The sequence below is a fragment of the Furipterus horrens genome, unplaced genomic scaffold (genome assembly GCF_987537825.1).
Source record: "Furipterus horrens unplaced genomic scaffold, mFurHor1.1.pri manual_scaffold_17, whole genome shotgun sequence".
NCBI lineage: Eukaryota > Metazoa > Chordata > Mammalia > Chiroptera > Furipteridae > Furipterus > Furipterus horrens.
Genome location: NW_028327187.1, coordinates 43,936,382 through 44,224,739, shown reverse-complemented (window position 1 = coordinate 44,224,739; position 288,358 = coordinate 43,936,382). Strand labels below are relative to the sequence as shown.

At 36.1% G+C, this 288,358-nt stretch overlaps 1 protein-coding gene and 2 pseudogenes across 1 annotated transcript; 2 read left to right on the top strand and 1 right to left on the bottom strand.

The window, feature by feature from the left end:
• Nucleotides 1–90,277: 90,277 nt before the first annotated feature.
• Nucleotides 90,278–263,725, top strand: HTR2C (5-hydroxytryptamine receptor 2C). The gene is made up of 4 exons (XM_090264792.1): nt 90,278–90,312; nt 95,532–95,845; nt 212,213–212,413; nt 262,875–263,725. The coding sequence occupies exons 1-4, from the start codon at nt 90,278–90,280 to the stop codon at nt 263,699–263,701; spliced, it is 1,377 nt and encodes a 458-aa protein (XP_090120918.1). The 3' UTR covers nt 263,702–263,725.
• LOC149990928 (cyclin-G1 pseudogene) lies at nt 175,287–175,770 on the bottom strand (annotated as a pseudogene).
• Nucleotides 263,726–280,851: 17,126 nt separating the features above from the next.
• On the top strand, nt 280,852–281,220 carry LOC149990926 (large ribosomal subunit protein eL31 pseudogene; annotated as a pseudogene).
• Nucleotides 281,221–288,358: the final 7,138 nt, after the last annotated feature.

Sequence of the window (288,358 nt, the reverse complement as noted above, 5' to 3'; positions counted from 1 at the left end):
ATCAAACTGGTGACCTTTCACTTTGCAGTAAGCTGCACAACCAACTGAGCCACACTGGTCATGAATTGGTAGATTTTAAACAAACAACAACAACAAAAAAAAACCATATTTTCCTGATACATTGAGAAAAACACTTTAGTAAATTTTGGAGAAAGAGATTTCTTTAGTTCTCTCACTTTTTTAGTACTAATTATTGAACCTACTTTTAATATGACATATGATATAAACAGTTGATTTATTAAATTAACCTAAGAGGAACGACGATCAGGCATCAATGATAGGAGGATAAAGTCTTATTTCTGCTATTGTTCAATCCAACTCTCAAAGCTTACTGTTTTCTTCCAATGTCTTATAAAATGTGTACTAGAAATTAGATACTGACTTAAATTTTGAGGAGTCTAAACTAACAAAGAAAGAAGTAATTTGCTGAACTTTAAAAAGCTTTTGAGTATATTAATGTTATTTATTATGTTTAGGCTATTAACAGTGGAATTGAAACTGTGGAACTACATGGCATTGAAGGCACATACAACATTAATTTCTAGGAGCCAAGGAACTAAATCAAACCCATATAGCTTTACTCAGTGTTGTGATCATATATTGCACACAGAGCCTCTTCCAAATATATATCACAAACCCAAGGTAGCTACAGAAAGAGAATTCAGAGTGTTTGTCTTGATTATGAGCCAGTCAGAAAACCTCTACTGACAGTGACTTAAGTTATTAGGTGTTTCAACATTTCTAGAAATCTACAGTTTTTTTCAATACTTGCATTGAAATAATTTTAGCAACATTTATTTATATACTTTCTTATGTATGGCAAAATTTACTTTTCTCCAAGTCTGGTAAAAATGATCCCGTGTATTGCTCATGTCTTGGAAGATAAAGGACATAACAAAACTTCTATTTTATTGGTATTGAAGAGCAATGTACACACATATCCAAAATATAAACATACCTTAAATTTGCTAAGCATAGTAAATAATGGAAAGGTTTTGATATAATAGGCTCTTGATGACACACCTTACCATTTTTTCTTTCTTTGTACTTCTTCCTTTGGTGGAAGATACGTCTTATGTTTCTAAATTGAAACTGTTAAGGGGTTTATCCTCCTTGCATGGATGCCTTATCTTTGCTCCTTTTAGTTTAAAATAAATTCTTTAAGCAATAGTAGTTTGGAAACACACCTTAAGAATACCAGAAATTAATGATTAATCATCCTAATTCAAAATGACATGTTCCTAGATCTACTTTTACACCTTGCCCACATATTTTTGCTAGAAAATTTTTATTTAGATCTCAGAGAGGCTGTGAAGTAAGCTATCTTCTGAAGGACCAAAATTCTATAATTCATTAAAAGATGTGTATTTATGGCTAGATTTAAATTTAAAATAGGTGGGTGCAGAACCTGAAAAGGCATAAATAGAATAAAACTGGTTTATAGTATGTGCCCCAATAAATAAACCTTGTTCCATATATAATGTATTTCCATTTTGCAAATACTCCAAATCTGGTATCATTTTACTGTGCATTAGCAATTTACATATGATCATATTACCATCAAAATAGTAATATGATCATAAAAATTTGTACCAAGAATGATTTTCTTTGCCCATAATATTTTATAATGACTCTGTTATATAACTCTTCTGCTTGGGAGGATCTAAAACATAAACTGCAAGGAAGATTATATAGCCACTCTATCTCCTTGCAATTATTTAACTATTTCAAATAAGCTTACATAGTTTAGACCAAAAATTAAATTCTACTTTAATTAAAACTATAATATACTTGATACAGTTCAGGCTATTTTTAAAACAAGTAATTTTTGAAGGGTAGTGGCACTGGTGACATATGAGGGTGTGAAATGATATTTTCTTTCAAATGACTTACAGAGGTCAAAAAGAAAGATGCATGTGTTATACAATACTCGTCGTCGTTGGCAGCCGTCCGTCTCGAGAGACGATGGTGTAGCTTCTTAAGAGTCTATCTGCACCACCAAGAATGGCTGTGCAGTCCGACTCGGGAGTGACACGGTATCTGTCTCCTCCCGTGTTGAATCGACATCTTACGATGACGCTGGAGTGTCCTCTCCAGTGAAGCTACAGAGCCTGGGCAGGGTGATATGGAGGGTCTGCTGTTGCCCATGCAGCAGAGCCCCCCTCTCTTCGCAGCTGAAGGGTCCAAGGGAAAGACAGAGTCGATACAGCTTGGCTTCAGGTGCGCCTCAGGAGTTGCCGGTGTTGACTACAACGTCAAACCGCCTTAGGGACTCCGGCTCCGGATTTTCTGTCGGGGTTTACTCCCTTAGCCTTTCCCCTGAAGAGGTATGCCGCAAGGCAGGGGAGGTTTTTTGGAATCAGAGTTTTCCTTCTCTGATGTGCCCTGACTGGAAGATCGAACCAGCGACACTTAGCTCGCAGGCCGACGCTCAATCCACTGAGCCAAACCAGCCAGGGACTATACAATACTATATCTGATATATTTACCATACTTGTGTCAATTTTTGATATATAAATAAGAATAGGACTAATTTACCTTTTACACTCCATTTCCTATCAACAGGTCCTTATATTTTTTTAACTTGATTTTTTAATATACATTATATTATTTTATTGTTGTTCAATTACAGTTGTCCCAATTTTTCCCTCATTGCTCTTCCCTGCTGCCCACCCCTTGCTCTAACAATCAATCCTTGCTCTATTGTCCATTCCCATGGGTCCTTTATAAATGTTCCTTGACTAGATACTTCGTGTTCTTTCTCCCTTCTCCTCCTCCCCACTCCCCTCTGGTCACTGTCAGTCTATTTCTTGTTTCATGACTCTGGTTCTATTTTGCTCCCTTCTTTGTTTTGTTCATTAGGTTCCATTTATAGGTGAGATCATGAGGTATTTATCTTTCATTGCTTGGCTTATTTCACTTAGCATAATACTCTCCATTTCCATCAACAGATTCTTTTATAAAGTCAGTTTTAATAGGTAAGATGTCATTGTAAAAACTGATAAAAATGATAGCAATCACAGAGTGATTTTTAATCTTACAAATGAAGCTAAGACTGAATCACATATAAATAATTCATTAGTAACAAATTAGAGATCTCTCAGCATGTGAAATTTCACTTTAATTTGATGAGCAGGTTAGTATATTTGACCTCTTTTATTAGAATAGAAAAGCTTCATAGAGCCTAATTCCCTGGTGATTTATATCACAGTGCCCAAACCATTACTACTTCCCCTTTGTCTATTAATTAGAATATTGATATCAGATAAATGTTGTCATTTAATTATGCATAATAATCATCTGGTGAGTATGAACCAGATTATTGAATGAATGAAGCTTATTACCATTAAGAACACCAATTTCAGCTCTTCGCATTCAATGCTTGCCAAACAAAATGACATTTTTTCTCTCTAAAGTTTTCTTTGAAGAGTAAAAAAAGGTAATATTGGTATAATAATAATAATTGGTATGCACATCCCATCCTAACCTAAAGACCATGAATCAGTTGAACCTCTGAGCTACAAAATTTTCCAAGCAGTTTAAATTTACTTCCTATGTACTGGAACCATGTTGAACAGTTCTTTAGAGAGAGTTTTAATTATAATTTATTTCTGAATAGTACCAGAAAAGATATACTACTTTATTGATGAATACATACATTTCTATCTTTTAAGCACTGAGTTGAAAGAATACTTTTGTGTAATAAATTAAGAGTCTTGCACTGATAATGGCTCATATTCATTGAACATTATGTGCTCAGCATTATTCTAAGAGTATTACATACATTTTTCACTATCTCCTGCAGCAGGCTTTTTAAAGTAAGTTTTGTTAGTGTCTCCATTTCAAAGATGAGGAAACAGTCACAAAGAGGTTAACTAACTAGCCTGAGTGACACAGTTTGTACAACACCTTTAGTTATTTGCTCCATAAAGTTTCTATTTTTATGTTCAGAAAAATCATTCTTTCGTGTTTGGACTTTATTAACTATATAAATATAAAACTGACCTTTGTCTCAAAACAGTGTGTAGTTATAATGAAATAAGCAGTAGTACAGTTAAAGAAAATTAATTTTTCTTCTGAGCCTCACATGCAATAACACATCTTAAGGAGCTTACTGATAGAATAATGTGATTTCACTGCGTACAATGATTTTGTGTTAACCAAAACTAAATTTATGCACGATATTAAATTTCTCATTAAATATACACATTTGTGTCAGGAAGATGATTTAATAATCCCTCAGAGAAAACCCACAGTATGTTGTTATGAGTTTGGCAAGTTTATACTTTTTAAGCAGTTTTCTTAAATGTATAAATAAAATGTATTGAGGAGCAAAATATTTATCTCTTTCACAGAAGTACTCTGTTTATGTAATTAGTGTATGAGTTTAACAGGAGAACAGGCCAAAATAAAGAATGGATTTAAAATTTATTCTTATTTAATGTCATGATAAATATTCAGTGAACTATTTATTCTTGGTTTTACAAATATGCATAGTGGCATGCCATGTAAACTGTGAACTGGCCTCATCATCAGACGTATATAATTTATTTGGTCTTTCAATCAATATTTTTGGTCAGTAATTTTACTTTATTTTTTAAGATTTTATTTACCTATTTTACAGAGAGGAGAAGGTAGGGAGAAAGAGGAGAGAAACATCGATGTGCAAGAGAAACATCTATTGGTTGCCTCTCACATGCCCCTAACCAGGAACCTGGCCCACAACCCACTTGCCCTGACAGGAAATCAAATCATCGACCATACAGTTTGTTCAGTGATGCCCAACCCACTGAGCCACTCCAGTGAGGGCTGGTCAATGATTTTAATTGACCAATATTTTGGCCAGTGATTTTAATTAGGACATATCTAAACTTTCCAGTTTGCAAAACTATTTCTGTACAGTTCTTAACACAATGCAGAGGAAATCAAGCTGAGATTAACATTTAAATTTTATGTATGTTTATTAGTATACACAAAAGAAAAGTATGCTAAAATGCTTTCTTTACCAAAATTGTGGATGATGCTTCACAAATTAATTTCAGATAAATTGAAAAAAAAATTAATTAAAATTACATATACATATAGTATATATGCCTTGTTTTCAGATCCCATATTCTTGATCTCCAAATTACATTAAAAAGTTTATTAATCTTAGTAACAAATATTAAAATGAACATTTTGCTTTGCTACTGATAGCTTGTACTTTTTAATCAATAAAATAAAAATTCAGAAGATTTACATTTGCAGAATTTAGACTTCCTTAAATTTGACATTTGCTTTAACATTTCAGTTATTTTTACATTTTCATGATGATTGACATTGAACAACAATATGGTGTTTATTTCTTCAATTGTTAAGTTGATCTATGATAGTGGAAACATATCATAAAACTTTCAGAATACTTCTTTGATCATTAGAATTGTTGTAATGTAGTCATTGACATTATTGATATAGACCGTATTTTTAAGAAGTTGGCATGCACACTAACAGGCTCAGGCATTACCATTATTCACAGTTGGCAGTTCATTGGAAAGTAAAAGTAAAATATTCAGCTACAACTACAACCTTTTTTTTTAAATATAGATAATTGTATTCACTTGTAACATACTTAAAAACAAGTTTAAAATGCATTTGTCATAGAAAATAAACAATAACATCACCCAAACATTTATTTTCTTCTCCTTTGTAAATTATTGAAATGAATAAAGTCACTATTGAATTATAGAAATATGTACCAAAAATGTCATGATTCTGTTAGGTAAAAGCAAACAAAAAACAGATTGTAAAAAACACCAGAAGCATTTATTTTTAGGAAAGTGTTAAATCTGAAAAGTATAGTAACTTGGACTATAAAATTAAAGTTTATCTGAAATGTGGTTTAAAATAATATATCAAACCACTTGAATAAAATCTCATAAATTTTAATTTTATTTTATATTCTGAATTAAATAAATTTGTAAGTAAGCATTTTGTCATGCAAAATAATTTTAAGAGAAATATAAGAGCTATATGACCTTGAGCAATTTACTTAGCTTTTCTGTAAAATGGGATATTCCTCACCTAGAAATGGGAATGACACCTTTGATGTGAAGATTAAATGAAACTTTGCAGGACATTTGGTTCTGTCCAAAATGTCCACTGAGTCTCACCTACCTCACCCCATGCACCGTTACCAGCTAAGCTACCAAGGCATGATGGGTTATTTTGGCATTACAGTAACAATTATTACACCAAGAAAACATAATAGTATTTTTTTATGTGTGAATCCAGTTAACCACAAATAGAAATAAATGTTGTGGGTTCTTTGAACTGAGGGACATTTCCTAAGCAAGGACATTTCAGACAAGCCCAAATTTCAAGTACCTTTGGCTTGGTCCAAAGGTATCCATGGACATATTGGATAAGAGCAAATGCCTGCTAATCAAATGAAGTATTGTAAATATACATATAGTTTAAAATAGCTACAGCTAACATCTACATTAAGAATATTCAGCCCGGACTTCCGGCCAAGATGGAGCTTAGACGGACACGCTAGGTCTCCCTCAACAACTATAGAGGAATAAAACTACTTCAAAACAAAGGATAACTAGAAATTCCAGAAAATAAAGCTACACGGAAGCCCAACATATGAAGTTATAAACCAGCGGTGCCATTTGGGCAGGTAAGAGTTAAAGAAGGCAAAGCAGTTTGCGGAGCGGCGGGCGGGGCGGCGAAAAATTCCGGAGGCAATCAAGCCCCTGGCGTGCCCGACTCCGGCGCTGGGGAGCAGCCGCAGCATCACCTTGAACAGTGAGGCCCAGGGGGGCGGGAGGACGGATCCCGGTCTCCTAGCTGAATAACTGTGTGAATCCATCTTGGACCCCCGCCCCCACAGAAAGCACCACAGGGCTGCGAAATAGGTCGCGGACAGGCAGGCGCCGGCGGGTCGCTGATTTGTGATGCGTACACAGGCACTGCCCCCGACAGCCAGCCCAAGAAAACAAAACGCATCTGTCAAAATGTGGCAGACAAATATAGAGATCCCGGTGGCACAACTCACCAGACAGCAGATAGAGAACCTGACAGATGAACAGATAAGAAACCTGTCAGAGGCTCAGTTCTGGGCCATTGTTATCAGGTGGCTTACAGAATTCACAAAAGAGCAGGAAAAAGATATGAAAGAAGCGAAAAACTTTCATAACGAAAGGAACAAAACCACATACGAGACAGATGGTGAGGAATCCAGAGTTCATTTCAACAAACTGGAATATGGAGAAGGAACAAGCAGTCAACCAATGCAGCGAGAGGAAATAGGAAGCAACAAAGAGAGGATCAGAAACCTCTGGGACAGCTATAAAAGGCCCAACGTAAGAATCATTGGTTTGCCAGAGAATGAGGAAGATGAACTAGAACTTGAAAAATTGAGTGAAAATATAATAAAGGAGAACTTCCCAGACTTGGGGAAGGGAATAGACTTGCAGGTCCAGGAAGCAAGGAGAGTTCCCAAGAGACTGGACCCAGGGAGAACCACTCCAAGACACATTATAATCAAAATGTCAAAAATTAAAGATAAAGAGAGAATCTTAAAAGCAGCAAGAGAGAAGAAAAGAATTATGTACAAAGGGGTCCCAATTAGACTATCAGCTGACTTCTCAAGGGAAACCCTACAGGCAAGAAGGAACTGGCAAGAAATATTCAAAGTAATGAAAATCCAAAACCTACAACCACGAATACTCTATCCAGCGAAATTGTCATTCAGAATAGAAGGACAGAGAAAGTGTTTCCAGGACAAAATAAAACTGAAAGAGTTCATTAGATCCAAACCACTGTTATATGAGAAGTTAAAGGGACTGGTTTAAAAAACAGAAGCTAGGGAGATGAAACAAAGGCAAACGAAACAGGCAACGAGAGTGGAAAAGGAACTGTGGGTAAGGGAAGCATAGTGGGGGGAGGTCAACAGGGAGGGGGAGTGGGGAGAGGGAGGGAGATGATATAGGAATTGGGGATCATGGTAGGAGGGAATGGAATAGACGGAGAGAGGTTGGGAGGAACTGTAAGCACAACTAATGGACATAATCTAAAAGGGGGGGACAATTGGAGGGAGGGGGCCACCGGGTGGAGGGGAGCAGAGGGAAGGGAAAGTGGCACAAATGTAATATTTTAATCAATAAAACACATTAAATCTGAAAAAAAAAAAAAAAAAGAATATTCAGCCCTGGCCAGTGTGGCTCATTTGGTTGAAGCATCATTCCATACACCAAAAGGTCATGGGTTTAATTCCTGGTCTGGGCACATACTAGGCTGCAGATTTGATTCCCTGTTAGGGTGCATATGGGAGGCAACCAATCGGTCTTTCTTTCTCACAGCGATGTTTCTCTCTCTCTCTCTCCCTTCTTCTCTCTCTAAAATTAATTAAACATAGTTTTTGAAAAAAAAGAATATTCACAATGTGGACAAGTGCAAACATTGTCAAGACTTAAAATTAAGGCATGTGCACTTATTCTATGGGTTTCCAAAGATGGCTTTGGAAAATGTCACAGCCATATATACTCGTATATATTAAAGTTAATGTGCAGAAATTGATATTATTAGCCTATGTTTCAATTTTGCTGTTCTTAACTACAGTTTTCTCAATGTTTACTGCTTTAAATTTTTATTATTGCCCTGACCATTGTGGCTCAATTGGTTGGACATCATTCTGCAAAGCAAAAGATTGCCACTTCTATTCCCAGTCAGAGCACATGCCTGGGTTTACAGGTTCAGTCCCCATTCAGGACTCATAGGAAATGCAACTGATTGATAATTTTTCTCATGCATTGATGCTTCCCCACTTCAGACAGATTTCTCACTGTGTTTCTGCCTGTATTTTTCCAAATCCTAAATATTAAAATTTGAAACAATATATTTGCAACATGTGGTAGAAGCTGATTAATTCCCTTCAAAAACACAGCACAACTTTATATTGCAAGGTGTTCTAATCTTTAAAAATCATGGTGTCCATTATTTCACTTAAGCCTTCCAATAATCTTCTAAAGTATGTAGGACAGTATTATACCCACTCAACAGATGCATAATTAAGTTATGAAGAAGTGTCTGGCCTAAAAATGTCAAATGTGTATTAAAAACAGTAGTGGTTCTAGAACCCATGTTTTCTGACTTTAAACTCTTCTGTCTACCAGACAATTTTCTTAAAATCATATTCACTACTGTAGTCTTAGATCCTATCTTCCAGTTTCATGCTCTGTGCACAATGGACCTTGAATGTAAAATCACATTTATCTAAACTTCAAAGAAATATGGGACTACAGTTACTTAGATTAGAGCTAAATATAAAAGGTTCTGTGTCATTTGCTGCTTTTTGTTCCTACAATGTGTCTACAAAAGAAACAAACTAGAGACTTTTTAAATATTACACTTTCGTCACCATAATGTATTATAAATAATCTAATGGCATCATTATGACAAATGCATATTCAACAGCAAATGCTCTGCATTATTTAATACACCCATTGTTAGAGGTTAAAAGGTTGCATGTATGTGATATAGGTGCAAACAAATTTCTTGTTGTAAGTATTAGACAAAATAACTTCTACACAATTTGACTTTATTAATTGGAACAGTCTGGCAATAGGAGTTCAGATCAAATCTTTTTTAAAAAACTTAAACATCTTTCTAAAATGCATTAGTCTTTTGTTCTGGTTTTTATTCAAAGATCTCATCTGTCATTTACATTGATGAAATGATTCCACTGTATACCAAAGAGGTAACCAACATACTTATAGGCTCAGGAGTAGAAAGGGACCTGTGGAATGGCACAGTCTAACTTTTTTTTAATGTATTGTACTTAAATCTACCGTGTGTTTATTGAAAGGTTATTTTCTGTTCTCTCTTCAACAGTTCCAAATTAAGGACTTAGGTATTTACATTATTCCTTTTATTTCCATTGGGTTTGTTGTAGTACAGTGAAATAGTGGTTCATCAAATAATATGTGATGACCTGAAATAGTTGCTGTAGCTTTCCTAGAAATAGTTAATCCCTGATATGTTGATAATTTCATTGAACACAAGTCCAAAATAATAACAGTTGCCCAGAAAATCATGAAGAATTAGGGTGATTTGGGGAGGTTTTTAAGTTTGTAATGGGTGTTTTAATAACCATATCTAATATTGAGTAAGTAAATACCAATCTGAAAACCATATGCCAGAAATCATGTTTTGTCTGTGGGTGCCTAACACATTATAGAGAAAAAAGCAAGTAAATGAAATGGACTAATGTAGCAAAATGACTAAGCAAAAGGACTTCCATTCCAACATTCGTATTTCTCCATAATCTTCTGATGTAATCACCTTCCATCATCCATAGTCATTATTCCATGATGAAAATAGAAATGTGTTCTAATTCAACTTTCTGAAGTAAGAAAAGACACACTTGTGAAGAGAAAAATAAAAAGATAATTTGGGCTGCAATATATTTCCATTTTTATGCATATTGGAAAATTCATTGCTAAGGAATCATTTAGAAAGAAATAATTCATTGTGATATGCAGGAGTAACAACTATTGAATTGCAATATAGACTTTTCATATGGATTTATTAATTGCTGAAAGAATTATTCAGGGAAATTTTTAAATGAGAATGTGGAAAATCACTTCTACAGGAAAAAAGTGTTTAAGTAATTTTTTATTGATATATTACTTCAGATCTATGATACTCTGTTTTTTGCTTGCTTACATGCTTGCTTGCTTTTATACTTTTAAATAAGAATGAATAATCTCCACAAAAAGTATTTTTTAATCCTTTGAAAACCATCAAAAGACTGCTCTGGAATTCTATACTTTTGAGCTAAAAACTAGTTAGATAACAGATGGCCTGAGTGGTTGAATGTGAAATTCAAGGGAGATTTGCTTACTAAGAAATCCTCCTCCAGTTCAGTGTTTGAATGTCTTAATTTAATTCAATCCTGAGCAACTGTATTTGATTTCTTCTCTGTAAGAATAAAGGCCTAGAGTCATGAAAGGATCTGAAATTTTCAATAAATATATTGATTAGTGTTGGATGCATGTTTGCAAGGCCAGTGTTGAAAGGGGAAGTGAAAAGTAAGTTGTGGGAATTTCTTGAAGGGCTAAAAGTTTGGACTTTATTCCATGGTCAGTATAGACTTTTTTTGAGCTGATGGATAACATGATTATAGCTCATATAAGAAGTAAGCTATGGTGGCAATACTGAAAAAAATTAGGGCTAATAAGAAACTAGAAGCAAGTAAAATTATGTGGAGACTGTTAGAATAGTTTAGACAAAAGTTGTGGAAGGTCTAGATGGAAAGGAAGGGAGAGATTAGGATATATTTTTCTAAATTTTTATTGCATTTATTGGGGTAATACTGGTTAACAAAATTACATATGTTTCAAGTGTATAATTGTGTAATACATCATCTGTATATTGTATTGTGTTGACCACTCCAAGTCAACTCCCCTTGCATCACCATTTATCTGCCCTTTACTCTCTTCTATCTCCCCCAACTCCCTCCCCTGGTAATCACCATATTGTTGTCTGTATCTATGAAGGTTTTATTTTGGGGGCTTAATCCCTTCACCTTTTTCATTCTGTCCCCTAACACCCTCCTCTCTGGCAATTTTCAGTCTGTTCTTTGTAGCTGTGAGTCTGTTTCTAATTTTTTTATTTATTTTGTTCATTAAACTTCACGTATAAATGAAATTATATGGTATTTGTCTTTCTATGACTGATGTATTTCAATTAGCATAATACTCTCCAGATCCATCCATGATCTAGCAAAAGGTAAGAGTTCCTTCCTTTTTTATAGCTACATAGTATTCCAATGTGTAAATGTACCACAGCTTTTTATCCAGTCATCTACTGATGGACACTTAAGCTGCTTTCCAGATCTTGGTTATTATAAATAGCACTGCAATGAACATAGAGCTGCATATATTGTTTTGAATAAGTGTTTCACATTTCTTCAGACATATATCCATAAGTAGAATCACTGGGTCATAAGGCAGTTTAAGTTTTAATTTTTTGAGGAAACAATACTATTTTCAACAGTAGCTTCTCCAATGTGCATTCTCACTACTAGTGCACGAAGGTTCCCTTTTCTCCACAACCTCACAAACACTTGTTATTTGTTGATTTACTGATGATAGCCATTATGACAGGTGTGAGGTGATATCTTAGTGTGTTTTTTTATTTGAATTTCTCTGATAATTAATGACACTGAGCATCTTTTCATATCACTATTGGCCATCTGCATGTCCTCTTTGGAGACGTGTCTGTTCAGGTCCTTTGTCCAATTTTTAATTTGATTCTCTTTTTTTTTGGTGTTGCGTTTTAAAAGTTCTTTAAAATTTTTGGATTTTAACCCTTTATCAGATGTATCATTGGCAAATATGTTCTCTCTTTCAATGGGTTGTCATATCATGTTGGTTTCCTTTCTTTGCTGCACAAAAAATTTTGAGTTTGATATAGTCTCATTTGTTTATTTTTTATTTTCTTTCCCTTGCCCGAGAAGATATATCAGAAAAAATAAAGCTATGAGAAATGTCCAAGATTTTACCGCTTATGTTTTCTTCAAAAGTCTTTATGGTTCCCAGGCTTACATTTAGGTCTTTAATCGATTTTGAGTTTATTCTTGTATATAGTGTAACAAGGTGATCTAGTCTCATTTTTTTTTTTTTTTGTATGCCTGTTCAATTTTTCCAGCACCACTTGAGGAATGGACAGTCTTTACCCCATTATATGTTCTTGTGTTCTTTGTCAAACATTAATTAACCATAAAGGCATAGTTTTATTTCTGGGCTCTCTATTGTGTTCCGTTGTTCTATATGTCTGTTTTAAGGCCAGCACCATGTTGCTTTGATTACTATGGTTTTGTAGTATAATCTGATACCACGTAGTGTGATTCTTCCAACTTTGTTCTTCTTTCAAGATTGCTGTGGCTACTTGGGGTCTCTTGTGGTTGCATATAATTTTTGGATTATTTCTTTTAATTCTGTGAAATGTGCCATTGGTTTCTTGATAGGAATTGCATTGAATCTATGGACTGCTTTGAATACTACAGACATTTTAAGGATGTTAACTCTTCTTATGCATGAACACCATTCATGCTTCCCCTTTTTTATCTTTTTCAATTTCTTTCTTTGGTGTCTTACAATGTTTCTTTTTTTTAAAGATTTTATTTATTTATTTTTAGAGAGACAGGAAGGAAGGGAGAAAGAAAGGAAGAGTAACATCAATGTGTGAAATATACAGAGATCGGTTGCCTCTCACATGCCCCCAACTGGGGACCTGGCCTGTAACCCAGGCATGTGCCCTGACTGGGAATCAAACTGGTGACCTTGTGGTTCACAGGCAGGTACTCTGTCAACTGAACCACACCAGCCAGGGCAGTGTCTTATAATTTTTCTAGTACAGGTCTTTTACATCTTTGGTGAAATTTATTCCTGGGTATTTTTATGCAACTGTAAGTAGAATTTTGTTTTTTTTTTTAAATTTCCCTTTCTGATAGTTCATTACCAGTGTGAAAAAATGCAATTGAGTTCTGGATATTTATTTTAAATTCTGCTATTTTACCGGGTTCATTTATCAGTTCTAGACATTTTTGGTGGAATTTTTAGGGTTCTCTATATACAGAATCACGTCATCTACAAATAATGAGAATTTTACTTCTTCCTTTCCAACTTGTATGCCTTTTATTTTTTCTTCTTGTCTAATTTCTATAGGTAGGACTTCCAGTAATGTGTTGAATAAGAAAGGTGAAAGTGGATGTCCTTGTCTTGTTCCTGATCTTTAGTTTTCCTTAGCTGTGGGTTTGTCATGATGTCTCTTATTACATTATGTTCCCTTTATTCCCACTTTACTGTGATTTTTTTTTTTTACCATAAATGGGTGCTACATTTTATGAAATGCTTTTTTCTGCATTTATAGATATGATCATGTAATTTTTATCCTTCCTTTTGCTTATGTGGTGAATCACATTTATTGTTTTGTGGATGTTGGACTAACCATGCATCCCTGGAATAAATCCCATTTGATCATGGTGTATGATCTTTTTAATGTAATGCTGGATCTAGTTTGCTAATATTTTATTGAGGATATTTGGATCTACTTTCATGAGGAATATTGGCTTATAATTTTCTTTCTTTGTTGCGTCTTTATTTGGTTTTGGATTTAGGATAATGCTGACCTTATAAAATGAGTTCTGGAGTCTCACACCTCTTGAATTTTTTGGAATATTTTGAAAAGGATAGGTATTAGTTCTTCTTTGAATGTTTGGTAAAATTCGACCTTGAAGCCAGCCAATCCAGGACTTTTGTTTGTTATCATATTTGTTATTACTGCTTTGGAATCATTAGTTGTAATTGGTCTGTTCATATTTTTCTTTTTCTCCTTGATTCTGTTTTAAGAGATTGTATGTTTCTAGAAATTTATCCATTTCTTCCACATTGTTCAATTTTTTCGGCATATTTTCTTATAATCTTTTGTATTTCTGTAGTGTCAGTTCTTATTTCTCCTTTTTCAGTTTTGATTGTGTTCGTTTGGGTCCTCTTTCTTTTTCTCTTGATGAGTTAGGTTAAAGGTTTATCAATCTTGTTTATCTACTCAAAGAACTAGCTTTTGGTTTCACTGACCTTTTGTAATGTTTTTGTTTTTATTTTTAAAATATACTTTATTGATTATGTTGTTACAGTAGTCCCAATTCTTTTTTGCTCTGCTCCCTTCCACCCACTCCCCCCCTTCCCTCCAGCAATCCCACCCCTCTTAGTTCATGTCCATAGGTTGTGTATATAACTTCTTTGGCTTCACCCTTTCCTATATTATTCTTAACATCCCCTTGTCTATTTTGTACCAACCGATTATGCTTCTTAGTCCCTGTACCATTTCCCCATTTCTCCCCTTTTCCCTTCCCAGCTGATAACCCTCTAAATGATCCCCATACCTATGGTTCTATTACTATTCTGGTTTGCTTGTTGGATTTTGTTCTTATTTTTTAGATTCAGTTGTTGATAGTTCTGAATTTATTGTCGTTTTAATGTTAATAATTTTGACCTTTTTCTTAAGTCCCTTTGACATTTTATATAATAATGGCTTAGTGATGATGAACTCTTTTAGCTTTACCTTGTCTGGGAAGCACTTTATCTGTCCTTCCATTCTAAATGATAGCTTTGCTGGATAGAGTAATTTTGGTTGTAGCTCCTTGCTTTTCATCACATTGAATACTTTTGCCAGTCCCTTCTTGCCTGCAAAGTTTCTTTTGAGAAATCAGCTGACAGTCTTATAGGCACCCCTTAGTAGGTAACTCTCTGCTTTTCTCTTGCTACTTTTAAGATTCTCTCTTTATCTTGAATCTTTGGCATTTTAGTTATGATGTGTCTTGATGTGTTCCTCTTTGGTCTAGCTTGTTTGGGACTCTCTGTGCTTCCTGGACTTGTATGTCCATTTTCTTTGCCAAATTTGGGGAGTTTTCCTCCATTATTTTTTCATTTATGCTTTCAATTTCTTACTCTTCCTCTTCTCCTTCTGGCACTCCTATGATTCAGATGTTGGTATGTTTAAAATTATCCCACAGGTTCCTAAGCCTCTCCTTGTTTTTTCAATTCTTGTTTCCTCATTCTGTATTGATTGACTCTTTTTTCTTCCTTATGTTCCAAATCATTTATTCAAACCCCAGTTTCCTTCCCTGCACCATTGGTTTTGTGTGGACTTTCCTTCATTTTATTTAGCATAGTTTCATTTCTTCCCTTATGTGTTTGCTGTACTTAAGCATATCTGTCAAGCCTGTGAGCATCTTTATCACCAGTGTTTTGAACTCTACATCTGTTAGCTTGGCAATCTTCTCATCTTTTAGGTTGGCTATCTCCTTGTCCCTTAGTTCTCCCTCTGGGACCTTGATCTGTTCCTCCTTTTTGGGCCATACCTCTCTATCTTCTCATCTTGACAGGCTCCTGTGTTTGTTTGCTTCTGTGTCTTAGGTAGAGCTGTCGCTCCTATTACGTTGTAAGGGGCAGAGCCTTAGGTATTTGTCAGTACAGGGCAACCCATTTCACCATATTGCGGCGCTGTATGTGGGGTAGGGGGCTGAGAGGGAACAATGCCACTTGCTCAGCACTTGTCCCTTTTACAGACACTTCTCCCACTTCTGTATAGGACTGGCACCTCTCTAGCTTTTGCCCTGGCCATCGTTCCCAGAGTGGGTGGGTCTGTGGACATTCTAGGACCCTGCGCAGAGGCGGATTTAATGGTGGGGACACCGCGTGCACCAGGCGCACACCCTGGGCCCCGACTTCTGAAGGACCCCACAAGTTTACAACTTGTACATAATTAAAATTGCACATATGAAACCAAACTTGGAGTCATTAGAAAAAAGTGTAAAGTTGGGATTTTGCGGGGCCCTTTAGAAGTCAGGGCCCAAGGCGCCTGCCCTGTGCACCTCGTGCGCCTGTCATTAAATCCACCCCTGGTTCCTGCAGACCCTTTAAACAAGCGGACTCTGCTGAGAGACCAGCAGTTTCTGCCTTCGTCCCAACCCCCACTGGTTTGCACCATCAGAAGCAATGAGGCTTTATTTTCCCCAGCACTGGAACCATGAACTGCAAGATCTGGTCTCATGCTGGGAACACTCCCCAGGTGTCCCTCCTGACTTTTTAAAATGTGTGGCCGCATTTTCCGCTGGCCTGCTGCTGCCACTACTGCTGCTGCCACCACCACACTGTGTCCTCTCTGCTCCGGATCCACCCCTCCTTCCTGTGTGGATGAAAATTTCTTCTTTATATCTTTTTTTGTTGGGCTTCCATGCAGCTTGATTTTCTGGAACTTCTGGTTACCTATAGTTTTGAGGTAGTTATGTTCCCTCTTAGTTGGGGAGAGAGATGCAGCATGTCTGTCTAAGCCTCCATCTTGGCCAGAAGTATGTTTATTTTTAGATTTTATTTTATTTACTACTACTTTGATCTTTATTATTTCCTTTCTTCTATTCACTTTGGTCTCTGTTTGTTGTCCATTTTTAGTTCCTGTAGGGGTAGATTGTTTATCTGCACTATTTTTGTTTGTTTCTTGAGCTAAGTCTGTTATGCAAGGGTTATGTTCCCTTGTTGTATTGATCCCTTTACCATTATGTAGTGTCATTCTCTGTCTCTTGTTATAACCTTTGGTTTGAAGTGTATTTTGTCTGAATTAAGTATTGCTACCCCAGCTATTTTTTTCATTTCCTTTTGCATGATATATCTTTTTCTATCTTTACTTTTAGTTTGTATATATGACTCATTCTGAGGTGAGCCTCTTATAGACAGCATATATGTGGGTCTTGTTTTCTTATCTATCCTGCTGCCCTATGCATTTTGATTAGAGCATTTAAGCCATTTACATTTAATGTGATTATGATAGGTATATATTTATGGAAATTTTACTATTTTAACTCTGCTCTTCTGTCTTCTTTTCTCCTTTTTTTCCTTCTCCTCCTCCTCCTTCTTCCTTTTCTTCTCCTTCTTCTTTTTCTTTTCTTCTCTCTCCTCCTTCATCCTCCTCCCCCTCCCCTTCCCCTCCTCCTTCTTTTCCTTCCTCTTATTTTTATTTATTCTTCTTATTAAAGAAGACTCTTTAACATTTCTTGCAATACAGGTGTGGTGGTAGCAAACTCCTTTAGCTTTTTTGGTCTGAGAAACTCTATTTCTCCTTCAATTTTATTTTATTTTATTTATTTATTTTTTTAATTTCAAAAATATTTTATTTCTTAGTTGATATAACTAGAGGTACCTTAGATGCTGGAAGTGCTAATCCTTTTTTTTTTCAGATTTAATGTGTTTTATTGATTAAAATATTACATTTGTGCCAATTTCCCTTCCCTCTGCTCCCCTCCACCCGGTGGCCCCCCTCCCTCCAGTTGTCCCCCACTTTTAGATTATGTCCATTAGTTGTGCATACAGTTCCTCCCAACCTCTCTCCGTCTATTCCATTCCCTCCTACCATGATCCCCAATTCCTATATCATCTCCCTCCCTCTCCCCACTCCCCCTCCCTGTTGACCTCCCCCCAATATGCTTCCCGTACCCACAGTTCCTTTTCCACTCTCGTTGCCTGTTTAGTTTGCCTTTGTTTCATCTCCCTAGCTTCTGTTTTTTAAACCAGTCCCTTTAACATCTCATATAACAGTGGTTTGGATCTAATGAACTCTTTCAGTTTTATTTTGTCCTGGAAACACTTTCTCTGTCCTTCTATTCTGAATGACAGTTTTGCTGGATAGAGTATTCGTGGTTGTAGGTTTTGGATTTTCATTACTTTGAATATTTCTTGCCAGTCTCTTCTTGCCTGTAGGGTTTCCCTTGAGAAGTCAGCTGATAGTCTAATTGGGACCCCTTTGTACATAATTCTTTTCTTCTCTCTTGCTGCTTTTAAGATTCTCTCTTTATCTTTAATTTTTGACATTTTGATTATAATGTGTCTTGGAGTGGTTCTCCCTTGGTCCAGTCTCTTGGGAACTCTCCTTGCTTCCTGGACCTGCAAGTCTATTCCCTTCCCCAAGTCTGGGAAGTTCTCCTTTATTATATTTTCACTCAATTTTTCAAGTTCTAGTTCATCTTCCTCGCTCTCTGGCAAACCAATGATTCTTATGTTGGGCCTTTTATAGCTGTCCCAGAGGTTTCTGATCCTCTCATTGTTGCTTCCCATTTCCTCTCTCCGCATTGGTTGACTTCTTGTTCCTTCTCCATATTCCAGTTTGTTGAAATGAACTCTGGATTTTTTTTCCTCACCATCTGTCTCGTATGTGGTTTTGTTCCTTTCGTTATGAATGTTTTTCGCTTCTTTCATATCTTTTTCCTGCTCTTTTGTGAATTCTGTAAGCTACCTGATAACAATGGCCCAGAACTGAGCCTCTGACAGGTTTCTTATCTGTTCATCTGTCAGGTTCTCTATCTGCTGCCTGGTGAGCTGTGTCACCGGGATTTCTATAGTTGTCTGCCTCATTTTGACAGATGCTTTTTGTTTTCTTGGGCCGGCTGTCGGGGGCAGTGCCTGTGTACGCGTCATAAGTCAGCGACCGGCGCCTGTCTGCGACCTATTTCGCAGCCCTGTGGTGCTTTCTTTGGGGGCGGGGGTCCAAGATGGTTTCACACAGTTATTCAGCCAGGAGACCGGGATCCGTCCTCCCGCCCCCCTGGGCCTCACTGTTCAAGGCGATGCGGTGGCTGCTTTCCCCAGTGCTGGGGTCGCGCACTGCCAGGGGCTTGACTGCCTCCGGGCTTTTTCGCGCCCCGCCGCTGACCGCAAACAGCGCTGCCCTCTTTAACTCTTACCTGCCCAAATGGCACCGCTGGTTTATAACTTCATATGTTGGGCTTCCGTGTAGTTTTATTTTCTGGAATTTCTAGTTATCCTTTGTTTTGAAGTAGTTGTATTCCTCTCTAGTTGTAGAGGGAGACCTAGCGTGTCCGTCTAAGCCTCCATCTTGGCCGGAAGTCCTCTCCTTCAATTTTAAATGATAGCTTTGTTAGGTAACATAGTTTTGGGTGTAAGTCCTTGCTTTTCATCACTTTGAATATTTCATGCCAGTCCTTTCTGGCTTGTAATGCTTCTGTTGAGAAATCAGCTGACTGTCTTATGGGAGCTCCCTTGTAGGTAACTGTCTTTCTCCAAATGCTTTTAAGATACTCTCCATTTAAATTTTGCCATTTTAATTATGATTTGATTAGGTGTGAGTCTTGTTTGGGACTCTATGCTTCCTGGACTTGTGTGTATTTTTTTTTCACGAGGTTAGGGAATTTTTCAGCCATTACTTCTTCAAATATGTTCTCTATCCCTTGTTCTCTCTCTTCTCTTCTGGTACCCCTATGACGTGGATGTTGTTACACTTCATGTTGTCTCAAACAACTCTTAACCTACCCTAAATTTTTAAAAACTCTCTCTTTCTATTTCTTTCTTCCTTTCTTTCTTTCTTTCTTTCTTTCTTTCTTTCTTTCTTTCTTTCTTTCTTTCTTTCTTTCTTTCTCTCTCTCTCTCTCTTTTTCTTTCTTTCTTTCTCAGCTGCTGCCCACCTGTGGGAGCAGGACCAGCCCTGTTTATGTCTCTGCCTTTCCTACCAGTCTTGATGTGGCTTCTTCTTTAAAGCCTCAGTTATAAGACTTCTGTTCAGCTAGTTTTCAGTTGGTTATTGAGTCTGATTGTTCTATATTTCAATTGTAATTTCACTTTTTTTCCTGGGAAGAAGTGAGTGTAACTTCCACCTACTTTGACACCATCTTGGACCTCCCCACAGATATTTTAATGAGTGGATACTTAGGCTTAAATAATCTGATAAAACTACCAGTGTATAATATCTCAATAAAGTATTCATGGTTTTATCTTATTTTTGGAGGGAAAATCTAACTTAAATATAAGAAAAGACCTGACTGCTGTGGCTCAGTGGATTGAGCATTGGCCTGCAAGCCAAATGTTGCTGGTTCGAATCCCAGTCAGGGCACATGACTAGGTTGCACATCAGGTCCCCAGTTGGGGATGCGAGTGAGAGGCAACCACACAATGTTGTTTCTCTCCCTCTCTTTCTCCTTTCCCCTCTCTCTAAAAAATAAATAAATGAACAGAACAACAAACAAACAAATAAATATAAAAAATAAAAATAAAAATAAATAAATAAATATAAGAAAATGTTCAGCCCTATAGAGGAATAAAATAGTTACTGGTATTTTAACCATTCCACAATGAAAAAGTATACTGGAAAGGGTTAAAAATGCTCTTTTTCAGTCATCAGCATCTTAATGACAAAATAAGCTTTATAGTTTAAGATAACATAAGACTTGAAGATTTTAAAAATTGAAGAGTTCAGGAGGTAATGACCTCATTAATAAATCACAATGACCTTTATGTTGTGTAAACAATCTTGAGAACTTATTAATACACGAGAAAAGAATCATAATTACAAACAGGTTAAATATTTTGCAATTATTTTCTGCCTTCTTAAACAGTCCATAAAGGGCATTTGATCCTATATATCTGAGGTTAGGGAAAAAATTAAAATATTACTATGTTTATTGCTAATATTAACACCTTTCCCTTATATGGCTTGCAAAATCATCAGAATAAAACTTTAGGTCATGGTTAAAAACATAGGTGTCCTAAAGCATTCCTTTTAATGTTTTCTTAGTGTTCTTATATGACATCTATGGATATTTAGTAGCGCTTTGACACAATACCATTTGATAATATAAAGTTACTTTTGAACCAGAAGATCTGGCCACTCTCGTCTCCTTTTTTCTGTGCTTTGAATTATTTTCATATCCTTGTATAAATCAAGGTAAATAGACCCTGTCAATATAGTTGGGTCAAAATGATTTTCTTTTGATTATATATTAAAGGTTGATCACACAATATGTACTGGAGAAGATATTTCGCATATTTGGGTGTGCACACAGACACACACATTTATGAAAGCTAATGCAAAACAGACTTAATTTCGAATGGTCAAACTAACCCTCACAACTCCTTTCAACCTTCCCACCTGTAGTCTTAGTTCCATGTTCCTGAATCAAACTGGAAAAAAAGGAGTAGGCAAAACCACAAAATGCTAGTGATGATTTGGTAGTAAGGATGATACCAGGAGAGAGAAAACTAAGTTCTGCTCTTGCAGTGGTATTGAAGATTGCAGCCATGCCTTTCTGGAGAATAAATAGAGCCTCAATACTAAGTATTAAATAAGAAAGGTGGCATTTACTTTGCTTTTTTCCTCCTGTTTCAAATTCTGGTGATCTCAATCTTGTGATGTTCAAATGAGAGGATGATTGTTAAAGTGCTTGCAAACTAAAGTAGCATACATTTTAGAAGCATCATACATTTGGGTCTAGGTAACAACATTTTGAAAGATATAAGAATTTTCATCTCTCCTACCCAAATTTAGTTTCTAAGTTACCCATGCATTGCTTTGATATGCTTTAAGGTGTTTCATTTTTATTATATAACTAATTAGAAGAACTATGAACTTAGCTAATAAAATGTTCTTGCTGCCTAAGTAATCATCCAATTAGAAGCACTTATTTTCATCCACAAAAAGATCTTTTCTTCTACAAGAGTTTTCTAAGAAAAATAAAATGTAAATAAATTTAAAAGAAACAAATATAAAATGTTGAAAAACATATCCTCTAAAATGTAAATTGGAAATGCATAGTTAGATTCTTAGTGAAGTGCCTATATGAACAGTTATTAAATGAGCTCCTTCTTGTGGGCTTATTTCCCTCTTTTCTCACAACATACTTTGTGTGTAGTTGTAACATGCCCTATCTTTCCCTACACATGTTCTTTTCCTACATATTATTCTGGTTTATCCTTTGCAATCTCACAGAATACTAGTATTGCAGAATTTTACAAGTGAATGTGAATTTAGAGGTTATCCAGTGAGCAAATAATACTTATCTAGAATATAAGTGTTGCAACAATACAGGCCATTTCATACTTATACCTGTATTCCTAAACCTAATAGCTTGTAAATAATGCATAGTAGGTGTTCATAGAAGAGGAAATTGAGCTTGAAGCAGAATGAGGCTTGTACAAGTTTACAAAACTATCATTTAGAGTTTCACTCCTAGCTTAGTGCTTTGTCTACCATGCCACATTGAGCCTCCTCAAAGATCTGATATAACCTCCAAATCAGTAAAATTTAGGTTCTAGAATAATATTTCCTTGATTATTAATGCATAAAACTCTAAATTTATAACTCTTCAATCTGATTAGACTGTTGTATACTTGACAAATTACAAACTTTACCTATATCATTTGGCTTTATGGTTGCACAATATTTGATTATAATATTTATCTACTTAAATTTGGAACCATGGGAAAATAGACAGAATTAGGTGACCAAAAATAACAAAAAAGGTATTGTTGTCCTCTTTGAATAGACAGTACTTAATCACAAGATCTAACACCACTTCTGAGTCCCAATTTCTTAATTATCTTGCCAATAATGAAAGCTAAAGAAAAAAATCTCCAGACAGAAATTATGCATACGATTAGTTGATAGCTTGTATTCTGGTGGGGATTAAAAGCCTTTAATTAAGGGAGAAATATATACAAAGACACATGTGCAGAGATTCTTTATTTAAAGCAAACTTTGGTGGTGACAAAAGTATTGTATCTCCCTGTATTCTATCGGTCCTAAAGTTTTACAATTTCAAACCCAACAGGTCTCATAGAAAAAGCTTGCCATTGCCTTCTATTGACAAAGATACTGACACATAGCTCATGGTGCCCATGTTAGAGATTTAATTCATTTAGACGTTGGAAGGGAAAGTAATGTATAATACTGGTTAATATTGGTGACAACCACATGGACACCTCATTTTATCTGATTATCAGGTCTGTGTTCCATTCAGAAACCCATTTCGATATTGAATACTTTTTGGTATCTTTCTTTCTTATATCAGAATTAAATACATTGTGCCAAAAAGTTATCCCTTTCTTCATTCTATCTCTAAGGAAATCAAGGATAGTTCATCATCTTATTTTAAATGAGATTACTATTTATATTTAGGTACATTATTAAGTCACCCCCTTGGTCAGCTGCTAGCCTTAATAATTATTATAATTAATGTCTATTGAATGTTTACTAGTTGCTATGCACCTGCAGGATTTTATGTTCCCCATAACTCTATTAAAACTCTATTTTAAAGAGGAAGAAACTTATGCTTTGAAAGTATGACATCCTAAATTAGCTAGTGGCCAATCAAGTTTTAATATTGAGTAACACGGCAAGAAACAAAAATGATAAAGGGACCTCATATGAATTGTAGTTGGCTTTTTTAGCCTCTAGCACCAAAAAGAGGGAAAGAAAATGAAAGTTGATGATGTCATCACTAAGTTTCATTCACACTTTTGAATGAAGTGATCACCTGCTTTGTCTTGTATCTCTCAGATTAATATGAAAATCACTCTTCTGCAAAGTCTCAGGTATTTTAGTAATCTAATCCCAAGAGGTAATAATGATATCAGCTCTCTCCTTTCTCTCATTTAAACTACTCCTAATGGTAGAATATATTACAGCTTTCTAATGTCAAAACATGTTCCTCTCTTCATGCTTGCTTTCTATTAAACTATATTTCCCTGTCTATAAACATGGGGCTTCAAATACCCATTCATATGGCTAGCAATATCACAAAAGAAAATATATGCAATAAAAAATGGGATATGGGGCACATTAATTTCTTCTATTTTAATTTATTAAGACTTTTTTCCATCTTTAGTATCTGAATGATTTAAGACAGTTTTGTCAAGTTTTGCCACTTAGAAAATTCACTTGTTTATAATGTATACATGCCACATTGCCTTGCATTCAGAGAAAAGACTTGAAGATTAGGAAATCCAAGGAAATTCATTTCACAGGCTAATACATTTTTTTCCAAAAAAATAAGAAATTAACACCTAGAACCATAAAGAAGTATTTATATAATATAATCTTTCGATAACTAAATACTTTTAAATGTTACGATTGAGATTTAATTTGCATAGATTAAGAGTAGTCAATTTTCTCTCCATAACTTTTAGATGTATTTAAAATTTTTTTTATTGTTGTTCTATTATAGTTGTTCCATTTTTCTCCCACTGCTATCCCCTGCCCCGCCCTCCTCCCCCATTTCCCACAGTTAGTCCCCACCCTGTTATCCATGTCTTTGGGTCATTTATACTAGTTCTTTGACTAGACTCTTCCCTTTCTTTATTCCCTTCCCCCCCCTCCCTCCACCCCTTTGGTTACTGTCAGTCTGTTCCTTGTTTCCATGTCTCTGGTTCTATTTTGCTCACTTATTTGTTTTGTTCAGTAGGTTCCTATTTTTTTTAATATGCTTTATTGATTATGTTGTTACAGTTGTCCCAATTTCTTTTCCCTTTGTTCCCCTCTACCCAGTGACCCCCTCCTTCCAGTTGTCCCCCCTCTTAGTCCATGTTCATTGGTTGTGCATATAGTTCTTCTCAACCTTTTCCTGTATAATCCACTCCCTCCTACTAGGCTCCTTAATTCCTGCACCATCTCCCTCCCTTTCCCCCTTCCCTCTCCCCGCTGACCTCCCCCCATAATGTTCCCCATACCTATAATTCTTTTTCCACTCTCGTTGCCTACTTAGTTTGCCTTTGTTTTGGTTCCCTAGCTTCTGTTGTTGGTTGTTGTGATACAGTTTTCATTTTATGTTCATAGTTTTGATCCTCTTTCTTCTAAACAAGTCCCTTTAACATCTCATATAACAGTGGCTTGAATCTGATGAACTCCTTCACTTTTACTTTGTCCTGGAAGCACTTTCTCTGCCCTTCTCTTCTGAATGAGAACTTTGCTGGATAGAGTAATCGTGGCTGTAGGTTTTTGCTTTTCATTATTTTGAATATTTCTTGCCAGTCCCTTCTTGCCTGCAGAATTTCTTTTGAGAAATCAGCTGATAGTCTTATTGGGACTCCTTTCTATGTAATTCTCTTCTTCTCCCTTGCTGCTTTTAAGATTCTCTTTTTATTCTTAATTTTTGACATTTTGATGATAATGTGTCTTGGTGTGGTTCTCTCTGGGTCCAGTATTTTTGGAACTCTCTGTGCTTCCTTGACCTGTAAGTCCATTTCCTTCTCCAACTCAGGAAGTTCTGCTTCATTATTTTTTTCACATAATTTTTCATTTTCTAGTTGTTCTTCTTCACCTTCTGGCAACCCTATGATTCAGATGTTGGCACACTTATAGCTGTCCCATAGGTTTCTGAGCCTCTCCTCATTTTCCTCACTTTTTGTTTCCCCTTTCTGCACTGGTTGACTGTTTCTTCCTTCCCTATGTTCTGATTTGTTGATTTGTTCCCTGGTTTTCTTTTCCTCACCACTAGTTTCATATGTGTTTTTGTTCATTTCAGCAGGACTAGCTTTCATTCCTTCCCCATCTTGTTTAAGATCTGCTGTTAGGTCTGTAAGCATTTTTATAACCAAAGCTCTGAACCGTGCCTCAGAAAGACTTCCATCTGCTGCTTCGTTAGATTAGACATTTGCTGTCTGGTCAGCTGCATCACTGGGATCTCTATCATGAGCTGTGCCATCCTGACAGTTTTGTGTTTACCTTTGATTCCTGGGCAGGGCTGTTACACCTCCTACACTATAGGGGGTAGAGCCCCTTGCACTCATCACAATCGGGCGACCCTTCTCACCACACTGTAGCATTTTCTGTGGAGATAGGGGTCCAAGATGGATTCCTGCCATTCACTCTCCACTGAGAGACCAGGAGTCTCCTCCTCTGTCCCCACCCCCTATGGGCCTCACAGTCCAAGGCAATAGGGGTCTGACTTCCCTGGCATTGGAATTGCAAGCTGATGGGTCTGGTCTGCAACTAGGTGTTCTCCTTAGGCGCTTCTTGCCTCCCCTTAAATACAGGTGTCTGTGCTTACCGCTGTCCAGCCACCATCACCGCTGCTGCCACCGCCAGCACAGCGTGATCTCTCTGCCCTGGCTTTGCCCCTCCTACCCATCCAGACAAGCACCACTTCTTTATAATTTCATACGCTGGACTTTCATTTATTTTCTGGAACTTCTGCTCATTTCTGGTTTTGCGGTAATTGTATTTCTTCTTAGTTGTGGAGGGAGACGAAGCATGTCAATCTAGGCCTCCATCTTGGCTGAAAGTCTCCTGTGTGTGTTTGCCTTTATTCATTTGGTTCCCCATATAGGTAAGATCATATAGTACTTTTCTTTCGCCACCTGGCTTATTTCACTAAGCACAATACTCTCCAGTTCCATCCATGTTGTTGCAAAAGGTAGGATCTTGTTCCTTCTTTTTTTCTGCTGCAGAGTATTCCAATTGTGTAAATGTACCAGTTTTTTGATCCACTCATTTACTGATGGGCACTTAGGCTGTTTTCAGCACTTGGCTATTATAAATAGTGCTGCTATGAACATAAGGGTGCATAGGTTCTTCTGAATTGGTGTTTCTGGATTCTTCGGATATAATCCTAACTGTGGAATCTCTGAATAAAAAGGCAGTTCTATTTTTAGTTTTTTGAGCAAATTCCATACTGTTTTCTATAATGGCTGCACCAGTCTGCATTCCCACCAACAGTGCATTAGGGTTCCCTGTTCTCCGCATCCTCACCTGCACTTGTTTGTTGATTTGTTCTTGATGGCCATTCTGGCTGGTATGAGATAGTATCTCATTGCGGTTTTTATTTGAATCTCTCTGACGGCTAGTGATGTAGAGCATCCTTTCAGATGCCTATGGGCCATCTGTATGTACTTCTTGGAGGAGTGTTTGTTCAGGGCCTTTGCCCGTTTTTTCATTGCATTGTCTGTGTTCTTAGTGTTGAGTGGTATAAGTTCTTTATATATTTTGGAGATCAATCCCTTGTCTGAGGTATCATTGGCAAATGTGTTCTCCCATACAGTTGGTTCCCTTTTTACCTTGCTGATTTTTTTTTTAAGGTAAGTAGTACTATTTTAAGTAGAAATGGAATCTATTATAAAACTGAACTACTTAGTATCCATAATTAGTGGGTGTTAACATATTCATATTGACATTTGTAGATGACATTTTCATATTTAAATGTGCTATTTATACTGTTTAATATGCTGCTCTTTTTATAATTTTGAAGTTCAGAGAGATGATACCTTAGCAATTTAATTTATTTTTCATTCTCTTAAAAGAACCTTTCACTAGTTTTCTGCTGCTTATTTAGTTTTATAGTAAAAGTCCCTAATATATTCTTGAAATAAGTCTTTTCCTTTTTGCCTACTCAGAAAAAAATAGCAAGATTTGTCTGTCTCTGTCTTCTTCCTTCCCTCCCCTTTTCTTTGCACCTGCCCAATTATCTTTTTGTGAATGCTCTGAAATCCTATAAAATACCTATGTATAAGGTTTCATCCAAACTCCTCCAAAAGATTCTTTTTGAAAAAAGAAAAATAGAGTGATATTCTCATGCACATAATTATTTGAAAGGAAGCAGTATGTCCTCATTTACTTCATTCAAAGGTTTTCATTAATTTAACATTATTCAAATGTAAATAGAAGCTCCTCTTTCTGCCAGACTGGAAATTATATACCTGTACTGATGACACCAGGCAAGCAGAGCTGAATCTCTACCTTACTGATGTAATTAATCATAGTATAAGGTTGTAATCATGGTCATAGAATAAACAGACAAAACATGATGGAGAAAGCAACAATGTTTTGTCACTTTAGGGAGTGTAATGAAATACTTCAATGTTTGAAACACAAGTTGACTTGTTAACTATTTTTACTCCATCAGTATTTGTTAATTACACAAAAGATAAATGTCCTTTCTGTGATTTTGTTTATTACACATGTTGAAATACAAATGAATATTAATAAATGGAAGATAGAAATATCTTTATGCTTATGTTCATTTATGCTAATATATCAGTTAGTCATGCAAAAATAAATAGTTTCTGACCCAAAATGTCCCTGGATGTCATGTTTTCACTTTTAAATATTTATGTCTTGTAAATGTAAGCTGAAGTTTCATTGAAGTATTGGGTGGATGGAGGGACAGCTTTATCATCCATTCAATTCAAGCATTGCCAAAGGAAAATAAGTCTTGAGAATCCACCCTTGTTGGTGTGGTTCAGTGAATTGAGCACCAGCCTGCGGACCAAAGGATCGCCAGTTCAATTCCCAGTCAGGACACATGTCTGGGTTGTAGGCCAGGTCCCCAGTTGGGGATGTGCCAGAGGCAACCACACATTGATGTTTTTCTCCCTTTCCTTCACATTTCCTTCCCTTCTCTAAAAATAAATAAATAAAATCTTGAAAATAGAATCCCAGATGACAGTGAACAATTAAAAGAATCACTATATTCAAAATGCTTGATTTCTGAGAATTATATTTTTTGAACTAAAAAAAATTTGTTATGAGAATTATCTTTTGAAAAACAGTATTCTCTTTACAATTCCATGCAGCTCTCAAGATATATTTCTTTCCCTGAATAAAATACCCCTTGGCATCAATGAATACACTTAATTAATGTAAAGTATATTTTTATGACCTAAGCAGTCAGGTTTATATTGATAACCCTTTGAGATAATCTATATCAGAAGATTAAATAGGCTACTTGTTTATTATTAACTATTTACCACTTTAGTATTTTTATATTTTTGCATCAGCTTTATATGAGTTTCACTAAAGTATTCTGAGATACTCTGTATCATAACTGTTTCTCACATATCATAAAATGGTTTGCTTACCAAGACTGAAGAATGCAATAAAATAACAAATTCACTAATCTTAAGTAAAGATATTGATCTAAAAGTTATTTTTAATTTTTAATTAATTAAATTTATCAGGGTGACATTTTTGACCTGACATTAATGTGACTGAACAAGAGTCCAAAAATTACACTTATTTTAAAAGGGATATTGAGTATACCCAAACTAAATATTCTTGACAAAGACAAAGTATGCTGTAGAATGTGCTTTCATTTTCTTTTCAAAGCCAGGTGTGTAATAACAGAAAACATCTCTCATTTCACAGTCTTGAAATTTTTAGAAGTTACTCTTGTTTGTAGTTACCCTGGTTCTCTTGGTTACTTCTTGGAAGAAGGAGATTTTTTTCTTAGAAAAACAAATGATTTCCACTGTCATGAGACTATTTAAAAATACTAAGAAGTGCAAAAACTGTTTTGGCATATAAAGTGTTGAAGCTGTGTTGAAGCTGTTTTTCAAAATATCAATTTTATGAAAAAGAGAATGGTAGTGGGAAGATTGTAATTCTTTTAACTGTGATACATTAAGAATATGTCTTTATATGAACAGAAATAAAATAAAATATCTTTTTTGAAAAGTCATCATTATACAAATGAATTTGCTACTTTAAAAGTTTAATTTCAAATAGCTCTTTTATAATAAAAAAACCTCTACTGTAAAACTTTTATTTCTAAGTCTAGACAGATGAGAAATTTATATAAATATTTGAATAGATACTATAGATTTAAAAAAACTAAAATATTTCTATGAATAGTGAGATGTAGTTTGATGCACTGGAAAGAAAACTAGAAGAGCAGTAGTATAATTTGTGTATTACCATCAAAAAAATTCAGTAACCTAAAACATGATGGACATTTTATTCTAAAGGTTATATTTGTGGTTTCTTAATTATTGTTTTATTAATTTATATTATTTATACTATAAATATCATTCATTTGTATCATTAATAAGTACCATGATAATGTATTAGTGAACGACTTAACAACAGCTTTAAGACTAATTAATATTTACACTTGTATTAATAATTTCTAAATTCCCTAGGATAATTAAATCTTCTTATCCCACAAAAACAATGTTAAGTTATCTTGACTAAACAACTGATTAAAACAACATGTTAATATAGTGTTCTCGTTTCACTTCTTCAGTGGTATTTTGGTACGTTAGTACTTTCAAAAGTCATGAGTTAAATGTAGCATAGTTCTTTATCTGTTAATCATGAATAACATGGAGACTCTTTAAATAAAACTATGCCTTAGGGTTGGTCACACTTCATTGGACTGATCATATGGATTCTGAATTCATCAATAAAGTATTAACCTACTATTGGAACTGACATAATTTTTATTATTACTATGTGTGTTTACATGTGCTGATACAGCTCTCAGAAGCTGAACACTTTGCCTAAAATAAATAAAACTGAAATTAGAGGAATCTGCCACCGGGGGATTGTCAATCCCTGAATTGCCTGTCAGATGCCTTCTTAGTGCCACACATCTATCTGAGACAGATTATAACGGCGGATTATTATAGATTCATAAGACTTTAGAGTAAAAAGGAATATCTAGTCCAATTCATTTATTTTACACAAGCAAAAAAAAAAAAAAAAAAAAAGAAAAGAAAAGAAAAGAAAAAGACGATCATGCTGTTTCTAACTAGCCCCTGCATTTTCCCCATTAAAAATGTTACTATTCAAGTTAATGAAGTTTAACAGTGTCAAGCCTTAATAAACAGCAGCTGACATAGAGCAAATCCTTTTAAAATCAATAATATAAATTAAGGTCATTTTAGTAACACTCATGATAGCCCTTCCTTGTTAGCATTCAACACTTACTCTAAGTATTTTATTATCTTTAGAAATGATTAAAATGCATATTACATAAAAATAAGTTTATTATCCAAAATTTTGTTCAGATTACGGTATGATAATCCTATAACAGAAATAATTTTTAACTACTTTACTTCACAGCATATTCTAGAAATAATTCTCCATAGGTTCTGCATTCCACAGAGAGGTGGGCGAGGAGAGTAAGAGTAAGATTTTTGTTGGCAAATACTATATATTAGCCAGTGTTTCCTTGCTATACACATTTATTGTCTAGTATATGATAGTGAATCAGTAAAGCTCTGCTTAATCTAGAGAAAGTTCACTTTGAGGCTAACACACTATTATCCTGGTTCTATTTTAAGTTAATATTACATCATTTTATCTTCCAGAATTACATGAATTCAGTTCTTTGAAATGAGGAGATATGAGTACATTTTCTTACTTTAAATTAGTAGATAAAAAGCCATTTTTGTTTGACAAATCAGATTCAATGGGATTTGTTACAGTAGTCCCTCTCTATATCACGGTTCACTTATCGCGGCCTCATGGTATCGTGGGATTTTTAAAACTATTTTATTTAATTATTTATCGTGGATTTTTTGCTATATCGCGGGATTTTGCAGCACTGTTTACATATGTTGTTAAAGTTATGTAGGTTTAAGGGTGTAGAATAAATGTAAGGTTCCTACTTCGCAGAATACCGTATGTACTACAATTTGGCTGGTGAGGGCCTTATCAATAAAGGGAATACTGGGAACACTCACATGACTACTATTTCGGTGTGATTGCAAAGACAGCATCACCCCCCTGAAATGGAAGCAAGCATAGGATTTGTGACACATCAAATGCTTTATTATAATCAAAACAGTGCAAATGTAATTAGACCATAAACTAGGACTTATTATAATTTTAACACAACACCAGTCCTAATATTAGTCAATAACTTAATAGTTTGAGTGGAACTATAAACCAGTAGATTAAGATTGGTTTGTGATGCAATAATTTTTTTAAAGTGAAATTAAGTTTGTAGTTATTTCTGGAAACAGTTCCTATCATTTATAAGATAATTTATCTCTCATTTTCCTAAATATTAGTATTTATAAAAGATATCAATTTGACAGCCTGGAGATGTAATTCGTATGTTTTATTCAAATAATAGAAATAGCAACGCAACAACTTTCTGCATAATTTCCACCTAAAGAATCTGTTGTGTCTATCACTTTGAAAAGTCTGTTTCCTAGGTGATAAATTATTTTGGTCAACATATCTTAGCAGCAAACTGGAAAGACAGGTTTTTTCTTTGAGCACTAAAGATAATCATGACAGTCCTTAACTTTTCTGAGATGCAGATGTATATCTGGTTAAGAACTTCCAATTTACAACCCAGCCATTTCTTCTTTTAAAATTTGAGGTCAAGAATTAAATATCTTTTTTTTCTCAAGTATATTTTATTGATTATGTTGTACAGTAGTCTCAATTTTTCCCCTTTGTACCCCTCCACCCAGTACTCCCCTTCCCTCCAGCAATCCCACCTCCCTTAGTTCATGTCCATGGGTCGTGCATATAATTCTTTGGCTTCACCCTTTCCTATATTATCCTTTTTTTTTCTATATTATTCTTAACTTCCTTTTGTCTATTTTGTACCAACCAATTATGCTTCTTAATCCCTGCACCACATCCCCATTTCTCCCCCTCCCCCCTCCCAGCTGACAACCCTCCAAATGATCCCCATACCTATGATTCTGTTCTTATTTTTTAGATTCAGTTGTTGATAGTTGTGAGTTTGTTGTCATTTTAGTGTTCATAGTTTTGATCTTCTTTTACTTAAGTCCCTTTGACATTTCATATAATAATGGCTTGGTGATGATGAACTCCTTTAGCTTTATCTTATCTGGGAAGCAATTCATCTGCCCTTCCATTCTAAATGATAGCTTTGCTGGATAGAGTAATCCTGGTTGCAGGTTGCCTTTCATCACATTGAATACTTCTTGCCAGTCCCTTCCTGCCTGCAAAATGTCCTGTGAGAAATCAGCTGATAGTCCTATAGGCAACCCCCTGTAGGCAACTCTCCACATCTCTCTTACTGCCCTCAGGACTCTGTCTTTATCTTTCACCTTTGGCATCACAATCATGATGTGTCCTGGTGTGGTCCCCTCTGGGTCCAGCTCGCCTGGGACCCTCCGTGCTTCCTGGATCTGTATGTCCATCTCCTTCGCAAGATTTGGGAAGTTTTCCTCATTTTTTTCAATTCTTGTTTCCTCATTCTGCACTGTTTGACTGTTTTTTTCTTCCTTATGTTCCAAATCATTTATATGAACCTCAGTTTCCTTCCCTTCACCATTGGTTTTCTGTGGATTTTTCTTCATTTCACTTAGCATAGCCTTCACTTCTTTTCTTAGCATTTGCCATACTCAAGCATATCTGTCAAGCCTGTCAGCATCTTTATCACCAGTGTTTTGAATTCTGCATCTGTTAGGTTGTCTATCTCCTCATCTTTTAGGTTGGCTATCTCCTTGTCGCTTAGTTCTCCCACTGGAACCTTGATCCATTTTCCCCTTTGGACTATACTTCTCTGTCTCCTCATTCTGACAGGCTCCTGTGTTTGCCTCTGTGTCCCAGGTAGAGCTGTCGCTCCTGCTATGTTGTAAGGGGGGAAGCCTTAGGGATTCAGCAGTACAGGGCAACTTGTTCCACCGCATTGTGATGCTGTATTGGGGGAGGGGTTCAAGAAGGAACAATGCCGCCTGCCCAGCACTCACCCCTTTTCCAGGCACCTCCCCCACTTCCCCACTGGACTGGAGCCCCTCTAGCTGCTGCCCTGGCCATCGTTCCCAGAGTGGGTGGGTCTGCGAATGTTCAAGGACTGTGGGGGCCCTTTAAACAAGGGACTCTGCTGAGAGACCAGCAGCTTCTGCTTTCGCCGCAACCCCCACTGGTCTGCACAGTCAGAAGCAATGAGGCTTGATTTTCCCCAGTGGTGGGACTGTTAGCTTCGAGGTCTGGTGAGGAGCTGGGAAAGCTCCCCAGGTGTTCCTCCTGACGGTTTAAAACATGTGACTGTGCTTTCCGCCAGCCTGCTGCTGCTGCCGGTGTTGCTGCCACCACACTGTGTCCTCTCCGCCCCTCCTGCCTGTCTGGATGAGTATTTCTTCTTTTTATCTTTGTTTGCTGGACTTCTATGCAGTTTGATTTTCTGGAACTCCTGGTTGTTTCTAGTTTTGAGGTAGTTGTATTCCTTCTTAGTTGTGGAAGGAGACGCACTGTGTGTCTATGCCTCCATCTTGGCCGGAAGTTTTGAGAATTAAATATCTTAACACGTGGACATTCCTAGCATAGTGCCTGGTATTCAATACATAATAGCTTTCCTTTCCATTTTTTTCTTTCCTCTTCAGAATATACTGAAAAAAACTAAAACTGGAACTAAATGATTTTAACTGCCTGACAGTCTTCCAAATTCTTCAATATGCTTCAGGGTGTTTTTTATATCATTTTCATCTAATCTAACAAAAAGTTTCAAATATAACAAAACTATTTCCATATAAAAATATAATGTGATAAAAAATCTTTAAAAAACTGCAGTATAGGAAATAACTGGCAAATAAAAATAGATAAATCATCAAGGATCCTTTTACTCCATATTAAGTAAATTAGCAACTAAATAGTAAATTATTTATTCTGGGATAATAGAGCAAGTACTCTCTTGTATATTATTTGATGGTTAGTTTGAGATGAACATTATAAAAATAGAACTCAGTTAATACAGATTAAAAACAAGTATTCAGTGTTTTACTGGACTTATTCTCTGTAATAAAAACACCAATACTTTAACAAAATACGGAAGGAAATGTTTAGAATTATTTAATAACGTTATTTTGTTATGGAAAACATGCTCTACACCCTAGACTGAGACCCAATTTAACACTACATTGCATCCTATATACAGGCAAGAGTTGGCTCATTAGACAGGTATCTCTTCAATGGATAATACTATTTTTATTTAATCCTCATGTTGAATGAACTCAAAAATCTCTGGAAGCTTTGGCTAGAAGTAAACGATAATGACTTATGCATAGGTCTTAAGGATTTGCGAACCAGAAACACAACTAGGCAACACCCAGTGTCCCAACAAAGAAAGCAAAGTTAAGAGTTTTTATAGTAAAAAGTACATTCTGGAGAAGTATCAGTCCTCTATCCTTAGCCTCTGGATCGACATGAGATGGCAATCATCTAGGTGGTGGTGGTCTGGATAATGAATGTAAGATGGTCTGGATCCATTCTTTCCTCAGTCCTTCAGGGGTAATCAGAGGGTTATGTGTAGGTCTGATACATATCCAGGCATTGAAGCAGGACTGGGAAGTACAAAAATTTAAGTTCCTTGGTTATGGCAAGAGTGAAGCAGGAGTAGGAGTGGGGGCTTGGTGGAGGTGGGCAAAGGGAAGGAAAATGGGGACATCTGTGATAGTGTCAACAATAAAAATAAAGTTTTTAAAAGTTTGTTTCTAGGCTAGTTAATATGATAATAGTCATTTCCTCATACCCCAGCCTACTTAATTTTAGTAATTCAGCAGTCTGGCAATAGTTATTATTTCTTCACTCTATTCCTCAGTCACAATCATATTAATAGCAATTATAATCTTCATTTTCATCATTCTCAATCCTCATAACAAGTCTCTGAGATTGACACTATTATAAACTCCATATTACAGAAGAGGAAATTGAGGCTAACAGTGATTAGCACAGGTCACAGGACTGTGGTAAAATAGAAATCACACCGACAAATGCTTAATGCTGAATGTTAGAAGTGACAGGACAATGGTGGTGATGTAGCCTATTTAACATTGCAGTTAGTTTTACTTTGCTTTGTTGCACTCTGATGAGAAAGGTGAGTTACGAAGATTTCTGTAAAAAGTCAAAGCTTACCTGTTTATCACATTACCCTTTGAGTTCTTATTAGCTCTCTGTCTTTAACAAGGCAAGTTTTCGAACAATTATTTGAACTTTTTTTTTTTATTTCACCTGTTTTACATCCTCCTTAATTCTGTATAAATTCTTAACAAAATCTCACCTGGTTTGAGAAATTCCAGTAGTTTCTTCTTTGAACAGATATTTATTGAACTCTTACAATATGCCTGGCCCTGTCTTAAGAAATTTAATTTCAATGATCTACATTGATAGATACAGGCTTGGATTCACTTTGGTATTTTTACATGTTTAAAACAAATTACTTCCCAATATGCCAATAAATACATTATTTCATAAAATGGGTTTGTCCAAGATGGCTGCAGCTTGTTAGGGGGAAAAAATAAACATCAAAATTACTGCTAGCCTGGAATTTTGAAACCTTAGGAAAGAAAATGCAACAACAGAACAATGTTGAGGCTTTATTTTCTTGCTAAAGGAAGAGTCTAAATCTTCCTTAAAAGAAATAATACAATATATTTCTTCCAGATTATTATCTTTCACAGAGAAATAATTCCTTCAGGAGAAGTGACTATCAATCCTTCAGTATCTCTAAAAGCAAAACACTAGTCGGCAGCCGTCCGTCTCGAGAGACGATGGTGTAGCTTCTTAAGAGTCTATCTGCACCGCTGAGAATGGCTGTGCAGTCCGACTCGGGAGTGACACGGTATCTGTCTCCTCCCGTGTTGAATCGACATCTTGCGATGACGCTGGAGTGTCCTCTCCAGTAAAGCTGAAGCTACAGAGCCTGGGCAGGGTGATATGGAGGGTCTGCTGTTGCCCATACAGCAGACCCCCCCTCTCTTCGCAGCTGAAGGGTCCAAGGGAAAGACGGAGTCGATACAGCTTGGCTTCAGGTCCGCCGCAGGAGTTGCCGGTGTTGACTACAACGTCAAACCGCCTTAGGGACTCCGGCTCCAGATTTTCTGTCGGGGTTTACTCCCTTAGCCTTTCCCCTGAAGAGGTATGCAGCAAGGCAGCGGAGGTTTTTTGGAATCAGCAAAACACTATATCATAGGGAACAATGATTACCAATCAATTCTTCCTCTAAGATCAAATATTTCAGCATAACGATCTGAAAATATATGTTGATATTTTCTTTTGCTTTATGCTGTAATAAGGAAAATGCTAAAATGAGGTGAAACACCAGGCCCTTTCATGTAATAACAAGTCAGAAATTAAAAAATTTAGTTCTTGTTGCTGGTTCTACAGGCAGTAATATAGTCTCACTAGACAATCCTTTTATGATTTCAGAGGACCTGTACAAGTACCCCTAATGTAACTCTGTAAAATAAGTGAAAATGCCAGACACCATGGACCATTACCTGCATGGACCCACGCAGAGAAGGGAAAACATCTTAATACTGATGCCCCTGAGCACGAAGCCTCTGAAAGTGGATTGACCCGAGTAAAACACTTGAACACTGGAAGAGAAAGAGTTGGACAGAAATGGCAAATCAGAACTTTACTCCCCATATACTGCCAGAGCTTGTCAAGTGTTTGGGAACCAAGAAATCAAATGTGCCCATGTAGCTAATGGATCTGTAGTGTTCATCTGTACAAATGAGGAAATCCATTGAAATCCTTCACTGAGAAATTCATGTGGAGTTAAAGAATTGAAAGCATTCATTGTCAGGAGTAAACCTGGTTTTTGGCCATTGGATAATAGAAATAGAATTGAATGGAGTAGCCTGACTCCAATATTCAGCAGAAGTCACGGTTCAGAATCCCAGAATGTCAGCTTAGAAAACAAACTCTGAGCCTCATATTTTGCTTTCTGATCCTTTTGCCTGATGAGAGTAGGGATACCTGGCATTGAAGGGCCATAGATGAAGTAATTAGGAACTAGCTGGAGGAAAGAAACTGGAGGACTTCAGGTATACACTAATTGCAACTATAGGGGTGGTAGGAGTTTGGGGGAAAGGTCTAGGAATGATCCCTTAATGTATGGAGGATTTCTATGCTGTCATATTTATAATCTCTTAATTGAATTCCCAAGCCTGTCTGTTTAATTGTCACATGAAAATTATTACAAAAATTAGTTTAATATGTTTAGATCTCTTCTGATGGAAATGTTCTTCATCAGTTCAAAATGTTTAGGTTGACCAGAAAGTGTTTTAAATGTATGAACAATTCTAATCTTAAAACAGAACAAATGAGAGCTATGCCTGGTGTTTTGCCTCATTTTAGCCTGTCCCTTTTTACCATATAAAGTGAAAGAAAATATCAGCGTATATTTTCAGATTGTTATGCTGAAACATTTGATCTTGGAGGAAGAATTGAGTGGTAATGATTGTTCCCTACAACATAGTATTTTGCTTTTAGAGATATGAATACAACTGAAAGGAGACTTCACTAAAGTTTCTAAGAAGGTTTTTTTTTTAAGTCAACGGCTTGCTGAAAACTTATTCGATAAGTGTTTCTTGAATGCCAACTATGTACAAAGCACTGTGCTGGGACTTTGGAGCATAAACATAATATAATACAAGGGAGATTATAAAGAGACATGTGAAAGGCCTAAAAAAAGTTCAGAGGTAGGAGAAATATTTTTTTGCTATCAAAGATAATATAAGTAAAAAGATACCTGTTTTTCCTTAGAGATAAATTATGTAATATTTATTTAACTTGTACATTAAAAATAAGAATATAAAACTTTTAGTATATGATCTCTGTCCAGAAAGTACCCTGCAATGTAATATGAAAAATACAGACATTTAGTGAAGAAGATACAAGAAAGATTGTACAGACTTTTGGTCAAGATGGCAGCACAGCTAAACATGGCTCACCTCCTTGCACAACCACATCAAAATTACAACTAAATTATAGAACAACAGGCACTCAGAACCATCAGAAATAGAGTTGAATGTAAGGCCAAAAACTGCAGAATTACAGAAATCACACTCATCCAAACTGGTAGGAGAGGCGGAGATGCGGAATGGCTGGCTCCACATTCACATATGGTGGATGAAAATTCAACAGGGATATCTCCTGAGTGAGGAGTCGCAGCCCCACACCAGCCCTCCCCCCACTCCAGCATTCCAGTGCCAGGAATAGAAGTCCCCGTAACTTCTGGCTATAAACCCCAGTGGGGATTGAGTCAGTGGAAGAAACTTCTGGAGTCCCAAGCAGTTCCCCTTAAAGAACTCACACACAGACTTCTCAGACTCATTCTCCCTGAGTTACAGTACTGGAGTAACAACTAAAAGGCACCAGGGACATATGGGGAGGAACTAAAGTGTCTGGTGTCAAGGCAGGAGCTGGGAGCCAGCTTTCTCCTAGACAGAAAGTTGGACAGAGGCCATTGTCCATTTTCTGAGCCTTCAGAGCCACAAAGCCACAAAGCCAGCAGGTGAATGCCATATCTGAGACTCCATCAACCTAGCTAACACTGTTTGCTCCACCTTGGAGGTCTCTTGATACACCGTCCCACTCAAACTACAGGCTCACCCAACTGTTAACCAAGACTTTTCCATATGAATGGATGATCTTGGCTCATGCTTCACAACTTCTTAAATCCTATCAAACAAGCAACAGCCAGCCTCAGTGAGCCTCCAGCTCCCATACTTTTTGCTAAATGGTCCCAGGCCAAGCACTAACAGTAGCCAGCCTAGATTAACAACTTTGTCTTGGAATCTCCAAGCCCAGCACAAGGAGCAGCCATCTCAGATTGCTTTATAGCTCAAGCAGAGTGCCCTGGGCAAAATACAGGTGAAGGCTGACCTTGGCCTGCAACACCTGGGAAACCCCAGAGTGTGTGCGCTCAGTGGAAAGCTACAGACCACATCAGAACACCACTACCCTGCCCCTGCATAGCAGATCCTCCATAGAGGGCATAGGTTGGTAGTCAGTGGTCACAGTCAGTCCTTGCAGCTGATTCGCTGGGTCAAATTCCTCCCGTTGACCTGTCAACAGCAAGAGGCTCAACTACAAGAAGAGGATGTACTCATCCCATATGAAGGGCACACTTTGAGTACCCAGCTTGGGTGATAGGGGAAGCTATGCCACTGGAACCTACAGGACATCTACTACATTAGGCCATGCTACCAAGACACAGAGCCAAAGTAGTTCTACCTAATACATAGAAGCAAACACAGGGAGGCTGCCAAAATAAGGAGACAAAGAAACATGGCCCAAATAAAAGGAAAGATAAAAATTCTAAAAAAAAGGGCTAAACAAATGGAGATAAGGAATCTATCAGATGCATAGTTCAAAGCACTGGTTATAAGGCTGCCCAGGGAACTTAATGAGTACCTCAACATTGTAAAAAAGATTCAGTCAGAAGCAAAGGATACACTAATGGAAATAAAGAACAATTTACCGGGAAACAACAGTAAAATGGATGAAACTGAGAATCAGATCAATGATTTGGATCAGGAAATAAACAAACAAAAATAATCAGAACAAGAAGAAAGTAAATCCAAAAAACCTAGGATAGTATAAGGAGATTCTGGGACTACTTTAAGCATTCAAACATTCATATCATAAGGGTGCCAGAAAGAGAAGAGAAAAATGAACAAATTGGAAATCTGTTTGAAAAAATAATGAAAGAAAACTTCCCTAATTTAGCAAAGGAAATAGACATGCAAGTCCAGGAAGCATAGAGAGTCCCAAACAAGATGGATGCAAAGAGGCCCACTCCAAGACACATTATAATTTAAATTCCAAAGGTTAAAGACAAAGAGACAATCTTAAAAGCAGCAAAAGAAAAGCAATTAGTTACCTACAGGGGAGTTCCCATAAGACTGTCAGCTGATTTCTTAAAAGAAACTTTGCAAGCAAGAAGAGATTAACAAGAAATACTCAGACTCATGAAAAGGAGGTACCTATAACCAAGGTTGCTCTACCCAGAAAAGATATCATTTAGAATCGAAGGGCAGTAAAAGAGCATCTCAAATGGGAAAAAACTAAAGGAGTTCATCATCACCAAACCATTATTATACAAAATATTAAAGGAACTTATTTAAGACAAAGTACGCCCTGGCTGGTATGGCTAAGTGGACTGAGTGCCAGCCTATAAACCAAAGGGCTGTCGTTCTGATTCCCAGTCAGGGCACATGCCTGAGTTGTAGGCCAGGTCCCCAGTTGGGGGCATGTTAGAGGCAACCACACATTGATGTTTCTCTGTCTCTCTTTCTCCCTCCCTTCCCCTCTCTCTAAAATTAAATAAATAAAATATTTTTTTAAAAGAGAAAAAGATCAAAACTATGAACAATAAAATGGCAATAAATACATATTTAGCAACAATGAAATCTAAAAAACAAATTAAGAAAACAAGAAGAACAGAGACAGAATCATGGATACAGAAAGCATTTTGATGGTTGCCAGATGGGAGATTAGTGTGGGAGAATGGGGAAATGAGGGAAGAGGTGAAGGGATTAAGAGGTATAAACAGGCAATTACAGAATAGCCCTGGGATGTAAAATACAGTACAGGAAATGGAGTAGCCAACGAATTTATACACATGGCCCATGGACATGAACAATGGTGTGAGGGTTGCCTGAAGGAGTGGGGGTGCTGGGTGGAGTGGGACAAAGGAGAAAAAATGGTACCTCTGTAATAGCATAATCAATAAAATATAAATTTTAAAAAATTGTACATAGGACAATATGCCTCAGTCTCCTTCAAAGTAGGCACCTTGGGTCTGACCTCACACAGTTCTCCCAATTGTCATCAGCTGCCTCATCATATTTTCCTGAATCTCATTGACAGTCTTAAATCTCTTCCCTTTCAAAGGTGATTTTAGTTTGGGGAAAAGCTAGAATTCGCAGGGTGCCAAATCTGGGCTGTAGGGGACCTGAGTCACCTGAGTGATTTGATGTTTTACCTAAAAACTGCACAAGATGTGATGTGTGAGCAGGTGCATAGTGATGAAGCTGCCAGTCACCAGTTGCCCATAGTTGTGACCTTCTGAATCATTCAAAGAGTTTCCACAGATGGAATGTTCAAGCTTAATGAGAAATTTGATGCAGGTTTATTGCTCTACTTACTCGGTTTTTTGAATGCTATGGCCACACAGTACACATGTTCACTCAATGTCATCTACCATCCCCACTGACTAGTACAGTGAAGTCATTATTGTTCATGCGTGTGCATTCCAGTCCACTCTCCTTGGCTGCCAGGTTACATCCTTGTTGCACAAACTGTTCTCATTATATTAACAACGACTGGACTTTTTTTTCAGACATACCTCATATATGCCAAACAAAGCAAAAAGCATTTTTGGTGTTTTATTTTTATTGGGCACAATATATGAACAGCCCTCATTGGTGTGCCTCACTGGGTTGGGCATTGTCTCACAAACCAAAAGGTCGCTGGTTCAATCCCCAATCAAGGCACATGCCTGAGTTGAGAGCCAGGTCCTCAGTTGTGGGCATGCGAGAGGCAACTAATTGATGTTTTTCTCATGCATCAATGTTTCTCTCCTTCTCTTTCTCCCTCTCATCCCCTGTCTCTAAAAGTAACTAAATCAAATCTTTTAAGAAAGAGATATAGGGACAAAGGGAGGAATGAAAAAGGTAAATGAAAAGAACTGACAAGGAAGAGGTATGCAAGGGAATAAAAAAGTGTACAGAAACATTGAAAACATGACATTCATTGAGACCTAAATTTGATTCCTTGCCAAGTGAATTATTAGCTGTGCAGCCTTGGGTAAAATTCATAACCTCTTGAGCCTCAATTCCTTAATCTGTAAGATAGACATAGTACCAATCTCAAAGAGTTCTTTGTAAATATAAAATGTAAGGCATATCACACAAAGGAGAATGCAAATGAAAAAAAGATATTTTAGCATAGTAAACTTTTGGAAAGTAATAGCATCAATATGATTATTTAAGCAAACAAACCTAAATTAGACTCCTGATCACTTAGTTAATCTCTCTTCGCCCAGTTTCTCTCTATAGAAATTGGTGTTAATGGCACTTTTTCATAGAGATTGTAGAAGAAACTTTAATAAGATAAATATAAAGTATTTGGTACATACAATGAAGTTACTAATTTCCTTTCCTTCCATTTAATCTCTACTACAACAAACTCTGAAAATTCAAATTTCTCAATTTCTGTAATTCAATGCAAAATATTGAATTTAAAGATTTTGATGCTAATGGCTTTGGAAACTCTTTTGACTTAACCTATGTAATATTCACTTAAGATCAATGTATTATCTTGATCACAAGAAAAAGTACATTGAGAGAATTGTCATTTTTAAAATATGGTTGAAATTTATTTAAAAAGACTCACAACTCAATACCAAAAAAACCAAACAATCCAATTTTAAAATGGACAGAGGGTCTAAATAGGCATTTCTCTAAAGAGGACATACAAATATCCAATAGACATATGAAAATATGCTCAATGTTGCTAATCATCAAAGAAGTGCAAATTAAAACCACGTTTAGATACCACCTCATAGCTGTCAGAATGTCTATCATCAATAAATCAACATATAACAAGTGTTGACAAGGATATGGAGAAAAGGGAATCTTTATACACTGTTGGTGGGATTTAAATTGATGCAGCCACTATGAAAAACAGTATAAAATTTACTCAAAAATTTCAAAATAGAAATACCATGTGACCCAGCAATTCCATTTCTGGATATTTATCCAAAGAAAATGAAAACACCAATTTAAAAAGATATATGCACCCATATGCTCGTCGTATCATCATTTACAGTAGCCAAGATAAGGAAGCAACCTACATGGCCAACAACAGACCAATGGATAAAAAAGTGACCGTACATATATACAATGAAATATTAGCCAGCCATTAAAAATAAATAAATATTATCATTTGTGACAATAAGGATGGCCTAGAAGGTATTATTCTAAGAGAAATGGCAGACAAAGACAAATACCATATTGTTTCACTTATATGTGGAATCTAAAGAGCAAAATAAATAAACAAACAAAACAGAAACAAACTCATAGATACAGAGGCCAGACTGATGGTTGCCAGAGGTAAGGGGGTTTAGGGGACTGGTGGAAAAAGTGAAGGGATTAAGAATTACAAATTGGTAGGTACAAAATAATCATGGGGATATAAATACAGTATAGAGACAATAGCCAATGATAGTGTGATAACTATGTATAGTGTCAGGTGGGTTCTTGATACAGGGTGGGGGAGACTACATTGTAAAATATACAGTTGTCTGGCCACTATGCTGTACACCTGAAACTAACAAAAAGTAATATTGAATGTCAACTGTAATTGTAAAATAAAATTTAAAAAACTAAAATATGGTTGAATTATGATCAGCAATTTTCAAAGCTAAATTGTGGTTTAAGGTCGCTGTAGACCACTATATCTAAGGGGACATTGTTCTCTCCATTAAAGACTAAATAGTCAATAAAGTTGGGTTACTGACTATACTATCACAATAGCAAGCTAAATAAGCTATCAACTCCTTTCAGTTTTTGTTTCTCAATTAAAAACGATGTTTGTTTATTGCAGCCAAGGCACTGTTATCCAAGACAGGACTAACAAGGGGATGGGGTCCTACCTCATATCACTGTCAAAATTGATCAACAACATATTAGAATTCAGATGATAATATACCTAATAGTGTTTACTTTGGAGAGTGTAACTTAATTGAAACTTTAGTTACTATCCATTGCAATTTGCCTTTAAATTGTTTAAGCAGCCCTGACATTACAATTAGAAAATTAAATTTGAAGACAAAATGTTTTCTAAAATCTAAAGTTTTATTCTGTATTCTAAATAAAAAGAGAAATAAATATTGAATTCAAAATGTGATCATGGATTTTTTAAATAAAAGATTTTGATTGGATGAGGCAGTTTCAGTATATTATTGTCTGCTAGATTGCTCTGTATTGTTGAAGATAATCAAGAGTTTTATATGGTGCATTGGCCACCATATTTTGAAATACTAGTGGACCATCAGAACACTGCATTTAATCTGTTATTCAAGAAGTAATTGGAGAATACACCCTGGCTGGTTTGGCTCAGTGGATTGAGCGTCGGCCTGCGAGCTAAGTGTCGCTGGTTCGATCTTCCAGTCAGGGCACATCAGAGAAGGAAAACTCTGACTCCAAAAAACCTCCGCTGCCTTGCGGCATACCTCTTCAGGGGAAAGGCTAAGGGAGTAAACCCCGACAGAAAATCCGGAGCCGGAGTCCCTAAGGCGGTTTGACGTTGTAGTCAACACCGGCAACTCCTGCGGCGCACCTGAAGCCAAGCTGTATTGACTCCATCTTTCCCTTGGACCCTTCAGCTGCGAAGAGAGGGGGGGTCTGCTGCATGGGCAACAGCAGACCCTCCATATCACCCTGCCCAGGCTCTGTAGCTTCAGCTTCACTGGAGAGGACACTCCAGCGTCATCGCAAGATGTCAATTCAACACGGGAGGAGACAGATACCGTGTCACTCCCGAGTCAGACTGCACAACCATTCTCGGCGGTGCAGATAGACTCTTAAGAAGCTACACCATCGTCTCTCGAGACGGACAGCTGCTGACGAATTGGAGAATAAAATGGTATCGTTTGAAAAATAAGTAGAGTCGTATAAAATGTGAGTCATGAAGGGAAACATACCCATATGGAGAATTATAAAATAGCTTCAGAGACTATTGTAGGACCTCTATGTACATTAGAATGTCACAGGACTTCCTGTAGTAAAAGATGAAAATTGAAAATAGATTACAGAGAGCTGATAAATGTGAAATACAAATCATTGAATACAGAAACCTAAAATCTCTTAGTAAAGAATTACTATAAATAAAAAGGGATTAAGTGACTGGGAAGGTATAGCTAGACCTGGGTTCCTCAATCTCGGCACTATTGATATTTTGCGCCAGATAATTCTTTATTGTGGGGAACTGCCTTATGCATTGCAGGTTGTTTCCCAGCATTCATAGCCTTTATCCACTAGATGCCAATAAGAACACTCTTTCATTTGTGAGAATCAAAAAATGACTCCAGACATTGCCAACTGTCTTCTGAGGGGCAAAATCACTTCCAGTTGCAAACTATTGACCTATACCCTAAATATTTCAGCTGAAATAAAGGAGAAATTTAGAAAAGGACAATCACTATACTTAAAATAGATCCACAAAATAAATGCTATAGGAACAGAAATTATTCCTTAATCAAGAGATAAGTAGCTCTCTTATATATAAGACAATATCCAGGAGTTATTTTAAAATATCTCTGTTGGATGTGTTTGATCCTTCTTCTTTTTAAATAAAATAACACCTTTCAGTGTCTATGAGTTAGTAATAATAATAAAATAAAAAACAGAAGCCAATAAAGCAAGCACCTTTCCATATTATAGCTCCAAGTTTATACTTTAATCAGGATGAAAGTGACAGAAGAAACTGGGATGAGTTCATTAAAATATTGGTTATAATTTAACAAACCGAAATGTTTTAATACTTTATTTATTCACTGTTATCAATTAGCCACTTTCCCTGTTATGAGATACTAAGATGAATATTTCAGGTTTGCAGTAAGGGTAGAAAGTGTTGCCATTAAAAATAAAACAGGAAGAAAAATAACCATGAGAACATATTATTCTTTTGTACAGTTTTCAACATCTTATGTCTAAAGCTTATCTAATTGCCCCTGGCTGGTTTGGCTCAGTGGATTGAGCGTCGGCCTGCGAGCTAAGTGTCGCTGGTTCGATCTTCCAGTCAGGGCACATCAGAGAAGGAAAACTCTGACTCCAAAAAACCTCCGCTGCCTTGCGGCATACCTCTTCAGGGGAAAGGCTAAGGGAGTAAACCCCGACAGAAAATCCGGAGCCGGAGTCCCTAAGGCAGTTTGACGTTGTAGTCAACACCGGCAACTCCTGCGGCGCACCTGAAGCCAAGCTGTATTGACTCCGTCTTTCCCTTGGACCCTTCAGTTGCGAAGAGAGTGGGGGTCTGCTGCATGGGCAACAGCAGACCCTCCATATCACCCTGCCCAGGCTCTGTAGCTTCAGCTCCACTGGAGAGGACACTCCAGCGTCATCGCAAGATGTCGATTCAACACGGGAGGAGACAGATACCGTGTCACTCCCGAGTCGGACTGCACAGCCATTCTCGGCGGTGCAGATAGACTCTTAAGAAGCTACACCATCGTCTCTCGAGACGGACGGCTGCCGACGATGTCTAAAGCTTAGTCATTTTTTCTACTTCTGAAAAATATGCAAATAATGATATGACCAAGGAAAACACTAAAAATAGGAAATGTTATTTTGTTTCAAAACATAATTGTAATTGGCAACCAAATTTTACTACATTTTTTTCTGAAAATTTTAACAAAGAATATCTTTAGTTCTTTCTCAGATTTTGGAATTGCTCCACTTACCGTTTCCTTGGCAAGGTTATGTTGCTCTTCTAAAAAAAAAGAAAAGGATAATTAATGAAATTGTTTATTTTCCTTCATTCTTGAAAGCCTGAAAAATAATTTTTTCTTATTTTTTTCTTGCTTCCCATTTATTAGCAATTTCCACATGATGAAATACAAGTATTTTCCATATAATTTTTATTATCAATGCACAAATATATTCCATATGTGTTCCAAGCCTTGTTCATTTTACCCCACAACTAAATATTTAGTGGACAGTTTAGGGTATAGAAGTATCCAACAAAAATATATAGACAGATCATAGGATATTCTGTTCCCCACTGAACACAATTTTACATGCTTACCTACCTCATCTATTTTGTTTTTTCATAAATGTAATCTAGCCCAGTCATTTTAAATTTATTTTCATTCCTTTTAGGCAATCTCCCAAATTGGTCACTTTACAAATTATATCCAACTCAATATGATTTATGAGAAATACATAGGAAATAATGTAGTCAGCATGATGATTAGTTTTTAGATTTAAAAATTGGCTGCTTCTTGAAATAATTTATTTTCTCAACAAATATACTTTTTTTCTCTGTTATTTTTGACCTAATTCAATATATCTCTCTTGTAGTGTTTACCAATGCTCTGACTTTTTCATCATGAAATAAAATCATAATTATTTGGATTGCACATGCTTGTTTGGGAGATTTTTCTTCCTATTAAATGAATAGTCTTCTATATAGCTAGAATATGTATTTAGGACACTGAAAAATAAAATTTCTTGCAATTATTTAAGTATGTACTTCTGTATATGTAATTTATATTTTCATATGTTTACATTTTCTCAATATTCATAAAATCTTTAAAATTTCCAAAAGTATCTCTTTTACAAGTGATAATGTTTTTCCAGTAGACTTCTTGATTCTGGCAAGAATGCTGTGAGTTTTTTATTATGAAAACAGGAGCATATGTGATATTAATAAGATGTTCAATGTTTCAACTCAGGATCTAGATTAGAAGTATATTTTGGATTTTTCTCCAGCATATATTTAAGGACCTCTCTCCTTTATAAAATAGTGTTGCCCTGTAATAGTTTTCCCGAACATGGATACTAAAATCTCAGTTGAGGTAGAAATAAGTAGATACTTTGCAGAATAATTAAAAAAAAATATGTCAGAACTCCAATGTCAGTACTGAGTACTGAGAGATTTGGAGGGTTAAGTATACAAATCAATTAACATTATTAGAACAGAACATTTCTTCATACAGAATTATTTTATAAAAATTTTATGTGTTTTGAAGAGACTAATATTCAGTAATAATCACATTTATTCCTTTTTTGCTCCCTAAACAGCCCCCTGGTAAGTAATGCATTAGGAATCATGACATCTTTGATTTGTGTACATTATTACATATTTTCTGATAAATTGATGTACTCAGTTAACTACAGGTTTCATTATAAGTTATTGAGAATTTTCTTTATGGAGGACTAAATTTTATAGGAACAAATGAAAAAATAATACAAATATTGTAACTGTATTGTTTAAAAAACAATTTTGTATCTGAAGGGTGAGTCTTTAGATTATTTACAAACCCTTAATGAATGACAAATTTGGAGTTGAGGAACACTCAGGTTGTTCTTGACCCTTTCTTATGTTTCAACCAATAGTGTAGTCTTCTACAGTTGTCCCCTTACACTGGATATTTTGAGAACTATATCTGTGGTAGGGACTCTTCTGACAGGTGCTTTGTCTATTATTTTATCTCTATACTTTCCCAGCCCCATTCTAATTTGCTTAGCCATAATAAATAACATATTTTGAAGTAAGCAATCTAGGCAGCTATCCAGGGTCTTCCTCCTCTCAGGTTATTTGCCACAAATATATTTAATACTCATTCTTCTGAGCTGTGTATTTTCTGAAGACACTCAAAAAACCCTTACTTTATAGAGAAAATAATTTAAGTCACCCAGTGGATAGCAATCTTTGTTATGAGTTTTTCATACAAGATTTTGAACTTCTTGATAAGGAAAGTGTTTTATTTATATGCTGTTCCCCAGAAGTCTGCCATTATGTGCCTGACACATAGTGAACAATGAATAAGTGAGCATGTGGGTATGAATATTTTTATAAATAATTTGCCTCCTCTACAAAATTATATTAATTCTTTTTTGCAATATTAATAACTGGTATTTATAATATTGGAAATGACTTCCTGAAATTATATTTCTAGCTTTATATCTTTGGAAAAAGTAGGTATTACCCATGTCAGAACATGGTGGCAGCAAGAATGCCCACCCAGACTTTTGATGTATGCAAATGAACCATATGCAAATTAACCTGGACTTAGTCTCTCCCATAGGAAAAAAAATGGACTTTGCTTGAAATGTTGAGGGACCTAGCACCACATATTGACTGGCCTGGTGGGGAAAAAGTAGGGAGATGTAAATAACCTGCTGAATGTGTTGATGGGTAAACTCATCCTAACCAAAATGAATGTTTGGAAAGGTGTGGAGTCAGCGCCTGCAGAGGCACAGGCAATTCCTACAGGACCTTGTTGGTGACTGAGAGTCTCCACTTCCCTTTTCCCTTCCTCCTTTCCCTTCCCTTGCTCTCCTGGGATCTTGAGTTGGTCTGGGAGTTTTCTCTTATCTCTAACCCCTTTTTATCCCTTCCTTCAATAAGCCTGGTATAAAATCTTAGAGTGCTCTCTGGGTGATTTCTTGGAGCAAAGGCATTCTGACGATGCATACTTTATACATTGGGTAAATCAAGGTAATTGCCAGAAGATACAATGTACAATGATACCGTCATTTTTAGTCAGTCCATGCTTCATTGTGTTGAATGCTAACACGGTATTCTTCTCTAAACATCCTTTTACACTTGGCATTATGATCTTTAAAAACTAGCCTTTGAAAAGTGCTCCTGGAAAACAGGTGAAGAGAGTATTATTAGACATTTTTATCTGTATACTTTTAAGAGTACTATTTTAATTATCTAATAGAGTCAGGTTTGAACAAGCCTATTTTCTTTAGTGTACAAAGTTAAAGGTACAGTGCAATGTCAATATTCTTTACCAAACATATTCTGTTAAATTATGAACTTAAGTAAGTGTGCAGTTAAACTACTTGCACATGTGCTTCAGATTACTTAAAATGTCACCAGGTAATTCAATCTTATTAGAGTAGTTTGTATTAGTAAGATCATAAGTAATGTCAGATAAGAACAATGTAGCTTGTGAAACTCTTTTATTCAATTGGATTTTTCATTCTTAAATCAATATATTAGATTAAAATAAATAACCAACACAGTATATTCATAAAAGATTGCCCATACATTTGGTGAAAACTCTGGAAATCAGACAGATTCTCTCTCCGTCATCATAATCACTATTTTATTTTTATTATTTTTTATTTTTTGGTTTTTCAATTACAGTTGTCCCATTTCCCCCCATTTCTCTCCCCCACCCAGCCCACCCCTTCTCCCACAATTATATCCCTCCTCGTTGTCCATGTCCATGAGTCATTTATACATGTTCTTTGACTAAACCATTCCCTTATCCCCATTCTCTCCCTCCCCCCTCCCCCATATTGACTGCTATTCTGCTCTTTGTTCTATTTAGTTTGTTCATTTGTGTTGTTCTTTAGTTTTCTGTATCAGGTGATATCATATGGTATTTTGCTTTCTTTGCCTGCTTATTTTGCTAAGCATAATTCTCTCTAGTTCCATCCATGTTGTCGCAAATGGCAAGAGTTCCTTCTTTCTGCTACATAGTATTCCATTGTGTAAATGTACCACGATTTTTTGATCCACTCATCTACAGATGGGCATTTAGGCTGTTTCCAGCACTTAGCTATTGTAAACAGTGCTGCTATGAACATAGGGGTGTATTAGTTCTTTAGAATTAGTGTTTTAGGATTTTTCGGGTATAATTCTAGCAGTGGAATCGCTGGTTCAAAAGACAGTTCCCTTTTTAGTTTTTTGAGGTAATTCCATACTGTTTTCCATAGTGGCTGCACCAGTCTGCATTCCCACCAACAGTGCAGTAGGGTTCCCATTTTTCCACATCCTCGCCAACATTTGTTGTTGTTTGTTTGTTGATTTGTTGATGATGGCCATTCTGACTGGTGTAAAATAGTATCTCATTGTAGTTTTTATTTGCATCTCCCTGATGGCTAATGATGTTGAGCATTTTTTCATGTGTCTATGGACCTTTGGTATATCCTCTTCGGAGAAGTGTTTGTTCAGGTCCTTTGCCCATTTTTTATTTGGGTTGTTTGTTTTCTTGATGTTGAGTCATATAAGCTCTTTATATATTTTGGAGATCAGTCCCCTGTCTGTGATGTCATTGGCAAATATGTTTTCCCATATGGCTGGTTTCCTTTTCATCTTGCTGATGTTTTCTTTTGCTGAGCAGAAACTCTTTAGTTTGATGTAATCCCGTTTGTTTATTTTTTCCTTTATTTCTCTTGCCTTAGGAGATGTATCTGTGAAGATATTATTACGTGGGATATCTGAATTTTCCTGCTTATGTTTTCCTCTAGGACTTTTATGGTGTTACGGCTTACATTTAAGTTTTTGATCCATCTTGAGTTTATTCTCGTGTGTGGTGTAAGTTGGTGGTCTAGTTTCATATTTTTTGCAAGTCCCTATCCAGTTCTCCCAGCACCATTTGTTAAAGAGGCTCTTCTCACTCCATTTTATGTTCCTTCCTCCTTTATCTAATATTAGTTGACCATAGAGGCCTGGGCTTATTTCTGGGCTTTCAATTCTGTTCCACTGATCTATATGTCTGTTCTTATGCCAGTACCAGACTGTTTTGATCACAGTGGCTTTGTAGTATTGTTTGATATCTGGTGTTGTGATTCCTCCGGCTGTGTTCTTCTGTCTCAAGATTGCTTTTGCTATTTGGGGTCTTTTGTGGTTCCATATGAATTTTTGGAGGATTTGTTCTAGGTCAGTGAAATATGTCATTGGTATTTTAATAGGGATTGCATTGAATCTGTAAACTGCTTTGGGTAGTATGGCCATTTTGATGATGTTGATTCTTCCATCCAAGAACATGGTATTTGCTTCCATTTATTTGTATCTTCCTTAATTTCTTTCTTCAATGTTGCGTAATTTTTAGAGTACAGGTCTTTTATCTCTTTGGTTAAGTTTACTCCTAGGTACTTTATTTTTTTTTTTTTTTTGCTATAGTAGATGGTATTTTTTTTTTTTTATCTCTGTCTCCAATATTTTATTGTTGGTGTACAGAAATGCCTTAGATTTCTGTATATTTATATTGTACCCTGCTATTTTGTCAAATTCACTTATTATATCGAGTAGTCTTTTAGTGGAGTTTATAGGGTTTTCTAGGTATACTATCATGTCATCTGCATATAATGTTAGTTTTACTTCTACTTTCCCAATTTGGATGCCTTTTATTTCTTTGTCTTGTCTTATTGCTGTGGCTAGGACTTCCAACACTATGTTGAATAGGAGTGGAGATAGTGGACAGCATTGTCTAGTTCCTGGTTTCAGGGGGAATGCTTTCACTTTTCATCCATTGAGTATGATGCTGGCTTCAGGCTTCTCATATATAGCCTTAATGATGTTAAGGTATGCTCCCTCTAGTCCCATTTTGCTGAGTGTTTTCATCATAAATGGGTGTTGTACTTTATCAAATGCTTTTTCCGCATCTATAGATATGATCATGTGATTTTTGTCTTTCATTCTGTTTAGGTGATGTATTATATTTATTGATTTGCGAATATTAAACCATCCTTGCATCCCTGGGATGAATCCGACTTGATCATGGTGTATGATCTTTTTGATGTATTGCTGGATCCTGTTTGTCAATATTTTGTTGAGGATTTTAGCATCTATGTTCATCAGTGATATTGGCCTGTAGTTTTCTTTCTTTGTTTTGTCTTGCCCTGGTTTTGGGATTAGGGTAATAGTGGCTTCATAGAAAGAGTTTGGGATTTTTCCCTCTTCTTGGATTTTTTGGAATAGTTTGAGGAGGGTAGGAATTAGTTCTTCCCTAAATGTTGTGCAAACTTCACCCGTGAAGCCATCAGGTCCAGGGCTTTTGTGTGCAGGGAGATTTTGGATTACTGTTTCAGTTTCCCTCTTTGTTATTGGTCTGTTGAGACTTTCTACTTCTTCTTGATTTAGTTTTGGAAGGTTATATGTTTCTAGAAATTTGTCCATTTCTTCTAGGTTGTCAAATTTCTTGCCATACACTCGTTTGTAGTAATTTCTTACAATTGTTTGTATTTCTGTGGTATAAGTCGTGATTTCTCCTCTTTCATTTCTGATTTTGTTTATTTGGGTCTTCGCTCTCTTTTTCTTGATGAGCCTGGCTAGAGGCTTGTCGATTTTGTTTATTTTTTCAAAGAACCAGCTCCTAGTTTCATTGATATTTTGAATTGTCTGTTTAGCCTCTATGTCATTGAATTCTGCTCTGATCTTGATGATTTCCTTCCTTCTTTTTGCCCTAGGCTTTGTTTGTTGTTGTTCTAGTTCTTATAGCTGTAGGGTTAGGCTTTTTATTTGAGATTCTTCTATCCTTTTCAGATATGCCTGTATTGCTATGAACTTCCCTCTTGGGTCTGCTTTTGCTGTGTCCCATAGCTTTGGGCTGTTGTGTTCATTATCATTCGTTTCTAGAAATTTCTTGATTTCTTCTTTGATGTCATTGTTAAACCATTCATTATTTAATAGTATGTTATTTATTCTCTATGAGTTTGGGTGTCTTTGATTTTTTTTCTCTGAGGTTGATTTTTAGTTTCCAGGCATTCTGGTCTGAAAAGGTGCTTGATATGATTTCAATTTTTTTGAATTTATTGAGGCTTGTTTTGTGTCCTATAATGTGGTCTATATTTGAAGATGTCCCATGTGCATTTGTAAAGAGTGTATATTTTGTTTCTTTGGAGTGGAAAGTTTTATATATATCAGTTAAGTTTGTGTGGTTTATTGTTTTGTTCAATGCCTGTGGTGTTTCTTGGTGTTTCTTTGCTTCAATGATCTGTCTAATGTTGATAATGGAGTGTTGAAGTCCCCTACTATGAGTGTGTTGTTTTTAATGTCCTTCTTGTGGTCTTCTAGTATTTGCTTTATGTATTTGGGTGCTCCTATGTTGGGTGCATATATGTTTATCAGTGTTATATCTTCTTAATGGATTGTTTCTTTAAGTATTATGAAATGTCCTTCTTTGTCTCTTTTTATTGCCCTTGCTTTGAAATCTATTTTGTCTGATATGAGGGCTGCTACCGTGGTTTTTTTTCAGGTCCATTTGGTTGGAATATTTTTTTATATCCCTTTACTTTCAGTCTATGTAAATCTTTTGTTTTGAGGTGTGTTTCTTGTAGACAGCAAATATGTGGGCCCTGTTTTCTTATGCATTCTGTTACCCTATGTCTTTTAATTGGAGCATTTAATCTATTTACATTTAAGGTTATTATTGACGTGTATTTATTCATTTCTTTTTGTACCTCTGTTCCTCTACCTCCCCCCCCCCTGTTTTTTTTCTTCTTTTTTCTTAGAACATTTCCTTTAGCATCTCTTGCAATGCTGGTTTTGTGGAGATGTATTCTTTTAGTCTTCCTTTGTCTGAGAAACTCCTTATTTCACCTTCCATTTTGAATGAGAGCCTTGCTGGGTAGAGTATTCTTGGTTGTAGGCCTTTGTTTTTCATTGCTTGAAATATTTTTGACCATTCCCTTCTGGCTTGTAGTGTTTCTGTTGACAAATCGGTCAATAGCCTTATCGGCGCTCCCTTGTATGTTATTTGCTGTTTTTCTATTGCTGCCTTTAGGATTCTCCCTTTGTCTTGGAATGTTGCCATTTTAATTGTGATGTGCCTTGGAGTGGGTTTTTGGGGGTTCCTCTTCATTGGAACTCTCTGTGCTTCCTGAACTTGTATAACTTTTTCTCTCATCAGGTTGGGAAAATTTTCTGTCACTATTTCTCCTATCAGTTTTTTTATTCCTTGTTCTTCTGGTTTCTCTTTAATTCCATTTATTCTGGTATTGTTTTTCCTCATGCTATCCTGTAATTCCCTTATTTCTTCTTCGTACTTTTTCAACCTTTTTTCACTTTGCTGTATTGTCTGGGAATTTTTCTCTACATTATCTTTTAACTCACTAATCTGATCCTCTGCTTCATTTACTCTGCTTTTGACTGGTTCTACTGTGTTTTTCAGTTCAGAGATTGAATTCTTCATTTCTTCCTGGTTCTTGTTAATAGTTTCTATGTCTTTTTTTTTATGCTGGTGTAGTTCTCTGCAAGTTTCCTATAATTTTCTTGGAGCTTTTGGTAACTTGCTTGGAGGTTGCCATAGTTGTTTTTAAGGTTGTCGAGTATATTGAGCTTCTTCACCACCATTGTTTTGATTTCCATGTCTTACATTTGGGCTATGTCTATTCCATCTACTTCTCTTTCTGGGGATTCCTCTTTTGTTTCATTGAGAGGTTATTTCTGTGTCTTACCATGTTGGATTCTTCTTGTTTGTTTTTATTTTTTGGGTGTGTCTGCTTTGACTTCCCACCTTTGTGGTATGAGATTCTTTATAGGAGATCTGAGGGTTTCAGTGGTGCAGTCTCTTTGATCTCCTAAGCTTGATATTCTTGGGTTACCCTTTATGTCATTTGTTTATGCTGTCTGGTTATATTTCAGATGCTCTTTGGTAGGATCTTCCTTCTGGCTAGTTGACTGAGAGTCACTCTATCTACTTTATTTTGAGGTCTTTTGTGGAGATGCTGTTAAAAACATAAACACACAGCCCAGGCAGGAGACCCACACCCTCAAAAATATCCCCCACCCTCTATCCTGCTATCGTCAGCCGACGAGCCAAAATTAATATAAATGTAGAGAGATTAGAGATTTTATACTACAGGAAAAATAGATAAGAGTTGTTTTTAGGGAAGAAAAATATGATTTTTGAGAGGGGATGATAGATTAATAATAGTTGAGACTATGCAAGACAGTAGGTAATATTTACATTGTATGTTAATAACAATAGAAGAAAAGAATGGAAAAATGCAGAATATAGTAAGAAAGTGGGATTGTATAGTATTGGATTTATATAGTAGTTATATTTTATTTATTTAGAGTGAAAGGGAGGCTAAACTAGACACACAAATAAACAACGATTAAAGAGGAAGGATGAGAAGGAGAGATTGTATGAAACAAATCAGATATATAGGTTTTTTTTTCTTCCTTTCCTCTCTTCTCTTCTTTTTTCCCCCTTTTAAGGAAGGAAAAAATAAAAGGAATGTTTTTACTTAGTTCAGCCTTCATGTGTTGTCTTCTTTTTCTGCGTCCCCAGCTGGTCTAATGTGGCAGGTCAGAGGTTCTTGTTTCTTGCAGCAGCAGTGTGCGCCCATGGTGGCTGGCACAGCGTGCTCCCTTGGCGCCCGCTGGAGCCAGTCGAGGTGCTTTTGCACGCATGCCCCTGCGTGCGTGCCCCTGCACGTACAGGGTGGCTGGACAACTTGCCTTGGGCCTGCCGAGCCACGCTCCAGGAGCTGGTCTCTCACCTCCCAGAGTAGGGCCCCAGACACTTCTGCACCGTGGAAGTGACACTTGTGCACAGTGGAAGTGAGCATCTGGGAGTCACTGCCGCCTGCTTTCCCTGCGCCACAGCCACCTGCCGTTCCCGCACCTGCCTGGGTGGGCAGGAGCAAAGCCTGAGCAAGTGTCTGTGCTCCAGCCTGGCGCCCACTGGAGCTGGCCAGGGGTGTCTGCGCACGGTCTCCTGCGTGTCCAGTGGGCCCTCTTTGCGCCTGTTGGGGCACTGATCTTATGTCTGTTGGGGCGTGTCCAAGGGGTACCTGGACTCATGGCCCCACGCACCTGGGCCAGTGAATGAGGGCACTTCCCTATGCACACCCTTTCGACCCAAGGGGAGGGTTGGGGAGTGGACGAGCGCGCCTCTGCACCTGCACTCCTCAAGAATGTCCTACCACCCCCGAACTATCCACCCCTTTCCGCAGTCCACAAGAGAAAAATATAAAGGAAAATTACATTCTCACTTGCACAGCAGTACACTGTCTCCTCTCCTTCAGTGCCAATGCCACCTGGTCGCATCCAGTCTCTGTCAACAGGGAGAGATCCACTCTCCTCCTGACTCCTCTCTCTGTTTTAAATAGAAATTTCATGTTCAATATAGGGGGGGAAAGGATGGGATGGTTATAAATTTATCTGATAATGTATTGTATCCCTAGTATTCATGAATGTTTTAGGAGTATGAGTAGTAATAGCTACATTATTCTCTATTCATTCCCATGATCTGTTTAAAACCAACAACTCCTTAGATTATGCTCCTCCATTTTCGTAATGAAAGTTGGCTGAAATGGAAGGTTAAAGAAACAAAAAACAAAAAAAAAAAAGAAAAGAAAAGGAAAACTCATTAAAAAAATCCAGACAGAATCTTCCAAAGAAATCTAAGGGAATTAAATGAGAATTAATTTTTGAAATACTGTCTCATGTCATCAGCAATTTTCATACCGCACTTACTTTTTTTTGACTCTTTGTAATTTTTTTATGCCATAACCATAAATCCCAACATAGAAGGTGACCCTATGCTTGCAACCACAAAATTTCAGTGAGAAAATCATTGCTAAGTTACTTGTAGGAATCTCTTAATTCCTGGTACCAACAGTAGGCCTCAGTGTCCTCCACAACTGTGGTTACATGCAGGTCAAATCAAAGTAAGCTTTTAAATCCTAAGCACTAAAAATATTATGGTGCATTCCCAGGTGACATTTAGAGCACCAGGAAGACAAAATAAAGAGTTAAAACCAATAAGGCAACATAATTTAGGATTATTTTAATGATCTATTAAATGTTGCACAAAGTCAGTTAAAGGACAAAATACCTTAGGGCCTCTAGTTGAGGGCTTACTTTAACTATCCCTAGCATGTTAAGACAGGGAATACTTACTCTAGCTAGAGATACCTATTAATTTGCTTTTTTTCATACCCTTCAATATGTTATATTTATGCTTTCTAAGACTAGTAAGAAAATACTGCATTCACAGAAAAGTTTTTGCTCTCCTTTGCTCTACACTATCTCTTTTAAACCTCACTAGTAGCACAATGTACTCTATTTCTAATAGATAATCTAGAAATTAATGTTAGGTTCTGGAATTGAGGGGTTACAACTGGATAGAAGAAATTTAAGCATTTTTATTTTAATATTTTCAGTTAATTTCAGAGCTTTTCATTGATGTTTTAAAGTTAAGGAGCAAGAATTATTGACCCCTTGCCTCTCCTTAGTTGTTGTCTAAAAGATTGATTATATCTTTAGGATTTTTACAAATAACAGTCTGCTGACTGCAATATCATTTACTAAGGGAAATATGTCATACAAAGAGATTATCTAATTTATTAAAGCTTATATATATATATATATATATATTTGTCTTTAAGAATGAAAAAGATGATCTGATGGGAGCATTTTAAATAGAAGTCATCCTTTAGTTGTAGTAGAAACTCTTAAAATGAATCTCAAAAAAGGAGATACGCCAATTATTGTATGATGAGAACATAGGCTTAGCTCTGGGTTTTGTTTTTGATACTATAGGTTCAGACTCTTTAGGTGAGATTGAGGATTGGGAGTTTAAATATGTTGGTTTGTGTGTGAGTGGGAACAAGAGACAACAAAGAGAAAAAAAGTTCTGTGACTTTCCTAATGCCAAGTATTTGCTTTTCCTAAATCATCGGCTGCTCTGTCTCAAAATCGATTATCTTCAACCTCATCATGTTTGTCTACCTTCACCTTCACAAGTTCATTGCAATAAACACAAGGAAGGCATTTAAAAATATTATATAATGTCTAGCACCATGCTCTTTGTTTACTGAAATGTTTTGAAGAGCTATATATTTGTAAACAGCAGAATTATAAAGAACAATTTAAATCTTTCTCATTCAGTAGTAAGCATTAGTTGGGAACCACTAGTGGCATGCAAATAGTAGCTACAGTGAAAAATAATTCTTATGAGGATTTATAAGCTTTTCGCTTGGTTAATTGAACAATAGAGTTATGTGTTAAGCCTGACTCCTAAAACTCACTAGGAGAGTTAATGAGATCATTTATCTCACATATGGCAAACATAAAGTGCCATTTAAATGTACCACAATAATAATGATGAGTTGCAGTGAAGCTTAATGTCGTATTTCCCATTTAATTATATCTTAAGATTTGACTTAGCAAACCTTCCTCTATTCATTAACAACAAGAATCGTATATTTACACTAGGAAACAAATGAATATCACTAATAAAACAGTTTTGTTTAAGTAGCATGCTTTTAACATATGGGTCAATTCTTCAAAGTCATATATAGTATATGTAGTATTGAACAGGATTATATGGGTATTGGGTTGGCCAAAAAGTTCATATGTTTTTTTCCACAAAATAAAAGACACATTATTCATTTTCACCAACAACCTTATTGATTTGGATATTTTGAGTATGTCAGCTAGCTCCTGTTTGGTAGAACATTGATTGTTCTCAATTAATGTCTCAGTTTGATCGCTATCAACTTCAACAGGTCTATCTGACCATGGAGCATCGTCCAGTGAGAAATCACCAGCACGAAACTTCTCAAAGCATTTTTGACATGTTTGATCAGTCACAGCTCCTTCTCCATATACTGTGCAATTTTTTTATTTTTTGCTTTTCAGTTGTTTTTACCATTTTTGAAATAATAAAGCATAATATGCCAAAAATGTTGCTTATTTTCTTCCATCTTAAATATGAAAATGGCTGTACAAAAATTCGCCAATTTTGATGCTTTTTTTAAAATGCACACTTATATGACAGCTGTCACAATACAATCTAGTAAAATTGTTTCAGATGAAGTTAAAGACAACTAAGCCCTACTAGAGCCATCTTACAGAAAAAAACAAATGAACTTTTTAGCTAACCTAATACTAGTTCTTCTCCTTGACTTCAAGACCACGCCCTAAGAATACTAGAATAAATACATATATCCTTTCTCAAAAGGATAAGATAAAATTTGATTCACTGGTGCCTCCTGTTAACTACAACAGTCAGGTCACTCATCATCCTTTGCAATATAGTGACCTCTAGGCTGTACCTGAATCTGCCTTAGCAGTATTCTTTTCACCCAGACTTAGAAATAAAATCTGTACCTAATCAATAATACCTACAGAGATGATGCTTCAAATTTACTAGTGCCCTGGCCAGGTTCAGTTTGTTGGAGCACCATACCATACATCAAAATGTTGTGACTTCGATCCCCAATCAGGGAATATACCTAGATTGCAGGTTTGATCCCCAGTTGGGGTGTGTGCAGGAGGCAACTGATCAATGTTTCTCTCTCACAGACATGTCCCTCTCTCCCCCACACCCAAATCAATAAGCATATCCTCAGGTGAGGATTAAACAACATTTACTGAGTAACTAATAAGTATTTGCACAAAGAAAAAAAAAGAAGTCTTATTGTGCTATTGTTAATCAGGAAATGAAGTGTGTATGACATTTACTATACTGCTTGGATGTGGGAAATAAGATTAGAAACTGGAAACAATGTTTTTCTTTGACTAAGAAAATCCACAAGGATGGACCAAAATAGAAGTTACAGGAGCAAAACTAAATGAAAGTACATATATGAGAGGTTTTCATTTTTTTGATGTGTTTAAGTTCAAGTTAAAAATGGTTTTATTTTTATTGTTTTGAACTCAAAGATTTACAACACAAGAGAAGGATTTGCTTGACAAAACTAAACAATGTTGATGATACTTCTTGTTCATCTGTCTTCTATTTCCCTAAAGTATTAATTCTCCGTGGGCCTAGTACTTGCCCTCTTTCTACATAAACCCACAAAAGAAGAAAAAACTATCTTGTCCATGGTAGTGGCTTATTAATGGCTTTCTATGAAGTTTCACTGCAAGGAAAAAGATTGAAAAATTTAATAATCCTGCAAGTTCTTTGAGCAGTTTAGAGCACAGAAGGTATTTAAAGTTCTATGGCATTCTCCTGGGAAGCCATCATCATCTTTGCCTTTTCTCACATTTAAGATTTAATTGCTTCAATGTTTTAATAACAATTATAGCCTATTCAGAAATTTCATTTTCATTAACTGACAGCTCTGAGTTTTAATTTAGAAAATGTTTCTTTAAGTAGGTTATATTTGTTACTCAAAGTCTCAGACAAATTTCCTTCTGTGCAACATGGGATCAATTTCTCATTTATTTGCTGTGGATCCACCTGTTTTACCTGATTTTATTTATTAAGCAGGCAGGGCTCTCCAATGTTTTTGTTTTCTGCCACCATTCTAACAATGTACTGACTTGATCACTTGTCAGTCTGCATCAATCCGAATAAAGTGTTCTGGATTTTTTTAGGATGAATTTAATTCAATTCCTATTCATTCTTGTTCAAATCCAATAAAGCTTTTCTATTGAGATGGATCGTGGCAATGTGCGACTTCTAAATTCCCCCCCAAAACTTCATTACGCATCAGAACATACCTTTTAGAAAATTTGAGCCAAATTCTCCCATTTATATCTTTTAAAAAATACTAGGAAAAAATAATTAAATAAATTAGAATGTAAACATTTTTTAATCCTCATTCAAGGACATATTTATTGATTTTAGAGAGAGTGGAAGGGGGAGGGGGAGAGAGACATTGATGGCGTGTATGGGATGACACTCCAAAAACTGAGCCACCTAAGCAGGGTTAAAATGTAAAAATTAAAAAAAAAAAAGATTTTATTTACTTATCTTCAGAAAGAGGGGGAAGGAGAAAGAGACGGAGGTAAACATCTACCAACTGCCTCTTGCACAGCCCCAACTGAGAGAAACTATTGTACCAGGCAGGGACTGGCCTTGCCCGAACCAGGTATTGAACTGACGATATGGCAACCTTTCAGTCTGCAGGATGGCTCCCAACCCACTGAACTACACCAGTCAGGGGTTAAATATAAACATTTTAAACGGATTTGAACCCATTTTCTCTGATAAGAAAGAAGGAGTTTTACAGAATTCATCAGTCAACTATTGCACTATAAGCATCTTTGGATCAGCTAGATGTGAGACTGAAATAATTTTTTTTTTCAAATAACCTTGTAGCCTGATGAAAAAATTAGCATAACATGGATCCTTCAGACCCAAGTTAATTGTTATTCTTAAAGAAGTCATATTTGACTGACCAATTTAATTAAACTCTCTCATAGCACCTTATCCTTCTCTCTTAACACTGATCATATCCTCCAAATATATGGAATTGGTTATTACTGATATAAGATTTGTTACACTCAAGACTTTCTTCTCCATACAAAAAAAAGATCATGTCTATTTTGCCTATTAGCATGTCACCAGCATTTAGCACAGTGCCTGACATGTGGAAAGCTCCCAATTAAGGTTCATTAAATAAATTAATGATAAATATCAGTATGAATTCCTTTCTCCTCCTCCCCACCCCCCACCCCCCACCCCCACATCAAGTGTTTTTTGTTAGAGACCTTGCAGGCACTTAGGGACCTGTGACTTTTTTTTCAGGGAGCACCAAGGCTTAAGTGGAGCACCATTACTGCCGTTTGAAAAAGGAAGCAATCACTTTTATTTTTTAATTTTTTTAAAGATTTTATTTACATGTTTTTAGAGAGAAGGGAAGGGAAGGAGAAAGAGAAGAGAAACATGGATTGGTTGCCTCTCGCACATCCCCAACTTGAGACCTGGCCCGCAGCCTAGGCATGTGCCCTGACTGGGAATCAAACTGGCAACCCTTTGGTTCATAGGCCGGCACTTAGTCCACTGAGCCACACCAGCCAGGGCAAGGCAACCACTTTTAGGTATCATTTCCATGTTTTCCACTATAACTTTTTAATAAAAAATGTTAATATTGAAATGTTATTACATGTATGCTATAATTTTTATGGAAGAAGACAAGAAATATCAAGCCAATGTGTTTTTTCTTGCCACTGTATATTCTTTCATCCATCTGACTTTATATGACTGCCAGTTTCCTCATTAACATAAAAGATTGCTACCACAGATATTTGCCTATTGCATTTCTTGTGATTGAATTATGAATTTCTTGCCAAGGAAAGCATGAGTCTATGAATTTGAAAGAATATATAATATGAGCATAACAGATAACTCTTCATTTCACTCTATCAGTTGATGCTGGCAGATGATTTTGCACTAATTCATATACTTTTTCTCTTATCATAACATAACTAATATAGTGAAGCATTGAATTATAACTTGAAATGGAACATGAATTTTGCTTATGTATAAGTAGAACTGACATGCTACTCTAAACTGTTATGAATAGATGTGAAAGCATGTGATTCTACTCACCTTCACCAATAAAAAAAAGCATTCTATCATATTTTAAGTTTGATGGACATAATACACCTTCCCTAATTTAACAGCTCTTCATTTTATTGTTGTTATTGTTTTTTAATAACAAAGCCCTGCTGAAATAGAAACCTCCAGAATGTTTTGCTGAAGTGGCTTTGAATCAATATGAAGACTCTAATGGATTGGACATGTTCATTTTTTTTTACACCTGCCTGCCCTGTTTGTTTTGAACTAAAAGAAAAAAATAACCCAGTGAGCTGACGTTTTCTCATCTCAAGACTGGTCACTGTCAGTCTGCTCTTTGTTTCTATGTCTCTGGTTCTATTTCACTCATTTGTTTATTTTGTCCATTAAGTTCCTCTTATAGGTGAGGTCATATGGTATTTGTCTTTCACCACCTGTCTTATTTCACTTACCGTAATACTCCCCAGTTCCATCCATGCTGTCACGAAAGAGAAGAGTTCCTTCTTTTTTTCCTGCTGTGTAGTATTCCATTGTATAAATGTACCACAGTTTTTTGATCCACTTATCCATTGATGAGCACTTAGGCTGTTTCCAGCACTTGGCTATTGTAAATAATATTGCTATCAACATAGAGGTGCATAGGTTCTTTTGAATTGGGGCTTCAGGATTATTCAGGTATAATCCCAGCAGTGAAACAGCTGGATCAAACGGCAGTCCCATTTTTAGTTTTTTTGAGGAAATTCCATGTTTTCTACAGTGGCTACACCAGTCTGCATTCCCACCAACAGTGTACTAGGGTTCCCTTTTCTCCACATCCTCGCCAGCAGTTGTTGTTTGTTGATTTGTTAGTGATAGCCATTCTGACAAGTGTGAGGTGGTATCTCATTGTGGTTTTTATTTGCATCTCTCTGATGGCCAATGATGTTGAGCATCCTTTCATATACCTATGGACCCTCTGTATGTCCTCCTTGGAGAAGTGTTTGTTCAGGTCCTTTGTCAATTTTTTAATTAAATTATCTGTCTTCTTGGTGTTGAGTCATATAAGTCTCTATATATTTTGGAGATCAACCCCTTGTCTGAGGTATCATTGGCAAATGTGTTCTCCCATACAATTGGTTCACTTCTCAGTTTGATGATGTTTTATTTAGATTTACAGAAGCTTTTTTATTTGATGTAGTCCCATTTGTTTATTTTTTCCTTTGTTTCCCTTGCACTAAGAGATATATCAGCAAAAATATTGTTACCTGGGATATCTGATATTTTATTGCCTATGTTTTCCTCTAGGATTTTTATGGTGTCACGGCTTATATTTAAGTATTTTATCCATTTTGATTTTGTTCTGGTGTGTGGATTAAGTTGGTGGTCTACTTTCTTTTTATTTTTGTTGTGCAGACCTGTCCAGTTCTCCCAGCACCATTTGTTAAAGAGACTATTTTTACTCCATTTTATACTCTGGCTTCCTTTGTCAAATATTAATTTACCATAGAGACATGGGTTTACTTCTGGGCTCTCTATTCTGTTTCATTGATCTATATGCCTTCTCTTCTATCAGTACCAGGCTCTTTTGATTACAGTGTCCTTGTAAGAATAGTTTGATATCAGGTATTGTGATTCCCTCCTACTTTGTTCTTCTTTCTCAAGATTGTTGAGACTATTTGGGGTCTTATTTGGTTCCATGTAAATGTTTGATGTATTTGTTCTAGGTGTGTGAAATATGTCATCGGTATTTTAATAAGGATTGCCTTAAATCTATAGATTTCTTTGAGTAGTATAGACATTTTAATGATATTAATTCTTATAATCCATGAACAGGGTATATACTTCAATTTATTTGTATCTTCCTTAATTTATTTCTTCAGTGTTGTTTAGTTTTCTGAGTACAGGCCTTTTACCTCCTTAGTTAGGTATATTCCTAGGTTCTTTATTATTTTTTTTTGTTGCCACAGTAAATGAGATATTTTTCCTAGTTTCTATTTCTGATATTTCATTGTTGATGTACAAAAATGCCTTCAATTTCTGAATATCGAATTTGTATTCTGCTATTTTGCCAAATTCACATATTAGGTCAAGTAGTTGTTTAGTAGAGGCTGTAGGGTTTTCTATGTACATTATTATGTCATCTGCAAATAATGACAATTTTACTTCCTCTTTTCCAATTTGGATGCCTTTTATATCTTTTTGTTGTCTGATCACTGTGGTTAGAACTTCCAATATTATATTGAATGAAAGTGGTGAAAGCAGACACCCTTGTCTTGTTCCTGATCTTGGGGGGAAAGCTTTTAGTTCTTGCCCATTGAGTATGATGTTGGGTGTAGGTTTCTCACATATGGCTTTCATTATGTTGAGGTATGCCCCCTGTATTCCCACTTTGTTGAGTGTTTTTATTGTGAATGGGTCTTGTACTTTATCAATTGTTTTTTCAGCATCTATTGACATGAAGATGTGTTTTGTTTTGTTTTTTCTTTCATTTTTCTATGTGGTGTATTACATTTATTGGTTTGTGAATATTATACCACCCTTGCATTCCTGAGAAGAATACAACTTGATCATGGTGTATGATGTTTTTAATGTATTATTGGATCCAGTTTGCCAATATTCTGTTGAGGAATTTAACATCTACGTTCATCAACGATATTGGCCTGTAATTTTCTTTCTATGTTGTCTTTTTACCTGATTTTGGAATTAGGAAAATATTTGCCCTCATAAAAAGAGTTTGGGATTCTTCCCTCTTCTTGAATTTTTTGGGATAGTTTGAGAAGGATAAGAGTTAGCTCTTCCCTAAATGTTTTGTAAAATTCTCCTGTGAAGTCGTCTGGTCCAAGGCTTTTGTGTGCTGGAAGTTTTTTTATTTTTGTTTTTTAATATTTTATTTATTTATTTTTAGAGAGGGGGGGAGGGAGGGAGAAAGGGAGGGAGAAAAACATCAATCTGTGCTTGCCTCTCACACACACCCAACTAGAGACCTGGTGTGCAACCCATGCATGTGACCTGACTGGGAATTGAACCAGAGACACTTGGTTACCAGGCCAGCGCTCAATCCACTGAGCCACACTAGCCAGGGCTTAGAAGCTTTTTTATTACTGCTTCAATATCACTTGTTATTGGTCTATTCAGGCTTTCTGCTTCTCCTTAATTGAGTTTTGGAAGATTATAGCTTCATAGAAATTTGTCCACTTCACCCAGGTTGTCAAAATTTTTGGCATATAGTTATTCATAGTAATTTCTTATAATCCTTTGTATTTCTGTGGTATTGGTTGTAATTTCTCCTCTTCTATTTCTGATTTTATTTATTTGGGTCCTCTTTCCTTTTTTAAATTATTTTTAAATTGTTCATTTACAGTTTTCTCAAATTTTCCCCCATTGATCTCCAATAACCTCCCCAACCCTTGCTCCCACTGTCAATCACAACCCTGTTGTCCATGTCCATGGGCCATTTATACATGTTCCTTGACTAGACCCTTCCCCTTCTTTCCCTCCTTGTCCCTCTTCTCTTTTTTTCTTGATGAGTTTGGTTAAAGGTTTGTCTATTTTGTTTATCTTTTCAAAGAACCAGCTCCAGGATTTATCGATCCTTTTTTTAAAAAAAAAATGCTTTATTGATTATGCTGTTACAGTTGTCCCAATTTCTTTTCCCTCTGCCCCCATCCACCCAGTGACCCCCTCCCTCCAGTTGCACCCCCCCTTATTCCATGCCCATTGGTTGTGCATATAGTTCTTCTCAACCTCTTCCTGTCTACTCCATTCCCTCCTACTATGCTTCTTAATTCCTGCATCATCTCCCTCCCTTTTCCCCCTTCCACCTCCCTGCTGACCTCCCTCGAGTATGTTCCCCATACCTATAGTTCTTTTTCCACTCTCATTGCCTATTTAGTTTGCCTCTGTTTCGATTTCTAGCTTCTGTTGTTGGTTGCTGTGATACAGTTTTCATTTTAATGTTCATAGTTTTGATCCTCCTTCTTCTAAACAAGTCCCTTTAATATCTCATATAACAGAGATTTGGATCTAATGAACTCCTTCAGTTTTACTTTGTCCTGGAAGCACTTTCTCTGCCCTTCTATTCTGAATGACAGATTCGCTGGATAGAGTAATTGTGGCTGTAGGTTTTTGCTTTTCATTACTTTGAATATTTCTAGCCAGTCCCTTCTTGCCTGCAGGGTCTCCTTTGAGAAGTCAGCTGATAGTCTAATTGGGACCCCTTTATACATAATTCTCTTTTCTCTTGCCGCTTTTAAGAATCTCTCTCCTCCTATGCTATAGGGGGCAGAGCCCCGTGCACTCGTCACTACTGGGCAACCCTTTACACCACACTGTGCCTCTTTGTGTGGGGGTGGGGCTCCAAGATATATTCCTGCCATTCGCTCTCCACTGAGAGACTGGGAGCCTCCTCCTCCGTTCCCACACCCTGTGGGCCTCACAGTCCTAGGCAATGGGGGTCTGCCTTCTCTGGCATTGGAATCATGAGCTGATGGGTCTGGACTGCAATCAGGGGTGCTCCCCTGGCACTTCTCGCCTCTCCTTAAATACGGGTGTCTGTGCTTATCGCAGTGCAACTGTCTGTCACTGCAGCTGCTGCCAGCAGCACAGCTTGATCTCTCCACCCCGGCGTCACCCCTTCTACCTGTCTGGACGAGCACCACTTGTTTATAACTCCATACGTTGGACTTCCATGTAGCTTTATTTTCTGGAACTTCTAGTTATTTCTGGTTTTGCGGTAGTTGTAGTCCTTCTTAGTTGTGAAGGGAGATGGAGCATGTCAGTCTAAGCCTCCATCTTGGCCAAAACTATTGATTCTTTTAATTGTTCTTTTAGTTTCTATGTCATTTAATTTTGCTCTGATCTTGATTATTTTCTTCCTTCTACTTGCTCTGGTCTTTGTTTGTTGTTGTTCTTATAGTTCTTGTAGATTTTGGGTTAGGCTGTTTATTCGGGATTCTTCTATCCTTTTCAGGTAGGCCTGTATTGCTGTGAACTTTTATCTCAGGACTGCTTTCACTGTGTCCCATAGGTTTTGGGCTGTTGTGTGTTCATTATCATTTGTTTCCAGAAACTTTTTGATTTCTTCCTTGATGTCATTGTTAAACCATTCATTATTTAAGAGTATGTTATTCAGTCTCCATGAATTTGAATGCTTTTGATTTTTTCTCTGAGGTTGATTTTTAGTTTCAAGGCATTGTAGTCTGAGAAGATGCTTGATATAATTTCAGTTTTCTTGAATTTGTTGAGGCTTGTTTTATGTCCTGTCATGTGGTCTATCTTCGAAAATGTCCCATGTGTATTTGAAAAGAATGCATATTTTGCTTCTTTGGGGTGAAATGTTCTGTATATATCAATTAGGTCCATTTGATCTAGAGTGTTATTCAGTGCCACAATATCCTTGCTGATTCTTTGCTTGGAAGATCTATATGTTATTGACAATAGGGTGTTAAAATCCCCTATTATGATTGTATTGCTGTCGATACCTTTCTTCAAGTCTTCCAAGATTTTCCTTATGTACCTGAGTGCTCCTACTGTTGGGTGCCTTTATCTTTTCAATGGTTCTATATTCTTGATGTGTTATTCCCTTAAGTATTATGTAGTATGCTTCTTTGTCTTATTTATGGCTTTTGTTTTTAAATCTATTTTGTCTGATATAAGTATTGCTACCCCAGTTTTTTTTTTTTTATGTTTGTTTGCTTGGAATAATTTTTTCCATTCCTTAATTTTTATTCTGTGTAGATTTTTGTTCTTTGGTGTGTCTCTTGTAGACAGCATATACACAGGTCATATTTTCTTATCCATTCAGCTACCCTATGTCTTTTCATAAGAGCATTTAATCCATTTACATTTAAGGTTATTATTGATAGGTACTTATTCATTGCCATTTTCCCCTCTGTACCTGTGTTCCTCTCTCTTTCTCCCTCTTTTTTCACCTTCTTAAAGCCATACATTTAGTACCTCTTGCAATGGATATGTATTCTTTTAGCCTTCTTTTGTCTGGAAAACTCCTTATTTTGCCTTCTATTCTAAGTAATATCCTTGCTAGTAGTCTTGGTTGCAGGCTTTTGTTTTCATTACTTGGAATATTTCTTGCCAGTCCCTTCTGGCTTGTAGCAATCCTGTTGAGTAATCAGCTGATAGCCTTATTGGAGCTCCTTTGTATGTTTCTCTAATATATATTATTTTATTGTTGTTTAATTATCCAGTTCCTGTTTCTAGCTGTTTCTCCCTTGCTGCTTTTAAGGTTCTCTCTTTGTCTTTAAATTATACCATTTTAATTATGACATGTCTTGGAGTGGGCCTATCTAAGTTCATCATGATTTAGACCCTCTGTGCTTCCTGGACTTGCATGACATTTTTTCCCATCAAGTTAGGAAACCTTTCTGTCATTACTTTTTCAAACAGGTTTTCTTGTCCTTGATCCTTTTCTTCTCTTTCTGATATCCCTATGATACAAGTATTAATATATATCATGTTTTCCTGCAGCTCCCTTAAGCCCTCTTTGTTCTTTTTCTATCTTTTTTCATTCTGTTGCTCTGTCAGGGATTTTTTTTTCTACTTTTTCCTCCAGTTTGCTGATTCAATCCCCAGCTTCATCTAATCTGCTTTTAATTCCTTTTACTGTGTTCTTCATTTTAGATATTGTATTCTTCATTTCCTCCTGGCTCTTATTGATAGTTTCTATGTCCTTTTTCATGCTGCTGTAGTTCACAGCAAGTTTATTGCTGTTTCTCTGGAGTTCTTCTTAGTTCTCACTGAACTTTTTGAGTTTCCTTATAATCATTATTTTGAACTCAATGTCTGATAGTTTATTTACCTCTAATTTAGCATTTTTTTCCGAGGGATTCTTCCTTTCCTTTCAGTTGAGGGTTGTTTCCTCCCCCCCATCTTAGGTGGCTCTTCTCATTTGTTTCTGCTTCTCAGATTAATCTGCTTTGACTCCCTCTCTTCATGAGGTAAACTTCTGTGGTAGGAGACCTGTGGGTATCAGTGGTACAGTCTCCTTGATCTCCTGAACTTGATGCTCTTGGGATAACAGTTATGTAGGCTCTCTGGTTTTAAATGGGTTTTGATTGTTTTGGGGTCATTTTTTGGTGAGTCCTTCCCTCCAGCTGGCTGACCGAGAGTCGCTCCACCCATCACATCTTGTATGCTGTTGTACTGATGCTAGCAGAACAAAACCAAACAGCTCAGGAAACCCACACCCACACACCCACAGAAATAACCCCCACCACAATGACACTCTTAACATCAAGTCAGTCAGTATTAAATAAAGGTTTAAAGAGATTATAACTGTTATAAGAAATGAAAGATGATTGTAAAATAAGTAACTGAAATAAAAACGATTTTGAGAAGGTAGAGGGAGGAGCAATAATAAGAGTAAGAAATAGAGACAAGGAAAAGGGAAAAATAAAGTAAAATTTACATCACAAATAAAAAAGGGAGAAAAGATGATGGAATGGAGTAAGAGAAAGGAAGCGTATAGTATTTTAAGCATAAACTTTAAAAATACATATAGCGAGAGAAAATAATAGAAACCAAATTGGAGAAAAAGACCCACCACAACACTATCAACAACAAATGAGCAAAGATCAATATAGGTGAGATGGGAATAAGAGGGAAAAAAGAAAGAAAGAAAAGTTTAAGAGATTTCTGGAGGAAAAAAATTATTTTGAGAGGGTAGAGGGAGAAGAAATACTAAGAGTGAGGAATTAAAACTTGGCTAAAACAGGGAAATATTAAAATTTAAAATGAAAAAAGAAAGGGCAGGAGGAAGGCAAAATGGAGTAGGAGGGGGAAACAGTAAAATTTGAAATTTGAAATAGAAAAGTAGTGACAATCTAGTAATAAAATTGAAGAAAGGCAACAACAACCACCATATTCACAACTAACTAGCAAAGTTTGATAAAAATAGGGAGAGAATAAGGGTATTTTAAGAATGGGGAAAAGATTGTGAGGTGACTAATGACTAGAGCAATTTTACATTGATTAACTTTTTGGTCACATATTAAATTAAATTCAGGCACAGAAGATTTAAACAAGTTGCCTAAATTTATAAAGATATGAAGTAAAATTTAAGCTCAACTTTTCATCTTTGGACCCCAAAACTCTGTGCTCATTCAAATGCAGCTTACTTATGTCTTCTTTTAATAATAATTAAAGACAGCTTATCCCAATACTGTATGCATTTTATCCTAAAGGTTTAGAGACATAATGCATTCACAAAGCTTGTTACCTGACTCAAAAATTTTAATATTATTCAACTTTATGTGGTAATGAACAAAAGGCTGTCTATGCATACATAAACATGTGACTCAGAGGGAGAAGGAATTATTTGGCAACTCTTTACATATAATTGAATTCATTATTGCTTCAAAGGAATTTCTGCTTTCAAAACAAGTGACACAATCATACTTTACATAGTGTTTCCTGCCCATACCACAAATTAAACCTTTTACAGACTTTTGACTTAAAAAGAAACTGACGCATTTAAAAAGTTCTAGGAAGATCAAAGGCTATGCCATTTGTGAATCACTTGGTTTAATCTTAGTGAGCTAAAGCTAAAAGCTGTCTTTCCTTTCTATTCAAAATCTTCCTAGTGGAGTTTTGTTTTGCCTACAGTTGTGTCAATTATGCTAAATTCACAAACCGTATTAAAAAATAATAATCTAAGACTATTGGTTGGTAGGATTATCCCCATACAGTTTGTTTGAATACATCAACAAGTGTGTACCCCAACAGAACAAAATTTGCCTTCTAACATTTTTGCTCTAGTCATGGAAGTGTTAATTGTATCTAAAAGTCACTTTGTTCTTCTGCTATTGTGAGTAATTAAATGATTAAGAAAGCAACTGAGAAATTTAACAAAGTTTTGCATAAACAACTTATGTTTGAAAATAGTCTTGCCATCTCTTTCTGCCAGTTAGTACCAGGAACAGTATGCATAACACAACCACGTGGGGCTTCCAGACATCTAGGAATTAACACAGATCTGAGGAAAACAATTGTCATTCCTTTTCTTCCTTCTGTTCTCTCCTTCCCTGCCTCCCTCCCTTACTTCTATTTTTCCTCTTTTTCCCTTTGTTTATTTTTTCCTCATGCTTTCCTGCCTGACTTCTCTTTTTGAATATTTGGAGAGCCACGTGTTCAGGAGCACATTCCAAAAAAACTTCCTACTACATTTAGTTTTGTAGTCTATGACATTTCCTTCATTTCTTTTGCTTAAAGGAGGGAACAGAACATCTGTATTAAAAGTTATGCATAAACTAATGACACTTTAATCATGTATGACTCAAAGGTCACTTGCTTTTGGTAAGGCTCAGCATAAAAGGACTGGAAAGAGATTAGGAGATTTGTTCTAATCTTGGTATTGATAAAAACAAAACCAGTACATTAGATAAGGCATTTATCTCTTCTGTGCAGTTTCCTCAACTATCAAAAAAGGAAGTTGAAAGGTCTTTAAGTGCCACCTTTCAATACCTTCTCAGAGAGTATACTTATTAGACACAGAGATTGGCAGGTACAGTATCTATGGTTTCTTACAGAGATTAAAGAACCACAAGTGTTACTGGTACAGAGGGAAAGGGTGTACACATGGGAGTGAACAATCTGAAACTGAATCCTACTTTACCACTACCTAACTGTATGTGGTATTTTAATATGTCAATGTATTTTTTAATCTGGTATTATATTGTTGTCATGGTAAAGATTAAGTGAGAAAAGGTGTCTAAAGTGTTTCCCATGGTGTTTCTCCTATAGTAATAAATTAGTAATAAAACAATTGTTGTGCATACCCTTCCCATACCCTTTTCATGTTGAAAAATTTCTACAAAGATTACTTAAGAAGATTATTCTTCTCTCAACTTATTTAGGTTGACAGATGGTCACAGAGAGAGTAACACTTCCCAAGGTATGCCACAGTGACAGATCCAGTGGCATGAACGTTACATGAAGTCCTATACTAATAGCTTCTCTACTGCCAGATGCAAAGCGTCAAGCCCAAAGATAGGTGGGAAGCTGATGAATAAGGTTCCACAAATACTGACATGAGCTGGGTACTTGTTTTATGAATGTAAGTTTTCAGTTTTTGCCAAGTTAACTGCAATGACCATTTAGAAAAACTTCTGGCTTTCTCCGAGTATTACATCACACATATAAACCTATATATGTGTGATATAATACAATGAAATGTGAAAACACTATATTGCCAAACCTTCTATATTTGGCTTTCATTTTTTAGTTGCTTCTCTATATGGATAGTTTTAATTTAATTTTAAATGAGATTTTAAAACTCAAGTACTCTTTCCTACAATAACAAATAATGCAATAACAACTGATTTTATTTCAGACTCCAATGCCAGCAGATTGTTGGAAAAATAAGATTAAATAGAGAACAGTACTGATTATATAATCACAAATATGTTAGTAACCTTAACGATAGAGGTAATTTGCCAAAAGTAGCTTGCATAACTTTTATTCCTTTACCTATGGAAGAAATGAGTAAAATATTGAAAACAGTAAGACATTATACAAATTTATTTTACCATAAATTCTCAAGAAATAATTGATAACCAGTGGAAAAAACATGAATGTAACCTCTACATGGTCAGGATTTGCTTTATTTACTGGTACATCCCATTTGTCTAGAATATTGCCAATCATATAGTAGGCATTAAAAATGTGTTAAATAAATGAATAATGCCTCGATAAACACATAAACTCTTTGCTTATATTGTCTTACTAGGTGTGTTTGGTTTTTTTAAGACCCCAAATATTATTTTAGAATCTTGACCTTGTAATTTATCAGGAAAAACTACTTAACTTCTTTGAACTTAGCAATTTCTTTTTCTGTAAAATGAGTTGTGGAATTTAAATTAGATAAAACTAATTCTCATAGGGCCTGGCACATAATAGGTGACCACTTAATGTTTGTGAATTTTGTTTTATTAACACTTTACCTGCATTTTAAAAATTAGGGCCCTATAACTTAGAAATATTATTTATAAAATTTGAAAATAAAACTCTATGACAGTTCTTTAAATATAACAATAGAAGTAGCAATACTGCTTATGATTTATGACTTAAAGAACAAATATTGATCTTGATTTATACAATATATTTTTGTTAAACCAACGCATAATTTAAGCAGAATCATATGCAGTTTTGAAAAGTAAAGCATTATTGTAATGTCATTTCTGTGCTCTCATACAACATTGAGTCCCTGAAATGAGAGAAAAGAATAATTACTCTCTGTTGGGCATATCTTCCTGTGTGACTATTTAATACTGCCATGATCTTGATTTAGATAACTGCAGATCTATCTTATTTTTTCAGGCTTCCGTCTTATAGTTTTTTTCTTCAGGTACTTCAGGTACATTTTTTTGCCAGAAATAGTCCTTCAAAGAGAGACTTGTTGGAAATAGGCTGGATTTTCTTCAAGTTTGTTCACAATTTAATGAAAGTTTCTGAACAGGAGAACAGCCTGGTGTTTGTTTAGTAAAAATTCAGTATTTATTCAACTAAGGTTTCTTTCATTAAAACAAAACAAAAAGAATAATACTCTCATTAACCTATTTCCCAGAATAAATTAGAAGGTCTATAAAATCACATGTGAGACCACGTTGTGACACCATACCTCAGTGCTGATTTTCCTTTGATACATTTTCCTTTAAAATTTTGCTGAGTCGAGAGGTTTTGATGAGAAATGAATACATTTAATCAATGCAAATCTTCACTATATTTAGTCACTGATATTGAAAATTACTCCCAGTCATACATGATGTAACCAATTTGGAAGTTTTAGCTACTATAGAATTCATACCAAATTTAAGTATTGTAATATGCATAATGCATGTGTAGCTGTCAGAAAACCTTATTTACAGTCACCTACTTTTAAGTTGATCACATTGTTGTACTGCAAGAGTTTTAAGACTTTACCTAATTAGAGATATACCCTGTATTTAATGAGTCACCATAATTACACCTCCCTTAATAGCTTAGATGAGTGAGCTCAAGTTGTAAGCTGTTGTTAAGTGGATAGGATGGTACTGATGACAAGACATTGATGAATTGGTATTGGAAATGCAGTTATCAAGATGCAATATCATAATATCCACTGGAAAGAAAGTCATCAAAGAAGAAAGATGCCTATATAATTTTATACTATCTAGAAAGATCAGTTTTTTCCAGAGAAAATACATCATCTTAATCATTTTAGGAGGTGGTTCAAATAATGTTTTGCTGAAGCTACAGAGCCTGGGCAGGGTGATATGGAGGGTCTGCTGTTGCCCATGCAGCAGACCCCCCCTCTCTTCGCAGCTGAAGGGTCCAAGGGAAAGACGGAGTCAATACAGCTTGGCTTCAGGTGCGCCGCAGGAGTTGCCGGTGTTGACTACAATGTCAAACCGCCTTAGGGACTCTGGCTCTGGATTTTCTGTCGGGGTTTACTCCCTTAGCCTTTCCCCTGAAGAGGTATGCCGCAAGGCAGCGGAGGTTTTTTGGAGTCAGAGTTTTCCTTCTCTGATGTGCCCTGACTGGAAGATCGAACCAGCGACACTTAGCTCGCAGGCCGACGCTCAATCCACTGAGCCAAACCAGCCAGGGTATATATATATATATATATATATATATACATATATATATTTAGATAGAGGGAAAGTGATAGAAACATTGATGTGCAAGAGAAACAGATTGCTTGCCTTTTGCACACCCCCAACTGGGGGTCTGGCTTGCAACCCAGGTATGTGGCCTGGCTAAGAATCAAACAAGCAATCCTTTGGTTTACAGGCTGGTGCTCAACCCACTGAGTGACACCAGCCAGGGAAGCTAAGTTATTCTTTATTTATATGTGGTGGTGCTAATTCTAAGGCATGTTAATAATCATCAGTCCTTGTGGTCAAGAGGTCTGCTTTCTTATTAGCTTTATAAACAGATATTTGAAATACAGTGTCATTTGGCTCAGTCCAAAGGTTACTTTATTTTGCTCAGTTCAAATATTTCAAAGGTTTGAGGGATAAGACATACAAAGCAGTTCCTCTGGAATGGCTGCCCCAGTTTTATTTTAAAATGGCTCTATTTCATTTTTAATTTTTGAGGTATCTCCATACTGCTTTCCATGGTGGATTTATCAGTCTGCATTCCCACCAACAGTGCATGAGGATATGATTTGGCTCATATGTGGAAATAATGAAGAAAATAAAATAACAAAACAGATCCATAGATAGCAGACTGATAGCTGTCAGAAAGAGGGAGGTTGTGGGGCTAGGTGAAAAGATGTAGGGATTACGTAAAAAAGAAATCTTATAGTTACAGACAACAGTAAGGTGATTACCAGAGGCAAAAGTGGTGGGGGAGGTAGAAGAGGTTAAAGGGGGGGATAAATGGTGTTGGATTGAGACTTGACTTGGGGTAGTGAACACACAATACCATATACAGATGATGTATTATAGACTTGCACACCTGAAACCTATATAATTGAATTAACCAATGTCACATAAATAAGTAAAATGGCTCCACTTGTGCCAACTTTCTCACAATTATTACATAAACATGATGCAATTACCGCACCTAACAATTTTAATAATTTCTTGACACCATCTAATACCCCAGCCTATATTCAAATTTTCTCAATTGTATAAGAAATACCTGTTTATTTTTTCTTTTAAAATGTACTTTAACTTTGGATCAAACTGTGGAATAATTCATTTGATATTTTAGTAAAATTGCCTACAGCTGGTTTATATTATAGTACGAGGTTATGTGATAGAAAACTATGTTTCTAATGGCACATGAGTGAGTGGAACAACTGTGATTGCCTATATGTACAATGATCTTCAGCGATATGTAAAAACAGATGTGGCCGTTATGCAGCATCTGTTATTTCACAAATGGCTTATTTTACTCAACTTGGCAGTGGTCAATATTTCATAGTGTTTAATATCAGGTAACTGAATTATCCGGCTTCAAAACTGTGAATAAAAATATTCAACCACTAAAAAAAAAAAAAAGCTTCGAATCATCATGAAATGATTTCAATTTATGAAATTATGATGCTTTGAAAGATGATAATAATAAAATCTGTATATTCATAGCACATTTCTTTTTATTCCCCACCCCCAGTACACACAAACACACACATATACACATACTTTAAAACCATATGTTTAATAGAAAAACAATAAGTAAATAAAAAATAAATAAAATAAAATCATATGCAGAAGGATTCGATGATTTATGTTGGTATGAACTTCTTGACACATTTTACTTTATAAACTGAGTTGTAAAGGAGGTACTCAGGAACGTAATTAACAAGATTCTTCCCACATGTAGCTAGAAATAAAAGTGAAAACATATTATGTGTTACTTGCAGTCTGATATTTTAACTTTAATTTCCCTGAAAGGAGTTATAAAATAGGCAGATATTTTTTTCTAAATATTGACACCATCTGATATGAAGTTCACAGAACTAGTGCAAGAAACAGTATTTTTAAAGTCCTCAAACTGAAGTAGTACTTTGTTTCATAAATTTTTGAAAAAGGAAGAAAAGTACACAAAACAGTGAACAAGTTTTAGTTGAGCATTGCACCACCAAAGCAAAAGTCAAGCTTTAAATATCCACACAACTGGTCATTACTTCTCATACTTCACTTTTTCTGTAAACTACTTCGACATAACATTTTTTTTAAATCAGAAAATAGCAATTAAATAATTTTGTCTTAATTTTTTGGTGAGTATGTAATCTCTTAACTATTTGAGAATGAGATATGTATTGAGGATTCAGTTATGGAAATAGAGGCTATAAGACCAGATACATGTGTATTAATTTATAGAATATGCAGGCTGCATTATGAGAATACTCTAATTCAAAATAACTTTCACACTCTTGAATTCAAGAGGCTTTCTCAGATGAATGTCCTGTCTTACATTTAATTGACAATAACATGAAGTGGAACCTAACTATAACCAAACTTAACTATTTAGAAGAATTTTATTTGTAAAATAGGATAAAATAAAGTCAAACATTTATGAAAATACCCTATTCACAGCATTTCAGATCCAGAAGGATATGGCTTCTCTACCACAACCCCCTCCTGTCATAGATGAAAAAACTAAAAAAAATGAGGCCCAAATTGGCTCAGTGACTTATCCTAAATCATGCATGAACTAAGTGATGAAGTCAGGACTGGAACGTGTGTCTCCTTGCACCAGCTTGGTGTCCTTTATGCTATACTACACATACTTAACATCTAGAGTACTGAATGATGCAAGAAAGAATTATATGTTATGTAAGTAATTAATTATGAAATGAATTTTTATTTACCCATTTTATTTGATATATTTTAATTCTACGTTATTTATCAGTTATGTATAAATATTGCTGAATTTTAGTGACATAGCTGCATCATTTAGTAATACATTATAAAACAAAAGAAGAATTGCTTTTTTTTTTTTTTTTTTAAGATGGGACAGAAGAACCCGAAAGAGACTGAGTCTTTCACTCCAAAGTAGATTTTTGTCTGTTCGTTTCTCTTCCCTTTATATAGGTCATTCTGAAGCTGTGAAATGAAGAGCTGTTAAAAAAATGAGGAGTTAAGAGTTCATTCAGACGTCCAGATGTATCCAAGTACCCAGTTATCTGGCTTTAAATACATCTGGGCAACTGATTGAACTTTCCGCTTTTCGTGACTCAACTGGAAACTTCTACAGACTGCTGCTATATTACCAAAAGTTTATGATCTCCTAACCTAATGAGATGGGAAGTGGGAATTGCTTATGAAGAAGAATACACCAATGTAAATATTAGGACATATTTTAGTTTGTAGCTAAATTGAATTTTAAGTGTCTTAGCAAAACATGAATTGGATTTCCCCCCCTAGTTTGCAAAATGTAAATCAAGCTGACAGAAATTTTTGAACTGTTTCCATCAGTGATATCTGTTGTGTGCTTAACTCACCATTGTAAAAGAAATGTATTTTTTTATTGTGATTGAGAATAACCAAAAATGCTGGTTAGTTTTATTACTATATTTTTAAAATATGTAACCTCAAGCTATGGCTACATACATAGGTCCATCTAAATTAGTTCTCCTAGTCACTTTTTATCCCATTTACCATTTCATTTTATTTATAGAAATTTTTTTCAAAATGTAATCATTTCACTTATTTATTTATTTTTATTGTTATTCTATTACAGTTGTCCCAATTTCCCCCCCCTTTTCCCTCCTCTGCCAGGCCTGCCCCCAACTCCCAGAATCAATCTCCACACCATTGTCCATGTCCATGGGTCATTTGCACATGTTCTTTGACTAGGCCCTTCCCCTTCTTTCCACCATTATCCCCCTCTCCCCTCCCCTCTGGCTGCTGTCAGTCTGTTCCATGTTTCCATGTCTGTGGTTCTATTTTGCTTGTTAGTTTATTTTGTTCATTAGATTCCTCTTATAGGTGAAATCATATGGTATTTGTCTTTTACCACCTGGCTTATTTCACTTAGCATAATAAATAGTTTTCAGTTCCAACCTTGCTGTCACAAAAGGTAGGAGTTCCTTCTTTCTTTCTGCTGCATAGCATTCCACTGTGTGAATGTACCACAGTTTTTGATCCACTTATTTACTGATGGGCACTTAGGCCGTTTCCAGCACTTGGCTATTGTAAATAGGGCTACTATGAACATAGGGGTGCATAGGTTCTTTTGAATTGTTGATTTGAGATTCTTTTTTTTTTTTTTTAATTTGAGATTTTTAGGGTATATTCTCAGCAGTGGAATTGCTGGATCAAAAGGCAGATTCATTTTTTATTTTTTGAGGAAATTCCAAACTGTTTTCCATAGTGGCTGTACCAGTCTGCATTCCCACCAACAGTACATTAGGGTTCCATTTTCTCTGCATCCTCGCCAGCACTTGTTGTTTGTTGATTCGTTAATGATGGCCATTCTGACAGGTGTGAGGTGGTATCTCATTGTGGCTTTTATTTGCATCTCTCTGATGGCTAGTGATGTGGAGCATCCTTTCATATGCCTATGGGCCCTCTGTATGTCCTCCTTGGAGAAGTGTCTGTTCACATCCTTTACCCATTTTACTGTTGTTGAGTTGTACTAGTTCAATATATATTTTGAAGATTAAACCCTTTTCTGATATATCATTGGCAAATATGATCTCCCATATGGTCAATTCCCTTTTCATTTTGATGATGGCCTTTTTAGCCATGCAGAAGCTTTTTAATTTGAAGTAGTTCCATTTGTTTATTTTTTCATTTATTTCCCTTGTCTTAGGAAATATATTGGCAAAACCATGTCTCTGAAGTCAATTAATATTTGACAAAGGGGGCATGAGCATAAAGTGTAAAGTGGACTAAAAATAGTCTCTTTAACAAATGGTTTTAGAAGAACTGGACAGGAACATACAAAAAAGAAAGAAAGAAAAGAAGAAAGACAGACCAGCAACTTACACCATATACCAGAATAAAGTCAAAACAAATAGAAGCTTAAAATATAAGTCGTGATACTATGAAACCTCTAGCAGAAAACATAGGTAGTAAAATTTTAACAATTCTTACTGTCTGAAATTATCCTACTTACTTGTTATTGTCTGTACCTCCTGCTAGAATGTAAGCTCCATGAGAGCAGAGGCCTTATCTATATGTCCCACATCCAGCAGAGTGATAGCACACAATACGCAAGCAATAAATATTTGAAAACATGAAAGAGCTATTATAGTGGTCAAAGTTTTCAGCTGTGTGAATCAGTTGGAGTTGATCTCCAACAGAGACATATACCGTATAGTTTACCCATGATCACTGCTGTTTAAAAGCCTTCAGTTTACTCTGTTATGTGGATGCTTATGCTAACATAATTCAGGGACAGTTCTGCTACCACCTATGGAGAAAGCAGCTACAAATTGCGGGACACTGTGCCCACTAAAACAGATTCTCTCAATATCTGTTATTATTGTCATGGAGTGATTTGAATAGCTCTTTTAACTATCATTTTGAAGCTGTGTGGTTTTTTAAGTATTTTAGGAAGATAGAGTAGGTCTTCTGTGAAAAATTTAGTATCTTATATACTGTAGATTTCAGTAGCTAACAATCTTGTTTAAGTCTCACTAAATTTAAGTCATCACTCATGAAGTATGTAAAACACAAACAGAAAAATTTAGTAAATACAAATAGAGGGAAAATATTTTGTTTCATTTTAATTCCAAGTACAAGAGGAACAGTTAATTTTTTAAATAACTACTTACTTTATTGTGAGGGGTTGAGGGGAAAAATGACAATAATAGCACTAAGACCGACTTCCGGCCAAGATGGAGGCTTAGACGGACACACTAGGTCTCCCTCTACAACTAGAGAGGAATACAACTACTTCAAAACAAAGGATAACTAGAAATTCCAGAAAATAAAACTACACGGAAGCCCAACATATGAAGTTATAAACCAGCGGTGCCATTTGGGCAGGTAAGAGTTAAAGAGGGCAGTGCTGTTTGCGGTCGCACCTGAGACAGCGGCGGGGGCAGCGAAAAATCCCGGCGGCAGTCAAGCCCCTGGCAGTGCGCGACCCCAGCACTGGGGAAAGCAGCCACCGCATCGCCTTGAACAGTGAGGCCCAGGGGGGCGGGAGGACGGATCCCGGTCTCCTAGCTGAATAACTGTGTGAATCCATCTTGGACCCCCGCCCCCAAAGAAAGCACCACAGGGCTGCGAAATAGGTCGCAGACAGGCGCCGGTCACTGATTTGTGACGCGTACGCAGGCACTGCCCCCTGCCCCCTATAGCCAGCCCAAGAAAACAAAAAGCATCTGTCAAAATGAGGCAGACAACTATAGAAATCCCGGTGACACAACTCACCAGGCAACAGATAGAGAACCTGACAGATGAACAGATAAGAAACCTGTCAGAGGCTCAGTTCTGGGCCATTGTTATCAGGTGGCTTACAGAATTCACAAAAGAGCAGGAAAAAGATAAGAAAGAAGCGAAAAACATTCATTACGAAAGGAACAAAACCACATACGAGACAGATGGTGAGGAAAAAAAATCCAGAGTTCATTTCAACAAACTGGAATATGGAGAAGGAACAAGCAGTCAACCAATGCAGCGAGAGGAAATGGGAAGCAACAATGAGAGGATCAGAAACCTCTGGGACAGCTATAAAAGGCCCAACATAAGAATCATTGGTTTGCCAGAGAGTGAGGAAGATGAACTAGAACTTGAAAAATTGAGTGAAAATATAATAAAGGAGAACTTCCCAGACTTGGGGAAGGGAATAGACTTGCAGGTCCAGGAAGCAAGGAGAGTTCCCAAGAGACTGGACCCAGGGAGAACCACTCCAAGACACATTATAATCAAAATGTCAAAAATTAAAGATAAAGAGAGAATCTTAAAAGCAGCAAGAGAGAAGAAAAGAATTATGTACAAAGGGGTCCCAATTAGACTATCAGCTGACTTCTCAAGGGAGACCCTACAAGCAAGAAGGGACTGGCAAGAAATATTCAAAGTAATGAAAATCCAAAACCTACAACCACGAATACTCTATCCAGCGAAATTGTCATTCAGAATAGAAGGACAGAGAAAGTGTTTCCAGGACAAAATAAAACTGAAAGAGTTCATTAGATCCAAACCACTGTTATATGAGATGTTAAAGGGACTGGTTTAAAAAACAGAAGCTAGGGAGATGAAACAAAGACAAACTAAACAGGCAACGAGAGTGGAAAAGGAACTGTGGGTACGGGAAGCATATTGGGGGGAGGTCAACAGGGAGGGGGAGTGGGGAGAGGGAGGGAGATGATATAGGAATTGGGGATCATGGTAGGAGGGAATGGAATAGACGGAGAGAGGTTGGGAGGAACTGTATGCACAACTAATGGACATAATCTAAAAGGGGGGGACAACTGGAGGGAGGGGCGCCACCGGGTGGAGGGGAGCAGAGGGAAGGGAAATTGGCACAAATGTAATATTTTAATCAATAAAACACATTAAAAAAATAGCACTAAGACCTACATTCAAATAGAATAAGCACCTTATTACCAGATGTAATGAAATACCCAGGAGGCCTTGGCTGGGAAGCTCCGGTGGTTAGAGCATCATCCCAATATGCCAAAGTTGCAGGTTCAATCTCCAATCAGAACACATACAAGAATCAACCAATGAATGTATGAATAAGTGGAACATCAAATCAATGACTCTCTGCCCTTCTCTGTCTCTCTCTCTCTTTCTCTCTTCTCTCTTTCTTTATTCATTCCTCTCTCTCAAATCAACAACAACAAAAAAAAAACAAAACAAAAAGCAATGCCCAGGAGAGAGACCCAGAGTCTCCTCCAGTTAATGTCCTTTGTCTTTCACTTTCAAAGGTATATCAGTTTGGAGAAGAAATTATAATGTCACCCAACATATATAATTGCATATTCAGTAAGTACTATTAGGTTTCTTCATGGCACACTATGAGGAAGCATCCAGTTCTATATCTGAAGCTCTGCATTTTCAAGCCAAAGAAAGATGCACTAAGCACGCTGCTCATATTATGTTATCCTGTGATATAGATACTTGACTTAGTAGTATTAATTATTCCAATTAAAGTCTCTTACATTGAGGCTTTTTTGCATGATATAAAAATGACATTTTCTGGCAGAACAGATTGCTAAACAGTGAAAGGTTATAAAATTGCTTCTCATGGAATTTTTTCTAAAGAACCTCAATTATCAAATTTGTTGAAGTGGGTTTAATATAGACCCATCTGAAGGCAAAGAACTGGATTATTTGATCGCTCATAATTTTTCAGCCTTAAGAGTTCTATGAATTCATAATTGTAGAATAAATTAGAACTTGAAACTTGAAGATAGAAGTCTTGAATTTATTTAACTTCATAGAATAAATTTCTAAATGAGCTTTACATGCTTGCAGATCCTGTGTTGACTGGTACAATATTAGTCTTTAATTGTATTGATTATAATAAATGGATAACTTAGTAACTTTCTATTAAAATCATAAGGACTTATTATTTGATTTGACCATAATTTGAAAATGTTAATTTTTAGTATAATTGCTTGTTTTATTAGAAAATTATTATAATATGTTTGAAGTTGAAAAGACATTTTCTGCAATATTCATTAGTCTTAAGGATAATTTTTGAATTATAAATTCCCCCCAAAATGTTATAAATTTGTGCCACATTAACAGAGTCTTAATCTTAACATTTGTGATTAATTCACATTTGATTGAGCCATCTGCTGAAAACTCAGTGGCTATAGTAATCAGAGGGATGATTTTTGGTTTATGAGTCCATAATTTCTTTACAGTGAAAGCTGACAAAATTAAACTTCTACATATATTATTATTTATTCAATTATTGAATTCTTTATTATAAAAAGTCAAACAAATGATCTCAGTTGGCTGTCTATTCTATGATTTTTAAAAATATTCAGTGCCAGATTTATTTTCTTCAGTATGAGGGAAAATAATTTGTGGCATCACTATGATGAGTTCTTAGAATTTTCAGAAATCATATGCAAACTATGTCTTTTTATGAGTTAATCCATACCCCCAAAATTTTGTAAAAAGGTGAAGGTATTAAGCAAAGAAAAAAAACTCATTGACACAGATAACAGTATGGAGATTACCGGAGGGATAGTGGAGTCAGGAAACTAGAAGAGCATATGGTGGGATAATAGTGATGAAAGAAGACTTGACTTGGGGTGGTAAACACACAACACAATATATGGATAATGTATTGTCCTATAGAATTGTACAAATGTCAGGTATAAATGCTGGCATTTTCTTCTTAGTCTCACCAATGTCATGTTTGACCAGCTCTGGGAAAGAAAGAATAAGAAACACTTTGAGGGCAGAAAATGTGATTGAAACATGACCAGTCTTCTTTCACTGTCAAAGGGTGGAAAAGGAAGTGGTAAAAGTGAATTATAAATGGTTAGTTTTAAAAGATAAAAGAAAATATCCAGGTTCTTAATAAAGTTGTAGACTTCTATAATCTCCAAGCACAATTTGGATTAACCACCTCCCCTACAGCTCCCCCTTCATTTTTAAATAAGATTTTTTGTCTTCACACCTTAAATCTCTTCAAGTCTCTCATTTTCTTTTTCTTCAATCAACCAATTACTTTGTATCCAGCACTTGAATAAGAAACATGGGCATTACAAGGGAAGTATGTATGTCTTCTTCACTCAAGAATTTGTCTTTAGTAAATGTTTGTTACACAACTGCTTCAGCTGCATTGGACAAAATCCTTTAAATGTTTCCCTTTTCCTCCCCAACCACTTCCCCTTGTCTGCCACGTCCTCCTCTCTCCCCCTTTATCCAACTACATTCTAGACTCATTCTACGTTATTTTATTGAAAGGATGCTAAGACCACCTGCCATCTTAGACAAATCACACAGTATGAACTCTGTTCCTCTTCAAAACACTCTGTTGATCCTTTTCCTTTTACCTGTTCTTTCCATTTATTTGCTGCCCTCCCCCTTACTTTTTTTCTTTCTCTAATTTAATATTTTCTCTCTACTTGTTTAACAGTTGATTCTTCAACCTAATCCCCAATTATGACTTTACTGGAGTCCAAATTGTGTTTTTTTCCTTTGTTGTTATTGTCTATGTTTTCTGCCTTTATCTCCCAATGGATATAGATGCTCTTTCATAAGCTAAATTTAATATGTGTAAAACTGATATGATGTGCAAAACTGGTTTCCCTTTCTCATCCTTGTAGTTTCCACAAATGAATGTAACAGAACATATTCTATAGACCACAAGGGTGGCCACATATTTCTCGCCACTTGGTTGTCAATTTGACATAGAAAACTAGGTATCCTTTAGAGAGAGCATAGAACATTGGTCTTCCAAGTGAATCATCACACTATTGTCCAAAAGGTGTCTAAACTCATGCCCATGCAAACCCCCTAAAAGAACACTATGAGAAGTCAAAATGGAAACTGTGTACTAAAGAAATCTTAGATTCTATCATAGCCACCTTTAAATTTAGAGCTAAATAAGAATCATTCCAATTAGCTATGAAATGAAGAAATTCCCAAGCCTAACCCGAAGACATGTAAGAAGAGTGTTTGCACTTTTAAAGAGCTTTTGCTCTTTAATTCAGGCCAGCCTTTCTTCACCAAGGTGTTTTCTTTTTCCCCATTGTTTTTAGCTCTAAGATGATTATTGATAATACCTTTTAAGTATTTCTGTAAGTGATACTAATTCCAATAGTTTGAAATTTGTTTCTGAAGACACAGTGGAGATCCTATTTTTCAAATGTTCACACTATATTTTATGATATATGCTTTACAACAAATGACATGTTGACATATAAGAATAGATTCATAAACATCAATTAAATATAATGCTCAGGGTGTGAATTTTGCTTAAGTAAAATTCCATATTAATTGAGGTTACTCTGCAATATGTTGTATAAAATTGTACTATATGAAAACTAATATTTGTCCCCCTTTTTGCCTTGGCAAATGTAGTTACTGTTATTGGTGCCTGAAGATCTTACAGTACTTTAGAGAGATCATGAAAAGGTTTGTAACTTATGCTGCAGAAAGAAACAACAGATTGGTCTAAATGTACTAATTCTAAACTTATTTCAGTGTTGCTTTAATTTGTGATTTTCTCTTCATTCTTGAGACAGCTCATTGATTTCAGTTTAATCAATCTTTTTCTGTACACAGTACACAGAATTATGTACATATATTTGTACATATATGCACACACATATAAATATATGTATATATTTTTATAACATTCTTATATTGTTACACAATCATAGTTTCTATGAGAATCATATAAATTCTTATTAAAAAATAATTAAATACTCTATTATCCCACAAGTGATATTCATCTTTATTTTCTTAAAACACAATTCTTCCTAAATTTGAATACTTAAATTCACAGGAATTCTTTTTATGTTCACACAACCATTCTCACACAATGAGAATTTCATTGTGAAAAATTGGTGGGATCGGAAAGGTATGCATATCAGAACATTTAATTAGAGTTATCTAGTTATTGTTTTTATTTCTCATTAATTTATCTTATCCAAGGTTTTAAGAGGTTTTATGTTCCCTCCCCTTTTTGTAGAATTACAGAGCATTTCTCATTGTAAAATATCTTCACAGATATCTGGCCTTTTGGTGAAATATGTAATGTAACATTACTTACATAATTTATGCTTGTTTAGCATATCATATCTCTAAATTTATCACCAATCTTAGGCATTTTCTATCAGGTTTAGTTAACTTTAAAAGTATGCAGATTTTAACAGAAAAAAATATTATTTTGCTCTCAAGATATTTTAGTTAATATATTGGATATGTATATATGTAATATAGTACTTTTATGACTATTAGTTGGCTCTTCTCAATTAATGAAATTGGAACTTTGAAAATAAATATTTGTTTAATTTTTCTGTTTATATTTCACAGGAGAAGATACATGTAAAAAATGATGACACCGTTGATTAATTTTTAATGGAATGTATTATTTAGAGTAACAATAATGAGATTTGACCATGGCTGAGATTATGGATAATACAATGTTTATGAGATGATTCTCATATTGAACGGTGGCAAAAATAATTTAAATTGATTTAAATTGTTGGAATGAAGCATGATTCACTTTGGAACTTTTAAATTATATTACTCTTTGGATACTTAATAAATTAAAGTTAAAAACAATTTTTACATTTTGTTATTAAAAATAGAAGTATTTGGATATTGACTTAAGGCTAAGAAGAAAAATAAGACTATTTTGTCTTCCTTTACCATTTTTTCTATCACTTGTTTCCAGATGTCCTGTAAAAAAAGAATTTATGTGTTTTCTGGCAGAATTATATGGCATAGAAATGGTCTGGCTCATGTCAATCTATCTCTCCCACAGAATATTTAGGGTTTCAGAAAACTAGAGGCCATATTTTATGTATTACTATAGCTAAGGGGATGACTTCGAGATAGATTTTTTATAGACAGCACTGATAGAACTTCCAAGTGAAAGCTGAGAAATAAGAAGAGAGAATAAATTAAATTTGTAGCTGAGGGACTAGAATAATATTCCCATTAAATGAGATGGGAAATATAAGGAGGTGCATATTTTCTAGTAAAATCTTATTTCCTAATCTTTTAAAGGAACTAGAAAACATTTTAAAAGATTACCAATGGTTATTTATTATGGTTCTTGAAATTTTCCAACTTAGACAAAATGGTTATTTCATGTTATTCCATGTTCTCAAGCTATTAAGTTCTCTCTCTCTTACACACACACACACACACGCTTTTCTCACTGACAATATCACGATTTTGACTCTCTTTTTTTAATTTTATTTTTTGGTTTTTCAATTACAGTTGTCCCATTTTTCCCCCATTGCTCCCCCCCACCCAGTCCACCCCTTCTCCCGCAATCATATCCCTCCCCGTTGTCCATGTCCATTAGCTTGTGATCCCAGAAACAAATACAGTTGGATGTTTGTTGTGGGAAGAGAGTACAATCAAAATCCTAAAATAGAAAAACAAGATGGAGAATGGAGAGGTTTATCCATTCTATGCCTGGCTAGGAATCACTAAACAGAAAAACAAAATGGTCTCTATGTTCATCACTAGAACTCACTACTGAGTATTTCTTCGATGTCAGCATAAAGGTTGAGACTGACATGTTTCATTCTGTAAGATGTTATTTTTACAAAAAGTGCAGCAAAGATTCTTAGCAAATTTTTATCCAGTCTACTCTTGCCCAACATTCTACCATATTGAATATAATGCACGCTAAGTGGTAAATAATCTGCTATGTAAATATTTGGTAAGGTTTTGCAATGAAACAAATAACCTCTTGAAAAATAGCCTACATGAATCCAAGGTATTCACTCTAAAATTCTTTAATAAGTTTTTTGCAGTTTTCATATTTTCTTCCTCCACCTTTGAAGACACATTGTCACCTCTTAATAAAAGAAACTAAAAATTTTATTTCAGTCATCTAGTGCAACTGACCTTTTGTTTGTAATTTTCAGCATTTATTCCATGTGTGCCCTGACTATAACATATTATCTGTTGGATGCTAATTAGTTGATACATGAAGGTTTTTGTCATATTTAATAAACATGACCAACTCATTTATTTTGGTATAAACCTGTTTCCGCTCTCTGGAAAATATTGTCGGTTAAGAGAGAAGTATAAATAAAACTATCTATGCAAATGCAGGTGGCTTCACTTTGAATAAAAAAGTTAAAAATGTACAAAATATGTTCACTTTATAAAAATGTTTAAAACTTGTATTAGTTTTCTAAGTTCCTATAAGATGAAAACTTTTTACTTTATAGTGATAATTATTAGATCACAAACTTTGCCCTAATGGTTTGCAAATTAAAGAAACACATAACCTTAATTTCTTTCTCAAAACACTGATCTGAAGTTCTCTGTCTTCCAACAGGAAGAGTTTTAGTAGAAGCCCCATATAAATAAAGTATATACAAGAAACTTTAGAAATACTTTGATGGTTGTACATTGGTAAATAATGAAAAATCTATTCTCTTTGCCTTTTTTATCACTTATCTTGTATGACATTCTTACCTGTTTGCTAAATCTAGTATTGGTTGTTTCTTATCACTAAATAAGTTTGTATAATTGGTTGCTATATGTTATTTGAATCCTTAACTAATTTTCTTTTTTGTTTTCTTTTCTCTCCCCAGAAAGAATGGCATTATGAATCCAATCCAAATTTCCTCTTCTCAATTTTAAACTTTGGTTGCGTAAGCCTGAAGCAATCATGGTGAACCTGAGGAAAGCGGTGCACTCATTCCTGTAAGGATGCTATTATTTATTGTTATTATTTATTATTTTTAAAAGATAACTTTATGTTAGCTTACTCAACAATGTTAAAAAGACTCATATGATCATTCACTTACATTTGCCTAAATCTACATAAATCACTTTTGTTCCAATAGACTAATATTATGAGTATCTCCTATTCAAAAACAATAAATGGGGGAAAAACACCAGTAATTTGAACTCCAATTAAACACAACCGCTCATGTATTCAAACAAGTAATATGGTAATGATACCTTTCATTAAAAAATAATCCCAGTGCTAGTGATTGCCTCTCCATGGTTAAAACATAACATGAACTTAACAACCAGGAAAATAAAATGTCCTTATAAGTTTCTGGTTTTATAAAGAGTATTTGAGGTTGCAAAAGAATGGATCAGAAGTCAGGGAGTAGGAGTTGGGGCATGTAGCTAGAAAGTGGAAAACAATGCCATCTTTGGAAGTCTTGATACAATGACCCAGTGGTTAAAATCAATACAATGTAACATAAAAAAGTGTAAGTAAAGAATTGGATTCAAGTACTGAGCAATTCTAAACATGATCTAATCCAGGCATATATTCTTTTGAACTTGGTAAAATATAGGGTTGGTTTCTTCTAAACCTACTCGGAGGAATGAAGCGTTGAAAAAAAGATCCAGGGCTCTGTACACTTTGGTACAGTGGAGAAGCCTTGAATCACCTTGCTTCCACACAGTCTCCACTATAATCTGTGTAAAAGAGCTCACTCAGAAAAAAAAAAAAAAGTTTATGAGTAGTGTACGTATAAAGTACATCAGCATTGGATCATCTCCAGTATGCACCATTGTAGCCCATCTTGGATGTCATTGTACGTTAGAATAATGATAGTCTCAAGGGTGTGTGATTCCAAGAGAATGGGAGCAGACAGGAAAAAGGAAGGGGTATACAGTGATAAGGAAAAGAAGAGTCAGCTATAAGGAAATGAAAAGACAAATGCTCCATGCATCTGTGCCAATTCAGTATTTGGTTATTGGTCTCTAGACCAAAATGTAGGGTCACTTTAAAAGGTACCAAATTATTCCAGTATAAAATTAAAGAATTCATGTCAACTTTTGTCCATCTATTAAGAGAAACAGGGACCATTCATTTCTCCTAATAATGTTCATTGTCTTAGGCCATGGAAAAAGTAGATTTAAAGTGTACTCAGACTTTTAAGTTAAAGTATCATTTTGTTTAACTACTACTAATGTAAAATTATATTTTCATTAAAATTTTGTAGCACTGAATAAAGTATTTTCCCTGTTCCAAGAGAACTTGTGATTTGTGTGTATATATTTTGAGACTTCTACAGGTTTAATAACATTTCATTTAAGTTTTAGGAGCAAGACCTACATTACTCTTTTTTGTAAAAGAACTGTATGTATTGTAATGAGCATGTAAATATTAGAAATTAGGCCTAATTTTAATATAGCCAAATTTTTATTACAAAACACAAAAATAAAACAATATCAATACTTTGCCCATAAGTAGTACTCAATAACAATTTATTAATTGAAACCAGAGAACTAAAGTAAATACTCTTTCAGGACCTTTTTCAGCAGCATAACTTTATTTTGTAATTCACAATAGATATATTATTTTCTACAAGCTTTCTCAGTAATTCAGTATTTGTCTCATGGGCTCTTTAATAAAATTTATGTATATATGACCAATACAGGTATACTTGAAGTAGTTTTCTACCCTGAAGTCCTAAGATACTCAAATTATAAAATTCATAATTAGATATAATGTTTATATATTCTGTTATGTGCAACTTTATTTTGCATTCCTTTACTATTTTAGGGGAATATGAAAATATTTAGATGTTTTTACAATTTCCTTTAAAAAATGTGAGGTTGTACTGCATATTCTGTTAGAACCTTATCCTCTAAGCTTAAGGATAAATATATTATTTGTGGTTTTGCAAATGACAATTGAAGATGCAGTATATTATTGTGAGCATAAAGTGCTGTAGGGCTATTTGAGATGATCACCATGTAATTTAAACCAGAAAAAAATTAATACCAGAAACATGTATTATTATTATTATTATTATTATTATTATTATTATTATTATTATATTAGGTGGGCCATAAAAGAGCCCAGATTTAAAATTGCTATTACTATCTGAGCTTAGTTATGCATAAATAAGTAGAGTCTTAAAATAAAATCAGGACTTAAATTCTTGGCAAATTTTAAAATATGTGAATTGGGGTACATTTACCATAAAATACTTCTGTTTAACTTTGAAGGCAGAAAGAAGATAAACTCTAACATTTACTGAGGGCTTGTTATGACAAAGATACAATTTTCAGGACTTTACACATATCATTTAATTTTCACTAAAATCATGTGATAAAAATTATCCTCGTTGAACAAATGAGAAAATTAATGTTGTGAGAGGTTAAGTTACTCGTCAAAAAAATTATTGAGGTCATGTAGCCTAACATTGACCATGTGCCAAACGCTATAAATACAGTGACAATATAATCAAAGCTGAGAGCAAATAAATTGCTTCTGCTTAGTTGGTCCTTTATTCAACAATTTCTATTCATATTAATCACATATTAATCATGATACACATTATTTAAATCATATATTATTTTAACTTACTTTTTTATACTCCAGGAAAATAATACAGCCTATATTTGAAAATATTTACTGATTACTTCTCATTATTTGATAAAAATTACTATGTATGTCTTCCTGCTACATTTACGTAGAATATGTTAGCTTTGGCTAATAAGAAAGTAATTCTAAGGTAATGTTTAAAGTATTAAAGATAATGTAAATATATTTTCATGATTTCTTCATGATCTTAAATACATTGTATATTAACAAAATATTAAGAGATAGGTTTTAGAAGTGTTATAAAATTATTATAATATTTTAGGTTTAAATAATGTCAATTTTTCAGTCAAAGTGTTACAGTTTAGGTTCAGAAAGTATAGCGTGTGTGCATGTGTGCATGTATAATAGTATAGGTATGATATGAATAGTATAATCACAATTACCTAGTTTTACTACTTACTGTAAGTTTCTCTGATGATTGATAATAAGCAATGAGTTAATCAAATCACACATGTTATTTCCCTGTAAAGAGATAATATTTGAAGTTCAAAGACCAAGTGAATTAAATGATAAAATAGAGGCATTTAGGTAAAGACCTCATGGACTCTGGATGTTGTAACATCATGTGTTCCAGCTCCCCAATTCCAGAGAGAAGATTACTTCAACTTTTTGCATACAAAATGGTTCAGCACATATTATACCTGTAGAGAAAATTTTCTTCACTATAAATAATAACCAATACACAAGTTCCTGCTTGTTATTCATTAAATAACTATTCGTCGGCAGCCGTCCGTCTCGAGAGACGATGGTGTAGCTTCTTAAGAGTCTATCTGCACCGCCGAGAATGGCTGTGCAGTCCAACTCGGGAGTGACACGGTATCTGTCTCCTCCCGTGTTGAATCGACATCTTGCGATGACGCTGGAGTGTCCTCTCCAGTGAAGCTGAAGCTACAGAGCCTGGGCAGGGTGATATGGAGGATCTGCTGTTGCCCATGCAGCAGACCCCCCCTCTCTTCGCAGCTGAAGGATCCAAGGGAAAGACGGAGTCAATACAGCTTGGCTTCAGGTGCGCCGCAGGAGTTGCCGGTGTTGACTACAACGTCAAACCGCCTTAGGGACTCCGGCTCCGGATTTTCTGTCGGGGTTTACTCCCTTAGCCTTTCCCCTGAAGAGGTATGCCGCAAGGCAGCGGAGGTTTTTTGGAGTCAGAGTTTTCCTTCTCTGATATGCCCTGACTGGAAGATCGAACCAGCGACACTTAGCTCGCAGGCCGACGCTCAATCCACTGAGCCAAACCAGCCAGGGTTATTAAATAACTATTATTGAACATATTATAGCATACACATGAGAGTCATGCACAGATAATTAATTACCCTTGATTTTAAGTAGAAAATCTTGAATATGCTTGTCTTTCCTGTCTTTTTTATTAAAATAAATGTTAGTTTTATTAGACACATTAAAAACTTACACTTTGAGAAGACAATGTATATAACTTTAATAAATCTCATATCACTGTGTGCAAAACACAACCACATTCATCTCTCTTGCACTGGTCTGCAACCTGGCCTGAAATTCCTACTAGTAGAATTCACCAAGGTACCATCATGAGAAATGTGCCTTCCAAATGACTTACAGCATAGGAAAGCAGCAAACTCATGAGAATTAATTATCACCACAAATCATTTTCTAGCCTAGAACAGGGCAAAGAAAACATAAGACGGAAATGCGGAGATTATCAGGTAACAGGAAAGTTTATAGCACAGATATTAAGAAACTATGAACCAGCACAAAGACACTCTGGACTGTGAGAAAGTAAGAAGAGGTATTTAAAAATGATGAATATGTACCATTGCAATAACCCATTGTGCCTCTTTCAACATCTTGCCTGAAGTTGGTCTGATGGCAACAGTTCTTCTCAGTTTTGGATTTTAAAAGGCAGTTTCTAATTCTCTTGTCATGGTATTGGATACTTAGAAGAGTAAGTCTTTTCATTCTGTTTTCAGTTGTCTTAAAGGATATCTACAAAAAGTGAATATCTTTAAAATATAAAGAATAAACCATTATAGCAAATGAAACAATATGCTGTGGTTTCAGAATACTTGCATAGAATAAAAATTTAAAACAGAGGCTCTGAAATCAGTGAAACCTGTGTACGGACACTTCTGCCACTTACTGGCTATATGGCCTCGAGAAAGTTCCTTAACCTCTCTAAACCTGTCTCCTCATCTACATAATGGATATAAATCAGCACTGACCTCATGAGGTTGTTTTATGAGATCAAATGAGATTATAGATAAGTATTTTGGTAAGCTAAGTGCCTGACTCATAATAAGCCCACAATATGAAGTATTCTTTGGATAGAAAATATAATGAGGTTTTAATTATGAGAGTAGAAATGATGATGATGATGATGACTGTTGATGGAAAAACAATTGTTTTGTATAAGAAATTTAATGTGTTTGTGGAACAAAAGTAGGTTTACAGTTGTTCATATGGAAACAAATACAATAATTAATAAATAATAATACAAGAATAAACTTTGTGTTTCATACGCTCACACCTGTAAATCTACTTTTGACCCACCCTGTATAATATGTACCTGATTACTTTTTTTCTTAATTTTCAGTGTGCACTTAATTGGCCTACTGGTTTGGCAATGTGATATTTCTGTGAGCCCAGTTACAGCCATAGTAACTGACATTTTCAATACCTCCAATGGTGGACGCTTCAAATTCCCAGACGGGGTACAAAACTGGCCAGCACTTCCAATCGTCATAATAATAATCCTGACGATAGGTGGCAACATTCTCGTTATCATGGCAGTAAGCTTGGAAAAGAAACTGCATAATGCCACCAATTACTTCTTGATGTCCCTAGCCATTGCTGATATGCTAGTGGGACTACTTGTCATGCCACTCTCTCTGCTGGCAATCCTTTATGGTAAGTACAATTTTATTAGTTTTTCTATCTCAGATTATGTCATGAATTTGTGTCAGATATTGCAGTAAGCACTCATAAAGTTAATTATTTTGTTAGTATAATCTGGAAAATGAAGAAAAAGGCAAATTGTGTGGCAGAAGGAATTGGATGTGTGTGTAATATTTATTAAATAACTCAGTAGCAGTCTTCAAAAGCAAAACAGACATTTCATAATATATTAAGATCATACATAAATACTCTATTGCTCAGTGTCATCTGTAAACAATGCCAGTTGCCTTACAGTAGGACAGTGACAGAAACACCCTACCATCCATATATTCTGAGCAGTGCACATACCTAGTATCATCTCTTATACAAAAAATGTAAAAGGGCTCATCATTTTAATAAATATATTTTAAGTAACCTTTTTAAATATTGGCAAGCAAAGTGATTATCACACAATAAGCTCTTAATAACAGCTATTCTTCATGGAATCTACAATTTATGTTTTTACATGGAAACAGGAGATAACAAATTAATTAATAATATATAAATGCAAGGTCACATTACACAATAAAAATTCAGGCAATGAAAGTATTGAGATATTGATTTTGGAGAGGATTTGAATTTTTCTTTTGATTTTCTTCCATTTCTATGTCCTATTCATTTTAACTTAAATTTTCCTTCTAGCTAATATGTATACAGATCAAAATTACTTCTATAAAACTACAAAGAATCTTTACCAGGAAATTAGATAACCCAGTTTGAATATAATTGCTGATATGCTCATCTCACAAAAGGAGTGAAATAGACTCCCTGTTCCCTTGAGTGTGTAATGGAATTGGACTAGACAGGGACGATACTGAAAGTGTACCTCATTATCAAATCCTAAAAGATAATCTCCCATGGAACATGAAAATTACTTATGCTGTTCTAAATACACAGTAATAATAGATTATCTTAATATGCATTTTATAAGTAGTATTCTCTGAAAATCTGTTGTTGTTTTTTATCTTTAACCTTAAAATGGAAGTATTTTACCTCAAAGTGTAAGTATTTTACCAGCTCAGAGAGAAGTTTACCATTCTACAGTTCAAAAATTATATAAGAAAATGTTACTGAAAATAATGTGTTTTAGAGTATATACTCTGTCTTTTACTGTCAGCTTCATTTTGCCAGTTTATCCCTTAAAAATTATATGGGTGATCAAAAATGGTATCAACCTAAACCCAAATCTTGTAACCCATCCAGCCCCCCACCCAAGAGGAAAGAACACAAAACAAATAAAACTACCCCATACCACCACCAAATTTGGAAAACAACCATATTCCGCAATATCTGCAATCAGAAAAATAAACAGATCACAATGAACTATCTATTAGGCTCCCAGAAAATGCAGGAAAGAGGAGGAAAGCTAGGAAGAAGATTAAAATTGACCTAAAATCATTGGAAAAAAGAACGTTTAGCCTGTGGGAGCTAAAAAAAAAAAAGAAAAAAACCTTTTTCTCCCACTTTCTAACTTCTATCTGGACTAATAATCAAATTATCAGAGGCAGAATAACAGAAGAAAATAAAAATTTTAATATGTGAGCCCAGGGAATTCACATAAATACGAAAATTCCAAAGACAGGGAGGCAAAATTGGATATATATGTTATTTGGACAAAGGAGAGAGAGGGGAAATGGGATCTTAGATTTCAGATGTGAGACTGTACCATTTGCAGGTAGTTGAGGAAGAGCTGAACACACTTGTCAGGCAATTATTGCTTCAATGGCACTCAGTGGGTGATCTAGTTACCAGGCTCCTACTTGGAGCCCTCCCATCCACCGTTCTCAACTCAATTTAGGCTGAGGCAAACAGCCTAAGATTTCCTTTCTGAAGAGGTTCTTTGCATCTGAGTCTCTTAGGCAGGAAGGGGCTGGGGTGGGGGAGGGGGGAAGCAAAGGTTCTTTCTGAGTCATTTGTTTCTTAATAACCAAAAGGCTCAGTTTGGGGGATGGCAGAAACTTTGGTTCCCTTCAAGCAAAGTTTGAAATGTTTCAAGTTTTTCTGGAAGTTCAGCCTTTAGGAAAGTGACTTAAAAGTATGTACAAGACTCAAGACAGCAGTCTTGGAAAAGGACCTCTTTGGAGAAATAAAAAGGTAAAAGAGAAAAGAAAAAGTTGAATATTTTAAACATTCCACTTCAAAGGAAAAAAGAAACAAGAGAAAAATTCATTACCTTACAGGACCAAAAAATGTCAACATGTAAGGTCATCAACCCACCCCACTACCACCACCCCCACTGCATCCAAAAAGCCCTCTGGTAAAGAAACTGTACTTGTTATATAGAAAGAAGAAGGTGCTCTTGAGCTTTAGAAACTACCCACAGACTGCCAGCCATGTTCATACGAATTCAAAGTTGCGACCAATTTTAATCTACACCAAGCTATTGCAAAAAAGTTAATTTTAAAATTTAAAGTAATAATAAAAAACAAATGATAGTAGTGGGTGTTTAATAAATATTTACTGAATAAATAAAAATTCATCAAAATAAAAAATAAGGCACAATGTGAGAATTTTAAAAAAGCATTTAATAAAGATTAAAAACCAAGAAAAAGGAAACTAACAAAATATTCAAACAAAATTAAATTTCCTCAAGCATTTGAAGGTATGAAAAAAAATACTTTTGATGTATAAATGTAAAAACAGACACAAAATGGGTCAAGCAAAAATTGATGAACCCAAGACAATAAAATATAAGAAAATATTAAAATCATATCAGAAATGAACATTAAATTAAAAGTTTATAAAGAAGAATAAATCCATATCAAAACTTAACAAGGAGCACTGAAGCAAAACAGTGTGACAAGAATGAAGGTGAGATAAAGAAAATAGTAAAAAAGGTCAGAAAGAAAGTGAGAAGACCAGCAAAAAAAAAAAAAAAAAAATCCAGTCTGTGTATAATGAGAATCCTTTAAAAGGAAAACAAGTGATGGAAAAAATTAATATTTAAAACTATAATTTAGGCCAGTTTTTTCAGAAATAAAAGAGCATCTGAATCTACATAAAGCTGGCCTGATACCAAAAATTTGACCTGAAACAATCAATCCTTGTAACCAAGCAGAGGACCGTGCACGTGGCACTTTGGTGTGTGACCCAATAACTAGTGTTGAAAGAAACATGTTTTTGTTTACAAGATTCCAACCTGGGGGGGGGGGGCGTTGCTGTGAACCCTTCAGCTCAGAGTCTTGTTCCCCTGCAAGACCCATCACTTCCCTTGGTCCCCATTACGCTATGAGCCAAAAACAGGCCCAATTGTTCCCCATCTTCTTATGTATAGTTAAGCTGGCTTGGCAAACAGTCTTGCTGTCCCTCTGGAAGGTACACTCGTGGGTTTCAAAGTTGCTATCCTCTTGCAGCAGCTCTCTCCTTCAGGACCTGGGATATGCTGTCCTCAGCCTCCGTGTAATAGTCCAGGAAAGCATGTGTCATGTCACACTGGATCATAGTGAAGCCAAGAAAAGGCACAAGTCCTAAGAGAGTGTCCTCTCTGTAGGTCCCAAGTTCCAGGAGTCCAGAGAGAGTCTGGGTCTGCAAGGCGCAGTCCTTGGTGGCTTCAGAGTCAAATGGAGCAAGCATGATCAAAGCAGCAGCAGGCCTGCTTTCTTACTAGCCCAGGCCGCATGGTTGAATCATCCCTACAAACTGCACAGCTGCTTGCTGCTTTCCATATGGTTGCTACATCATGGTCCCCTTCTCCCCCTCAGGGCTGCGTGCCCTTTTAAAAATCCTGACCTGGAACTTCCTATAGGACCTTATCTTTAATTCTTCCTACAATGAACTACATTTTCCAGTTTCCTCGTAATGTTTACACTCTTTAGGCTGCCATTTTTAGTCAGGGCAAGAGTGACTCAGTGTTCCTGGGGACTCCACCTCCCCTGGCTATGTCTCAAGTGAGGATACATTCTGAAAGTCTTATACACACCTTTTGACCTGGGGCCATAGCACAGCTATTATCTAGCTACCAGGATACCCTTCTGTTATGCAAAATATCTTAACCACAGTATCTTTCTTTCTTCCCATCCCCGAACCATAGGCTGTGGGAGAACATGTCTGTTTTGGGGACCTTTTGCTCTGTATTTTATTTTACTCTGAGCTATATTTCAGACATTATATTTTTTCAATTAATTATTTTTTAGAGAGAGGGGAAAGGAGGGAGAAAGAGAAGAAGAGAAACATCAATCTGTTGCCTCTTTCATGAACCCCAAATGGGAACTGAACCCACAACCTAGGCATGTGCCCTGACTGATCTTCGTTTTGTGGGAAGACACCCAACCAACTGAACCCCACCAGTAAAGGCAAGACATTAGATTTTAAATATAAATAAAAAACACTCAGGGATTCCAAGAAAAAGTAAAGAATAGTTTACAAGAACTAGAGAATCAGACTGCCTTCACAATTGACAAAAATAATGAAGCAAAGCAACAGTGAAGCAATATTTTTATAAAGGCAAAGTTTTTGGAAGACATAAGAAAAACCCGAAATTTTAAAGACAGAAAACAGAACGTTAAAACCAAAGGTGAGAGGATGACCACAAAGGGGTACCCATTCAATACTTTGATATCATGAAATTCTTCTAAATCTTGAATGTGGTGGTGGTACATATGCTTCTCAAAACATGAACAACTATAAATTCTAGTATGCAGTTTTAGAGAGTTGAATTTTACTTTATATAAATCAAACCTTAAATTAAAATATAGAAAAAAATGATCCGAGTTAGAAACAACAATTTTACATGCACTGTTTGAGCTGTGCCCAGAATAAAGGAGTAGTTGGATGCACCAGTTCAAAGCCTTTATAGAAAGATGTTCAAGCAGGTGAGCTGAGTCTGAGAGGACTGCAGAAACAGAGTAGGGGTTTTTAAGGGGTGGGGCATTTGGCAAGTCTTTCAAAAGCCAGATGGAGCTAGTGATTGACAGGGAAGCAGGCTCTGAGAACAGGAAAGTTACCAAAATCTTGTCAGTAGAAAAAAAATATCACTGTTAAATAAGATAACTGCAGGGCATAGGCAGCTACTGATATCAGCAGTTACTGGGGGCAACAGATTTATTGGGGAGTTGCTGAAATTAGTCCTGAATTCCTGGAACTCAGGTCTTACGCTTAAGACAAACAAGTTTGTCATCAAATTTATAAAAAATCTTTAATGCTTTTAAACTCATAGAATTCTGAACCCATAAGCTCTTCTTTAAAACTTGAACAGTGAATGAGATTCATCCAACAGAGATATAATTGGGAAAACATCAAAAAGTCTGATGATGAATATTTTATATATTTAATTTTAGAGCTAAGACAAAAATAAAAGTGGCATAAGGGCAGAAGACTACTGTTATATGATATGTATCACTTACTATATACTTTATCAAATTAGAAACAATGCACCTAAATATTGGGAAAGAAAAAAGGTAAAAAGAAAGAGAAATTAGAATAATTTTATTGATATTTCTATAATCAAAATGTGAGAGTTACATCAGCAAGATGAAAAGGGAACCAACCATATAGGAAATCATACTTGCCAATGATACCTCAGACAAGGGATTGATCTCCAAACTGTATAAAGAACTTATAGATCTCAACACCAAGAAGACAGACAACCCAATTAAAAAATGGGCAAAGGACCTGAGCAAACACTTCTCCAAAGAAGACATGCAGAGGGTTGATAGGCATATGAAAGAATGCTCAACATTACTAGTCATCAGAGAGATGTGGAGTGGGGGGTGGGAGCAATGGGACAAAAACTGGGACAACTGTAATAGAAAAACAATAAACAAACTCTTTTTAAAAGGTGGGAGTTAACATACATTTAAAAGCCTGGCAAACCAGAAAGTAATAGTTTTAACAATAAATGAGGGGGCTAAGGGTATTAAACATGATATAAATAAGATATAATATAAAGATAACCACTAGAATGAAATTATATACCTTCCTAAAATCAAAAGATATGTAATAAAAGAAGAGAAAAAATCAAGTAGAGGAAGAAATACAAGAAAACAAAACATAATGTTTTCAACATTATAGCATGATGTAATATGACAGAGTTGAAAAAATAATTTAAACAAATGAAGAAAGCTAAGAATAACTTTGGACAACATAAAGTGTAACAACATCCACATCATGGGAATACCAGAGGGAGAAGAGAGTGAGCAAGGGATCAAGAAACTATTTGGAGAAATAATGAGTGAAAACTTTCTTAATCTGGTGACGGAGAAAGATACACAAGTCCAGGAGGCTCAGAGAGTCTTCAACAAGTTGGACCCAAAGAAGCCTACACAGAGACACACCATAATTAAAATGACAAGGCTTAAAGCAAGGAGAGAACTCTAAAAGCTGCAAGAGAAAAGCAGGTCATTACAGACAAGGGAGCACCAATTAGACTGTCATCTAATTTCCAAACAGATATACTTAGGCATGAAATATTAAAGGTGATGAAAAGCAAAAACCTACAACCAAAGCTACTTGACCCAGCAAGGCTATCATTTAAAATCGAAGGAGAAATAAGGAGTTTCTCAGATAAGTAAAAGCTAAAGGAGTTTATTAACACCAAACCAGTACTGCAACAAATGTGAAGGGGCTAGCTTGAAGAAGAAGAAGGAGGAGAAGGAGAAGGAGAGGAAGAGGAAGAGGAAGAGGAAGAAAAAGAAGAGACATTTTAAAAAAAGAAGAAAATAGTTAACAAATAAAATGACACTAAATACATATCTATCAATAATAATCTTAAATGTAAATGGCTTAAATGCTCCAACCAAAAAGACATAAGGTAGGTGAATGGATAAGAAAACAAGACCCATCTATATGTTGCCTTCAAGAGGCACTTCTCAGATAAAAAGATACACACAGTCTAAAAGTAAAGATATGGAAAATGATATTTCATGCAAATGAAAAGGAAAAAAAGCTGGAGTAGCAGTTCTTATATCTGACAAAATGGACGTTAAAACCAAGGTTATAGTAAGAGACAAAGAAGAATTCTACATAATGATAATGGGAATAATCCAATGAGAGGATATAACCCTAGTAAACATTCATGCACCCAATAAGAGCACATAAATATGTGAAGCAAACATTGATGGATGTAAAGGGAGAGGTCGACAGAAACACAGTCAATAGTCAAGCATCTTCATACCCCTTTGACTTCAACTGATAGATCTTCAAGAGAGAAAAAGGAGATAGTGGCCTTAAAGAACATACTAGATCAAATGGATTTAATTGATATTCAGGGCATTTTACCCCAAAGCAGCAGAATATCCATACTTTCCTGGTGCTCATGGAATGTTTTCCAGGATAGACCACATGTTAGGACACAAAACAAGTCTAAATGAAATTAAGAAGATTGAAATTATATCAAGCACCTTCTCTGACCACATGCTATAAAACTAGAAATCAATCACAGGAAGAAAACTGAAAAGTACACAAAGACATGAAAGCTAAATAACATGTTATTAAACAATAAATAAGCCAACAATGAGATAAGGAAAAAAAATCAAGTATACCTGAAACAAATAATAAGTACAACAATCAAAAATCTGTGGGACACAGGGAAAGCAATCCTAAGAGGGAAATTTATACCGTTACAGGCCTATCTCAAAAAAAAAAAAAAAAAAAAAAAAAAGAAAAGAAAAGAAAAGAAAAAGCTCAAATAAACAATCTAACTACATTTAAAGGAACTTTAAAAAGAAAAACAAACAAAGCCCAAAGTGAATAGAAAGAAGGAAATAATAAATATCAGAGCAGAAATAAATGAAATGTAGTCTAAAATATGGTACAGAAGATCATGAATTCAAGAGCTGAATCTCTGAAAAGATAAACAAGATTGACAAATCTTTAACCAGACACATGAAGAAAAAAGAGAAAGGACCCAAATAAATAAAATCAGAAATGAAAGAGGAGAAATAAAAACTGACACTAAAAAAATCAAAGAATTGTGAGAAAATATTATGAACAATTATATGCCAACAAACTGGAGAACCTGTATGAAATGAATAAATTTCTAGAAATATACAGCCTTCCAAAACTAAATCAGGAAGAATCAGAGAATCTGAACAGACAGATTACACCTAGTGAAATTGAAGCAGTAATCAAAAAACTCCCAAAAAACAAAAGCCTTGGACCAGATAACTTCACAATTGATTTTACCAAACATTCCAAGAAAAACTAACACCTCTACTTCTCAAATTATTTCATAGATTTCAAGAAAAGGAAAGGCTTCCAAACTCATTTTATGAGGCCAGCATTATCCTAATTCCAAAACCAGATAAAGACACTCAAAGAAAGAAAATTATAAGCCAATATCCTTGATGAACAAAGATACTAAAATCCTCAATAATATTAACAAACTGAATATAGCAATGCATCAAAAGATCATACACCATGATCAAGTAGGATTTATTCCAGGGATGCAAGGATGGTACAACATTAGCAAATGAATAAATGTGATTCACCGCATAAACAAAATGAAAGATAAAAATAACATGACCATATCAATGGATGCAGAAAAACATTTGATGAAATCCAGGAACCATTTATGATTTTTAAAGAAACTCTTAGCAACTTGAAAATAGAAGAAGCATGCCTCAACATAATAAAGGCCATATATGACAAACCCACTTCCAGCATCATACTCAACAGGCAAAAACTACAAGCTGCCCCTTAAATCAGAAACAAGACAGGGATATCACTTTCACCTCTCTTATTTAACATAGTACTGAAAGCACTAACCACAGCAATCAGATAAGAACTAAAAGTATACAAGTTGGAAAGGAAGAAGTAAAACTGTCTTTATTTGCAGATGACATGATACTGTACATAGAGAACACCAAAGATTCCACCAAGAAACTACTAGAATTGATAAATGAATTCAATAAAGTAGCAGGATACAAAATTAAAATCCAGAAATCAGTTGCATTTTTAGGCCAATAACGAACTAACAGGGAAAATAAGAAAACAATTTTATTCATAGTTGCTACAAAAGGTATACAATACTTAGGAATAAACCTAACCAAGAATGTAAAAAACTTGTACTTGGAAAATTATAAGATACTGATGAAAGAAATTGAAGAAGATACAAATAAGTGGAAACACATACCGTGTTCATGGATAGGAAGAATTAACATCATCATCATCATTAAAATGTCCATACTGCCCAAAGCAATCAATAGTTTCAACGTAATTCCTATCAAGATTCCAATAATGTATTACACAGAACTAGAACAAATATTTAATATTTTATATGGAACAACAAAAGGCCCTGCATAACAACAGTAATCCTGAGAAAGAAGAACAAAGTTGTAGGAATCACACTACCTAATATCAAACTATACTATAAGGCCATAGTAATCAAAACAGCATGGTACTGACATTAAAATAGACACAAGGATCAATGGAACAGAACAGAGAACCCAGAAATAAACCTACACATTTATAGTTAATTAATATTTTACAGAGGATGCAAGCACATATAATGTACTAAAGATAGTTTATTCAATAAATAGTGTTGAGAAAATTGGACAGAATCATTCAGTAAAAAAAGAAAACAAAAAAAACTTGACCACTTTTTAAACCACACACAAGAATAAATTCAAAATGTATTAAAAACTTAAATATTACACCCAAAACCATAAAAAATCATAGAAACAAACATAGGCAGCAAAATCCCAGACAACCCTATTAAAAAATAGGCTAAAGAACCTGGATAGACACTTACCCAAAGAGGACATACAGATGGCTAATAGACATATAAAGGGATGCTCAACATCACTAGCCATCAGATAAATGCAAATTAAAACCACAATGAGATATCATCTCACACCTGTCAGAATGGCTATCAGTAAATCAAACAAGTGTTGGAGAGGATGTCAAGAAAGTGCACCCTTTTGCCCTGTTGGTAGGAATGCATATTGGTGTAGCCACTATGGAAAGCAGTATGGAGATACCTAAAAAGAATTTAAATAGACCTGCCTTTTGACCCAGCGATCCCACTTTTGGAATATATATGAAGAAACTCAAAATACTAATTCTAAAGAACATAATCACCCATATGTTCACTGCAGCATTATTTCTAATGACCAAGGTATGGAAACAACCCAGTTGTCCATCAGTAGGTGAGTGGACAAAACAACTGTGGGACATTTATACAGTGGAATTCTACTTAGCAATAAAAAAGGAAGAAAATTTTACCCTTTGGGAGAGTGTGGATGGATCTGGAGAACCTTATACTAAGTGAAGTGAGCCAGTCAGAGAAAGACAAATACCATATGATTTCACTTTTATGTGGAATCTAATGAAGAAACTGAACTAACATGGAAAATGTGTCTAGACCCATAGATGGAGAGAAGAATGACAGATGGGGGAGGGGGTTGGGGGAGTGGCAGGATTGAGCAAAAAGGAAAAGGGACTTGTGGACATAGATAACAGTGTGCTGATTGCTGGGGGCAGGGGGTAGAAGGAGACTAAATGGTAATGGAAAAAATACATTAAATGTTAAAAAAAAACAAAGTTCATTTGGAAATTTTAACATGCAAGAATAGCTTAAAAACTAAAGAAGAAAAGCTATGAAAGGGGACTAGACTTATGATATATTGAAACATATTATAAAGCCTATATAATTAAAAGAGTGTACCATTGAATCATACATAGAAAAACAAGTAATAGAATAAATAGTCTGAAATAGATCCAAGCACATATCAATATGTTATAATGATAAAAGTGTCATTCCAAATCACTGGGAAATATTGTTCGCCAACTATATAGTCATTTTGTAAAAGATGAAATTAGATTTTACCACATACCAAACACAAAATCTCTAAATGGATCATAAATCTAATTTTAAAAGTAAGACCATAGAAATACTGGAGGAAAAGAAAGGTTAATTCATCTATAACATAGGTATATGTAAAGAATTTTTAACTATAACTCAAAACTCAAATGTAATGCCCTGGTCAGGTGGCTCAGTTGGTTGGAGTGTCATCCTATACACTAAAAGGTTGTGGGTTCAATTCCCAGTCAGAACACATAACTAAACAGTGGGTCCAATACCGAGTTGGGGTGCATACAAGAGGCAACCAATCTCTCTCTCTCTCTCTCTCTCTCTCTCTCTCTCTCTCTCTCTCTCTCTCTCTCTCTCTCTCCCTCTCTCTCTCTCTCCCTCTCAGACTGGTGTGGCTCAGAGTTGGGTGTCATCCCACAAAGGGAAGGATCACTTGTTCAATTCCCAGTCAGGGTACATGCCTGGGTTATGGGCCAGGTCCCTGGTTAAGGGTGTGCAAGAGGCAACTGATTGATGATTCTCTCCCACATAAATGTTGCTTTCCCTCTCTTTATCCCTCCCTTCCCCCCTCTCTAAAATATAAATAAATAAAATCTTTAAAAAAATAAAAATAAATTAAATAAAAGCATGGGGTGAGAATTAAAAGAAAAATTCAGATGTAGCAACATAGAAGATTGATATATTTGGCATAGAAATAATAAATACAAAAATACATGGCAAAACACCAATAGCCCAGTTCAAAAACAAATAAATTTATAGAAAATATTTGCAACATGTATTACAGTTGAAGAACCAATAACTGTAATATATAAAGACTCCTTTAAAACAGAAAAAATCCAACACTCAAAACTTTTTAAAATGGATTAAAGCTATGAGTAGGCAATTTGTGAATTTTTATATATTTTATATATATTTTAAAATATTTGCGAATATTTGAATTATGCATACACATTTATATATACTGTCCTTAAATATGACAGTGTTTAATTTCAACCATTATATGAGAAGTGCAAGATAAATAACTGCGATACCATTTTTATCAGGTTAGCAAAATTTTAAAAACTAGAAAAACTAAATTATTTCAGCAAAGTTTAATAATACAAGAGCAACACACAGAAATCAATCACAATTCTAGACTAACAATGATTTTGTGAAAAAGCTAAAATTAGAATTCAATGTCACAATTGCTCAAAAGAAAATAAGATGCTCAGGTCTAAAGGTAATAAAACATACTGAATTTGTACACCTAACATTATAAAGTGCTGATGATAGAAATCAAAGATGTAAGTAAATCAGGAGACATTCCCCGTTCATAGATTGGAACATTCATCACAGTAAAGATGACAGTTATTCCTGTATCAGTTTGCTAAGTGTGCCATAATGAACCACCATAGACTAGGTGGCTAAAACAATAGAAATTTATTTTCTCATAGTTGTGAAAGCTAGAAATAGGAGGACAAGAGATCAGCAGATTTTGTTTCTTCTGAGGACTCTCTCCTTGGCTTGAAGATGACTGCCTTTTAGCAGTGTCCTCACCTGGTCTTTCCTTGTACTATCTGTATGGAAGTCTCTTCTTAAAGACACCAGTTATATTGGAATAGGGCCCAACAGAATAACCTCATTTCCATTTAATTACTTATGTATACACAAAAACCTGTACAGTGATGTTTATAGCAGCTTCCTTCAAAATAGCCCCTAACAGGAAACCACAGTCCAAGGCATGAATAGCTAAATAAACTGTAGTACATCCCTTACATGGAATACTGTGGGGCAAGAAAAAGCAATAAATATTGATTCACAAAATACCCTACATGATTCTCCAGAGAATTATTCTGATTGGAGAATGTCAGTCCCAATAGATCACATTGAAATATGCTTCCATTTATATAGCATTCTTCACCTGAAAAAATTATATTAATAGAGAACATATTAATAGTTTTTAGAGTTTAAGATTGGGGTTCCAGGGGAGGGAAGTAAATGTGGTTATAAAAGGAGAAACAGGAGGAATTCACTCAGTGATAGAACTGTTCTATATCTTAAGTGTGTCAATGTCAATATCCTGGTTATGATACTTTATGATAGTTTTGCCAGATGTTACCATTGGAGAAAACTGGGTAAAAGACACTTGTGATCTCCATGCATAATTTGTTACAAGTAACTGTATGTGAAAATACAATTATGTCAAAAAAAGTTTAATTTTAAAATGTACATGTAAGGCCTATAGAACTTTTGAAGCATTCTAGACTCATTCCACAATCAGACCTAGAATTACCCATCTCTCTGGAAACCCTGATCCCTCTAGCAATGAATAATATATATAAAATATAAACATATATAACACACACACACACATATATATAATATATAATATAAATTTATATAATAAGACATGTAAACATTTTAAGACATAAAATATAAATGCAGGAATAATATATATATAATATAAATGCATATAATAACATGTATAATATTTATGACATAAAGTATAATGTATGCTGAAGAAAGTAGATATCTATATACAAAATTGATACTATTTTAGAAATTACATACTTCAGTGAGGACCACATTTACATCTAAAGTCATAGAAAATTAAAAACAATTGGACTCAATTGTCCTTGACATTATTCTCTTATAGATTAGCACAGATTTCAATTAAATCATGAGCCCAAATCCTATTTTCTCTAAATAATATTCCACAGCTTATTAGATTCCTACAGCACTACTAACTTCAAATCTATATTTCAACCATATCTTTGATATTTTATTTTTTCTAGCTACCATTTTATCCATAGCTCATAAACTTCAAAAACATAACAAACCAACAAACAAGCAAAAATAGGAGAATCCACAAAAGTATAAGGCCTAATCTTTACTTTTCTTTGTAAGTTCTCCTCTACCTGCACAAGTACCCAAATTGTTCAGGTGAATAAGACATTGACTGTTTACAAATTCAAATTTATAGTCCATGGTAATGACACTTAAAAAAGTCACGTAGCCCTGGCTGCTGTGGCTCAGTGGATTGAGCATTGGCCTGCAAATCAAGTGTCACTGGTTCGATTCCCAGTCAGGGCACATGACTAGGCTGCACACCAGGTCCCCAGTTGGGGGTGCGTGAGAGGCAACCACACAGTGATGTTTCTCTCTCTCTCTCTTTCTCCTTTCCCCTCTCTCTAAAAACAGACAAATAAAATAAAAATAAATAAAAGATATAAAATAAATGTATAAACTAGTTAAAAAAGCCACCTAATTAAAAAATCTCTTAAAATTTATATTCATCAGCAGAAATTTGTTTTACTGCACCTGTTTAATATCACCAATGTATTGTTATCAAGTAGTTCAAATTTATCCAGTTAGAATTTTGCCAACTGATAATTTTATATTATACAATTTCAATTTACAGTCATAATTTTATAATTTATCAGTAAACAATACCCAGACATTTCCATTAACATGTATTAGAAACCAGTTGTTGATAAAGAATAAGACAGACCTTGCCTTGCAGCAAAAATGTAAAGGGAAGAAAAACAAGCACACACACGTGACCCCAATAGGAGTGAAAAGTATCCTAGAAGAGACTCGGATGATGTAATCTGCAGCATTCAATGCCAGGGAATAAGGTGTTTCAACTCATAATGAGGATTCAAACACACAGGATAAATACAGTTTCTGCCTTTGATTAGTGAAGCTAGCCTCTGAAGTTCTCAACCTCCCAGAACCAAGGTGATCCAATATGGTAGAGGAGTAAGTGGAAGGTAAACTAACCTCCTCCCAGGACCAGACTGGACTAACAACTAAATTATAGAGAAATCATTCAGCATAACCAACTAAACAATAGCTGGAGAGAAGCCTTATAACCACAGACAGACACAAGAAATCACTTCACCACAGTATGACTGGTACAAAATGCAGAGGAGACATGAGGGCTGGCTGGACTCCCACAGGCAGCAGGTTAAGTGCTGGAGGCCTATTTCAGTTGCTAGAGGGTGTTCCCCTAAGAAGTGTGGGGTCTAAACCCCAACATGGTCTCCCCAGCCTACAGCACCAGAGCTGGAAAGGAACTCAGATAACACTCAGTTTTGAAAAGTGGTAAATGTTTCTGTCTGCCACAGAGAGATGACTAGAGATACGGAGAGCTCCTTAGAGGAACAGCACACAAAATTTCATTTGCACACACTCTGGGCTGAAGCAAAAGAAGGGGAACAAAGTGGACTGGAGACAATTGAGAAAAGATTGGGGATGGTGGCTTTGGGGAGAGAACTGAGGGAGAAACAGCCAGGATTCTGGTGCTGAGTCATCCCCCGTACTGCGGAAGCCATCTTGCTCAGGAAGACCACTCCCCTCCAAGTAGCATCATACTGAAGGGAAACAATAATCTCACCCACAGAAACTACTCTGCCCTACCCTATGGTTCTTAAGCCTGACTACTGATTACAGATTGACTAGATTACTAACTGAAGGAGACAGCCAGACTGTGGATCACTGGTAGTCTCAAACAAGCTGCCTAGGGCTAGACTGGGACACAATCTGACATCTCTAGGGGCAGATCCAGAAGGAGAAGAAAGTGCACCAGTACAACAGCATACAAAATGTGGTGTGAGAAGTCACTCTCAGTCAGCTTCCCAGAAAGAAAGACCCACCAAAGAATGACCCAACAACAACCAAAACCCAATTACAACCAGAGAGCCCACATAAGTGGCATAAAGGGCATCCCGAGAGCATCAACTTCAGGAGATCAAGGAGACTGCACCACTGAACCCTACAGGTCTTTGACTACAGAAGGTCACACCACGAAGACAGAGAGTCAAAGCAGATTGATCTAAGAAGGAGAAAAAACCAAGAAGAGTCACCTAAAATGGGGAGACAAAGAAACAGCCCCCAATTGGAAAAAAGGAAGAATCCCCAGAAAGAGTGTTAAATGAAACAGAGGCAAGCAAAGTATCAGACATTGAGTTCAAAATAATGGTTACAAGGATGCTCAATGAGCTCAGTGAGAAGTACAAGGAACTCTAGGGAAGCTACAAGGAACTTACTGAGAACTATATCAGCATGAAAAAGAATATAGGGACCATCAATAAGAGCCAGGAGAAAATGAAGGCTACATTATCTGAAATGCAGGACACAGTAGAAGAAATTAAGAGCAGGCTAGATGAAGCCAAGGTTCGAATGAGTGAGCTGGAGAACAAGGCAGAAAAAAAATTCCCAGACAGAGCAACAAAATAAACAAACAAAAAGACTCAAAAAGAATGAGGAGGATTTAAGGGAGCTGCAGGACAACATGAAATGGAATAATATCAATATCATAGGGATATCAGAAGGAGAAAAAGAAGATCAAGGGATAGAAAACCTGTTTGAAAAAGTAATGACAGGAAACTTCTCTAACTTGATTAGAGAAAAAGTCACACAAGTCCAGAAAGCACAGAGGGTCCCAATCAAGATGAACCCAAAGAGGCCCGCTCCAAGACACATCATAATTAAAATGGCAAAATTAAAAAACAAGAGAATCTTACAGGCAGAAAGGTAGAAACACCTAATAACATAACAGGGAGCTCCGATAAGGCTATCAGATAATTTCTAAACAGAAACACTAAAAGCCAGCAGGGAATGGCAAGAAGTATTCCATGTAATGAAAAAGAGAGGCCTGCAACCAAGACTACTCTACCCAGCAAGGCTCTTACTTAAAATGGAAGGTGAACTAAGGACTTTGCCAGACCAAAAGAAATATAAATATATACCTCCAGAAAACCAGCATTGCAAGATATGCTAAAGGGACTGCTTTAAGAAGATGAAAAAGACAGAGAGAGAGAGAGAGAGAGAGAGAGAGAGAGAGAGAGAGAGAGAGAGAGAGAGAGAGAAAAGAACACAGGTACAAAGCGAAAAGTTAGCAATGAATAAATATTTATTAATAATAACCTTAAATGTAAATGGATTAAATGCACCTGTGAAAGGACATAGGGTAGCTGAATGTATAAGAAAATATGACTCACATATATTCAGTCTACAAGACACCCAACTCAGAATATGACTACACAGACTGAAAACGAAAGGAAAAGAAAAATATTCCAAGCAAACAGACATTTTTTTAAAAGCTGGAGCAGCAATACTTATACAAAATAGATTTCGAAGCAAAGTCAATAAAAAGAGACAAAGAAAGACACTACATAATACTTATGAGAACAATTCATCAAGAAGATATAATCCTCATAAACATGTATATGCTCAACTAGGAAAACCCAAATATATAAAGGAAATCTTCATGAAAGATATTGACAAAAACACACTCATCATAGGGGATTTTAACACCTATTTCCAACAATGAATAGATATTCCAGGTAAAGAATCAACAAGAATATGGTGGCATTGAACAACACTCTAGATCAAATGGACCTAATTGATATATACAATAGCTTTCACACCAAAATAAGAAAATATACATTATTTTCACATGTACATGGAACTTTTTCAAAGATAGGCCACATGGCAGGGCACAAAACAAGTCTCAACAAATTCAAGAAAATTGAAATTATATTAAGTATCTTCTCAGATCACAGTGACTTAAAACTAGAAACCAACATCAAAGGAAAAAACTCAAAAACATTCAAATTCATGAGGACTGAATAACATGCTATTAAATAATGAATGGGTTCACAATAGGATCAAGGAAGAAATCAAAAAGGTTTCTGGAAACAAATGAAATAAACACACAACATCCAGAAGCATATGGGACACAGCGAAGGCATTCCTGAGAGGGATGTTCAGAGCAATACCAGCCTACCTAAGAAAGATAGAAAATTCTCAAATAAACAACCTAACCCTACATTTACAAGAACTATAGGAACAACAAACAAAGCCCAGAGTGAGTACAAGAGAGAAAATAATCAAAATAAAAGGAAAATTAAATGACATAGAGATTAAAAGAAAAATTCAAAGGATCAATGAATCCAGAAGCTGGTTTCTTGAAAAGATAAACAAAATTGACAAGCCTTTGACAAGACTCATCAAGAAAAAAAGAGAGAGGACCCAAATAAATAAAATTAGAAATGAAAGAAGAGAAATCACAACAGATACCACAGAAATAAAAAGCAACTATATGCCAAGAAATAGGACAATCTGGGCAAAATGGACAAATTTCCAGAAACATATAATCTTCTAAAACTAAATCAAGAAGAAACAGAAAGCTTGGATAGACTGATAACAACTAGTGGAATTGAAGTAGTAATCAAAAAACTCTTGGCACACAAAAATTCTGAACCAGAGGACTTCACAGGTGAGTTCTACCAAACATTTAGGGAAGGGCTAACTCCTATCCTTTTCAAAATATTCCAAAAAATCCAAGAAGAGGGAAGACTCCAAAACTCTTTCTATGGGGCCAGTATTATCCTAATTCCAAAACCAGGTCAAGACACAAAGAAAGAAAACTACCAGCCAATATCACTGGTGAACATAGATGCTAAAATCATCAACAAAATATTAGCAAACCAGACCCAGCAATACATTAGAAAGATAATACACCATGATCAAGTGGGATTCATCCCAGGGCTGCACAGATGGTATAATACTGGCAAATCAATAAATGTAGTACACCACATAAACAAAATGAAAGACTAACATCACATGATCATATCAATAGATGCTGAAAAGCATTTGATAAAGTACAGCACCCATTTATGATAAATTCACTCAGCAAAGTGGGAATAAAGAGAGAATATCTCAACATGATAAAGGTCATACAGGAGAAACCTACAGCCAATATACTCAGCAAGCAAAAACTAATAGATTTCCCCCTAAGATCAGTCACAAGACAACGGAGTCCACTTTCATCACTTTTATTCAACATACTATTGGAAATTCTAGCCATAGAATCACACAAGAAAAAGAAGTAAAAGGCATCCAAATTGAAAAGAAGGAAGTAAAGCTATCATTGTTTGCAGATGACATGATAGTGTACATAGAAAACCCTATAGGCTCCACCAAAAAACTACTTAACCTAGTAAGTGAATATGGCAAAGTAGCGTGATACAAATTCAATATTCAGAAATCAAAGGCATTTTGTACACTAATAATGAAACATCAGGAACAGAAACTAACAAAAATACCACTTACTATAGCAACAAGAAAAATAAAGTGCCTAGGAGTAAACTTAACAGAGAAAGTATAAGATCTATACTCAGAGAACTACATAACACTGAAGAGGGAGGAGAAGATGTCGGAGAAGTGAGGGGAGGCTGCGCTTTCTGGGTCCCAAGACCCGTCTGTAGTTTGGGCTAATTGCAAACAGAACATCTCAGTGAGCAGCTGGACACTGGCCAGCGTTGAGCCATGGCAATGCTGGATTAGAGAAAACCATCTGGGAGTCACCTGTTTGGTGAGGATAGCGGAGGAAAAAGGGACGAGACAGGATTTCTGACTGGGATGGCTCCCTGAGCTGCGACTGGAAGTACACAAAGACATTTTTGTGACCACAGTCTTCCCTAGAGTGAAATCGGGAGGTAAGCGGATCTCTGCCTACTGGCAGAGACAGGAGAGGACCAGGTGGCATCTGGCGCTGAAAAACAAGAAACAGCGTACTGCAGTGCATCATCTCCACAAAAGAACTCAGGATAAAGTGGGCAGAGTGACTCTCAATCAACTAGCCAGAGGAAAGACCCCACCAAAGAGCATCTGAAATATAACCAGACAGCATAAACAAATGACATAAAGGGTACCCCAAGAACATCAGGCTCAGGAGATCAAAGAGACCGCACCACTGAAACCCTCAGATCTCCTATAAAGAATTTCATACCACAAAGTTGGGAAGTCAAAGCAGACAAGCCCAAAAAACAAAAACAAACAAGAAGAATCCAACATGTTAAGATGCAGAAACAACCTCTCAATGAAAAGAAAAGAGGAATCCCCTGAAAGAGAGGTAGATGGAAGAGACATAGCCCAAATGTCAGACATGGAATTCAAAACAATGGTGGTGAAGAAGCTCAATATACTCAACAACCTCAAAAACAACTATGACAACCTACAAGGAAGCTACCAACAGCTCCAAGAAAATTACAGGGAACTTATGGAGAACTACACCAGCATAAAAAAAGACATAGAAACTATTAACAAGAACCAGGAAGAAATGAAGAATACAATCTCTGAACTGAGAAACACAGTAGAATCAGTCAAAGGCAGGCTAAACAAAGCAGAGGATCGGATCAGTGAGTTAGAGAACAATGTAAAAAAAAATTCCCAGACAATACAACAAAATGAAAAAAGATTGAAAAAGTAAAAAGAAGAAATAAGGGAATTACAGGATAGCATGACGAAAAACAACATCTAAGTCATCGGAATAAAAGAGGGAGAAGAAGAGGAATGAGGAATAGAAAAACTGATAGGAGAAATAATGACAGATAATTTTCCCAACCTGATGAGAGAAAAAGTTATGCAGGTTCAGGAAGCACAGAGAGTCCCAATGAAGAGGAACCCCAAACCCACTCCAAGCCACATCATAATTGAAATGGCAACATTCAAAGATAAACAGAGAATCCTAAAAGCAGCAAGAGAAAAACAGCAAATAACATACAAGGGAGCTTTGATAAGGCTATCGACCGATTTCTCAACAGAAACACTACAAGCCAGAAGGGAATGGTCAAAAATATTTCAAGCAATGAAAAACAAAGGTCTACAACCAAGAATACTCTACCCAGCAAGGCTCTCATTCAAAATGGAAGGTGAAATAAGGAGTTTCCAAGACAAAAGAAGGCTAAAAGAATACATCTCCACCAAACCAGCATTGCAAGAGATTCTAAAGGGAGTGTTTTAAGAAAAAGAAGAGAAAAAGAAGAGAGAAACACAGGTACAAAGGGAAATGAATAAATACATGTCAATAATAACCTGAAATGTAAATGGATTAAATGCTCCAATTAAAAGACATAGGGTAACGGAATGGATAAGAAAACAAGACCCACATATTTGCTGTCTACAAGAAACACACCTCGAAACAAAAGATTTACACAGACTGAAAGTAAAAGGATATAAAGAAGTATTCCAAGCAAACGGACATGAAAAAAAAGCCGGGGTAGCAGTCCTCATATCAGACAAAACGGATTTCAAAGCAAGGGCAATAAAAAGAGACAAAGAAGGACATTTCATAATACTTAAGGTAACAATCCATCAAGAAGATGTAACACTGATAAACATATGCACCCAACATAGGAGCACCCAAATATAAAAAGAAAATACTAGAAGACCACAAGAAGGATATTAACAGTAACACACCCATAGTACGGGACTCTAACACTACATTCTCAACCATAGACAGATCTTTGAAGCAAAGAAACACCAAGGATATACAGGCATTGAACAACACACTAAACCACATAGATTTAACTGATATATATAGAAGTTTTCACCCCAAAGAAGGAAAATATACATTATTTTCAAATGCACATGGGACATTTTCAAAGATAGACCACATGATAGGACACAAAACAAGTCTCAACAAATTCAAAAAAATTGAAATCCTATCAAGCATCTTTTCAGACCAGAATGCCTTGAAACTAAAAATCAACCTCAGAGAAAAAAATCAAAGACATCCAAACTCATGGAGAATGAATAACATGCTATTAAATAATGAATGGTTTAACAATGACATCAAAGAAAAAATCAAGAAATTTCTGGAAACTAATGATAATGAACAGACAACAGCCCAAGACGAATGGGACACAGCAAAAGCAGACCTAAGAGGGAAGTTTATAGCAATACAGGCATATCTGAAAAGGCTAGAAGAATCTCAAATAAAAAATCTAACTCTACAGCTACAAGAACTAGAACAATGACAACAAACAAAGCCTAGGGCAAGAACGAAGGAAATCATCAAGATCAGAGCAGAATTAAATGACATAGAGACCAAACAAACAATTCAAAATATCAATGAAACTAGGAGCTGGTTCTTCGAAAAAATAAACAAAATCGACAAGCCTTTAGCCAGGCTCATCAAGAAAAAGAGAGAGAAGACCCAAATAAACAAAATCAGAATCAAGAAAGGAGAAATCACGACTGATACCACAGAAATACAAAGGATTGTAAGAAATTACTACAAACAACTGTATGGCAAAAATTTGACAACCTAGAAGAAATGGACAAATTTCTAGACACATATAACCTTCCAAAACTGAATCAAGAAGAAGTAGAAAGAAAGTCTCAACAGACCAATAACAAAGAGGGAAACTGAAACAGTAATCCAAAATCTCCCTGCACACAAAAGCCCTGGACCGGATGGCTTCACAGGTGAATTTTATACAACATTTAAAGAAGAACTAACTCCTACTCTCCTCAAACTATTTCAAAAAATCCAAGAAGAGGAAAAAATCCCAAACTCTTTCTATGAAGCCAGTATTACCCTAATCCAAAAACCAGGGTAAGACACGACAAAGAAAGAAAACTACCGGCCAATATCACTGATGAACATAGATGCTAAAATCCTCAACAAAATATTGGCAAACAGGATCCAGCAATGCATCAAAATGATCATACACCACGATCAAGTAGGATTCATCCCAGGGATGCAAGGGTGGTTTAATATTTGCAAATCAATAAATATAATACATCACCTAAACAAAATGAAAGGCAAAAATTACATGATCATATCAATAGATGCAGAAAAAGCATTTGATAAAGTACAACACCCATTTATGATGAAAACACTCAGCCAAATGGGAATAGAGGGAGCATACCTTAACATAAAAAAGGCTATTTATGAGAAGCCTGAATCCAACATCATACTCAGTGGACAAAAACTAAAAGCATTCCCCCTGAAATCAGGAACAAGACAAGGCTGCCCACTCTCTCCACTCTTATTCAACATAGTGTTGGAAGTCCTAGCCACAGCAATCAAACAAGAAAAAGACATAAAAGGAATCCAAATTGGGAAATAAGAAGTAAAACTATCATTATATGCAGATGACATGATAGTATACCTAGAAAACTGTATAAACTCCACTAAAAGACTACTCGATATAATAAGTGAATTTGGCAAAATAGCAGGGTACAATATAAATATACAGAAATCCAAGGCATTTCTGTACACCAATAATAAAATATCAGAGACAGAGACAAAAAAGAAAATAGCATTTACTATAGCAACAAGAAAAATAAAGTACCTAGGAGTAAATTTAACCAAAGAGATAAAAGACCTGTACTCTGAAAATTACATAACATTGAAGAAAGAAATTAAGGAAGATACAAATACCATGTTCTTTGATGGGGAGAATCAACATCATCAAAATGGCCATACTACCCAAAGCAATTTACAGATTCAATGCAATCCCTATTAAAATATCAATGACATATTTCGTAGACCTATAACTAATACTCCAAAAAATTTATATGGAAGCAAAAAAGACCCCGAATAGCAAAAGCTATCTTGAGACAGAATAACACAGCAGTAGAAATCACAATACCAGACATCCAACAATACTACAAAGCCATTGTGATCAAAACAGTCTGGTACTGCCATAAGAACAAACATAGATCAGTGGAACAGAATGGAGAGCCCAGAAATACATCCAGGAACATACGGTCAACTAATATTTTATAAAGGAGGAAGGAACATAAAATGGAGTGAGAAGAGCCTCTTTAACAAATGGTGCTGGGAGAACTGGACAGGGACATGCAAAAAAATGAAACTAGACCGCCAATTTACACCACACATGAGAATAAACTCAAGTTGGATCAAAGACTTAAATGTAAGCCATGACACCATAAAAGTCCTAGAGGAAATATAAGCAGAAAAATTTCAGTTATCCCATAGAGCAATATTTTCACTGATACATCCTCTAGGGCAAGGGAAATAAAGGAAAGAATAATCAAAAGGCGCTATGTGAAATTTAAAAGTTTCTGCAGATCTATAGAAAACATCACAATGAAAAGGGAACCAACTGTATGGGAGAATATATTTGCCAATGAAAGCCTGGACAAGGGTTTGACCACCAAAATATATAAAGAACTCATACAACTCAACACTAGGAAGACAAACAATCCAGTTAAAAATGGGCCAAGAACCTGAACAGACACTTCTCAAGGAGGACATATGGAGGGCCTATAGGCATATGAAAGAATGCTCACATCACTAGCCATCAGAGAGATACAAATTGAAACCACAATGAGATACCACTTCACACCTTTCAGAATGGCATCATAAACAAATCAACAAACAACAAGTGTTGGTAAAGCTGTGGAGAAAAGGGAACCCTAGTGTACTGTTGGTGGAAATGCAGACTGGTGCAGCAACTGTGGAAAATAGTAGAGAATTCCCTCAAAAAACTAAAAATGAAACTGTCTTTTGTACCAGAAACTCTACTGCTGGAATTATACCTAAAGAATCCTGAAACACCATTTCAAAAGAACCTATGCACGCCTATATTAATAGCAGCATTATTTACCCTAGCCAAGTTCTGGAAACAGCTAAGTGCCCATCAGTAAACTAGTGGATCAAGAAATGGTGGTAGGTTTACACAATGGAACACTATACAACAGAAATAAAGAATGAACTCTTACATTTTGCAACAGCATAAATGCTAAGTGAAATAATCCAGGTAAGAAATACCATATGATCTCACCTATTAGAGGAACATAAAGAACAAAACAAACAAACAAACATAAAATAGAACCAGAGGCATGGAAACAAGGAACAGACTGACAGTGACCTGAGGGGAGCGGGAAGCAGAGGAAAGGGGAAAAGAAGGTGAAGGGTCTAGTCAAGGAACAGGTATAAAGGACCCATGGGTATGGAAAACAGGGTGGAGATTGACTGTGGAAATGGGCGGTGAGGGGGGCGGGTAGTGGAGAACAACAGGGCAAAATTGGGACAACTGTAACAGAACAACAATGGAAAAAAGAAACCTATTGTCCTTGTCCTCCATATTTTCTGCCATCCTGACAAGATTCTTGCAAATAGGTAGCTGTGTGTTGACAACTTTGTAAGTTTAAGAGGAACAAAGACTTAGAAAACACACACAAAAATACAGAAATATAATTAATAAACATTTGCCTAGCTTCATATTATGCAATCCTATGCCTTTTTTTACTGCAAATATATTTGCTTCAAATGTTCTAATAATGATCAACTTCATGTATAGTGGAATTATAACAATTTATTCAAATTAATATACAAAGTTGATTATTATTACATTTATCCTGTTCAATAGTAAAGAAATTATATCCCTGTTTATTTTAGTTTCTAAAATTCACTATTCAATAACTTCAGAAGGAAACAAAAGTTAGCAATGATAATGAATGTCAAATGTAAAGGTGTTTTGCTATCAAATTTCCTCAAATTCTTAATAAGTCTTTTCAAAATGGATAGTTTTTCTGAGATTTTCAAGTAGTTTTCTTCATTTTATGCAGCCACCCTTAAAGAAGAAACAGTGAATTATTACCAGAACAAATTAATGCTCATTAAATTAACAATGGGAAAAAAAGAATACATTCAAATAAAAATATCAGTACTGATGCATAGGTAAATATTGCATTCAGACACAGATATTTCTATTGATTGACACACATTAAAATTTCTAAAAAAGTGCAAAGTATTTATTTACTCTACTATTCAAAGTATTTCCCCTCTTTTGCTTGACATGAACACTCTGACCTTAGATGTATAAAACTATATTTCACCATTCATATAATAGTGACAATTTCCTTCCATGCTCTTGTGCAAACCAAAAGAATTGCTTTTCACAGAATAATAGCCTCAATTTTTCAATGGTAGGTATTGAAAATACTCGTGCTCAAGTTTATTGCTATTTACCATTTCTAAATTTGAAGAAATCAGTTCCCAACTTCTTAGTGCCTACCGCTCAAGTTAAAATTTTCCTTGTTCTATAATTCTAAGGGTTGAGCAGTTGTAGGTCAAGCCTTGAAGATCAGCTGTCTTGATTCCTATCCTTTCCTCCTCCTGAAAAATAAATAATTTTCTATTTCAGAAACTCCCCTTTTCGGGAGCTCTCATTTGATAGTTCTGATAGTATACGTGCATATCAGTGTGCCCAGAGTTGCGGTCAGGCAGCCTGGTTTCCTCGGTCTTCATTTATTTATTCTAATTTGGTGGTCTCCCTGATAATAATACATTTTAATGTTTAGATGCAATATATTCCATATCTATTTAAAATTTAACCATGTGTATACATACATATGACAGTTATAAGCTCAAACTTTAACTACTTTGCTATATAAAGTGCACCATTTAAAATATTAAAGGGAGAAATTGGTTTTCAAACTCAATATAAATATAGATCTTGCAGGTTTAAAGTAATCTTTGCCCTTGGTTTGCTTTACTAAATTTCCAAATATCTATGCCATATTTAACTTTACAAGGGGATCCTCAAACTAGTGATTCCCAATTTATCACTCTCAACTCCTTGGGTTGTTTCTGACTTTGAGTACTTGGTACAAACTCATCACTAAGTGAAATAGAGCCATGCTGCCTGGCGCCTTGCTTGCTCTAGGGTCTAATCAATCTCTTTCTCTCTCTCACCGCATGAAGTAACAACTTCCCCAGCACTCTTTACTGAGCATTAGAAATCACCACCTTATTCCCCACTCATAGATTTCCTCAGACCACCTTATTACCAGTTTATACCGACTCAATGGGAATCAATTCAACATCATTCATTCATCAGTTTGGGCCACGTACTATACATTAGTTGCCATGTTAGACACTGGGGATAAGGTAGGAAAAGAAAAAGAGACATAACTTTATGGAATTTACAAACTAGTTGGCAAGATAGAGGTAAAACCGTAACAAAGAGCATCCTCGTTTTGGAAGACTGTCATTCAGGAGACACAGATACTTTGGGAGTAAGAAGTAAAGGGCAATGAATGGAAAAAAATGTTTCCAGGCATTAACAAAAAGCAAGGAGCAAGAGAGAAAATTGAAACTACATACTTGTCAATCTACATAGCTTTGCAGAATTGAATTATAAAATATTTTTATTATTAAAATGTTTTGCATTGTTTAGTAAGGAGTGTCCCCCAAGAGTCTTCCAGACAAGTTTTTATACATTTTTTCTTGAGTAATATTCTCCTATCAATATTTAGGGATATACCAGATGAGCGTGATTTCTCTTTAAATGACATTGGATTGATTTATATAAGTACAGGGAGTCCATCCTTAACTTGTTATTCTCTCTCCAGACATTATCACATAATATCTCCCACAGAACAATCATGATTCTTTCACAGATATTATATAATTTACCACAATAAAACTATACCAACTCAAGTCTTTTTCTGTTAGCCATAATTTCTTTCCAGACAACAATGTATTTATAATTTATTTGCAAGTCCTCAACCAAACTAGAAATCTAGAGGATTTGAGGGGAGATAAATGTCCCCCTTCACCACTGGCATGCAGTCTAGGCAGTCAATCACCTGTGTACAAAAGTGGATTCTAGGTTATTTGTTAAGAAAATACATCATCTATTTTAGTGGCCTTTATTTTTATTTAGGTGAAATACTTTCAGAAATTAAATTCCATGCAAACTATAAACAACCATATTAGTGGACAAGAGCAAGTAAACATTAAATAAATTTTAAAGATTTTAAAAATTCTTTATAATATTTTGTTTATCTTTCTAAAGTAGGACTATTTGTAATAATTACCTAAATACTCAATGTGACTCCTTTGAAAAGGTAAGTGTATTAAGTTTGTGCCTCTGTTCACTTGAGTCAAGAAATCTGTTCATCAGAAATAAGACTGGTAGCTAAAACTCCTATGGAAGTTATAAAAGGGTTAGTTGTTACCAAAATATATCATAGGATCATCTATGTACAAAGGATATTAACCAACTGCTTAAGTATGAGAATTCTAAAGTATTTGAGGACTGGAGGCAAAAAGAACTAAAATCGTTGACAAGTAACTCCATAGGGCACTAGACTACAATCACTGCACTTTGTCTTCACATTCATAAAATATAATATTAATTGAGAAAATACTATTTCCCAGGCAGTCTGTGAAGAATTTTGCATGTATTAATTCATTTAATTCTCACAAAATAATGCATATGTTGTTTTCATATTTTAAAGATGAAAAAACTAATATTTAGAGAAGTTAAGTAATATGCCTGAGGCTTCAGAACTTATCAGTGGCATAACCAATTATTAAACACAGGCCAAATAAACACCAAAATGCTCATTCTTTTTTTTCTTTTCTTCTTTTTTATTGTATAATTGACATACAACAAAGGTTGTTTAAAGTTACAAATTGATATATGTAAATACCTATAAAACCATCACCACGGTCAAGATAGCCAACACATCTTCACCCTCAAAAGTTTCCTCTGGTGCTTTTGTACTCCCCCACATCTCACTTTCACCTCATTCTTAAGGCCTGCTTCATGTTATATGACACTTAGGACATATGCTGGTAAATGCTCTTTGGAATTTAGTTATCCCATTAAAATGGAATATATGCTTATAAGCTAAGTCTTCTTCCATTTTATAATTTTACCTTCTCCTTACGCTAACTCCCTTTTACTAGAGATTTACTCCTTTTAGTGCAGAATAGATATTGTCTAACCTAGGCTCCAGAAATATGTTTGGGATAAAGGGTTTAGGAGTATATCTAGAAAATACATATCCACACTCATATTTTCCACTGTCAACCTGGGTATTTTTCAGGGATTCTATCAAATTCAGTGGACTCCAGGTTGTCTTAAATATTATGGAAAAGCTTACAGTTTTCAGAAACAAACATATGATAACTAGAATCTCCCTGATTTCTTTGAATTGTTTAACAAATAACGAATACATATAATATACTTCCTAAATTTATATACCTAGAGTTCATTCTAAAAATGAAGCAATTTTCTTGTGTGTGTAAAGGTGATACTCGTCGGCAGCCGTCCGTCTCGAGAGACGATGGTGTAGCTTCTTAAGTGTCTATCTGCACCGCCGAGAATGGCTGTGCAGTCCGACTCGGGAGTGACACGGTATCTGTCTCCTCCCGTGTTGAATCGACATCTTGCGATGACGCTGGAGTGTCCTCTCCAGTGGAGCTGAAGCTACAGAGCCTGGGCAGGGTGATATGGAGGGTCTGCTGTTGCCCATGCAGCAGACCCCCCCTCTCTTCGCAGCTGAAGGGTCCAAGGGAAAGACGGAGTCAATACAGCTTGGCTTCAGGTGCGCCGCAGGAGTTGCCGGTGTTGACTCCAACGTCAAACCGCCTTAGGGACTCCGGCTCCGGATTTTCTGTCAGGGTTTACTCCCTTAGCCTTTCCCCTGAAGAGGTATGCCGCAAGGCAGCGGAGGTTTTTTGGAGTCAGAGTTTTCCTTCTCTGATGTGCCCTGATACTATAGGTGATACTATATTCTTAAATAAGGGATACATTATGCTCTTGGGCACTGATACTTAGTGTTCGCCTCAATCAGAGGTCAGGAACTGGCAGCCCCTCATCTGACTTCTTCCTGCAGGTGAGTTTTGTTTTAGCATAGCCAATGGTTTTTAGGTTCCATCTTTGCTATGTTTTCTACCATTCCCATTTTTTTACAACCTACCTATCTTACTCACTGATATTACCTACCTTGTCCTTGAAAGCATTGAGTTTGCGACAGGCCCCACAACTTCAACTTATGTGCACAAGAGAGACACCCTTGAATATTGACATGATTAAGTCACTAGTTTGTTATTCCCATGTGCTTACAAAATTATTCCAGTCCCATAGAAAAATACATGCCTTCTCTCAAAGTACTTTCCAGAAGTCCCCAGTAGTTGTCTCCTGTATGTGATCATGAATAAATCCAATTGCATCATACACTGCTGCAACAATTCTGAGTTTTCATCAAGCACGTATACTTGTATATCCACCATTACCTGTCACCATTCACTGTATCTGCTGGTTATCTGTCATCTCACACTGGTCCCCCATCATCTTTCACTGGGCATTCATCATTTGCCACTGGGCATCCATCACCTGTCACTGGGTACACATCATCATTTGCTGGGCATCTGCTGAGTAGTGCCATGTCTGTTGGGCATCCACAGTCTTCCACCAGGCATTGTGGTCTCTGCTGATGCTCTGCTATTTCACCATCAGCGCCTTCCATGAGAATGCTGCTTCCCTGTCTTGGGTGTTGTTACCCGGTGCTGCCAAAGCTATAATCCCTCAAGATATCACATGGTGCTGTATTTGCTCCAGTCTTCATTGTACATACGATCCTTGCAAAAATTAGGAACATGTACCCCCATAACTGTGGCATGTTTTGTTATCTAAACATTGAAAAGTAATGCTTGTCCCTGCTCCCTTCACAAATTCCCTCTTTAAAACAGCTTTCTATTTTCTTTTCCTTTTTCACTTATCATTTTCTTCCCAGGGCTTGCATATCATATAGGGCTGATTTAAAGTCTCTTTATGATGCCTTAATTCTTGTTCTCAGCACTCCACACACACACACACACAAAACAAAACAAAAGCAAAAACAAAAAAAAAACTTGCCTCTGAAAGGCTAAGCAGTGACCTTGTCATTCTTGTTTATTGTATATACTGAGTATTCATCCCTGTCTCTGACAATTCTTAGTGAATAAGTGAAGGCATCCTTACTTCTTGTAAATCCATTTATGAGATTAGATACTTGGGATTTCCTAGCCCCATACATCTAGACGGGGCAATCTTTACGTTTTGGTTCAAGTGTCTTCTCCCAATATGTTTTCTCTCTCCTCCAATACACATAATCATTTCACTGGAAGCTCTTTACAGTAAGAAAAAAAATTCTTTTCCAGGTAATTTTCAATTCTAAGTATAAAAAGGAAGAATGGCACTCAGTATATTTACAGAAAATTACCGTATAGTGACATATACTAAGAATACAGTCTAGAGGTCCTGGTTCTTGTTCTTCTCTCTAGAGTCTGCTATCTCAAATAATTCTTTGCACTTTACCTCTATTTTCTCTCCTTGAAAATATGCAAATTTTGGAAATTACTGCTTTAATTTCCCAATAAATTCACAAAATACATTTATAATATAATTTTAGTTAACTTTCCAGTTCTCCCTGCTAAAGGCATTTTACTACAGGCAAATAGGCAGCACTGTCTTAGTTAAATAATAAAAACAGCTAACTAAATGCTTGCCTAGTGCCAAGCCCTGATGGTAAGGAAGGTAGTAATGACAATAATTATAATAGCTAATCTTAATTGAGTATTGTTAGGTAGAGAAATTTTTCTTCTGCCCTCCTGAATTCAGTACTGGGGCCCTGCAAATCAAATTAGCAAAACAAATTAAAAGGGGAGTTTATTACTTATATATACTGAGGCTTTCATTAAAAAGAAGTAAAGACCCAAATAAACAAACCCAGGGACATATATACCATTTTAACAAAGAGCAATAATAGGGGAAATGTGACAAGACAAAGGAAAAGCGGTTTGGGCCCCCGGGTCCAGGAAAGGAGTAGAAGGGTTTTTCCCTCCATCAGTCACCCTAGCCAGCCTCAAGTAGACTGGTGCAGTGCCCTCTCCTGTTGGCTAGGGTAACCTGTCCTCCTGCACCACCCCATCAGTGCGGCTTCACTACCTCTCCCCCACAGCCTCAGGCGTTTCCTGTGGCCCCTCCCTCACTCAGCCCCTCCTCTGCCCAGTGGTCTGTCCAGATCTACCTGTATTAAAACTACCTCAAACAGATAGCTCAGGGGGCGGTGAAAGACAATAATGTGTTGTGATTGAAAATACCAATATAAAATTTCCAAAACTTAAATCCTCAAGTTATATTTATCAAATTGAAACATAGGCACTTAATCACCTTAAAATGGAGACAGTTTTGTACATATCATGGAGTCATATTCATTCGCAATAATAAAAGTTATGTTTGTCAATGCACTTTTGGACATTGATCAGATATTTCAGCTATCACTTTTGCAGACAATATGATAGGTCCGTTCCAAAAATTGCAATTGCCTGTTCATTTGTATCATACTTTTTAGTCAGCCAAAATCAGATGATTGAAACCACAAATACATACAGAGACTAGAATTAAACATTTTTCTTTACAAACTGGTTTTAAATATCAGATAATATCAAAAAACCTTTCAGATTATATGGCTAATTCTATAGCCATCAGATTTTATTTCTATATCTCTTCCAAAATGTATATCTAAATGAAATTAAAACCTTTGTGTTACCAAGAAGCCTCTCTACCTCATCCTACCCTGTGCCTAACTCTGCTATTTAAGGAGTTCTTATAGGCCCAGAAACAACCAGTAAGCCATTAGGATGGAGAAAGTCTAACAATCACAAAAGAAAACAAAGGTCACAATTGAACTATTATAATTCATGGGCCAAAGCACAGTCACTATAGAAATACTGAATATCTGTTATTTTTCCACACTGGAAAAAAAAATACAGTGTTAGTTCCAATCCCTGCCTACAGGAGAGTTTATAATATAATTATGTGTATGCACATGTTTTTGTATGTGTAGGTGGGAGGTAGAAATTTTTATAAAGAGATTATGAATAATGTGTGTTTATAAACTAATGCAAGGTATTGAACATGTAATAAGTAGTTCAGAAGTCCAGAGGAGGGACATGTCTCTGTGGTCAACTGGTAAGAATAAGGCTTACAAAGATAGCATTTCAATTACTATTATAACACAGATCAAATATTTTCCCAACCACCAAATTACTACACAGTCCTTTTCATACTTAAATATACACAGAAAGACAATCCATCTTTAAAGGGAACTAGAAAAACTCAATTTAATTATACTTTCAGGATTGCATTTTTCTACTAATCGTTTATTAGAAATGCAAGTAGTTATATTTCATTAATGTTTAGAGATATATTCTTAACACAGTACCATATAATTCTGGTGAAGAAAAAAATACACGTAGTTTAAAACGTTTTGCTAAATGCTATGGAACAGAAACATGACAGCAAAATCATTGTAATAAAAACTTACTGATATATTGATACAAATTAAAATACCTAGGAAAAACCTTAACCAAGGATGTAAAAGACCTATATGTGGAAAATTATAAAACACCGAGGAAAGAAATTGAAGAGGATAGAAATAAGTGGAAGCATATACCGTGTTCATGGATAAGAAGAATTAACATCATTAAAATGTCCATATAACTCAGAGAAACTTATAAATTCAATGTAATTCCTATCAAGATACCAATGATATATTTCACAGAATTATAACAAATAATCTAAAAATTTATATAGAAACTTTATATAAAAGGCCCTGAATAGTCATAACAATCTTGAGGGGAAAAAAGAACAAAGTTGGAGGAACAACACTACCTGATATCAGACTACAAGACTACAAGGCCATAGTTATCAACAGCATGGTTCTGGCATAAAAACAGAGACATAGATCAATGGAAAGAGTAGATAGCCCAGAAAAAAAGCCCACATCTTCATGGTCAATGAATACTTGACAAAGGAGGAAAGAACCTTCAAAGAAGTAAAGACATTCTGTTCTATAAACAGTGTTGGGAAAATTGGACAGATACATGCTAAAAATGAGACTAAATGACCTTCTTGCACCACTCACAGGAGTAAACTCAAAATGGATTAAAAACTTAAATGTAAGACTCCAAACCATAAAAATTCTAGAAGAACACATGGGCAGTAAAATATCAGATATTTCTCATTTAATATTTTTTTCCGATATGTCTTTTTGGGCATAGTTGATATTTTAAATATTTAACTCATTTATATAAGGTATTTCAATTTATCCTCAACCTGTTTAAAGTAGATAAAACTGGTAGTTTTCTTGAGTTTTCAGAAGATAAAACAAAATCCCAAATAGGAAACACATATATAGGTATTATGTGGCAGAATGTACAAGAACAGGTCTTCTTCCTCCCTTCCCTACACTCAGTAGATCTATGGAATATGTTTTCTACTGTTCCCTGTAGGTTGGAAGCCAACTTAAGCACCTGTTAACAGTATTGATGTTTTTCACATAAAATCTCTAATATAGCTTCTTACTTTAAGAAAAACCCTTTAAACTCTAGCAGGATAACTGCTTCACATGGACAGTGAGGTCCTAAACTCATTCAGACTCACATTGCCACTACTCTGGAAGGCCACTGGGGGTACAGTTATAATCAAAACCTAGCAGCTATTTCAAATAACTCTACATTCTGATAAAAATCTCTCCAGTTCCAAACCTGTCTTCCCTTTGTTAGATGTCAGCTTATTGGCAAGGGAATTGGAGGCACTGAGTATAAGACAAGGTTTTTATTATTTTATTTTTATTGTTTTTCTATTACAATTGTCCCACTTTTTCCCTCATTGCTACCCCCCACTCAGCCCACCCCTTCTCCCACAGTCAGACCCCACACCATTGTCCATGTCCATGGAAGACAAGGTTTTATAGATTTATTTAGCTATGCGTTCTGTCTTCTGTCTGTTTTCTAAGTATGCAGACTAATTTTTTTGGAACAGCACTACCAAGCAGGGACATTGGATATTTGGATGTGTGTATATATGCTCGTGTGTATATCAAAGAGCTGACAATTAGTAAGGAATTTTCAGGGTGGTATTATAATCCAGGGTGGAACCCAGATGGAGGCTGAGGACTAAGGCACCTTTGGTCATGTGAAAATTTGCTAAACAAGGGAGTTTGAAAGTATGCAAACAAGAACTCAAACACAAGGCCATCCCCACATTAAGCTAGCACTCTAAATAACTACACCCTAATGTAATGTTATGATAAACCTGAACCACACCCTCATCCCTAAGTTCTGCAAGGAAAAGTGCCTTGGAGTTGAGAAGTGAAGGGAATCAGTCCCTTACAATTTTTAACACAGCCAGACCTCACAGGGATGTTCAGTGCCCAAAAAAATTCAAGCTGTAAATTTAGTTGATAATATTATTGGAATATAGTGTCCTTGTGGATCAATAAGGAAACAACAAATGATGCAACTAACAAAATAAATAAATAAATAAAACAGTACTTATAAAAAAAATCTAAATCGCCAACAAACATATGTAAAGATACTCAAATTTATTAGTAATTAAGATTAAAGCCACAATCCAAGACCAGTAAATAGTCACCAGGTTGGCAAAAATTAAAGTGGGACTATATTTGTGTTGGCAAGCATGTGGAACTATAGGAACACATACAATTGTGGTGGGAATGTACACTGATACAGCTATGTTTAAAAAAACAACCTAGCATTCTATGAAAGTATTAGAAAAGTGTACACCCTATGATCCAGAAGTTCCATTGGTGGGTGTACAGTCTATAGAAAGGCTTAATTCTGAGCACCAAGACATGTGTAAAAGAACTATTTGTAGCATTATTGCTTGTGATTACCCCAAACTGGAGTAACTAAATTCTACAATCAACAGTAAAGCTGATACTTAGATTCACGTCTTTATTAATACAACCTAATAAGATACAGATGAGAACACAAAGGCACAGAGAGGTGCAACAGTTTACCCCAAATCACACAGATTTTAAATTACAGAGGTGGGGTTTGCCTCCAAGCAATCTAGACCTAAAGTCTTTAGCTATCATACTGTGTTGCTACTCATAAGTTTGTTTTGTTGGAAATGAATAACATAAGGTTAAACTATGTAAAATAGACATTTATGTAAGTCAAAAGAGTTGACTATTAGCAAGTTCATACAGTTCAGCCTCATAGTTCCCTTAAATTCTGAGCCCAGTTAGTCTGAAATCACATCACCTTTCTCAGTATACCAGCCTACTTCTCCCTAGATTTCTCACTCAAAATGATTTTCTGTGCTGTATTGTATTGGTGAAAAACATTTTTCTTTGCACTTTTCCTCTGAAAGTCGTCATTGCTAAAAGGCCTTGACTGCTTCTTTATTCTGGTTTTGATTTTAATAAGTGACTGTGGCACAAAACAGCCTGACTAACCTTAGGAATGGAAATAATGAAAGCATTTGTAACTGTTGACATCTGCCAAGAAATATAGTCTTTGGCATCCATCTGTACTAGTCACCCACTTCTCTGCAACAAAATATTCCCTAATTTTAAAAACTCATATTGATTATTTTTCCGGACCACCCTATACCCTAAATGAGAATGAACTACTGTTCTTGGGCCTGGTACCCCAAACAACTCTATACAACACAAGCCCACCAATTTTGAAATATCCTTCTAAAATTTCAGGGAAGCAAGTAAGTAAATGCAATACATCAATGTATACATGCAGAGAAATTTCTCTAAGAATTATATTTTAAGGTTTTAAGAAGCTAGGTATAGAAGAATAAGCAAGTCATGAAAAAATTGGTCACAAGAAAGTATGATTTCATGGGGCAAAATTATCTATCTTGAGTATGAAAAAAATGAATTAAATTTTTACAAATGCTTGAAAGAACTCATCTAAGAGATTGGATTAATTTAAATAACTTGGAAAAAAGAAAGTTACAAAATGGCCATTCAATTTTGGTCTAAAAATTGCACCTTTTCCTAATTATTCAAAGCTAGGATTTTCTTCCCCTGCAGAAATAAATTTTAAATTCCCCAAATATTCCTTGGAATAATGAAAAAATTTATTTCCTATATATTTTCTGTTTAGATAAGAATTTGAAGGATGAGAAAATTCTGTTAAGGTCCAGTGATCCGTTCTGCAATTATTTTTACCCTAAAGTAATAATAAAAAGAGAAGAAAACTATAATTCCCTGTCCCTGCCTCTCCAAGTCAAGGGGTAAATCTTTATTATCCATAAACATTTCAGATTCTAGTGATGTTTTTAGGCTTTATTAATATAACCTTTCCAATTCAGATGAAGTAAGTTATAGATTAGGACAAAATCAAAGGACTTATTTTAGAAATTCTTTTTGATATCTCAAATACAAGTTTCTACCTTCCTACTTGAACTTATGTCTGGGAGAAAATTACTTTACTAATGTCTGCCTTCTCAAAGTACACTTTCCATGGTTTACTTTTAGAAACACTATCAGAAAAATAATAGCTCTCAAGAGAGCTGAGACTTCCCCTTTCATTACACTTCCTCAAGAAGAAAATGGTTTGCTTCAGACTTTTGGCCCAAGGAGAGTTTTGTAGGAAATATTTTGAAATATATTAATTATCCTTTTGTGATAATTAAAATGGAAGACTACCAGAAATTCTAACTGCCACAGAATGTCAAATATTTTAGCGTAGTTGTTTCGTTACTGCTCAAGAGATTTATGGCTTATTCTTTATCATGTTTGACACTTACAAGTAAATGAATATCTCAGCGTTTCTCATTAACTGCAGTAATACACACAAAACAATGTTGAGTCATATCCTCCCAATGCTGCAGCTTCTCAGTGAAAATTAAAAATGCCATTATTTTTTTCTCAGTTGATTCCTGAAAGGAGGCTAACCTGCTATAGGTTTCTCGGAAAGAAAATAATTACCAGTAATTATCATTATCTTAAGTAGTAGGGTAAAAAATTGCCAAAACCTCTAAGAACTTGAAAAGTGAGTTTAAAAAAAGATATTAAAGTATAGTTGGCATACAATATTATATTAGTTTCAGGTGTGCAATGTAGTGATTTGACCACAATACATATATGATCAAAGTGATAAGTATAATAGCCATCTATCTATTTCTTGTGCTGTACAACACATTCCCATGTTTTATTTATTTTATAACTGGAATGTCATACCTCTTATTCCCCCTTCAGCTCCTTAAACAACCCCTCCACTGCCCTTTTCTCCCGCAACCATCAGTCTGTTCGCTGCGTTTATGGCTCTGTTTTGGTCTTGTTTGTTTATTTTGTTCCTTAGGTTCCACATATAAATGAAATCATATGGTGTTTGTCTTTCTCTGTCTGACTTATTTCATTTAGCATAATACCCTCTAGGTCTATCCATGTTGTTGCAAATGGCAAGATTTCATTCTTTTTTTTTATTAGTAGTATATGATTACATATATATGCCACATTTTTACCCATTCACCTATCAATGGACAGACACATAGGTTGCTTTTATATCTTAACTACTGTAAATAATGCTGCAGTGGACATAGGGGTGCATATAACTTTTTGAATTGGTATTTTCATTTTCTTCAGATAAATACTCAAAAGTGGAATTGCTGGGTCATATGGTAGTTCCATTTGTAATTTTTTGAGGAACCTTTATACTGTTTACCATAGGGGCTACACCAGTTTACAATACCATTCCACATCCTTGCCAACATTTGTTATTTGTTGACTTTATTTTATTTTATTTTTTAATTACAGGTTATTTTTTTTTATAATAACCATTCTGACAGGTTTGTGATGATAGCTCATTGTGGTTTTGACTTTCATTTCCCTGAAGTTGAGCATCTTTTCATGTATCTGTTGGCCATCTGTATGTCTTTTCTGGAGAAATGCGTATTCAGGTTTTCAGCCCATTTTTAATTAGATTATTTGCTTTTTTATAGTTTATTTATATTGTATGTTTTCCATTACCATTTATTCCCCTTACCCTCTCCCATCTCCACCCACTCTCCTCATCCCCACAATCGACCCACTGCTGTCCGTGAGCCCTCTTTTGTTTTTGCTCAACCTTCTACTCACTAACTCCACCCCCTCCCCCAGAGCTGTCAGCCTGCTCTCTATTTATGAGTTGGTCTCTAAAAATAGTTCAGTTTGTTCATTTAATTTTTCATATGAGTGAAATCATATGGTATTTGTCTTTCTTTGACTGGCTTATTTCACTTAGCATACTGTTCTCCAGGTCCATCCATACTGTCGCAAAAGATAAAACTTTTTTCTGGTGTACAGCCGTGTATCATTCCATTGTGTAAGTGTGCCATAGTTGTTTTATCCACTCATCTACTGATGGACACTTGGGCAGCTTCCATATCTTGGTGATCATAAATAATGCTGCATGAACATAGGGGTGCTTACGTTCTTTCAAATTAGTGTTTTGGGTTCCTAAAGATATATTTCCAGAAGTGGGATCACTGGGTCAAAAGGCAGATCCTTTTTTAATTTTCTCAGGTATTTCTATACTGCTTTCCACAGTGTCTGCACCAATATGCATTCCCACCAACAGGGCAAAAGGGTTTTTCTTTCTTGACATACTTGCCAGCACTGGTTTCTTGATTTATTGATGATATAGCCATTCTGACAGGTGTGAGATGATATTTCATTGTGGTTCTAATTTGCATTTCTCTTATGGTTAGTGACATTGAGCATCTTTTCATATGTCTATTGGCTTTTTGTATGTTCTCCTAGGAGAAGTGTCTATTCAGGTCCTTTGCCCATTTTTGAATTGGATTGTATGTTTTTTGTTTTTGAGTTTTGTAAGTTCTTTAAAAATTTTGGATATTATCTCCTTATTAGGTATATCAGCAAATATGTTCTCCCATTCTGCGGGTTGTTCTTTTGTTTTGTTGATGTTTTCACTTGCTCTGCATAAATTTTTTTAATTTGATGTAGTTCCATTTGTTTATTTTATTTTATTTTTTTTGTTTCCCTTGCTTGGGGACATATATCTGATAAAATATTTCTATGAGCAATGTCTGAGATTTTGCTGCCTATGTTTTCTTCTACAATATTTGTGATTTAAGGTTTAATATTCAAGTTTTTAATTCATTTTGAATTTATTCTTGTGTGTGGTGTAAGAAGGTGATCTAGTTTCATTTCTCTGCATGTCTCCATCCAATTTTCCCAACACCATTTATTGAATAAACTATCTTTAGCCCATTGTATATGTTTACTTCTTCTGTCAAATACTAACTGACTATAGAGGTGTGGGTTTATTTCTGGGCTCTCTAGTCTGTTCCATTCATCTATGTGTCTCTTTTTATGTCAGTACCATGCGGTTTTAATTACTATAGCCTTATAGTATAGTGTGATATTAGGTAATGTGATTCCTACAGTTTTATTCTCCTTTCTCAGAATCACTGTTGTTATGCAGGGATGTCTGTGGTTCCATATAAACTTTTAAAATATTTGTTCTAGGTCTATGATATATGCCATTGGAATCTTGATAGGAACTGCATCAAAATTATAGATTGCTTTGTGTAATATGGACATTTTAATGATGTTAATTCTCCCTATCCATGAACATGGTATGTACTTCCACTTATTTGTATCTTTAATTGCTCTTTACAGTGTCTTGTACTTTTCCAAGTACAGGTCTTTTACATTTTTGGTTAGGTTTATTCCTAGGAATTTTATTATTTTTGAAGCAATTGTGAATGAGATTGTTTTCTTAAATTCTATTTCTGTTTGTTTGTTATTAGCATATAAAATTGCAACTGATTTCTGGATATTAATTTTGTATCCTACTTTACTGAATCTATCAGTTCTAGTAGTTTCTTGGTGGAATCTTTCAGGTTCTCTATGTACAGTATCATGTCATCTGCAAATAAAGACAGTTTTACTTATTCCTTTCCAATTTAGATGCATTTTATGTCTTCTTCTTGTCTGATTGCTATGGCAAAAACCTCTCATACTATTTTGAGTAAGAGAGGTGAAAGCAGACATCACTGTCTTGTTCCTGATCTTAAAAGGAATGCTTGTAGTTTTTGCCCATTGAGTATGATTCTGACAGTGGGTTTGCAATATATGACCTTTATTACATTTAGGCATGTTCCCTCTATTCCCACTCTGCCATGAGTTTTTGTCATAAATTGACACTGGGTTTTATCAGATGTTTTTTCTGCATCTATTGATGTGATTATGTGGTATTTATTCTTCATTTTGTTTGTGTGGTGAATCACATTTATTGATTTGTGAATGTTGTCCCAAACTTGCATTTCTGGAATGAGTTCCACTTGATTATGGTGTATGATCTTTTTCATGCTTTGCTATATTCGGTTTGCTAATATTTTATTGAGGATTTTAGCATTTATGTTCATAAGGTTATTGGCCTATAATTATCTTTCTTTTTTTTTTTGTAGTGTCTTTTTCTGGTTTTGGAATTAGCATAATGCTGGCCTCATAAAATGAGCTTGGGAGCCTTCCCTCCTCTTGAATTTTTAGAATAGTTTGAGAAGGAAAATGTTAGATCATATTGGAATGTTTGGTAATATTCACCCATGAAGCCATCTGGTCTAGAACTTTTGTTTGTTGGCAGTTTTTTTATTACTGCTTCCATTTCACCGGGTGTAATTTGTGTATTCAGATTATCTGATCCTTATTGATTTAGTTTTAGAAGACTGTATGTTTCTATGAATTTATCCATTTTGTCCAGGTTGTCCAGCTTGTTGGCACATAGTTATTCATAATATTTATTTATAGTCCTTTGTATTTTTTTGGTATCTGTTGTTGTTTCTCCTCTTTCATTTCTAATTTTATTTATTCGGTTCTCTCTTTTGTTTCTCTTGATGGCTCTGGTTAAATGTTTGTCAATCTTGTTTATCTTTTCAAAGAACCAGCTCTTGGATTCATTGATCTTTTGTTTCATTTTCTTAGAATCTATTTCTTTTATTTCTGCTCTGTTCTTTATTATTTTCTTCCTTTTACTCACTTTTGGCTTTGCTTGCTGTTCTTTTTCAAGTTTCTTTGAGTGTAGAGTAAGATTATTTATTTGTGCCTCTTGTTTTGTTTCTTTTTTTTTTTTTTTTTGAGATAGGCCTGTAATGCTACGAATTTCTCTCTTAGGATTGCTTTCCCTGTGTCCCACAGATTTTGGACTGTTGTGTCCTCATTTTCATTTGTTTCAAGGTATCTTTTGATTTCTTCCTTGATCTCATTGTTGACCCATTCATTGTTTAATAACATGGTAGTTAGCTTCCATGTCTTTGTGTGTTTTTCAGTGTTCTTCTAGTGATTGATTTCTACTTTCATAGCATTGTGGTCAGAGAAGCTACTTGATATGACTTTAGTCTTCTTAAATTTATTTAGACTTCTGTTGTGTCCTAACATGTGGTCTATCTTGGAAAACATTCCATGAGCAATTGAAAAGTATGTGTATATTGCTGCTTTGGGGTGAAATGCTCTGAAGACATCAATTAAATTCATATGATCTAGTGTGTTGTTTGAAGCTGCCATCTCCTTTTTGATTTTCTGTCTGGAAGATCAGATCTATCTATTGAAGTCAAAGAGTGTTAAGATCCCCAACTATGATCGTATTGCTGTTGATCTCTCACTTTATGTCCATCAAGATTTTATTCACATATTTAGCTGCTCCTATGTTGGGTGCAAAAGTATTTATTAGAGTTGCATCTTCTTGTTGGATTGTTCCTTTTTTCATTATGTAGTATTCTTCTGTGTCTCTTACTATAGCCTTGGTTTTAAAGTCTATTTTGCCAAATAAAAGCATTGCTACCACAGCTTATTTTTCCTTTCCATTTGCACAAAATATCTTTTTCCATTCCTTTACTTTTAGTCTGTGCATATCTTTTGATCTGAGGTGGGTCTTGTTTTCTTATCCATCCAGCTACCAATGTCTTTCATTTGGAACATTTAAGCCATTTACATTTAAGGGATTATTGATAGATATATATTTAGTGCTCTTTTATTGTTATACTTCCCTCTCTCTCTCTCTTTTTCTTTCTCTATTTCTTCTTCTTAGAGCTGGTCCTTTAACATTTGTTGCAGTACTGGTTTGGTGTTAACAAGCTTCTTTAGCTTTTTCTTTGTCTGGGAAACTTATTATTTCTCCTTCAATTTTAAATGATAACCTTGCTGAGTAAAGTGCCTTCAATTATAGGTTCTTGCTTTGCATCACCTTGAGTATTTCATGCCAGTCCCTTCTGGCCTGAAATGTTTTGTTGAGAAATCAGATGATAGTCTACTTGGTGGTCCCTTATATGTAACTACCTACTTTTGCAGCTTTTAGGATGTCTCCTGGTCTTTAAGCCTTGTCATTTTAATTATGATGTGTCTTGGTGGAGGCCTCTTCAGATCCAATTTCTTGGGACTCTCCGAACTTCCTGGACTTGTATGTCTTTTTCCTTTACCATATTAAGGAACTTTTCAGTTATTATTTCTTCATATTGATTCTCAATCCCTTACTCTCCTCTCCTGGTATTCCTATGATATGGACTTTTTTTTGCTTCATGTTGTCCCTAAGGTTTCTTAAGCTCTTCTCATTTTTTTAATTGATGTGGGTTTTTGTTTGTTTGTTTGTTTGTTTATTTTTGCTGTTCTGCTTGGATATTTTGTCTTTCAAATCATTGGTTCAGTCCTCTGCTACATGTAACCTACTGTTTATTCCTTCCAGTGTATTATTTCAGATATTGCATTCTTTATTTCTGACTTGTCTTTTTATGGTTTCTGTGTCTTTTCATGCTGTTGAGTGTCCTAATAATTATTATTCTAAACTCTATCTGATAAATTGCTTGCCTCCATTTCAACTCATTCTTCCTGGGTCTCTTCCTTTTTCTTTCTTTCTTTCTTTCTTTCTTTCTTTCTTTCTTTCTTTCTTTCTTTCTTTCTTTCTTTCCTTCCTTCTTATTTTGGGGTAGTATGAGAAGAATAGGTATTTTTTAAATGTTTGGTATAATTTACCTGTGAAGCTATTTGGTTCTAGAGTTTTGTTTGTTGGAATTTTTTTATTGCTTCTTCAATTTTGTTGCTAGTTATCTATGTGTTCAGATATTTTGTTTTTTCCTGCTTTAGTCTTAGAAGGTTTTATATTTCTAGAAATCCATCCACCTTTTCTAAGTTGTTCAATTTGTTAGCAAACAATTGTATTATTTTTTAATGATACTTTGCCTTTTTGTGATGTCAGTTGTAACTGCTCTTTGATTTCTGATTTTATTTTGGAGCTCTATTTTTCTTGATGAGTCTAGCTAAAGGTTTACCAATTTTGTTCATATTTTCAAAGAACCAGATCTTAGTTTCATTGAACTTTTCTATTGTTGTTTAGTTTATGTTTCATATAGTCTCACTCTGCTCTTTATTATTTTCTTCCTTCTATTTATTGAAGGTTTTGTTTGTTCTTATTTTTCTAGTTTCTTTAGGTAAAATTTAAATTATTTACTTGGGATTTTTTCTTGATATAACCATAAATTTTCTCTTTTGCCTGATTTTCCTTTTTATTTACTTTTTAAAATTATTTGTTTATTTATTTGTTTATTTTATTTTTTAGAGAGAGGGGAAAGGAGAAAGAGAGGGAGAGAAACATCACTGTGTGGTTGCCTCTCACTCACGCCTCCAGCTGGGGACATGACATGCAACCTAGTCATGTGCCCTGACTGGGAATCGAACCAGTGACACTTGGCTCGCAGGCCAACGATCAATTCACTGAGCCACAGCAGCCAGGGGTGTTACTTAATTTGTTGAGGTGACACTGTTTAACAAAATTATACAGGTGTACAGGTGCACAATTCCACAACACATCATATGTACACTGTATTGTGTCATCACTACCCCAAGTCTAGTCTCCTTCCCCCTTATACCATCCTCCCCCCTCCCCTTACTACTCCTATTATCAGCAATCACTATGCTGTAGTCCATGTCCATGAGTTTTTTTCTTTATTTTTCCTCAGTCCCACCATCTCACCTACACCTAGCTGCCCAACCCCTCCCCTGACAGCTGCTAGTCTTCTCTTTATACATCCCATAGGCTTTTAAACATTGTATTTTAATTTTCATGTGTCTCAAGGTAGTTTGGTTTCTTGTTTGATCTCTTGTTTGATAAATTGGTCATTTAGTAGCATGTTGTTTCATCTCCACATGTTTGTGGTCCTTATTTTTTTCCACCTTTCTTCTTACCGTTGATTTCTAGTTTCATATGGTATGGTCAGAAGAGATGCTTGATATGATTTGTTATGTATTTTTCTTGAATTGGCCTCTTTATCATTATGTAATGCCTTTTTTGTCACTTTTTACAGTCTTTGTTGTAAAGTCTACTTTGATATGAGTATTGCTACCCCATATTTCTTTTCTATTTGAATGAAATCTCTTTTTCTATTCCTTCACTTTCTGTGTGTCTTTTGATGTGAAGTGAGTCTCTTCTATGTAGCATATAGATGGATCTTGTTTTGTTATCTACACCTACCCTGTCCTTTTATTGAAGCATTTCATCAATTTACACTTGAATCAATTATTTCTTGATAAGTATATGTTTATTGCAATATTGTTAATTGTTTTGTTAGTCTTCTCTGTTCCTTTATAGTTTTCTTTATCTTTTTTCTTATGGAATGCTGGTTTTCTTTAGTATTTTACTTGGGATCCTTTCTCTTTATGGATGTTGTGTTGTTGTGTGTGTATCTTTTGTAAGCTTTTGGTCTTTGGTTACCATGAGGTTCATATATATTGATCTATATCAATAGCAGTCTATTTGAAGCTAATTGGCACTTAAGTTATCATGCATTATAATGGTTTTATGTTTTTACTCCCACATCTATGTTGTAGGCTTTCTGACATCACATTTTAGGTATTTTTGTTTTGTTATGTTTGATTTTGCTCTCTTTTTATTTGAAACTTCATACTAGCTTTTTAAATAGTTGGTTAATTGTGTTTATTATATATTTACCTTTACCAGTGAGATTTTTTCTTTCATATATTTTCTTATTTCTGGTTATATTGGTTTTTCTGCTTAAAGAAGACTTTTAAATATTTTTAAAAACCAGTTTAGTTTTGATGAACTCCTTCAGTTCTTATTGTCTGAGAAAATTTTTATTTCTCCTTCAATTTTGAATGATAAACTTGCTAAGTATCATATTCTACTTTATAGATTCCTTTCTTTCAGCACTTTAAATATATCCTTTTACTCCCTTCAGGCCTGTAAAGTTTATGCTAAGAAATCAGCTGAAAGTCTTATGGGGATTCCCTAGTATGTGACTATTTCTTTTTATTTTGCTGCCTTCAAGATTTTCTCATCTTTAACTTTTGCCATTTTCTTGCAATATGTCTTGGTGTGGGTCTCCCTGTGCTCATCTTGTTTGGAACCCTGTTTCCTGGACCTGGATGTCTGCTTCCTTCCCCGGATTAAGAAAGATTTCAGCCATTAGTCCTTTAAGTAAGCTTTCTTTACCTTTCTCTTTCTTTATTCCTTCTAGGATTTCTATAATGTGATTGTTAGCATGCTTGATCTTGTCCCAGATGTCTTTTAAACTATCCTTATATTATTTAATATTTTTTATTTGTGTTGTTTTGTTTGGGTGAAATTTACTATTTTTCTTTTCAGGTCACTAATTTATTCTTCTGTATTATCTAATCTGCTGTTAATTCTGCGTGCTACTGTATTTTTTATTTCAGTTGCTGTATTCTTCAGTTCTGATTGTTTTTATTTTTGTATTTTCTATCACTTTCTTGAAGTTTTCACAGAGGTCCTTTCTTCTATTTTCAAGTTTTATATGCATCCTTATGATCATTATTTTTATTCTTTCTTTTAAATATGTTTTATTGATTATGCTGTTACAGTTGTCCCAATTACCCTTCCCTCTGCTCCCCTCCACCCAAGATCCCCACCCTTCAGTTGTCCCCCCATTTTAGTCCATGTCCATTGGTTGTGCATACAGTTCTTCTCAACCTCTTCCTGTCTACTCCATTCCCTCCTACTATGCTTCTTAATTCCTCTACAATCTCCCTCCCTTTCGCCCTTCCCCCTCCTTGCTGACCTCACCCCAATATGTTCCCCATACCTATAATTATTTTTCCACTATCGTTGCCTACTTATTTTGCCTTTGTTTCAATTCCCTAGCTCCTGTTGTTGGTTCTTGTGATGCAGTTTTCATTTTAATGTTAATAGCTTTGATCCTCCTTCTAAACAAGTCCCTTTAACATCTCATATAATAGTGATTTGGATCTAATGAACTCCTTGAGTTTTACTTTGTCCTGGAAGCATTTTCTCTGCCCTTTTATTCTGAATGACAGTTTCGCTGGATAGAGTATTTGTGAATGTAGGTTTTTGATTTTCATTACTTTGAATATTTCTTGCCAGTCCCTTCTTGCATGCAAGGTCTTCTATGAGAAATCAGCTGATAGTCTAATTGGGACCCCTTTGTACATGATTCTTTTCTTCTCTCTTGCTGCTTTTAAGATTCTCTCTTTTCCTTTAACTTTTAGCAAATTGATTACAATGTGTCTTGGAGTGGTTCTCCCTGGGTCCAGTTTTTCTGGAATTCTCTGTACTTCCTGGACCTGTAAGTCTATTTCCTTCCTCAAGTTTGGGAAGTTCTGCTTCATTATTTTTTCACATAATTTTCAATTTCGAGTTCTTCCTTCTTTGTCCTCTGGCAATCCTATTATTCGAATGTTTGATCGCTTATAGCTGTCCCAGAGATTTCTGAGCCTCTCCACACTTTCCTTACTTTTTGTTTCCTCTGAGTAGCTTTCATTTCTTCCCTGTCTTGTTCTAAATCTTTGGTTAATTCTGTAAGCCACCTTATAACTATAGCTCTGAACTCAGCCTCAGAAAGATTTCCTATTTGTTTGTTTGTCAGGTCCCTCATCTGCTGCCTGGTGAGCTGCATCACCGGGATTTCAATCATTGTCTGCTTCATTCTGACAGTCTTGGTTTAGCTTTGCTTCCTGGGCAGGCTATAGGGGGTGGAGCCCTGTGCACTTATCATTACCTGGCGACCGGCAGCAGTTGGCTACCTTTTTCGCTGCACTAGGCACTTTGTGTGGGGGCGGGTGTCCAAGATGGATTCCTGCCGTTAATCTCCGCTGAAAGACCAGGATCCTTCGCCACGCCCTCTGGGCCTCACTGCCCAAGGCAATGTGGGGGCTGACTTCTGCAGCGTTGGGGTCGCAAGCTGCCAGGAGTTGACTGCTGCCCAGATTGCTCTTCTGGTGTTTCTCGCTGTCCTGCCGCTATGCCCGCTGTTACCACAGACAGGACTGCCATTTTTCGCCCCTCCTACCCGTCCAGATGAGCACCGCTGGTTTATAACTTCATATGTTGGGCTTCCATGTAGTTTTATTTTCTGGAATTTCTGGTTATCTTTGGTTTTGAGGTAGTTGTATTCCTTTTTAGGTGTAGAGGGAGACCGAGCGTGTCAGTCTAAGTCTCCATCTTGGCCGTAAGTGCTATTCTTTATCAAACTTATTGCTTATCTCTGTTTCATTAGCATTATTTTCTGTTTTTATTGTGGTTCCTTGATTTGAAGCATATTCCTCTACTGTTTCATTTTGTTTGATGTTTTGTGTTTGTTTCTATGAATTGGGTAAAACAGCTATCTTTCCCAATCTTGAAAAAGCAATCTTTTGTAGAAAAAACCTCTATGTAGACTGTGTATGCTGGGTGGTTTTGTCAGGCCATCTGGAGTTGGAGTGGTTTCCTGGGGGCCCTGGTGGTCCAGCTCACCAGGGCTGTACCAAGCACTGGCTTAACTGACCTGGGGTGTGGAGTTCTGTGAGATACTGTGGTGCTCTGGCTTTCCAGAGCTGGGATAGATGTAAGGCAGAGTGGCCTAATGCAAATTCTGGTAGGATTGGAGTTTAGCTAGAGAACTTGGATAGCATTCCTGCCCATGTTATCTAGGTGGAAGGGGGAATGTAAACAATGGCACTCACTAGCACCTCCAGAGTTCCTACAAATCCTGAAGAGCTTTCATATTCCCCCAACCTTTTCTATGTGGTCTCTGTCTCACTTGCTGTACATCAGCTGTAGGTATATATTTAGTGTGTTCATGGGAGGAAGTGAGTTTAGGCTCTTTTTACACTTTCATCTTGGAACCCTTTTGAAAAGGGAGTTTGAGATTAGCAATTACAGAGCAAGGAGGCCACAAACAGGATATACTGCTAGCATGCCCATTACAAGATTGATAAGGAAGTAGAATTTAAGAAACTCCTCATTTGTATTTAGATAAGACCTTAAAAATGGGAATATGGCTCAGATGTGCTCCAGATTCCTCATCAGTATAAAGGGGATATTAGTAGGGACCTCACATGATTTGAAGACTGAGCAATGTAATTAAAAGACCACCTAAAATATTTCCTGACACATAGTTAGCAACATATAAATATTGCCTACAACTACTGTAAAACATTTAGTATTCTAAGAATTTTGTTTTTATATAAAGTTTCATATTTATCTTCAAGCCTTTAAAGTATCTTTTGAACAGTTCTGACTTACATTTGTACATCTGAGCACTTATATTTTGGCTACACTTTACATAAAATAATTTGCTTTTTTATTTTTAATAAACTATAAGTGAGAGAGTGGTCTCTGAGGGATATTTTTGCATTTTTTTCTTCAGTCATGTTAGAACCTAAAAATGTCTATATAACACAGGTACATCGGTTGATAAAAGTAGTTTTACAGTTGTGAGTACGTGAAACACAATTTATTCTTCTAGTATTATTTATTAATTATGGTATTATTTTTCCATAAAAACAACTGTAAACCTACTTGTGCCCCACTCTGTAGTTAATTACTTTTCTTGTTCTTCAAGATATCTAGAAACAAAGATCCCATGGTTCTTTTCAGAATAATCAAAGACCTCGTAGAATTCAAAAATTTCTACAGTAGTTCTAAATGTGAATATTTATTTCTATGTCCTTCAATAGCCTCCTTCCTTCTATATGTTTTATTGTTTTAATGATCAGTTTGAAACACAATTGATTTTCTATTATATGGATATGTTTAGTGCCATGGATCTCCATAAGTATTAAAACAAGTGTTTGGAAGAAATAAAGGCCAAAACTATCATTACATTAAAATGTTTTACAAAAACAAAAAGATTTCCAAAATCCAGCCAATGAGTCTCTTAGGTTAAGCAATATTGAGTTGACTCAGTTCATTATAAAATTTTTTCTATTTTATCAAAATTAATTGTAATAAGATATATAACAGATGATAGATATATGATACATATTTTCTTGTACTTATAAAAATTCATTCAGAAATGAAGTTTTAAAATAAGCACTCAAACAACTGTACATATATATCAGAGATACAGAGTAAAAATGATAACCTCTCTTTTTCCTCCTATTTAGAATTTAACACTTTTACCTTCCCACAAATATATTAATTAGATGATAGCCCTTTTTTATTTGCATTTAAATCAATTAGCATAGACTTCCGGCCAAGATGGAGGCTTAGACTGACATGCTGTGTCTCCCTCTACAACTAAGTAGGAATACAACTACCTCAAAGCCAAAGATAACCAGAAATTCCAGAAAATAAAACTACATGGAAGCCCAACATATGAAGTTATAAATCAGCGGTGCTCGTCTGGACGGGAAGGAGGGGCAAAATCGGAATCGGGAAGAAAAGGTGGGGCGGGGCTGTTCGTGGTAGCAGCGGGGAGAGTGGTGGGACTTTGAGAAATGCCAGGGGAGCAATCCCAGTTGCAGCTGAGACCTGGCAGCTTGCGATTCCAACGCTGGGGAAGGCAGACCCCCTATGCCTTGGATGGTGAGGCCATGGGGAAGGAGCCTCCCGGTCTCTCAGCAGAGAGTAACAGCAGGAATCCATTTTGGGCATCAGCCCTCACACAAAGCGCCACAGAGCAGTGAAAAAGATAGCCAGTTGCAGTGTAGTGATGAGTGCACAGGGTGCCGCCCTCTACAGCCTGCCCATGAAACAGAGGTAGACAGAAAACTGACAAGATGAAACAGACCGTAATTGAAATCCCCGTGATGCAGCTCACCGGGCAGCAGATGAGGGACCTAACCGATGAGCAAATAAATCTTTCTGAGGCTGAGTTCAGAGCTATAGTTATAAGGTGGCTTACAGAATTAATAAAAGATTTGGAATAAGATGGGGGAAGAATGAAAGCTAGTCACACTGAAACGAATGAAAACACACATGAGACAAGTGGTGAAGAAAGGAAAACCAGAGATCAAATCAACAAATCGGAACATAGGGAAGGAACAGTCAACCAGTGCAGAAAGAGGAAACAAAAAGTAAGGAAAGTGAGGAGAGGCTCAGAAACCTCTGGGACAGCTATAAGCAAACAAACATTCGAATAATAGGATTGCCAGAGGGTGAAGAAGAAGAATTAGAAATAGAAAAATTATGTGAATAGATAATGAAGCAGAACTTCCCAAACTTGAGGAAGGAAGTAGACTTACAGGTCCCGGAAGCACAGAGAGTTCCAGAAAAACTGGACCCAGGGAGAACCACTCCAAGACATATTATAGTCAAATTATCAAAAATTAAAGGAAAAGAGAGAATCTTAAAAGCAGCAAGAGAGAAGAAAACAATTATTTGCAAATGGGTCCCAATTAGACTATCAGCCAACTTCTCAAAGGAGATCCTGCAGGCAAGAAGGGACTGGCTAGAAATATTCAAAGTAATGAAAATCAAAAACCTACATTCACAAATACTCTATCCAGTGAAACCGTCATTCAGAATAGAAGGGCAGAGAAAATGCTTCCAGGACAAAGTAAAACTCAAGGAGTTCATTAGATCCAAATCACTATTATATGAGATGTTAAAGGGACTTGTTTAGAAGGAGGATCAAAGCTATTAACATTAAAATGAAAACTGCATCACAAGAACCAACAACAGGAGCTAGGGAATTGAAACAAAGGCAAAATAAGTAGGCAACGATAGTGGAAAAATAATTATAGGTATGGGGAACATATTGGGGTGAGGTCAGCAAGGAGGGGGAAGGGCGAAAGGGAGGGAGATTGTAGAGGAATTAAGAAGCATAGTAGGAGGGAATGGAGTAGACAGGAAGAGGTTGAGAAGAACTGTATGCACAACCAATGGACATGGACTAAAATGGGGGGACAACTGGAGATAGGGGAGCCACTGAGTGGAGGGGAGCAGAGGGAAAAAAATTGGGACAACTGTAACAGTATAATCAATAAAAGATATTTTTTAAAAATCAATTAGCATAAAGCTTTAATCACAAAAAAAAAGAACATTTGTACATTTCTTTTCAATCACAGGTTTTATTATGGAAACATTATAATGTAAATATGTTTGATCCACCCTGGTCATTGTGGCTCTGTTGGTGAAAGCATTGTCCTGTAAACCAGAAGGCTGCAGGTTTGATTTCCCATCATGGCACATGCAGGTTCAGTCCACAGTTGGGGCACACGTGAAAGGCAATTGATTGGTTTCTTTCTCACATCAATGTTGCTCCCTACTCTTCTCTCTAAAATCAATAAGCATATTCTTGAGTCAGCATTAAAAATAATAATAATAATAATAAATAAATATGCTTGATCAAGATAATTTGTCACTGGAACATTTGGAAATTTTAAAGCAGGCAAACTAAGTGATTAATATCATTTCATAGCAGTAGCAGTTAATAGAAATTACCAAGGCAAGACATTTTTAAATTCTGAGCAGAGGTGGCTTTTCTGATCATGACAATGAACAGCAACATGAGCACATCAACCAACTCCATAAATGGGAGTGCATACTATATAATAATAAATCAATCATATTACAGATTCATTACAGACATGATCATATGATAAAAAATTAAGTAACCAATGACATTATGATGTCTTAGTACATTGATGTAATCATGTTTATGAATATACATGCATATATATGTATGTCTGTGGGAGTGTATACTTGTACAAAACATATGCCCATAAATACATCAAGATTTGACATAGTCTGTGGTGGGATTGCAAACTGATGTAGCCATTATGAAAATCAGTATGGAGATACACACAAAAAGTAAAAATAGAGCTACTGTACAATCTAGTAATTCCACTCCTGAGTATATATTTGAAGAAATACAAAACACTAATTTGAAAAGATACATACATGCACCATATGTTCATTGCAACATCATTTTCAATGGCCAATATATTAAAGCAATTCAAGTTCCCATCAATAGATGACTGGATAAAGAAGTGATACACATATACAATGGAATAGGCCATAAGAATGAATGAAATGTTACCATTTGCAACAACTTAGGTGAACCTAGAGTGTGTTATGCTAAGTAAGTTAGTAACAGAAAGACAAATACCATATCATGTCACTTATATGTGCACTGTAAAGAACAATACAAATGAACAAACAAAACAGAAACAGACTCATAGATACAGAGAACAAACTAAGATTGCAAGATGAGAGGGGAATTGGGAGGTGAAAAAGGATAAGGGATTGAGAAGTACAAATTGGTAGTTATAAAATAGTCATGGGGATGTAAAGTACAGAACAGGGAATATAGTCAGTATTATTGTAATAACTATGTGTGGTGCCAGGTGGATTCTGGAAATATTAAGGGATAACTTTGTAAATTATATGATTATCTAACCATTATGCTGTACTCCTGAAAGCAATACAAAATAATATCAAAAGTAAACTATAATTGAAAAAAACTTAAAGTACAATTTGGTAGTAACAAAATAGCCATGGGACTATAAAGTAGAGTATAGGGAATATACTCAATAATATTGCAATACTATGTATGATGGGCCCTTGAATATGGAAGGCCACTTCATAAATTATATAATTATCTAACTTCTGTGCTCTATACCTGAAACTAATATAAAATAATATTGAATAGCAACTGTAGCTGAAAAGTAAATTTAAAAAAAGAAATGACAGTCTACAAACATTTTTCTCAGCCCATTCTTTAATCTACACAAAGTCGAAGTACAATTACTTTAAAAAGAGTGAATCCATTGATTTGATATGAGAGAGTGATAATATGGGGCAGAAAAAAACAAATGAATTTTCTTCTCTTCTCAGAAAACATTAGAAAGCTTCTCTACAACTCCTAAGTTTATAACAATTTTATGTCCAAATAATAAGTAGGAAAATGAAATATCTTGAGCCAAATTCTCTCCAATATTTGCCACTTAGAGATAGGTAGTGAATTAATTCATTCATTTATTCATTCATTCATGAAATATTTACTAAGTATCTATACTAGGTGCTGGATTTAAAGTGGTAAACAAAACTAGCATTTCCCTTTTAGGGAGCTTATAATATTGTATAGAACTTCAGACAATAGATATACAAACAAACAAATACATGCAAATGGTAGGTTTGAGCAACTATTATAAAGTAGTTAGGGGATTTTTGAGATTTTAGTTTACCAGTTTATATTTCAGATACCTAAAGTTGGTCTGTGATTTGTTGGTTGTCATTCTCCTTCGCTGTAGCTAAAATTATTGGAATGTGACTATGTACTTCAGAATTATCTGGTGTTTGAATCAGAATTTGAACAAGACCCTCAGGTAATTATGATGTACCATAAAGTTCAAGTCTCCCTTTTCTACATCATGATCTTTCTTTTAGAAAGACAGTTTTTACATCAAAGCCTCAAGGTCTACCCATTATTGTCCAGACACATATAACTTTTTATTGTTCGGCAGCACAATAAATTTTTAAAGGTCATTCTAGCTTATTATACCTTATTATATCTTGACCAAAGTCCCATACAGTAACACATTCATCACAGCTGGTGCAAAGAAAGAATAAGAATTTGCACAAATCTTTAAAAAGTATTTTTTAACAGTGAGGGTCTTAGGAGGATATTGATGCTTAACTGATCTAAAATATATACTGCCAAATATTGAAGCTATGCATCTCTGGCTTCTCTCTGTCTCTCAGAATTAAGACAGTTAACTGCTTTTTTCTCATGTGAGGGTATGTTTTTATTGATTTTAGAAAGAGAGGAAGGGAAAGAGAGAGAGAAGCATCAAATTAAGAGAGAAACATTTATTGGTTGCCTCTCTTACATGCCCAACTGTGGATTGAACCCACAACTTAGGTATGTACCCTGACTGGGAATCAAACCCAGTCAGGTTGTCCTTTTGGTGTACAGGACAACACTCCAACCAACTAAGCCACCCAGCCAAGACAGGAAAATTAACTTTTTATAGGAAAAGTTACTATATAAGTCAATAGTCTTCAAATAATCTTCAAAGAATTATCTTTTCATTACATGCATTACCTCTATTACCCCATTCTCATCTTTCTATATGGGGACATTATTATGGATTGTATAGGTATCTTCCATTGATCAGCTGCAAGAATGGTGTATAAAGAAAGTATAGTATAGTAAGTCAGGAGGTCTGGGTTCTAGGTCTGGCTGTATTTTTTTTTTTTTTAGTTTAATTTGTTTCTTTTTTTTCCCTTTTATTTTTTGGTTTTTCAGTTTCAGTTGTCCCATTTTCCCCCTATTTCTCCCCCCCACCCGACCCACCCCTTCTCCCGCAATCATATCCCTTCCCATTGTCCATGTCCATGAGTCATTTATACATGTTCCTTGACTAGACCCTTCCTTTACTTATCCTCCTTCTCTCCCTCCCCCCTTCCCCCTATTGACTACTATTCTACTCTTTGTCCTATTTAGTTCATTTGTTTGTGTTGTTCTTTAGTTTCCTGTATTAGGTGATAACATATGGTGTTTTGCTTTCTTTGCCTGGCTTATTTCACTAAGCATAATTCTCTCTAGTTCCATCCATGTTTTTGCAAATGGCAGGAGTTCCTTCTTTCTTTCTGCTACATAGTATTCCATTGTGTAAATGTACCGCAGTTTTTTGATCCACTCATCTACAGATGGGTACTTAGGCTGTTTCCAGTATTTAGCTATTGTAAACAGGGCTGTTATGAACAATTGTATGGCAAGAAATTTGACAACCTAGAAGAAATGGACAAATTTTTAGAAACATATAACCTTCCAAAACTGAATCAAGAAGAAGTAGAAAGTCTCAACAGACCAATAACAAAGAAGGAAATTGAAACAGTAATCAAAAATCTCCCTGCACACAAAAGCCCTGGACCAGATGGCTTCACAGGCAAATTTTACAAAACATTTAGGGAAGAACTAACTCCTACCCTCCTCAAACTATTCCAAAAAGCCCAAGAAGAGGGAAAAATCCCAAACTCTTTCTATGAAGCCAGTATTACCCTAATCCCAAAACCAGGGCAAGACACAACAAAGAAAGAAAACTACAGGCCAATATCACTGATGAACATAGATGCTAAAATCCTCAATAAAATTTTGGCAAACAGGATCCGGCAACACATTAGAAAGATCATACACCACGATCAAGTGGGATTCATCTCAGGGATGCAAGGATGGTTTAATATTTGCAAATCAATAAATATAATACATCACCTAAACAAAATGAAAGACAAAAATCACATGATCATACCAATAGATGCAGAAAAAGCATTTGATAAATTACAACACCCATTTATGATGAAAACACTCAGCCAAATGGGAATAGAGGGAGCATACCTTAACATAATTAAGGCTATACACGAGAAGCCAGAAGCCAACATCATACTCAATGGACAAATACTGAAAGCATTCCCCCTGAAATCAGGAAGTAGACAAGGCTGTCCACTCTCTCCACTTCTATTCAACATAGTGTTGGAATTCCTAGACACAGCAATCAGACAAGAAAAAGAAATAAAAAGGCATCCAAATTGGTAAAGAAGAAATAAAACTATCACTATATGTAGATGACATGATAGTATACCTAGAAAACCCTATAAACTCCACTAAAAGACTACTCGATATAATAAGTGAATTTGGCAAAATAGCAGGGTACAATATAAATATACAGAAATCTAAGGCATTTCTGTACACCAACAATAAAATATCAAAGACAGAGACAAAAAAGAAAATAGCATTTACTATAGCAACAAGAAAAATAAAGTACCTAGGAGTAAACTTAACCAAAGAGATAAAAGACCTGTACACTGAAAATTATGCAACATTGAAGAAAGAAATTAAGGAAGATACAAATAAATGGAAGCAAATACCATGTTCTTGGATAGGAAGATTCAACATCATCAAAATGGCCATACTACCCAAAGCAATTTACAGATTCAATGCAATCCCTATTAAAATACCAATGACATATTTCACTGACCTAGAACAAATCCTCCAAAAATTCATATGGAACCAAAAAAGACCCCGAATAGCAAAAGCAATCTTGAAACAGAAGAATACAGCAGGAGGAATCACGATATCAGACATCAAACAATACTACAAAGCCACTGTGATCAAAACAGTCTGGTACTGCCATAAGAACAGACATATAGATCAGTGGAACAGAATAGACAGCCCAGAAATAAACCCAGGCCTCTATGGTCAACTAACATTTGATAAAGGAGAAAGGAACATAAAATGGAGTGAGAAGAGCCTCTTTAACAAATGGTGCTGGGAGAACTGGACAGGGACGTGCAAAAAAATGAAACTAGACCACCAACTTACACCACACACAAGAATAAGATCAAGATGGATCAAAGACCTAAATGTAAGTCTGGCTGTATTATTAAATGGTGCCTACATGCAGGCAAATTAGGAAACAACTCCCTAGACTTTTAAAAAATGTATTCATTTATTTATCCACCTATTCATTCAATCAACCAATATATACTAAGCATCTACTTTATATCAGATACTCTCTTGCTCACTATGGCTGGAGCAGTGAAAGTAACAAACATAAAGTTATATTTATCAAGGAAGAAAAAAGTAAAGTGTATATATAAAGTAAGTTAGATGGTATTAAGTGCAATAACATGAAAGAAAATGGGAAAAAGGTAATAAGAAATGTGTGTGTGTATATACATAGGCACAGTACTTTGGTAATGATGCTATGCAATATTACTTAATAGTGATCAATGATTTTAGTATGGTTTGCGTTACAACAATTTCAATATATGCTTTCCTTCCCCCTCCCTAAATCAGAAAATAACATAAAAATAGCAAAAGCTAAGGGAGACACACTAATATGTATCAAACACCAAAGTTATATAACCAAAATGCCTGCACTATTCCTCGATTTGTGATTTGTTGCTTGTGTAAGAAGCAAACAATGATAGAAGCAAATACAGGGTGGGGCAACAGTAAGTTTACAGTTGTGAGTATGTGAAACAGTGTTTATTCTTGTATTATTTTTATTATTTTTCATAGGAACAACTGTAAGCCTACTTTTGCCCCACCCTGTAATAAACACCAGTTGTTTATTTGTATTTCTAATTTGTGGCTGAGTCTTTTAAGCAGCAAAATCCAATCAGGTAATGTTCTAAGGATGTGCCCTTCTTTAATTTATTGTCCAGTTTAGGCATACTTCTTTAAAATGTGAGAGGCTATTTTGCTCTCACATCATCAAGACCAGCTCATCAGGAATCAAGAATCCATGCTCCAGACTGAAGGGATCTTTTGCCTTTTTGTTATACTGACAGGAAACCCTCGTTTGTCACCTAAGTGGGTGTCAGAATGGTAGGATCACAGGGCCTTAGAGATAATGTTTTTGCTTTCCCTTGTTTTCCTCTTTATATGAAACATGCCTGCCTTCTAGCTTACAGAAATCAATTTTGATATCTCCAAAGTAAGATCTTATTTATTTACAAGAGAATTCTGGTTGATAGTAAGTAGCTGCAAACATCTGGGAAATACAATAAATGCTAGAGGTCTGATTTGCTAATCATTGCCAGTTTAAAAAGTCTAATTTGCATAAAGCTTTAATGTTAAGTATAGGAAAATCATAGAAAACATTGGATTTGTGGCAGAAATGTCTGTAAAGTCTGATTCAAACAATTCAAAACAAATGAAAACTAAAAATAAATACATAGAAGTTCAGCACCGGATATTCTACGTGGAGCTGTTCTATACAACATATATAGCAGTGTGAATTTATTTTTGGACAGTTTAGACTGTTAGGTGCAGCACAGGTAGCTGTAGTGACCCATATATGACCCCTTGGAGACAGACATGCCTAGATTCAAATCTTAATTCCTTATGCTTATCGGTTATATTACTTTCAGCAGGTTGTAAGCTTCTCTGAACTTCACTTTTTAAAAAAATCTATAAACTTCAGAGGACACAAACTGCTCTTAGTTATTAAAATAAAGTACTTCATGTTCTATACAATAGTGTCATCTTCCAAATCGCTCAGATGCAAATGAAATAGCTTATTTATTTATTCACTTATTTTTGCTCTTTAATGATGCCAAAGAAGTCCCATCCAGACAATCTTACATTCTACTCTTTATCTTTATAAGACCTAATTTTCTTGACTTGTTACCTTTTGTTCCCACTTTTTGCCACCCAATGATGATATATAAAGGCAAAAGCTACTGGGATTGAGGATGGATACTCCTCTCACCATGCTGAGAATAATGTCTTTAGTTAGTTGTACCTGGTCACTGAGATAAATATTCCAACAAAATGTGATTCTCATATGGTAACAGAATACATTAAATTTTTAAGAGAATGTGCACTGTAGTTAAAAATGCCCCTCAGATAAATGCGAGTTGTCTCTGAAACAAACCTCCCTAGACAGGTAAGTGTAGCTGAATCTCACTCTAATATTTCAGTTTTTGCAAATCAGCAGCCAGAAAAGGGTTGTGACGAAATGTCTCATCTTGCAAGAAAACTGTCTCATTGATGGAAAGGCCAAAGTTCATTGGCTTCTTTTAGCTTGCTTTCATAATTATCTTATTCCTCGGTATGGCTTGCTGCAATTCATGAGACTTCAGTTAAGCAACTTATTTAAAAAGCTCTCCTGTTCTGGAACCAATATGTTTTCACTTTAAATCCATATGGTAATATTTTTATCTCCTTATATCTTGAAGTTTGATGCTTCTGTGGATTACTTATATCGATTTATCAAAAGTAGAGTAATATTACCTATGGCCAAGGATTCTGAAGGCCTTCATGGTCTATCTCTTCCACAAATTCAAATACCCATACATACTCTTTTTACTTATATGTGCCTCTGCATTTTGAAAAATGGTTCAGTAGAAAGTGATATAAGACAAATATTACAAAAGGATAATGAAAAGAAAGTAGACAAATCAAGGTTTGCCAATTCTAAAGACAGTAACATCATAATTAAGAAATTGGAACTTCTGTAATATAACTATTTAATACTCTTACATGTTAATGGTCCTTAAATTTTAAAGGCCCTTTCACAGGTGGCATCTCATTTCATTATTATTATTATTTGTACCAATGACTTAATATTGCAACCCTGAGAATTGGGTATGATTAATTCCATTTTTAAAGAGAAGAAATGAGGGTCAGAGAGATGGAAAATCTGTCCTAGCTCAGAAGTGGTTGAGCTTAGTTTAGAGCTCAGCTCTGTCTGACTCCAAAGATTGAGCTTTGTACACCATTTAGTATGTACAGTGATACAGGAGGTACCTAGTAGAAATAGTATCATTATTGTAATGTATCAGGTTATGGTGGAGAACTGAATGCAACATCTGCAACCCAGTGTTCCTTTTCCCTTTCACTCCACTGACAACCTGAGAGGGCAACATGCTTCTGCTAGTAAAACTTGTCATTGTTAACACTGGAACCAGGAATCATATGTTGCCCTTGACCCTGTTCTCTTTCTGCTATACCATTCTTTCTGTTAAATTGTGGCCCTCTTAACTACAACCCACCTGGAGTTGCCTAAGGTAAATTATGATGAGGACCATTTAATATAAGATTTTCTAATTATCACAAGTTTAGTTTACTGATTAAGCAAAACTGTGTTCTAAGTTTCTAACCTAAGCTATGATGTATATAAATTAAACATCCATGGGTACAAAAGTGCCCACATAGAGTATTTTACTTTTTTCCCTTAAATTAATTAAAGAATAAATTAGTTGTTGTGCTATCAGGAGTAATTAGGGCTAATGCTTTAAAAGAGTACATTGTTTCACAAATGGTCTCACTTGAAAAGTTGAAAACAAGTATTAATCAAGCTAAAGAATATTTTCTCATAACAGTGTATGACCAAAATACCCATAGTCAGATTGGAATGAGGTCTGGTCTCATGAATGAGAGAAAGGGGACAAACAATGTCCCATGGGGAGATAACAGTAAAATTAAATTTCTACTTGTTACCTATACCAGATGTTGTGGTATGCATGTGCTAAGATAGGGGTATAGAAATGGTTGGCTAGATTTTGATAAAATTATTTGCTTCCTTCACATGATTTTAAACAGGTCTACATGTTAATCTTTCTGTAGATTAATAATATTTACATTAACATTGCCCTGTTAAAATATAATCACAATGAGCCTGAAAGAATGGTTTGAACATCTCTATATTCCTCAGATAATTAAAAAGAAAACTACTAGTTTATACCCAGTGTCTGAGAACTAGAAAAAAGTCTTAAAATTCAAATAGCTCAGCTTCCCTCGTTTACAGACCTGGAAACTCTAATGACACACAGTAAGTAGTACAAGAGCCAGCAGTGGAGTCTATATTTAGGTTCTGACCACTTAACCACACTTCAGCCATTTAAAACCAAGAGAGCCCTAGACATTTAGGGCACCACAAGCTTACCTACCATTGATCCTGCCAAAAACTCGTTAATCACTGGTTAACCAATGAACAGTGCTTGGTGTTTTCATGTCAGGAAATGACCTAAAACTAGTGTGTATGTATTTCAACGTGGCCTTCAATGATCAAAGTCTTCAACCTCATGTAATAATTTTTAAATGGTAATGTGAACAAAAACATACATAACATGGATTTGCCTGATGTGTCAGGCCAGTATTATGTTGCCTGCACAAAAGCAATTTCAGATAGCATTTATATTCTTCAGATTACAATTAAATAAAAACCCATCATATTTTCCATACAAAGTTAAATACTATGTTATGGTATTATTTATCTCATAAAACACTACCTAATAACCATAATATGCTACTGTTGGTCATATCAAAGACAATGCATTATCTTAGCAATAAAAAAACTTTCTCACTCTGCACAAAGCTACCTTATATGTCTAAATCCTTGACTTATAAAATGTTTTAAAAATGTCTTGTGAGTTAAGTAGTTAACTATTGGATAAAGTATTTCTGATAATTATTTCCATGAATCTAAACAGCCCATAGCATATATATATATATATATATATATATATATGTGTGTGTGTGTGTGTGTGTGTGTGTGTGTGTGTGTGTGTGTCCTTCCCCAAAGGAAAACATTGCTCCAGTATTCAATACTATGTAGCACTGAATTAATTATATTTAAAATTATTTCTCCATTCTAAATTTTAGTATTATCTACAGTCTAAATTTTACTTTAACTTTAACTATACTAGTTTATTGCTATTGCCTTGCTATTAAATACACAACACAACCTGGCTGGTATGGCTCAGTGGATTGAGCGTTGGCCTGCGAACCAAGTGTCACTGGTTCGATTCCCAGTCAGGGTACATGACTAGGTTGCACGTCAGGTCCTCAATGGGGGTGTGAGTGAGAGGCAACCGCACAGTGATGTTTCTCTCCCTCTCTTTCTCCTTTCCCCTCTGTCTAAAAATAAATAAACAAACAAATAAATAAGTTATTTTGAAAAAATATACACAACACAGAGAGAGACCTATTATCCTCATTCTTCTCACCTTTAAGTGTTTACAAGCCTAGGCAAAAGTGACACATCTTTACCCTTAATTTTTATAGAAAGAGATAAAAGACAATGTAGAACAGTTTAGACCAAATGAAAAATATACAATAAGTGTCATGTGAGGCAAGAGAAGGGAGGGGTGACTAAGAATTAGTGGTCAGAGAGGGATTTATTGAGACAATATCACACTCAAGTGACATTTTCTGGAAGCTCAAAGTTGCTATTAGTGAATTTCAAAGGACAGGAAACTTTAGTTTCAATGTTAATTTCTCCATCATGATATTCTTTAGATAAACAGTCTCTGCTACAGCTCACTAATAATGAATGCCACTCAGAATGATAAAATTACACGAAGGTAAGTCACAACGTATGAACTTTTGGCACTTGTTACCATAATTTATATCACCACTTGTGGGTTACAAATGGTTGGCCTAAACCACAAGTCTAATAGTCACTCGAAATCCCTCCTCACTGAAAAATAGAAAGAATTTTAATTGCAAAGATTCTTTCTTCATTTTTGATGGATATTTGAGAATTTTAGTACATATTCTTTCCGACCACTCTGGGAAGAAAAATAAGCCCTTTTCAATATCTAAAAATAGATTACCAATAATTCATTAAGTAAAAAGATATAACAGGTATTATAGACTTGAATTTGGCAGTATATAAGTCTAGGATATATCCATACACACTTAGATTTATAAATATATGTGTATATTTATATACATTTCACTATAATAATTGATAAATGTTAAATTAGAAGTATACAAAAGCTTCTGAGAAGAATATATCAGCTCAGAAGCCTCATTCAATAATCCATTCATTTATTCATCTGAATGATATTCACTTAGGTTCTGTTGTGTGGGGGCACTATTCTAGATGCTTGCCAAGAAAACTGACGTTCAAGCAGGTTCTTAAAGTATAACTGGGATTTTGACAAGCTGGGAATAAGCAGGGCTTGACATTCCAGTTAGTGGAAATGATGGAAAAATAAATGCAAATACACAATATGATCAGGGAAATTAGCCCTGTGTGGTAAAAATGCTGTGCATGCCAGTGTTAGAGGAACCTAGAAAAGGTAGTCAGATGTCAAATTATGTGTCTTAAACTTTAAAATTCAAAGGAATTTGGAAATTACTAATTTGAATAATAAAATATTATTTTTTCCTATTAAAACTTTTAAAAGAATTTGATTTTTATTTTAGAATAAAATAAGTGCTGGATTTAAGTAGAGCAAGATTGGAGGCCACCATTTTTAATACACACTCACCCTTCATACACTTTCTGAAGCTTTCTAAGTCACTATTTATCTGGAGGACTTTCTAATAGTCTGGGAGTATGTCATGGCATCAGACTGACCATGGCCACACTTCAGATTGGTGGCGAATTTAAGCATTAGTGTTTATTTCTTTGGCATTTTTTGGGGGGGGTGGGGGGACTAATCATATATATTTTCTCTTAACTTATGTTTCTCCCATATATGGCAAAAACAGAACACATGTATCCCAGCTGAAAGTGCTCTATGTCTTAGTGAAACATTTACATAAAAATAGATGTTACTAGCAGAACCATGAACTATAGTCATGACCTTTGTGGTGAGGACAAAGATCCAGCTGACAGAAATTAATGCAAAGTATTACAATGCATACTGGCCAATTCCATGGAAGCAAGTTGTTTTAACAATTTTATTTATTTATTTTTAGAGAGAAGGCAAGGGAGGGAGATGGAGAGGGAGAGAAACAGTGATGTGAGAGAGAACTACATCACTCAGTTACCTCTTACATGCCACTAAATGGGGACCTGGCCCACAACACAGGCATGTGCTCTGACCAGGAATCAAACTGGCAAACTTTTGGTTCACTGGCTGGCACTCAATCCACTGAGCCACACCACCCAGGGCCATAGAAGCAACTTGTTATGACAGTTTATTCAGCTTTCTGATCACTGAAGCAATTCACATCTCATTAAAGAATATGACTCAGTATGCCCTTCTGTGTGCTTGTATGTGTTAGCTCATGTCACAGAAAACAGTGGGGAATATGAGGCAGTAGTGAAAGAATTTAGGGAGCCTGTATTAAGTAATTGAGAGTATTCAGCACTCTTTATTAAGCAGTGGGAGCAGACCTATATATTAACACAGTTACCAAGGCCAAATTTACACGTTTCCTTCTCAAGTATCCAGTGTTAATTTTTTTCCTCTGGCTTTTCCATGTTGTCTAGGCATCCAGTTCTACCTATCAAGATCATAGTAGAGATTCTAGTTAAAATCATACATGTTCTCCCCAATGTTCATCATCAATGTGTCCAAGAAAAAAAGGAAGCATTAATTTACATGAACTCTAGGACAGAGAGAACACAAGATCATTTGTTGCTGTAGATATGGTATACAAATGTAATACAATGCGCTCTGATCAAGAGTAGCTTTTCTGCACTCTTCAATATTTGTGGTGACATATTTGCCTCCATGCTAGATTTGTCTAATTTTTATGAGTTAAGTCCTACCAAGTTAAACATTGAATTCCTGATGGGATTTGGGCATTTGAAGATAGCTAATCACTTAGATAAAGTGATTTTCTAACAAAGAACTTTGTTAGAAAAACCTGTGTGTGTGTCTGTGTGTATGTGTATTCAAATAAGTGATCTTAATTTTATTATTTTTAATTTACTTTATTTTACAGAAATTTTAGGTTCATAGCAAAATTGAGTAGAAGGTACAGAATTCCCATATATTTGTGCTCCCCACAGAATCATAGTCCCCTCTGTTATCAGCATGGTCCATCCATAATATGTACATATGCATATCTTACAAATGATGAACCTACTTGACATATCATTGTCACCCAGAGTCCGTAGTTCATGTTAGGGTTAATTCTTCCTGTTGTACATTCTATAGATTTGGACAAATGTATAATGACATATAACTACCATTATAATATCACACAGAATGTTTTCTCTGCATTAAAATTCTTCTATGTTTTAAATATTTATCTTTGTCTCCCTCTTCCAACCATGGGTCTTTCTATTGTCTCCATTCCCAGAATGTCAAAAAATTGGAACAATACAGTACATAGCCTTTTGAAATTGGCTTCCTTCACTTAATAATATACATCTAAGATTCCTCCATGTCTTTTCATGACATTATAACTAATTTCTTATTTTTCCCCCATTGGGTTAATTTTTTAAAATTTTTATCAAATGTATTGGTGGAACATTAGTTAATAAAATTATATAAATTTCAAGTACATAACTTTATAATACAGCATTTCTATAGTCTAGTATGTGCATGTGATATTAATTTTAAAATACCACTGCAGCTTCCCTAAATTTGGGTACATTTTCTAAGCCACAGGGAGTCTTTAATGAAAGCAGTTTTGTAATATGGTATAGGGACAATGAAGAATCTCCCCCTATTCAGAAAGGCTCGTTTATGAAAGTTCTTACACCATATTCCTGAGAGAGATGCCTAATAAATTATTTTAAATTGCAGCACTGTGATTTTGGAATTACCAACAGAGATTTTGCAATAGCATGTGGTAGCTATCTAGTGAATATTTATCACTGACTGTGATGCATTCATATGTGATTTTAGCTGCATGAAGTTCCAAATACAAGATAATAAGCATTCGTATTTTTCTCTTTGACTTGAGCAAATAGGACTCTCTATGGAAGCTGGCTTCAAAGTCTGATCTAATTATACTATTAGACACAATGATGGGAAATCAAAGAGCGAGGTCAGAAAATGGTGCACGAGTTTCTGGGCTATTTCCTGACACTTTCATTAGGAAGATGAGCTCATTAAATACAAAAAAAAAAAAAAAAAAAAAAGGGCATTCACTTTAAAATGTGCAATGGAGTTTCACAATTCATCTTTTTCTCAGAAATATGCTTCAATTTTTCCAAAGAACCAAATTAATTGCAAGAAACTTCTCTGTCTACTGAACTAAGCCCAAGTCATTATGTAGCCAATGATGACATTTCAACATGAGGACTCCTACATGCTTCAAGTTTTGCTCAGGATGATGCCTTTAGCTTTACACATTCTGATATTATTTTCCTGACATTCTGCTTAGGTTTTTTATCCACATTTCTGGGGAAAAATTTATCAGACCTTCCATTTTCTCTAAGAAAAAGATAAATCAAGACACTGAAATGCTTATTCATCTGTCTTTTTAAACATGAAAAGGAGCACCTAAAATGTACTGGGTTTGAGGACCCAATATGGGGGTGGAATAGGTTGAAGTTATACTAACCTTCTCCCAGGACCAAGCTGGAATTACAACTAAATTATAGAAGAATTATCCTGAATAACCAACTGAACACTAGCTAGAAAGAAGCCTCATAACTAAGGACAGACAGAAGAAACCACTTCGCAAAAACGCGACTGGTAACGAGTATGGAGAAGGTACAAGAGGGCCAGCTGGGCTCCCATGGGTAGGATGTGAAGAAGGTACAGAGGGATATTTCAGCAGCTGATGGCATCCCCATTAGAAGTGTGGGACCTAAACCCAAGCTCGGCTCACCAACCTGCAGCACCAGAGCCAGGAAAGGAACCCATAAAAGATCCAGCTGTGAAAAGCAGCCTGGTTTCCTTCCACCAGGGAGAGATGGTTAGAGACGCAGAGAGCCTCTTAAAGGGCCAATGCACAAAATTTCATTTGCAGTCACACACCCTGGGCTCCTGCAGAGGGAGGGCAGAGTGGACTAAAGGTGTGAGAAGAGTCTGGGGCTGGTGGCTCTGGGGTGAGAACTGAAGGAACAGCTACCAGGATCCCTGTGCTGAATCATTAACTATACTGCAGAAGCGATCTTTCCTGAGCAGGGCACTCCTCTCCAAGCAGCATGAGCCAGAGGGGAAGCAATAGCCTCACCCACAGGATTCCCTCTCTTCCCAACTTGTGGAGTATAAGCCAGGCTGCGAAGGAGTACAGCTGGAGGCAATTTCAGTTTTTAAGCTTCACAGAAAGCCTGCAGGTGAAGGTGGATTTCTAGGAGCTCTGAAACTTTAGCTGACCTTCCACCTGGCTTAGTGTTAGTAAAAGCCATTCTTGGTGCACAACCTGGTTGTTTCTGCACACATCCAGGCCCAGCAGAGGGAGATACAAGCAGTGGATTGCAGATAGCTCTAAATAGGTTGCCCAGGGCCAGTCATAGGGAATGTCTGGTACAGGCTGGGACCAGAGTCTTTGCAGATCTACCTAATACATACAAACAGACATAAAGAGGCAGCCAAAAGTGGAAGACAAAAAAAAAAAAAAAAAAAAAAATCAGGCCCCAAATGAAAGAACAAGAGAATTCTCCAGAAGAACTAGATGAAATGGAAGCAAGCAATTTATCAGATAGAGAGTTTAGAATAATGATTATAAGGAAACTCAACAGCATGAAAAAGACATAGAAGTGATAAAAAGGATCAGTAAGAAATAAAGAATGCAATATCAGAAATAAATAACACACTGAAAGGAATAAACAGTAGGTTAGATGAAGCAAATGATCAAATCAGCAATTTGGAAGAGAGGGTAGAAAAAAACACCCAAGCAGAGCAGCAAAAAAAGAAAAAAAAATAATTACAAAATATGAGAGGAGTTTAAGAAATCATTGGGACAACATGAAGTGTAACAACATCCACATCATGGGAATATGAGGGAAAAAATGAAAGTAAGCAAGGGATTGAGAACATACTGAAGAAATAATGACCAAAACCTTCACTAATCTGGTGAAGGAAAAAGACACACAAGTACAAGAAGCACATAAATTACCAAATAAGATGGCCCCAAAGAGACCCACACCAAAACACATCATAATTAAAATGGCAAAGCTTAAAGACAGGGAGAGAATCTTAAAGGCCACAAGAGACAAGCAGTTAGTTACCTACAAGGGCATTTCAATTAGATTGCCATCTTATTTCTTAGCAGAGACATTTCAGACCAGAAGTATCGATAATTGGTGTGAAATATTCCAGGTGATGAAAAGCAAAGACTTACAATCAAGGCTATTTTTTCCAGCACAACTATCATTTAAAAATTGAAGGGAAAATAAAAAGTTTCCCAGAAAAGAAAAAGCAATAGGAGTTTGTTAACACCAAATCAGTAATGCAACGGATGTTAAAGAATTTGCTTTAAGAAGAAGAAAAAGAGAAAGAAAGAAAGAAAGAAAGAAAGAAAGAAAGAAAGAAAGAAAGAAAGAAAGAAAGAAAGAAAGAAAACAGAGGAAAATAGTCTAACAATAAAATAGCACTCAATACATATCTATCAATAATCACCTTAAATGTAAGTGGCTTAAATGCTCCAAACAAAGACATAGGGTAGCTAAATGGATAAGAAAACAAGACCCATATATCAACAGCTTCCAAGAGACTCACCTCAGATCAGAAGATACACACAGATTAAAAGTAAAGAGATTTCATGCAAATGGAAGGGGGAAAAAGCTAGGGTAGCAATACTTGTATCTGAAAGAAATAAACTTTAAAACCAAGTCTATATTAAGAGACATAGAAGAACACTACATAATAATAAAGAGAACAATCCAACAGGAAGATGCAACCCTAATAAACATTTATGCACCCAACATAGGAGCAGCTAAATATGTGAATAAAATCTTGATATACATAAAGGGAAAGAATGATAAATATACAGTCATATGAGGAATATTAACACGCCTTTGACTTCAGTGGATAGATCTGATCTTCCAGACAGAAACTCAAAAAGGAAACAGCAGCTTTAAACAACACACTACATCAAATGAATTTAATTGATGTCTTCAGAGCATTTTACCCCAAAGCAGCAGTATATACATACTTTTCCAGTGCACATGGAATGTTTTCTAGGATATACCGCATGTTAAGACACAAAACAAGTCTAAATAAATTTAAGAAGATTGAAATCATATCAAGTATCTTCTCTGACCACAATGCTATGAAATAGAACTCAATCACAGGAAGAAAAATGAAAAGTACACAAAGTATGAAAGCTAAATGACATGTTATTAAACAAGGAGTGGGTCAACAAGATCAAAGAAGAAATCAGAAGATATCTTGAAACAAATAGAAATGAAGACACAACAATCCAAAATCTGTGGGACACTGGGAAAGCAATCATAAGAGGGAAATCCATACCATTACAGGCTTATCTCAAAAAAAAAAAAAAAAAAAAAAAAAGCTCAAATGAACAATCTAACTTTATACTTAAAAAAAAAAACTTGGAAAAGAAGAAAAAACAGCTCAAAGTGACTAAAAGGAAGCAAATAATACAGATCAGAGCAGAAATAAAAGAAATAGAGTCTAGAAAATGAAACAAAAGATCAGTGAATCCAAGAGCTGATTCTTTGAAAAGATAAACAAGATTGACAAATCTTTATATATACTCATCAAGAAAAAAAGAGAGAACCAGATAAATAAGATCAGAAATTAAAAAGGAGAAATAACAACTGACAGCAAATAAACACAAAAAATTGTAAGAAAATGTAATGAACAACTATATGCCAACAAATTGGACAACCTGGATGAAATGGATAAATTCCCAGAACATACAATCTTCTGAGACTAAATCAGAAAGAATTAGAGAATCTAAATAGGCAAATTACACCTAGTGAAATGGAAGCAGCAATCAAAAAGCTGCCAACAAACAAAACTCTTGACAGGATGGCTACAAGGGTAAATTTTACCAAACATTTCAAGAACTAATACCTATCATCTCAAACTATTTTTAAAAATTCAAGTAGATTGAAGACTCCCAAGCTCATTTTACAAGGCTAGCATTATCATAATTCCAAACACAGATAAAGACACTACAAAGAAAAAAATTATAGTCCAATATCACTGATAATCATAGATGCTAAAATTCTCAACAAAATATTAGCAAACCAAATACAGGAATGCATTAAAAAGATCATACATAAACCATGATCAAGTGGGATTTATTTCAGGAATGTAAGGTGGGTACATTTGCAAATTAATAAATGTGATTCACCACATAAACAAAATGAAGTGTAAAAACCACATGATCATATCAATAGATACAGAAAAAGCATTTGATAAAATTCAACACCCATTTATGATAAAAACTCTCAGCAAAGTAGGATTAGAGGGAACACACCTCAACATAATAAAGGCCATATATGACAAACACCCCTGCCAGCATCACATTCAATGAGTGAAAACTACAAGCACTCCCCTAAATATCGGTAATAAGACAGGGATGCCTGCTTTCATCTCCCTTATTCAAAATAGTACTGAAAGTCTTAGTCATAGCAATCAGATAATAAGGAGAATTAAAAGACATCTAAATTGGAAAGGAAGAAGTAAAACTGTCTTTTTTGGCAGATGACATGATATTGTACTTATAGAACTCTAAAGACTCCACCAAGAAACTTCTAGAACTGATAAATGAATTCAGTAAAGTAGCAGGATACAAAGTTAATATCCAGAAATCCATTGCAATTTTATATGCCAATAATGACCTATCAGAAAGGGAAATTAAGAAAACAATCCTATTCACGATTGCTTCAAATCAATAATATACTTAGAAATAAATCTAATCAAGGATGTAAAAGATCTGTATTTGGATAATTATAAGCCACAGAAGAAAGCAATTGAATAAGATACACAGAAATGGAAGCACATACAGTGTTCATAAATAGGAAGAATTAACATCATTAAAATGCCCATACTACCGAAAGTGATTGATAGATTCAGTGCAATTCCTATCAAGATTCACATGACATATTTCACAGAACTAAAACAAATATTTCAAAAATTTATATGGAACCACCAAAGGTGCTGCATATCAACAACAATCCTGAGACAGAAGAACAAAGAACAATCTTAAACTATACTATGAGGCAATAGTAATTAAAACAGCATGGTGGAAAGAAGGGGAAGGGACTAGTCAAAGAACGTGTATGGAGGTCCCATGGACATGAACAATGGTGTGGGGATTGACTGTGGGAGTGAGGATTGGGCAGGGCAGAAGAGGGCAAAGGGGGGAAAATTGGGACAACTGTAAAAAATTAAACAATAATAAAAAAATTAAAAAACAGCATGGTACTGACATAAAAACAGATACATATGTCAATGGAACAGAAGAGAGGGCTTAGAAACAAACTCATACCTTTATAGTCTATTAATATTCAACAGAAGAAGAAAGCAAATAAAATAGGCTAAAGATACTTTATTCAATAAATGGTGTTGGAATAATTGGACAGATACATGTAGAAAAATAAAACTAGACCACTTTCTTACACCACACACTAGAATAAATTCAAAATGGATTAAAGACTTAAATGTTATACCGAAAGTCATAAAAATCCTACAAGAAAACATAAGCAATATAATCTTGGACATTGCTTGTAACAATATTTTATCTAATATATCTCCCCAGTAAAAGGAAACAAAAGAATAAATACACAAATAGGACTACATCAAACTATAAAATTTTTGCACAGCGAAGGAAACCATCAACAAAATAAAAAACCTCACACTGTAAAACCCACAAAATTGGAAAACATATTTGCTGATACATCTGTAAGGGGTTAATATTCAAAATTTATAAAGAACTTACAAAACTCAACACTAAAAAGCAAAACAACCAAATTAAAAAAATGGACAAAGGACCTGAATAGACACTTCTACAGAGAAGACATATGGATGGCCAATAGACATATGAAAAGATGCTCAATGTCACTAATCATCAGAAAGATGCAAATTAAACCACAATGAGATATCACCTCACACCTGTCAGAATGGTCATCATCAATAAATCAATAAGCAACAAGTGCTGGTGAGGATGTGAAGAAAGGGGAAACCTAGTGCACTGTTGGCGGGAATGCAGACTGGTGCAGCCACTGTAAAAAGAGATATGGAAATACCTCAAAAGAACTAAAAATGGAATTGCCTTTTGACCAAGCAATTCCACCCCTGGGAATATCTCTGAAGAAACCCAAAATACTAATTCGAAAGAACATAGGCACCCCTATGATCATTGTAGCATTATTTACAATCACTAAGATATGGAAGCAGCCCAAGTGTCCATCAGTAGATGAGAAGATAAAACAACTCTGGGACATTTACACAATGGAATACTACTTGGTCATAAAAAAGAAGAAAATTTTACCCTTTGCAACAGCATGGACAGACCTGGAGAACATTATGCTAAGTGAAATAAGCCAGTCAGTGAAAAACAAATACCATATTATTTCATTTATAAGTAGAATCTAGTTCACAAACTGAACTAACAAGCAAAATAGAGGCAGACTCATAGATACAAAGCAGATAAGAGCTAATGGGGGAAGAGGTTAGGGTGTGGAGGGATTGAGCACAAAGGAAAAAGGACTCATGGACATGGACAACAGTATGATGATTTTGAGGGGGTGGATATAAGAGGGATAAATGCTAATGGAAAATATAAATAAAAATAAAAAGATAAAAAAATAAAATGTCCTGAGCTCTGTTTTGAGTAGCTGATAATTTTAGTACAGTGAAGCATAATTACAGAGTTGGGTCTATATCAGTTTCTTGTGAACACAAAGGAAAGTAACTAATGAGGGTGGGAGAAGTTTTGGGAATGGCTTCATGGACGCCTAAACTAGTGATATTGGATCTAAAACTCAAGTTTGTCTAATTTCAAAGTCCATGTTTATTGTATTATAGTACAATAGAGTTTGTACAATGCTGAGCTAGCAATTAAATGTTGCTGAACAGTAAGTTTCTCAATTTAAGAATAGCATGGTTCTATTTTATAGAAGGCTCAGATAAAAAGAATGAAAATCATCAAGAAATAGTTCCTGTGAAAATTGATGTTATATTAAAATTGTGCACAATTACTTTCTATTTTTGCATAAATTTGCAACAGCCAAGAGACATTAAAGTGATCAAAAGAAATAAAATAAAAACTTAGAATCCTTCAGCTTTAGTATATGGACTCTGGCGTAAGCATCTGTAATCTAGTTTTTAGGATGAAGGGGAAAAATTTAACTTTTAAAATAATTGTCCACACCAAAAGACTGTAGAATGCTGATTAGTTTTATGTGCTCTTAAATGTCAGGTAATCTAATCTGTTGAACCATAGCATCTTATGCTAGTGGGCCCTGGAAAGCTTTCAACTGGTATTTCCAGGGATTTGTTGTAATAGCATAAATTTCAGGTAGAAAGTAATTTTAAAAGCTATTACAGTTTTGGTCTGATATCTGCTCCCCTATATTCTTGCCCTAGGCAATATATCCACTTTCCTATTTTTAGCTACCCTCTGCTGATGACACCAAGTTCTAAAATCTAGGCCTTAAACATTCGCTGTACTTTAAACCTTTTTTCTTTTCCTGCACTTTAAGTCTTTTTATATCTTATGCCAAGAGAAAAGCTTATCTGTTCTTGACAAAAGCATGCTGAAAAACCTGCTGATCAGCATCCAGGGAACAACGTATGAAGGCAGAAAATTAGGACTGTAGCCAAATAGTTCATTTAATCTAGAGGAAACCAGCAAAACATGACTGGGATTCACCAGAGGTACCAATGGATTAAAGGAAGCTTTTTCCTGGTATGTTTATCCTGGTATATCCCATGGGTTATAAAATTGATCCATTTTACTTTCTAACCATATTTCTTGCATTTTTTATTGTTCCACTACCTACCTGATCTTCAAACTTTGGGTTATAATTCATCTGTTTCTTAAGTGGTAGACACATAGGTTAACCTTTGTTGCCTCCTTGCCCAGGATTCACGGACTTCTCTTGCAGTACAGTTCCATACTCTGCCCATCACTGCGACTCTGTACCCATCTTTGCTTTCACCATTTCGTGTCTTCAATTTCAAATTTGAAGCAAAACTTTCATTACATAAGAATTTAGAAAAATTGTTACACCTTACCCCAGAGTAATTATATGATGATAGTCCGACCTAAATGAAAAGTTTTGTTTTTATTTTAAAATGAATATATATATCCGGGTGCCAGATGAGGCTGAGCTCCTCCAACACCCTGGCTCAGTTGGAAACTGCTCTTTCCAGCAGAGGTTTCATGACCACAGTGGAACAAATTTATCCAGGACAGTGTATTTCGTCTGGGGAGAAAGGGAGGCAGCTGTTCCCTCTAGTGGAGAAAGCACAAGACCTTCATCCCCCATGGTTTTATTGAGAAGGATATACATGGGAGATATGAGGTCAAAATTCATAAATCATCAATAGCTTTTAGGCATATGGATTACAATTGATGGTTACAGATTCCAGATATCAATAAAGAGGGCATGATGACCAGTCTGTGTTAGGGTCTATTAAACATCTTGACACCACACTGGCATTAGGTGCAAGGTTTCATACATTCCTTGCTGGAGATTGTTTATACTTAACTGAGAGATAAGAAAAGCAGAGCAAGCTCCAAAGCACAATAAGTATTCTTTAAATCCAATTCCCGTAGAAACCCTCTGAGAGGCCTTTGGTCCTGTCTGCTCTGCCTTCCAGTTTTCTGTTGAGACTTAGAGGCTTCCCAGGGGTGGGCAGCCTGGCTCATGGCTTGGGCTACAATTCCCAAAACCACAAGGAGCAGTTCCCCACATATGTACACACACACACACACACACACACACACACACACACATATATATTTAACTGCACATTATATAGAATATTTATTAATAAAATAGACAACATGTGGCATAGGAAGACTAATAAACTGCTTATATTGCAGATAAGATGGCTATCTTGGAAGTTCAGAGTAAGCCTCTGATCAGGTGTGATTTGAGGACACTGCTCAAGTTGCTTTGCCTCCCCACACCAGCCAAAATAGTTTCTTATTGCCTGTCATTCTCTGCAATTCCAACAACAGAAGCTTAACTTTAATTCAACATACTAATTAAAATACAGATGTTATTAATGGGAGAAAGAGGTTTGAAAGTAAAGGAAGTGTCGAAAAACCAATTTGGTCTTTTCATAATTTCCACCAGACACCATTCTGTGTGTCTTTTAGAAGAATAACATGCTAATGTTTATAGAATGCTTTAAAGTCTTTGAATAACTAAAGAGATCTAAGTAGTAAAATAACAATAGTAATACAGTAAAATGTTTAAAGAACATATAGTTGTCACATGTACATATGGAACACTCATATTGGGGAAACCCTTACATATTTCCTTTTTATTTTTACATGGCATTTTTTTCTCTCTAATTGTGGCAATATCTGCTGTATGAAAATGACAGCATCATGGTAATATGATCTCATTGCAGGTATTCATTACAAAGATTGAATTCACCGATAAATATATAGCATATTAAATCTGCAATTAGCCTATCGAGGCTAAATATTTTGTAACAATATAGTTCTAAATGCATATTCTGAATAGAAGATATGAGGAGTTATTGCAGGAAGCTTCTTCCTAGGAAAGTTTTTGCTCTTTGGCAAGTTATTATTTGTTCCCAGCCTGTGCCTTCATTACCCATTCATTAACAACCACCAGCTTATGCTCCAAATATTCAAGTTTCTTCATGGTAAAACAATTATTTCTTCCTAGTGTCAGTTTTTCCTACTGGTCTATGCAACAACAATTTTTGAGATATTTTTAGTGCCACTACCTTCGCTTCTGTCACATACTCTTCTGTGAATGGTTATTTACTCACCTGAAATAATTTTCCATAGAAAGAAAACACTTCTCTAGACTGGTAGCCAATCCAAAATTCTGTGGGTTCCTCCTTGGTTACCTCAATTCTACTTATGAAAACCAGGCCATATTCTTTGAAGACATTCTCCAATAGCTTAGCCAGAATAAATTTAAAGAGAATGATTAAAATGCTATCATGTTAATTTCAAATAACTTGTTAGTGAATTGAAGTAGCTAATACTAATTTGTAATCTTCCAAGTTATACCAGTTTATAAATTGAATTATTATGGTCAATAGTGGATTTTTGTTACAGAAAAGTAAAATGTATAAAATAGTATAACAAGTATTTGAATATTTTACCAAATAAAAGATCTTTTAATGTTTGTTTATAATTAATTTTTAAAAATGCACTGCAGATTTAAGAAGACAAGAAAGGACTTTATAGTTTATCTAATTAAATTATTTTCATTTATAACAATAACCATGTCCCTCTGAAAATAAAAATCTACTCACAAACCATCATGTACATCCAAATATATTTCAAACTCTCTTTCTTAATGCATGCAAACATTTAAAACAACACTTAATGATTAAATAATATCAAAAACACACTCGGTAGAAAAGGATTTGGAAACTCTTGACTACAGTTTGGTGGAAGAGGCCCATTAATACATTTCTAAATTTCTTCCATGGCAGAATAAAATAATCAAGTGAAAAATGCTCTCTACATCTTAGAGACTGGTGCAGCGGATTGAATCCAAATTCACAAGCCTAAGGTATCAAACTACAATTCAAACACAGAGTATCTGGACAATTCAAGGAATCATTTACATTTTCTTGCATTTCAATAACTTTATTGAAATGTATGTCCCTACCAAAAAATAATGGTAGTTGGTGAGCTTACCTCTGCTAACTCAACATTAACACTGATGTAATCAAAATATTGAAATAGAGAATTGAACGGAACCTGCCTTCCTGGAAGTCATCCCAACAAAGAAGTCCTGAAGAATGGCCAAGGCCCCTGCTTCTAAAGCACAACCATTCTCAAGAGGACACAGAATCTTGCCCTGGCCAGGTGGCTCAATGTAATTTACATACCATAAAACTTACCCTTTAGACTTCCGGCCAAGATGGAGGCTTAGATTGACAGGCTCAGTCTCCCTCTACAACTAAGTAGGAATACAACTACCTCAAAACAAAGGATAACCAGAAATTCCAGAAAATAAAACTATATGGAAGCCCAACGTATGAAGTTATAACCCAGCGGTGCTTATCCGGAGGGGTAGGAGGGGTGAGAAACCGTGGTGCTGTTTGTGATAGCAGCAGGGATAGCGGTGGGACTGCAAGAAATGCCAGGGGAACAATCCCAGCAGCAGTCGAGACCCCGCAGTTCGTGATTCCAACGCTGAGAAAGGCAGACCCCGCATTGCCTTGGACAGTGAGGCCCAGAGGGTGGGGGGATGGATCCCTGTCTCTCAGCAGAGAATAACAGCAGTAATCCATCTTGGACCCCCACCCCCAAACAAAGCACCACAGTGTGGTGAAAAAGGTCACCGGGTAGTGATGAGTGCACGGGGCTCCGCTTCCTATAGCCTGCCCAGGAAGAAAAGCTAAACACAAGACTGTCAGAATGAAGCAGAAAATGATTGAAATCCCGGTGATGCAGCTCGCCAGGCAGCAGATGCGGGACCTGACAGATGAACAAATAGGAAATCTTTCTGAGGCTCAGTTCAAAGCTATAGTCATACGGTGGCTTAAGAATTAACAAAAGATTTGGAACAAGACAGGGAAGGAATGAAAACTAATCATATCAAAATGAACAAAAACACATACGAGACAAGTGGTGAGGAAATAAAATCCAGAGATCAAATCAACAAATCGGAACATAGGGAAGGAACAAACAGTCAACCAGTGCAGAAAGAGGAAACAAAAAGTGAGGAAAGTGAGGAGAGAATCAGAAACTTCTGGGACAGCTATAAGCGATCGAACAGTCAAGTAATAGAATTGCCAGAGGGCGAAGAAGAAGAACTAGAAATTAAAAAATTATGTGAATAAATAATGAAGCAGAACTTCCCAAACTTAGAGAAGGAAATAGACTTACAAGTCCAGGAAGCACAGAGAGTTCCAGAAAAGCTGGACCCAGGGAGAACCACTCCAAGGAACAATGTAATCAAATTGTCAAAAATTAAAAATAAAGAGAGAATCTTAAAAGCAGCCGAGAGAAGAAGAGAATTATGTACAAAGGGGTCCCAATTAGACTATCAGCTGATTTCTCAAAGGAGACCCTGCAGGCAAGAAGGGACTGGCTAGAAATATTCAAAGTAATGAAAATCAAAAACCTACAGCCACGAATACTCTATCCAGTGAAACTGTCATTCAGAATAGAAGGGCAGAGAAAGTGCTTCCAGGACAAAGTAAAACTGAAGGAGTTCATTAGATCCAAACCACTGTTATATGAGATGTTAAAGGGACTGGTTTAGAAGAAGGAGGATCAAAACTATGAACATTAAAATGAAAACTGCATCACAAGAACCAACAACAGAAGCTAGGGAACTGAAACAAAGGCAAACTAAGTAGGCACGAGAGTGGAAAAAGAACTATAGGTATGGGGAACAGATTGGGGGGAGGTTAGTGAGGGGGTGAGGGGGGAAAGGGAGGGAGATGATGCAGGAATTAAGAAGCATAGTAGAAGGGAGTGGAGTAGACAGGAAGAGGCTGAGAAGAACTATATGCACAACCAATGGACATGGACTAAAAGGGGGGGGACAAGGGGAGGGAGGGAGGCCACCGGGTAGAGGGGAGCAGAGGGAAAAGAAATTGGGACAACTGTAACAGCATAATCAATAAAACATATTTTTTTTAAATCTTACCTTTTAAAGTAAAAAAAAACATATATATTGAAATATACCAGACTATTGTAAAAACTAAATAGTTATCAACAAAAGAGAGTTTACAAAAGTATAAAATATACTGTGGTTCTTTGCTTTATTTTCTAGTGTATATTTACCCATAACATGATCTCAAAATTGGATACATCCATCCAGGATGGACTCAGGCTACACATTGCTCTGGGTAACTGTTTATAACACATCTAACATATTAGATCACATTATATTCACTGACTTAATAGAAAATCCTGAACACATCTCAGCAGTCTCATCATTATGAAGACACTTATTTGATTAAGACTTTCTGTTGGCACAATGAGGGAATTTTAAAAAATCTAAATAGAAGCAATGACAGTTTTATAAAAACAGTCCTTATTAAAAACTCCTAAGTGTTAAATCAACAAGTTTTCAGAGTGTGATAATTTATTCTGAGTCACTAACAGTAAAACTAATTTTCTCAATGAGACTAAATTAAAGCAGTGGATTTTGTATAAAAACATTTTTGCTGAACACAAACATCACCTGTTTGCTAGAAAAAATATTAAAGGTAGATTAATAGGACAAAATTACTAAGTATGTAGTTTTGCTTTAAATAAAATGGCCTCAAATTTAAATGTAATTCCCATGTGGCAATGAAGTCCACATTCCTGGATAATCTATTACTTGCATTATGGGTGCTAAAAAATCATTTTCACTGCTTAAAATAGTGACCATTATTGTGCCTTAAATGTGAATTTGTAAAATGTTGCTTTTGATGTAAACCTTATAATGTGAAATTTAAATTGTTACCCTTTTTTAATACCACCTAAATATATTAACCCAATATATTTGAAAGTTGGATCAATGTTAGAAATAGATTCACAATTTACCTTCCCAGACTTGTCGTTAGCATTTCACATTATGTTCTTGGCTTTGTTTGTATGCCACACAGATGAATACAAATTAAAGCATTATTCCACTACTGCATAATGTTAATCAGGCAGTTTTCTCAAATCTGAGAACATCAATGTTAATGTGATCATGATGTTTTGAGGCTTCACAGTTTAAATCCACTACAACATTTTGGGATTCATAGTTCAGGATTGTGGAGAATGGCTTCAGAGAAGAGTTGTCACTGCTGTAATAATCCAATTAAGGAACTGTTTCAGGAATTGTTATAAGGTAGGTTAGTGTGTAGTACCTATGCTTCAATTACTGTGCACTTCTCCCAGAAACAATCCATTTCAACTTCTGATTATTGAGTTTGGAACATTTATTTGATGAATGTTCAATTAAACACTTGGATATGAGCTCTTACCAGAAGGTCAAGTCTTTGCCATTTATCTTGGAATGTTTCTGAAGACATTCTAAGCCTTTTGTTAACTCACACACTTCTGTGCTTGGATTCCAATGCAGTGACAGACAGTGCCAATACAGAAGGCTTACCTTTAGAAAATTTGATCCTGCAGTGGCATACCTTAAGTTGAGCTCCTAGTCTTTCAAAATTCAGGCTATTCTTTCTTTCAAATGGTAATTTCTCTCGAATCAGTGAATAATAGAGTTGCAGAAATTGTAAGGCAGTAGTAGCTTTGACTTTCCAATACACCTTCTGAAACACAATCTTTTCCATTCTCATCAAGTATGGAACTGGACACCTATCGTGGCTTAGTCAGATCAAGCCCCTTGCCAGTAAGATATTCCTTTCCTCTTCTATTGATTTTACAGCTAGGTAGAAGCAGCTCAGTCTAACACACTCTGGGCACTTGGGCTATACCTCCATTTTGGACAGGGATGTTTCCAGTAAATTCACAGCTAGAGAAAATGTCTCTGCATCAAAGCCAAAGAACAGAGTTAGACTAAGATCTTTTACTTTAGAGTCCTGTGAAGTTGTGAAACCTAAAACTATACCTATTGTGTACATAGTCAGTGTTAAGAATTTGTAAGACAACAGACCATTTTATATGATTAATTACTAGGAAGTTAAAATGGAATGATTAATACTAATAATATAGAGTAATATTAAGTGGCTGGTTTGGCTCAGTGGATTGAGCGTCGGCCTGCGAGCTAAGTGTCGCTGGTTCGATCTTCCAGTCAGGGCACATCAGAGAAGGAAAACTCTGATTCCAAAAAACCTCCGCTGCCTTGCGGCATACCTCTTCAGGGGAAAGGCTAAGGGAGTAAACCCCGACAGAAAATCCGGAGCCGGAGTCCCTAAGGCGGTTTGACGTTGTAGTCAACACCGGCAACTCCTGCGGCGCACCTGAAGCCAAGCTGTATTGACTCCGTCTTTCCCTTGGACCCTTCAGCTGCGAAGAGAGGGGGGGTCTGCTGCATGGGCAACAGCAGACCCTCCATATCACCCTGCCCAGGCTCTGTAGCTTCAGCTTCACTGGAGAGGACACTCCAGCGTCATCGCAAGATGTCAATTCAACACAGAAGGAGACAGATACCATGTCACTCCCGAGTCGGACTGCACAACCATTCTCGGCGGTGCAGATAGACTCTTAAGAAGCTACACCATCGTCTCTCGAGACGGACGGCTGCCGACGACATCATCTATAATATTATTAAGTGATAATAAAATAACAAAATAATAACAAAACAAAAAATTTCCTGATCCAAACTGAAGCCATGCATTTTACAAATTATTAGCTGAAAGAAATCCTGTATTCATCTATCAAAATCTACAAAAAACATTATGTAATAAATGGCACTCTGTTTTGTAAGCATTACTTTCCCACACCAAAATAAAGTTTTTCTTATCATTGGTAGGTATTCCAGAGAATATTAACTAGTAGAGTGCTTTTTCTGTCAGTGTTTCATTTCTATGTGCTTCTACTTGACAGCACTGCCCTATTTTGGTGTATTTGACCATAAATTTTATTTTTATTTTTATCTTCTTTCAAAATCAATTTGTTATGTTCAGAAAGGCTAAAGGTATATTTGGATAATGATCTGAAAAATGACAGTGCTACTTTGGGCAATTAGGCATACCTTCCTCCTTGATACTTTTCCTTCACCTCATGTTAAAAGTAAAATAATATCTTTTGGTTTACCTTAAAGTGACAGAATATGTAAAAGTGTAACATTTCATATAAGACCTGTAAAATCAAATAAAAAGAAATCTCAGACTCTACAAAAATTTAATAAGAAGCATTGAATGCATGGTAGAATTGTAAGTGTTTATAAAAATTATAATGATGTGACTAAAATTAGAAATACTAAAGTTCAACGTCAGTTCTATATCCTCAGTTAAGATGGGGAAGCAGTAACAGGAAATATTGGGCCCTGGCCAGGTAGCTCAGTTGGTTAGAGCATCAGTACAATGCACCAAGGTTATGGGTTCAATCCCTGCTTCAATCCATGCTCAGGGAACATACAAGAATCAACCAGTGAATACATAAATAAGTGGAACAACAAATCTCTCTCTCTCTCTCTCTCTGCCTGTCTCCTCTCTCTCTCTCTCTCTCTGCCTGTCTCCTCTCTCTCTCTCTCTCTCACTCAGTCTCTCTCTCTTTCTCTCTCTCTCTCTCTCTCTCATCTATATCATCTCTCTATCTCTCAAAATCAATTAAAAAATTAAGCAAAAGGAGATCTTGCCTCACTTCCAGCTATGGTTTCTAAGTAATTGATAGGACAAGGGAAGCTGGAGGATAAGACAACCTGAATTAACCCAAAATATTTACAGTAAAAAAAGTATAAGATACAATGTAGTAGGAGTATATGCCAAATAATGTAGCAATAAGCATTGTTTTAAAGCACAACCTTCCTGGAAACTCACACAGCCACATGATTTTAATGGCTACTTTTATAATATGTCAAAAATTAAGAACTACTCTACTTCTTTAAACAACTTCTTACTTCTCAACATAAAGTTTCTTCCTTCCAGCTCTTTAAGTCCTTTATTCACAAATAGTGTGTTCTATGACATCATTTCTGAATCTCCTTGACATTTTCTCCAAATCTTTTGCTTCATCTGAACTTCACCTTCTTCCCTCTCCAACCATTTCAGAGAAGCCATATTTCATAAACATGGAGAGAGTCAAGCATAGCATACTCAGTATTTACAGAACATAATATACACTAGCTTTTTCATAACAAAACTCATTGTACTAAAACTTATTTTACATGTTTGTCCATTACACAGTGAATTCCTAGTTACTAATATAGAAAAATTCTAAATGAAGTACAGTAAAAATTGAGTCATGGTGAATCACAGCTTTCAATATGTATTCAAATCAAAAATTTCAACTGCCTCACTTTAAGCATCAATATCACCAAATCTCAGGGGTTTTTTGGTTTTAATCTGTAACTACTTCATAAGGTTATTGTCAGGAATAAATGATATAATCTCTGTGAAGCTTCCTGGAAAATATACTTAACTAATCTTAGTTTCTTTTAATCTAATGAATTCAAGGATTTTTCAACATATTTTGAAATATATAAATATGTCAATCCAGTAGGTTAAACAAAATAAACTATAGTTCATCCTGGTAGAGGCTCAAAATCACTTTTCAGAGATGGGAATAGAAAAGCTATTTTTTGATACATATATTCTAATCCAAAAACCAATAGATTAGGTCTCCCTTATTCACAGTTTTGTTTTCCATAGTTTCAGTTGCCCATGGTCAACTGCAATCCAAAAATATTAAATAAAAAGTTTAATGAGTAAACAATTTATAACTTTTAAACTTAACACTATTCTGAGTAGCATAATGAAACTTCACATTGTCTTGTTCCTTCTCGGTCAGGATGTGAAACATCCATTCATCCAGTGTAGCCATGTATACACTCCCCATCTGTCAGTCAGTAGCCATCCTGGTTATCAGATCAACTGTTGGTATATCGCAGTGCTTGTGATCTAGTCACCCTTATAGTAGCCTACTGCTACATCCATGCCTGTCATTCACCTCACTCACCTCATCACATAGGCATTGTGTCATCTCACATCATCACATGAAGGAGGGTGAGTACAGTATAATAAAGTAGTTGTAAGAGAGAAAGAAAACAGATGTATATAATTTATTACAATATATTTTATAATTGCTCTGTTTTATTATTAGTCATTGTTAACTTATACTATGTTTAATTTATAAATTAAACTTTATTATAGGTGTGTATATATTGGAAAAATCATAATCTATATAAGATTCAGTACTATCTATAGGCTCAGGCATTCATTGGGTCTTGGACCATATCTTTGGCATGTAAAGGGAGATTACCATATAAGTGTAAGATTAAATGATCAAAAATATTAAAGAAAAAATTACAGCAATAGGTCATGCTATGTATGATAAATGAAGCTTCAAAATCAATGATAAAAGAAAATAGGGATTGCCTATGGAAGTGAGGGGACTTGGTGGAAGGGGTCAAAGAGGGAAAATTGAGACAATTGTAATAGCATAATCGATAAAATATTTTAAAAGAGAAAATGTGTTAGATAAATGTAGAGTCTCACCTCATTTCACACACAAAAATAAGTTCTAGGAAGAAAAAATAGTTGACTATTTAAAACCTAGCCAAAGAAAAACAAGATGAAATCAGTGGGATATTTACCAAAACTATTGTATATTTAGCTAACATCAAAGGTGAAGAAAGTTAAATGATTACAGAAATGAAAAGAATGGCATATTTGGCTGCATATAAATATAAAACTTCTGACTATGGCAACATTTTTAAAAATGTAAAGTAGACTGGGTAAAATGATTGCAACAAAAATAAACATAAACAGAATTATAAGATGATATGACTGGCATAAAATATTTGAAACAATTGTTAATGTTAAAATAGCCTCGAAATGTTTAAATATAGTTTATTTCTCTTTTTATTTTTAATTGAATTTATTGGAGTGACACTGGTTAAGAAAATTATATAGGTTTCATGGGTATAATTATATAACATATCATCTATATATTGTATTGTGTGCTCACCACCCCAATTCAAGTCTCCTTCTATCGCCATTCATCCCCCCTATAACCTCTTCTACTTCCTTGCTCTATGGGTGTTTAGAAAAAAACAGTGCTCAATGCACCCCCTAGATACTGGGAAATGGATATGAACATAATATATCCATATTTTCAATAACACTTCTATTCAAAATCACCATTTTTATTCTCTATATTGGTAATATGATTTCAGTGGGCAAAATTTTGTACAATCTCTAAAAACTGTGAGATTATAAAATTTTAAAATGTTTATAATACAAAAATTGCATTGTGGACACAGCAAATATGGTGGACTAAGGACTTCCTAAATTCCCTCTTCCTTAAAAGCAGCAAGAAAATTGACAAAACTTGTCAGAATCAACTAATTCAGAATTCTGGAAATTAATATATAAAGAATACAGATTGATGCAGCCACTGTGGAAAACACTATGGAGATTCCTTAAAAATTAAAACTGAAACTGCTTCATGGCCTAGCAATTTCACTTCTAGGAATATATCCGAAGAAATCTGAAACACTGATTCAAGAGAATATATGCCCCCCCCATATTCATAGCAGCATTATTTACAATCTCTAAGATTTGGAAGCAGCCCACTGTCCACCAGCAAATGAGTAGATTAAAAAAAAGAAAAGCTGTGATACATTTACACAATGGCATACTACTCCACTGTAAAAAGAAGGAAACCTTACAACAGCATGGATAGACCTGGAAAGCATTATGCTAAGTGAAATAAGCCAGTCATAAAAAGACAAGTACCATATGACTTAACTTATATGTGGAACCTAATGAACAAAATAAACTAACAAACAAAATAGACATAGGCTCATAGATACAGAGAACAGACTGGCAGCTGTCAGAGGGGAGGAGTTTGGAAAAATGGGTGAAATAGGTAAAAGGATTACGAAGGAAAAAAAACCAACTTCATAGACAACAGTATGGCGATTACCAAAAGAAAAGGTTGGTGTAGGGTGGTAGAAGAGGTTACCACACAAAACAATATACAGATGATGTATTATACAGTTGTATACCTATAACCTACATAATTTTATTAACCAATGTCACTGTAATAAATTTAACAAAAAATAAATAAAACTGTCCACAAAGAACTTGAAAAGCAAAATACAAAAAGAAAAAAGAAAAAAACAGATTATGCAATTTATATAGACAATGGGGTTATTAGCAAGGGCTTATATAAGAGAGCGAAATCTTGAGTCAAACACTGACTTCTTCCCCAGTACCATTTCTGGAGCAATTCTGACCACTCCTCCTATATCTGTCTTTGGGGACTAAGTAATAGACAATACCTTCCTAGAACTTCCTAGACAATTGCCAGGCAATGCAGAGTTAGGGGCAAAAGAGGTTCAGAGAAGAGGAAAAAAAGTGGAAACTTAATTAATGCTTTGTGGGGATACGGCCATGATTAGAACTTATTGAATATAAAAAACAGATATAAAAATAAAAGGGAGAAGACAAAAAACTCAGAAATTAGAAAAGAAAACAGAAAACAAATTAGTACAGTAATTACAAGAAAAAATGTATGTGTTTGGGAAAGGAGATGGATTTATATTTCTTTCTTTCTTTCTTTCTTTTTATTGTTGTTCTATTCCAGGTGTCCCATTTTTCCCCATTGCTCTCCCCTGTCCCGCCCACTCCCACATCTCCCACAGTCAATCCCCATCCTGTTGTCCATTTCCATGGGTCATTTATACTAGTTCCTTGACTAGACCCTTCCCCTTCTTTCCCCCCTTCTCCCTCTCCCCCCTCCTCTCTAGTCACTGTCAGTCTGTCCCTTGTTCCATGCCTCTGGTTCTATTTTGCTCATTTGTTTGTTTTGTTCATTAGGTTCCTGTATTAGGTGAGATCACAAGGAGGTGGATTTAAATCATACCACTCTAATAAAAAATATGAGTCTGGTGATTGTAGAGGAGAGGATGGGTAGAGGTAGAAAAAGTTATAGGAGAGATAAATGATGATGAAAAAAATAGAATTAAAAAAAAAAACAACAAAGAAAACTAGCAATACTTCTTTCCAAGCTTGAGTGTAGTATGTGAACCTGTGAAATTAGAATATCTAAAAAGAACTTTATATATATGTGATATAATTGAAGTACAGAAAAAAGGAGGAAAAAAAGGGAGGGCTTCAACACTGAGAAAAAGGCTGTTATGTCAGAAATGCAAAGTTGGTTTAACATTTGAAAATCAATTAATATAATGTCCCTTACTAATAGAACAAAGGAAAAAAATGCCTGATTACCTCAACAGATATACAACAAAAGCATTTGACAAAATCCAGCCTCCTTTTGTGATAAAAACAGACTAGGAGTAAAAGGGAACTTCCTCATCATCCTGGATCAACAGTTTTTTTTGTCAAGTGAAGGACACATGTATATGAGTTTGTCGTATTTATTTGAATTAGAGACATTCAATTCTTATACAAAATAGTAGTTCTCAGTACCTAATGAAATTAAGCTTAAAATGCTCAAATTTACCATGACATTTTTAGTGGCTTGGGTGAAATGCTGTTTAAAGTTCACACTCTTGAATAGTAATGTCCTTCAAGAAATCTGGTGACTATCCCTACTAATATTTCTTTATGCAGTTAAAGCAAAATATGTCTGTGTACTAGAATTATTTTTCTAATACCACTTTCACCTGAATATTTATAAAATTAGCACTATTCCTGATAACTCCAAGCAATAGAATTGGCGACAATACTGAATCATCTCCATCAATCCTCAATCCTCAACCACATCTTAGCTTGACCTTTCCTAGCCCTCAAGATCAGTGGTGGGCTAATTAGGGCCCATGTGCCAAATCCTGTTGAATTTGTTTTAATAAATAAAATTTTATTGGCATACCATCACACCCATTTTTCAAGGATTATCCAAGGCTGCTTATACCCAAAAACAGTAGAGTTGAGTGAAGAATTGCAAAGACTAAAATGCATACCATTTGTTCCTTTATAGAAAACGTTTTCCATTCTCTGGTCTAAGAAACAGTCCAAAAATTCCAAGTGTTTTTAATTTTTATTTTTTGGCTTGTTTGCTCTTTTTGGTTGTGTTTTGCTTTTCTTTTGGCTTTCTTCTTTCTCTGTTAATTACTGCATGTAAGAAAAAATGCATTTCTATTATGTGTGCTTTTCTTTTGCCCAATTTATTTATTTATTTTTTTTAGCATTAATACTCTTCACTATACTATAAATTCATAAGAACAAGTATAACATTTGCCTTCTAAATCATTATCTCCCTCTGCATAGTGTATATTATAAAATGAATATTTGTTTAATACATAAATTAATGCCACATGGGCAAACACCTTAAACTTATTTTGGAACAAAAAAGAGAATAAATTAATAAATTAATAAAATACTTCAGTTCTTCTAAAATCTATTTTAATATCTAATCATACTAATAATTTGAGAATATATTACCCTAAAAAGAACATTTCAATTATACAATATAGTAGTTACTTTAATACTTGTCTCATAAAACACTTTGTAACTTTTTTAAAGTAAATTTGTGAAAGTTCTAAAAAAATATATTTAAATGGTGATGATTTAAATATATATATACATATATAAATATTTTTAATATATAATATATTTACTTTTATTTCTGAAATTGTATATCAGTATTGTTTTCTGGTCCCCTTTAACAGCTTTAGAAATACTTTTTTGTTTGTTAGTTAAAATTTCACAATCACTTTTAATCTGCCCTCATAATTCTTCAGTGAACTATTTGAATAGAGAATAAGCAAAAAGCATAAGGCAGTAGTAAAACTTTGGATGTGGAGATGTTTGAAAAGTCAGACTTATGAAAAGTAGTGAATAAATATTGGTTTCAACCTATGATGTGAAAGAAGGGAGATCATGGGGGCATTCGAAGTCAAATCACTGGAATTCACTTGGAGATGTACTACAAGTAATCAAAAGGTTCCTTAACTAGAGAAAGCAGATGGGAATACATGTTACAAATTCACAAACAGCAGTTATTAAGGTGACCTGACTAAGGCTGTAGATGGTGTCTCTTTAAACTAGTGCTACTTTGAGTGATATAAAATCATCATTGCTATTTGATGTTTTAAGAAATCTACCTTGACTCATGAAGATTTCAAGCCAAGATGGAGTCATAAGTACACATTCTACATCTCCTCACAACTAAGAAGGAATTAAAAACCACTTCAGGCCCTGGCTGCTGTGGCTCAGTGGACTGAGCATCAGCCTGTGAACCAAGTGTCGCTGGTTCAATTCCCAGTCAGGGCACATGACTAGGTTGCACATCAGGTCCCCAGTTGGGGGCACGAGTGAGAGGCAACCACACAGTGATGTCTCTCTCCCTCTCTTTCTCTTTCCCCTCTCTCTAAAAATAAAATAAATAAACAAACAATTTAATTAATTAATTTTTTTAAAAGATTAGAATTAAAAAAAAAAAAACACTTCAAAACTTAAAAACAAACAAACCAAACAAATAAAAACAGAAAATACAGAAAATCAAAAATACAGGAAATTAAGCAAAGAAATTAAGAAGAAATAACCAGCCATAAAGGTAGGAGTGGCAGAGCCAGGACAGAGAGAAAGAGGAGCGGAGCAGCAGCTGCAGGGGCAGTGCTTGGCGGCAGCGTGAGTAGAGGCACCATGGCTTGTGTGAGCGTGGCGGGTGGGCATGGCTAACAGTAGCTGTGGTGAAAAACACAGTCTTACCATTTAAACCCAAGAAGCGATCCCAGTCCCAAACCAGACCGCATAGCCCACAGTTCCAGCACCAGGGAAAATAAAGCTGCATTGTTTCTGACTGTGAAAGCAAGTTGGGGCTGGGATGGAGGAAGAAGCTACTAGTCTCGAAAAGCGGGCAGCTTGCTTAGTGCAGAAAGGGGGAGAAGTGCCTGGAAAAGCAGCAGCAAGTAGCACTGTTCCCTCTCAGACCGCTCCCCCACATACAGCACCAAAACATGGTGAATTGATCACCAGCACTAACAAATACCTAAGGCTCCACCCCCTATAACGAAACACGTGTGACAGCCCTACCCAAATCACAGAGGAAATCACAGAAAGCTGTCAAGATGAGGAGACAGAGAAATACTGCCCAAAAGGGGAGGCAGATCAAGGTTCCAGTGACACAACTAACCAAGGAGGAGATAGCAAACCTTACAGAGAGGAGGTAGTGACCTAACAGATGCACAGTTTAAGGCGCTGGTGATAAAGGCGCTCACAGACTTGACAGAAAAGGTTAAACATCAGGGGGAAAAATGAAGGCTATCCTAAGTGAAATGAAAGAAAAGCCACAGGAAACAAGTGGTGAAGGAAAGGAAACCAGGGTTCAAATCAACAAATCGGAGCATAAGGAAGAAATAAACAGTCAACCAGTACAGAAGGAAGAAACGAGAATTGAAAAAAAAAAAAAAAAATGAGGAGAGGCTTAGAAACCTCTGCGGTAGCTTTAGATGTGCCGCATCCAACTCATAGGGCTGCCAGAAGGAGAAGAGGGAGAGCAAGAAATTGAAAAATTATGTGAAAAAATAATGAAGGAAAACTTCCCTAATTTGGGGAAGGAAACAGACATATGGGTCCAGGAAGCACAGAGAGTCCCAAACAAACTAGACCCAGCAAGGACCACACAAAGACACACCACAATAAAAATGCCAAAGGTTAAGCATAAAGAGAGAATCTTAAAAGCAGCAAGAGAGAAGAGAAGAATTACCTACAAAGGGGTACCTATAAAATTCTCAGCTGATTTCTCGAAAGAAGCTTTGCAGGCAAGAAGGGACTGGCAGGAAATAAATATTCAAAGTGATGAAAAGCAAGGACCTACAACCAAGATTACTCTATCCAGCAAAGCTTTCATTCAGAATGGAAAGGCAGAGAAACTGCTGCCCAGACAAGGTAAAGCTGAAGGAGTTCATCATCACCAAACTATTATTATATGAAATGTTAAAGGGACTTATTGAAGAAAAAGATCAAAACTATGAATGTTAAAATGAAAACAGTATCACAACTATTGACAAGAGAAGCTAGGGAATGGAAACAAAGGCAAACTAAGCAGACAACCAGAGTGGGAACAGAATCATAGGTATGGGGAGTGTGTGAGGAGCAGTCAGCTGGGAGGGGGAAAGAGGGAGAAGGAGGGAAATGGTGCAGGGATAAGAAACATAGTAGGAGGGTGCAGAATGGGCAGGAGGATGTAGAGAAGAGCTTATATGCATGCCCCATACACATGGACTAAGGGGAGGGGGTACTGTTGGAGGGAGGGGGGGTTACTGGGTGGAGGGGAGCAAAGGGAAAAGAAATAGGGACAACTGTAACAGCATAATCAATAAAACATACCAAAAAAAAATCTGCCTGGTACCTGACACCATTCTTTTGACACTAGTAATAGTATCTATTACTGTAGACTTGATGGATTGTTTGGTAAATATTAGTATATAAAGTTTAAAATAAAAGTAAATTTATTTTACAGATTATGTCCTATATTTTTAATTTGAAATGCATTGTAGAAAATAATTCATACCACCAAATTTCATGGAAAATAATCAATAGCAACCAAAGAAGTTAGAAACATTGATCTAAAACCTTCTAATGATAAATTACTTGGTCAGAGATAAGTTATTCATTATTTAGAATACAATTCTTTACAAAATGTGCATTTTAGTATTTATGAACATGCTATTAGAGACTTAAAGAATTACTGTAAGAAACATTATTCAAAAGAACGTTTTACAGTTTATTTGACCATTAATAAAAGTAGAATAATGAAGAGGTCATGTTACTTATGATTCAAGTACCTAGGAGAGTTAGCTCATTTTAATCCTACTAGTATCATCAAGACTTGATAAATTATAAATACTAGATCGCATCGGCATCGCATCGCATCGGCAGCCGTCCGTCTCGAGAGACGATGGTGTAGCTTCTTAAGAGTCTATCTGCACTGCCGAGAATGGTTGTGCAGTCCGACTCGGGAGTGACACGGTATCTGTCTCCTCCCATGTTGAATCGACATCTTGCGATGACGCTGGAGTGTCCTCTCCAGTGAAGCTGAAGCTACAGAGCCTGGGCAGGGTGATATGGAGGGTCTGCTGTTGCCCATGCAGCAGACCCCCCCTCTCTTCACAGCTGAAGGGTCCAAGGGAAAGACGGAGTCAATACAGCTTGGCTTCAGGTGCGCCGCAGGAGTTGCCGGTATTGACTACAGCGTCAAACCGCCTTAGGGACTCCGGCTCCGGATTTTCTGTCGGGGTTTACTCCCCTAGCCTTCCCTTAAAGAGGTATGCCGCAAGGCAGCAGAGGTTTTTTGGAGTCAGAGTTTCCTTCTCTGATGTGCCCTGACTGGAAGATCGAACCAGCGACACTTAGCTCGCAGGCCGACGCTCAATCCACTGAGCCAAACCAGCCAGGGTTATAAATACTAGATACACTATTTAAAAGTATAGTTTTTTTATTGATTTAGAAATCACCTTATATCAATGACATAGTCAAATAGGCTTTAAAAAGTAAAATACCAGATTAAGAGTGTGCCTAATGTAATGAAGCAAAGCCAAGACCAAAGCCATAAAATCTAGATGCATAAGGTTAAAACCACAATTATATCTTATTTCCTCATTTGCATCATTTATCCACCCCACTCAACCAAGAGGGTAGAACCACATAGTACAAACAGCAGAAGGCCTCATTAATATACACTTCATTAGGCAGAACACCAGAAAAATATCTATGATTTCTTCTTTGTTCTTTTCATTGTCCACCACCCTAGACCCATAAAATTGTTGCATCTCCTATTAAGCCCTGAAAAAAATATCAAGAGAGAAACAGAAATGTTTACCATATGCCCATAGGGAAAAATTTGAGGTCAACTTGAAAGAGACTAGCTCAATCACAAATCATATGGAAAGCCCCAGGGTCGATGGTTTATGGAACTGTCACAAGGGAGCCAAATCTAAGGTGTTTTTCATAAAATATTATACATTGCGTTAAACCTTTCATATGTCAATTCCTGGTAGAACTGCAGGTTTACAAAGTTTTACAGGATAAAAAGTTCTCAGAGATGCGAGGCTTGAGATGAACCAGTACATAATGCTGAATTTGCTCCACTGAAAGAACAAGCTGAGAAAATCTGCCCCTAGCTAAGTTTCCTTATTTCAGAATGTAGTGGTCAGATTGCATAGTCACAGAGCATCACACCTCAAGGTGATGCCCCCTGATCTACGCTTTTGCCAAATACTCTGTGATATATATGCGATGGTTAATTTCCACTGGGATAGCTTGGGCAACAAAAAAGAAAGTGTATGCAGCTCATACAAGATCTTCCAGCAATAGAATTGCCTGTACTATAATGTAAAAAGTCTCAATTTATTTAGAGCTTTCATTATTTAGAGGTTTACGCTATTTAGTAAGGGTTGACTAAATTGGTAGTGGAATTGGAGAGTGTTTGTAACCCATGATATAATTTGGCACCTGTCTTGGGAGAATTTTCTCTATTTCAGCTGATGGAAAATTATATTGCTAGAGATATGGGGTTTAAGTTTGGTTAAAAGGTAGGTTATTAGCTAACCAGTGTTCTAGTTCATATAGTCTATTACTAATCACAGCCTGTTCATCAGAAATGGGAGACCAGGCTGGAAGAGACTTTCATGAAATCATTCATACAGAGAAACATCAATCGACAGCAAGCCCCTTGACAGAAACTGGAACTTCATGAAGCAGCAGTTAACCTTGACATGGGCAGGGAGGTTGAACATCCTGCATAGTGCTGCCAGGAAATCCCTATTTTATACTTAAAGGGGGCTGGCTGGTTGCATATGTAGGATGTGCTATCTACCTGCCCACTTCGTCGGGACCAGAAATGCCACTCTTCTTCCTGAAAAACCATAAAATCTGCATGTCAAGGAAATACAGATGATGAGTTACATCACTAAAAAGACACTCTGACAAATGTATTTAGTAAAGGATAGAGCATTGAAGTATTATGAGCCTGGCTCATAAAAGGTAGTTGAGTAGGTGAGTGGATCTGCAAACTCAAGGTCAGTAGGAATTTATGGAACCATAGTGTCCAGCTAAAGGACCTGCAGAATTGCCAGCAACTCCTCTAGCCATACAGGTAAAGGCTCCAGAATTGCACCTTCTACTCTCAGCATTACACCAAGGGAGAGGAAACTGGTGGTTGGGCATATTTATTTAGAGTGTTCAAAGACAAAGTAGCTAGTAAGAGAGAATCCAATTCCTACTTTGTAAGAAGAAGAAAAGGTTATAACCTGTAAAGCAGCCCAGAATTTCAAGTCTGGGGGTCAAGGTAAAATGGTAAATTTTTAGAAAATGTCTCAATGTCAGAAGGAAGAGATTTGAAAGCAGTAGCCTAGAGAAGATCCAATAATTCTAAATCAAGTTCAAGTTGGTGGAAACATTGTCTAATATCAGGGTAATCAGGTCACAAGGGGATGAAGTGTGATTCCAAGGGAGAAAATTAGTGGCATGTTCCTGAAATCATTTAGAAATATAATTGATGTCAGATGCAGTATCCAATCATATACAGGGAACTCTGTCAAAGGCTAGGGGATAGGAAATAACAAGAACAAGACTGAGCTCTCAAAAACACGAGGTCATAAATAAAATAGTAAAGGAAAATCTAGCCAATCCTATGGGCTGGACTCTTCTACTTCTGGATTCTATAGAAAAGATATAATAATCTCAGAATAAAAAAGTAATTTCAATAGATAAATATAGCTTTATACAAATCTACTGTTATACTTAACTTCCAAATTTTCACCACAGGCTGCTGAAAATTTTGCCATGGACCTGTAAATGGGGATTACTGATCTATAGAAGATGCTTCTGGCAGAAAATCAGTTCTGTCAGCAGCACCCATTCGAGTGACAGCCTGGGATGCCATTGAGTCTCTCACAGACTTTAAGTTAGAGGCCATGTTAACTAGGAATTCTGAAAAGGGTTTACGTATTTACTATACATTCCAATCTAGGTTTCCAGTCAATTATCTCGCCTTTAACACTGTTCAATGAGTGACAAGTGTACCAATGTGAGGCTAAGGAGTCTGACTCCGAGTTGGGAATTTGAAGCATATGTATCTTTTTTTTTTTTTTTCCTTTTCTTAGCAGACTCTCCACTGGGATTTTGTATTCAGTGCCTGGTTCACAAAATTTGTGGATTCATGTCTAGGAACCCAAAAATCCCATGCAAATTTGTTGGCAAACTGCTATTTATAAAATTCCCTTATAATTGTCTTTGAAATCTGTACAGATACACCAGTTCATCACTGATGTTGGTAATTTGTGTCTTCTACTTTTATTTCCACCTCAATCTGTCTAGAAGTTTATCAAATGTATTGATCTTTAAAAAACCAACATTTAATTTCATTGAATTTCCTCTATTATTGTCATTCCTCGATTTTATTGATTTCTGCTTCTATATTCATTACTTTCTTCTTTTTGCATTTACTTTGCCCTTCTTTGTCTAGAACTTTAATGCACAAGCTTGAAATTTTCTTCTTTTCTAAAATAAACCTTTAATGTTAGAAAATTTCCTCTAAGTGCTGCTTTACTGTCATCACATAAATTTTGATGTTTTATTTTAATTTTCATTTAGTTCAAATTCCTTTCTGACTGAATTTGTCCTATTTGCAACACGGATTATCTTATCTAAGACTGTGTTGTTTAATTTCCAAATACTTGCACTTTTTCAAGATATATTTTTGTTACTGGTTTTTAGGTTAGTTCTGTTATGGTCGGAGAACATACATTGTATAATAACGACATTTTGATTTCCTAAGATTTTTTAAAATGGCCCAGGATATGGTTTTTCTTGATTAATTTTTATGCACTCTTGAAAAAGACGTCTATTCTACCATTGTTGGGTAGAGTGTTTTCTAAATGTCAATTTGGTCGAGTTCATTATCAATGATGTTCAGTTCTTTCATGTCATTGGTAATTTTTTGTCTACTTGTTCTATCAATTATTGAAAAAAAGATGTTGGAATTTCAAAGTAAAATTGTGTCTGTACTTTTGATTTCTTCTTTCTTTTCTATTATTTTTATCTTCATTGACGTTCTGTTCATAGATTATAAGTGTTTAAGATTATTATTTCCCTTGATGAGTTGATAACTTTGTCATTATAAAATAGTCTCTGTTATCCCTAGTAATATTCTTTGATTTAAAATTTACTTGGTCTGACATTAATATAGCAAGTTCAGCATTCCTTTGATTAGTGTTTGTGTGGTATATATGTTTTCCATCTTATTATTGTTTACCTGTTTATACCATTATATTTAAACTTGTAGGGTTTCTTATAGAAATCATATAATTGGGTGTTTATTTTTGTTCTTTTTAATCCAACTTTGCTATCTCTTTAAATTGATACAGTTTGCACTTTATACCATTTACATTTAATGCAATTATTGATTTGTTTGGAATTATGCCTATTTTATTGTTTTCTTTTTTAATATTTTATTTATTTATTTTTAGAGAGAGGGGAAGGGAGAGAGAAATAGAGGGAGAGAAATATAAATGTGTGGTTGCCTCTCACGCACCCCAAACTGGGGACCTGACCTGCAACCCAGGCATGTGCCCTGACTGGGAATCAAACTGGCTACCCTTTGGTTCACAGGCTGGCACTCAATACACTGAGCCACACCAACCAGGGCTTACTGTTTTCTATTTATCCCTTCTCTTTTTTCATGCATTTTTTCTTATTTCTGAATTATTTTGGGGATTGTGACTATTATTTTGGTATTTTATTTTATTGATCTATTGACTTTTTGGCTATATTTCTATATAGTTTTTTAATTATTGCTTTCCAAATTAAAATATACATATCTAATGTTTCACAATATCCTTATAGTTAATGTTATAAATTACAACAACATAGGACCATTTACCCTCCTCCCTCTGTTTTAATTATAATATGGAGTATACCTATACACTTTGGAAACCTTTCAGACAATGTTATAATTTTTGTTTTTGACAGTCACATGCATTTTAAAGACTTTAGAAAAATAATCTTAAATATTTTCCCAGATTATTTACCATTTCTGTTGTTCTTCATTATTTCTTGAAGTTTTCTTCTAGTATAATTGGGTTTTTTTCTTTCTGAGGAACACACTTCCATATTTTTTACCATAAATCTTCTGGCAGTCAGTTTCTTTGTTTGCCCTCATGTGAAAATCATTCTATTTCACATTCATTTTTTGAAGACATTTTCATGAAATCTAAGATGCTGCATTGTGATTACACTGCCTTCTGGCCTCTATGATTTCTGATGGAAAATCTTAAGTTGTTGATATCATTGCTCCCCTGTACATAAAGAGTCATTTTTCTCACTGCCTCAAGCTTTTCCCCTTCTCTCATATTTTCACTAGGTTATGATGTGTCTAGACACGGTTTTTTTTTTTTTTTTTTTTTTTAGTTTAACCAGTTGGGTTTTTCAGAATTTAAATCTGTAAATTTACTTTTCATCAAATATGGAATGTTTTATACCATTGTTTCTTCAAATATTTTTTCCTGTACCAATTTTTTCCTCTTCTCAGATTCAAATGACACAAATGTTAGACATACACATATTGTCCCTACTATGTTCATTCATTTAAAATGTTTTTCATTCTTGTTCAGTTTAGATGATTTCTATTGATCTACATTCAGTTTTAATAACTGTCTGTAATTGCCCTTTCTCTACCAAGCCCATCCAGTGATGTTTTTCTTCAGAGACTGTATTTTTTTAGCCCTAAATTCTTCATTTGGTTCTTTTTATAGGTTCTATCTCTTATTTGAGAAGTTCTCTTTCTGTTTATTTCAAGAGCATTCACCCTTCCTTCGCTGACCATGGTTATGATAGCTGATTTGAAGTCTAATTTCTGAATTTAATGTAATTGAAATGTGTTTATTGCATTACTGTTTATAATATTTGTTGTTGGATTTTTATTTTAAATAATAACATTTAAGGGAATTCCTTTTATTCTTATATATTTAACTGTTTAATTTGGAATGGTTTTGTATTTTATCAAATCATTAATGTCTATTAAAACAATATAATATTCCTTTATAAGAGATTACATTGGAAGATTTATGATATTAAATTACACTTCCATTCCTGGAATAATTTTTGTTTTTCTATGATGTATTATTTTTTTGATATTTTGCTAGATCTATTTGATAATATTTTGTTTGTAACTTTATTCTTTTTGTCTCTAGTCTCATTTTTCAGTGTTTTGAAGTCTTAATGTTGAAAGCCCGTTGATTTATGTAATGAATTGGGGGGACCTATTTTGTGGTTGTTCATCTTTTTAAAGAGTTCAACTATGACTTTTTATTATTTTAGCTTGGGATTACTTCACAACTATCCCCAGATTACCACATGCCTTAATTATATTATTAGAATAATGAATAATTATTCTTTCTGTGTGGTGGAAATATGATCTGCAGGGTGGAGATATTTATTTATACACTTAACACATTTATTGAATGTTTACTTTGTGCCAGGAAAAGTTTGTCTACATTATTTCATAAGAATAAAGCCTTTTTATATTTTATTTGTGCAAATAAACTAAAAATTATCAGTGTCTTTTATTTAATCTTTGTAATTATTTTTAATATTGGTGGGGATGCATGTTAATTTTAGAGCTACTGAGGGTTATGTAATCTCTGAATAAATATATGTGTAAATGAATATAGAAAAATGTTTTAAGAAGCACTACACAACTTTTGCTGGTGAAAATAAAATTTAATCTCATTAAACTAGGAATTGATCTCCATGAAAATTATGCTATCTAGCCTCTTTGCTATGCAAATTGCACCAAACTTTTCATATATCCTTGTTTAGAATGTGCCTGAATCACATAAATTTATCGAAAGAAAATATACTTTATATTTTTATTTTATTTTATTTTTAATTAGTTTACATTCAATATTATTTTGTATTAGTTTTAAATGTATAGTGTAGTGGTTAGACAATCATATACTTTACAAAGTGGTTCCCTCAGTATTTCAACTACCTACCTGGCACCATACAATTATAAAAATATTATTGACTATATCCCCTATACAGTACTATACTTTATGTTCCTATGACTGTTTTGTGCCAACTAACTTGTACTTCTCAGTCTTTTCACTTTTTTCACCCAGTCCCCCAAGCTCCCTTCCCTGTGGCAACAATCAGTCTGATCTCTGTACTTATGAGTCTGTTTCTATTAAGAAAATACATTTTACTTGCATTAAAATAACTTGTAAACCTATTTGCCTTTTTAAAAATATAAATGTAAAAAGATTAAATTTTTATTAAATATTAAATATTTTAAATTAATAGGTCTGTAGTGAGGCCCAGGAAAGAATATCTTAAATAAAAATCCCAGTTGATACTTATGATCAGTTACATTTGGGAAAACTTGGCTTATAGAAATTCAGAGAAAGTTTTTTTACAATTATTCTTGATTATGAACCTAATATAGCAATTAATGATGTAATTCATTTTGACATGGACATCTTTGGGCTAGTTTTTGTTTTAAGTGCTTGTTAATTGACTTTGTCTTTGGATTTTGCTATATGTATACTTGGAAGTAGAGTTCTGGGATCAACATCTTTACAAGGAATGCTGCTATCTATTGCAAAACAAATTGTGTTCATTATCTAATGAGAAATAATTTATGGTGATGGGAGATAGCTTTATGCTGAGGGGAAAAAAATATCAGTTTCCGTACCAAAATTCTTTACTCACACTGTGGATCTGAACAAGTCTAAGACTTTTTGAGACACATTTTTATCACACTGTGAGATGAAAGAACCTACATTGCAGAATTTTTGGTTGTGTGCAACAGAATAAAAATTAAAGTACGTAATACGGTACTTAATATATGACAGTTATGAGAATAACTATTGCCAAGTTTGCCATTATTAAACACATGACTGCTAAAAACTGACCAGATAGCATATTGACTCCCAGAATGCATATGTACCCAAATAAGAATATACATTGGTGTATAGTAAAGTTGGATTTGGGTGAGGTGATGATCTATCGGAAGGGGATATTCTTTTATATATTTAAAAAGTATTTACTGAGTACCTACTTTGTGTCATGTATTGATCTAAACATTTTGGATAAAATGGTAGAAAAATATACCCTGGCTGGTGTGGCTCAGTTGATTGGAACATCATTCCATGACTGAAAGTTTACAGGTTTGATTCTCAGTCAGGGCACATGCCTAAGTATCAGGTTCAATCCTCAATCCCTGATCCTTGGTCCGAGAGTCTATGTATGATCCCCATTCTGGGCATGTATGAGTGGCAACCAATTGATGCTTCCCTCTCTCTTTTCTTCTCTCTCTAAAAGCAATGAAAAAATGTCCTCGGGTGAAGGTAAAAAAAAATAAAGTGGTGGAAAAATGTAACAGGCAATAATCACTGACTTAATGGATTTTATATTCTAATAGTTATGGCACCAAAATTTTTCACATAAAGGCAGACAGGTGGTACTTGCACATCAGAAGTACAATTGGAAAAGTAATTTCTGTAAGTGCAACAACTCAAGAATACCAAAATTCACAACAAAATCAATTTCCATGGTGGATACAATCTGAGGAGATTTCAAGAACATGATGGACAGAAATGAACATTGATAATCATTTTTGTTTAGAATAATATCTAATATCTCTGATTTCTTTAATTCATTGTTTACATTCTATTGATTCGTAGTCCCATTTCTGATATGGCCAAATAATCTTCTATTGGATCAATCTTCTAGCAAGTGAAAACTATCAACTCTAAACAAAACACACACACACAAAAAATGCTATTTGAAAGTACTGGAGAAAAACTAAAAATAGATTGTGGAGGGTCTCAAGACTTAGAAATAAGTAAAAGCACTGGTTTAGTTTCCAACTTTCAAGACTTAGATCATAAGAGGAAGGTGCAGTCTGTACCATGTGAGGTAGCTAACGCTCCATAAAAAGAAATCTGCAGCTTTTGTAGTCCAAAGAAAGTGAGGAAAGATTTTGAGGTAATCTGAAAACTGGAAAGCAAAGGAACATCTAAGAAAGAGTAGAAATAGATAGAGGAAACCACAAATTCTTCTCTGGGAAATCATAGATTCTGCCAAAATCTCTAACTGAGTTCTGAACTATGCATATCTGGGGCATACTTCAAGCAGCCTAAGCAAGGATAAATGAGCTGAACTGACTTTTGAGGTGTAGTGTAAGAGACAGAAATTAAAGTTTGAGTCCAACCAAGCTAATGACCAGACAAATTCCAACACTACTTAGAGAAATATAACAGAATAGATTTTAACAACATAACATTCACAATGTTTAGGTTACAATCTAAAATTTTTTACTATAAGAAGAAAGAGAAAAATGTAGCCCATTCATATACATGCGCTCGTAGAAACATGCACATACAATACGCTAATCTTTCAACAGAGACCTATTCTGAGAACACCCAGATGTTGAAAATCACAAATATTTTACTGCTACTAATATAGTTATGTTCAATAACATAAAGGAAAATATGCTCCTAATGTTTGAAAATCAGAAACATCAGAAGAAAATAAAAACAACAAAATATAATCAGATGGAAATTTTTTTTAAATGTATTTTATTGATTATATTGTTACAATAGTTCCAGTTTTCTCCCCTTTAGAATTTAGTTTTTTTTTAATGTTTTTTATTGATTATATTGTTACAACAGTTCCAATTTTCTCCCCCTTGTTCCCCTCCACCCAGTACCCCCCTCCCCCAGCAATCCCCCCTAAGTCCATACCCCTGGTTCGTAAAAATTAACTATCCCCCCCCCTCTCAACTATTAGGACCCTTTGTAATCTTGTAAAGGACAATGGGCGAAGCTCTCAAGCTCCTCTAGCTGCTTCAAGCTGGACATGGTCGTCGTCCTACCTACCCTTGGGTCCAGAAAACCCTAATAAGAGTGGGGGTGTGGAGGGGAGGGTGGCCTTCCCACATGGGGAAGGATCGTGCAGACTCCAGGTCAGTTGGCTGCCTCCGGTCAACGGCGTGCTTGGTTCAACAGGCTGGTGTCCTTGTTGTGTTCTCTGGTTCAATTTTGCTCATTTGTTTGTGTTGTTCATTAGTTTCCTGTAATAGGTGACAGCATAAGGTATTTTTCTTTTTTTGCCTGGCTTATTTCACTAAGCATAATTTTCTCTACTTCCATCCATGTTGTTGCAAATGGTAGAAGTTCCTTCTTTCTTTCTGCTACATAGAATTCCATTGTGTAAATGTACCACAGTTTTTTGATCCACTCATCTACAGATGGGCACTTAGGTTGTTTCCAGCACTTGGTTATTGTAAATAGTGCTGCTATGAACATTGGAGTGCATAGGTTCTTTTGAATTGGTGTTTCGGGATTTTTTGGATATAATCCTAGCAATGGAATTGCTGGTTCAAAAGGCAGTTCCATTTTTAGTTTTTTGAGGAAATTCCAAACTGTTTTCCACAGTGGCTGCACCAATCTGCATTCCCACCAGCAATGCACCAGGGTTCCCGTTTCTCCGCATCCTCTCCAGCACAAGTTGTTTGTTGATTTGTTGATGATTGCCATTTTGACTGGTGTGAGGTGGTATCTCATTGTGGTTTTAATTTGCATCTCTCTAATGGCTAGTGATGTTGAGCATACTTTCATATGTCTATGGGCCCTCTGTATGTCTTCTTTGGAGAAGTGTTTGTTCAGGTCCTTTGCCCATTTTTTAATTGGGTTGTCTGTCTTCTTGGTGTTGAGTCGTATGAGTTCTTTATATATTTTGGAGATCAATCCCTTGACTGAGATGTCATTGGCGAATATATTTTCCCATATGGTTGGTTTCCTTTGCATCTTGCTGATGTTTTCTTTAGCTGAGCAGAAACTTTTTAGTTTGATGTAGTCCCATTTGTTTATTCTTTCCTTTATTTCCCTTGCCTTAGGAGATATATCAGTGAAAAAGTTGCTACGTGGGATATCTGAAATTTTCCTGCCTATTTTTTCCTCTAGGACTTTTATGGTGTCACGGCTTACATTTAAGTCTTTGATCCATTTTGAGTTTATTCTGGTGTATGGTGTGAGCTGGTGGTCTAGTTTCATTTTTTTGCATGTCCCTGTCCAGTTCTCCCAACACCATTTGTTGAAGAGGCTCTTTTCATTCCATTTGATGTTCTTTCCCCCTTTGTCAAATATTAGTTGACCATATGAACCTGGGCTTATTTCTGGGCTCTCTATTCTGTTCCATTGATCTATATGTCTGTTTTTATGCCAGTACCAGACTGTTTTGATTACCGTGGCCTTGTAGTATAGTTTGATATCGGGTATTGTGATTCCTCCTACTGTGTTCTGCCTCAAAATTGTTGTGGCTATTCGGGCTCTTTTTTGGTTCCATATAAATTTTGAAGTATTTGTTCTAGGTCTGTGAGATATGTTGCTGGTATTTTAATAGGGATTGCATTGAATCTATAAATTGCTTTGGGTAGTATGGACATTTTAATGATGTTGATTCTTCCCATCCATGAGCATGGTATACGCTTCCATTTATTTGTATCTTCTTTAATTTCTTACTTCAGTGTTATGTAGTTTTCTGTGTACAGGTCTTTTACCTCTTTGGTTAAGTTTATTCCTAGGTATTTTATTTTTCTTGTTGCTATGGCAAATGGGATTTTTCTTTCAGTTTCTATCTCTGAGTTTTTATTGTTGGTGTATAAAAATGCCTTCGCTTTCTTTATATTGACTTTGTATCCTGCTATTTTGCCGAATTCACTTATTAGATTGAGTAGTTTTTTTGTGGAGTCTAAAGGATTTTATATGTACACTATCATGTCATCTGCAAATAATGACAGTTTTACTTCCTCTTTTCCAATTTGGATGCCTTTTATTTCTCTTTCTTGTCTGATTGCTGTGGCTAGAACTTCCAAGACTATGTTGAATAGGAGTGGAGAGAGCGGACATCCTTGTCTTGTTCCTGATTTCAGGGGGAATGCTCTCAGTTTTTGCCCATTGAGTATGATGTTGGCTTCAGGTTTCTCATATATGGCCTTTATTATGTTGAGGTATGCTCCCTCTATTCCCATTTTGCTGAGAGTTTTTATCATAAATGGGTGTTGTACTTTATCAAATGCTTTTTCTGCATCTATTGATATGATCATGTGGTTTTTGTCTTTCATTTTGTTTACATGGTGTATCACGTTTATTGATTTGCGAATATTAAACCATCCTTTCATCCCTGGGATGAATCCTACTTGATCGTGGTGTACGATCTTTCTAATGTGTTGCTGGATCCGGTTTGCCAATATTTTGTTGAGGATTTTAGCATCTATGTTCATCAGAGATATTGGTCTGTAGTTTTCTTTCTTTGTTGTGTCTTGACCTGGTTTTGGAATTAGGGTTATACTGGCTTCATAGAACGAGTTTGGGGGTCTTCCCTCTTCTTGTATCTTTTGGAATAGTCTGAGGAGGATAGGAGTTAGTTCTTTCCTAAATGTTTTGTAGAATTCACTTGTGAAGCCATCTGGTCCTGGGCTTTTGTGTGCTGGGAGTTTTTTGATTACTGCTTCAATTTCGCTAGCTGTTATTGGTCTATTCAGACTTTCTGCTTCTTCTTGATCCAGTTTGGGCAGACTATAGTTTTCCAGGAATCTGTCCATTTCCTCTAGGTTGTCAAATTTCTTGCCATACAGTTGTTCGTAATAATTTCTTATAATTCTTTATATTTCTGTGGTATCAGTTGTGATTTCTCCTCTTTCATTTCTGATTTTATTTATTTGGGTTCTCTCTCTTTTTTTCTTGATGAGCCTGGCTAAAGGCTTGTCAATTTTGTTTATCTTTTCAAAGAACCAGCTCCTACTCTTGTTGATCTTTTGAATTGTTACTTTAGACTCTATGTCATTTAATTCTGCTCTGATCTTGATGATTTCCTTCCTTCTACTTGATCTGGGTTTTGCTTGTTGTTCTTCCTCTAGTTCTTGTAGCTGTAGGGTTAAAATTTTTATTAGAGATTCTTCTAGCTTTTTTAGGTAGGCTTGTATTGCTATGAACTTTCCTCTTAAGACTGCTTTCGCTGTATCCCATAGGTTTTGGGTTGTTGTGTGTTCATTATCATTGGTTTCCAGGAACTTTTTGATTTCTTCCTTGATGTCATTGTTAACCCATTCATTATTTAATAGCATGTTATTCATTCTCCATGAGTTTGAATGTTTTTGAGTTTTTTCCTTGAGGTTGATTTCCAATTTTAAGGCATTGTGATCTGAGAAGATGCTTGATATAATTTCAATTTTCTTGAATTTATTGAGGCTTGTTTTGTGTCCTACCATGTGGTCTATCTTTGAAAATGTTCCATGTGCACTTGAGAAATATGTATATTTTGCTTCTTTGGGGTGTAAACTTCTATATATATCGACTAAGTCCATTTGATCTAAAGTGTTGTTCAGTGCCTCAATATCTTTGGTGTTTCTTTGCTTTGAAGATCTGTCCATTGTTGACAATGGGGTGTTAAAGTCCCCTACGATGAGTGTGTTTCTGCCTATATCTTTCTTGGAGTCTTTCAAAATTTTCCTTACATATTTGGGTGCTCCTAAGTTGGGTGCATATATATTTATAAGGGTTATATCTTCTTGATGGATTTTTCCCTTAAGTATTATGAAATGCCCTTCTTTGTCTCTTTTTATGGACTTTGCTGTGAAATCTGTTTTGTCTGATATAAGTATTGCTACCCCGGCTTTTTTTTCATGTCCATTTGCTTGGAATACATTTTTCCATCCCTTTACTTTCAGTCTGTGTAGATCTTTTGTTCTAAGGTGGGTCTCTTGTAGACAGCATATATGTGGGTCATTCTTTCTAATCCATTCAGCTACCCTATGTCTTTTAATTGGAGCGTTTAATCCATTTACATTTAAGGTTATTACTGATAAGTACTTATTCATTGTCATTTTCCCCCTTTGTACTCATGTTCTTCTCTGTTTCTCTTTGTTTCTTTATCTTTTTAGAGCAGACCCGTTAGCATCTCTTGCATTGCTGGTTTGGTGGAGATGTATTCTTTTAGTCTTCCTTTGTCTGAGAAACTCCTTATTTCGCCTTCCATTTTGAATGAGAGCCTTGCTGGGTAGAGTATTCTTGGTTGTAGGCCTTTGTTTTTCATTGCTTGGAATATTTTTTGCCATTCCCTTCTGGCTTGTAGTGTTTCTGCTGAGAAATCTGAGGATAGCCTTATTGGAACTCCCTTGTATGTTATTAGTTGTTTCTCTCTTGCTGCTTTTAGGATTCTCTCTTTGTCTTTGGATGTTGCCATTTTAATTATGATGTGTCTTGAGGTGGGCCTGTTGGGGTTCATCTTCATTGGGACCCTCTGTGCCTCCTGGATTTGCGTGACTCTTTCTCTCCTCATGTGAGGGAAGTTTTCTGTCATTAGTTTTTCAAAGAGGTTTTCTATCCCTTGCTCTTCTTCTTCTCCTTCTGCAATTCCAATGATACGGATATTGTTACATTTCATGTTGTCCTGCAGCTGTCTTAGAACCTCTTCAGTCTTGTTCAGTCTTTTTTCATTTTGTTGCATTGTCTGGGAGTTTTTGTGTACGTTGTCCTCCAGCTCGCTGATCCGATCTTCTGCTTCCTCTAGCCTGCTTTTAATTCCTTCTACTGTGTTCGTCAATTCAGAGATCATATTCTTCATTTCCTCCTGGCTCCTATTGATAGCTTCCATGTCCTTTTTGATGCTGGTATAATTCTCAGTAAGTTCCTTATAGTTCTTCTGGAGTTCACTGTAGTTTTTCTGGAGTTCTTTGTAGTTTCCGCTGAGCTCATTTAGCTTCTCCATAATCCATGTTTTAAATTCTATATCTGATATGTTGCTCCCCTCTATTTCATTTAGCACTCTTTCTGGGGATTCTACCTTTCCTTTTGATGGGGGGTTGTTTCTCTGTCTCCCCATTTTTGTGATTCCTTTTGTTTGTTGGTGCTTCTTAGAATGATCAGTTCTTCCTGGATCTGCCTCTGGTAGCGTCAGATCATGTACCAGACTGGCCCTAGGCAGCCTGTTGGAGACTTCCAGGGATCTACTGCCTTTATCTCTCTTCTTTAGTTGTTACTATACTCAATCTGTGATCAGTCATCAGGCTTAAGGACCGTGGGTGTGGCAACTTAATTCCTGTAGGCAGGGCTTTTATTTCCCCTTAGTATGACACCACTTGGAGGGGGATGGTCTGTCTGCTGTACTGGGGCTGAGTCAGCACTGGCTGGTCCTGGGAGTGGGTTAGTGTAGCTTTCACTTACTCCTCCGCCCTCCTGGATCTCCGTCTGTGTTGTCCTTGATGATATTTCTTTAATCTGTCTGGTTGTATTTCAGCTACTTTTTGGTGGATCTTTTTCTCTGGTTAGTTGATTGAGAGTCACTCTGCCCACCTTGTCTTGAGATCTTTTGTGAAGGTGCTGCTAAAACATAATTACACAACCCAGGCAAGAAACCCACACCCTCCAATGTCTCCCCCAAATACAATCCCACTATAGGCTGCAAATGAGCCCGTGTTAATATACTTGTGGAGATACTGGGACTCTTATTTTGTAGGAGAAACAGAAAGGAGTTGTTTTAAATGAAGGAAGGGTAATTTTTGAGCTGGAAGTTGATAGAGTATTAATATTAGCAATTGGGATCAAGGTTATGTAAGAGAGCAATTAACACTTACACTGTCTGTTTGAAAAGGAGGGGAGGGTTACAGTGTGGAGAGAGAAAGTGGAAGTGTATAGTATTAGGATTATATAATCGGTATATACTATATGATTAGCGTGGGAAGTAGGGTAGACACAACAGACATCCAGGTAGACAGACAGCCAGAAATTGAAAGAGAGGGCTGGGGAGGTTAGAAGGTAGGAAATAGATTGAGAGAGAATTTTTTAAGGATAAAAATACAGAGTAGAAAATAGCAAGACAGGAAGGGAGAGAGGAAAGAGAGAGAGAAAGTAGAGAAGAGAAGGGTAGGAGAGAGAACAAAAGAAGAAGGGGAGGTAGAAGAGAGGGGACTGGATTAAAATTCTTTTTTAAATTATATGTTATAAAAAAGATTAGGAGATTAAAACATGATATAAAGTTGCAAGATAGAGAGAAAAGGTGAATATAGAGAGAGAGGAATAGGAGATAGGAAAGCAAGAGGATTTGGGAGGAAAAGAGCTCAGAGGAGGGAAGGAAATCAGGAGGAAGAGGAGATATTAGGGAGGGGAGGATTGAAATTGAAGAGTTGGCAAAAGATAGGATGAAGGAGAGAAATACAAGAGGTAGGGAAAGAAGTGGGGGGGTGGGGTAGAAAAAGAGAAGGGGTAAGAATAGGAGAGTAAAGGGAGAGGGGGATAGATTAGAATTATAATTTGAATATTAAGAGATTAGAATATAAAGTGTAATAGGGAGAGAGAGAGATTATGTATAGGGAGAGAAGGAAAATAAGGACAAGAGATGAAAGAAAAATGAATGTAGACTGAAGGGGGACAAAATAAAGAAAGAAATTTAATAAAGTTGAAGGTGAGTAGCGCAGAGAAAGGAGAGGGTGAGAAAGGGAGAGAACTTAAAATTATAAAATTAACTGAGAATAGGATGCAGGGGAGAATGCTAAGGGGAGAGAAAGGGGGGAAGGGGAGGGGAGAAAAGGAGCGAGAATAAGAAGGGACTGACGGTAGGGGTAGTTAGAGAGAGAGTGAGAGATAAAAGAATGAGGCTTTTAACTCAATTCAACTTTTATGCACAGTCTCTGGGTGTTTTTGGTTTGTTTGTTTTTTGGTTTTTCCTTGCTTCCTTCCTGAGTCTGCTCCTATTCAAAATTCCATGAGTTTCAAATCTTTTCTGGTTGGTTGGCTGGCTGTGGGAGGGTTCTGCTTGATTCTGGGGTTGCTAGTCTTTTTTTCGTGGGCCTGCCACCGCTCTGCTGTGAGATGCCTTTAGTTGTCCCCTCCTGAGGCAGCCTCAGCCCTCCTCAGGCTTGTCCAGCTACTCCTTCCCTCTGTTGGTCCAGCCTGTGCCTGCCAGCAATCCCTGCCCTGCCTCCAGTCGTGTCTCTATTCCCAGGCTACAGCTTCTGCTCTCTTCCCTGCCTATATGCCTGTGCACCCTACCTCTCTCCCTGTCTCAAGATCGTCCTTTTGTTCTGCAGGACTCTGGCACAGTCGGTCAAAGTGCCGGGCCCAGTGGCCCTTTCCTGCCCAGGGCCTCTCCCCTAGTCTGGAGCTTTGCAGTGGCTTTCCTGCCTGTGCTCTTCTCCTTGCCCCAAAACTTTCTCTATTCCGAGCTACCGCTTCCGCTGGCTTCCCTGTCTATCGGCCTGTGCGCTCTATCTTTCTTCCCGCCACAGCACCGTCGCTTTGTTCTGTGGGACTCTAGTGTGGTCGGTCAGCGCAGCACTCTCCTTCCCCGGAGCTCTCTGCCGGTCTGGAGCTTCGCAGCAGCCCTTCCCTGCGGGCCCTTCTCCTTGCCCTAAAACCGTCTCCCCTCCAGAACCTCCGCCTCCGCCCTCTTCCCTACTTACACACCCTGCGCGTCCTATTTCTCTCTTAGCCCCAAACCTGCCTTTTGTTCTGTGGGATTCTAGCGCGACTAAAGAGCAAACACTGATTTCAAGAACACAGTTCTCCCCCGGTCCGGAGTTCCGAAACAGCTTTTCTGTGCAGCCCGTCTCCTAGCCCCAAAACTGCTCCTTTGTTCTGTAGGGCCCTAGCGCAAGTGCTGGGGGCGCCCGGGATGCCGAGCTTTCCATCGGAGGTTGCAGCTGAGGATGTTTCTCTCTAGACTCAGGTCACACAGCTTCTCCCAGTCCTGGTTGTTCACTGTTCTCTCACTCCTCTGGCTTTTTCGGCCAAATCCTCTCCCTAACTCCCTACAAGAATTCACTCCCGGCTAGTGAGCTCTCAGGCTTGATACTGCAAACGCAAGGAGTCTCAGAATGACTCAGCCTGCAGTTTGTGATAAACCCCTCCACCACCCTCCACGCTGCTCCCACGATCTCTTCCCCGTTCACGTTATCAGATATTCCCACTCACTCAGTCATTCCTCCCCGAGTTTGTTCCTCCTGGATTGTCTCCTTAACAGGAGCGAGCTGAGACCACTGTTCCTACTCCGCGGCCATCTTGGTCCCCCCCCAGATGGAAATTTGAAAGCTGAAAAAATGTGAAATTCTAAAATTCCCTGGATGAGCTAATCAGTAGAATGGAAATGAAGAAAATAGCTAATGCACTTGAAGACAGATAAATAAAAATCATCCAAAATCAAGATCATAGAAAAAAACTTAGAAAAAAGTGCACTCTCAAGAATCCATGAAACAATATTAAGCACTCTACCATACAACTAATTGGAGACTCATACTGGGACATGAGGCAGAATGAGGTCAAAACTATTTGGAAAAAAGGACTGAAAGTTTCTCAAATTTGGTGCAAGCCATAAGTTTTATGAATTCATGAAGCTCAATAAATAACAAGCAGTACAAATATGAATTCTAATGATTTATCTAAGAACAGTCCATCATTTAAACATGCATGAATAACTCACATAGACTGAAACAGCACCAGATATAAAAATGAAAAAATAAAATTTGCTTCTGTGATAAACATCTAAGGACACATTATATCCCAGTAAAATTTGAGGAATCAGCCAAGCTAAACAGCAGTATTAATGAAGGGATAGGACCCCAACATGAGAAAAATAATCAGCCATTCAGGGTCTCTTACTAATTGGTAATAATGTTCACTTTAAATGTTGAGTGGTTTGATCAGTCATTATCAAGAAAGTCCTTAGATCATTATATACTGGTTGATCAGTCTGTATCTTCACATATTCTTCAGCGCTTTCCTGAAGAAACCAAAAATATCTAAAGGAAGGATGCTGTTCATCCAAATATTTCTAAATCCAGATATCTATTTCACTTCTCTCACCTCTCCAAGAGAATAATAATAATCTGCATTGGTTATTGTGCAAAGTAATATTGCCTACAAAAATTGCATAGGAGCAGAGTACAGTATCTAAGCTAGTTCTCACTAACAACTCCAGACTAGAATAAAATGCATTATAAAATGATTCTGCAAAGAATGGATAAAAAAGAGTTGACTTTTTTGCCTGATTCAGTTGCTAAATCCTGGATGCCAATGTCATTACAGAAACTTTAGACCTGGAGTGATTCTCTAGTGTGAAAGCTTTAGCATTATAAAACACCACTTGTATCTGAACACTTTTTGAAGAACACCAAATTAAAAACAACCCATTTAGAGTATTCTGTCAATCTTAACACCACCTCAGAGGCAGAAATAATGCCACACTGAAGATCATCATTAAAAATGGAAGTAAGAATTCACCTGGTAACTAGAAAAGTAGACACAACATGAGTTTTTGCCACTTATGAATCTTCATTTCTAGCACTTAAAATAATGTTCAGCACATAGTAAGCAAAGGAATGCCATAAGGATATTAAAGAATAATACTTTATGTGAGAGGGAACACCAGTGTTCTGTCCTTCTACGAGAGCAACAAATGGCCTGGAAAAATGGTCAGAGTTTTTACAGAACTATAAAATCTAGGCAAAAATTAAAACAAACAAGGGAAGTCTTGGTGAAGAAAGAAGTAGTTCCTTTGTAGTAAGAGATCACTGTGGCATTTTAAGTTGCCTGGCTATCACACCCTGACCTCCAGATCAGCAGCTGATTATAGGACAACAACCTGCCCTTTTGGTGCAGGTTGTTAGTGCCAGAGGGAATAATACAGACTTTATTCTTAAAGAATTTTGTTTGTCTGTTTAGACTTCTGTGGTGGATCCCTGAATTACAAATGCACTGACCTGCCTGTGTTTTGCCTGACTTAGGATATTCCTAGATCTGCAGTGGTGTTTCAGGTGGAGTTTGTCAGAAAAATTTAAAGATATTATCTGCAGCAGACTGGAACAAGAAACAACAGACCAGACAAGCAAAAGACCAGCTAAATGACCTGGAAAAGAAGAGGTTGGGAAAGGAGATAGTTTGTGAAATAAACTTGTTTTGAAGGCATTCATATATACCAGGGAATGGAGGTCATGCACATGCTAATGCATGCTTATAAAAGACATGAGAAGACATTATTCTTTCACATGTGTTTGAGCTGGCCTGCACCTTGTGAGCCTCTGTGCAAGCCCAAATTGAAGGTTAACACAAACTTTTAAACAGCTTCCTAAATATTAAAAGAGGGCCCCCACACAGAGTCAGTCCGCAAAAATTTAAAGAGTATTTTTTTCTTGCTTTACCTATAGGTGTTTCAGAAAACTCTGTCAATATACTAGATAACCATTAAGTTGATAGAATACTGACTTCAGTGATGATACAAGATAAAGTAAACAGATTCCACAGAAGTTTAGAGAAATCACTGAACAGGCAAACAAAATTAACCCATGTGTAGTAACAAGTAACCCCCGAGTTGCCGCATGGACAGAGAACTAAAGAAAACCAGAACAATGTCTGAACAAATAGAGAATATTGATGAAGAAATAGAAATTATAAGAAGAATTCAAATAGAAACTTGGGGGCTAAAGTGTATAATAATTGGACTGAAAAATTCACTAGATTGCTTCAACAACAGAAGTGAGCAGACAGAAGGAAGAATAAGAGACTTGAAGATAGATCAGTTGAGATTATCCAATCTGAGGAACAAAAAGAGAAAAGAATGAAGTCAATAGCACCTGAGAGACACATGAGACACTATCAAGTTTACTGACATATACATAATGAGAGTAGTCAAAGGAGAGGAGAAAAATAAAAGAGAAAAAAGAATATTTAAAGAAATAATGGCCATAGCCATAAATTTTCCAACATTGAGAAAAGACATGAATCTACACACCAGAGAAGCTCAATGACCTCTGAGTGCAAATTACTCCAAGTGATCCACACCAGGATACATTATGGTCAAATGACAAGGGTTCTTTAACAAAATTAACAATCAATTTATTTTCAGAAACCACTTAGGCCAGAAGGCAGTAGGATAATATACTTAAAGTGCTTCAAAAAAAATGAAAAATTAAGATTTAATAAACAGTATACTTAATATAGACCTCAATATTGTGCTATAATCATCAGACTTACTAAATAAACTAGAACTAAATTATTTCAACTGCTAAAAAGAAAGTATAATTATGTAATGTGATAGAGGTGTTCATTTTCATTACAAAGGCAATAATATAATAATATATTTTTTAAATTAACATATTGTATACCTTAAATTTATACAATATTATGTATCAAGTATATTTCAATTTTTTAAAAGCATTGCTTGGTAAACAAAAACTGAGGAATTTTATCATTAGTCGTCGGCAGCCGTCCGTCTCGAGAGACGATGGTGTAGCTTCTTAAGAGTCTATCTGCACCGCCGAGAATGGCTGTGCAGTCCGACTCGAGAGTGACATGGTAGTATCTGTCTCCTCCCGTGTTGAATCGACATCTTGCGATGACGCTGAAGCTACAGAGCCTGGGCAGGGTAATATGGAGGGTCTGCTGTTGCCCATGCAGCAGACCCCCCCCCCTCTCTTCGCAGCTGAAGGGTCCAAGGGAAAGACGGAGTCAATACAGCTTGGCTTCAGGTGCGCCGCAGGAGTTGCTGGTGTTGACTACAACGTCAAACCGCCTTAGAGACTCCGGCTCCAGATTTTCTGTCGGGGTTTACTCCCTTAGCCTTTCCCCTGAAGAGGTATGCCGCAAGGCAGCGGAGGTTTTTTGGAGTCAGAGTTTTCCTTCTCTGATGTACCCTGACTGGAAGATCGAACCAGCGACACTTAGCTCGCAGGCCGACGCTCAATCCACTGAGCTAAACCAGCCAGGGCTATCATTAGTAGACCTGCCTTAAAAGACATGCTAAAGGGAGTCCATCAGAAAGCATGTGAAAAAATTTTAAAAAGGTAGCTACACAGGTAAATAGATTATTGATGCATTACCCTTTTTTTTTGTTACACTATGTTATATAAAAGGCAAATACATAAAACAATACTTATAAGTGGATATTAATGAGCCTACAATGTATAAAGATGTAATCTGTGACACTAACAAATAGAGAAAATTATACCATTGAAACTAAGCTGGTATTAATTAAAACTTTGTTGATGTGATGTTCAAGTGATAGTTTTTATTCCCAGGTTAATCTAAGGGAAAAACTTAACATAATGTACAGAATATGAAAAAAGGAAGAAAATTAAAAGGCACCATATAAAATCAATTAATCATAAATGAAGACTAACAGAGAAATCTATGAGGAAAGTACTATGTATCATATAGAAAACAAATGGTGGAAATATATCCTTTCTTAACTGTAATGATTTTAAATGTGAATGCATTGAACTTTCCAATTATAAGGCTGAAATTGGCAGAATGGTTAAAAATACATGATGTCAGATTGAATTTAAAATTTTTTCTTCTATATGCTATCAATAAGAGACTCATTTTAGATCCAAAGTTAAAAATATTTTGAAAGTAAAAAGATGAAAAAGATATTCCATGCAAATAGTAACCAGAAATAACTGGGTGGCTATAGTGCAGACAAAATATAACTTAAGACAAAAATTGTTATGAGAGATGAAGAAAGATAATATATTGATAAAAGACTCAAACCAGCAAGAAGATAAAAGAATTATAAATATACATGCATTTAAAAACAGACCAAAAAGTATAAGAAGCAAAACTGAAGGGAGAAAAAGAAAGATCTATAATGATACTTGGAGACAATGTTCTATTTTCAATAATGAAGAGAACAACTAGACAGAAAATCAGTAATGAAATAGAGGACTTGAACAATTCTATAAAGCAACTAATCCTTACAGATACATCTAGAACACCCTTTTCAAAACAGCAGAAAATGCATTTTTTCAAGTGCACACAGAGCATTCTCTCAAATAGAATATATATCAGACCTCAAAACAAGCATAAACATTTAAAATATTATTATCATTCAAAGTATCTTCTCCACGATGGAATTAAACTAGAAATCAACAAGAGAAGACTGACAAATTCATAAATATGTAAAAATTAAACACCACATTCACTATTAAAAAATCAATAGATTAAAGAAGAAATTACAAATGAAATCAGAAAATACTTTGAGAAGAGTAAAATGAAAACTTAACATACCAAAATTTATGGGATTTAGCAAAAATAGTGCTCAGAAGGAAATAACCTAGAGAAGAAGACCAAACTTAACCCAAACTAGTGAAAAGAAGGAAATGATAAATATTAAAATGGAGAGAGACAAAATAGAGAATAGAGAATAGAAAAACAAACAAAAATAATTAAGAAAACCTAAAGTTGGTTCTTTGAGAAGTCAACAAACTTAATAAACTTTTAACTAGAATGACTAAGAAACATAAAGAAGATACAAATCATTAAATTATAAATGAAATTGGGTTGAGAGCTATTGTTACTAAGCCTACAGATATTAAAATGATTGTAAAAGAATAAAATGAATAATTGCATGCCAATAAGTCAGATAACATGAATGAGATGCACAAATTCCTAGGAACACAAACTACAAAAATGACTCAAAATGAAATAGAGAATATGATGAGACTGATAACAATAAAAATATTGACTTGTTAATCAAAAACCTTCTAACAAAGAAAGGCCAGGACCTGAGGGCTTCACTGGCAAATTTCACCAGACATCTAAAGAAGAATTAAGACCAATTCTTCTCCAACTCTTACAAAATAGAAGATAAGGGAACACTTTGTAACACATTTTATGAGACCAGCATTATCCAGAAACTAAAAGTTGATGATGACATCACAAGAAAAGACAAGTATGAACCAATATCACTTATGAATAGAGATGCAAAAATCTTCAACAAAATATTAGCCAACTCAATCCAGCATCATATTATAATACACCATGACCAAATGAAATTTATCCCAAGAATGCAAGGGTAGTTCAACATACAAAAATCAATCAATATAATGCATCATAGTAATATAATGAAGTTTTTAAAAAATCATGACCATCTCATTAATTGATACAAAAAGATAATTTAACAAAATACATCAGTCTTTCCTGATAAAAATAACAAACTAGTAATAGGAGGAAACTTCTTCACTGTAATAAAGTGCATTTATGAAAAACCCACAGCTAACATACTACTCCGTCATGAAAGAATGAAAGATTTCCCTTTAAGATCAAGAAAGGAGAGGATGCCCGCTTCTTCTACTTCCATTCAACCTTGTAATGGAAAGTCTGTCTAGAGCAATTAAGCAAGAGAGAAAACCCTATAGAATTCATGCACAAAATTATAGATCTAATAAGTGAATTCAGCAATGTTGCAGAACACAAGATTAACACATGTAAATCAGTTATAGTTCTATACACTAATAATGAAAAATCCATAATGTAAAATAAGAAAACAGTTGCACTTACAACACCATCAAAAATATCTCAACTAATAAGAGCTTTGGCCATAAAAAGGAATGAAGTACTGATACATGGTACAAAGTGGATGAACTTCAAAAGAGTATGCTAAGTGAAAGAATCCAGGCACAAAAAGTCACCTATTTTATGATTTAATTATATAAAATATCCAATTAGTTAAATCCAGAGACAAAAAGGCAGATTAGAAATTGTCAGAGGGTGGGGGAGGGGAGAATAGGGAGTGACAACATTGGATAGTGGTTTTCTTTGGGGATGATGAAATGTTTTGGAACTAGAAAGAGGTGATGAACCTGGCTGCTGTGGCTCAGTGGATTGAGCGTCGGCCTGCGAGCCAAGAGTCGCTAGTTTGATTCCCAGTCAGGGCACATGACTAGGTTGCACGTCAGGTCCCCAGTTGGGGGCACGAGTGAGAGGCAACCACACAGTGATGTTTCTCTCCCTCTCTTTCTCCTTTTACCTCTCTCTAAAAATAAAAATAAAATAAATAAACAAACGAATAAATAAATTATTTTTTAAAAAAGAGGTGATGATTGCATAATACTGTAAATGCACTGAATACCATCGGGTTGCCCAAAATTATTAATTTTATGTAAATTTTACCTCATACAATGTAATGTGTGTAACACTGAAGTCATTATGATCATTTCTTCATCACCACCAGCACTATGAAAAATGTTTCCCAAATTTCATTTTCTTTAAAATTGCTTAGATTATGAGAGAAAAAAATGAGTAGCCTAAAATTTAAAACTACGGTCAGTATAATTTATATAATATGTTCTTTTTTTCTCTCTGTCCTCTTTCAGATTATGTCTGGCCACTACCTAGGTATTTGTGCCCCGTCTGGATTTCTTTAGATGTTTTGTTTTCGACAGCGTCCATCATGCACCTCTGCGCTATCTCGCTGGATCGGTATGTAGCAATACGTAATCCTATTGAGCATAGCCGTTTCAATTCGCGGACTAAGGCCATCATGAAGATTGCTATTGTTTGGGCAATATCTATAGGTAAATAACTTTCCTGGCCATTAGAATTGCAACGGCTATGCTCAATACCTTCGGATTATGTACTGTGAACAACGAACAGACGTCGACTGGTAACATTTGCGTATAATCGGGATTGTTCTGTTTCATAATTATTCTTAACCTATTTATCTGATATTTAGGTTAACAATAATAGAAGAAATGTAATGTATATGAGTACTTAAATGAAAATTTTCTATTTATTCTGCTAACTTATTTTGTGTGTTAATATGCCAATGAATTCTGCAACACGGACACAAAACCTTTGAGATGGTTAAAAGGATTTGAAGATGACAAAGACATGTGGCAAAATCTAAATTTTAAAAAATATATGTAACATTTAAATGTTATAACATATCAATCTATCCCAGAATATTAACCTTAACATTTTATTCAATTTTCATATCTTCTTCATGGAAATATTAGCAGTGGAACGGGAATCTTCATGAAGTAAACATGCCAAATTTATGCTGCTAATAACCTAAATTGTACTATTTTCTCTCTATTTTCAATAATCTTTTTGGGTTTTGCCTATACAAAAAAAAAAAAACAAACAAACAAAAAAAACAATCTCTTGATTTGTTTAAATATTTGGGGGAGGTTGAAGATAAATGATCATCTTATTGCTTGTATTTGAGATATTCATAAATGCCTTAGCAATGCTAGTATTCAAGACACAAAATTTAACCAATTGGAATACAAGAGCTTTTACAATTCTCTAATTTTTATATTCTGTCTTGCAGTTGGAAGTTATAATAAGTGTCTCATTAAATAATTCTTTTTCAAGTTATGCTTCTGTAAAAGATTCTGATAAAGTTTACAATCTTCTATGATATTATCTAAAGATTTTGACTCTGGGTTTATCCATAATATAAATTCATTTAACTTTTAAGATTATTCTATTGTAGGTGAATACATACATGCATACTTTTGGACAAAAAAAAATCAATGAAACTTATACCACAAAAAAGTGAATGTATATACCCAGTTTGACTTACATATTCAAGGGTTTTCAGATTTTACTGCCTCTACCCTGAAGAACTCATCTAAAAAGGTACCATTTCTTATGGTGCTTACAAAGGAAATGCACAGCTGAATTAAATTAGAATATTTGGGGCATCAGCTTCTAATAATGAGTCTTGTGCTGAAAACAACTAAAATATGAGGAAAAAAATACTTAAGCATCATGAAGCTAATAAGATAGTGAGGGATCCAGAAAAAAAAAAAAAAAAAAAAAACAAACAGAAATCCGGGAAAAAATGATCTTGACTTTTGGGTCATTTTGCCATTTGATGCATTTGCAAACCTGAATCTGTGACTGACAAGTTCAGAAACGCATTTCACAAACTCATGAACAGAGGAAAACCATAGTAAGAATATAGAACCTGGCAAGGGTCAACCAACTTTAACTTATTTTCTGGATCCCAAAGTTCTGTACACTAGAAATAAGGATGGGCCAGGATTATATTCAGGTCTTATTCAGGTCACCTATACAACCAAGAAAAATCTTAGTCAGGAAATTGGATTAAGGTGATTTTATATTCTTCATGTTTCCTCCTCATCTGACACCGGTTCAGAAGCGCTCGTCTCCATCAAGTCATCTGTTAAATCTCCTGGTGTGTTCTCTCTTTACTCTTAAATTTCTTCAAGATCTGTATCTTAAAACCCTGTACTCCCTATCATGTTTTTTGCCATATCCACAATCTCTTTCATGATTTCCTTCTTTGGCTCCCTCCTAAATCCTGTGAAGTCATGCACAGCATCTGGACACAGTTTTCTCCACCAGAAATTTATTATTTCAGGCTTGATGACTTTCATGCCTTTTTATGTAACAATGATAGCATCTTCAATGATGTAATCCTTCCAGACTTTCATGATGTTCTATGGAGATTCTCTCCCATAGTGTTGATGATCCTTTCTATAGAGAACCATGTATAATGAGCCTTAATGATCCTTATGACCCCCTGATCTAGTGGCTGAATCACAAATGTGTTTGTGGGAAAGTACACCACTTCGATGCCTTTGGCGTTGAACTCATAGGATTCTGAGTGTTCAGGGACATTGTCCAAATCAAAAGAACTTTAAAAGGCAGTCTCTTTCTGGTAAGGTACTTCCTGACTTCAGGGACCAAACATCAATGGAACCGGTCCAAAAGAAAAGAGTTCTTGTTGTCCAGTTCTTTATGTTCTCTAACCAAAAGACTGGCAGCTGGTGTTTACCTTTCCCTTCATGACTTGGGAATTAGCAGCCTTATAGATAAGGGCAGTCCTCATCATAAACGCGACTGCATTTACACAAAGCAGTCAAATTTGCCTGTCCCTTCCTGCCTCAAATCCTGGTGCTCGCTTCTCTTCCTTACTAATAAATGTTCTTTGTGACTTTATTTTTCCAGAATAGGGCACTTTTATCTGCATTAAAAACTTGTTCAGGCAAATATCCTTTCTCCTCAATGGTTTTCTTGGTGATATCTGGGAACCTGTCTGCTGCCTTGGTTGACAGAAGCTGCTTCACCTGTTATCTTAACATTTTCAAAGCTAAACCTCTTTCTAAAATTATCAAGCCAGCTTTTTGCTGGCATTAAATTCTCCAGTTTTTGATCTTTCACCTGCCTTTTGATTTAATTTTTCATTTCATGTGTGTCTCATAGTGTTATTCCAAGTTTATGGTATTGCATGAAACATGATGAAAAAACACGTGACAACTGCAACATATCACTTTTTACTGTGATACAGTTTTAATAAGGAGGCAGACTGCACAGGCAGCAGTGATTAGAGTCATATGGCATTTTAAGTAGATACTTGAAACACTTGGGCTCACTACAATAGTGAAAAGAGGCAACACAAAATTATTATAGTAGTACAGTATGAACTACAATTAATTTTATGCAGTTATAATTTAATACTGCATTTTAAGTTTGTTTACATTTCTCTTGACACTGAATGGTGCCATGTACATCCATGTTTCTGTGCATAGGCTTTGATACATTTTAAATTTTCATAGTAGGTTTGTGTATATTTCATGATAGTAAATAATAAAATAGACTACTATCTACATATATTTTATGCATTTTTGATATTTCTTCTTTAAAAAAATATGTTTAGGCTATGAAGCTCATCTGCAAGTTCTTTCAAGTTATTGCAAATCTTCAAAAAATTTTCCAATGTACTTACTGAAAAAAATCCATATATAAGTGGACCTATGCAGTGCAAACTCGTGTTGTGCAAAGGTCAACTACATATCTATAATTAAACGCATTGTAAATGGGACTAAATCTTCGAAGATTGTCAGGAAGGATTTTAAAAATAATTACACTATGTGTTTATACGAGGCATCTATAGATCAATAAGGAAAGTAAGTGATAAAATAGTACTCCACACAAACACTGAGCAACAGGAAAATTATGTAGTTATGTTAATAATCTGTCAGAATAGACTTTGAGCAAAAATAATTATTTGTAAAAAGGTGACTTCATAATGATGAAATGTTTACTTCATCTGGAAGACATAGTATAATGAATTGTATGTATATAATAATATGGCCTCAATGTCAAAAAATAAAAATAGATGAAACTATAAGAACAGATAGAAAAATATGACTTAATAGAAGACATCTAAATTTTCATCACTACTTTTGCATCTAATGTGATGCAATGAGCTGCTTTGATTGAATTATGCAAAGAAGATGCATAACCTCATCACAAAAGTATCTGAATAATATTTTTAGATAATAGCAAATGTTCTTCTTTGATACTGCATGAAAACTCAGCAAATGGTAGTTTCTTAAGTTCAGTTGGAATGTGAAATCAGAAATCATATCACTGAATTTTTCATATGTCCTTGCATTAAAATCCACTAGTCTGTCTTGCATTCTGAATAGATATTTTGCCCAAGATTCATTTTGTAACATTAAGCATGGTTCATTTGGAAAATATTGATTCTCATAGTTGTGAAGATTTCTCCTATTGTTAGTACAATAGCAAAAAATCACATGCATTGATAAACCCTATCCATCTTAGCAGGAAAATCCCTACATATTGGGAGGGTATCAAACTCGGATAAATACAAGTTTTTTAAACTTCTGATATTCACTTAAAAGCTCAAATTTTACTGTTAGCAGCAAATATCTGCCTTTTCCTTGACATGACAGGTTCAGTTCACCCATTTTCAAGAAAAGAGCTGCCAAATATACAAGCGTGAGTAACACAAGGGTGTCTGACAGTTATTCTTTCAAGTAATAATGTTATTTATGAAAAAGGGGCTGGTTCATCTTCAACTCCAACAATTGCATAAGTGCTTTTCCTCAAAGCGACTGTCTTGCGTCAGAATGTAGCTGAGGTGCTCTATGTATGCTTTCATATCATCACATGCATTAAAAAAAGGGTTAAAATATAATAGGTTATTTTTCACTGCTTGATTAAAGGCATTCTTTAGTAAAACTGGCAATTTTTTTCCCCGGGAACCGGTGGGGAACAAGCCAATGACTACTTGTTCTATTTGGCGTCATTAGCCTGATTCATGCTAAGGTACCCGCAGTTTTGCAACATTAGTAAAAATGTAAACACAGTAAAAACAGAAAATAACACATTAATATTATGAAAGTAGTTTTGACTTCATGAAACCATTGAAACCGTTGTAGAGACACTTATATATCCATGGACAATACAAGGTATCTATGAACTTTATCTTTAAAAAATTTAAATATCATATATACCATTAAGTGCACAAAAATTAAGTTCATAGCTGGATGAGTTTTTAACAGTTGCATGCACCACTTTAATGAACACACAGGAAAAGAGAGAGTGCATTCCAAATACCCAGGGGACTATCCATTACTGACTTTCTGTCAGTAGTCCCCTGTGGGCAGCCGTTATTCTGACTTCTATAACCACAGATTAGTCTTGCCTGTTTTGGAACCATCATACACAGGAAAGCACATAGTATGTACTCTTTTGAGTATGACTTCTTTCAATCAATACCATTTCTGTATGATCCATCTATGTGATTGCATTTATTTGCAGTTGTTTCTTTTTTATTATCCATAGTGTCCCATTGTATAAATATTTTATTTTATTTTATTTATTTTCTTAAATATGTTTTATTGATGATGCTGTTACAGTTGTCCCAATTTCCCTTCCCTCTGCTCCCCTCCACCTGGTGGCTCTCCTCCCTCCAGTTGTCCCCCCCTTTTAGTCCATGTCCATTTGTTGTGCATATAGTTCTTCTCAACCTCTTCCTGTCTATTCCATTCCCTCCTACTATGCTTCTTAATTCCTGTACCATCTCCCTCCCTTTATCCCCTTCCCCCTCCCTGCTGACATCCTCCCAATATGTTCCCCATACCTATAGTTCTTTTTCCACTCTCGTTGCCTATTTAGTTTGCCTTTGTTTCCATTCCCTAGCTTCTGTTGTTGGTTGCTGTGATGCAGTTTTCATTTTAATGTTCATAGTTTTGATCCTTCCTCTTCTAAACCAGTCCCTTTAACATCTCATATAATAGTGGTTTGGATCTAATGAACTCTTTCAGTTTTATTTTTTCCTGGAAGCACTTTCTCTGCCTTTCTATTCTGAATGAGAGTTTCACTGGATAGAGTATTCATGGCTGTAGGTTTTTCATTTTCATTAATCTGAATATTTCTAGCCAGTCCCTTCTTTTTTTTTAAATGTGTTTTATTGATTATAATATTACATTTGTCCCAATTTCCTTTCCCTCTGCTCCCCTCCACCCGGTGGCCCCCCTCCCTCCAGTTGTCCCCCCCTTTTAGATCATGTCCATTAGTTGTGCATATAGTTCTTCTCAACCTCTGTCTATTCCATTCCTTCCTACCATGATCCTTAATTCCTATATCATCTCCCTCCCTCTCCCCATTCCCCCTCCCTGTTGACCTCCCCCCAATATGTTCCCCGTACCTATAGTTCTTTTTCCACTCTCATTGCCTGTTTAGTTTGCCTTTGTTTCAATTACCTAGCTTCTGTTGTTTCTTGTGATGCAGTTTTCATTTTAGATTTCATAGTCTTGATCCTCCTTTTTCTAAACCAGTCCCTTTAACATCTCATATAACAGTGGTTTGGATCTAATGAACTCTTTCAGTTTTATTTTGTCCTGGAAACACTTTCTCTGCCCTTCTATTCTGAATGATAGTTTCACTGGATAGAGTATTCGTCGTTGTAGGTTTTGGATTTTCATTACTTTGAATATTTCTTGCCAGTCCCTTCTTGCCTGCAGGGTCTCCCTTGAGAAGTCAGCTGATAGTCTAATTGGGACCCCTTTGTACATGATTCTTTTCTTTTTTCTTGCTGCTATTAGGATTCTCTCTTTATCTTTAATTTTTGACATTTTGATTATAATGTGTCGTGGAGTGCTTCTCCCTGGGTCCAGTTTTCTTGGAATTCTCTGTGCTTCCTGGACCTGTAAGTCTATTTCTTTCCCCAAGTCTGGGAAGTTCTCCTTTATTATATTTTCACTCAATTTTTCAAGTTCTAGTTCATCTTCCTCGCTCTCTGGCAAACCAATGATTCTTATGTTGGGCCTTTTATAGCTGTCCCAGAGGTTTCTGATCCTCTCATCGTTGCTTCCCATTTCCTCTCGCTGCGTTGTTTGACTGCTTGTTCCTTCTCCATATTCCGGTTTGTTGAAATGAACTCTGGATTTTTTTTCCTCACCATCTGTCTCGTATGTGGTTTTGTTCCTTTCGTTATGAGTGTTTTTCGCTTCTTTCTCATCTTTTTCCGGAACTTTTGTTAATTCTGTAAGCCACCTGATAACAATGGCCCTGAACTGAGCCTCTGACAGGTTTCTTATTTGTTCATCTGTCAGATTCTTCATCTGTTGCCTGGTGAGCTGTGCCACCGGGATTTCTATAGTTGTCTGCCTCATTTTGACAGATGCTTTTTGTTTTCTTGGGCCAGCTATAGGGGGCAGTGCCTGTGTACTCGTCACGACCCAGCGACCGGCGCCGATCCGCAACCTTTCTCGCTGCACCGTGGTGCTTTGTCGTCACAACCCAGCGACTGGCGCCTGTCCGCAACCTATTTCGCAGCCCTGCGGCGCTTTCTTTGGGGGCGGGGGTCCAAGATGGATTCACACAGTTATTCCACTAGGAGACCGGGATCTGTCCTCCCGCCCCCCTGGGTCTCACTGTTCAAGGCGATGTGGTGGCTGCTTTCCCCAGCGTTGGGGTTGCGAGCTGCCGGGGTTCGACTGCAGCCGGGAATGTCCTCCCTGCCGCTGTCCCAGGTGCGACCGCAAACAGCTCTGCCCCCTTTCGCTCCCCTTACCTGCCCAAAGGGCGCTGCTGGTTTATAACTTCATACGTTGGGCCTCCGCATAGTTTTATTTTCTGGAATTTCTAGTTATCCTTTGTTTTGAAGTAGTTGTATTCCTCTCTAGTTGTAGAGGGAGACAGAGCGCGTCCGTCTAAGCCTCCATCTTGGCCGGAAGTCTGGTAGGAACTTAGCCAGTCCCTTCTTGCCTGCAGGGTCTCCCTTGAGAAGTCAGCTGATAGTCTAATTGGGACCCCTTTGTACATGATTCTTTTCTTCTCTCTTGTTGCTTTTAAGATTCTCTCTTTATCTTTAACTTTTGACAATTTGATTATAATGTGTCTTGTAGTGGTTCTCCATTGGTCCAGTTTTTCTAGAACTCTCTGTGCTTCCTGGACCTATAAGTCTATTTCCTTCCCCAAGTTCGGGAAGTACTGCTTCATTATTTTTTCACATAATTTTTCATTTCTAGTTCTTCTTCTTTGCCCTCTGGCAATCCTATAATCTGAATGTTCGATCTCTTATAGCTGTCCCAGAGGTTTCTGATCCTCTCCTCACTTTCTTTTCTTTTTGTTTCCTCTTTGTGCACTAGTTAACTGTTTGTTCCTTCTCTATGTTCTTGTTTGTTGATTTGATCTCTGGATTTTATTTCCTCACCACTTGTATGTGTTTTCGTTCTTTTCAGTATGAGTGGTTTTCTTTCCTTCCCTGTCCTGTTCCAAATCTTTTGTTAATTCTACAAGCCACCTTAGAACAATAGCTCTGAACTGAGCCTCTGGAAGGTTTCTTATTTCTTCATCTCTCAGGTTCTTCATCTGCTGCCTGGTGAGCTGCATCACCAGAATTTCAATCGTTGTCTCCTTCATTTTGACAGATTTGTGTTTTGCTTTGCCTCCAGGGCAGGTTGTGGGGGGTGGAGCCCCGTGTACTCGTCACTACCCGGCGACCAGCAGTGATCCGGAACTTTTTCGCGTGCTGCAGCACTTTGTGTGGGAGCAGGGGTCCAAGATGGATTCCTGCTGTTATTCTCCGCTGGGAGACCAGGACCCAACCTCCCCCCCTCTGGGCCTTACCGTCTGATGCAATGGGGGGCCGCCCTTTCCTTGTGTTGGGGTTGCGAGCTGCCGGGGCTCGACTGCAGCTGGGATTGCTCCCCCTGCCACTCTCCCTGCTGCTATGGCAAACAGCCCCACCCAATCTATCCATTCCAGTTCCAATTTCACCCCTCCTACCCCTCCAGGTGAGCACCGCTGGTTTATAACTTCATACATTGGGCTTCCATATAGTTTTATTTTCTGGAATTTCTGTTTATCTTTTGTTCTGAGGTAGTTGTATTCCTTTCTATTTGTAGAGGGAGACCGAGCATGTCCGTCTAAGTCTCCATCTTGGCCAGGGGTTGAGAACCCATGGTATAAATACTTTAAAAAATGAATCTAGGAGAAACAAGATGGCGGAGGAGTAAGTGGAAGCTACACTAACTTCCTCCCAGGACCAGTCTGGATTTACAACGTAATTTTGGAGTAATCATCTGGAATAACTAACCGAACACCAGCTGGAGAGAAGTCTTATAACCACGGAGAGACAGAAAAGGCCGCTACATCACAACGTGACCAGTAGGGAGTGCGGAGATGCAGAAGGGCTGGCTGGCGTCACACGGGTGGCAGCTGAAGGGACTGAGAAACAGCTCAGCAGCTGGGGATTCCCCCTGAGAAGGGCAGGGTCTAAACCCCCAGCTGAGCTTCCCAGCCTACAGCAACAGAGTGGAAAGTAAAATAGTATCCAGCTGAGAAAAGCGAAAAGCCACAGGGTTTCTTGCTAGCCAGAGAGAAACAGCTGGAGAAAAAGAGCTCTTAAGCGGATCACATATGAAAATATTCTGCCCCCACTTACCCTGGGCACAAGCAGAGGGAAGACAGAGAGGACTGGAAATGCTTGGGGAGAGTTTGGTGTGGTGGCTTTGAGGGGAGAGCTGGGGAAGCGGACGGCCGGGTCCCAGTGCTGACTCATCCCCACACTGCAGGCAGACCATTCCCGGCCAAGTGGCATCAGCCTGAGGGGAAACAAAGGCCCTGCCTACAGGAATTAAGCTGCCACACCCACGGTCCTTGAGCCTGGCAGCTAATCACAGATTGAATAGATTAACAACTAAAGGAGACAGACAAAGGCAGTAGATCCCTGGAAGTCTCCAACAGGCTGCCTAGGCCCAGACTGGTACAGGATATGACACCACCAGGGGCAGACCCAGGAAGTGCAAATCATTCTAAGAAGCACCAACAAACAATAGGAGTCACAAAAATGGGGTGACAGAGAAACAACCCCCCATCGAAAGGAAAGGTAGAGTCCCCAGAAAGAGTGCTAAATGAAATAGAGGGGAGAAGACTATCAGATATGGAATTGAAAGCATGGATTATGGAGAAGCTCAATGAGCTCAGCGGAAACTACAAAGAACTCCAGAAAAACTACAGTGAACTCCAGAAGAACTATAAGGAACTTACTGAGAATTATACCAGCACCAAAAGGACATGGAAGCTATCAATAAGAGCCAGGAGGAAATGAAGAATACGATCTCTGAATTGAAGAACACAGTAGAAGGAATTAAAAACAGGCTAGAGGAAGCAGAAGATCGGATCAGCGAGCTGGAGGACAATGTAGACAAAAACTCACAGATAGTGCAACGAAACGAAAAAAGACTGAACGAGACTGAAGAGGCTCTAAGACAGATGCAGGACAACATGAAATGTAATAATATCCGTATCATAGGAATTCCAGAAGGAGAAGAAGAAGAGCAAGGAATAGAAAACCTCTTTGAAAAACTAATGACAGAAAACTTCCCTAACATGAAGAGAGAAAGAATCATGCAAGTCCAGGAAGCACAGAGGGTCCCAATGAAGATGAACCCCAACAGGCCAACTTCAAGACACATCATAATTAAAATGCCAACATTCAAAGACAAAGAGAGAATCCTAAAAGCAGCAAGAGAGAAACAACTAATAACATACAAGGGAGTTCCAATAAGTCTATCATCAGATTTCTCAGCAGAAACACTACAAGCCAGAAGAGAATGGCAAAATATATTCAAAGTAATGAAAAACAAAGGCCTACAACCAAGAATACTCTACCCAGCAAGGCTCTCATTCAAAATGGAAGGTGAAATAAGGAGTTTCCAAGACAAAAGAAGGCTAAAGGAATACATCTCCACCAAACCAGTATTGCAAGAGATGCTAAAGGGTCTGCTTTAAGAAGATGAAGAAACAGAGAGAGACAGAGAGGAACACGAGTACAAAGGGGGGGAAATGACAATGAATAAGTACTGAAAGAAAGAAGGAACTTCTACCATTTGCAACAACATGATTGGAACTAGAGAGAATTATGCTTAGCGAAATAAGCCAGGCAACAAAAGAAAATTACCTTATGCTATCACCTGTTACAGGAAACTAATGAACAACACAAACAAATGAGCAAAATGGAACCAGAGGTATGTAAACAAGGAATAAACTAACAGTAACAAAAGGGGATATGGGAGGGAGAGAGGTGGTAAGAAGGGGAAGGGTCTAGTCAAAGAACATGTATAAATGACCCATGGACATGGACAACTGGGAGGAGACTGAATGTGGAAGAAGTGGGGACAGGGTGCAGGGAAGCAAGAGGGAGAAAAAAGTGAGACAACTGTAATGGAAAAACAAACAAACAGAAAAATTTTTAGTGAGGGGAAAAAATAAAAATATATAAAGAATAGAAATGCAAGTTCAGTGAATATTAGAAGGACAAGGATTTTCCTTCACACTGTATATATTTTCTCCCTATCTGATCCCTCAAGAATCTGGCATTCTAAAGAAGTAAGTAATGACCTAAGTTTCTTTGCATAAAACTAATAAGACCAGTTGTTAATAGAGGTTTTTTGTTTTTTTTTTTTAACTAAGACGTTGAATGGAATGTCATGCCTAAAGGAGACATGCTTGGGCTTTGGTTGTTATCAAAAAGCCCTGAGCAACTGGGACTGACTTTCAAAGGTAATAAAAGTCCACGAGATAAAAGGCCTGGTACCTTGGATGGATGAGAAGTCCATAGCAATCTTTCCAGGGAAGGAATGAAGGTTGTTTTCCTGAAAGATGGCTAGAAGGGACCTTAAAGCACAATGGAAAACCAGGAGGACCTGGAAAAGACAGATGTTTACAGGCAAGGCTGAATGCCAGGTATGTGGATCTGCTTCTGTGCCCTGAAGGGCAGACTGAAGGTCACCCTAAATGTTCCTTGCGTAAGTTCCAGCAAAGCAGAACTAAAGATCATAAGTGATCATTTGCTGCTCTTGTTGTGTTTATGCAAATGAACAGGATAAATTAAAAATGAACTTAATGCAGTCCCTTTAATGACAAGGAAGGTAATCTTAGGGAGAAAAATCACGATTCAAGGAAGATCACAATTCCCAGTGGTAGAATATAAAGTAGTGCAGCTAACCGTCTTTAAAGTTTCTTTTCATTTAAAATTTGTTTTCATTTGAAAGTTAAACTATGTCTGTGGCATTATCAAAGATGTTTAATTTACAGGCAAGAAGAATGTCAAATGCCTTGCAACTGGATGTCTTTCCGATAAGATAGTCCTACAGATTTAGAGACTTGTATGTGGGTTATGTTACATAAATTAACATGTGTTTTCTGTTTTCAAAGGGCATAAGCCTACGATCTCATTACCTGAGTGATTGTATGTATAGGCCTCACTTAATCCTGTCTGCACTGCTGCCTCCTGAGACTCAATGGTTTGGCTGAACTAAGTGGCTGGGTTGGTGAAGAACGGGGTGGTCTGTGGGCTTCACTTTAAAACTGGTTTCTCTTTTCTATCCTAATGGCTTGGACAGAAAGAGCCCAGAGGCCTGAGAGGGAGGAAACCTAAAATACTTCCCTCAGTCCAAACTAAGTATAATGGGCAAAAGGGTTTTGGACAGGTGAGATGTACCTGGCATACCTTCCTCCAAAGAAGCCCTTCTTTTCCCTAATGTGGGACATTGAAAAATTAATACCTGTCTTTTGTCATCTAGTGGTTACTGATTGAATGATGTCCTTTAACCCTGTTGCCCCCAGAATACAACAAGGATGCCAGCCTGTTAAACCAAGCATGCCGTTGTCCAGAGACAGCCAACCAACCTGGAGTCTGCGCGATCCTTCCCCTTGTGGGAAGGCCACCCTCCCCTCCACACCCCCACTCTTATTAGGGATTTCTTGACCCAAGGGTAGGTAGGACGACGACCATGTCCAGCTTGAAGCAGCTAGAGGAGCTCGAGACTTTCGTCCATTGTCCTTTATAAGACTGTAAAGGGTCTTAATTCTGAGAGGGAGGGATTGTTATTTTTTATTGTTAAAATATTTAACTAATTAATTAATTATTTTTTAAAAAGAAGAAGAAGAATATATGAAAGGGTGAGGCAAGTGAGCTTGTATGTACGACCCATGGGCATGGACTTGGGGAGGGGATTGTTGGGGAAGGGGGGTGCTGGGCAGAGGGGAGCAAAGGGGAAAAAATTGGAACTATTGTAACAATATAATCAATAAAATATACTTTAAAAAAATGAATCTACATTCTTAATGTTGATGAGCATATGCTTTGGTTTCAGTATTTGGCTATGATAAATAAGGTTACAAAGAACCTGAGTGTTCCTGATTTTGGTGGATATAAACATTTATTTCTGTTGTAGTTATACCCAAAAAAGAAATCTGAGAATCATTTTTTACTTTAGTATATACTGTTGAAAATTTTTCCAAACTGTTTTATCCATCCACAAAACCATCAACAATATGAGATGAAAGAAATATAATGTTAGAAATGTAAGGAAAAAAATAACATGTTTGCCAAAAAGTGGTACTGTCAGCCTTAATTAGGGAATAACATATGTTTTCTATTAGGGCCAAGCAGTAAATAATTTTGCCCACATATGATCTCTGTTGAATATATTGTTACTAAGCTCTTAGGCCATACAAAAATGAGCTGCAGTCTAGATTTGGTCCATGAGCCACAGTTTGCCAAACGTTGGTTTTAATAATTAAATGTGTTCTACTAAGTGTAGTGATGGTTTCATTTAAGTATTTATTCTTATATCTCTATTGAGTCATAATGTTGAACACTTTTAAAAATGTTTTTATGCATGTGGAAGTCCTCTTTTATATATTTTGTGATATATCTTTTCAAACCACTTGCCTGCTTTCTTTTTTTATATACTTTTAATTTTCTAAAACTTTTATTTTTACTTGTCTATTGTCATTTTAGCAGTCTTTTATCGATGTCAAGAGTTTTTTGTGTTCTACATGAGTCTTTTTCCAAATATATATATATATTTGAAATATTTTCTCCCAAAATATGTTTAGCTTTTCACTCTATCAATATTCACTTTGTTGATATTTAATAGTCAACAATTTTGTGTCCAGTTTAAGAAACATTTTTCTATTCAAAGTTCCAGAGGAAATTGATGAAAGGAGACTTGACTTGGGGTGGTGATCATAGAATACAATATACAGGTGATGTATTATACAATTGTACACCTGAAACCTATATAATTTTATTAACCAATGTCATCCCAATAAATTCAATTAAAAAGATTCCCGACAGAACTTGGAAACAAGAAAGAAAAAAAACAAACACCTAAGTTCAAGAGGATAAACCCATCTGTTTTGGGTTTGGAGTTTTGTTTGTTTTTTTCTTTTTTCACCTAATAATTTGACAATCTTAACTTTCATATTTAGGTCTAATAACCATCTCAACTTCATTTTTATATCTAATATCAGCTAGGGAGTGGGTTTTTTCATACATGAATATCTATTTGATTCTGCAGCATTCATTGAAAAGTATATTCTTGCCCACTAAATTAAAATGGAATCATTTTCATAAATCAGATGACCTTAAGTATGTTTTTTCTATTGGTCTGCTTTGTTATATTGGTCGAATGTTGTTTTGGTACTAATATTATAATGTTCTAATTACTGTGCCTTCATACTAAGTCTTGATATCTAGCAAAATAATTCCTTCAATTATTTTTCTCATCAAAATTCTCAAAGACTATTATAGACTTTTTCATTTTCATATAAATTGTAAACTACCTTATCAATCTCCAAAATAAAGCACGCTGTTTTTAAAAAATCAGGATTATATTAAATCTATGAAACAGTGAAAGAATTGATGTTTTAACAGTATTCTGTCTTTCAATCTACGTACATATGTATATGTACAAGTAAATATTTCTCTATTTACTTAGGATTTCTTTAATTGCTTTGTTATATATTGTAGTTTTCAGTTTAAAGATCTTGCACATCTTTGTTAGATTTATCTCGAGGTGTTTAATTTCCCAGAATGTTATTGTAAATATTGCTTGTATTATAAATTTTTATTTCTAAAGATTTGATGCTAGAATATAGAAGTACTTTTGATTTTTGTGCATTTCTTCTGTACCAAGATATGTGGCTAAATTCATTTGGCATTTTTAATATTTGTCAGCAATTCATTGAAATTTTCCACATTGAAAGAACTTGCAAAACAATGTTTAACAGAAGTGGAGATAATTAACATCTTTTTTTTCCTGAGTAGAATAATGGAAAGTATTTAATATTTCAACATTAACAATGATGTTTGTTGAAACAATCAGAAGTTCCAGAAAATCAAACTGCACAGAAGTCCAGCAAACAAAGATATAAAGAAGAAATACTCATCCAGACAGGAGCGACAGCTCTACCTGGGACGCGAAGGCAAACAAACATAGGAGCCTGTCAGAATGAGGAGACAGAGAAGTATGGCCCAAAAGGGGAAACAAATCAAGGTTCCAGTAGAAGAACTAAGTGACTAGGAGATAGCCAATTTAACAGATGAGGAGATAGACAACCTAACAGACGCAAAATTCAAATTACTGGTGATAAAGATGCTCACAGGCTTGACAGATAGGCTTGAGTATGGCAAATACATAAGAGAAGAAGTGAAAGCTATGCTAAGTGAAATGAAGGAAAATCCACATAAAACCAATGGTGAAGGGAAGGAAACTGGGGTTCAAATAAATGATTTGGAACATAAGGAAGAAAAAAACTGTCAACCAGTGCAGAATGAGGAAGCAAGAATTGAAAAAAATGAGGAAAACTTCCCAAATTTTGCAAAGCAGTTGGACATACAGTTCCGGGAAGCACGGAGGGTCCCGGGCGAGCTAGATCCAGAGGGGACCACACCAAGACACATAATGACTGAGATGCCAAAGGTGAAAGATAAAGACAGAGTCCTGGGGGCAACAAGAGAGAGGTAGAGTTGCCTACAGAGGGGTACCTATAGGACTATCAGCTGATTTCTCGGAGGACACTTTTTAGGCAGGAAGGGACTGGCAAGAAGTATTCAATGTGATGCTATTATAAATGGAATTGTTTTCTTTATTTCTTTTTCAAGTAGTTTATTGTTATTGTATAGAAACACAACTGATTCTGTATATTGGTTTTATATACAAACAACTTATTTAATTAGTTTATTAGTTCTAATAGGTTTTTGGCAGAGTCTTTAGAATTTTCTGTATATACAAACATGTCATGTCTAAACAGAGACAATTTTGTCTTTTCCTTTTCAATATGGAATCTTTTTTTCTTGTCTAATTACTCTGGCTAGGACTTTGAGGACTATGTTGAATAAGAGTAATGAGTTTGGACACCCTTGTCTTATTCTTGACCTTAGAGGAAAAGCTTTCAACCTTTCACCATTGAGTATAATACTGCATGAGGGCTTGTTACATATAGCCCTTATTATGTTGTGATACATTTCTTCTATACCCAACTTGAAAGTTTTTATCATAAAAGAATGTTATATTTTCAATGATTTTTGCATCTGTTGAAACAATCGCATGATTTTTATCCTTCATAAAACCACAGTTTTTGAATCCATTCATCCACTGATGGGCACTTAGGCTATTTCTAGCACTCGGCTACTATAAATAGTGCTACTATGAACATAGAGGTGCATAAGTTCTTTTGAATTGGTGTTTTGGGATTCTTAGCGTATATTCCCAGCAGTGGAATTGATGGATCAAAAGGCAGTTCCATTTTTAGTTTTTTGAGGAAATTCCATACTGTTTTCCACGGTGGCTGCACCAGTATACATTCCCACAACAGTGCACTAGGGTTTTCTTTTCTCCACATCCTTGCCAGCACTTCTTGTTTGTTGATTTATTAATAATAGCCATTCTGATAGGTGTGAAGTGATATCTCATTGTGGTTTTAATTTACATCTCTCTGATGGCTACTGATGTTGAGCATTTTTTCTTATGTCTATAGGCCATTTGTATGTCCTCCTTAGAGAAGTGTCTGTTCACACCTTTGTCCATTCTTAATGGGATTATTTGTATTCTTGGTTTTGAGTCACTTGAGTTCTTTATATATTTTGGAGATTAAACCCTTGTCCAATGTTTCATTGACAAATATGATCTCAATCTCCCATACAGTCAGTTCCCTTTTCATTTTTTTTTCATTCTTTTTTTTTTTATTTTGGTTCCCTTTTCATTTTGATGCTGGTTTTTTAGCTGTGCAGAAGCTTTTTAATTTGATGTAATACCATGTGTTTATTCTTTTCCTTTATATCTTTTGCCCTAGGAGATATATTGGCAAAAATATTGCTATGTAAGTTGTCTGACATTTTATTCCCTATGTTCTCCACTAGGACTTTTATAGTATCACAGCTTATATTTAAGTCGTTTATCAATTTTGAGTTTATTCTGGTGTGTGTTGTGAGTTGTGGTCTAGTTTCATTTTTGGCATGTACCAGTCCAGCTGTCCCAATACCATTTATTGAAGAGGCTACTTTTACTCCACTTTATGCTCGTACCCCTTTTGTCAAATATTAATTGACCATAGAGACATGGGTTTATTTCTGGGCTCTCTATTTTGTCCCATTGATCTATGTGTCTATCTGTTCTTATACCAGTACCAGACTGTTTTGATTACAGTGGCCTTATAATATAGTTTGATATCAGGTATTGCGATCCCTCCAACTTTGTTCTTCTTTCTTATGATTGCTGTGGCTATTTGGGGTCTTTTTTGGTTCCACATAAATTTTTGAAATATTTGCTCTAGATTTGTGAGATATGCCTTTGGTATTTTAATAAGAATTGTCTTGAATCCATAGATTGCTTTGGGTAGTATGGAAATTTTCATGATGTTAATTCTTCCAATCCATGAACACAGTATATACTTCCATTTATATGTATCTTCCTCATTTTCTTCCTTCAATGTTCTATAGATTTCCAAGCACAAGTCTTTTACCTCCGTGGTTAAATTTATTTCTAGGTGTTTTTTGTTGTTGTTGTTGTTGTTGTTGTTTTCTTTTGCTGCTATAGTAAATGGGATTTTTTCTTAGATTCTCTTTCTGACAGTTCATTGTTGGTGTACAAAAATGCCATTGATTTCTGAATATTGATTTTGTATCCCACTACTTTTCTGAATTCACTTATTAGGTCAAGTAGTTTTTTGGTGGCGCCTATAAGGTTTTCCACGTAGACTATTATGTCATCTGCAATAATGAGTTTTACTTCCTCCTTTCCATTTGAATGCCTTTTGTTTTGTTTTGTTTTGTTTTGTTTTTGTCTGATCACTGTGGCTAGAACCTCTGTTACTATGTAATAAGAGTGGTGAAAGTGGGCACCTTTGTCTTGTTCTTGATCTTAAGGTGAATACTTTTTGTTTTTTCCCATTGAGTATGATATTAGCAGTAGGTTTTTTGTATATGGCCTTTATTACATTGAGGTATGCTCCTCCTATTTCCTCTTCACTGAGATTTTTATCATAAATGGGTGCTAGGTTTTATCAAATGTTTTTTCTGCATGTGTTGATATGACCTTGTGTTTTTTCTTTCAGTTTGTTACGTGATATATCACATTTATTGATCTGCAAATATTGTACCATCCTTGCATCCCTGGAATAAATTCCACTTGATCATGGTGTATGATATTTTTAATATATAGTTGGATTCAGTTTGCTAGTATTTTGTTGAGAATTTTAGCATCTATGTTCATCAGCAATATTGGCCTGTAGTTTTGTGGGCATATAGTTGTTCATAGTAATTTCTTACAATATCTTTTATGTCTTTGGTGTCAGCTGTTACTTCTCTTTCATTTCTGATTTTATTTATTTGCATCCTCTCACTTTTTTTGTTGATGAGTGGTTAATGGTTTGTCAGTTTTGTTTATCTTTTCAGAGAACCAGCTCCTGAATTCATTGATCTTTTTAACTGTTTTTTTAGTCTCTAGGTCATTTAATTCAGCTCTGGTCTTGATTATTTCCTTCCTTCTGCTTGCTCTGAGCTTTGTTCATTGTTGTTCCTCTAATTCTTACAGGTGTAGGATTAGGTTGTTTATTTGAGATTTTTCTGTCTTCTTTAGGTAGGCCTGTATTGCTATGAACTTCCCTCTCAGGACTGCCTTCACTGTGTTTCATAGGTTTTGGGCTGTTGTGGTTCATTTTTACTTGTTTTTAGGTACTTTTTTTATCTCTTCCGTGATCTCGTTAACCCATTCATTATTTGATAGCATGTTATTCAGTCTCTATGTATTTAAATGCTTTTGAGTATTTTCTTGAGGTTGGTCTTCAGTTTCAAGCTATTGTGGTCCAAGAAGATGCTTGGTATGATTTCAATTTTCTTGAATTTTTGAGGCTTGTTTTGTCTCCTACCATGTGGTCTGTCTTTGAGAATGATCCATGTGCATTTGAGATGAATGTGTATTTTGCTTCTTTGGGGTGAAATGTTCTATAAACATTCATTAAGTCCATTTGATCTTGAGTGTCATTCAATTCTTCAATATTTTTATTGATTTTTTGCTTAGGAGATTTATCCATTGTTGACAATGGGATGTTAAAATCCCCTATAATGCCTGTACTTCTGTCTATTTCTTTCTAAAAATCCTCCAATATTTTCTTTATATATTTCAGTGTACCTATATTGAATGCATACATATTTACAAGAGTTATATCCACCTGTTGGACTACTCTCTTAAGCATTATGTAGTGACCTTCTTTGTCTCTTGTTATTGTGTTTGTTTTGAAGTCTATTTTGTCTGATGAATTGGGTTATCTTTTCTTTTTACTACAGAGCTTTATATATTTTAGATAAAAAACTATGAGTTATGTATGAGATGCAAATATTTTCACTCATTCTATTCGTTGTCCTTCCACTTTCTTAATGATATATATGAAGCACAAAAATTTAATTTTGATGAAGCCCAATTTTTTTTCTTTAATGGTTTATGATTTTGGTGCCATGAAAATTTACTCTTAAATTTTATTCTAAGACTTTTATAGTTTTAGCTCTTACTTTAGATGTTTTATCTTAAGTTAATATTTATAAGTGTTGTGAGGTGAGTCCACCTTCATTCTTTGTGAGTAGGTATGCAACTGTCCTAATACCATTTGTTGAAAAGACTATTTTTTTTCCATTGAATTGCATAGGCACCTTGTAAAAAAATTGACAAAAATAAGAGTTTGGTTTTCAACTCTCAATTCTATTTCAGTGATCTACAAGATTCTCATTATGTCAGTAACATGTAGTCTTACTATAGTTTGTAGAATGTTTTAAAATGTGGAAGTGTGAGTGTTCCAACTTTGTTCTTTTTCAATGTTGTTTTGGCTATTCTGAGTCTGTTGCAGCTCCATATGAATTTTATAAGCAGCTTGTCAATTTCTGAAAAGTAAAGCATCTAAGATTTTAAGTATTGCATTGATGTTATAGATTAATTTTAGAGTATTTTCATATTAATTTTTTTAAGTTCTTTAATAACAATATTAAATCCTTTACTCCATAAACATGAGATATCATTTCAATATTCTTTAATTTCTTTCAAAAAATTTTGCAATTTTCATCATGTGTCTTAAATTTCTTATGTTAAATTTATCTATAAAACACATACAGCTAACATTACACTTCATTATGATATCTTCTATAAGATCAAGGAGGTTTCCTTCTATTTTTTGTATGTTCACTGTTTTTAAATGAAAAAGGCATGGATTTTGTTCATTATTCTTTTAATATGCTGTGTTGCATTAATCGATTTTCATATGCTGACATAATCTTGCATTACTTAGATAAATCCAATCAGATCACAGCATATAATATTTTTATATATTGTTGGATTTTGTTGGGCAGTATATTATGTTGAGGATTTTTGTGCCTATATTAATAAATTCTTTAAGAACATTGGTCAGTTGTTTTCCTGTTGTAAGATAACTTTTTAAAGTTAGTTAACTTATTTTTAGAAAGAGAGGGGAAGTGAGGGAGAGAGAAAGAGAAACATCCATGCAATCGGTTGCCTCTCACACACTCACAACTGGGGACCTGGTCCGCAACCCAGGCATGTGCCCTGACCGGGAATTGAACTGGCAACCTTTCTCTTTGTGGGACAATGTCCAACCCAGTAAGCCACACCTGTCAAGGCTTGTATATCTTTGTCTATTGATGGTATCAGGGTAATAATGGCCTCATATATAGAGATGGGTGATGTTCTTTTCTTGCCTATTTTTTTGAAGAGTAAATGATCACAGTTAATTCTTCATTAGGCATTTGATAGAATTCACCAAGGATATCATTTAGGCCTGGACTGTACGTAGTGGAAAGTTTTATTTATTTTTCAATGACAAGTTGAAACTTTAACTTGTTATAGGTTTATTCAGATTTTCTTTTCTTATTGGGGAGCTAGTGTGGGAGCTGTCTTAATAACGTGTATTTCTAGAAAATTTTTTTTCATTTGTGCAGGTTTTCTAATAGGTTGGCATACTCATAGTATTCCCTTATAAACCATTTTATTTCTGTCATGTTTGCTCTTTTATTTATATTTTTGTAATTTGTATCTTCACTATTTATTCTGTAAGATTGGTTACTTGTTCACGTGTTTATCAATATTGGAGATCTTTCCTAAAAACAGGTTTTGTTCTTTTTCATTTCATCTTAGAGGGCTCCCTTTAGTACTTTTTGTGGGCATGTTTGTTAGCAAGAAATTCTCTCAGCTTTTCTTAACTGGCAACATTTAATTTCTCCTTAACTTCTAAATAATAATTTTGCTGGATATATATTGGTTGACAATAGTTCTATTTCAAGACTTTGAATATATCATTTGACTGCCTTGGTTCCTTGACTCCAAGTTTTCTGGTGAAAAATCAATAAAATGTTTTGAGGACCCCTCATATTTAATGAGTTACTTCTCTTTTGCTGCTTTCAATATTTTGTCTTTGGATTTTGACATTTTGATTATGATGTGTCTAGGTACAGATCTCTTTGAGTTTAGTATATTTAGAGTTCATTGAGCTTCTTGGATGTGTACATAAATGTTTTTCTTCAAATTTGAATATTATTTTGCCATAATTTCTTCAAATATTCTTTGTGTCACTGTTTTATTTCTCTTTTTGGGAAACCCATTTTGCAGTATGTTCATACACTAGATGGTGTACCACAGGTTTCTGAGGCTCTCTTCCTTTTCCTTCATTCTTTATTCATTCTGTTCTTCAGAATGTATCATCCCAATTGACCTATCTACGTGTTTGTTGATTTTTTTTCTTCTGCCAGTTCAAATCTCTTGGTGAGCTACTCAAGTTACTTGTTTTGTTTTGTTGCACATTTTATTTTTTTAAGTTTATTTTATTAATTATGCTGTTACAGTTGTCCCATTTTCTTTTCCCTTTGTTCCCATCCTCCCAGTAGCCCCCCTTCCCTCCAGCAACCCCACCCCCTTTATTTAGTTCATCTTCCATGGGTCATGCATATAAGTTCTTTGGCTTCACCCTTTCCTGTACTATTCTTAACATCCTCCTGTCTATTTTGTACCTACCAGTTATGCTTCTTAATCCCTGCACCATTTCCTCATTTCTTCCCCTACCCACTCCCAGCTGATAACCCTCCAAATGATCCACATACCTATGATTCTGTTCCTTTTTGTGTTTGCTTAGTTTGTTTTTGTTCTTATTTTTTAGATTCTGTTGTTCATAGTTGTGAGTTTGTTGTCGTTTTAATGTTCATAGTTTTGATCTTCTTTTTCTTAAATAAGTCCCATTTTATATTACATTTCACATAATAATGGCTTGATTATGATGAACGCCTTTAGCTTTACCTTGTCTGGGAAGCACTTTATCTGCCCTTCCATTCTATATAATAGCTTTGCTGGGTAGAGTAACCTTGGTTGTAGGTCCTTGACTCTCATCACTCTGAATATTCCCTGCCAGTACCTTCTTGCTAGCAAAGTTATTTTTGAAAAATCAGCTTATAGTCTTATAGTGACCTTTTGTAAGTAACTCTCTTCTTTTCTCTTGCTGCTTTTAAGATTCTCTGTATCTTAAACCTTTGGCATTTTAATTATGATGTGTCTTGGTGTGGTCCTCTTTGGGTCTAGCTTGTTTGGGACTCGCTGTGCTTCCTGGACCTGTATGTCTGTTTCCTTCACCAAGTTAGGGAAGTTTTCCTTCATTATTTTTCAAATAAATGTGTTTTTTTTTTTCTCTCTCTCTTCTCGTTCTGGCACCCCTATGAGTCAGATGCTGGCACATTTAAAATTGTCCCAGAGACTCCTAAGCCTCTCCTCATTTAAAAAAATTCTTGTTTCCTCATTCTGCACTGGTTGACTGTTTATTTCTTTCTTATATTCCAAATAATTGTTTTGAACCTCGGTTTCCTTCTCTTCACCATTGGTTTCATGTGGATTTTTCTTCGTTTCATGTAGCACAGCCTTCACTTCTTACCTTATGCATTTGCTATACTCAAACGTCTATCAAGTCTGTGAGTGTTGTTATCATCAGTGTTTTGAACTCTGCATCTGTTAGGTTGGCTCTTTCCTTATTGCTTAATTCTCCCACTAGATCCTTGATCTGCTTCCTCTTTTGGGCCATACTTCTCTGTCTTCTCAACTTGACAGCCTCCTGTGTTTGCCTCTGTGTCTTAGGTAGAGTTGTCGCACCTCTTACATTGTAAGGGGCAGGACCTTAGGTATTCATCAGTGTGGGGTGACCCATTTCACCATGTTGTGGCGCTGTATGTGAGGAAGCAGTCTGAGAGGAAACAATGCCACTTGCTCAGCACTCACTCCTTTTCCAGGCACTTCTTCCACTTCCCATATGGACTAGAACCTCTCTAGCTGTTGCCCTGGTTGTGGTTTCCAGAGTGGGTGGGTTTGTGGATGCTTTAGGACCATGGTGGCCTCTAAATAAGTGAACTCTGCTGAGAGACTGGCAGCTTCTTCCAACCTCCACTGGTTTATTATAGTCAAAAGCAATGAGGCTTTATTTTCCCCACACTGGAACCATGAGCTGCATGGCCTGATCTGGTCTGGTATGGTCTGGGGCTGGGAACACTCCCCAGGTGTCCCTCCTGGCTTTTATACTGTGTGAGACTGCTTTCTGCTGTCTGGCCACAGCCACTGCCTTCCTGCTGCCACTGCTGCTGCCACACCATGTCCTCTCCACCCTGGCTCCACCCCTCCTACCTATCTGGATGAATATTTCTTCTTTATACCTTTGTTTGTTGGACTGCCATGCAGTTTGATTTTCTGGTGGTTTTGGTTGCTTTTAGTTTTGAGGTAGTTGTATTCCTTCTTGTTATGGAGAAAAACACAGTGTGTCTACCTATGCCTCCATCTTGGCTGGAACTACCCTAAGTTAATTCTTTATTTCAGGTCCAGAATTTCTATTTAGTGCTATTTCTTAATTTTTAGGTCTTTATTGATATTATCTATTTTGTGAGACATCATACTCATACTTTAGTTCTTTTGACAAAAATTTCTTTATTTCTTTGAACATATTGAAAATACCTTAAGGTTTTTAGTAAGTTCATTGTGTGTGACTTTCTCAGAAACAGTTTCCATTGATTGCTTGTTATCCTTGTGTGGGCCATATTTTGTTTCTTTGTAAGGTCACAACTTTTCGCTGCAACCTGTACATTTTAAATAATATAATTTAACAACTTTGGAAATCAATTTTTAGTTTGATGTTGTTGCTGTTTGTAATTGTTGTGCTTTTTCTTTTGTCACTTTCCTAAACTAATTCTTTAAGGTATGCATTTTTTTTGCCTGGCCACTGATGTTTCTGCTAAGTTAGCTTAGTGGCCAGCTAATGATTTGGGAAGGATTTTCTTAAATGCCTGGATCACTGACAGTGATGCTGGCAGTTTACAGCTGTGCTGTAGCCTTCATTTCCTTCTTGCTCAAGGCCTCAAGGAAATCTTTTGATAAGCACTTGGGGCCTACTTAGATTTTTCCCTAGGTATATGCACAGTCCCAAGCATGTGCACAGCTTTACTCATAGATTTCTAGATTCCCAGAAATATTTTGTATCTTTGAAAATATCTCATGGTTTTTCCTTGTATAATTTTGGTTCAGCATTTTTTTTTTTACCTCACCTGTTATTACCACCTACGGCAACTGTAGTGTTAAACACTTGCCAATGATTGGATCTGATAAATGACCCCTAGGTAAAGGCTGCTTTTACTGAATGAACACTGAGTGGGGTCAAATAATGACAAACCCTGAAGTGGGATGTTCCAGGGAATGGCCAAAAAATTAAGAAATAATTTTGTATAATAGGGTTTTGTGAGATCTCCAAACCTGTTCTGGCCTCTAAAGGGGTTGCTAGCCTGTTAGCCTTCAGTGTTATTGCAGGACTGTTGTTTTCCATGGCTACGGCAGAGGTTTGGAGAGAGAAATGAGAACAAGGCACGTTTAAACACCACAAAACACGGTTGTTGTAGAAATAGAGCTTTTTCTTGAATAAATGCTCCTCATATTATTGCAAGACTTGTGGTGATTTCCAGAGTTCCAAAAAGCTGATTTTGAGTATTTCTTCCTAGTATTATTGTTTTCATAGAGAAGAGCATATTCTGACACCTGTATTCCACCACTGCCTGTGCTGTCACATCCAGTTATGTTATCATCCTTTACTTTAACCTCTTTTTTGTCTTTATAATTCACTGCATTTCTTGTAGATAAACTATAGTTGAGTCTTGTTTATTTATTCAATCTTACAGTACTTACCTCACATGTTTTTTTTCATATCCTGCCTTTTTTCAATATTCCATCACCTCTGAGTCTCTTTTATTAATTCATTCATCTTCTGATTAGCAGTTACTGCTTTAAGGTTCTTTGCATATCTAGTACTTTTTGTTGTATGACCAACATTGTAGATATGATGTTACAAAAGCCCTTGATTGTGTTGCCTTTCTCTCATAAGTGTTAAATTTTGTTCTAACTGAAAGTTAAATTATCAGCATAATACCTGGATACTGTATCAGACTTTAGGAAAACATGCTGTTTCACTTTACTCTTACTCCTTACTTCTATACTAGCTTTTGTTTATTGATTTGCATTAGATGGATGTTTGCATTCTTTTCAATTTGGGACTATTAGGAATACAACTGATATGAGTGTTCTTGCACAGTTTTTTTTTTTTTAAGTCATATGTTTTAATTTTGGGGAGGTAAATACTTAGGAGTGGAATTTCTGGGTCAAAACAAAGATGAATGTTTATCTATCTTTAAAAAAAAAAAGATTATCAATTTACTTTCCAAAGTGTGTTTATTTCTGGGCTCTCTATGCTATTCCATAAATCTGTGTGTCATTTTTTATGTCAGTACCAGATTGTATTTGATTACCATAGCTTTGTAATATAGCTTAAAAGCACAGATTGTGTTACCTCCAACTCTGTTCTTTCTCAAAATTGCCTCTATTTGGAATATTCTTGGGTTCTATAAAAATTTTAGAATTATTCTACTTGTGAAAAAAATGCTATCAGTATTTTGATAGGGATTGCATTGAATCTGTAAATTGCTTTGGATAGTATGGACTTTTTAATGAGGTTAATTCTTCTATATATGAGCACTGCATGTCCTTCCATTTGTTTGTGGCCTCTTTAATTTCTTTCATTTATTACAACATGAAATTTTTTTAATTTCATTTTTTGTCCCTGGATATGTTTTAGTGTCACCTAGTTAATAGTCTGTAAGCTCTTGAATAGAATTTATATAGATCTTAATTATGTTGAATTTGTTTGTAGAGCTATTCAGGTCTACTATGTCCTTATTACTTTTCTTTTGATTTATTCTGTTAACTTCTGAGAGTTCAATATTGAAAATTCCAACTATAAATCTTAATTTATCAATTTCTCTTCTCAATTCTGTTGAGTTTTTCCCTATGATTTCAAAGCTGTGTTATTAGGGGCACATATATTTTTAATTATTATGTTATCCTACCATATTAACCTGTTTATAGTTATTCAGTCTCCTTCTTTGCCTCTGTTAATCGTATTATTAAGTATATGTTCTCTGAAATTAAAATATCTACTATAATGTTTAATATTTCATTTAATATATATTTTAAAAATTTATCAACCTATATATGTTTGAAATTAAAATATATCTCATGTAAACACCAAAGAAAGTAGTCTCTCTTTCTAAAACATTTTATCCAATCTGATTATCTCTATCTTTTGATTAAAGTGTGAGTTGGTTTAGATTTAATGTGATTATTGATATTGTTGAATTTAGGTCTTCAGTTTTGATATTTTTTCTATTTATCTTATATCTTTATTATTGTCTGTTATTTCTCTCTTGTTTTTTTCTTTATCATGTTAAATTTATATACCATAAAATTCACCATTAAAAGTGTACAATTCATTGTTTTTTGGTGTATTTACAAGCTTGTAAAACCATCACCACTATTTAATTACAGAACATTTTCATGACACCAAAATAAATAAATAAAAAGTACCTATCAGAAACCATTCCTCATTCCCCCTTTCTCCCAGACCCTATAAACCGCTAATCTTCTTTAGGCTTCTATAGATTTACTTATTCTTGTGGACTCTCAATTATATTCTACTGATCTATATGTTTATTTTTTTGTTAGTACCACATGGTCTTGATTAACATTGCTTTATAGTATGTTTCAAAATCAGGAAATGTGAGTTCTCCTAACTTATTCTTCTATATAAAAATTATTGTAGCCCTGGCTGCTGTGGCTCAGTGGATTGAGCATTGGCCTGCAAACCAAGTGTCCCTGGTTCGATTCCCAGTCAGGGCACATGGCTAGGTTGCACGTCAGGGCCCCAGTTAGGGTTGCGAGTGAGAGGCAACCACACAGTGATGTTTCTCTCCCTCTTTCTCCTTTCCCCGCTCTCTAAAAATAAATAAATAAATAAATAGACAAACAAATAAATAAATAAATTTTAAAAAGAAAAAGAAAAAAATTATTTTGACTGTTCTGGATCCTTATATGAATTTTGGAATTGGCTTGTCCATTTCTACAGAAATGTCAGCTAGAATGCTGAAAGAAATCTTGTTAACTCTTTTGATCATTTTGGGAAGTACTGTCTGCCATCTTAACAATTTTAAATTTTCTGATCAATGAACATAAATTTTTTTCTATTCATTCAAATTTTTCTCTACTTTAAACAATGTTTTATAGTTTTTAATTTAAAAGTGTTGGATTTCTTTTGTTAAATTTATTCCTAAATACTTTATTCTATAAATAAAATTTTCTTTTTTAAAGATTTTACTTATTTATTTAGAGAGAAGTAAAGGTAGAGAAAAAAAGAAAGAGAGAAACACCAATCAGTTGCCTCTCATACATGCCTTAAACGGGGAACAGGCCTGCAACCCAGACTGATAATCAAACTGGTGACCTCTTGCTTTGTAGGATGATGCCCAACCAACAGAGCCACACCAGCCAGGGCTAGGATTGTTTTCTTAGTTTTATTTATTGGGTTGTTTATTGCTAGTGGTAAGAAATATAATCAGATTTTGTATATTGAAATTTTATCATGCAATTTTATTGTCATTTATCAGTTATACTAATTTTTTAGTGGATTCTTTACAGTTTTCTATACACAAGATCATATTATCTGAAAATAAAGATAGTTTTGGTTTCTTCCATTCCAATATGAATGTCTTTTATTTTATTTTGTTTTCTTTTCTATTTTCCTTCTCTAGAAACTCTAGTGCAGTGGTAACTATAAGTGACCAGAGTGACCATGTTTTGTTTTTTCTCTTAGGGAGAAATCAATAGGTGTTTTATCATTAAAAGTTAGCTGTAGGCTTTCTGTAGATGCCTTTTATCAAGTTGAGTCATTCCCTTCTATTTCTTGTTTAATGAGTGTTTTTATTATAAAAAGCAGTTAATTTTTTCAGATGCTATTTACGCATCTATCAAGATGATGATGTGGTTTTTTGGTTTTAGTCTATTGATATTAAACCAACTTTGGATACCTGGAGTAAATTTCACTTGACTATACTGTGTAATTTTTTAATATGTTGCTTATTCTGTTGCTAGCATTTGATGAGTATTTTGTGTTTATACTCCTTTTTTAATTGAAATATAATTGGCATACAAATTGTTTTAGGTGTACAACATATTAAATTAATACATTTATATATTGCAATATGATTATGACTAATGCATTAGCTAACACCTCTATCACATCATTTGTTGTGCTGGGAACAATTAAGATCTCATCTCCCAGCAACCTTGAAGTTTAAAATACAATACTGTTGACCATAATCACTATGCTGTGCATTAGTTCTCTGAGACTTACTCATCTACTAGTTCCAAGTTTGTACCCTTAAACAACATATCCTCAATTTCCTCACCTCCAGCCTCTGGAAACCTCCATTCTACTATTTGTATAAGTTTGGCTTTTTTAAGATTCTTCCTATAAGTGATATCATACAATATCTGTCTTTCTCTGTCTTACTTACCTCACTTAATATAAAGGCCTCAAGGTCAGTCCTCATTGTTGCAAATGACAGTATTTTCTTTTTTTTTGTGGCTAAATAATATGTATGTATACATATCCCAACTGCTTTAACCATTCAGCCATTGACAGATACTCAAGCAACTTCAATATCTTAGCTATTGTGCCCTGGCCAATGTGGCTCAGTTGGTTGGGTGTTGTCCTGCAAAATGAAAGGTCACAGGTCGATTCATTGTTAGAGCACATGCAGGAGGCAATCAATTGATGTTTTTCACATCAATGTTTCTCTCTTTCTCCCTCTCTTCCCCTTTCTCTGGAATTGATAAAATAAAAAAAAATTAAAAATATCTTGATTATTGTGAATAATGCTGCAATAAATATGAGAGTGCTTATGTCTCTTCAAAACCCTCTTTTCATTTCCTTTGAATATATACCCAGAAGTAGAATTGTTGGATCTTATGTCAGTTCTATTGTAAATTACTTGAATAACCTTCATACTGTTTTCCACAGTGGCGATACCAATTTACATTCCCTCCAACAATGTACAAAGGGTTCCCTTATCACCACATTCTCACCAACATCCTACCTCTTGTCTTCTTGATGATAGCTATTCTAACAGGTGTGAGGTGATATCTCATCATGGTTTTGATTTGCATTTTCCTGAGGACTGGTGATGCTGAGTGTCTTTTCATGCATATATGTATTTTTTGGAGAAAAAAAAGGTCTATTTAGTTCCTCTACCTATTTTTTAAATTGGATTGTTGGTTTTATGTTACTGAGTTGTATGAGTTTATATATTTTGTATATTAATTCCTTACCCAAAATATAGTCTGCAAATATTTTCTTTCATTCCACGAATTTCCTTTTCATTTTTTTTTTGATTGTCTCTTTTGCTGTGCAGAAATCTTCTTTTTGTTTTTTTAGTTTGACATACTCCTATTTGTTGATTTTTGCTTTTGTTGTGTGCACTTTTGGTGTAATATCCAAAAAATGATTGGCAGTTCAATATCAAAGCTTTCTTGTTTTGTTTTCTTCTAGGAGTTTTATGATTTCAGGTCTTATGATCAAGCTTTTAAGTCATTTCTGGTTAATTTTTGTAATTGTTGCAAGATGGAGTGCAAATTTATTTTTCTGCATTTGGATATGCAATTTTCCCCACACCATTGTTGAAGACACTATCTTTTTCCCATTGAATGTTTTGGTTTCATGTCAGATATTAGTTGTGTGGATTAGTTTTGGGGCTCTGGGTACTGTTCCAATTGTCTATGTTGTCGGGTCCAAGACCCCCAAATAGCGAGGTAGGCTCTGGTCCAGTGGTGAAGAAAAACTTCCGCGGAGCCTTGGGAAACTTTTGCATGCTTTATTGGTGCGGTGTGGCCAAGAGTGCTGGTGGTACACTCTCGCATTTACTCTACAGTGCCATGGGCTTATATACAATTAGTAACAAAAGTGGCTTCTTGCCCATAATTATATCAGTCACTGGAAGTGGTTTACATCAGTGATTATACAATAGCTGCTGTGTCAGCTACCGGAACTCAGCTGCTGAATCAGCGATCCAGAAGTCACACTCCGGAAGTTGGCCCAACTCCATTTTGAAGTCTGAAACCTTGGCCACATACAGCCAGGACCTTCCCCTGACAATGTGCCTATTTTTATGTTCATACTATACTGTTTTAATTCCTGTACCTTAGTAGTATAGCTTGAAGTGTGATGTCTCCAGCTATATTCTTTCTCATGATTTCTTTGGCTATTCTTTGAGTCTTTTATTGTTCCATAAAAATTTTAGGACTGCTTTTTCCTATGTCTGCAAAAACAAACATTAAAGTTTTGATAAGAATTGCATTGACTCTACAGATAGCATTGGATAGTATGGACATTTGAAAAATATTAATTTTTATGATCCATGAACACACAACTTTCCATTTGTTTTTGTTCTCCGAAATTTCTTTCATCAAGTTCTTACAGTTATTTTATGCATTATTCATGTGATTAAATTTATACTTAAGTATTTTTTGTTTTTGAAGCTGTCATGAATAAAATATTTTTATCTCTTTTTCAGGTGTTTTCTTCTATAAATGCAACTACTTTCTGTATGATAATTTTAATCATAAAACTTTACTGAATTCACTTAGTTTGAACAAATTTTTGATGAGTCTTTCAAATTTTCTCCATATAAGATCACATCATCTTCACATAATTACAATGTTTTTTCTTCCTTTTTGACTTGAATACTTTTAATTTATTTGTCTTGCTTAATTGCTCTAAGATAGAGTGGTCACAAGGGTAGGGGAAAAACTTTCATTTTTTTTGTCATTTAATGTAATGTTAACTGTGGGTTTGTCATGTATGACCTTTATTATGTTGAGGTATGTTCCTTCTAGACCAAATTTGTTGAGTTTTTAAATCATAAAATGATGTTTTATGTCAAGTGCTTTTTAGCTTTCATTTTATCAACATGATGTATCACATTTATTGACTTATGTGTGTTGATTCATTTTTGCATTCTAGGAATAAATGCCACTTGATTATGGTATATGATCCTTTTCATGTGTTGTATTTGCTTTGCTAATATTTTATTGATAATTTTTGCATTAATATTCAGCAGAGATATTGGTCTATAATTTTCTTTTCATGTAGTATCTTTATCTGGCTTTGGTATCAGGGTGATGCTTTCCTCATACCATGAGCTTGGAGGTGTTCCTGCCTCTTTAATTTTTTGAAAGAGTGTAAGAAGAATTGACATTAATTCTTTTTTAAATATTGGGTAAAATTCAACATAAAACCATCTGGTCTTGGGCTTTTTGCATGTGTGTGTTGGCAGATTTTTTATTACTAATTTAATTTTTACGCTTGTTAATGTCTGTTCAGATTTGTGATTTCTTCTGGATTCCATCTTAATAGTTTGTGTGTGTATATAAGAATTTATCTACTTCTAGGTTATGCAAACTTTTTGCACATGATTGTCATTGTAGTCTCTTGATCCTATGAATTTCATATCAGTTGTAATTTCTTCTCTTTCAAGTTTTATTTAAGTCTTCTCTCTTTTTTCTTAGTTCATGTAATAATTTGTCCATTTTTTTTACTTTCTGGAAAACTAGTTCTTAGTTTGGTTGATATTTCTATTGTTTTATGGTCTCTATTTCATTCATTTATGCTCTGTTCTTTGTTGTGTTCTTCCTTTGGCTAATTTGGGGCTTAGTTTCTTTTCTTTATAATTTCTTAAGATTTAAAGTTTGGTTGCTTATTTGAGATTTTTCTATTTTCTTAACATACACATTTATCACTATAAACTTCCCTCTCAAAATTGTTCTTGCATCATCCCATAAGTTTGGGTTATTATATTTTAATTTTTATTTAGTTAGTATATTTTTATTTCCATTTTGATTTTTTCTTTGACCCATTGGTTGTTTCAGAGTGTGTTGTTTTTCAATTTCCACATATTTATTCATTTTTCAATTTTTCTCTTTTTAAAAAATGTTTATATATTTATTTTTAGAAGAAGGGAAGGGAGGGAGAAAGAGAGGAAGAACATCTGTGGGAGAGAGAAACATTGATTGGTTTCCTCTCATATATGCCCCGACTGTGAAGCAAAACCACAACCTCGACCTGTTTGCTTTGTGGGATGACGCCAAACCAACTGAGCCACACCGATCAGGGTTCAATTTTTCTCTTTTCATTGGTTTATTGTTTCTTTTTTTTTGTAAAGGTATTTTATAGTTTTTTAAATGTATTTTATTGATTATATTGTTACAATAGTTCCAATTTTCTCCCCTTTACTCCCCTCCACCCAGCATCTCCCTCCCCCAGCAATCCCCCCCCAAGTTCATACCCATGGTCCATAAAAAATAACTATCCCTCCCTCTCAGATATTAAGACTCTTTGTAATCTTGTAAAGGACAATGGGCGAAGGTCTCTGGTTTATTGTTTCATATCATTGTGGTCAGTAAAGATACTTGATATGATTTTAATCTTCTTAAATTTGCTCAGGCTTATTTTGTGACCTATCATTATATCCTGGACAATGTTCCACGTGTGCTTGAGAAGAATGTGTATTCTGCTGTGTCAGACAGAGTGTTCTATAAGTTTATTTTAGGTTCATTTAGTCTAATATATAATTCAAGTCCATCATCTTGACTTTCTGTCTGAATGAGCTATCCATTGCTAAAAGTAAGGTATAAGGTATTCTGATCCTCTACTGTTATTGTAATGATGTGTATATTTTTTCTTCATATCTGTTAGTATTTGCTTAATATATTTAGGTGCTTTTATGTTAGGTACATATATGTCTACATTGTATATCTTCTTGATGAATTAACCCTTTATCATTCTATAATGACCATCATTGTCTCTTGTTCTTATTTGGGGAATAAAATATATCTCTTCTAATATAAATATAGTTATTCTCACTTTCTTTTGGTTTCCAACCACATAGAATAACTTTTTACATCCTTTCACTTTCAGCCTATGTGTGTTCTTAAACTCGAAGTGAGACACCTGTAGACAGCATATAACTAAATCTTATTTTTTCCATCCAGCCACTCTGTACCTTTTGATAGGTGAATTCAACCTATTTACACTTAGAGTAATTATTGATATGTGAGGACTTACTAATACCATCTTATTAATTGTTTTCTAGTAGTTCTGCATTTCCATTGTTTCTTTTCCACTGTGTTTCTACCTGTCTATGTAAATTGGTGTTTTTCATGGTGGTAAGCTTTGTTTTTCCCTTTATTTATTGTTTCTGCATTTGCACTAGGATTCTGTTTTGTGGTTACAATGAAGCTTATATAAGACATCTCATAGATAAAACAGTCCATTTTAAGCTGAGAGCAACTTAATTTTGATCATCTACAAATGCTATACTCTTTTACTCCCACTTTTACATTTTGAAAGTCATTACTTACCTTTGTTTTATTGTGTGTTTGCTAGCACATTATAATATAGCACATTATAATAGTTATACTTATTTTTAATTCTCTCTTGATTTGACCTTAATGTGATAGTCAAATTGTTAACCCACCACCTTATTTAGCATTCTCTAAGTCTGCTTGTGTGTTTATCTTTACCAGTGTTTCTATGCTTTCATACGTTTTCTATCACTGATTTTTAGCATCTTTTCATTTCTGCTTGAACAACTCCTTTCAGCATTTTTTGCAAGGTTGGTCTAGTGATAATAACCTCCTTCAGCTTTTGTTTGTCTAAGGAAGTCCTTTTTTCATATAATGGATAAATTTGCTATATAGAACATGATTAGCTGGTATTTTTTTCTTTCAATACTTTGAATGTCTTTCTTCTCTACCCTGGCACGGAAGATTTCTACTGAGAAAAATGCTGATTGCCTAACAGGAGGAGTGGTCCTTTGTAGGTTACACTCTTTTTTTATCTGGCTATTTTTAGCGTTCTTTCTTTATCCTTGAATTTTGATAGCTTCACTATAATATGTCTTGAAGATGTTCGTTTAGCTTGAAGATGATCTACTAGCTTGATAAACTTGGATATCCAATTCTTTCACCACAACAAACCAGTTCTCTCTCCAGAATTGGGAAGGTCTTAGTTATTATTTTTGAAAATATATTTTATTCTCCCTCTCTTCTGGAAGCCCAATTATTCTAATATTTGTCCTTTCGGTAGAATCCCATAGATCACATATTCTTTCTTTTATTTTATTTAGTTGTTTTTTTATTTGTTCTTCTCTAACTGGTTTATTTCAAAATTTCTATTCTCTAACTTATTTTGTCTTTCATTGCTTTACTATACTGTAGATGCTCTCTAATGCATTTTTCACTTCATTCCTTAAGTTCTTCAATTCTAGAAGTCTTGTTTTTTTATGATTTCTTGTTATTAATATCTCATTTTTATCATATTTTTCAAGGTTTTGTTAAATTGCCATCTTGAGTTTTCTTGTAACTGATTGAATTTGTTCAAAATAGTTATTTTGAATTCTAGATCACAAAATCACTTGCCTTTGAATTGGTTATGAAAGAACTCTTTTTTCTTTTAATGATGGTATATTTCCTTAATTTTTCTTTATTTTTTTTATAGTTGAACATTACTGGTTTTGCATTTGACATAGCAGACGCCTTCATAAAACTTTGCTAGTTGCCTTCAGATGCAATGTTCTGTCCTGTGGTATTGCTGTTATCTGGGGTTTTTCTCTGCCTTATGTGGGTAAATCTGCTTTACTCTTTTTGCTTCCTCTTTTGACAGAGTTCTGAAGCATTTATGTCTTCTCTGGTTCTTAAAACTTAGGAGGCTGGCTACTAGAAACTTCTCTTGTTTTTCCAGAAGGTGGTGCTATAGCTCAAGTTTGTAGTTTCTACCTTGCTCACAGGCCTGTTCTCTGAGTACACTCCCTTTCCAACAGAGTTCTCTTTCTCTGACACACAGGGGAGCAAGCACAAGAAACCAAACACTTTACTCATTTCCTTTCCCCCTTCTGTGATATTATTGTTATACATACAATAGTATACCAATAAATTTAGAAACACAATTATATATTGTAATTATTACTTTATATAATTTTATATCTTTTAAAGAATCTAAGATAGGAAAACGTTTAAATATATAGTATTTGTTTTATTAACCTTCTTAACATTTTAGATACTTTCATTTTTTTCATGTGAATATAAGTTACTATCTAGATGATTTCTTTTGACCAGTATATTGTTGTTGCCACCTACCTCCTTTGTGCTGTCACTGACAATATGTTACATTTCTATATGACATATAGTCAATACACTATGTATATATTTATACATTTTTAAATCAGTTAAGAAAAAAATATTTGCATTTATATATAGTTTTAAAGATTTTATGTATTTATTTTAAGAGAGAGGGGAAGGGAGAAACAGAGGGAGAGAAACGTCAATCTGTGGTTGCCTCTCACGTGCCCCCAACCGGGGGCCCAGGCATGTGCCTTGACTGGGAATTGAACTGGTGACCCATTGGTTAGCAGGCCAGTCCTCAATCCACTGAGCCACACCAACCATGGTGCACTTATGTTTTTATAATTTTAAAATAACCATTACAGATGTTCCTTGTATTTTGTGTATATTTATATTAGTAGCAACTGGCATCACTTGCTTTCAGCTTGAAGAAACTCCTTTAGTATTTATTTTAAGACATGTCTTCTGGACCAAATTCTTGTGGGGAATGACTTTATTTAGCTTTAATTTTTTGAAACATAAATTTACTTAATATCAGCTGTTGCAATGACATTTTTCTTCTTCACCTATTTTGAATGTTACCTCACTACCTTCCCCTCTCCATTGTTTTTAATTACAAATAAGGTGTTTATGTAATTATGGTTCCATTGTATACATGAGTCATTTTTCTCTTTGCTACTTTCAAAATTATCTTCTTGTTCTGGCTTTTAGCATTTTGACTAAGATGTGTCTTTTTGTGGATTGCTTTGCATTGATCTAACATGGAATTGATTGAATTTCCTACATGTATAGATAATGCATATTCAATACATTTAGGATGTTTTCAGCCATTATTTCTTTTTTTTTAAAGTATACTCTATTGTTTATGTTGTTACAGTAGTTCCAATTTTTTTCCCTTTCCTCTCCTCTGCCCAGTACCCCTCTTCCCTCCAGCAATCCCACCCTCCTTAGGTCATGTCCATGGATCATGAATATAAGTTCTTTGGCTTCACCCTTTCCTATATTATACTTAACTTCCCCCTGTCTATTTAGTACCAACCGATTATGCTTCTTAATCCCTCCACCATTTCCCCATTTCTCCCCCCTCCCCCCTCCCAGCTGATAACACTCCAAATGATCCCCATACCTATGATTCTGTTCCTATTCTGGTTTGCTTAGTTGTGAGTTTGTTGTCATTTTAGTGTTCATAGTTTTGATCTTCTTTTTCTTAGTAAGGCCCTTTGACATTTCATATAATAATGGCTTGGTGATGATGAACTCCTTTAGCTTCACCTTGTCTGGGAAGAACTTCATTTGCCCTTCCATTCCAAATGATAGCTTTGCTGGATAGAGTAGTCTTGGTTGTAGGTTGCCTTTCATCACATTGAATACTGCTTGCCAGTCCCTTCCTGCCTGCAGTGTCCTCTGAGAAATCAGCTGATAGTCATATAGGCACCCCCCTGTAGGCAACTCTCGACTTCTTTCTTGCTGCCCCCAGGACTCTGTCTTTATCTTTCACCTTTGGCATCTCAATCATGATACCCCTGGGCTCAGCTCGCTTGGGACCCTCCATGCTTCCTGGACTTGTATGTCCTTCTCCTTCACAAAATTTGGGAAGTTTCCCTCATTTTTTTCAATTCTTGCTTCCTCATTCCACACTGGTTGACAGTTTTTTTCTTCCTTATGTTCCAAATCATTGATTTGAACCCTAGCTTCCTTCCCTTCACCATTGGTTCTGTGTGGATTTTCCTTTGTTTCACTTAGAATAGCCTTCACTTCTCTTATGCATTTGCCATACTCAAGAATATCTGTCAAGCCTGTATCTTTCTCACCAGTGTTTTGAATTCTGCCTCTGTTAGGTTGTCTATCTCCTCATCTGTTAGGTTGACTATCTCCTCATCAATTAGTTCTCCCACTGGAACCTTGATCTGTTCCCCCTTTTGAGCCATACTTCTCTGTCTCCTCATTCTGACAGGCTCCTGTGTTTGTTTGCCTCTGCATCCCAGGTAGAGCTGTCGCTCCTGTTACATTGTAAGGGATGGAGCCTTAGGGATTCGTCAGTACCGAGCGACCTGTTTCATCACGTTGTGGCACTGTATGTGGGGGAGGAGTCTGAGAGGGAACAATGCCGCCTGCCCAGCACTCGCCCCTTTTCCAGGCACCTCTCCCACCTCTGCACCAGACTGGCACTCCTCTAGTTGCTGCCCTAGCCGTCATTCCGAGTGGGTGGGTCTACGGATGTTCTAGGACTGTGGGGACCCTTTAACAAGCAGACTCTGCTGAGACTGGCAATCTCTGCCTCCACCCCAACCCCCACTGGTCTGCACAGTCAGAAGCAATGAGGCTTGATTTTCTCTGGTGCTGGGACTGTGAGCTGCTAGGTCCAGTGAGGAGCTGGGAATGCTCCCCAGGTGTCCCTCCTGACTTTTTTAAATGTGTGACTGCGCTTTCTGCTGGCCTGCCACTGCTGCCACCGCTGCTGCCATCACCACACTGTGTCCTCTCCGCCCCAGCTCCACCCCTCCTACCTGTCTGGATGAGTATTTCTTCTTTATATTTTTGTTTGCTGGGCTTCCATGCACTTTGGGCTTTCATGCACTTTGATTTTCTGAAATTTATGGTTGTTTCTAGTTTTGAGGTAGTTGTATTCCTTCTTAGTTGTGGAGGGTGATGCAGCATGTCTGTCTACACCTCCATCTTGGCCAAAAGTCTTAAATATTTCTTCATTCTCTCTCTCTCTCTCTCTCTCTCTCTCTCTCTCTCTCTCTCTCTCTCTCTCTCTCTCTCTCTCCCCCCCCTCTCTCTCTTCCCCTGTCTCTCCCCACCCCACCCTCTCTTCCTCTCTTTTTCTCTTCTCTCCATCTGGTATTTCCATTATATTGGTTACAGTGTACTTAATAGTGTCCCACAGTTCTCTGAGATTCTATTTATTTTTCTTCATTTTTTCTATTGGTTCTTTGGCTTGTATACTTTTTATCAATATATCTTGAAGTTCACAAGTCTTTCTTCTGCCAGTCTAAATATACTGTTGAGACCCTCAAGTAATTTTGTTTTATTTGAGTTATTGTACTTTTGAACTCCAGAATATCCATTTGCTAATTTTTTAAATAATTTCTATTTCTATTGATATTCCCTATTTGATACTACATTGTCATCATATCTTCATTTTCTTTATTATAGTTTCCTTTAATCCCTTATATATATTTATAATAGCTATTTTCAAATATTTCTTAATCTGACTACTTTTTGCTCTCACAAGTATTTTTTAGATTGCTTTTATACCAATGGATGGATCATGCTCTGTTTGTTTGGTGGGTTTTGCAGGTCTTATAATTTTTTTGTTGAAAAGTAGACATTATAGATAATATATTTTAGCAGTTTTTGGAAGCTGACCCCCATCCAGGGATTGTTATTATTATTTGCTTTTAATTTATTTAGTAATTGATTGGATTATTTTAGTCATGTCTATTCTTCCCCTTGCATGTTTAGTCTCTTCTGTTATTCTGGAGGGAAGCACAGGTTTGGTACACCCTCAATCAGCCTGGATATCAATGACAAGGCTCTCTTTGCTGTTGTTTCCTTTTAACCACACCAACTATTAAGCTCCACTAGTTGCTGACTGGTTGTTATATTGTTTGCAGCAAGGCCATGGGCCATATGGCCTTAGAAGGTATTTAACCATGTACTTACTTTTTCTTCATTATTTCTTCTGTCCTTCGTTGTTTCTCGCTTATTTGAATTTCTAGCTCATGTCATTTTCTTTCGACCAGAAGAACTTGCTTTAACATTTCTCATAGTGCTGGTCTGCTACTAATAATTCTTCCTGATTTATTTTTGTTGTTGTTGTTATCTGAAGATGTTTTTATTTCCTCTTCAATTTTGAGGGATATTTTGCCTGGATATACAATTATTGGTTGATAGTTATTTTCTTTCAACCTTTTGAATTTCACATTTTCACATGTTCTGGCTTTCATATTTTCTAAGTCAGCTGATGTTATTGTTTCTTTGTATAATTATGTCTTTTCTCATGGCTCTTTCTAATTTTTTTACTATTAACTTTAGCAATCTATGATTTTCAAGTATGACTTTATTTTATCTATCGTACTGAGAGTTTGTTCAGCTTCATTAAAATGTGGGTTAAAGTTTTTCACCAATTTGAGAAAGCACTGGCAGCGATTTCTTCAATCTCTCTTTGTGCTGACTTCCTCTCTGTCTGGGACCCCAGTTACACATATATGGGCCACTTGATATCATCTCCTAAGTCTCAGACTTTGTTAATTTTTTCCCTTTTGTTTTCTGCTCTCTGGTTCTTCTGGCCTTTGAAATATTAAATTTTGCCATGCATTGATTCTTGTTGGGGTGGGTTTGGTTATAGGGTTTTATAAACCTTATACTTTCCACTTGGTATTTTTGTAGTTGCCATTTCTTTTCATATTATTATCATGCCAGTAATTAATGCCACATTTTTATCTAGTTCATTGAACAATTAAAATACCTGCTTTGATATCTGGTCTTTTTAAAATTTATTTTTATTGAGCTATAACTGATATATAACATTATATTAGTTTTAGGTGTGCAACATAGTAACTACATATTTGTATGTATTGTGAAATGATCACCACAAGAAGTCTAGTTAACAACTATCACCATATATAGTTATAAAGTTTTTTTATTTTGTTGTAATGAGAACTTCTAATATCTGAGATCTGATCTTTTAAATCCAACACTTGTGACCAATACAGTTTATTTATATTGACTTCTCTTTGTTTCTGATTCAGTTCTCATTTCTCTGTTTCTTTGGATAGCCAATGACTTTTTATTTAAAAATGGGTATTGTTACATATTGTGATACTCATACTTTGTTTTCTCTAATAAATAAGTATTGTTCTATCTTCTAGTAGGCAGTTATCTTTCTGGACTCAAACTAAAATATCTCCTTGCAATATGGAGCATCTAAAGCTTCTGCTCAGTTTCCTTGGCTTCCAGCTACTTTTTTTTTTTTTTTTTTTTTTTTAGTGTTCCTACAATATTTTCTTCTCTGCCTATGTAGTTTAAAGATCAGTCAAGGATTGGGGCAGAGTTTATATATGGATTTAAACGTTGCTAATATATTACTAAGGAATTCTGCATCTATGTACATTAATGATATTATTCTATGTATGTCCTGTCTGATAAGATCCTTCTCAGGTTTTCATATCAGTTATGCTGGCCTCATGAAGTTAGTTAAAGATGTTTCCTCATTTTCAATGATCTGAAATCATTTGTGTAAATTTTATAATATTTCTCTCTTAAATGTTTAACAGAATTCACCAATGATACCATGTAAATCTCATTTCATTTTTTGAAAAATGTTAAAATATTGATTTAATTACTTGGATACATAAAAAGTAATTTCAACTTCTTACTTCTTTCATTTTGATTCACTCTAGTTCATAGCCAGTTATGTAAGGCAAATATAAATAAAGATAATAAAAGCAGGAAAAAGTTTAAACTTTTATACTTGAGGATATCATCTATGTGGGAACTCTTAAGTAACTTGCAAAAAAAAAACTTTACTAATATCAGTAACTAAATTCATCAAGGTAATACAATATCACGTTAATGTACCATACAAAAATAAATTTTATTTACATACACTAAATACAATTGGAAATATGTGAAAATACTCTACACTACAAACTTCAAGGCATTGTATAGAAGAATTAAGGCAGACTAATTAAATGGAAAGATATTCCATAACATAATATTATCCATTTCTTGCAAAAACTGACATGGCGATCCCAAAATTTACATGCAAATACAAAACACTGAGGATAGTGAAAATAATTTTGAAAAAGAAAACTAAAGTAAGAGCACTTACACGATCTGACTTTAAGACTATAAAGCTAAAGTAGGCAACAGAATTGTTGCTGGCAAAGGAATAAAGGAATGAATGCAATTTTTCAAAAATAGTTTAGAAAAAACACATACACAACTGAATATCAAAAAATGTGCCAAAATAATTAAAGATGTAAAATAGTTTCTTCAACGAATGTTCTGAGACCTATGTATGCATTGATATGAAAAACATTAACCTTGATCTCGATCTCATACTATGTAAAAGTTACTTTAAAAACAAATATATATTTAAATAATTTTCTTCATCCAGGTAATAATTCTGTTCTTTTACCACCTAACGCTTCTCACTACTATTTATCCTTCTATCACCTTTTCATATAGGCCCCTGGTAATTTCTGTCACTCACTCATACTACTATCTCCTCTAATAGAAAGCAACAACCATTTTTTTCATAATAGCCGTTTTTTTGTCCTAATGTAATTCTTCCAGCTGTTTCTGACTTTGCCTCTTCAGGGTCTTATATTCATGTGGAAGCTAAAAAATTAATATTTTCCCTCCCACCTTCTAGTTCCTCTCTAGCTGGGCTAATAATGAAACAAAGAGATTAACAGGAAATATCAAATTTTAATACATGGGCATGTGGAATTCACATAAGCATGAAAATCCCAAACACTGTGAGGTAAAATTGGGTATATATATCATTTTGGACAAAGGAGAAGGAGGGGAGGCGGTAATGGGTGATCTAATTACCAGGCCCTGTTTGATCCTTCCTATCTACCATACTTAATTCACATTAGGTTTAGGTGACTGTGTTAAGATTTCTCTTTTGGAGCCAGGCTTTCCACTGAAATCTCTTAGTCAGGAAACGGGGGAGGGTCCAAAGTTTCTGCATCTTTCTTTCTTAGTAACCAGCTTAAAATCAGTATTCTAAAAGGCAGAACTTTTGGTTCCTTTCAGTCATCATCTGTAACTTTTCTTTTTTGTATCTTAGAATTCTTCCATTCTACTGGCTCTCAGCTTTAATGTATATGCACATTCTTGCACATTAAATATAATCTTTAATGTCCTCAGACTTCACTAGCTTGTGAGTAGTGTAGAAGAAAAAAAATTGTTTTTCTTTCTACCTTTCTGAGTTCCTAGTGTAGACCCTCTGTAATAAAAGATTAACAAGAAAAATACAAACAGAATTTTAATAACATGTATGCTTTAAATATACATGGGAGATATACAGAAAAACTGAGTAAATGCCCCAGATGGTGCAAGCCACCATCTTAAACACTGTCTTCAGCTGAAAACAAAGATATTGGGTTAGAAGCTGTCAATTATAAAAGGTTACAAGGAAAATCACAGTAAATAAGGGTAAGGTTTGTTATGCAGTTTTAAGAGTAATCCTTCTTTTCCTGGGACTGAGAGGGAGACATTTACAAATAGAGATTTCCTTTATAAATGCAAATTTCCCCTACAAAATGCTAACTTCTCTATTTTCAGAGCCTCTCTTGTGTCTGCCATTTCTTAATCCTTGTGCCAAAAATGTATATTTTGGGGTGGCATATTCTGCTACCTTTCAGTGTTAATTGTGGTCATATTTCATTGCTACTTCAAATTTCACTTCCTCATGTGCTCAGGTATATTGTAGTTGAATACTAGGACCTCTTCCACCTGCTTCTCTGCAAATTCTTTTCCAATAATATGTTGCAAAACATATTCCTAAAGCTAAAAAGAACCTTGAAGTTCAATGCTGACTCTGAACTTCCTCTCATTAGTTCATTGACTGTCTGCTCATGCTTTCCTGTTTACAAGCTCTCTCTTTTAGTTCAACTTCCCTCAAATTCATTTAAGATCTCTTACCACTGTTTTGCAATTACTATTTTTTATTTAAACATGCCTATGTTCTTACTATTGTTACTGGGCTAAAGGGGCCCGTTTGCCTGACTGCTTTATGGAAGCCCAATTAAGACACGAACAGGAGCTTGCAGCAAAGAAAGTAAGGGTTTATTTTTGGGAAGTGGCCCATGTCCAGGGACAACTGAGCTAACAATGCTCAAAGATCTGGCTCCTTGATGACTTCCAGGGGATGGGTTATTCAGGGGAAAATTATTAATCATGGTGACTAAGGGAGTTAGGGTCGTGGTCAGGGGCATGGTCTCATTGATCAGCCCTCACTAGGGAAGGGGTAGGTGATTAGTGCCTCTGGCCCTGGTGTCAGCCATGGCATTGCTGCTTCTGGTCTCACTGCTTTTCTGGGTCTGGAGCTGAAACAAAACTGATGTCTAGATGTTATCTCTAGTTTGATGGAAACTGTCTCTCAGGTCCATAGACCTGAGGCTTTGTTCCTAAGATTATTTGATGCTGATCTGAGCCTCATCATCCTGAGGGCTTGGTGATTAAAAGCATAAACTTGCAAGGGAGAAGGAGGCAGGTGGGTCAGGGCACTGGATGAGTCCAGTTTGAATCAAAGGAATTAAAGGAGAAAAGGTCATATTAAAAAATGCAACTTCTATGCTGTTACACTATTCCTAAGCTAAAAATAACCCTTAAAGTTCAGAGCTGACTCTGAACCTGAATGAATTTCTTAAAATTCTCACTGCACTAATACCATACTGATGCTTTTTTCCCTAATCAGTAATAGTTCATTACCTGCGAACGTAGGAGCAGCACTGCTTGTGTTTGTTTTGTCTTCTCTGTTCTCTGAAAACAGCTCCTTCATCTTCTGCTGTCAACTCCCATGTTCAAGGGCTTCACTTACTATACCATGAGGCAAGAGACCACCATGTCAGCTTGACATTGTGTGGTCCTCTTAGGTGTCCTTGAAAAAATTCTTCATGCAGATAAATACCTCTGAGATACCCTGCAGTTTAGTAATAATTCCCTTACAGCATGTTTTCATTTTGATGTTTGCCAATCTGTTCCAGGAAATTTAATCTATAATCTCTCCTTTTTCATATCATTTATTATTCATCTGTTGGCAATCCATACTGTCTTCACTATTCCATTGTAATTGTTCTCCCCATAATCACCAGTAACCTCATTGTTTTCAAAGACAGAGAAAATGTTCAAACACTAGACCCCTCTGTGGCATTTGATCCCATTGAGAATGCTTTCTTCAGAACATTCTCTCTCTTTGCCTGTTACAATTTTTTGTTCACACTGAATTATTTTACCTACTGATTATGTGCTGTTGATACTCATCTTGCATATGTTACTCCTGGTAATTTGGGCATCTTGCCGGGAGATGGTAAGAAGCGCTTATTCAAACCAGGCTCATACATGTACTGACAATGTCAACTATATAACAACTGTTGTCTGTCCATCAGTGATTTTAAGACACTATCAGTTGTAAGAAGTATCACACTTTCAAAGGTGTTAAAATCTGAAAGGAATGAGCATCTAAGAATCATTGGCATATGGTATTATTACATTATTGTTTAAAGAGAACTGATCTGTGTTGCTTGAATTCAAGGCTATAAGAAATAACATGAACATCATTATACATTCTCTGAACTTGCATTATTTGCAATAAAATCACCTAACTGAGTTATTTTATGGCTTTAATGAGTCTGGAATGAGATAATTCATGTAAAGTATGTAATACTGATACAGTTTCAGAGTCAGTAAGCACTCAGTAAATGATAGTAGTAATAGTAGTAGTAACATTAGTCTTCATAATAGTCATAGTAACACATAATATTGTCAATAAAAACTTGACTATAACTATGTTACTGAATTCAATATTTATAAAATGCTAAGGCCATATATATTTATTGAAGATATTTTTTACTCTTAGTTTAAGTAATCTTAATAAATAATAATCACTTCTCAGTGCTTTTGATGAGATAATGCATGCAAAATAGTTGACTGTTTATTGGTTAAAATAGCACCTGATACTTTCAACAGAACGTGAAATATAACTTAGTTTTGTTGTTTCTAAAATTCTAAAGATTATATAGACTTATTGTAGTTAATTTCAGAAAGATTAAGTGATTTTACTTAATTCTTTCTTTATATGTTTTATCTGGATTGAATAATATTTGAAAGTATATAATAATTATAAAATAATTGACTTAATTTGTAACAAGAAGTACACAGTAAAATATATTATCAGTGCAATTGTTATTTGTACCAAGTATTTTTTATGGTAGTTCACTTTTTACTTTTTCTCCTTGGCCAAATCAAAGGTTTTAAATTATCAAAGATTGCTCCATTATACTTGCTAAACTTACTTAACTTTTCTGAAGTTAACTTCACCCAATAATATGTGTCTTTCTGAATTTTTATGAGAATGAATGAGATAATGCATGCAAAGTATTTTGTTGCTATTACTGATGTGTTTATATTTACCTGACATTATAATGTCACCTGAATTTCTATTGGTTGAAAAATTTAAAATACTGGGAAAGACTTAATACATTTGCTGAACTTAACTCTCTAAGGCTAAAATAACTTCATCCATTAACATAGAATATCAGTTCTCAAACTCTTTGGTGTCAGGGCCCCTTTATAGTACTATCAAAATAATTGGAGACCACAAGAAGTTTTTGTTTACATGGCTTATATCTGTTGATACTTATTATATTACAAAGTAAAACTAATAAATATTTAAAATGTTTATGAATTGTCTCATTTTAAATAACAAGAATAAGGCTGTTTAATGTTAACATAAATGCCATATTTTTATAAAAACTAACTATATTTTCCCCAAAAAATAAGAAAGAAATCAGGCATTATTTTACAGTTTTGAAAATCTCTTTAATGTTTAGTTTTATGGAAAGACAATTGGATTCTCATACATGCATCTACATTCAACCTATTGTGATATGTTGTTTGGGCTGAAGTTTATAAAGAAAATGCAGTTTTAAAAACAAATAGTTGGAGAAGAGAAACCTAGCAAACTCTCGAAAAGTCTCAGAGACCCTCAGGGTCCTTGAACCACACTTTGAGAACTGCTGACAAATATCTTTAATTTTTAAAGTATTGAATAAGATAATTTATGCAATATATATTGTTATTCATGCTACTTTAGTGGTTGCTATTATTTATAATTTCCAGATATTCTCAAAGAACTTGAGTTTCTTCTTGTTTTGTTGACTGCATTCATGGTTTCTAAAAACAAAAACTTACAATAGTATAAATTTGGTAAAGAAGTTAAGCTACTTTACCAAATAATATCTGTATTAACCCAATTGAGATAATTAATTCTACATCGGTAATGTAGTAATGTGCATGGTTTAGTGCCTGGCACATACGATAGACTCAGTAAAAACCAACTTTAGAGTTACTCTTTATTCAGTGTACATAAAATTATACAAATAGATGTTGGGGATAAAACTGGCCTCAAATATAAAAAAAAAAAAAAAAAAAAAGCTTCTGCTCATCTGGAATCACTCTGCTACTCTCTCTTGTTGTCCCTTGACAAGGCCTACTTTTAGGCCCTAGAATCCCTTAGGAAAAAGAATAAGTCTTTTAACAGAAGCAAGTTCACACCACTTCATACCTGGGCTCTGAGTAATGCTGATGTCCACTGATCTTAGCATCAGTGTGTGAGGCTTTCTCCAGAGACTTCAGGTGTCTCTAAGAATACCTAGAAGATTGTGCATCATTTCCTGTGGGGGTTGAGTCTCCACTCCAGCACTTGTTTCCTGATTGTAGATATGTCTACTCCATCAGGATTTCTGCAGACTCTAGTTCCCACATTGATGGCAGGCACTGGAAGAGGAAATTAGAAAGGGAGAAGGTCCCCTATACTCCTCCTCTGGTCTTGTTACAGGATCCTGAGAAAGTATAACCATTTTTTCAGAAAATGGACTTCTTCCCTATAATTATATCAAAGTGATGAGTGTTTCCACTTAACAGTCCAAGTGTTTTGTTCTGGAGGTAATCATTTTCAAAATTAGCAGTGGCCACTAAGTCTTAGAGACTGTTCTGATCTAAGGTCTAATAGGGATTCCACTGTCAGTTTCACAAAGGACCTCTATGTTTTCTTTTTCTTTTTACAATTTTAAAAATTTTACTAAGCTATGGTTATGGAGACTTTCAAAGAGTATAAAAGTAGATAGAATTATAAGGTGAGTCACCCCAAAACCCAGAATTTATTATTAAAAAATGTATATTTATTCTTACATGTTGAAACTTCAGTAACCTTCAAAGTACTCTCCATCTGATGCACTACTCCAATCGAGACTTTTTTCCCACTGCTCAGAACAATTTTGAACTCGTCAATTTTGATGCCTTTAAGTGCTTCTGCCATTTTTTTGTTTTACCTTTCCACACTGGCAAAACGTTTCCCTTTGAGGACTTTTTTCATCCAGAGAAACAAAAAAAAAGTCACTCAGGACAAGATCAGGTGAACAGGGAGGGTGGGAAATGGGGGCCATGCTGTTTGGGGTAAAAAACTCCTGAACACTCAGAGCATTGCAGACAGGTGTACTCATAAATCACCCATCATGAAATAGGCAAACACATTAAAAGAGTCTTCAAAAAAAATTCACATGAGCCAAATGCAGCATCTCACAACAATGCCAGCTGGTACACTGATACAAATTGGTTATTAGAACATTCACCTAGTGAAGGAAGCCTATACCACAAGGGGCCCACCCTCCAGAAGATAAGTCCAATTTCTTTTGTATCCTGCCTAGTATATAATAAGACCTATATATTCATCATCTAGCTCCAAAATTTATCAATTTATGGACCATCTTGTTTCACCCATTCTTCCATCTACTTCTCCATCCATATTATTTTGAAATAAACTCCAAACAATATAATAGTACATCCACAAATATTTCAGCAGGTTTATCTAAAAATATAAGAATTATTTTTCTACATAATCACAATGTCAACATCACTCTTAAAAATGAATGAGCAAAAATTATTTAATATCATGAAAAGGCCAGTCATTGCTCAGAATTTCCAGCTGTGTCATGAATATTTTTTAAAGTTTGTTTGCATCAAGAGCCCAAGGAGGTTCACATATTATACTTGCTTGATAGGTCTTTTAATTCTCTTAATCTGTAGGTTCTCTGTCTAATCTTTTTCTCTACTAAATTGTTTTGAAGAAAACCTTCCCTCTTTCCTTAATCCCTTATTAGCTTCCTTACCTCCAGAAAACTTCCTTTAGCCTAATCCTTCACGAAAACCTTTCAATAAGTCAATACCTGCTTCTTTCCGGCAGGCTTGCACTACACCTTTTCTAGAGATTTCCTTACATTTATGACTTTTGATCAAAAGTTCTAATGACATAAGCTGGCAGCATTCTTACCTGTGTGGTTCTGTTGTGCTCTGTATTCCCAAAAGTCTACTGAAAGTCCTCCAAGCATTTAAATAAACTTGGTGAAAATTACCTTCTGATACTTGCCACTCTTCCCATCCAGGCTTAAAGGTTTCTTCACCAGAATCTTGGACTGTATTACCTGAGGATACTTTCTGGTTTTTGTATCTCCTAGTTTTTATAGCCTTTCTTACTTTTTTGGATAGCATGCCTAGGTTCGAATTGTAGGGATGCCCACTGCCCTGAGTAGTATTGTCACATCTATTGCTGCTTCTCACACCATCACTTGGTCTCTTTTTTTCTTGCATAAGGCCACTCATTTTAGAAATTCACTGTCTGAAGAAGAAGGCTTAAATATCACTTTTCAAACATCCTCATCGAGCTCTCACACACAGAAAAAATATTAACCACTTTTTCCCTCTTGATCATCCAGTCACTTTATACCTGAGAAAGTATATTAAGGTGAACTGTTGGAACTTTCCATTTCAGATTTGTTTCCTCTGTATTCAAAAGCTAGCAACGATCTCTGAGAGTGCACTTTTCTGTTCTCACAGTTTATAGTGTAGATGTCCATCAGCCCAGGATTCCTAATAATAATCACTGATAGAATCCTAAAACTGAAATCTGAATTTTCCCAGGCTTAAACTTCCTGTGGACACAAGAGAGAATAAATTAACATTAGGATTTGAATTTTACTTGCAAGTTATCCCTACTTATTGGTGCAGGACCTCTACAAGATGTGCCATAGTGATTTCTGAAAATTTCCATTTTTCTTACTTATGCTTGGGCACAAGATCGCCTTCTGCTCCCACACTTTCTGCTTGGGATCCTATTTATTATTGGAGGTGCTTACCTAGAATACTACTTCTCAGTATTCTTAAAAAACAAAAGTGCTCAAATTTCACACAAAAATAGGAGGGCTGCCATCTCTTCCAACTGCATTTCACTGTCTCTTGACCTTAAAACACTGTTGCCTATGCCCAGAGTCTCATTAAAACTCTTGCTAAAACAAGAGTCCTTTCAATTTCTGCTTATACAATACTTCCGCATAGTAGTCACATCAAGTCCCTGTAGCACATTCGGGGCCACACTGTCCTCTCCATTTCTAAAAGCTCCAGATTACCCAGGCCCTGTCTCCAAAGGACTTACACGTAAACTTTCCTCCTCTTGACCCCTATCTTCAGGAAAGAGGGTAGTGTAAATGCATGTTAACTCAAAGCAAGCCCAACCCAACCCTGATACGCTATTATTACTCCTATAAGTGATAAACACATCATTTTTTTATTGCATTTGGAAGATGATAGGCTAAAAAGGAATTATTGGATTTTTTTAATGCCATTGAGTACAGATGTAAACGTTTTCGTTCATTCAAGAAATATTTGAGTACCTTCTATGAGCCAGGACAGTTTTAATAACTGGAAATAAAACGAACAGGCACAATCAAGTCTTACACAAATCATATCTATAATAGTTAATCTCAATAATGATCATTGCAAACCTTCTACAGGAAATTGGGGAGAAAGCATTCTTAACATGAAAAAAACGCTTTCATTTTCTGATATCATATGGCTACTCTTTCATGTGACTATCAATTTATACTGTGAGTCTGTCAACAAATATCAGCTCTAAGTTTACTTCAGCAAAATGCAATTGAATATATGCCGTTGCCCAAATCTGTTCAATCCTTCAATGTGCTGTAACAGTGTCCTACCTTTTCTGTTGTTCTTCCTTCAGGTGTGTCAGTTCCTATCCCAGTGATTGGACTGAGAGATGAAGACAAAGTGTTCGTCCACAACACGACCTGCGTGCTGAATGACCCAAATTTCGTTCTTATTGGGTCCTTCGTAGCTTTCTTCATACCGCTGACGATCATGGTGATTACCTACTGCCTGACGATTTATGTTCTTCGCAGGCAGGCTCTGATGTTACTGCACGGCCACACCGAGGAACCGCCGCAAATAAGCTTGGACTTCCTGAAGTGCTGCAAGAAGAATATGACCAGTGAAGAGAACGCTGCAAACCCTAACCAAGATTTGAACCCACGCCGAAGAAAGAAGAAAGACAAACGTCCTAGGGGGACTATGCAAGCTATCAACAATGAACGGAAAGCATCTAAAGTCCTTGGCATTGTTTTCTTTGTGTTTCTGATCATGTGGTGCCCGTTTTTTATTACTAATATTCTGTCGGTTCTTTGTGATAAGGCCTGTAATCAAAAGCTCATGGAAAAGCTTCTGAATGTGTTTGTTTGGATTGGCTATGTGTGTTCAGGAATTAATCCTCTGGTGTACACGCTGTTCAACAAAGTTTACAGAAGGGCTTTCTCCAACTATCTGCGCTGCAATTATAAGGCAGAAAAAAAGCCTCCTGTCAGGCAAATCCCTAGAGTTGCTGCCACTGCATTGTCTGGGAAAGAGCTCAATGTTAATATGTACCAGCATACCAATGAACCAGTGAAAAGGAAAGCTAATGACAATGAACCAGGGATAGAGATGCAAATTGAGAATTTGGAGCTACCGGTTAATCCCTCCAATGTGGTTAGTGAAAGGATTAGTAGTGTGTAAGAAAGTGCAGCACAGTCTTTTCCTACAGTAAAGCTAGAAATGTAGGAAAATGTTCTGTAATTCTTCTGTCGGTCATAACTAATGTAAATACTGCTGTCTGAAAATAGTGTTTTTATATATAGCTTTGCAATCTTGTACTTTACAATCATGCATACAATAGTGAGATTTAGAGTTCTATATTTACTGTTTATAATAGATAGAGAATAACTTATTTTGATTCTTTGATGCATAGAATGTTGATTGTTTTCTTTCCCTTCCTTCTTTCATCCCTCCCTCCTTTTCTCTTTCAGTCTCTCTCTCTCTCTTTCATTCTTTTGTGAATAAGGAAATGTTCATCTCAGGTGGCATTTGCAGGAGACCAGAATGATGCATATGACAGTGGTTATATTTCAACCACACCAAAAAAAAAATTTTGGTGGAATCTTTTTCCGGGTTAACAGTAAATATATACTTTACAGTCTTGCTGTGCTGTGCTCATCTACACACATAAACACAGTAAGATAGGTTCTGCCTTCCTTTACTCTATCACATAACTAGTGAATCAAAGGCAGAACTTAGCTTTATTATCACATGTGGGACACAATTTGACATTGTCAGAGTGTCATGTTGGTATTCTACTGCAGTGTCTGTCCCAAAACATAGTGGTATTTTAACATAAGCAGCTGATTAACCCGGACTACAGAAGTGGAAGGATGATACAACATATATCCACTAATAGCTTTTCACTTCTTAAGGACAGTGTTCAAATTCTGATTATAACGACAAGCAAATTGAAATTAGTGTTTTCATTCTGGTCCTTAGTAAATACCTAATTTAATAATTAAACTGGGAAATGTGATCCCAGATTTCTTTCCCAATCCAGAATTAACATCAATTGGATTTTGATCTCAGGATCCTAGAAATTCGTGTGCTATACACAAAGTGAAATTAACATTTTGAGCCTTATTAAAATATTTTTAAAATTATGGTACCTCTGTCTATAGGACCTAATTTTGTAGTCCATTTTTGAGTAAAACTTGCATTGGAAGCATAGATGATCTAAACTTTGAAAGTTTTACTTGATTAAGGACTACAGAATTAGGCCCTTAGAATGTGAAAAAAGTAATTAAAAAGCTTTTACTGAACTGTAGGAATAAAAGAAATACAGAGTTTCCATATGGGTTTTTAAGAAAATTTATCTAATTTTCAGATCCTTCCAAACTCTAGTGCAGGAAAAGGCTGCAGCTAATTTGTGAAAGTGGCAAGCTTTTCATTATACTGCAATTATGTACCAGAAGTTTAAAACTTTGCTAAAATATAGTGTTGTGTTATAATCAGTGTTGGCCATTGTTTCATTCATAGTCCTACTGCTCTCTTAAGAATTCAGCACCACTTTACTAGCTTGTGAACCATGAAAGGTTTTCAATTATTGCTAAAGTCAGACCATTAAATCTACGTTGTGTGCAGAGTATACAAGTGTTTCCAGTAACGGTATTTCCATGTGTGTCCATCTCACACAATTGTGGATCAATTTCTGAAGAATTCATGATGCTATTTCTTATGCCTGATGATTAATTACACACCTTAGAGTGTGCCTCTCAACATCCTGAAACTGATGAAGGCAGAATCTGAATTTCTAAAATCCCTGATCTATGTCCCCAACACACAGCATAGATAAAGCCAACAGTCTGCCACGAGGGGCAGTGGGAGAACAGCTGTACTTGAGGAAACTCATACAGTATCTACTTGATTTGCAACACTGCCAAATGTCAGTCAATTGCTTGAGCATGCCCAAATATAACATGAAAGTAAAGCCTATCTGCCTGTTAGCTCTGTCAAACTGCATGTTCGAGCAACTATATGAAACTGAATGAGATTATCTAATTCTTATTGAAATTTAAATGTCTGAAGAAACACAGCATGCACTGAGCATGAGTTCTGCACATACAGATGGTGTCCTGCATGTATGCCATGTATGTTGCATGGACCCTGTAGGGCAGAGTAGGTGATATCAAAAGGACTGAAGAAAATCCTCCAGCAGTCCTTAAAAAGACCACATATTCAGAGTTGAAGTATTGTATTAGAGAAAATTGGAAACATCTGATTTCTTAACTATCAGGGCAAGCTCATAGCACATGTTTTACAAAGAAATAAAATATAAACCACAATTTTCAAAAGCACTAGCAATAAATTGAATGATAATAGCTTATAGCATATTTGTTAATAATTCTTATTTCATCAAGTAGTAATACTTAATAGTACCCAACACAGTAATTATCCTTAAATTGTGTGCTATTCGTAAGTTCTGTGCAATTTGGTATGAAACAAACATACTCATTTGGATATAAATCTTGCAGTTCAATGTTAAATCTACAAACTTTTATAAATGTTTTAAAAGTTCCATGTGATAAATGCAAATGTGGTGAATTTACTGTCTAACAAATCATTTTGATGAACTATTATATATGTTTAAGAAATGTGCAACAGACTGCCTTATTTTATTTCTTGTAAAATTTCTCCTTTGTCAAATGGTACTTTTTGTGCGTGGTGGCAAAGTATTGTCTTATTCCTGGTTCCTGTATGTTATCCACTCCACGTTTTTGTGATACTTCCTGTTAATTTATTATATTTATTAAATGTTGGCTGATATGTCATGTGTTTTTCTCCCTGCATAGTTTGCGGGGAAAATATACTACTTTACTTCATTTTCTTTTAAAATAAGTTTACCAACACAACCAGAAAATGTCACTCTTCTGATTAATTCTGTATGTACTCAAAGACTACAACAGCAGAGGAAAGACAAGAGGTGTAAACGACAAAAACAATATTTGAACAACATTACTGGTTATGCATGAGCAGAAGAACTGCACTCCCAAGTTATCCTAACTTCCTTAACCTGAGCAGGGACATGGGATGGCCCAAATGCTGCCCTTGCTGTAAGTATCATTACCGCCTTATTCCCACCATACTCCAAGCTCTGCAAGAACAGAAAAGACCATGTCTATCTTATTGATGGATTTTATCCTTAGTTAGTGGCCACTGTACATTCAACAGATATTGAGCATCAATATCTGTGGACTTTGTATTACCTTTTCCTGTTGCCAAAATGGGCCTTACAATTCCCTGGTCTTCAGTAAGGCACAATCCCTAAGAGAGTCCTCTCTGCATGTCCCAAGTTCCAAGAATCCAGAGAGAGAGTCCAAGTCTGCAAGGTGGAGTCCTTGGTGGCTTCGGAGTCAGCTAAAGCAGTCACACTCAAAACAGCAGCATGCCTGCTTTCTTACTATCCCTGGCTGCATGGCCGAATCATCCCTACAAACTGCATAGCTGCTTCTTCCCTCTCACCATGTACCAGCTTCACTACAAACTGCAGAGCTGCTACATCACAGCTGTCTCTCTTGCACACCAGACCTGTGGCAGGCTGGTGGGGTCCCTCCTCAGTCTTTCAAACCGCATGGCCCAGCCCATCAAATGGCTGCTGCCTTTAGTTTAAGTCCTAACAGCAGCCTGTGATGCAATGGGCAGGTGACCGGTTGTGGCCACCCACAGAAATCTCGCTCAGCCCCCATGAGCTCTCCCCTGCCACTCTAATATGGAAGTTCCTCTCATCTCCCTGACACTAGGCAGTGACCACAACTATCTGCATAACTAAGAAACTAGCTACCAGCCATAGATATGCAAAGTACCTTAAAGGCTGTACTATCTCCTCCCCCATCCCCAAACCATAGGCTGTGAGGAATTTGGGGATGGCTACTCTGCCCTGTTACAGCTGTACATTCTCACTAAACATATGTTAACACATCACTTACAGAGCTGAATATTTTAGAAAAAGGTATTTTTATAGGCAGTGCCAATATAAGTAGGTGGCATCATAGTCATTCTCAAATATTACGTGACCTATAGCATATCTGTAAACATAAATAGATCTAAGGGATAAGTTGGGTTCCCCAGGACGTAAATTCTGAGATGGGGATAAGTGTATGAAATGTTTATTGGGAAGTGATCTTGGGACCCATATGCATGAGGAGAGGGAAAGTAGTGGGATTGGGCAGAGGGAGAAGTTGGGCTGTGATGTAGTTATGATAAGGGCTTATTCCAAATGTGTACCTTGAGAGGGGAAAATATACCATTTTACTTCATTTTCTTTGAAAGTTAAATTAAATTCTGTAAAATAAAGTCACAAAGGCAAAAACACCACAAAGTATCATCCCTCCTGATTAATCCAGCATGCACTCAAAAGCTACAACACAAGGGGAAAGACAGTTAAGAGGTGTAAACAACAAAATCAGTACCGCACTTAGCTGACTCCCATGAACTTCGAATCTAGGATGTCCCTTCAGAATTGTACCAAGTTGAAGTGAGGGGACCAGATGTCGACAATTCCACTGCCCCCAGGAAAAATGTGTGACCTTAGGCCAGGTCACTCTCTTCCAAAGACACAACTCCCAAAGAGTGCTTATAGCTGAAAGCTGTCAGCTCACAGTCAGCCCAGCCCCTGAGGAACAAACCCTTCAGCTCTGAAGGCCGGATCTTGGCAGAATTGCATAGCATCTGTAACAAACAGTGTATTTATTGGGTAGGAAAGATTCACCACCTAGTCCACTGCCTATGTAAATAACATGAAACAAACTGGGTGGCTGTCACTTTAGCCAAAACCAAGGGAAATAGAAGTGAAAGTAAATACATGCTTTTATATGTGGTTTCTCTTCTTATTAAAAGTATTCTCTCTTTTTTTTTTTTCAGATTTAATGTGTTTTATTGATTAAAATATTACATTTGTGCCAATTTCCCTTCCCTCTGCTCCCCTCCACCTGGTGGCCCCCCTCCCTCCAGTTGTCCCCCCCTTTTAGATTATGTCCATTAGTTGTGCATACAGTTCCTCCCAACCTCTCTCCGTCTATTCCATTCCCTCCTACCTTGATCCCCAATTCCTATATCATCTCCCTCCCTTTCCCCATTCCCCCTCCCTGTTGACCTCCCCCCAATATGCTTCCCGTACCCACAGTTCCTTTTCCACTCTCGTTGCCTATTTAGTTTGCCTTTGTTTCATCTCCCTAGCTTCTGTTTTTTTAAACCAGTCCCTTTAACATCTCATATAACAGTGGTTTGGATCTAATGAACTCTTTCAGTTTTATTTTGTCCTGGAAACACTTTCTCTGTCCTTCTATTCTGAATGACAATTTCGCTGGATAGAGTATTCGTGGTTGTAGGTTTTGGATTTTCATTACTTTGAATATTTCTTGCCAGTCCCTTCTTGCCTGCAGGGTCTCCCTTGAGAAGTCAGCTGATAGTCTAATTGGGACCCCTTTGTACATAATTCTTTTCTTCTCTCTTGCTGCTTTTAAGATTCTCTCTTTATCTTTAATTTTTGACATTTTGATTATAATGTGTCTTGGAGTGGTTCTCCCTGGGTCCAGTCTCTTGGGAACTCTCCTTGCTTCCTGGACCTGCAAGTCTATTCCCTTCCCCAAGTCTGGGAAGTTCTCCTTTATTATATTTTCACTCAATTTTTCAAGTTCTAGTTCATCTTCCTCATTCTCTGGCAAACCAATGATTCTTATGTTGGGCCTTTTATAGCTGTCCCAGAGGTTTCTGATCCTCTCATTGTTGCTTCCCATTTCCTCTCGCTGCATTGGTTGACTGCTTGTTCCTTCTCCATATTCCAGTTTGTTGAAATGAACTCTGGATTTTTTCTCACCTTCTATCTCGTATGCGGTTTTGTTCCTTTCGTTATGAAATTTTTTCGCTTCTTTCTTATCTTTTTCCTGCTCTTTTGTGAATTCTGTAAGTCACCTGATAACAATGGCCCAGAACTGAGCCTCTGACAGGTTTCTTATCTGTTCATCTGTCAGGTTCTCTATCTGCTGTCTGGTGAGTTGTGTCACCGGTATTTCTATAGTTGTCTGCCTCATTTTGACAGATGCGTTTTGTTTTCTTGGGCCGGCTGTCGGGGGCAGTGCCTGTGTACTCGTAATGACCCAGCGACCGGCGCCGTTTGGTGTCACAAATCAGCGACCGGCGCCTGCCTGTCCGCGACCTATTTCGCAGCCCTGTGGTGGTTTCTTTGGGGGCGGGGGTCCAAGATGGATTCACACAGTTATTCAGCTAGGAGACCGGGATCCGTCCTCCCATCCCCCTGGGCCTCACTCTTCAAGGCGATGTGGCGGCCGCTCTCCCCAGCGCCGGAGTCGCGCACCGCCAGGGGCTTGCGCAGCCGGGATTCCTCGCCGCCCGCCGCTCCGGGTGCGACCGCAAACAGCACTGCCCTCTTTAACTCTTACCTGCCCAAATGGCACCGCTGGTTTATAACTTCATATGTTGGGCTTCCGTGTAGTTTTATTTTCTGGAATTTCTAGTTATCCTTTGTTTTGAAGTAGTTGTATTCCTCTCTAGTTGTAGAGGGAGACATAGCGTGTCCGTCTAAGCCTCCATCTTGGCCGGCTCTTTTTTTTTTTTTTTAAATGTGTTTTATTGATTATAATATTACATTTGTGCCAATTTCCCTTCCCTCTACTCCCCTCCACCCGGTGGCCCCCCTCCCTCCAGTTGTCCCCCCCTTTTAGATCATGTCCATTAGTTGTGCATACAGTTCTTCTCAACCCCTCTCTGTCTATTCCATTCCCTCCTACCATGATCCTTAATTCCTATATCATCTCCCTCCCTCTCCCCATTCCCCCTCCCTGTTGACCTCCCCCCAATATGTTCCCCGTACCTAAAGTTCTTTTTCCACTCTCATTGCCTGTTTAGTTTGCCTTTGTTTCAATTCCCTAGCTTCTGTTGTTTCTTGTGATGCAGTTTTCATTTTAGATTTCATTGTCTTGATCCTCCTTTTTCTAAACCAGTCCCTTTAACATCTCATATAACAGTGGTTTGGATCTAATGAACTCTTTCAGTTTTATTTTGTCCTGGAAACACTTTCTCTGTCCTTCTATTCTGAATGACAATTTCGCTGGATAGAGTATTCGTGGTTGTAGGTTTTGGATTTTCATTACTTTGAATATTTCTTGCCAGTCCCTTCTTGCCTGCAGGGTCTCCCTTGAGAAGTCAGCTGATAGTCTAATTGGGACCCCTTTGTACATAATTCTTTTCTTCTCTCTTGCTGCTTTTAAGATTCTCTCTTTATCTTTAATTTTTGACATTTTGATTATAATGTGTCTTGGAGTGGTTCTCCCTGGGTCCAGTTTTTTTGGAACTCTCTGTGCTTCCTGGACCTGTAAGTCTATTTCCTTCCCCAAGTCTGGGAAGTTCTCCTTTATTATATTTTCACTCAATTTTTCAAGTTCTAGTTCATCTTCCTCGCTCTCTGGCAAACCAATGATTCTTATGTTGGGCCTTTTATAGCTGTCCCAGAGGTTTCTGATCCTCTCATTGTTGCTTCCCATTTCCTCTCGCTGCATTGGTTGACTGCTTGTTCCTTCTCCATATTCCGGTTTGTTGAAATGAACTCTGGATTTTTTTTCCTCACCATCTGTCTCGTATGTGGTTTTGTTCCTTTCGTTATGAGTGTTTTTCGCTTCTTTCTCATCTTTTTCCAGATCTTTTGTGAATTCTGTAAGCCACCTGATAACAATGGCACAGAACTGAGCATCTGACAGGTTTCTTATCTGTTCATCTGTCAGGTTCTCCATCTTTTGCCTGGTGAGCTGTGCCACCGGGATTTCTATAGTTGTCTGCCTCATTTTGACAGATGCGTTTTGTTTTCTTGGGCCGGCTGTAGGGGGCAGTGCCTGTGTACTCGTAATGACCCAGCGACCGGCGCCCTTTGGCAGCTTTTCTTGCTGTGCCGTGGTGCTTTGTCGTCACAAGCCAGCGACCGGTGCCTGTCCGCGACCTATTTCGTAGCCCTGTGGCGCTTTGTGTGGGGGCGGGGGTCCAAGATGGATTCACACAGTTATTCCGCTAGGAGACCGGGATCAGTCCTCCCGCCCTCTGGGCCTCACTGTTCAAGGCGATGTGGTGGCTGCTTTCCCCAGCGTTGGGGTCGCGAGCTGCCGGGGGTTCGACTGCAGCCGGGGTTGTTCTCCCCGCCGCTCTCCCAGGTGCGACCGCAAACAGCACCGCCCCCTTTCGCTTGTCCTACCTGCCCAAAGAGCGCCGCTGGTTTATAACTTCATATGTTGGGCTTCCGTGTAGTTTTATTTTCTGGAATTTCTAGTTATCCTTTGTTTTGAAGTAGTTTTATTCCTCTCTAGTTGTAGAGGGAGACCTAGCGCGTCCGTCTAAGCCTCCATCTTCTAAAGGTATTCTCGATCAACAGTTTACTAGGGTTCTTAGATTTCTGCACCAATCTGGATAGCTTAGGCTAAGCCATAGTAGGAAACAATCCAAAGTCTCAGTGGCTTAACAAAAACAAATGCTCATTTTGTTGCCAGCAAACCTCTGCTCATCAGTTAGTCTGGGGGAAAAAAAATGGTGATAGAGGCTCCATCTTTACATGTGCTTTCACATAGCAGAGGGAAGGGAAGTTAGTGAACATATTTCTCCCACTAAATTTAACCCTATTGCTAATTCTCAATTAAATACTAAATTTATCCATACCCTTGCACCTTACTTATGACATTGTTTCTACCCTTATCTTTATCCTTAAAACTATCTCTACATGTAATCCTATCCTTACCCTGAACTTTATAATTAATTCTAACCCAACTCTTGTCTCAGTTCTAACATTATTTCTATGATTTTGCCTTTCTGTAAACTCTAACATCACTCAAACCTCTAATTCTACCCTTATCATTAACTCCAATGTTCTCCCTGCTTTTAACCCTCCTTAAGGCTAACACTAAACTTACTTTTAACCTTAAATATAAGCTCAAGCTCTAGCACTAATTATTTTTGCTTTATCCTGAAAAATTCTCTTTTTGTTATCATTATGAGAAGCTGGACTGAAAGATACACAGACAAAAAATGATTGATCCTTTTTTACCTCTCTGTCTTTAAACCTCACTCGCAAAACAGCTTCAAGGGACCTACTCCTAACACGCGATCCTGACATTATTAATTTTGTAATAATTATCATTTATTGAGATGTGATAATGTGCCAAACATAAACATGCTTTGTTTTATGCAGCTATGTTGGTGTATTCAAAATCTCCACTTTGCTCTTATGGAAACTGAGGCTCAAAGGGGTAATGGGTCTTCACCTAAGTCACAATGCTAGAAAGAGCAGAGGTAGAACTATCTGGTTTCTAAGTCCGTGCTGTTTCTAATATGCCGTATGATTCCTTCTTAGAGACTCATAGGCAAAACTGGCTTTCCCAGAGCAGAAGTCATAACCCACACCAAAGCATATCTTCCCAAGTGTTACCATTTCAAAATGGGATAAGGAAGTAGATGAGTAGAAGAAAGGAATAAGCCTTTTAATATTCCTTAACTCCTGCCACTAAAGTCAATAAGAATGGCCATGTGCAGGCCCGCTGTGAATCCCCATCATGAAAGAGCCCTTCCTATAACAGGTTGGAAAGATGGACAAGGTTTGAACAAACAGCAACTAACATGAGATTGATAGAAACAAAGACCCTTCTTTCATAAGTAACTTGTTTATGCTTAAGGTGAAAGGAGCACATGAAACACAATGATGAAGGTTATGTGACTGATGATGCTCTAACATCAAAAGAAAATACAATTACTATTTCAACAGTGTCTTAGTCCATTCAGGCTGCTATAACAGAATACCACACACTGGGTGGCTTATAAACAACAGAAATTTATTTCTCACAGATCTGGAGACTGGGAAGTCCAAGGTCATAATGTCAGCATGTTTGCATTATGATGAAGGAGTCTCTCATGTGGCAGACTACTTGTATTGCCTAGTCTTCACGTGGTGGAAGCCATGAGGGAGCTCTCTGCTGCCTTCTTTATAAGGGCACGGATCCCATATGTGAGGGCTTCACCCTCATGCCTAAGCACCTCCCAAGGCCCACCTTTTAATGCCATCACATAGAACATAAGGATTTCAACATATGAATTTGGCAGAGATGCAAACATTTAGGCCATGGTAAAGTTTAAGTTTATTAGCAAAAAAGGCTAGAACCTTATTTAAATGTTTAATTTGTAAATTCACTATATGCTTTTCATGACGAAACTAAGATGAACTCCTCCCAGTTGGAATATTTCTGTGTAGGTAAATCTAACAAAGGCAGTCAACACAAAACTCAAATGGGAAAATAAAAATCAGGGGAGACAATTAATTCCAAAAACTACCAGGACATTTGTTTACAGATTTGGCAGTAAGTAACATAAAAACTGCTCCCAGGAACTAATGTAATTTGAGGTGTCCAAAGTGTTTTTTTTTAAAGTATATTTTATTGATTATATTGTTACAATAGCTCCACTTTTTTCCCTTTACTCCCCTCTCCCCAGCACTCTTCCTCCCCCAACAGTCACCCCCCAAGTCCATGCCCGTGGGTAGTACATACAAGCTCTCCTGCCTCACCCTTTCATTTATTATTCTTCTTTTTTTAAATAATTAATTAGTTAATTAATTATTTTAACAATAAAAAATAACAATCCCTTCCTCTTAGACTTAAGACCCTTTATAATCTTATAAAGGAAAATGGGCGAAGGTCTTGAGCTCCTATAGCTACTTCAAGCTGGACATGGTTATCGTCATACCTACCCTTGGGTCCAAAAATCCCTAATAAGAGTGGGGGTGTGGAGGGGAGGGTGGCCTTCCCACATGGGGAAGGATCGTGCAGACTCCAGGTCGGTTGGATGTCCCTGAACAATGGCATGCTTGATTTAACAGGCTGGTATTCTTATTATATTCTGGAGGCAACAGATTTGGCAACAGGGTTAAAAGACATCATGCAATCCACAACTACTAGATGACAAAAGACAGGTATTAGTTTTTCAATGTCCCACATTAGGGACGAGAAGGGCTTCTTTGGAAGAAGGTGTGTCAGGTACATCTCACCTCTCCAAAATCCCTTTGCCCGTTATACTTAGTTTGGGTTGAGGGAAATATTTTAAGTTTTCTCCCTCCCAGACCTCTGGGCTCTTTCTCTCCAAGCCATTAGGACAGAAAAGAGAAACCAGTTTTAAAGTGAAGCCCACAGGCCACTCCATTCTTCACTAACCCAGCCACTTAGTTCAGCCAAACCATTGAGTCTTGGGAGGCAGCAATGCAGACAGGATTAAGTGAGGCATATATGTACAGACAATCACTCAGGTAACGAGATAGTAGGCTTATGCCCTTTGAAAACAGATAACACATGTTAGTTTATGTAACATAACCCACATACAAATCTCTAAATCTATAGGACTGTCTAACTGAAAGACATCCAGTTGCAAGGCATTGGACATTCTTCTTGCCTGTAAATTAAACATCTTTGATAATACCACAGACATAGTTTAACTTTCAAATGAAAACAAATTTTAAATGAAAAGAAACTTTAAAGACGGTTAGTTGCACTACTTTATAGTCTACCACTGAGCATTGTGATTTTCCTTGAATCACGATTTTTCTCCCTAAGATTACCCTCCTTGTCATTAAAGGGACTGCATTAAGTCCATTTTTAATTTATCCTGTTCATTTGCATAAACACAACAAGAGCAGAAAATGATCACTTATGATCTTTAGTTCTGCTTTGCTAGAACTTACCCAAGGAACAGAGAAGGAAAACTCTGACTCCAAAAAACCTCCGCTGCCTTGCGGCATACCTCTTCAGGGGAAAGGCTAAGGGAGTAAACCCCGACAGAAAATCCGGAGCCGGAGTCCCTAAGGCGGTTTGACGTTGGAGTCAACACCGGCAACTCCTGCGGCGCACCTGAAGCCAAGCTGTATTGACTCCGTCTTTCCCTTGGATCCTTCAGCTGCGAAGAGAGGGGGGGTCTGCTGCATGGGCAACAGCAGACCCTCCATATCACCCTGCCCAGGCTCTGTAGCTTCAGCTCCACTGGAGAGGACACTCCAGCGTCATCGCAAGATGTCGATTCAACACGGGAGGAGACAGATACCGTGTCACTCCCGAGTCGGACTGCACAACCATTCTCGGCGGTGCAGATAGACTCTTAAGAAGCTACACCATCGTCTCTCGAGACAGACGGCTGCCGACCCAAGGAACATTTAGGGTGACCTTCAGTCTGCCCTTCAGGACACAGAAGCAGAACCACATACCTGGCATTCAGCCTTGCCTGTAAACATCTGTCTTTTCCAAGTCCTTCTGGTTTTCCATTGTGCCTTAAGGTCTCTTCTAGCCATCTTTCAAGAAAACAATCTTCATTCCTTCCCTGGAAAAATTGCCATGGACCGCGCATTCAACCAAGGTACCAGGCCTTTTATCTCGTGGGCTTTTATTATCTTTAAAAGTCATTCCCAGTTCCTCAGGGCTTTTTGGTAACAACCAGAGCCCAAGCATGTCTCCTTCAGGCATGACATTCCAGTCAAAGTCTTAGTCAAAAAAAATCTCTATTAACAACTGGTCTTATTAGTTTTATGCAAAGAAACTTAGGTCATTACTTACTTCTTTAGAATGCCAAACTCTGGAGGGATCAGATAAGGAGAAAAATATATAGTGTGAAGGAAAATCCGTGTCCTTCTAATATTCACTGAACTTGCATTTTCATTCTTTATATTATCATTTTTCCCCAACTAAAATTTTTTTGTTTTTCCATTAGAGTTGTCCCACCTTTTTCCCCCTCTTGTTTCCCTTCATCCTGCACCCCTTCTCCCACATTCAGTCCCCACCCAGTTGTCCATGTCCATGGGTCATTTATACATGTTCTTTGACTAGACCCTTCCCCTTCTTACCTCTTCTCTCCCTCCCATCTCCCCTTTTGTTACTGTTAGTTTATTCCTTGCTTACATACCTCTGGTTCCATTTTGCTCATTTGTTTGTGTTGTTCATTAGTTTCCTGTAACAGGTGATAGCATAAGGTAATTTTCTTTTGTTGCCTGGCTTATTTCGGTAAGCATAATTCTCTCTAGTTCCATCCATGTTGTTGCAAATGGTAGAAGTTTCTTCTTTCTTTCAGTACTTATTCATTGTCATTTCCCCCCTTTGTACTCATGTTCCTCTCTGTCTCTCTCCGTTTCTTCATCTTCTTAAAGCAGGCCCTTTAGCATCTCTTCCAATGCTGGTTTGGTGGAGATATATTCTTTTAGCCTTCTTTTGTCTTGGAAACTCCTTATTTCACCCTCCATTTTGAATGAGAGTCTAGTCTTTCTGGGTAGAGTATTCTTGGTTGTAGGCTTTTATTTTTCATTGCTTGGAATATATTTTGCCATTCCCTTCTGGCTTGTAGTGTTTCTGCTGAGAAATCTGATGATAGACTTATTGGAGCTCCCTTGTATGTTATTAGTTGTTTCTCTCTTGCTGCTTTTAGGATTCTCTCTTTGTCTTTGAATGTTGGCATTTTAATTATGATGTGTCTTGAAGTTGGCCTGTTGGGGTTCATCTTCATTGGGACCCTTTGTGCTTCCTGGACTTGCGTGACTTTTTCTCTCCTCATGTGAGGGAAGTTTTCTGTCATTAGTTTTTCAAAGAGGTTTTCTATCCCTTGCTCTTCTTCTTCTCCTTCTGAAATTCCTATGATACGGATATTATTACGTTTCATGTTGTCCTGCAGCTGTCTTAGAGCCTCTTCAGTCTTGTTCAGTCTTTTTTCATTTTGTTGCACTGTCTGGGAGTTTTTGTCTACACTGTCTACCAGCTTGCTGATCCAATTGTCTGCTTCCTCTAGCCTGCTTTTAATTACTTCTACTGTGTTCTTCAATTCAGAGATCATATTCTTCATTTCCTCCTGGCTCTTATTGATAGCTTCCATGTCCTTTTTGATGCTGGTATAATTCTTAGTAAGTTCCTTGTAGTTCTTCTGGAGATCACTGTAGTTTTTCTGGAGTTCTTTGTAGTTTCTTCTGAGCTCATTCAGCTTCTCCATAATCCATGTTTTGTATTCCATATCTGATAGTGTGCTCCCCTCTATTTCATTTAGCACTCTTTCTGGGGACTCTACCTTTCCTTTCGATGGGGGGTTGTTTCTCTGTCTCCCCATTTTTGTGACTCCTATTGTTTGTTGGTGCTTCTTAGAATGATCTGCACTTCCTGAATCTGCCCCTGACGGCGTCAAATTTTTTACCAGTCTGGGCCTAGGCAGCCTGTTGGAGACTTCCAGGGATCTACTGCCTTTGTCTGACTTCTTTAGTTGTTAATCTATTCAATCTGTGATTAACCATCAGGCTTAAGGACCGTGGGTGTGGCAGCTTAATTCCTGTAGGTAGGGCTTTTGCTTCCCCTCAGGCTGATGCCACTTTGAGGGGGGGGGAATGGTCTGCCTGCAGTACTTGGGATGAGTCAGCACTGGGACCTGGTCGGCCGCTTTCCCAGCTGTCCCCTCAAAGCCACCACACCAAATTCTCCCCAAGCATCTCCAGTCCTCTCCGCCTTTTCTCTGCCTGAGCCCAGGGTAAGTGGGGGCCAAAATATTTTCGTATGTTTTCCGCTTAAGAGCTCTTTTTCTCCAGCTGTTTCTCTCCAGCTAACAAGAAACCCTGTGGCTTTTCACTTTTCACAGCTGATGCTATTTTACTTTCCACTCTGTTGCTATAGGCTGGGAAGATCAGCTGGGGGTTTAGACCCTGCCCTTCCCAGGGGGAACCCCCGGCTGCTGAGCTGTTTCTCAGTCCCTTCAGCTGCCACCCATGTGAGCCCAGCCAGCCCTTCCGCGTCTCCGCACTCCCTACTGGTCATGTTGTGATGTAGCAGCCTTTTCTGTCTCTCCGTGGTTATAAGACTTCTCTCCACTAGTGTTCAGTTGGTTATTCCAGATGATTTCTCCAAAATTAAGTTGTAAATCCAGACTAGTTCTGGGAGGAGGTTAGTGTAGCTTCCACTTACTCCTCCACCATCTTGTTTCCAGACCCAAAGTGTGGTTTTAAAGAGAACTTTGCAGGCATTTAAGATTCAGAAGTATGGCCCTGGCTGCTGTGGCTCAGTGGATTGAGCGCTGGCATGAGAAGCAAAGGGGTGCCAGTTTGATTCCCAGTCAGGGCACCTGCCTGGGTTGCGGGCCAAGTCCCTAGTTGGAGGCACACAAGAGGCAACCACACACATTGATGTTTTTCTCCCTCTCTTTCTTCCTTCCTTCCCCTCTTTAAAAAAAATGAATAAAATCTTTAATAAATAAATATATTTTAAAGGAATATATACAGTCACCCTATATTTGGGAATCAAATCAGAAGAAGATTTGACTTCAGGTGGTGGGCACACAATGCAATACACAGATGATATGTAGTAGAATTGTACACTTGAAACCTATATAATATTATTAACCAATGTTTCCCCAATAAACTTAATAATAAAATAAAATAAGCAAATAAAACATTATTAATTGATAAAAAAGGAAGACATTATCTGAATGATAAATTGGTACTAGTGTAATGCAGGTTGGGACCTAATAGACCCTTTATCCTAGTGAAGACAGAGGAATAATATGAATGACTGTCCTGCTCCGTACTAGAGATTTTATTTTATTTTTTGTTTGTTTTTATTGTCCTTTTTTCTTTTTAAATTTTGTATTTATTTAGCTATTTATTTATTTATTTATTTATTTATTTATTTATTTATACTGGTGATTTTAGATAGAGTGGTCAGGAAAGTTCTCTCTGGAGATATATTTTAGCAGAAACCTCCACAAAGTGAGGGAGTAAATCGTATGATCTGGGATTGTATTCCAGCCAAAGGGACTAAGTACAAAAGCCCATTTATATGGCAAAGCATGTTCACTTTATTTGGGTGACTGCAAAGAGACTAGTGTGCTTAGATCAGAGTGAATAAGGTAGATTATCAGAAGAAAAATTTGGAGACATGCCCATTGGAAAATTCATGTACAAACTTGAATTTTAAGGTTTTGCACATGAGAATGGCAAGAACTAATTGTTTTTAAAATATTCTTTCGGTTTTTGTGTTGAATCGAATGTAAGGGGAGCAAAGGTAGAAACAAGGATATAATTTAAGTGTTCTAATAGTCCAATAGTGATAAGAAGTGGTTGGATTCAGAATATATTTTGAAAGGCAAATCTGTCAGGATTTGTTGACAGACTGAATATCTGTGTGAGAGAAGAGTGAAGATAACTCCAAGTTTGAGTGAGTGAATAGTGGTGCATTTAACAGAGCTAAGGACCACTAAGGGAGAGCAGGTTGGAGGTGAGGGAATCAAGCACTCAATTTGAACACATTTTATACAGACATAGTTCAGAGATGTTGCAGGTTTGGTTCCAGACCACTGAATGATAAACACGTATGGCAATAAAGCGAGTCATGATCTTTTTTCCTGGTGGAAAGTCTTGCCTTCAACTTGTTAAAAAAAACAAGAACAAAAACACACACACACAATATCTGTGAAGTGGAATAAATGAGGTATGCCTGTATACATGTGATTACAACTAAATATACACATACTAATGTATATGCTAATACTTATTTATACACATGCTATATAGATTTTTTTAAGTAGCTAGATTCCTTGCTTTTTTGTTCTTCACAAAATTTTAGATAACTTTTCACATTACATATAAATAAATCTCATTCTTTTCAAGAATGTTCTCATGGAATTTTATATTATGATGAACCTTAATTTATTTAAGCATTTTCCATTTGATAAATATTTAGGCTGTTTGCTAATTTTTTTTTACACTATTTGTTCATGTACATACTTATACATTTATTCTTATAACTTTTTTGGGTGGTTTTATATTTCTACAACCATTGATATAGGATTTTCATTTTTACTAACAATTATCTTGAGAGAAAGAATTTTTTATTGTTTTTCTAATATTATCCAAGAGACAGGCTATCTTATAACACTTACAGTTCAACCAGGAAAAATGAACCTCTCTAGGTCTTTCAGAGACAATATAATATTTGGCATTTGTTAGTTAGATGAACATGATAAGAAACCAAAATGAGGCGGCCAGAGGGTAGAAATGACAGGAAGTCATGCTTATGTCTATGAAAAAGTGACAAAGGATAAGCAATTATTATCAGAGCCCGGAAGTTGTAGGACCTAGAACCAAGGCTGGAATTGAAACTGTAGAAGATGAGACCATGCAGTGGGAAGTAAAGCCGAGCGTGAGAATCAGCCATTGTTAGAGATGCTAGAAGAAATAGAGAGAATGGGGCTTTCCTTCTCCCACAATACCCCGTGCTATTTCTTTCCATCTTGGGCCTGGCATAATGGCTCCCACAAAGAAAGGTGGTGAGAAGAAGAAGGGCCATTCTGCCGTCAACAAGGTAGTGACCAGAAAATATACTACCAACATTCACAAGTGGATCCATAGAGTGGGTTTCAAGAAGTATGCCTCTTGGGCACTGAAAGAGATCTGGAAATTTGCCATGAAGGAGATGGGAACTCCAGATGTGCACATTGACACCAGGCTCAACAGAGCTGTCTGGGCCAAGGGTATAATGAATGCCCCATACTGTAACCAGGTGTGGTTGTCCAGAACACAGGAGGATGAAGCTTAATCAAACTATACATTGGTCACTTATGTACCTGTTACCACTTTCAAAAATCTACAGTTAATGTGGGTGAGAATTAACTGATGATTGTTGAATAAAGTTACCAAAAGAAAGAAAGAGAGAGAGAGAGAGAGAGAAGGGGAGAAACATCTTGTTTCCTTGCCTCACATCAGCCCAACCTGCTCAGAAAGGAAAGAACAAAGATACCAAGTAAAGACAGTTTGTTTTGATACAAAATAAAGCAAGAAAATAAAATCTAGCACATATAGGTAACAGACCAAGAAAAATATTCTAATTAATGAATAATTGTACCCAAATATGAGGAGCAGAGAAGTCATCAAACTTTTCCATAATGTGGGGCGGGAAGATGGCGGAGGAGTGAGGGGAGGCTGCACTCTAAGGATCCCGAGACCCGTCTGTAGTTTGGACTAATTGCAGACAGAACATCTCAGTGAGCAGCTGCACACTGGCAGGAGTCGAGCCTTGGCACTGCTGGATTAGAGAAAACCATCTGGGAACAACCTGTTTGGTGAAGATAGTGAAGGAAGAAAAAGGGACAAAACGGGATTCCTGACTGGGGTGGCTGCCCGAGCAGCGGCTGAAAGGACAGAAAGGCTTTTTGGTGACCACAGGCTTCCCCAGAGGGAAGTCAGGAGGAAAGCGGATCTCTGCTGGCTGGCAGACACAGGACTCGACCAGGTGGTATAGGTGCTGAAAGACTGGAGACAGCGTGCTACTGAGCAAGTGAAATCGTAATTTTTTTCTTTATATTTTTCTCTTGTGAACTACGGAGAGGAGGGGAAAGTTTGGGGATGAAAGTACATTCTTGAGGAGCGCAGGCACAGAGGTGCACACACTCACTCCCCAACCCTCCCCTTGGGTCACGGGCGTGCATAGGGAAGTGCCATCATTCACTGGCCCAGGTGCACAGGGCCGAGAGTCCAGGGGCCCCTCGGACACACACCAACAGACATAAGATCAGTGCCCAAACGGGCGCAGGGAGGGACCTCTGGATACACAGAAGACTGTGCGCAGTTGCCCCTGGCCAGCTCCAGTGGGAGCCAGGCCCGAGTGCCAGGCCAGAACGCAGAGCATTCTCTCGGGCTCTGCCAGTACCCGCCCAGGCAGGTGCGGGAACGGTGGGCGGCTGTGGCGCCGGAACAGCAGGCAGCAGTGACTCACAGACACCTACTCGGAGCGCTGCGCTGAGGCTAGCTGCCTGGGTGAACAGGGGCGCGTGAGGAACAGCAGGCAGCAGCGACTCACAGACAGTCACTCGGAGCACTGCGCTGAGGCTAGATCCCCGGCTGCCTTGGCTGAGCAGGGGTGCACATGTGCCAAAATAATTTGCCGACATCAATAAGCAGCAATCGCAAACTTCCACTGTACACGAGGGTCTGGGGCCCAGCAATGGCAGGTGAGAGACCATCTCCTGGAGCACAGTGCAGCAGACCTGAGGATAACTCCCTGGCCACCTTGGGAAACTCCCAGAGCGCTACATGACAGGCCTGAGGCAGGCTCTCGGGCCACCTTACCGCTCATAGCCCTGCTTGCAAGGACACCTTGGCTAGCTCCAACAGTCACCGAAGGAACGCGCAGTGCGAGGGCCCACTGCTGCAAGGAACAGGAACCTCTGACCCGCCTCATTAGACCAGCTGTGGATACAGAAAAACAAGACAACACGCAAAGGCTGAACTGACATCTCCACAAAAGAATTCAAGATAAAGGGGATAGAGTGACTCTTAATCAAATAGCCAGAACAAAGATCCTAACAAAAAGCATCTGAAATATAACCAGACAGCATAAACAAATGATATAAAAGATACCCCAAGAACATCAGGCTCAGGAAATAAAAGAGACTGCACCACTGAAACCCCCAGATCTACCATAAAGAATCTCATAACACAGACTTCCGGCCAAGATGGAGGCTTAGACAGACATGCTCGGCCTCCCCCTACAACTAGAGAGGAATACAACTACTTCAAAACAAAAGATAACTAGAAATTCCAGAAAATAAAACTACACGGAAGCCCAACGTATGAAGTTATAAACCAGCGGTGCCCTTTGGGCAGGTAGGAAGAGCGAAAGTGGGTGGTGCTGTTTGCGGTCGCACCAGGAACAGCGTCAAGGAGAACAATCCCAGCGGCAGGGAGGACGATCCCGGCTGCAGTCAAACCCCGGTGGCTCGCGACCCCAATGCTGGGAGAAGCAGCCACTACATCACCTGGAACAGTGAGGCCCAGGGGGCGGAAGGACGGATCCCGGTCTCCTAGCGGAATAACTGTGTGAATCCATCTTGGACCCCCGCCCCCACACAAAGCGCCACAGGGCTGCACAATAGGTTGCAGATCGGCGCGGTCGCTGGGTTGTGATGAGTACACAGGCACTGCCCCCTATAGCCGGCCCAAGAAAACAAAACGCATCTGTCAAAATGAGGCAGACAACTATAGAAATCCCCGTGGCGCAGATCACCAAGCAACAGATGAAGAATCTGACAGATGAACAAATAAGAAACCTGTCAGAGGCTCAGTTCAGGGCCATTGTTATCAGGTGGCTTACAGAATTAACAAAAGATCTGGAAAAACATTAGAAAGAATCGAAAAACACTCATACTGAAAGGAACAAAACCACATACGAGACAAATGGTGAGGAAATAAAATCCAGAGTTCAAATCAACAAACCAGAACACAAAGAAGGAACAAACAGTCAACCAGTGCAGAGAGAAAAAACGGGAAGCAAGGAAAATGATGAGAGGATCAGAAATCTCTGGGACAGCTATAAAAGGCCCAACATAAGAATCATTGGTTTGCCAGAGGGTGAAGAAAATGAACTAGAAATTGAAAAATTAAGTGAAAATATAATAAAGCAGAACTTCCCAAACTTGGGGAAGGAAATAGACTTACAGGTCCAGGAAGCACAGAGAATTCCAAAAAAACTGGACCCAGGGAGAACCACTCCAAGACACATTATAATCAAAATGTGAAAAGTTAAAGATAAAGAGAGAATCTTAAAAGCAGCAAGAGAGAAGAAAAGAATCATGTACAAAGGGGTCCCAATTAGACTATCAGCTGACTTCTCAAGGGAAACCCTGCAGGCAAGAAGGGACTGGCAAGAAATATTCAAAGTAATGAAAATCCAAAACCTATAGCCACGAATACTCTATCCAGCGAAACTGTCATTCAGAATAGAAGGGAAGAGAAAGTGTTTCCAGGACAAAATAAAACCGAAAGAGTTCATTAGATCCAAACCACTGTTATATGAGATGTTAAAGGGACTGGTTTAGAAAAAGGAGGATCAAAACTATGAAATCTAAAATGAAAACTGCATCACAAGAACCAACAACAGAAGCTAGGGAATTGAAACAAAGGCAAACTAAACAGGCAACGAGAGTGGAAAAAGAACTATAGGTATGGGGAGCATATTGGGGGGAGGTCAGAAGGGGGGGAGAGGGAGGGAGATGATATAGGAATTAAGGAGCATGGTAGGAGGGAATGGAATAGACAGAGAGAGGTTGAGAAGAACTATATGCACAACTAATGGACATGGTCTAAAAGGGGGGGACAACTGGAGGCAGGGGGCCACCGGGTTGAGGGGAGCAGAGGGAAGGGAAATTGGGACAAATGTAACATTATAATCAATAAAACACATTAAAAAAAAAGAATCTCATAACACAAAGGTGGGAAGGCAAAGCAGACAAATCCAAATAACAAAAACAAACAAGAAGAATCCAACATGGTAAGACGCAGAAACAACCTCTCAATGAAAAGAAAAGAGGAATCCCCAGAAAGAGAGGTAGGTAGATGGAATAGACATAGCCCAAATGTCACACAGGAATTCAAAACTATGGTTGTGAAGAAGCTCAGCATGCTCGAAAACCTCAAAAACAACTATGACTACCTCAAGGGAAGTTACCAACAGATCCAAGAAAATTACAAGGAACTTGCAGAGAACTACACCAGCATAAAAAAAGACATAGAAACTATCAACAAGAACCAGGAAGAAATGAAGAATGCAATCTCTGAACTGAAAAACACAGTAGAATCAGTCAAAAGCAGACTAAACGAAGCAGAGGATTGGATTAGTGAGTTAGAGGATAATGTAGATAATAATTCTCAAATAATAAAGCAAAATGAAAAAAAGATTGCAAAAATATGAAGAAGATGTAAGGGAATTACAGGATAGCATGATAAGAAATAATATCAGGATCATCGGAATAAGAGAGGGAGAAGAAAAGGAGCATGGAATTGAAAAACTGATAGGAGAAATAATGACAGAAAATTTTCCGAACCTGATGAGAGAAAAAGTTATGCAAGTCCAAGAAGCACTCAGAGTTCCAATAAAGAGGAACCCCCAAAAACCCTCTCCAAGGCACATCATAGTTAAAATGGCAACATTCCCAGACAAAGAGAGAATCCTAAAAGCAGCAAGAGAAAAACAGCAAATAACTTACAAGGGAGCTCCAATAAGGCTATCGACCGATTTCTCAACAGAAACATTACAAACCAGAAGGGAATGGTCAAAAATATTTCAAGCAATGAAAAACAAAGGTCTCCAACCAAGAATACTCTACCCAGCAAGGCTCTCATTCAAAATAGAAGGTGAAATAAGGAGTTTCTTAAACAAAGGAAGACTAAAAGAATACCTCTCAACCAAACCAGCATTGCAAGAGATGCTAAAGGGAATATTCTAAGAAAAAGGAAGAGAAAAAACAAAAAAAAATGGTATAGGAACAGAGATACAAAGGGAAATATATAAATACACGTCAATAACAACCTTAAATGTAAATGGATTAAATGCTCCAATTAAAAGACACAGGGTAACGGAATGGATAAGAATACAGGACCCACATATTTGCTGTCTACAAGAAACACACCTCAAAACAAAAGATTTACATTGACTGAAAGTAAAGGGATATAAAAAAATATTCCAAGGAAATGGACCTGAAAAAAAAAGCTGGGGTAGCAGTCCTCATATCAGACAAAACGGATTTCAAAGCAAGGGCAATAAAAAGAGACAAAGAAGGACATTTCGTAATACTTAAAGGAACAATCCATCAAGAAGATATAACACTGATAAACATATATGCACCAAACACAGGAGCACCCAAATACATAAAGCAAATACTAGAAGACAACAAGAAAAATATTAACAACAACACACTCATAGTAGGGGACTTCAACACGCCATTATCAACAATAGACAGATCATCCAAGGAAAGAAACACCAAAGATATATAGGCATTGAACAACACACTAAACCACATGGACTTAACTGATATATATAGAACTTTTCACCCCAAAGAAGCAAAATATACATTCTTTTCAAAGGCACATGGGACATTTTCAAAGATAGACCACATAATAGGACACAAAACAAGCCTCAACAAATTCAAGAAAATTGAAATCATATCAAGCATCTTCTCAGACCACAATGCCTTGAAACTAGAAATCAACCTCAGGGAAAAAAATCAAAGACACCCCAACTCATGGAGAATGAATAACACGCTATTAAATAATGAATGGGTTAACAATGACATCAAAGAGAAAGTCAAGAAATTTCTAGAAACTAATGACAATGAACACACAACAGCCCAAAACCTATGGGACACAGCAAAAGCAGTCCTAAGAGGGAAGTTCATAGCAATACAGGCATATCTGAAAGGACTAGAAGAATCTCAAATAAAAAATCTAACACTAAAGCTACAAGAACTAGAACAACAACAACAAACAAAGCCTAGGGCAAAAAGAAGAAAGGAAATCATCAAGATCAAAGCAGAATTAAACGACATAGAAACCAAATGAACAATCCAAAAAATCAACAAAAATAGGAGCTGATTTTTTGAAAAAATAAACAAAATCGACAAGCCTCTAGCCAGGCTCATCAAGAAAAAAAGAGAGAACACCCAAATAAACAAAATCAGAAATGAAAGAGGAGAAATCACGACTGATACCTCAGAAATACAAACAATTATAAGAAATTACTACAAACAACTATATGGCAAGAAATTTGACAACCTAGTAGAAATGGACAGATTTCTAGAAACATATAACCTTCCAAAACTGAATCAAGAAGAAGTAGAAAGTCTCAACAGACCAATAACAAAGAAGGAAATTGAAACAGTAATCCAAAATCTCCCTGCACACAAAAGCCCTGGACTGGATGGCTTCACAGGCGAATTTTACAAAACATTTAGGGAAAAACTAACTCCTATCCTCCTCAGACTATTCCAAAAAATCCAAGAAGAGGCAAAAATCCCAAACTCTTTCTATGAAGCCAGTATTACCCTAATCCCAAAACCAGGTCAAGACACAACAAAGAAAGAAAACTACAGGCCAATATCGCTGATGAAGAAAGATGCTAAAATGCTCAACAAAATATTGGCAAACAGGATCCAGCAATACAGCAAAAAGATCATACACCACGACCAAGTGAAATTCATCCCAGGGATGCAAGGATGGTTTAATATTCGCAAATCAATAAATATAATACATCACCTAAACAAAATGAAGGACAAAAATCATATGATCATATCAATAGATGTAGAAAAAGCATTTGATAAAGTACAACACCCATTTATGATGAAAACATTCAGCAAAATGGGAATAGAGAGAGCATACTTTAACATAATTGAGGCTCTATATGAGAAGCCTGAAGCCAGCATCATACTCAATGGACAAAAACTGAAAGCATTCCCCCTGAAATCAGGTACTAGACAAGGCTGTCCACTCTCTCCACTCCTATTCAACATAGTGTTGGAAGTCCTAGCCACAGCAATCAGACAAGGCAAAGAAATAAAAGGCATCCAAATTGGGAAAGAGGGAGTAAAACTATCATTATATGCAGATGACATGATAGTATACCTAGAAAACCCTATAAACTCCACTAAAAGATTACTCGATATAATAAGTGAATTTGGCAAAATGGCAGGGTACAAAATAAATATTCAGAAATCTAAGGCATTTCTGTACACCTACAATAAAATCTCAGACACAGAGGCAAAAAAGAAAATACCATTTACTATAGCAACAAGTAAAATAAAGTACTTAGGAATAAACTGAACCAAAGAGATAAAAGACCTGTACACTGAAAATTACGTAACATTGAAGGAAAAAACTAAGGAAGATACAAATAAATGGAGGCAAATACCATGTTCTTGGATGGGAAGAATCAACATCATCAAAACGGCCATACTACCCAAAGCAATTTACAGATTCAATGCAAT

Excerpts from the sequence above, each read along its gene's own strand:
- HTR2C (XM_090264792.1), top strand. The coding sequence starts at position 90,278 with ATGGTGAACCTGAGGAAAGCGGTGCACTCATTCCT. Across the intron at positions 95,846-212,212 it reads TCTGCTGGCAATCCTTTATG|ATTATGTCTGGCCACTACCT; the intron begins GTAAGTACAATT and ends GTCCTCTTTCAG. Across the intron at positions 212,414-262,874 it reads TGTTTGGGCAATATCTATAG|GTGTGTCAGTTCCTATCCCA; the intron begins GTAAATAACTTT and ends TTCTTCCTTCAG.